We start from the raw sequence: 288358 nt of genomic DNA on the forward strand, positions 1-288358 counted from the left end.
AGCTACAACTGACATAGGCCGCTCAAATGCATAAAATTCATAAAACACATTCTTACATATTTTTATCATACCGTACATGCTGTCATAACATGCTTGCATAAGTGATGGGTTCTGCACGATCTTGAATCGTGGTTTTCAATTAATATGGTTGTACTTGTGTATTTTAAAATATGCAACAAAAGTGCGAAGTCTTTTCCAAATCAGTGCCAAGAATTTTTTACGGTTTATCCAAAACAATATGAAATCTTAAATCATTACCAGGAATGTTGTTTTCCAATTAATTGAACTATGCAAGTTGCTGAGTGAAAGCCAGGAATATTTCAATTAAGTGTCGGAGCATATGCTGGCAAGTTGGTGAGTAACGTCTCATCCGAGAGCGGTGGTTAAATCTGCTACAGATAATAAAGTGGACTGTATTTACGACACGCTCCTAGCCAAGTTATCGGTCGATTCGATTAGCTCAATAGAGTTTACTAAGCGTGTCTACAACATCCGAACAAATTACGTCACTATAACTTTATACAAAGTTTCGGTAGCATTAAACTGGTTTATTTTTATTTCAAGGCAAAACAATTCATTAGTTTCGCCTCCAATAACTTGATACTGTGAGGTGTCGTTTGGACGCATAAATTGAAAACGGTTTTTATTATTACAGCCTCCATTAAAACCTTTTACGATTCGATGGCAACTCCCATTCCACCGTTTCAAACACGCCAAATAATTAAATTTTAGACGGTTTATGTGAATAGAAAATATACTTTTAATTTTTGTTGTAATAGAGATATATATTACAACCGTTTTAACGAATATTTATGATCATTATTCATCTTTACTCAACTTTAAGTCATAAATGTATTAACATTGGATAAGCCTTTGAAATGTAATGCAATCACTTACTTGACTCGTATAAAACGAATAATATAATGGCTTCTTTCGAAAAACTGAATAATTTATATATATATTAAGTTAGTCAGTTAAAGCATTTGACGGCATTTAAAAATATATTGGAAGTTAGAAGATAAATTGGACGTGTTTTCGTTTTTATAAAACGACTTATACTTATTGCTATATTCAGAGCTGAAACTTAGCGCTAAGATTGACACTGGTGGTTAATCACATATTGGAGTAATTATTATAAATGTTATGTTTCCTAAAAATCATGAATGAATTTGTATTGCACGGGATATAAATAGCAATGAAATATAAATTAATAACTCATATATATGGTTTTGAATTTTATTTGACGAAAATATATTTATATACAATACCTGTGTTTTATTTTTAAATCGATTAATTGGAGTTTAAATGCGACACGGCGGTGTATCCGCTTTGTGCGGTTGAGCGCTTTTGCACGAATAGTGTTTTATTGTACCAGAGGATTATTGGAAAATTCGTCAGGCCCGTATATTCTTTTGTTTACTTTAAATAATTAAATTCTGCGTTTTCCTTTGGCAGTTACAATTTATGAATGTATTAAATATTTGAATTCGGTTCTGCTAGCATTTCCACTTTTTTGTTATTTTTATTTTATATAAAAATTTAAAGGCGAATTTATCATATTATTTGCTTATGTTTTATATATAAGATCTCAGTAAATCAATAATAAAAATTGAGCACAGCACACATTGCATATACATATTTTAATCAAATTGACCAAAAAACTCAGTGTAACCCAAAGTCGTACATTTAGGGTTAACGCCCAGTTAGACCATCTAGTAAAGATTTTAATAGATTGCATCATTCAGTTACTACTCTAAGTACGGTTAAGTCTTACATATACAGAATACACGAAACGACATTTATCGTGGATCAAAGTTTCAATATGTTACTATTGCTTTTGTAACCGTACTATCTTTGCTAATATGGTTTAAACTACGCCATTTAGAGAAGAGAATATGAAGCTAGGTCATTGTTATATCTTAGTTTTATGGAGGCAGCAAACGAGCGGTATTGTGTTGAAGCGATCGATTTAAGCGGCGATGCAATATTGTCGAGCAAAACGACTACAAAAGTTGATTGCGCTTTTGAATTGTACGAATACCGTACTTACTCTGCGCCGACATACAATAGCTAAGCCTTGTATTTTTAGGATTATCTCAAGATAAACATGCGTAGGTGAAAGCATATTAAATAAACTATTCTTTAGTCTGATGATGTAAGTATGTTTTGTACTTATTATTTATTTTAGCACGTTATAATTATACAATACTCGTTAGATATTCAAGCATAAATAAAGATATATTATGTATTTATTACCAACCAAAAGTTAATAGACAAAGAGATCTAAATAAAGTCAATATAAAGAAAAGTGCCTTCATGAATAGAGCGTACCATTGCCTAAAAGGTTGCAACACATCCGCTAGCCCCTGCAGCTGACGCGTTGCAGGTGTCCATGGGAGACGGTTATCACTTTATTTAATGTGACCCGCCTGCTCGCTTGCCTCTTGTCTATATTGTAAATAAAAAATACTGTATAAAGTCTGTAAAGAGATTTCATATGAATGTATATTGAATAGGATTATTTGTCAAAATTATATTAAACTTATATTATTCAGATGGAAGACTTGATAACTCATACAAATATGAAATTAACGTAGTATGACCATTACCCAGTGCAGTGAACTCTGTGGCCACGAGAGTGCTCATTTTGGTTTGTAAACTTTTGTCCCTATTACGGAATCTCCAAACTGCTCTTGAATTTGTTTGGCATCTGTGCAATAATTTTAATACTCTGTGATATCCGTATTCATTTAGTAGTTTGGGACTAAGTTTTCCTATTACATTTTAAACTAGCGACCCGCCCCGGCTTCGCACGGGTGCAATGCTAATACTAAATACACTACAGAAAATCTGTGAACGTTGTATATAAAAATGTGGGTTATCCATAAGACATAGACATATACCATCACGGACTTTTCTGTAGACCTTTTCAATGTGTACAATACTTCGTGCATTTTGATAAAACTCGTAGGGTTCAGCCTGCGTTTGCAATGTAAGCGGAAAAAATGTAATTATTTACGGCATCACATTAGAAACCTCAAAAATAACAGTACTTGTCTACTATTTAATGGATGTTATTATATATATAAACCTTCCTCTTGAATCACTCTATCTATTTAAAAAAACCGAATCAAAATCCGTTGCGTAGTTTCAAAGATTTAAGCATACAAAGGGACATAGGGACAGAGAAAGCGACTTTGTTTTATAATATGTAGTGATTCAATGTTAATGTAAAGATATGTTTTGGAATGACTTTTCTTACTTTGACAATATAATTCGTTGCGCTTTTTAAAACGTACACGTTTTGCAAAAGAAAATATCGTTAGAGGCGGCATGCCTAACGGCGTATGTAAGACAAAGAATGCTTATTACCTACTTGCCTGTGTGTTTGAATTATCAATGAAGAAGATGCAGAAACGTGAGCATAAAACATTGTAGCGTAGGAACGTTTTTGTCTATTTAAAACATATTTGATTTTTTAAATATTTCTCGAAAATGTAATGAATCAAGAATGAGCTTAAAATAAAGTCTTTTGATACCTTTAATGTAAACAAGTAACAAGGGTTTTTATTGATCTTGTAAGACTTCAGGAAAAATTCTTTCACCGAAATATAACTGTACACGACACGAGAAAATGAAAACCACAAACGTGAGAAGAATGTAATTTCATGCCTTTATTTAATAGGAGATTACTCTCTTGAATTTTCAGCATACTTACATAGAATAAATTTTGGTAATATAGGCCTATTGGCATTGTAGGCACGGCCGCGTTAGCCTTTATGCAAATAACACGGAGACACGAAGAAACCGTTCGTGTATGTTAGATGCTTACGTCGAACATTTATATCATCTACATAAATTTTGTACAATAAAAATTTATATTAATTGTAGGTTTACAACAGTTCTTGGAGTGCGTTTTATTTGACATATTGAATATATTAGCACAAAGTCTTCGAGTCGATTCACGAGTAGTTTTATGAATCCAATACACCGTTACAAACATGATAATTATTTAATAATTAACATTTGACCAGAGCACGATAGGGAAATGTTGATCTGTGTTGTGTGGGAAACCTAGTTTCAATAAAAAGACTTACTAGGAAATTTTAAAGTTAAATTTTTTTTTTTTGCTTGTTTGACTTGTTAATTAACTGTCTCTACGATTAATGGGTTTCATCATCGGACGTCAAGGCAGAATACAAAAGATCGCAGACATTCACAGAGCTTATCTTAAACGGCATTCGTTAGGAAAATGCATTGGTCCCCATGCTCTTTACTTTTATGCTAAGGGCATGCAACTGTCGTCTTGGACCAGTGATCGCTGGAGTTATTTAAATCATTTAACTCTAAGGAGCTGAGTTCGATTCCTGGCGAAACAATAATTATTGTGGGTCAAAAAAGATATTAACTAATGTACCTACCTATAAAAACCGATCGGATAACATTTCGAAAAATTCGATAACAACCGACTAGTAATGAAAATGATTTGTAATATTCAAATAGTATTAAAAGTAATATTACTGGGTAGTAATTTTCTTTAAATAAAACTGAGATCATTGTTGCATCTCGATAATAGCTGCATAAATAATGTAATAGATATCTTAATCAAATCTCTTATTGCGACTCTATAACGAATAGTTTCAACCCACGCGGACCATTAAGCTCTGAGCCCTCTCAACTTCACATTTCTCCTTCGCGTATATTTTGCCGTGAAATAATTGACAGCACTGAACAATTTATCTCTTTGATCCCTTTGCATACGTCACAGTCAATGCGCGGGCGCTGCGTACCTTGCCAAAATGGATTAACGATGCAATCGAACAGGTAGGTTAATTTTCTTACTTGAAATACAATACAGATTAGTTATTAATTTATACTTAGCTGTGGTAATTCTAAGTGGTTACCCGGCTAGTATTTATTTAAACGATTCTTTTTCAATAGCGAGCTCTTAAATAAAATACGCGCGTGAAGATCAAAAGGCAAACAGTTTTGAAACCATCAAGCTAACATCCAAGTTGTTTAAGGTTTTGTAATGGAAATGTGTGTGTAATGTGTCATAAAGTAAATGAAGTTTGCATGTTAGCTATGGCTGTTTAACTTAAACGCTATTAAAAGAGCATCAGTGAGCCGAAGTGGCAGGAACGGGGCTCACAACGCAAATACACTGCGTAAAGCTAATTACCATTACGTATGTGCATTATCAAGCTTTTTGCTGCGGTACTTTGACGCTAATTGACTCGTTCATGACTTAATTCTTAGTGGAAATTAAATCGACAAGTTGATTTTACTTATCTGTAATTATTAGTTGTTGCGATGTTTACTTTGACTAAGAACGTACCAATTCTTAAAAGACCGGGAACGCACTCGCGAGCCCTCTGGCATTGAGAATGTCCATGGGCTAACACGGCGGTATCACTTAACATCAGGTGAGCCTTCTGCCCGTTTGCCCCCTGTTCTATGAAAAAAAGGGTCCCTGACAGTTAAAGGCAAGTGAAAAGTATTATTTCGTTCTATTGATCAAATAATACAGTTAGTAATACATTGAAGCTCAAAATTCTCATACAACCGGTTTTGTTTTCTGTCAATACATCAATCTTTATGGAAATTTTAAATATAATTTATTCGCGGTAATTCATTATCGTTTGTGTACTTCTTGTCAGGTGATACTTTGTTGACAAACCGCCGTGCGTCGTTGCCAAGAAATGCTGTTCAGACAACTCTCTTTAAATACCGTAATCGACATCTTGACATCATTGTAATGAGTTATGTGGAGTAACGTGGAATCGCGAGACCATTTTTATATTGAGTAACCCTTAACTTTTTCTGTATTTGAGAGAAATATTATATATTCAAGAAAAGGAAATTTTACTCTTTAATCGGAGAAAAACTTTATTATTTAAAAAATAAAACATGTTTGCCTAAGACAATTCAAAGAGCCTAGTTATGTTTTTTTGATAATAAAATACAGCTTCTATCAACTATATTAAGTAATATAACATTAGTATGTTATACGCCAAGAATTTTAAACTTATTATAAAAGTTATATTAGTACCATTTAATTTATGCCCGAGGAAGAAATTTGAGACGATAAGATTTTTTAAATTACACACAATTGAGGACGCCCGAGTTATCTATATATTATTCTTATATTATGATCTATGATTATTATGCAGCTTGCGTAGACCTTATAATACCGTAGATAGAATATCGTAGCTGCGCCACTCCGTAGCATTTTCTTTGAATTTGTTACTGAGGACAAACTTGACTTGGCAGTCCTCGTATTAATTTTTTATTAAATTAAAACTTTTTCATTTTATATTATTTGCAGGAGGCCATAAACAGTATTATCTATCGTATGCTATGTCCAGTAAACGAAGAGTCGAAGCATACATACATACAAAAACTGCCATTAACTTTAGGGCTAAGTTACATTGTTTCTGGCCTACAAGACGGACGACTGTAAAAATGATACTAATAAAGTTTTTTACTGCTTTTCATGTATTTTTAGCCATGAACCAGGTTTTGGTTGGCAAACCAGTGATCGGCTTAGTTGATGCTTTAATTTGATTATAGTACTAAATATTAAATCGGTATCTAAATTGTTTATTTTATTTTACATGTAAAGGTACAAAACAGACACTAATGAATACACATTTTTTTAATTTCTATCTTCTGGCTTCTTCAGTCGGTCATGGATTTCAATTGACAAAAAAACATCTATTGCAAAAAAACTATTACTGAATGCATGTTACTGTTTTTTTGTAATTCAAACGAGAATACTATTAAGCAAATTGAATAAACTATGCACATTTTAAAACAATGGTTTATTTGTTTGGGGTGATTGATTACCACATTAGGGGTATTATCTCCATGCATTCCCGCCCGGGGTGCTATCAGTGTTCTCAAGCTATCAGATCGGCGCCGCGCTGGGAACGAGATTTGTGATGTTGCTAACCAAATGATGCATGTAATTGCTCTTATTTAATCTTGTAAACGGTCGGAATGATCTGTTTTATTACTGTATGGTTTGTGGTTCAATTTTATTATGCACACTCTCTCACTTCACAAATTGAATTAATTAATTATTCTATCAATTTATTCCTATAAAATTCTTTTTTTTATTTATTATTTCTTCTATCTTTTTTTACTTTTATTTATTTGAATTAAGAACTAACAAATTAATTAATTTTACTCGTGAATATTATGTAACGATTAAATCTCTTAACTCGTATTAAGCTGGCACTTTGTCATTTGCACGAGATTATTTTAATTGCATTCGATACGGCTATCAACATTGCATTTAATGAAATACAGAGCCTATTTTGAACCTTATTGGATAAATTTTATGTGATGAACAAAATAATGTACCTACTATGATTATGTGAAAAACAATGACAGCTTCAAATCGGTGAATTTTGTGGGATGATGGTGCGGTAATGGGCAAATATTGATATCAGGAATACATTGCCGGCGGGAATATTGTCTGAACACCTGGTTCTCTCTGCTCCTCAACGCTCAAGCCTGAGCAATATACGCGGGCAACCCGCATAAATATCCATGATGTTTCAATTTATATTCATGATATTAGTAAGTCAGATGGAATGTACGTCACATTTGATTTCCTTTGTTGGTAAAATAAATCTACGCGATGAAAGCAACGTTTTTTCATGCAACCTTTACGCCACTTACGTATTCATAGATGGTAATTTTTATTTTTTATGTGGGTATATAATATATATTGAATTGATTGATTATTAACACGTTATAAATAATTAACATTTTGTTCCATTCTACTTTAAACAAACTACGAGTTTAAAAGAATCTGAATTGGAATTTTAAAACAGTACAAAAAGCGAGTGCGACAAAAACGAGAGTCCATCGAATGTAGGGCCCTTTGTGAAGCTGCGAGTATTTCAGACGAATCAGGCGAACTCGTCCGGTCCACCTTTGTGCACTGAAGAGCTTCTGCTCTGTTGAGCCGTGATTTTCAACACTAATGATGAGCCATTTGCAGCTCTAACAGATCTTGTTTGATTCTTTTTTGCAAATTTATTACATAATAAATTAAAAACCTTACGTTCGCCATTTAAAAGCATTAAATTTAGATTAACATCTACGATTATACGTGGAATGATTGATTCGAAATTTAAAAGTTTTATGTTATTTAAGCAATATTTCTAAAATAACGTAAGCGTCCAACCGGGTGTCAAAGTATAAGAAATAAAGTATACTGATCTGAATACTGTTAACATCAAAAGTAAAGTGTGTATCGTAAAAGCATTTTACCTGTGTTTCACCTTCGCACAAGTATACAAGTGGAGTTCTCGGCGCACGAATCGAAAGCGGCTTACAAAGGTACTCCAGCTTTTATTTGAAATAAAACTCTAGCAATTGCCTTCTCCATAATTGCTTTTACATAGGCTGTTTCTATATTCACAGCGAAAAAAATTTTATTAACACTATCCTATATATTTAAGTGTCAAACAACTGTCATGAATTTGCATTTCATGACCTATATTTAGATTCCGCAAGATAAATGTAGTGAGAAGTATAAAGTTGATTGTGAAATAAGTGGCACTAAAAGTTTAAAAGTGTTCGCTTTTACTTTGTTGGCCGTGATGTATTAATTGAGTTAGTGGGCCACGATGGGGCTGTATCGGCGTTTAAGCGGGCGGGCTTAATGAGCGGCTTGTTGTAGTTTGACAGAGTGATTTAATATCGCAGTGATCGTTCACTAAATCGGGATTAGGTTGGGGTGAAACATTCGTGAATAATTGCAAGAATGTATGACAATTTGTTACCTTAACATTTTGTAACAACATTATTATTAACGAATACATTGGAATACATTGGATTTGGATTCAGGTTTTTATTAATTTTATGGTTTTCATTCTAATAGTAAATTGGAAATAGTGAAGGATATGTTCATGTTATTTAGAAAGACCCGATTGTTATCTAGAGTTCACGCATACCAGAAATTGTGTTGATGTTCACTTCGTTAGTGGTGCAAAGATCATTAAATAGCTGTTTGTTATTATTACATACATGCCGATGGAAATTCAATTAAGTGAAGGCTTGCCAAAGAGTTAATTGCCTCAAAGTTGGTTTTAAAGTATGATTATAATTTATCATCGGTCAGTATACCTCTGCTACTGAAATCATAACTTCAAGTACATATTGATTAATCTATTATTCGAACCTATAATCAGCAGCATACATTAAGACCATTAAATGAGGATTTACCGCTACTTAGCTCTAGTATTAGCATTTTTACATATGTAGAAAGCTCATGTAAGTATTCATTATTTAAATGGTTGCCATTAATTATGTGCAGAATACACTTCGAACAAAAGCTGCAAATTGTTTCAAGGGAAATACTCGCAATCATTCTTACAACGAAATGTAGTGTGGGTGTGCATATCATTTAACCTTTTGCTTAAAACTATGTTTGTCTTAATATGATTTATGGTGTTTCTGGCCGCATACAAAGCCGTTTATATTTAAAATGCAACGTTGATTCCTTTGTACCGATGAGGTGTAGTTCTTTCTGCTGAGTTACAAATTTGTATTGAAGTTAGCGTAATTACTTTGATATTAATTATATACATTCGATAGTGTGAAACATTCGAAGCGAAATAGAACAACGGAAACTAATCGAAGGTATGTAGAAGGCATTATTACCTAATTCCGAATTTCATACAAAATACTAATATGCATAAGCAACATTCAAAATGCTGATAACAAGGTTCTGCCATTAGCGTTGTAGTTGAGAATATTCCCGACCAACTGTTTCTGTATCAGCCTATGTAATTACACGTTAAAAGATTTGTACGATACGATTTTGCGAGTGGTGTAAGTTTTAATCCAACTAAAATTTAAACGCGCTTCAATACGGCAAAATAAAAGAATTATGTTCATTCGCTTTGTCAATTGCCAACTATAATATCTATGAATGGTCATCTATGAATGATACAAATTATTGATAACCGAAAAAATATGATATATTAAAGCTTTATAGTCTTTGGTAGTTAAAATTTTCTAAAGATGGTTTTTTGGATTGCAATAACTTTGGACATAGCGTTGTTCTCTCTTCCGTCTTGTGCCACACATTAAAATGAGCGCAGATCGCGGCGCGGGCGCCACGGCTAGGCCGGTTCACCCACGCGTCTCACGCATCGAGCTTTCACAAGATCTATACGACGCTCCACGCACTTATCTCATCTTGTACAAAACTGGTGCATTCCGTTTTGACATCTAATAAATAGTAATAAAGATTATTTTATCGTAAAAACTACAAGTTCTCAAGAACACAAACATAATACTCACGACACTATTTTGTATGCACATTTTTATCGACGAATACGTCGAGACGGAAGATTTATTCGCCAATATTTTGTGTTTCGGTAATAATTGTTGGGAACTCAGACTTTATTACACTTAGCTTTCTATGGCTGTCATTGTAATGAACTATACACTTATATTATATATGTTATGTTATAGGTGATTATAAAACAGTGTAGTAGTGCTTAATAATAGTAGCGGACATTATATAAATACTTAAACTATTCCATACGTCGTTTCATACATCCTATGTCTTGCTAGTAAAATTTCACAAAAATTATACATCAAAAATCTTAATAATTTGTCCCTAATAACAGTGTTTAGATACGCGTAAGAAGTTACAACTTGGCGCTAAATTGCCATCGAAAGGAGTTAAAGACCTCAGTCAACAACCTAATAAGTAATAATTTTAGGTGATTGATGTAATGGACGTGTTAATATGACTAAATATGTGGTGCGCTCCCTTATTTCACATGGGAGAGAAGGCGTGACAGGTTTTAGTTAGCTACGGCAAGCAGCGCGCGCGCACGCGTCCATGTCATAGATACGGACATACCAACTTGTTTGTTTACTAACAAACTTCTATGATGAGTGGTTAAAAATGATGTTTTCTATCAGCATGGTTTAATTATATTTTTTTAATAAAATGCATGCATGAATTCGTGAAGCAACAATAAATTATAAATTCAATTCAATCAGTTTCTGTTAGTGAGATGTCAACGTTTCGCTCATTTAATAAGCTGTCGTCGGCACTTTATGTGAATCTGGGGACATAAATAACTTGCATAATGTGACAGATACATTTGTATTGACCGCATAAGAGTGTCTAACCGACTCTCCGACATGAGGCCTTCAATGGTTATTGTTTATTTTATCACCCTCGCGATCATCGTAGGAGGCGAGATCAGGATTCGCGGTAAAGTAAGAAAAAGGCACAATGCACATCGGAGGCACAGGGCCATATTGCCGCCGTGCAATTTCAATGAAAGCCTTATCGAGGACGAATGGTCGTTGATGGAAGCGATAGGACAATCGAAGTTTATTTTTACTGGTAAAGTTTTAAGTGTGAGAAAATACAGATCGGAACGCGACAGTCGTAAGAAGAGATCTAATCTATACACAATATATTTGCGGCGTATTTTAAAGGGGGAGGATAGAGATTTTACGATATTTCTAAAGCAAGATGGATCGGGTAGTTTGAGCGGCTCTACATTGTTAGTGGAGCGGCCTCACGCAAGAGAGAATTGCGCGGCCGGACCTCGGCCACGGCTATCTGCAATCTTTTTAAGTGATGGGGTGTTTAAGGAAAACGAAAGAGGACCTGCTCCGCGTCTGAGGCTATTGACTGACCCCATACCGCTGACGCTATATCATTTAGACAGGATCAATGCAGCTGTTAAAGGTAAGAACGACTTTTTAAAAAGAACCTTGTTAGCAACAGTTTTTTCTGTCCAAGAATAATAAAAGTCCTTGAATATGTAATTAATTTCGATTCGCTGTCGTGTTTCGATATTTTTATTTTGATTATATATGCAATTTTAATGAAATAAACTCTATGGCCCTGTTTTTAATCTGTAACAGACACTTCATAATATCTTATGAAATTCATAAATGATAACGTAGTTTAAAACAACATACGAGTATTATACAGTACTCGTATATTACGTCCATGTCAATTATTAAAAAGGTTACCATGTTAATATCATTTTTAATATTAATCCCATTTAGTTAAAGCCTTCAAGCAACTTTAAAAGGGAATAATAAAAAAGATTTTCGGATCAAAAAATTAACCAATGTATTTTTTAATTTTTATTATTGCTTAAACATTATAATAAACTCATAATACAAATAAAACTAAAGCAATAAGTTCAAAAATATATATAATTATTTTCGACCAATATATAGCCATCATTAGGGTGCCACGCCTAAACTGAGATCTTTAACATATTTTATGAAATTTCTTTGCCAAATATAGCACAAACTCAGAATTTAATATTGTATAAAAATATCTAATGAAAGGTTACATTATTCAAACAATCAATTTATATTGATTAAAGTTATTAAGGTACCGATAAAATCTAACTTCAGACACAAAGGCGAAATAATATGTACTCAATAGAATGAGGTTCGTGGAAAGTACAATAATGTGTGGGTGCTGTATCCATAATGCTCAGTACAAGGGCATTGAGATGTGGTTTGATCGACATCTCGACAACTGTTCGTTAAGTTAATAGAGTGAATGCGTCTGATGCGTTTGTGTTCAGCCGACAACTGTATACCAGTGCGCAGTGCATCAGTTTGACTTTAGTTCGCATTAATAAATAAATCCTTACTACAAATCTTATATTAAACAGCAATCCACATTAGGAGTTAACGTTAATAAAGTTAAAGATATATAATAATAATTAATTACTAATATAATTTATTATAATAAAATTAAAATGGAATTACAAAAATGTCACGTTAATGGTGTGACACTTCTGTAGATTTTTAGCATTAGAAATACAAACCAAAACAATTTGCCATTTTCGTAAAGGTAAGGTATTTCAGTACTAAGCCGATTTTAATGTAGTTTCAGACAACATAATTTACTCATATGTCAATAATCAAAAAAGGCTGCTATGACAATAACAATGTTATTATGAATTCTATTTTGCTGCAGCTTTCAAGCAACATTAAATAAGAATAAGAAATTTAGATTTTTGTAAGAATAAGGACCATTAAAAAATCTTTATCGCCCAAAGACAATTAAAAAGAGTTGCGGAGAGTTTATTGCCAGTTCTTCTCTTCCGTTGTACGCCCTTGATTTGAGAACTGGCAGTAAATGTAAAATTAGAAGCATTTAAGGTATATTTCTTTTTTTTGACGTTTATAAGTGTACATTATGTTACCTACATGAATAAATGATTTTGAATTGAATTGAATAAACTAAGACTACAAAAATCCAACTACTATGTACCTTGGAGCCTGAAAAATATTACCTAATTAAATAACATATTAAAAAAAAACTTAAAAAAATGTCTCAATACATAACAATTAGTTACAAAGAAAACCCACTCGAAAAACGCATTCACGAGGTCAAAATCCTGTCACATTTGACCTAAAAATTCGAAAAGATCCAATTTAATCCTCGAATAATGCGGCGAGATGAGTATCGAGTCTCATCCTTCGGGACTACTCACCAGTATCAGCCGCATGCAAGCCTTTTGTGCGGGGATTACAAACGCTTTCTGACTTACGGATTATGCATTTCATAATATAGAGCGTTCATAAACAACACTGCAACTCGCAGCCCCTTGTGAATGTATTCTCTTTTATGAATAGTAAAGAAGACGTTTTATGCACGTTCTTACAGCAGCTAGTTTAAACACTTCCTTTAGCCGTCATTTATATAAATTGTATAAAGGATTAATCATCGCTATTTTAATTAGCAGCTCACGCGTAATTTATTAACGGCAGGGCATAGTTTACAATGTTTTGTTCATTGTAACTTAACGCAACTATAAATTGTATTCTCAGTATGGGAGGATAACCTGGACAGAGCTTAATAAACTATGGGAACAATATTGTCAATAAATCTGTCTTTGAGTAGTCCGGTCTACTGTTACGATCCATCGCTCTTTGTTGTCTATGTTCACTCCTCTGTGGGTTAAGGTATTGCCAGTATTGCGATGCATATCGACGCTCTGCACGATCCGTGAGAACATTCATACACTAAAGGGCCACATGCGACGAAGATATAATCATACTCATTACGTTCAAAGAAATATTTTAAATATCACGCAATGCAACTCAGCGCTTCGTTCGAATCGCTTTTTTGTGTCTACAGGCATCGCATAAAGCACTCATTGATATATGGATATTGTAAAGTTGTTTTATATCGAAAACTTCGATCAGAAGATAGAGAAAATAATGGGTGCGTTCATTTATCATTATGGAATTACACCTCACACGATGTCGGTGTTGTAACTTCAAGGCTCATGGGTAGTTTAAATAATTTTAAATATCAACTATAATTGTTTTAAGCACCTTAAACATTAGTTATTGTTAATTAAAGATCCATTCGAATCGATTATAAGAATACATTAAGAATACTTCGAATGCCGTAAAATAATAAAGTGCGACGTTGAAGATTCGTCAAGAGACCGACCGCCTCAACTTGCCCGCCCACGCACGTGCCACTTTCCAAATTCCTTGTGTAAGAGCTGCAATGGCATTATGCCTTGATACAGAAATAGAGAACCTTATATATGATATAATAAATAAATATTAAAAACTGACAACACCTTGAAATGAAATACTTAGTAATTATATAACCAGGAAGCATTTACTTATTTTTAAATTTTAACTTGTTTAACCATGCAGTTAAATAAACATGTAAATGTTAAAGTTTGTTCTGCATTTTGTCTAAGCCATTACGATGGCGCTGTATGAATAGCGTGTAGTGTGGTAAAAGTAGTTATCCCGGGCGATACGGCGCGGGCCCGACTCAACTGCATGAATATTCAGGGCGCAGTAAGGCGGCGACTCGTTCGGCAATAACTGTTAACTTGGCCCATATTGTGCGCTCTGTATTATCTCCTATCCTCCGGCTATTGTGCCTCCGTTGACCCATGAAGCTCTGTAGATAGCAACATTTTTCAAAAAAGGAATGTACGGTATTAAATGAAACAAACATGCATCGGCTCACATTATGTTTTAATCTTGTATCCAATGTATGCAGTAGCTTTCTCGTAGTGCGTTCTAACGTAGTCACACGTTTGTTTACGATATTGAAGGTTGCATAGAATTGCGAGGCTTCCAGTACACGCGGAGGCCTGTGCTGGCGCACCCGTCTCGGTGGCGCCAAGCTTGCGCAAGTTCGTGATCGCACCGTGAGCTTACGAGCCGTCTCGATAACTTATACACAATTAAAATGGATTTTTATTAGAATACAATCTGACGGCTACAGGCTGAACAGGGACACGAAAATGAATGTTCTCATGTTAATGTTATTATTGTGGTACAATTACAGTATTATATACAGTCACATTACTGTCAAGGGTCTCGGTAAACGCAGTCTCATTGTCGGTAGAAAACAGAAAAACATCTCCAAATGTGTTTTAAATGAGACGCTAACTAATGACTACGAGATTCTGTCGTCGGCGGTGTCTGAATCTAAATACATTTTCACAGCGCGCGTCCTGAGCGTGAGGAAGATTAAACGGGGTAGCAGGCCCCATGTGAGAGTAAACATATCCTACAAACTGTATATCAGACTGATAATGAAAGGAGATGTTCACGACCTGAAAAGTCACGTTTTTGTTGGAGACGAGCGAACATTGAATGGTGCGATTGTGTTCGTTGACTGGCTTCGGACGAATAAGTGCGCGTATAAATTGTATAGGCATTCTTCAGGAATATTTTTGAGCGATGGATTTTACGAGAGCTACGGTCGTCGGACCCCGCGACTGAGACTCTTGTACGAGCCTCTTCCACTGTCTTTATACGATTTGGACAGAGTAAATGCCGCATTGAAAGGTAAATATTACATTGTGTTAAGTGTCACATCGCTTTGTGTATCTTTAGAAGGTATATTCAAGTTATAAATGCTTTATGCGTAACAACGTGCGCTATAACAACAACCTACGCTTATTTGAGTAGTATAATGGATAATGCTATAAATATCGATATATAGGTGTTATCAATTAAATAGCGCAAGTGTATAATTATACTAAATGGCAATTTACAGTAAAACAACTTGAATAATCTAGTTGACATTGAACTTTTGTAATTCATTGTTATGTTTACAACGAATGAGCTCAATAGTTAATTAATTCTGAACCAATGAGAATCAAGGACATTGTTACACAGCCAGGTTGGAATAGTATTGATTATTTAAATATTATATAGTTATATAGACAAATAAGGTACCTAACTATTCAATAGAATTCTTATAAAAATATATAATTAACATTTAATATAAAAGGCATATTTTTTCCTTGGCATAAACTGCTTGAATTAAAGTCACTTAGAGTTAAGCAGATTAAATACAAATACATTCGGTATTGGTTTTGACAAGCAAAGCTAAACAGTTTCAAATCAACTTGTCATTGTATACTGGCTTAGTGGGTGGATATTGGCCCTATACAACGTGCAATTTACTCCACCACTAACGATCCCATCATTATACCGCCCATTGTGTCTTTACGTAATAATACCTATTTGGTCGTAACTACAGTAATTTTATGTAATGTTTATAATTTTTCGTGTAAAACTTAGCAACGTTATTTTGCGAAATTCGAAAATCGAATACAAAAATCAAACAAGAAAACGTTTATAACTATATGTATAAATTCCTTATATCGAGTATACGTTAAAACCCAGATATTGAATGTTACATGTGATACATAAATATTTGTACGAATGACTAGAGTTTTTGAACGAGGCCAATCTCGGTTTCGAGTATGGATTGATTAAACATAAAAGATTTCGGTCTGTATGCTCTGTTTGATCTATCTGCACCGGCGCTCCGGTGTTTTAAACCTACCTGTTAATTGGAGGTAATTAAATGTTGATAAAACCTCTTTAGACGAACTCTCATGTTCTTTCTCATTAGAAAAAAAAATCTATTAGTCACCCGTGACGTCGTCGTTGGAATAGCTATGCATGTGTTTTGTTTTTTGTGCATATTATTAATAATATAAGATTTAATCACGGTGTCCCTTGTAAGGTTGTAAAGCAATTCCAACTAATTCTATATGCGAAGAACGCTTAACAACAAAACCGATCTAACCTTGAAAATTATAGGCTATTATTTATTTCTACACGGCTAGTTCCCAGATGTTTGCTATTTAAGTGCAACACTTTTTCATTTTGTTATGACGCAGAATAAAATACGATGCGTCAATTTTAGATATAGCTCTTGGAAAGTCAATGACATAAACTAGATTGCAATTTATAGCTTATAATAGAGGTTTCGTATTAAATAATCTAGATAAAAACTAATTATTCCCTTTAACTGGCTATTACACGTTGTTGATACACATTACGCGGTGGTTTAAATGCTGTAATTATGATATTCCATCTGTCCCCAAGCTTCGAGCTTATATCAACTTAATTGCTTAGGTTTAAAAGGAAAGTGGTCTGCACTTTTCATACTTTATTACTGGTTTTACTGTACGAAATTCTTGTTGAGAGGAATTAATTTAAGGAAAACAAATCGTTATATTTATTTTGATAATTAATCTTATATATAAATCACTGTGTAATACATTCATGGATTAATCCACAATGCTGTGGCAACAATGTGCTGATTATGATGTGCCCTTATCTCGAATTAATTAGTATATAAATAAACCGAACAAATCACTTGTTACTTATATAAAACATAATTTAATTAATGAATTTGCACCAATTGACTTTTCTTTTAATGTAATTGCTCGTACGGTGAAGAAAAACATCTGGAGGAATGCCTGAGACCTTAATCCCGAACCATTCAGAAAAATAAATTTTCACGAAACATATACAGAAATTTGAAACCTACCGCCATTGGTTATTTGTTTTAACACACATTGTCTAGAATAATGTTTATTTAGATTGCATTTGAAATAATATTACATTTATTTTGTTCAACATAACTTCCATAAAATTGTTGCACTTTTGCGTTCCCATTTCTTTTTTATTGATCATAGCTTGCTTTGAGCGTTTCCTTTTCTCTTATCCATTAGTAGTTGTTTTAATTGTCTTCTTAATATTTTACCACTTGGGTTCTTAGGGATTGAATCTACGAAGATAACGCCGCCACGTAACTTCTTCCATGATGCTACCTATAAAGGAAGATTTTAATCGTAATAAAACACAATTAAAAGAATAAATTAAAATATAGGAAAACTATTTTGTAATATTCTGAACATAAGGTTAAAGCTCTTGTAGAAGCAGATTCGGCCTTAATTAAACTTTTTTTCAACAGTGGTCCTTATGTTTAGTTTCCTTTTAACGTAGTGACAAAAATAATAAAAAGAGTGTCCAGTAGGAGAGTTGTAGATTGAAGTTTTTAGAAGGAAAAAGAAGATCAGCAAAAAATAAATGTGTTGCAAATTCTAAACAGAGAACCGTTCTAGGGCCAAAAACTGCAAATAAAACTAGAAAAAAATAATAAAATATGCTTCCACATGAGATTTAAATCAAACGTGTCAAAAATATACGTTGTTTAAATAAACTAGACGTTGAAAAACAATAGATATTGCTAAATTATATCTCATAATATAGTCTCAATCGAGGAATATTATTATATATAATTATATTAAAACACGTACACGTAGGATATAGGAGAGTCAAAAACAAAGCTCATCTAATCAATAATATAGGGAATGCCGCAACATTCGATAATTTTAGGATCACAGTAATTTTAAAAGCATTTAAAACGTTTAAAATTGAACCAAAATTCAAAATTACCTTGGTATCAACAAACTGTCGTATTTCCGTATCTGTAATAAGTGAATTTTCTTTCTTCACAACAAAAGCAGTGGGAAGCTCACCAGCTGAAGAATCTGGTGCCCCAATAACCGCCGCATCTTTTACATCTCCGTGTTTCAATAAAATAGCTTCAAGCTCCGAAGGAGATACCTAAAAAGGATTATACTCCAATAGGGTTATACCTCCAGAGTCTGGTATCACTGAGAATTTGGGTGTAACTTTAGGACACAATAATCAATTTAAGTATAAATTTATTTGTGTTTCTATGTTGTGTAGCTTGTATCCTAACAAATCCGGTCAATATATAAAACATACTACTACTACTATTGGATTTTGGTACTCTCCGAGACAAACTGGCAGTTAATGTAAAATTAGAAACATTTAATTTATATTTCTTTTTTTGACGCTCATAAGTGTACATGTTACATACAAGAATAAATGATTTTGAATTGAATCAAACCAACCTAATTTGACGATCAGGCTTTGCTAAAAGTTAACTATAAAGGTTGACTTCATCAAGTTAGTTGCTTATTGAAACGTGTGGAATTCAACACATACCTACTCAATTGAGTGTGTTCGCAATTAACTATTTTGACACCTTTAAGATGACGAAATAATGATAGGCAAATGTCGAAGTCACTGTCTTAATTGATTTACAGTTATCCAACTCTCACTATATGTATACATGCCTATTTAAATAAAAATTAATATTTATTTTTTAAGTACACCTATAATTAATGCACTTTCTATAGTATTTATTACAAGCTATCTATTTTAAAACTTGCCAATTACGGGGAACATAAATAAAAAAAAAATTTATAATAAATTACAATTAAAAATGTACACTTCCTATTTTAGTTTTTACTAGTAATTAATTGCTTAGCGGTACTTATTGCTAATTAATATAGCAGATGCGTGGTCACCAATGTTTTTTTTAAATTGATCAGCCGACTACCGAATACAATAATCTCTGAAAAAGTAGTATTTTTCTGTTATATTCGCGAAGAATTCGAACGAGTCGCACCTAAACACCTTGGTTGGTTTTTATTGGATTTGGTAAATTCTACTAATTTTTGAACCTTGGGAATAAGTAAGGCACGTCAATATAACAATTTGTACTAGAACGAAACACCGGCAAGAGATCTCCTATCGTACAGTGACATGACAAAAAATATATACAATAATAAAATAAACTTTATCAATATAATCATTAGCTATTATCAACCACCACGATGTTCTTATCATTAAGATTATTTTACCTGCCAAGCGTTATATTTTATTAATTCCTTAATTCTGTCAATGATGTAAAAATAGCCTTCTTCGTCATAGTATCCGATATCGCCTGTTCTATAAAATCCATCTGGGTAGAAGTTGCTACCAGAGGGGATTCCTATGTAGCCCTCGAACACAACTGGGCCTTTGATGCATACTTCACCTGGTTCTCTACAGCCCAACACCTTACCAGTATCAGGATCAACTATCTGAAATAATTATATCATAATCTCTATATGAACTGTTGTCTAAGTAGATACTTTAAACATATGTGTATAAATATGATTTTTAAATACTGATATTATGGTGGCGTACAATTATGGTAACGGTTTCTGGTAATTGAAAAGAATATTAAGATAAGTAAGGTAAAAATATTCTAGATATATGAAACATTTTTCATTTAGTAGTGCATTGATTACTTAATAGTAACACACTTATTAAATATTTCCCCAATTTTTCAATTATTTATTACCTAGTCATTTAATAAAAAATGTACTGTGTCACAGCATAATATGAATAATTTATTTTTATTTCTTTGTTTTACAGAATAATATACTATAATCATAATACTTTGCATAAGAAAACCGCTGTGGTTTGTATTAATGTCACCATAGCAGTTTTGGTAAGGAAAACAAGAGTAATTATATTTACATAAGTTTCTTTCTCTTTTTTAGTTGCTTATTTATTTATTTATTTATGTAGTAAAAATTCGTTACTTTTTGAATAATTCCCGGAACAACTTTTCCGACGCTTCCTTCTCTTGGATTTTCTTCTGTGTCAAAAGTGAGTGCACCTGTAGCTTCAGTCATACCATATCCTTGTAAAACACATTTTATATGTGGAAATCTGTAAAAAAAACATTATACAGATGTATTCCTGTGTTCACTTTGATTAGTGATTAGTGCAAGTGATCAGTGCATGTGATAAGTGATTAGTACAAAACAAGTGTGGATGGCGACTGATTACTGGCAGGTGATTAGTTGCCTGCGTAATAAAGTGATTAGAAGCGTGTTCTATTTTTTGCGAGTGAACTGCGAGTAGTGACGTCGCGTACGCCCTCCCTTCCCCCTCAATCGCAGCGTGCCTGCCAAACTATATGACAACTGAATTTACTAAACGGAGCCACTAAACAATAATTGGACACTACTTGCACTACACACCTGCACTAATCACTCAGACTAATCCATAATCAAAGTGAATCCAGGCCTTTATATCAATTGCTAACAGAATTTTTAAAAACTATATAAGCGAGAGATAAATAACAGGTTATTATAGTAAATTCTTGAAAAATATATAACTTTGCGCAACTTTGAGTACGGAGGAAGGGATCAATGTCGTCTGTCTGACAATTTTGTCTGTGTTACTAACTTAGGCTCGGAGGAAAAAGTGTTGATACGTATCTATACTTTAATAATGTATATGTATTGTAAAATAGTATGTACCTCTTTTTTATTTGATTTATAACTTCCAAGTTAGTAGTTGCGCCTCCACTGCTGACAACTTCTATCGAGCTAAGATCAAAGGTTTTAGCAAGCTCCGATTTACACAACATTACTAGAAGGGGTGGTGGTACTACCATGTATCCTATCTGAAAACATTGAGAACAATACATAGAAGTACATGTAGAATTAGAATAGTTTATGTGACTGTAGATAACTAGTGATTACTGTTTGAACCCTAACTAACTAACTAACTTGTTGGTTACCCTAACTACTATAATTAAAAACTCACCTTGAATGTTTCAATTGTTTGTAGAAACTGTTTTTCATTAAATCTCGCGAGGAAGACCGTCGTCTTGCCTTGTATGATTGCTTTAAGAAGGGAAGCTATACCCATACAGGTACACCAGGGAGATATAGATAGTGCAACGTGGTCTCTCTTAGTTGGGCTAAATGGTTTCAAAACCAAAAAAATAAAAATAAAAATTATTTTCTATTTAAAATAAAATAAAATAGGTTTTAAGTTAATTTTGTGTAAAGCGTCATAACGTACGGTGGTTGATATGCTGTGGTTATTAAATTAAGATTAGTAATCATAGCGCCTTTCGCTGGTCCAGTTGTCCCAGATGAATACAATATCATAGTAGTTAGAATTTTCCCTGAAATACAAAATAAGTTGTTTCAACGCCTTCATATAATTTAATCGGGTTCATTAGCAAAATTATTTTTGACTAAAACATTATATCAAGCCTTTTAATATTTCGAAATAATAACAATAAATTAACGATAAATATATTCTCTTAAGGTAGATCAATATTGGTTATTCTATATTTATGAACGAACCTCCAAGATGTACAGGTTTGTATAAATTTAAATCCACCTGGTACTTTACTAAATCCTTGAAGTACACTACATTTTGTGACCTCGATGACCCTCTGTCGTCGTACAAAATGAATTTTCTTATCATTTTATGCTTCTGCAGATTTTCGTAGTGACTGTCGTATGCAGTCCCCGAGAGAAAAATATATTTCGGCTTAGATATGTTTATCACGTGACTTAGTTCGCCTGAAAAATTATATTTCTATATTACTAAAATATTTGTGCGTCACTACTAAGCAGAGATTTAGATTGATAATTCAAATCTAAATAAATATTGATTTTTATTTAGGTTATAATGTGTAAATGTTATTTTTCTCCAAAACTACGATCCATAATTAACTAAAGTTAATCGAGTAATTATATATTTTTTAAGCAATGTTTGGATTTTGTTGAAATTTGTTGCTAGAACTAGTCTGTTGCTAGTTCTTTGATTTTGAATAGTGGCTCTTATTATGTACTATTTGCATAAGTTATTTTGTACTATATGCACAAACTTGGAGCACGATTGTTTAATCATGCGACTATTTTCCTATTTAAATTATTTATAATAGGGATTTTCATTATTTAAATTGTATCACATTGTTTTGTTGTTGATAGTTTATGAAGTATGTATTACTTGAAAGTGATAAAGATAGGAGAGATAAATTTTATTACTGCACATTAACGCGAACAACTAATCATATTTTGCATTCATTTACTTCTATTATTTTAAAATATGAAGCATGTGTTAGAAAGAGCATAATTACGATGAAACATGAACGTTTCTTAAACGTGATTGTAAATTTAACTGAACTTCCTGATCGTAATAATAATATTCCCTGTATTTCATATTAAATAAACACCATATACCAGCGGTGGTATAATTTTGCCGTCTCGACCTAAGATTCTATATCGGCTAGTAATAGCGATAGTAAAATACTTCTTTTGTACCATTTTTTGTGTCGAAACGCGGTTTTATCAAATAGGACTGCTTTAAATGAAAAAATATACTACGAGATAAAATAAATAAAACTAACTATTCTTTAAACGTATTTTCAATTTTTAAAGATGTTCTGTGTAAAAACGGACAACACACAAATCAAATTATTGTTTACATATACGTATTGACTGTTTCATTTTTGGTCACAAGCTTTTTCCAGTTTTACAATAGTGCAATGGGCTTTTTGGAGTCTTGCCAAACATATTTGATATGTACCATAAGGAAAAGAATTCATACGAACAATCCCTCTTTAGCAAATCTAACAGCACTCTATACACAGCGTCTAATATAGGTAACAAATTTTTATAGTGGATATTTAATTATGTACCGTATTTGGGAGATTTCAATCTCCTCAGTTTAGGAAGAGTAAATAACCGAGGTCGAGCTGGGAACTAATAGATTTTTCCATAAATAACACTTGCTTGTATGTTGATTGATAAAACCATGATCGTACCATGATCGTACGACACAATAGGTATTGTGTCGTACGGACGGATATCAAAAAAGGACCGGACTTTAGACTCAAAAAAATCGAGGACGTATGTCAGCATCTAGGTCTAGAAGGTCTCTAATGATAAAGTTGTTGGTCCAGTTGGAATGTCAATACATTACATGTTGTAATTATGCCGAATATCAAACAATGGAAAGTTGCGTGCCTTGCTCAGATGTTGCTCTATCCGCGGTACAACTTCTACTACTACTAATTCCCACAACCTTCAATTAATCATGATGGTATGGTATGATAAAATATAGGGAAACGGTGTATGTTCGTAAAATAATTATTATGGTTGGACGGCTATTGAGATGCCTCACGATTCTTTTCCAGTAAGGGAAAATGTGTATTAAGAATATCCTATCATGAGCAACACCACATACACACCATCACTTACATACTATCGCTTTTAACACCATCACATAACACAGCCAAATTAGGTACCACTTAGTTAAATGTATTGAATACTTTTTGTTGGTTTGTTCCCTTTTGTTAATCTTTGAACATTTTTGTCGGAACATATATGATGTGTTCCATCTTTAGCTATATTTTCAGTGTATTTGTTTGTAATTATATTATCATTTATGTTATCTGTAGGATTACTAAATGAATAAATAAATGGAGAGGCAACAAAAGCCGTAGAAGAAGCGTCTGCCAGTGATCGATCACCTACCTGCCTATTAACAAAGAAAACAGCCCATGTTTATAGCGCTAATGTTTTTAAGATATGCTACTAAGTACTTACTTTCGCCATAGGAAGTATTAAAGAACGTGACAGTTGCGCCAACGCAAAACACAGCACATGCTGTAAGTATAAACTCTATTCGGTTTTCACTAAAAACAGCGACAACATCTCCAACATCTACTCCCAAATGAGATAGAGAGTCAGCAATGTTCACTACTCTTTGTGCAAATTCTCTGTATGTTATTTCTTCCCTTGTCACTCCATTAATCTATAAAAGATACGCTTAAAGTCACTATCATAAAAAGGAGTTCTGACACACTGTTCATACAAGAAAGATTTCTTAAATCTAAAAAATAAAATATTAGCTAACTTAAATCGCGTTTTACTTATTAGTTAAAATAATGTTTCCGTATCATACAATAACGTTGTTTACTTGACATAATATTCATACCCTGATAACATACATCGCACTTTTTGATGTTATTAATAGATTATTATTTAATTGGTTTTGGAAGATAATTTTTGATTTCTTAATGTCGCCTTTAACAGGTTTATCCATATTGGTTTTCCATTTGCAACATATTTTATCAATGATTAATAAAAACATGGGACTAAATAATAAAATGTATATTAGAACCATGTTTTTTTATTTATTATAAATGGAATTTTAACAGGTACCTTGTTTAACTTGAGTCTTCTTAAAATTTCCTACGCGATTGATTTATTGTATTCATGATAATAAAAATACATTGTACGATACAGGCAAAACTCACCAGAACAGATTTATCTTTGTAATTTAAAATGTTTTGTAAGATAAATGCCCCAAAATTCATATGGTATGGTATATTGAAATCTTGTTTGCCGTAAAACACTCCATCTTTAAATTCATCACTAAAAATCATTTTAGAACACTTCCACTTGCGGACTTGAAATGAAACTGTTATCTAAGCGATGTTTAACATACCGTTTTTACTCTACAAGTTATGACGTTCTACTGATTAATCCGATACAGAATAGATAAAAATGTTATGTAAACTTTGTCAAGAGCAGCGTAGGTAACTTTTAATATCGATCTCAGTGTTGTTGTATCCAAATTCGATGTGGTTCTATCAATATCGAATATAATATATCTCTGGTGTCTTTACCTTAAGATTGGGCAAGACACAACATAGTATTCGGGGTTGCAATCGCTATCGCAAATTTTAATTCGTTTTTAATGTAATAACGCTGTACCTGTTATTTTATATGTTATACACAACTGCTCAGTAAATTTATCACTTATAGATTTAGAATTCAAAAACATGTCATTTTTACTAAGTACGGAGTAAAATATTATTTTGTTTATCATCATCGATGTTTCTCTATGATTGATACAAGTAAAAGTTCTATCGACTTAAGGTCGTTCATAAAATTAAAAAATATATATCCACAAATATGTCTCAAGATAATAATATATGTTAAGGTTTAGGGGTCGGAATAAACATTATGCTTGGAAAATAACTAATTAGGCGGTACGTCAGTCCGTTGCTTTGTCAACAGTAAGTTCGTGTTATATCAGCATCTAGGTGAGCTCGTAAGGTAAACGTAATTTGTTAGTACGCCTGTGTAGAACTGGCTCACCCACGCATAATGTAGGGTTATTCTGCTAGGAACAGATCACACAAGATTAAAGTGATTATAAAAATTCATATTTTAGCGCAACGTTCGATATGCGTTTTATCTGTGATAATTTTTGTAGGAATTGTGTCTGATTGTTGACCTTAATTATAGTTTCTCAAATATACAGTTTTTTTTCCTTTTTAAATATAATAAGGCTTTGTACCCAAGTAATATACTAACGCCATAGTTATATAACTAAAATACGAGTTGTGGTTGTTATGATTGGTTAATTAAGAAGTTTATTTGACATTTATTAATTTAATTAAGTCCGACTATTTTTTTTTATTTATATAAAATAATATTTGACATTGTGTGATTGTAATTTTTTATTAAGTAATTAAGTTCAATATGCTTTATGGTTGTTTTCTATTTTGTCATATTTAAATTTTTTACGCCTGAGTTGTCTCAGAAGACAATACTTTATACACTATATTTATATACTATATATATATAGGATATTTACATCTTTTGTCTTCTGAGAAAAAACTAGAAAACTCAGACGTAAAATCTATATTTATATTTGTATACTTACATCCTTGTCTTCCTTTATTGTGTGTCTGTGTTGATATTAATATTAATAGGGCAGAATAATCGTCATGCCCTATTTCCATAATAAACCATATTAATTGTATGTAAAATTCACATCGTTGCTTGTCCTTGTTAACCTTTCGAGTTTTATCTTGTGAATAATATTACTTACGATATGCCCCAAATGCAAATTTGAAATGTACACAGCTTCAAACGTTAGTAACGTTCTTATTGATGATTTTTCTTTCTTTTAGACTAGACTTAACTTTGTTCTAAGCCTTGCCGGTTCTCCTGACATTTCTTGATAATAATATTTATATAGAGCTGTAAACCGCCTTTGTCTGTGTTTCACATTCGAACTAATTCCAAGAGCCACAATTTGCTGCTCATAAATGTTATTGCTGTTATGAAAAGGCAATCATAATATTGTTACTCTAATCACGGGTATTAAACTTTTTTACTTTTAACCGTTTATATTACGTGTAATAATGTCCCTATTGATTTCCGTGGCTTAGTGATTAACCCAGATATCCTATAGCGTATTTATAGTAAATAGCAATCAATAAGAATATTCTGGATTTAATTACAAGTAAAACATCAGTCGCGACGGATCACGCAGAAATGTGTTAAGCCTCATTTGTTTCAATTCAATAAACAATTAACGTTGTACTCCAACAGTTACTGAGATATTTGAAATTGCAATTTTCAAATATATCCCACATATAATCTCCAATATGACTTAAGAAACTCAACGTTTATATAACATTTAGTTAAAAACGAGAACACGGGTAACCTTATCCTAAGAAAATATATCAATGTAAAAGCAAAAATATCTAGGACCTGGGAGGTATTTCTTTTATGTAAGAACCTAAATAGCAAGTAATAATGTAGTCTTATCAACTATGAATATAATATTCCCAGACGTTTATGACACAAACTTGAGTTTAAGCCAAAACTAAGCCTTCCATTTAATTATAGTAAACATAATATTATATCATATTTAACATTATATTCCAGTCTCTATTTATCTAGATATATATTTGTACTAGATGTTATTTTATTGACGTATATATATATACTTGAATTTAAATATTTTTACATTGACCTTCAAGTTTTATTAAAGCTTTTTCTAGTGTCTCTTTTAACTATATTTTATGTTACAATTGGCTAAGTTTGACTCTTAAGACATGTCAAAATATAAATACTTTATAATTCATACTTCTTTCGATGAAGATTTGGCGAAGAGCTATTGTTCTTGCTAGCTAGCTAGTGTCAATTGTATAATAACTAGTATTTAAACCTTTATTACTTTGTTTGGTTTACAATTGCTGTTAAGCCATATTTAGCGTTAAAACACGCCGGCGTGACTACATGATTGTATGTGATTATTTGTCATTTATATAACTGAGTAGCAGAAGCCATATTCTTATAATTCTGATGAAGACTAGGAGATATGAGTCAACGACCGCAACTCGTTACTTATGTATTGGGTTTGTAAAATTATTACACAAAATAAACCTTAAGAAATAATAATTATTAAAATTATAAATTTGTTTAAAAAGTAATAAACATATATGTAAACATCTAAGATGCGTTTTATTTAGTATCGTTTAAAGATAATAAGTCCCATATGAAGTTTTGCTAAATGAAATGTTTATAAGATTGTTCAATTATAAACACCGTATGATGCTTTATAAGAATAAGTCTACAGGTAAGCTCCGTTTACTTAAATGCAAAGCTCCCAGCTCAGTGGGCGGGTGTGACCGTGAGAAACAAACATGGAGTGTCGCACCCAGCCTCCTTTAATGTGGCCATAGAGTTCAATTATTAGTCAGCGTCATAAAATGTCGTTCTTTGAAAAGTACTGGAAAAACATAGTCAAGATAGGAGTTCTTAGATTCAACTATTTCGGGCATTTTTGTTAAAAGTGTATTAATGTTTTAAAAATGACTTATTATTAAAATTAAAAAAATATTATTATATAATACAAAGTGGCCTCTGTTTATTCTTTCTCTGTTTATTTAAGTAGGTATAAAATATTACTGGGTGTATTCTAAAGTCATATTTTTTATAGGCAGCAAACCCGCTAGCCCCCCCCCCCCCCCCGGCTTTGCAAGTGTCCATGGGCGGCGGTTATCACTTTATTCAATGTGACCCAGTTTCTCCCTAGTGTCAAAAAAAAAACATTACCCCTTTACAGTTAATGACCGTGATTAGTATTTCTAAAAATAAAATACTCTTGGATTTCAATAGTGATTAATTTCATTTTAATGCATATTTGCGGAATGTTGATATTTTTATTAGGTATATCAATTTCCAGGAAGCATTCTATTGTAACCTGAGTACATTATGTAAAAAATTAAGTGCAATAAATATTTTATAGTATAATCGCATTCCTCGATTATGTAAATAGCGTAATCATAAACTCATAAACGTCGTCTCAAGTGCGTTCGGTAAATAGTTTTGCAAAATATTACGAAACGAAATTCCTCACGCCTCAAATTACTTAGTCAATGAACAGTGGGTCATAAAAGATGCGACAGACATTCAAGTGTCTGTACTTGAAGAAAGCTTGCAATACTACCGCAATGGAAGTTACTTAACTTTCTCAATTGCATCCAATGAAACTTACAAAAGAGTTCAAACTTCTTTGATTGATATAAAACTTGAACTAGGGGCAACTTGTTAGGACTTTTCTGTTCTAAAATGTAAATGACAAAATGTGTTAAAGAAATAAAATTTGTTCCAAATTTAAATTGAAACCGAGTTGGATATGAGGCAGTGGAGTTTTGTGAAATACTTATACGTTCCCCGGGTATTTCTTTTTAAATTTTAATGCAATGCCTACAGCTCAAATCACCTACGTTTGAGGTTGATGTGAAATAACACATTTTGATATAATTCATCATCAACTGTAGCTGCTTATAGGTTTCTAAACCTATAAGCAGAAGACAAAATTTCCATTAAAACTTTATTCTCCCCAGCCCACGCAGTAATCTTATTAATATTGCACTAACTACACAGAAAACCAGCATGTTATGGTTAATGACTCTCATATCTTAATCATAATATTATAAGTACGTAATAATTGTAATAATTAAGTTTATCGTCGATATCTCAGATAATATTAATATTTTCTTATCAAACTTATTAAAGCACCTCTTTAATAGCAAATCGGTTAACAGTAATTAATTGATAGCTTTATAAGAAAACGTATTCTCACAGATAAAACGGACAAGATTAATGAGCCTAACGTGCAAAACGTTTAAACCCATTTCCTACTGAAATCCGTTGAGTCAGTTCCATATATTAGTACTAGCGAACGTTTCTGGCACAAATTTTGATCATTAACCAAATTAGTTAGCTTTAAACCGTCTCGTAAAGCTGGTCGAATCCACGCCGTTGCGAACGAATTGAATATATTACTCTAACACCGTAAAATCTCCATGTGTGAATTGATACTGGCCTGCCCACTGGGTTTTGATGACAACGGAAGTCGTTATGCAGATTCCATTCGCCTATATCACCTAAACAGGAATAAAGTTAAATTAACTTTGGTTTTAATGGCGTGTATTATGTGAAATCGCGGCACATTCGTTGCACTTGAGGATCGTTCACTTCAGCATATGATTTTGGCACGTTCCTGATATTTGGTTCGACGCATTTAATTGTTTTAATCCCAATTAAAGATATAACTTCTACATCAGATTGAAGTAATTATCGCGATAAATGTACTGAAAACTATCCCTTTAACGTGAAATTGTTACATCTCAGTTTTCTTAATCATTTACAAACTTTCACAATATCCCAGATTGGTCAATCACATTTACGTCCCGATTGAGTTTTTTTTTCAAATTTATAGAATCGCCGTGTATGTACAGTAAATAGACATTATAGGTGTTAATTGTTTTGTGAAATTTACATTAATAAACGAATATTGATATAACAGTTGACCGGCTATTTTCTTACGGCCCATTCCCAGAGCATTGGCTCTTCGATAGTAAAAACAAAGTAGGTAATCGTAGGTGGTCCCCGTGTGTGGCAAATATACTTAGTTTATTCAGTTTTTACAATTTCATTTATGGCAACCTAATGCTTGTTACAAATTGTGAATTATGTGTGTTCTTATGTTCCTCTTTTTATGACTTTGATTTAAATCTTAAATTACTATCTGTTGAAATTCGTGTCGAGTTCCTATAAATGTCATTTTATTCAGAATATAAATAAACTAATCTTAGAACACTTAACAAACTTTTTGATCACTGAAAAAAGGTTGCAAAAAATCTTCAGCTCCTCTAATCAAACGAAAGATAAATTTTAATAAATATATTTAGAATAAAACTTTGCATAGTTAATTAAGTAGCGAAGTGGGTTCAACGATTCACCTTTTCTTCAAATATAAGAGAGAGGTTAAGTGATCTGTCCGTTTCATTTAAACGGGTACCCGCAGCACTCAAGTACACCGCTTGTATTCAGAATATTTTATTATTATAATGCTTATCGTATTGTTTCAATAACTGCGAGATTGTACCAAAGACAATGAGAACCAAATTTTCGTTAGATTTTAACAATGAGAATTATCTTTACAATTCTTCAATTAAGTATCAATTAAGTTATTAGCTAAATTATAATTCTGAACGTTAAAATGAAGTAAATTTTCTTAAACTAAAAACAATGAAAAAAGATGTTTAAAACATTTAAGTACTGTTGAATCTAACGTTACTTAATAATAACTTAATTCCTAACTTAGCTTATGAAGCTTTAAATGATCCTAATCCTTGGGATTAATTTGCTCCAGTTCAAACAATTTGTATGACTATTTTTATGACTTGCAAATTTGTGTGACTAAAAAAAGCACTTAAAAAGAGTGGCGGAAAGTTTCTTGTCAATTCTACTTGCCCGCTCTACGCCTTTGACTTGCGAACTGGTAGTAAATGTAAATTTAGAATTAATTTTACTTCTTTTCTGACGTTCATAAGTGTACTGTAAACAAGTACTGTATGAATAAAGTTATGTTGACTTTGACTAAGAGAAAATAAGAAATAATGCCATTTACCTATACCTAAAGTATTTAATAGGGCATAAATGACAGTATGGATGGAACCGGAATACTATTTAAGCAATTTAATTTAATGAAATTGGTCAATAATTATGACATACACGTGTGAGTTCCATAAAAATATATATAGGTATACATATAAAAATAATAATAATAATAATAGTAGTAGTCTGCGTTCCTGATTTCAAATAGGTAAATCATAGACAGGAATTTATATGATAATCTGCTATAGGATTGCTTATGACCCGTTCATATAGCTGTGCTCAATGGATTTTTTGCAAGTGCATTAAAAAAACCCTTATAAATGTAGTGGCACACAAACAAAGGTAAAGTCTAACTTGAAATAGGTATGGTAAAATGTATTAAGTCCCTTATTAATAAAAGGATGTGCGGCAAGAGGTTTACAAAGTCGAGGTTGGCACTTGTCGACTAGTACTCGCCGGCCGCTCAATGCTCACTCGTAGCGTCCACAGCTGACGAGATTGCTTAGGTTGACACTTCTGATTGAATTCACTCGGACCTCGGCCTGGAAAATTAACTCGACCAGATAACCGCCAATATATGTCAAGTGGTTACCGGGATAAATGAGGTACTAGAGCTTTAATATTTTCTTGTATATTGTATTGGAGAGGTGTTGATCTAATTTTTTCCTTTTTACTTTAATATGGTATTTTTAATATCACGATTATGGGAGAATTATATTAATCGGCTAGTAAGTAATTTTTTTTAAATTTTATCATAGACTCTAGTTCCGCTGGAATATTCACCTGTGAATTCTAGGAAATTAAAATCAAACGTACTTCTGAGATCGCTAAGCCATTAACGTTTCGTGCTTTTTTAAAGACTTGAAAGAAGTTTTTATTTTCTTAGGAGTCCTTACCAACGTACTGGCAATCAACAACTGGACACCCTGGGAAAGGAGCTAGATTAAACTGGGGTGGGCGCGGTAAAACTATAGGGTGTTGCGGACAAAGACGTAAATAAACCGTCAGCATCACGAGTCATTAGTACGGACGTAAGCTTGACACCTCCAAAAGTGGAATTCTGCCGTCAAAGCCTTCATAGACCCGACTAAATTGGACTTTGTGACATTCTCTCTGATTGCCTGTAGATTTAGTGTCAATGATTTTGCACTCCTATGTGTCTTGGTCATTAGTCTATGTATTGTACACGACACTTTTAGTAAACAATTCAATATTGCAAACTATACGTAATTTAAAATCCTACAAAAAAAATTAAAAATTATTCGAAAAACATGTTGCTCATCCCGGCAGACGGCTGGACCAATTATTTGATTTTTTGAAGCGAAATTTCTTTAGGAGCATGAGGGTAAAATTTTAACGTCACGAAGATGTGCAGCGTTTCTGTCGAAGAAAAGGCAGAGAGCAATTGATACATATTGAGAGAGAGTGAGAAAGGGAGATCGAGAAAAAGTGCACACTATTGGTTGAAGTAATCGTTTAGTAGTTACATATTATAAGAACTTTAGATAGCAATTCTGTCGCATAACGTCTTGTGCAGTAAACGCAGATGTATTAATTATTTATATATATTATCATAAGCACGTATACCTTGTCTAAACAGTGTGAATATAGATATAAAATACGTGGAGTGATCGTATAATGGTACATGATCATCTATTGGGGCTTTTACCTTAGTAATAATTAATTTACAAAGAAGATTCACTTGTGACATGTGTACTTCGTTAGCACGCACTTATTTTTATTTCATGAACTCTGAGGAAGGTTTTATGAAGTTTTTTTTAATTTTTTTTAAAGATTTTTTTTAATAAAATTAAAAAAAAAACAGATAACATCTATGTTGGTAAAATATGGAGCAATTTGCGATGCTGTAGCTACTGTACTTAACCGGTAGTTTAAGAAAAAACTAAGACTAAACGAAGTTCGCAAAACTTAGGGACAGCTAGTACAATATAATTTTAACAATGGCTAATACATACACACTGATACCAAATCAATAACATGTAAACTAATGCTGTGTCGCTCTAGTCAATAACAGAAATATGGCTTATATAGCTTTATCTTACTAAAATTATATTCAATTTCACCATAAAGTAAATCTCCTCAGTCCTTTCCTTTTAGCTACTTACCCATTATTTAGTTCTATCTTTAATACCATGTCCTCTTTGTTCTGTAAAGCGACAGAAGCCGTTGCTTGTTCTCTGATATCTCCTCGAATTGAATATCATTCTTAACAAGCTCGCGTTCGTTAGGAAAGGCGCAGGTTGAATTTGTATAAAGCCAAACACTTCGCAGTACTGTTTCAACAAAACAGTTGTACGTAATTACTCGCCTATTTACATACGCACTTGAAAGAAGATGAATGAGCTCAATATTTTAGTTCAAATTCGCCTTTTAACTGCTATTGCTCCTAAGATGGATATAAATGTTCCCTTGAGAGAGGAAGATTATTTTAGAACACTTTTGCTATAGGTTAATTCTTACCATATACAGACTTAGTTTTTAATAACTGTACGAAATTGACAATTATTTTAGTTTTTTCAATGTTTTTTCGACTCATGTAGAATATCATTATTTCATTTGGAATTGTGTTTCTTTGTTGTGAAATTATAATATGCTATCCTACTTATTATTACAAACATAATCAGTCTAATTGTATTCTTTCATCTCTTTCTGTTGAAGGTTAAATAGGTTGTTAAAAAAGACATAGATGTTCAAGTCTACGTAAGTCATACAGAAACTACAGAAATTGGTTTTACAATACTTTCAGATGTTTTCTAGCTATCTGGGAAAGGTACGAAGAAAAAAGAGGGTTATTTGTTAATAGGACGATGTTAAGTATTGGGCTAATATTTAACCGTTTTCAGAGTTGATAAGGCTGCGGTCCGATAATGCGCTTAACTCGGTATAGGGAAGCTGTTGAGCATAAATCATTGGTAAGTGAGATTGGTTCCGATGTGCGAACTCGTAAATCACCCGTGTAAATGAGACCCTATGCGATCACTGTTGGTGGCCTACAATATAATCTGATACTGCCTTTTCTATAATTAATTAGACAACTCTTTTTATATGACGTCATTAACAACACTTCATATTAGGTGCATATTGTGAGAAACAATAAATAGTAATGAAAAAGAGATACAATGTAATTTATTACATGATATTGCTCTTATAAATATTTTGCGAATAGACATGGTTCATTTCTTTGAAATAATGACCTAGAAAGGAACATCTTAAGGATAAGGCCACGTGCTATTAAAGCTAGTTTCATTCCTCTGTGGCTAATAATAACCCAGCACGTGAAGTTGCGATGTCCTGAATATTTGACAAAGCGACGCATATGTGCTCCTTTTACTATGCTATTCAAAATATTTCCTTTTCGTGACAGTGTATGTTTAGTATTGAATAGAATTTTATTTTAATAATAAACACAGTTGTGTTTTTTCAATAACAAACACGAAATAATTAAAACTAAAAAAAAACATTCGTTGACGTTTCGCGTTCGTCGCTAGGACGCTGCAGGGACGCGCTGTCCGCCTGTTGGTTTGTTCTCTCTCTTCAGTCGGCAGCTCATCTCTGGCATCGTGGTCAGCAACGAAGCATCTAGAGCGGACTATCTGCTTCCACCGGTTTATTAGGTTCCGTAGGTTTATTAAAATAGATTAATGTCAGATTGTTATCGTTAGAAGCGATTTTATTACTTAAAACATTATTTTCTAATGATAATTTTTTAGGTAAACGATCTCAGTTAAAATAAAATACAGACGCTGTAATTTAATGTATTCTAAAACAATAACGTGATATACAATAATAAGTACTTTAAGTTCTTGCAGCATATTACCATTTTACTCCGTTTAAAATTGAAAATTAATACGATGGTAATGGAGGGTTAAAGTAATAATTTCTTTATATTTTCGGAGTCACGCAAACCGTTAAAATACTGATATTTCAATTTCCTAACTCCATTTTTATGAAATGATGGTATACAAGGGAGAAACATTGATATTATATAAATACACAAGGGGGCCAATTAACAATACATATAATAATATATTATCTTTTTAGACATGTTAATGAACACAGTATTAATAACAGAACCCGTTAAATTTACAATAGTCTACGTTAAATTTAATTGATTATAGTTATTAAGGTTTCAAGCGGTATTTAATTACAATTGTCTCATTGAAAACTTACTGAAATGTTATGTCATAATTATCAATCGTATTTTGTTAGTTAAATATAGAACTGTTAAACGAAAGTACTAAAGCACTTCAAGTGCCTAAACGTATGAGCTTCGTAAAGCACTAATTAAGTTAGTCGTTCTAATGACATTGGATTGCTGTTTACATTGGCATCATTAGCCTAATGATTGTATCCTGGCTTGGGTCTAATTTCTAAGACGCATTAATGATTAAACTTATGTCGGGGCTCTAATGAAGGATCAACATGTTAAGTTATATTATGAAAAACAAGTGTATTTTTAAATGAAACGTCTAAGCGAAAATATATAAAAATATAAATCAAGGTATAGAAAGGCCGGTGTTGGATGCAAAACAATTGCGGTGAGATCTCGTGCACGGTTAGGTGGGTAGATTAATATTTATGTACAAGCCTACCCTCACTTTCTTACAATATAATAAACGCTACCGAGCCACCGTGCGGGCAGGGCTTGCCACGTCTGGTCTACTTTGGAGGTATAAGAGGAGGTCATCCTACTTTATAGATCCCTTCAATTAAAACTTAAACTTAAATGTATGGATACAATAAATCCAAATATTCCTTCACTGGGAAATGTGCTGTTAAGATTTTATTATTTTGAGAGAATCTAAACATTCATTTAATGCATATTCATGTAAGTGCATTCATCGTGCATTATACGATTGTTTTCCTTCAGCACTTGTCTGTAATCGTTTAAAAGAAAACAGTTTCAGAGTTTAAAATAAGAAAACGTATTGAGAATGCACACGTGCAATTGTAGAAATTGTTCTTAAGACGAGTTTTGTTTCACATTTTATAAACGCGGAAATTTTCGTTGCGTAAAGAAAAAACTATTCTTATTTATTTATTAAGTCTACAACATCATACATATTACGAAATCTACAGATAATTTTATAAAATCTCCTATCTAATATGTACGACAATATATTATGTGAACATAAATTTTGCAAAAAATAGGATTTAAAAAAAAAATACTATTAAAAACATAAACAAGATAAGACAAGTACACAATAAAATAAAATTACCAAGAATTTTGGTACTTAAAGCAGAGAAAAAAAGTCATCAGCAAAACAGCGAATTAGGTTCGAGAAAGGCACCCAACAATGCTTTTTCTAAAACCGATCAGCCCATCTTATGTTTATCATAATATGATTCTCGTATGACGTGATATGCGTAAGTAACTCGTTGACATATTTCTGCATCTATGACAGTAATATATAGACGATTGTTAGATCAAACTAATAAGGCCAAATGGCAAAATTATTTCGACGGAAAACAAACCTATGACCAAGCTATATCCAAGTTTTAAAACATTAAATAAACATTGAAACAATGTCTACGAAAGAAAGACAGATACGAAGATCGATCAAAGTCGATCACGGATAATTAAATAAGTGTATTGTATTGCCTTTTAATTTGTTTTCTTGGAAACTTATAATAAATGTAATTTATCTTTGCATAAAATTTAGTGCTAGAATCTAGTTAAATTCAGTACATTAACAGCTGGAGGGCGGCGAAGGCGTTTAGATTATAAATAGCCTTTATATTATCACTGTATATCTTCAATGGTGGCTTTATTTAGGTACAGGTTTATTGTGTGCAATATATCGTACTCTTAACGTTCATTTAAAATTATAGTTACCTCAATTTACTGATTATTGATTAACTTCTAGTAGTGTTAAGAGTAATGTATTTGTGTTAAATATGTTTATTTTTAATATAAATAATACAATGTTACAGAAAATATAGCTTCGTTTGTTCTGAAAAATCAGGACCGATTTAGATTAGTTCTTTTTTTAGAATTATTTTAATTAGAATGCTACTTCTTGCCATGGTAATGTTAATTTCATTTGTTTCCAATGTAGTAGTATGTTAGTAAATAGCATTATTTATACAATGAAATCACGCTTAATTTGAGATTATCAATAATTGACATGAATATAAATCCATATATGGTCTTATTTATATAATATTTTTGCATAGTAAAACGTTATTGATTTATACAAAGCTTTATGTAAATGGTTGGGATCTGAACGGTGACAAAATACCGATAGCAAGATATCTTGCTCGTACAAATGATAATCGCATGAATATTCATCCCTACTATAATATAATGCCACAAGAATTTATGTTATAGTAATAGTTATCGTTAAATTGTTTTCATTTTTAATAGTAAGCAAGGTTTTTCATTAGCTTTCAGTTTCCATACATGTTTGTTTGAGTGTGCACTGGTTAATTTGGTCCGTTGTCTGGCCTCGCGAATAAAGCCAGCCTAGCTCCGTTCGGAAGTTTCCTGGACTCTTCGTAAGTTTTACGGAGTTACCTTACTACTCCGAAAATTTCTGTTCACTGGGAAGCCATTACACATTCCAAGACTACGAGAGTGACTGCATCCTCTGCGCTGAAATAGACCCTGAACAAGTAACTGTCTGACGCGATTATGAGAAAGAGATGTTTATTAAAGAGGCAGTGGCACGTAATTGTATATTAATTTCCATACAAATATAACATGATACTATTATAATTTAAAAAAAAATCTTACTTTTTATTGTCAAACCTATATTTTAACTTGTTTTAAACTCTGTTGGTGACCTTGGCGTTTGAACACTCGTCCCTGGTATGTATTACACAGCCTACTGAATGAATTAAAAGTACTAAAAGTGTGTTAAAAACTTTAAACTGGATCATATTAGTTTTCCTCAAATTGACAGCAAATAAACTTCGTTTTTTTTTCAATAGAGTATTAAAATGCTTTTTGTTTTGAAATTGTGAAGTTCTAGTGTTAAACAGTGTTATTTTACTGAGGTACCAAAATCCTCAATAATATTTGATTTGGACATAAAATGTTATCGTTCTTAAGTAAAAGGTTTTATCGTATAAAAGAAAGACATAAGTGTTATGGAAAAAGGAAATTGAAAAGAAAGTTTTGTTTTCTTGGCACAATTTTATTTTCCATTCGAGATATGAAGATAAGGGTAAAACTTCCGAAAGTGGGTAAGGAAGTCGGAAATTGACGAATAACAAACGGATTGACGTTTATATACAAAGTTTTGATTTGTTTTTATTTCAATTCATAATACGTAACTTACAAGCATAGAGTGTCAAATGGTTATTATTGACGTTTTTGCACTAGGGTTCTTGCCTCTATGCTTTTCAGAAAAGTTTTGGATTTCACTCTTCTATCTTCTATTAACGATTATCCTGATGCAAATATGGATATTATCCACAAAAAAAATATTGAGTACAATTTTTTTATGAACGAAAAATTTAAATTTTCGTTTTAGATACAATAATTGATTTGGTTAATTGACCGATACACATACGGTGTATTAAAGTGGTCTTGTTATGTACGTGATGTTACGCTTCACTTTGTCCTTTATAAATAATGAATCTATGAAATGATATTTTTATATTCATATCCGTATCGCCAACATATACCTACATCAGCGTTTTCATATCGACAGTAAGCTGACAGATAAATTACATGGCAATTGTCATGTCGAGATCAATGGACATCATTGCATGGACATAGATTGTTATTAGTGTGTATTCTTCTTCTGTGCTGTGCAATACTCATGACTATTGACTGTTAAAACATGAGCATTCTAGCACCCAAAATCTAAACTATCAAATTGTTATATTTTTTTGCGTAAATATAACGATATTTTATTGATGTGATATCAATAAACTGAATGACACATTCTATCTCTCTCTAAGGCTAGTACAAAAAATAAAAATACGGATTCCTGCAATTCTCATTTGGCATTTTTTGGTTGACGCGGATGTAATTAAGCAAATGATTAATTCGCCAAGAGATTATGATCCAGACAAATACTTGTCCTTTTATAATTTACTTTATTCAAGAAAATTAGCCTCCATTTGGCAAACTACATGTCTAATAAGAAATTGCTTTATGTTAAATTAAACTGAGATACGTAGTGGAGTTAACCTGCGTCACAAAAGATAAATCAAGTTTATGTGACGTCTTGAGGCATGTTTGAATTTATGTGGCTGTACTTCTGTCTTGAGAGTATAACTTTTTAGTTTAAAGCTTCTTGCGAAGCTATCAGGAGACTGAAATTCAAAGCAACGTCATCATAAAAAAATATGGCACACCGAGTCAGTCTTAAAATAATAACGTTGAAAACAACAATAATATTACAGAATAAATAAAAAAACGAAGAAAGCAATGAGCCATGAAAAAAAGCATGTTCAACAAAGACACAGGTTTTTGATTATTTAAATATTAAGTTTAACTATGAATAAATAAAATATTTTTTTAGCAGTAAGTGGTTAAAAATCATGAGAACTTACTAACATACCCACGTATTTATTATGATGCGCTAACAACTTAATACTTTTTGCCTTATTGTTCGCACGCCGACGCGTACGTGACTTCATTTAAATAAAAACCCTCTGAATTTAAACACAAAGACCAATAATTAGGTTCAATAAGAAAGCTGCATATATCGTACCGGTCGGTTTACTATGTAAATGGTTATGATAATGTAAAATTCAACATAAGTGGAGTAGAATTTGTGGAGTCATGCTTTTCGTTAGCATTCAACCGCGGTGGTACTGATGTAGGCACTGACGTGAGGTGATGAAGCATTTTAATGTGTAGGTTCTGTATAATTTGTATGCAAATGCGACCTAAATGTCTTAATTATTGTAAACTTTGAATTTAAGAGGGTATTACGGAGATTTTTTAAGAATCAAGAAATTATGTTGCTACATTTTGAGAGTAAGATTTTTCTGGTTTACCTATATTATATTTTATGCTCACTATTGTTGTAATTTTTTAGCAAGCCCTTGTATTTTATTTTTGTTAATTTATTTAAAACATGCATCACTTATTAAAAATCTTTATACATGTCGTCGATGGATCCAATTTTACGAATTGCTTAAGATTATAAACTATATAAAATATTAATATATGCCAGCCATACATATTACCAAAAAACTTGATTGTACCGTCTAAGTAAAATATAATGTAAGCGTATGTTAATTAACCTTTCATACCTTTCTAATAAATGTATTTGTTTAAATGTGAGAACTGGTTTAATAATAATTAAAGAAACTTTATTCCATGACTCTTATTAATTTTGAGGCGATAGCGATTTTTAATTAACATTTATAAATGGTCATTAATATCATTTAATTATAGAAGCTTATACATTGATATTAACTATAAAATCAACAGTGAATTAGTGTTATCTGAACTGTCCGGTTTAGAGATCGTGGATATAAATTATATTTTAATTTCGAAATTAAAGAGATTTCGTATTGTATGCGTGTGAGCTATGGCCTTTGTGGGTGTTTTATTGTTCCGCATTTTTGGGTAAAACTTGTCTGTTGGTAACTGATAAACTGCATCGCATTCTTGAAAAATTGAAGGTTAAAATTCAAAAACAATTTTTATCTAACTTAACGATTTAAAAAAAAAACTTTATTTAAAATAGTAGAAGCTGATGTTTTACCGATGGTTTCAGATGAGGTTAATTGTTAGATATCTCAATGTTATTTTTTTTCTTTTTTTTTCCATTGTAATTCTTATAAAAGGGTTGTTTTTAATAACAAATTTAAATAATATAATCTAATATTTACCATACTTGTAAAGCTATGAGAAAACAACGAGAGTTATCTGGTTTTGATATCCCTAATACCTTTTCATCCATATATAATATTATCTAGATTCTCAGTGGGAAGTGACCGTTATAGTATATTACGGTGTTGGCCCGCCTACACCTGTAAGAAGCACCCACGAGGTTACATCTGTCACATAACATTGCCTGGTCATGCATTATGAACAATAAATCGAAACAATATCATTATATCTCAATTAGGCGAATGCAAATTATAACGGATGGGCAATAATACTAAAGGACAGGCACAGTTAGGACAGTTTTTTTTTAAATTAATTTTCACTCTACTCCCCTGCCATAGTGTCCAGGGACTTTATATATCACTGCTACAGTCTAGTGGTTAGGCGATCTGAGTTGCATTCGAGACTCCTTAATGCAGGGTATACCAACTGGATTTATTCACAATTTTGCGCAATGAATACGGCGAAGGAAATCATTATAAAAATATGCTTGTGATAGGCTCATTTTTTTACGAATATTTACTAATACTGTCCATGTATTATATCAATACCCATTGCTATACTTCATTCGTCGTTCATTCATTTCGGGTCGTTCATTAAATTGTCTCAAATACTGAGGAACTTTTTGTATTCTACTAATCTTTAATGATCTATTAATAAATATATGCACTAAAATATATAAATTAATTAGTTTTATTTAGTATTTAAAATCTAATGATTATATACGCGTGTACCTTACCTACATTATATACATTACGTTTAAAACACCTACACGAATCCTTAAGGACTTTCAAAGGACCTCCATTGCTATTAAAAATGATGATTCATAGTTGTCACTTAAGCCTCTTTTACTTTACAACTGCATAGACTTTCCCCAGCGACATCTCAGCTGACAGGAAGATCTATCTGTTTGGATTACGTGAGCTGGGCCCGTGTTCTCTTTACTTATTTGTTTTTGTTATCTCAAGATCCTTTGGGTCTTGGACACTGCATGGGAGTCAAGTTCAAGATGAAGTGACGAGACGTGACTGTGTGTTTGGTTTTAACACGTACTTGTTGTCTGAATGTTTAGTATCGTATCGTATACATTGTACATCAAACTTGTCTATCACGGTTTCGCATGTTTTTTTTGTTAATATTCTGGATATAAAATATTGTTTTTTCTTCTTTTTATGATTACAATATATTCTATATTGGAGGTCAATTGTTGGAGGAGAAGGTACTTAGATGTCGCTCGAATTTAATCTGTCGTGTAAAATATACATAATATGTACTTAAGAAATCACAGATACAAAATTTTTTGTTAGTATAATAATAATGAAAATCAAATACAAATATTATCGAATCCACACGAATATTATATTAAAACGACTCGAATTCAAAATGTTTTACTCGTATTTAAGAACAGGTGAGGTAAACATTATTCTTGGTTTAAATCAAATCAAATCAAAATTTATTTATTCAATTTACATGCGACTTAAGGCATGCTTATAAATGTCAAATGATATCTAATTATCTAGAAGGACGCGACGCAGCGCTGAAATTGGCAGACTCTAATAAGGAAGGAACTGAAAATCGCAATTTTAAACAATAATGCTAAACGCATTAAGCACATAGAGTGGTTTATGTAAGGTCGAAAGTCGTACGGCATTAAATATAAATGTGAGATAAGTTTGTGTCTGTGACATCGCCTCTAGGCTCAATTTAACGAGTCTCTATAACTGACGTCGGCGATTATGACCGAAAATACTTCTGGTTCTATTTTAGTGCACGTAAAATTCTTTACTAAATTATAATTAATAAAAGAATGTAACTGTGATTGTAATAAATGAATAAAATTATTTTGAAATTAATCCTTAAAATATATGATATGTACACATTTTAATTACCTATTATTAATAAAATTGTACAATACAAAGTTAAGATATTTATAACATAAATATAATGAGAGATGGTATAAAATATAATAAAATAATCAATATTCCGAAGATACTGGCCGCTTTCCCCCTTTGAATAGCTAGACTAATTCTTTGTCCCGAAGTAGCTGCCAGCTCATCGGTCTCTTTTAATGTCGACTAACCTTTTTCCTATTTCCTTATAGTGCTAGGAGCTTATAGTAATCGGACAAAATCATATTCGGACCCTGTATTTGCATGCTTTAGGTCTTTCAGCCACTTCACAAGGCGCACCTTTGTTGTTGATTCCATATAGATGGGAAGGTGTGGAATAGGTTGCATTCCATACCAGCAACCGCACCATATTCCACGGAATCAAACTCACACTCATAAATATAATTATACTTTTAAATATAAACATAAGTATCTTTAGAAGTAATATAAATTCAAATACCGCACCTACGAGAGGTTATAATTAAAGGATGTCTCGAGTAACAATTAATTAGTCCATGAACTGAACGAAGCAATAACTGTGCCGATCGAGTGAGCAATGAGTTAGACACGTGGGGGAGGTAACATGCAACTTTAGATTAGAAACTACTGCTTCAAATTTATTACGCTTTCAATTATTTGATTGGAAATTGATATTGAATCATACATCCTAAGCCCAAATAGAAGCAATTTATATATTGATATCAAAAGAGTTAACATAATATAAATCTATAAATATCTATTTGTATAGTGAAACATATCTAGAAACAAATAGGCTATTAAGATGCAAGATTTTTGAGTCGTGGTAAAGCAATCAGTCCTTTTTTAAGTGGGAGGTAACCAATTATATTTGAAAAGACTGTCCTGACAAGACATTCAACCGGGTATCCCTAGGGATAAGAATATGTCGAGTAGGTTACTTTATTGCGCAAACCTAGCTAGTTTTCTTTTGTTTTATTTACAACCTCATTCTTACTACGATAGCATCTTAAAATACTACATCGTATTTCACTTTTGGCAGTTATTGTGATGGTCGCAGGCATTGCAACTATTTATTTATGCATCGTACCAAATAGCCTCGACAGGCATTTTCTCCCACGCCCAATATAACCTGAAACTTGACAACGGACAATACCATCATATATTATCTGAACAAGTTTGGCTTCAGATTTAATACACAGTCTTAGAAAATAATTTTCGATTTAATTCCTAATATTCAATCATCTAAATTCTGAAGTAATTACCTTTTTTTAGCTCATAAAGTAATAAACGTAACATAAAATGACACGTACCACAAAAATGTTTTATCATAATTAATGCGTAATACTTTTACAAGTCTTAATAATATTATGATCAAAGGGAGTACCAATGAAGTTCACATTAGAGGAACTGAGCTTTCAATTACTGAGCAGTCTGCCGTGAGCTTTTAGTGAATAATGAGAGCTTATCCTCACATAAGACGGCTTCAGTAGAATATTGTTCTTGAGTGGGTGCAGACCACCCGAACGCCATAGTGTAACGTATTTTATATTAATCAAGATCTTTTACAATTAAGCATTACGTTTAAATCAAGATATTGTAGGAAAGTTAAAAAAGTTCCCTTTGATATTCTTATATTATGAATACAATATGATTAAAATAATATTATAACAGTACAAATTTACAAGTTTCGATAAGTATAAGAAAATTACGTATATGATAAAAAAACACAATGTCTGAGGAAAATGTAATTTAGAATTTGTCCAAATATTAAGCGTATTAAAACAATATATAAATAAATTTTTGATAATAATACGAAGTCAGAATTTAAAACGCACACAGTAGACTTTTAATGAAACCGATTTTATAAGCGTTAAGCGATTTTATATCTTTAAACTTCAAAAAAGTATAACAGTAACCTTAAAAATTGTGGAAGTGATTCTGATTAATTAAATTACAATAAGAAATAATCTACCAACTTTTCTCGCGTAATAAATCTAATAATCGTTTTCCAATCAATTTTATTTACTTTGACTCAGGGATTTATCAAGTCGACGGCCGTTCTTATATCCTCATAATGTGGCTATTTGCTACAAAGATGTAGGAGATGACGACATATCCTTTTAATCATGACCACCGCTTTGTCACATATTCTACTGTGTTTATTTGCTAAAATTCTAATATTTCGCTTTTATGTATAAACAAAATATAAAGGAATTTTAACTCTTAATCAAAATTATACGAAAAATTGATGCTGTAAGTACATCATTATCAGATTTTAAATAAGGTCAAAACTATGTTAGCGATTACTTAATACAACTACATATAGTATAATGTACTGTCTACCAGATTGCTACTTAAAAATATAAGTAGTCTACTTAAAAGTTAAACTTATTATATGTCAAGCTAGTTTTAGTGTTTAAGTAATGAAGATATTATTGACAGCCAATTTGCGTTCTGTTTGTCATAGAAAAAAAAATGTATAATTCTCAAATCGTCACAAGTTGTCAAAAAACTTTCAACGTCGTCCTTGACATGACGTTTTACTTACGCGTTGTATTTTTATTATTTTAACTTAACTATTACAATTTTTACCCTAATATCACGGCATTATTTTTAGACCGCTTCTATAAACTCAAAGGCTGAGTATGAGACCTTGTTCTTTAAATGTCAAGACAATATTTCGTATTATTACGATGTTTATGACATGTTGTATGTAATAAGATGAAAATTATGGTGTCCCAGCACTGCAATGCAGCTTGTAAATATTAAACAAGATGTGGTATACAGAGTGCTCTTTATACCAGCTCCGTGTCGATCATAGGTCGCGCTAAAATTTCTATGTAAACATAAACAGTGACTTCCAGTTTTAAATTTACGATTCTCGATTTTACTTCTTTATGTTGTAACATTAATTTATTTATTTATATAGAGCAGTGTGGCATCAGCTTGCCAATCTCATCCCTGAGATCGTAGGTTCGATCCTCGGACCAATCTTTCTATGTGTGCATTTAAGATTCGCTCGTACGGTAAAGGATAACATCGTGAGGGAACCCGTATACCTTAGACCCAAAAAGTCGACGGCGTATGTCTGATATAAGATTGTGATGACGTACTTACCTATTAGATTAATCAAATGATAATGAAGTTGTAGCTTCAGTGATTTTTACTTTTTATTTACATCTTATTAAATTAAATTTAGATGCTATATATTATCTGATTTTGTATAAAACAAGTGAATATATTTCTTAAAAATTATTACACATTTATAGAACACACTGTTATAAATAATCTGGTTTCGATCTTATGCCTCATAATAACTTCAATTACGTTTCATGTTATCCGTTTCTAGTTATGAAATGAAAACAACTTGATCTCTGATTGAATTGTCAGTGGAATTCAATTTAGCATGAAGTGAATGATTTCGATTTTCTGTATTAACCACAAAATATTTTACGTTGATCGAACTCATTTTCATAATCCTATGTATTTTAAAAGGAGCCTTCAAATGATTACATACTATACGGCACAGCAATTTATTTTGAATTAGTATAAGTAGAACGGTATTTTTTTATACCAATTCGTACAAAATTTTGTATCGAAAGCGCGGATTTATTTTCTATGAATCGTTTTTCTAAATACAAACGGCTGTAGTTTTCCGGTAAAAAATGGTATTGTGTAAATGGGACCCATCAAGCGTTGCAACCAGTCGTGGAGGCAATTTGTCCAACATTTCTCTTGTGTGTCGTAGCAAAGCTTCGAATCGGACTGACGTGAAACTATCGATAACGTTGTGCTGAATTACTTATCCATTGTGCATTCGCCTACTATTTTTACTTCAATTTAAGTCTAGAAAGACTCAGTCACTAAATTCGAGCGCGGCGTCTCGTTACGTTAGTCTAACTCAATAAACCCTGAAATGTTTGAACAATTTCATGAACTATTTTAAAATTCAACTTTTTTATTTAATTTAAAGTTTATATTGCTTAGAATAAATGTTATTTGTGAGGGTCAGATTCAATATTAAATAAAGCATTCTCGCCTTCATGCCGTATAGTTTAAGTACGCAGTAAGATCCGTATAAGTGAAGTTTGTTTGAGATTCATTCGATACCGCGTGTTGCCCTCCAAATGGAGCGGTCCGCGACCACAAAATGCAATTATCGACCGCCGACTGCCGCAGCTATGCACGAATTGCATTCCAATGCTTCAACGAAGTTGATCCATTCTCAGACGTTCAAGGAGAAATTTTGCGAATCTCAAACAGCTGTTTATGCTATCTAAATATCTGCGCATGCTCATGTGTATGAATTTTAATGTGCGCAAATATTAGACTTTAAGAACATGATTTGAAGATGCGAAGTATAGAAAATATATATGTTGATAAGGTACTTTAAAATGTACAAAATAGTACAGCATTAACTACCGACCTTTTGTAAGCGCCCAAAGTAATCCTGGTAAATAGTATTTCATTTAGTATTTGTTCGTCACATCAGCTTCTTTTAATGGCTTTTCTTCGTTTCGCTCTTCTGTTGATTATGTAATCAGTGCCGGCGGTGTTTTCAACGCTCATTTTATTGTAGCTTCACAAACTATAAATATTTGAAATAGGAATTGGTCTGAAATATTTTTGCATTCTCAATGGAAAATGTCAAGACTCTCTAGGGAGAATTCGGAAACGACTGGTGATCTGTTACTGTGGCGCTAAAAGCGGTTGTTGTTAAAATGCCTCTCTTGGGGCTTCGTTGGAATTGCGACAGTTACTTTGACCTGCAGATGGATAATGGTTTTATCTTTAGTATTATTAGCACACAGAGGAAGTAAAACCAGTAAAAATATTATGTACATAAAAGGTATTGAATATAACAAATTATGTTGTAAAGATTACAATGGTAATATGAACATATTGTTTTCTTGTTGCTTTACGGAGGTTGAAGCAATGTTTAGTCCCGAAGGGTTCAACACAATATCTGTATTGTGGTCATTCTTTTGAACATCGTGCTGCGTCGGGCCGTCTGAAAAATTATAAAGTGAATTTTTCCACCGAACAAAGACTCGTCCCGGAGGAATTTCATTGCGGTGTGCTTTTAAATTAAATTTTGTATGATAGCTTTACCTTAATTCAGAAACGTTAGTTAGAATAAAGCAGGCTTTACACAAAGTAAAATTAATTCTAAATAGATTTTAAAAGATTATTTTATGGTAAACTTTTTAACACATTTTAAGTTTTACTGGTCTTGCGTGCGTCTTGCACAGATCATAATTTTTATGTTATAACATGCCAGTTAATTGAGGATACAGAAGATAAAAAATAAATAAATAAATCAGTGGCGCTACAATCTCTTCCGGTCTTGGCCTCAGATTTCTGATTCATATTTCATGATCATTTTTAAATTTAATAGGCAAGTAGGTGATCAGTCTCCAGTGTCTGACACACGCCGTCGACTTTCTGGGTCTAAGATCCGACATGTGTTCCTCGCGATGTTTTCCTTCACCGTTTGAGCAAAATGTTAAATGCGCACATAGAAAGAAACTCCATTGGTGCACAGTCGGGGATCGAACCTACGACCTCAGTTTCAGCGTGCGACTGTGAGAGTCGCACGCTGAAACCACTAGGCCAACACTGATCTTATTAGAAGATAGTGGAAAATATATATAAGCCAAGTGTCATCTACCAACCCAAACTTGGCTTAAATGGCGGCCGTATACCCTTCATTGGAGGCATTACATATTCCTAACATTCGATCATTTTGAAAAAAAATTCATATAAAGTTATTCTATTTTAACTTTTTCATCTGTTTAAGTGAACTATTGTACAAATATAATTTAAAAACTTTTAAATCGTGCCAATGAGATAGCACGTTTAAATGCGTTTCTTTTATTGACGTGAAATAAGAAGACCTGAAATGTAATTCCATTTTAATGCAGGTTTGCGTTTAAACTGTCACGCTTGGTCTCTTGCATGTATCGCTACCCGTTCGCCTACGCATACCACTAACACGTGCAGATAAATGTATCAAATCTCTAACCATTAAAAGCTTTTTACGCTGCAAAACTTCTCACATAGGAAATTATTGTTTAAAAAAAAGCGCTGTCTTGCTTTCTCGGAAAATAGTCTAAATATCGAGCGTTTCCAGCTAGTCCTATAATTCTTGATAGTTCTCGATAACGATTGTAAATAGGTTGTAAGGGAAGTTTGTTTGACTGTATATCTATATTAGGATCTAATACTCTTTCTAAAGAAGTCCATTGACCTGTTTGGATCGGTTTTAAAGAATTTAAGTATATCCTGATTTAGTGCCAGCTTAAACGAAAAATATAATTTAAACCTTGTTCTATTTATTAGACAAAAGTAGTGTTTGGCTTTCTAATCGTATTTTGTTATTTTTATTTTTTAATCATTTAAATAACAGTGTTTTTTTTATTGGTTGTATACTTTTTTTGGTGCGTTACATTTATACGTTGCGCGCGCTCATAGGATTTTAGTTTATTTTGTGATATTTAAATTTATTTAACTAGATAATGCGTTTATAAAACTTCTAATGTATTAAATATTTTTTTCTATTGTTACTGAATTAAAACCAGTGTCGAAAAGTTACCAACAATACCAGGGATAAAGAGAAATAACTATATTATAACTGAAAAAAAATAAGAGATATGATAAGTGAAAGAACTGAACTAAAAAATAAACCTACCAAATCAGAAAGTGAAAAGAAGCGTCTTAAGCATCTGTATGGAAAAATTAGAAAAAATATAAAAAGAAATAAAGAATATTATCAACTCAAAATATTAGAAGAAGAAATAGATAAAAATCTATCAGTTAAACGAGGAAACAAACGCATAAATAATACGAAACAATGGGTACAAACACTAAAAAGTCGTACAAACGCAACAATAACAAACAGAGATAATATACTAAATATAGCCACTAATTTCTACAAAGAACTGTACAGTTTGCAAAATCAACCACTAGATATTAGTAATAATGGTATATTAGAAAGTTACAAAAATGAAGAGACCCCTTTGCTACTGGAAAGTGAAATCAGGCATGCCATTATGAAACTTAAATCTGCAAAAAGCCCTGGAGATGATAACATAACTAATGATATACTTAAAGCAATAGTAGAACCTCTAACATCACCTCTCACGGAACTACTCAATGAAATTTTAAAACAAGAAAAAATACCTAAACAGTGGGAAACATCTGTAATAACATTACTATATAAAAAGGGAGACCCAATGAACATCAATAACTACCGACCTATAAGCTTATTGCAATCCACTTACAAACTTTTTACAAATATCATCCTTACCAGAATGAAGATGGAGCTAGAGTTCCAACAACCAAGAGAGCAAGCTGGTTTTAGAAGTAAATATTCAACTCTAGATCATATATTCACACTTAGACAAGTCATTGAAAAATACATGGAGTACAAAAAGACAGTATAATATATAGCCTATGTGGACTACTCCAAAGCCTTTGACACAATCTTACATAACAAACTCTGGTTAGCTTTACGAGAACAAGGAATACAAAATAAATATGTTAACTTATTAGAAAAGATATACCAAAGAAGTAAAGCCACAGTGAAGTTGGAGAAGAAAGGTAACATGTTTCCACTGAAAAGGGGTGTTCGGCAGGGCGATCCCGTGTCGCCAAACTTATTCATCGCACTTCTGGAATTTATCTTCAGAAAGCTGGATTGGTCAGGCTTAGGAGTAAATATCAATGGCGAAAATTTAAGCCATCTTCGGTTCGCAGATGATATTGTTCTAATAACTGAAAGGCATGAAGACTTACAATACACGCTGCGTACCCTAGAAGACATAAGTAAAGAGTGTGGGCTGGAAATGAACCCTGAAAAAACATGTATAATGACAAATGGCATAAAATATAGTGTAACCGTCAACAATAGAAATATAGAATACGTCGACCAGTATGTCTACCTTGGCCAAAATATTTCGTTTAAAAGCCATTATATAGAGGAGGTAGAGAGAAGAATTAAAAAAACCTGGATTTCATATTGGTCACACAAGCATATTTTTAAGTCTCAAATGAGTCTATCACTGAAGAAAAAAGTGATGGACTCAGTTGTGACACCTACACTGTTGTACGGCTGCCAATCATGGCCTATCACAGTTGAATTAATAAAGAAAATTCAAATATTTCAACGATCAGCCGAAAGGAGCATGTTAGGCTTAAGTCTCAGAAACAGGGTAAAGAGTACAGCGATACGACAAAGAACAAAAATAATAGACGCGGCAAAAATGGTGTGCCGCCTGAAATGGCGTTGGGCAGGGCACACAGCAAGAACAAGTGACAACAGATGGAGCGAGAGAGTGCTGCACTGGTACCCGCGCGGCACGAGCCGGCCGCAGGGGCGCCCACGCCGACGCTGGGCAGATGACATCATCGCAGTCGCCGGGGTTACCTGGCCGCGCCTGGCCCGCGACAGACGCGAGTGGAACCGGAAGGAGGAGGCCTATGTCCAACGGTGGACAAACCAAAACTTAAGTGAATGACGTTTTATTGTCCCCTAATTTTAAAGTTTTTTGGAAATAAAGGCTATTATTATTATTATTATTATTATTGTTACTGTCGTTTTTCTACAATCGTAGAATAAACATTTTGAAAGGATTTTTCATATTGTTACGCCAAAGAAGTATAACTTCTAACGCTTAAGATAAATTCACATACGTTTTTTGTTGGAAACTTAATATTAGACTTGCGAATTCTGCAACACTAATACATCCGTTTTTTCCTCAATTTATAATTCATAATTTCATGTAGATTTATCCTTTAATAAAAAAGCGTTTAAAGTTCAATTCTGTGGCTTAACAAAACAAGCTTAAAATAAAGCTGAATTATTTATTATGCTGGTCGAGTAAAAATGGGAACATGTAGGCACTTATTGTTTCAGTGTTTACAAAAGTTTAATAGGCTTGTCGTCAGTAAAATACGATGAGGTTCCAATGTGTAATTTAGTGAATCAGGCTTCGTCTCTTGCTGTTTAGTCTACGCTTTTAAAAACTTTTAGATTTATTTTGTTTGCACTTTTGCAATGCTTTGTAATGTAATTGAGGGATTCACGCTGAGAGTATTTTTTTAATTGCGCCGTTTATATATTAAGGGCCTGTTTCACAATGTCCGGATAAGTTCCAAATAAGCTATTTGTTACTTATTGGTATGATAAATAGTATTTTTGCGTTTCACTGCGACTTGCGACTGTCAGATAGCGCTATACGTCATGAAATTCGAAGTATCTTATTTGGAACTTCTATCTTTCGAATAATTTATGTGTTGCATAGCTATTTGGCACTTTATCCATACATTGTGAAACAGGCCCTAAGTGTCATAAGTTTATTCGTGTTAGAGTTGACGTCAAAATTATCATTTAAATGATTGTGATAACATAAATGAACCTTTGCTTATATTAATTTTATATCAAATTATAGAATGGCACAATAATTAATATAAACTTATTTTTATACGCTACACATAGTTACCCTTAATATACGAACACATAATCTGAAGAGGAGCTTAAGCAATTAACATAACAAAAACAGGCTTCGAGTTGCAACGCCACAGATAAAGCCTTCAGTTACGATCGAAACGGCAGACTGCGCGCGCGCCGCACACTTACACATCATTAGCGCGTACACGACTACGATCATTATAGGATCTGCCTTCATAATATAAAAAGTAAACCGAATAATGTCCTTAAAACTTCACCTATATCTTAACATTACGAATTCAATATGACACAATTCTATAGATTTGTACCCTCAATTATTATTGCATTTTTAATAATCCTCCCTTCACAGTCCCAATTTCTAATAAAAGGAAAAGTGAAAAAGAGAAATACAGTCATAAAATTTGAAAATAGCATTTCATCTACATGTGACAACGGTTCAGTTTTGGACAACGTTGATTCTGTAAAGCGGATTGTGTATTCATCTCGATTTATATTTACGGGTAAAATTTCACGAGTGCAAACAAGGAATTATGGGATCGAACGATCGAAAAAAAGTGTTTTCAAAGTGCTCATACGACGGGTTTTAAAAGGTGACATAAGTGTACTTAGTGATTTGTTAAATTTTGAAACGAGGACGGACAATTCGAGTAGATCGTACGTGTTTGCTGAAGGGGGTGGCACAATGAGGGGGTTGTGTGTGTCTCATGGTTGGGCGGCGATATTGTTCGGGGATAGAGCGTCTTCACCGCTAAGGCTTTTAGTTGATCCTGTACCTTTGACACTTGATAGGGTACGGAGAGTAAGGTCTGCTGTTCAAGGTAAATACACATTTTAATAGATAAGTGGTACATTTAATATAAGTTATATTAGTGTGATATAAATCTTTACATCTGACCAACTTTTTATCAAATATGACTAATAATATTGGTCTTAATCTAATAATCTAAATTGGAGTGATAAAATAAGAAATTATTAAGTGTTGTACTATATTTAATACCAGCACGACCTTTGACGGAGTGACGTCCGCCTTCAAATTCTTCTTTTTGTAAGAGATTTGTCTCTTACATACAGAAGCCGCATCGAGGATCTTCGCTACTATTAACCAAACTTTTTTCAAAATATAAATAAAGGATATTTTTGTTTTTTTGCTTTTTAAAAAAAAAAAGAAACAAAAACCAAAAAACCGATTACCTTAGAAACAATAACAAAACCGATAATTAAAATATTCTTAAACGATTTTAAGCCAACAGAATAGGTTGTTAGTTCACGTTACACCAATAGTAATTATCTCTAACTTTGGTCTGTCAATAAACGTTGAATTTGTTTGTTATCTTCGTTAACGTCAAGATTGAGTCGCGTACAAACAGTATAATTAAATTTTCATTCTAACATGGTAAATGCATCTGAACCAAGCTTTGTTTAATTCACAGATTTCACGGTAAAACACCGTCGGTGCTATCACAAAGATGATTATCGGGTGTGAATTGTTGAGACCAAATGTTGACTGGATTTAAAAGCATTAAGCAAGAATCCTTTTATAGATGTGACAATTGTATACGCATTGTCGCGTTAAGTGTGTTTTTATTATCGCATTCTGTATCTACATCATAATTAGGATCTGTCTGTTTTTGGTTTTAGTAAAGTCAACAAATAAATACCCACTACTCAAGCATATCCCTACTGTCGGGACTAGACATCTTCTGATTACTAATCTGGCAATTTTGTTATAACAGCCATGTAATAACTTGAATTGCCAGATATCTTGCGCTCGTCTAAACAGTTCTTCTTCGGTGATGTCTACTCCTGCGCGTTCCGCAACCGCGGCTTCTTCTTTCTACAGGCCCGTCTCTTGCCTTGAAATTTACCCATCATTATAAGCTGCAACAAGTCGTATAGATGATGTAATCGTATCCGAGATAAGCGACATTACGTATTTTAACAAACTGCAAATCATAGTCAATATGTAAGTCATAAGTTTTATTAATTTGTTATTTATAAATATTATAAAGAAATGTCACGAATACGAGAATAACCGATTTCAAGTTGGGTACAGTCTAATGCTATTTAAATCACCATCCACTAACTTATTTTGTTACCGAAAGTTTTTCCTAACACAATTTTAAATAATAACTTCACGATTCTACTTCGTGTAAATACCCGAATTATTATAGATGCAAAGGCACCAAAATGAAATGTATTCGTGGAATAGATACGTGGGCGGAGACCCCGTGAGAACACAACTCAAAAGTTATATGATTTTACAATAGGTACCTAAAATCTGCTATTAAATAATAATAGGATCGATCACTTCAAAGACTTTACCGCGAGTCATTAGTTCCGGAATAAATGAAGCGGACAAACAGATAATACGCGCTACTGCGTTTTAAAATTTAAATCAGGGCTATATAATATTTCACTAAATTATGTATCGACAAATCTTGAAACGCCTGTAAATTAAATAAGGACAGTAAATAAAAAGTAACATTACATGACAAATCGATTATTTGATAGAAAGCCTCCGTAAGAGATTTATTATAATGAAGACATGGATTGTGGCAGATAAAAACAAACGGTCCTATTTTCGAACAAGGGTACAAATCCTTAGAGATGCATCGCAGCGCACTATCAACTTTATCGGACCACCAGCGTCGCACTAGGACAACCTGCGACAAATTTATTGACACTCTTTCAATTAAAGCTATTGTTGCGGCAAACGCACGCACCGCTCACAACAGAATAAAACACGATAACTCGCAGCATGAATCTGTAATGCGTCTCTAGATATCGCCAGCCGCCCGCTCTATGCGCCGTAAAAGGAGATTTATTAAAACTATTTGGAAACTGATTCGATCGAAACCAAACGATTTGACATTTAGATAAGAGTTAAAAATTTATTTTTCCCTCGAATGCGTCGCCTCCGAGTGACAATGGAATAAAAAGGTTATAAAAATGCGACGGTCGCGGCTACTCGCCCACGTCCCATGGGCGTTGTCAAACGTTCGTGCGAGATACATTTCGACTTAGGGCAAGCTGCCGCCGCCGGCAGATAAAATGCGACGAGTGTGTTATTACGAGCCGCCGATACTCGCAAGCATGTGTAAATTTCTATGTGAGAACACGGGATATAAGTTCAGGCGTGGGCGGAAAAATGCGACGACCGCAGGCCTTCGCCATCTAGTAATAAGTGCACCTACATTTTATTTAAAACAACTTAATGATAGATTTTAAGATGAAGAAGGCTAGGCTTATATATTGAGTATAGGTATTGTAACCCCTCTAGTTATAATAGTCATAGTCATAGTCATAATATCTTTATTTATTTAGGTAAACATGTACACTTATTAACGTCAAGAAAAACAAATTAAATAAATCGTAAATTTACATTTACCACCAGTTCGCAAGTCAAGGGCGTAGAGCGGGTAAGAAGAACTGGCAAGAAACTTTCCGCCACTCTTTTCAATCGCCAAGTTTTTAATACAAATTGTTTGAACTGGAGCAAATCAATCCCAAGGATTAGGATCATTTAGGTATTCGTCACATTTATAAAAGGCTTTATTAATTAATTTACTTTTAACAAGGCCTTTGAATTTATTTAGTGACAGTTCTCTAATTTCGCTTGGGAGTTTGTTATAAAAACGAATACAATTTCCATATAAGGAGTGGTTTATCTTCTGGAGCCTAGTTGGTCGCGTATTATACTGGTGAAAGTCACCATTTGTTTCAAAATCTTTTAAGTTTTTTTGTACATACAACAAGGCTTCAAGAATATATTGACCGGATAATGTCATAATATTTAGTTCCTTAAATCTATTCCGTACCGACTCCCTCGGGGAAACACAACAAATACCCCGAACAGCCCGCTTCTGCAATATGGATTGAACCTCTCCAGCAGCATCCCACAGTGGAATACCGTACGACATAACGCTGTGAACGTAGCTATGGTACACAATTTTAGCCGTATCCTTATCAGTAAGCTGTCGGATTTTCTATGGGTTGTTATTCGCACCAAAAACATAACGTGAAAGAAGAATGACAAAGAAATATCTTAGATGAAATATTCAAGGTAATGTTTGACGAAGATTCTTAAGACCTGGGATTACGACTATAATTTAGTATTATGAAACCCCTTTCAGGTAACTAAGTGTATTTTCCTAAAGTTCTACCATAACTAACGTTAACTATGTCAATAAACCAGTTTTGTCACACGTTCGTGTACTCAACAAAGTTTAGGCAGATTACACTTCTAATTGGTATGGTAACCTTGTGATTCTTTTGTCTATTGTTCTACATAAATTAACGAAAATTGATTCGAATTATTCGTTGAAGGTAATTTCATGGTTGGGAAATAAAATTCAATTAAGTTCATGAATTATGATGTACTTTCATAATTTCTATTGTTCTAGTTAATTTGGTCTTTGATGCATAGAATTGTAATGTTTCTTAACAACTTTTATTGGCCTATAAATGGAAACCCCCGCCTAACAGTTACTGCAAACATTAACAACGGTTAATCAAAGTTATTTGTACTGAGTGTATTTTTCAATTAATTAAGTTGATAAACTTGTGACTTATTTAGATAGTGCCACAAAGCATACTTTTATTGCGTTTTTAAAACTAGCGTACAATCATTTACACAATAGTTAAATATGATCGTCTTTTAGTGCAACTAACGCCCAAACCCAATAACTTATCTTAATCCGTTTTTGACCATCTGAGATAGACCTCTTATACCAAATATTAATAAAAGTTTGACAATAACCAATCGACGGATTGTAATAGCCATCTGTCGATACAAGCTATCCATGGCAGGTCGGATGTGGATAGAGCTTTGTATGAAAATGACAGTTCAACTGTGCCAATATCATATCTTAAGATTTTAACTTACACCTGTTTTTAAAAAAATTAAAAAGCTATTTGATATGTTTTAAACATAAATATGTATATTTGAATATTATTTGGTTTTATTAATATTTTATTCATACAATGAATTACTTTACTTACTTAATTTAAAATAATTTTTAATATCTTTTAGCTTTTTAAACAAAACCCTTCCTTTTAAGTAGTGAAAATTATCTTTAGCTTACATAAGGTCTTAGAATATTAGGTCTACCTAATAGCATATAGTACTTAAACTAATATTTAAATTATCCAAGTACTGTCTACCCTTTAAGAAGGCCAAAGAAATTGGAATACATTATTATACATTAAAATCTTTTTTTATGATTCAGCATTTATTATTTGAAGGCCTCGAGACAAAAGAGGATTAATATAAAACTATAAGAAGCTTAATTTTTTGTAAAGAATGAAAGAATGGCTAACCAAAAGCCTTTTTGTGATGATAAAGATGCCTCATAATGTTATCAAATCTTTCATAAAATATCTTTCCTTGTAAATTTAACTGTCTTTTTATTTTCTTTTGTTTAAAGGAATTATTTAAAAAGGTAAAGGGTTTATATATTTTAATTTTATCAATAAAAATCTTGTTTGATTATTTAACATATCAATGTTTTGGCAATACAGATTATTTTAAAACATATTATATATATATATAATATAATATATAATATAATATGTTGCAGGTGAGCCTCCTGCCCGTTTGCCCCTGTTCTATAAGAAAAATACATATTCATATTTTAATGATGCAATATGGCTATATGTACCGGTAATTTAAAGAGGAAAATATGTTAGAAAGAAGGGGATGTACGGATCGTAAAAGTCTGTTACGGCGCGGGGTGCTTTTCGTCGTAAAGTATTAAGTGAAGCGTTGGTGCCGCAAAACGAATGAAATTGAACACCACGACATGGCCCGAGGCTTTGACAAGCACTCGTTATTGTCTATAAACTGAGTGATTTCCGGTTAAAGCCTCATGCAATCTGTGTGTACTCATTTATTTTATTGTAAATTGAAGTCTGTCAAAAAAGCAGAACAAATAAAGTTCACTTACCTTTTTGGTTTAAGTAATTGGCATTGGCAAATGAATGCCTAAATTTATATAATGAAATATGTTTTTATTTGTCAGAGACCAGAGTTCCTTTTTTTTTTTTTTTTATTCGAGGTGGAAATGCATTTCCGCATCCCCTGCCCTAGAAAGTTGCAGGGGTATGTGGGACTCGACCCACACCAAAATCTCTGCTATTCAGAGACTGGGTGAACAATACCCACTAAAAACACCTCGACAAATACCTACAAAGCCGCGTTACAGAGGCTCCGGGTTCGCTATCGCATTCTACCGGGACCAAAGTCAGAGTTCCTACATCGGGCAAGGTAAAGTTACATTTTGATAACTGATTTATGTGGGGTTATACTTTTTATTTATAAAAATATATTTGTACTTTACGATTACTTGTTATATAATAAAACGTAATAATTAAGTAAATAATTGAATTTGATCTAACTACTAAATCTCGCGGACTAAGCGTTGACCTCAACTAAATTTATAATCGTTAAACATAAAAATAGATAACTATTAAAATCAGATAGGTAAAATTAAGTAATAACGTTTTTTACTAGCAAAGAATTTTTGTTAATATACGTACTATACTAACAAATAACAATATATAAAATATACCTAATAACTAACCTTCAAATTTAATATTTAAAAAATATAATTAAAAGGAGTCCCTTTAGGCAAGGTTTCGAAGATACTGGCAGCGTTCTAAAATTAAAATTATGAACAGGAAGGAAAGATAAAAATTACATGAAATAATTAAAAAAAAAAATCTTCTAATCATTGACTTTCGCAAATTACGGTACGGTACGTATGATAGATTTTATAAATGATCTTATCTACGAGTCTTCTTGTGTTTGAATGAGGTTTTTATTGTTTTTTTTTCAATATCAAATATCATTCAACGCAGGTAGCGATACCCTTGACAGAAAAACTATTGCCGGAAATGAATATAAAAAGACATATATGGACCATTTTAGTGATTCAGTTTTTTGTATAGAAGATATCTCGATTGATATTTCATAATGTATGAATCGTATTATTAGTTATTATCATATACGCCCTTTTTGATATGTCACTAAGAATTTGACACCAACGTGGTTATAAAAATTCGTCCAATCACAAATTGGTCGTTCAACAATTAATTTCCGACACCCACTAAGTAAAATATTAACATAACAATACCGCGGGGGCTGAGATTATTGTACCAATAATGATGTTAAGTCATTTATTTTGCTCATCATTGTTATGTTATGCAATACATTGTAGAAGCCTTTTTAAGAGAGGCTAACCTATATTTATTAACGAGATTAAAATTGTTGAAGTCTGTTTAGTGATTAAAAACTAATTATCAAGAAATACTCTTTTAAAGTAATATTCTTCTAAAAATAACTTAAAAAATATTTATTTCGATAAATCATAAAAAGTTTTTAATTTTAAATGAGTTTTTCGGGATATTATCACTTTGAACGTTAGCTGACAAAAGCATTTAGTAGTTAAAGTAAAACGCTAATCATATAAGCTTTTGTGAAACAGACAAGTGTAGTCGTCCCCAGCAAAAGTGGTTTGTTTAGTCAAAGACTCAGTAAATAATACGAGTTGAAGCTAGGGGCTGACTTTCGCCAAGTTATGTTTGCGTGTGTCGGCGCAATGTTGACAATAGTATTGCGTACAGCTATAGGTATGTGCTACCTTGTTGACTAAGGTGAAAAGAGAACTTGGTAACCCTTTCCTTCATAAAACCCTATTGACTGTACCAAGTCGTTTTTACCTCACTACGTGCCGTACTAACAAAACCCCTTTACGTGTGCGTAGCAATTTTTAATGAATGAAAAATCCAAGTATGAGCCAGGTTTAAAATGTCGTTAATTAGAACTTGCTCCTTTTAGTAATTAGGTATGGTGTTTGCTGTTGTTTAAGATTTTTTAGCAACTAATTAACATTATTACTTTTGTTAAAAAAAGTATTATCAATAATCAAGATCAGTGAATTCTATATTTAAAAACTATATATGATGTAAATCGTACCCTAATGTAGATTAAACTAAATATATATAAGCCCAGCTTAAGACATCTTTTATAAATATTAGTTGAGTGTGTATATAACAGTATGATATAATAAATTTTAAAGTGCCGAGTATCGACTGGAAACTTCCTTGTAGTAATTAGTTATGGTGTTTGCTGTTGTTTCAGATTTTTAGCAACTAATTAAAATTATTACTTTTGTTAAAAAAAAGTATTATCAATAATGAAGATCAGTGAATTCTATATTTAAAAACTATATATGATGTAAATCGTACCCTAATGTAGATTAAACTAAATATATATAAGCCCAGCTTAAGACATCTTTTATAAATATAAGTTGAATGTGTATATAACAGTATGAAATAATAAATTTTAAAGTGCCGAGTATCGACTGGAAACTTTAAAGATTTGCAGCAGCTCTTTGTGGAACTTGTAATAGTTCAGACTTGAACATGACCTCGACTTACACATTTTAACTTTGTTCCAAGATCGTAAATAAGATACGTTTAAGATTCTTTTTGTTACAGCTGCATTTTCTTTAATTTATTTTTACGATGCCACGCATTTGTGGCAACCCTCATGATGAAAAAAGCTATATACGTTTATTTTTACTTCATAATAAATATCCGAAAGCCTACGTTTTACGGTTGCTTAATAAAGGGTATTTCTAATACATGAAATATTATATATGGACGATTTTGAAAGGATTACACAATTACCGGCATGTTTATATCCCGAACCCGGCTTTATGTGTGGTACACTTTAAGTAATAGTGTTAGGCGGAATCAGAGAATATTATCGGACCCTTACTGGGGCCGTAAATGTATAATGGACTAAGTCATGTGCAGATTGCGGTAATGATAGATAAGGTAATGCGGTAAGGCTATGGTCGAGTGACAATGTGACCTTTATGTCATTCCAATCGCTAGCTGCTAAGGGAGCTGACATGTTTAAATAGCATGTAATAAAAGCGTGAGTTAAGTTTATGATTTAAACAATTAAATCAGATTAGAAATGACGTTCTCTTTAGTTAAGCGGAGCGTTTATTATGAATATTAAAAATATACATAAAATAATATATATAATAGCCTTTTTTCGGACATAACATTATTATTATTATTTATTTATTTATATATATTTTTTTATTATTTTTTTGTTTTTTGTAGATTGTACTTTTCTTCCACTTTTGCGTGTCCGTTTGCCAGGTGTCAAAGGCCTCCTCCAATCTTCTCCATTCTGGCCTTTCTATGGCCACTCTACCCCATGTTGTTCCTGCGACTTGTCTAATGTCGTCGTCCTTTTGTTGTGGTCTACCTCTCTTTCCATCTCTTGGGTACCATTGTGTGATTATTTTACTCCACTTATCCTTTCCCCTGACCGTGTGGCCTGCCCATTTCCACTTTGTCTTCTTATTTTCAAAGTTAAGTCCTGTACTTTAGTCTTTCTTCTGATGTTGCTACTCCTTATTTTGTCTTTTTTTTATTAAAACTATAGCGAACATTTAATATTAATTTATTAAGAATATGGCCGTATAGAACACATAGAAAGGTCCTTACGGTAAGAGATGATCGCGACGTAATAAATTCTAAATATTTCTTTAAAGGTTTATTCAGTGTCTTGTCTATTCATTAGTCAACAAGCTAATAATAAAGTTAAAATAGAAGCGCAGCTTATAAAATATGCACATGTTATAACGTAATAGCGAGTACGACTTAATCTGCTTGACTGAGAAACTTCCATCCATAGCTAATTGCTCTACGTGCTTTACACTTTAACAATGGGTTGAGTTTAAAACTTGTCTACAGTTAGTTAACTTATCATAGGTAAGGGTCATTTTTAGGCTTTATTTGATTATATAAATTCCGCTAACTTTAAAGTACAAAGGAATTAAAAACATATACCTCGAATGCGATCTCCGAGTATTGTGGTTAGACAATGGGAACGGTTTAGACTTCCCATGCGAAATGTGAGTCCCGAACGATTTTAATATATCATTATGCTTTTCTTTACTATGGTAGACCTTTGATGTATACACTAGTTCTACAATACTATTTTTTTTTAATTGTTCAATTTCGGAAAACAAGGTTCCATTACAATGTTACTAATTACAACTTAATAAATTAAATCTAAGTGTTAGTAGGATATTAAAAAGGTTCACCTGATGGTAAGTGACCGCTGCCCATGGACACACAATGCCAGAGGGCTCGCGAGTGCGTTGCCGGCCTTTTAAGAATTGGTACGCTTTTTCTTGAAGGACCCTAAGTCGAATTGGTTCGGAAATATTTCAATCTGGTTCTACAAAGTGGTGGTGCGCTGCAAAAACTGCCCTTAAAAACGCCGAGTTGTGTAATGGTGGAAATTATCTAACATATGCAAAAGTTGACAACCGTTTCCCAGATATTCTTTCTACGAGTAGTTCATTTTGTACTGTCAATTACAGTAAAATACTTTATATATATTACCGTTGGGACGAAGGTTGAAGGGTCAATATAAAAGTTAAAAATAACTCAGTCTCTTTATTACGTAATTCTTACAATTCGTAGTTTAAATCTATACAATATGACTGATATACACTTTCAATTGTAAAGCGTTTTGTAATTTGTTGACGGAACGATTGGGAGCGATTGAAAGTCACTCTAAGAATTCTTAAACTGCTCCATTTGCAAACCACATGCCTGAAACAATTCTGTGTCTGCTTAATTGACATTTCTAATTTTGAATCGCTGAGAGTCAAATTGGGAACAAACTTGTTTTTAGTGTTTGATACTAAATAAACAACAGATCATCAAATGTACGATACTATGACGATAAACAATGATACCGTAAAATAATAATGATTAACTTAGCTTAGAGATCATTTAGTGTAACTTATTGCTCTTCAGTCAAGACAGCCCTTACTAACATCCCGGGTTTATTACAAGCAATGTTTTAAGCGTTCACTTAGAATGCGAAAATAAATTAAGCCGCTCTTAATTACAACTGGCAATAATTTGTATGCAAGCCACTTGTGATAATTGGTTTTAGAATGTTTTGTGTGAGTATTAGTTATGGAGTGATTTAAGTCAAAGTTTGTAGAAAATATAAATTTCACACAGAAACATGTGTCTGTTTCCAGTAGCCATTCAACCCTTGATGTGCAGAGGTAATGTTTTTGTTTAGTATTAAAAAGTATTAGTGTCACTTTGGCCTTTTTAAGTCTGGGTTTCAGATTTCTGTATATATTTCATGATCAATTGTCCACCTAATAGGTAAGTAGGTGATCAGCCTCCTGTGCCTGACACACGCCGTTGACATTTTGGGTCTTAGGCATTCCGGTTTCATTCTGTTTTCCTTCAAAGTTCGAGCGATTGTTAATTTTATTCACACAAAATTAATTTCATACATTTTTTTTATATAATCAATTTTTGTTCGCAAATAAACTGTTTAACCAATTCTTGTCGTTGGGTTCATCTATACACAGACATTAAATCTAGTTGGTCTGACAGTAACAGTTGAGGCAGTAAAAAACCAGCATAAAAAGTACTTGATTACAAAAGCACTATATTTTACCAGATATCATAGAGAGCATAAATATTTCACAGTTAATTAGCGTGTCCAGTACAGTTTGCGGCCTCTGCGCCCACGCACGTGCCGAGTGGCGCCAGACATGGCTACATGGGCGGTTTGATCCACTTAATGTCAACTTGCACGTTCGAAAGAACCTTCGCATTAAATATTTTTGTAATTTATTAACTTCTAGTTTTACATAAAGAATTTACGTGGAATTTGTAAGCTAGTACAGTATTGTGAGTTTACTAGTAGTAAGCAAGTGCTTAGGCAAAAAAATACGTACAGTATGCATCATATATAAGCAGTCATTATTCGCATATTTGTATTAGCTTAATAAATAATGGAATGTGTTTTTATTATATGTTCGCTAGTTAGCTTGAAACTTACAAAGCATGTTCAAACCAATATTACAAGCACTTATTATTACTATCATAACCGCTTACTCGACGTCTAAAACAACCCAAACACTGCGTAATACTAACTCTAAACTCACCCTTTTCCACACGAATGTCCACTCTCCCGGTAGTCGGGAATTGCGGAAATATTTTGGCCAGTCCGTGTTCTGATTGTTCATCACCAGCATCTGTCCCGATTGTACCCGCGACCGACGCGACGGACGCCACAGATATCACACTTCCTAAATAATACATGATTTATAGTTATTGCGTATCTTTGTCTAGAAAAAAAATCTAAAACAACAACGCCTCTAATAGATTTGATTTTACGACTAGCGCTGGCTGATTTAAAATGCTGAATGTTTTTGAAGTTATACTTCTTTTGGCGCGTTAGGAAAATATGATGAGAGTAAATATTTACGATGCGCGCACACACCGACACCCTGAAGTTAGCTATAGTCAACATTTTAGTTTTTCAAAATAAGTTTACCAACAAAGTAAAAGTCGTCCTTACTTTTTATTTACGTATGTTTGCGTGAGAACTGACAACCCTATTCATATTTATTAATGCATGTTTTTTTTGAACCTACGAACACGTGTTTTGCATCAGTCCGAATAAAATGTATACAAATATAGCTAAATATATATTTTCTCAAATAATATAATAATATATGTTTTATAAAATAAGATAATATTATAATTTAACTGTGATTATAAGTATAATAATTGTTTTAACATATTACTTTGAGTATGTTTGTAACACATTATATAGGTTACTAGTTAATACGTTATTATAAAACTTTTAATGTTATAAATACCTTTTTTCTGTTGTTAGTGTAGTTTTTTCTACAAACCTAGAAGGCGAAATAAAATAGAAAAAAAGATTTTTATTTTGTTTCGCCAAAGAAGTGTGACTTCTAACGCGTGTATATAATTACACAGCCGTTTTCTTATTTATTTGACCTTGAGACATTTATAATTATAATTTAGAAATCGCATGCTTTTGGCCTTGATCTACTGGTACAAACATAATTAAATCAAGATCCCTAGGTCTCCATCAGAAAAATAAATAATAAAACTTTTTCAAATTTTTAGTAAATTTGAAACAGGTATTTTATTCACATGCATAATGCATTACACACATACTTAAACGTACCTTGTTCTGTACAACAAAAAAAACGTTACCTTTATTTTTTTGAAGTTCTTCGATTATTGTTATTTTGTGTGTTTCTGTGTGTATTTTGTTAGTAATACATGTTGACTATGTCTATACAAATAATAACGATGAAGGGTAACCGTTATAAAATATAATGCCTATAAATATTGACGTTTCCCGATTGGTAATCCCGAATTCCCAATATTTCTAACCCTACTGATAAAGTTATCCTTGGCTTTTCGATTCTTCATTTTGACTTTAATGAACCTAGATCTGGTTGCTGTTGGGTTCATAGACCAAGTGATCAGGTTGAGGCAGCTAAGAGATAAAGGAATCCCGCAATAAGGATAAGACGAGACCATATAATTAAGATTTTCGTTTTTATTTTCGGGAATACCTTGAAGTTCCAAATTTACTTGACTAGACCAGTGTTATTGCCCGCAATTCTCCCGGCGCATCTTGTCTATTATGGACCGTAATTTAAGATTGATTTTTCTCTATGGTAGTACCCTAATTTTTAAACACATTGAATCTATACAAGGTGTCGCTGTGACGCAACATCTACAGTTACTAATTTCCTTTTGCGAGGTTATAGTTTATTTTTCTGTGCCTTCGAAGTTGTAATAGTGCTACAAGATGTTATAAGCGTTTACAATACTCAAAGATAGGGCTTTTAATAACTGTGCTTAGAAACTGGCTATTTCAGTTATTAATACAAAGTTTCAATAGATTAAAATAGAAACAACATGTTATGGACTGCAAAAGCTACGGAAAACTTTAATCTTACATAATTATCTTCACCATTGTGCAATTAAGAAGTATAAGTACTGTTTGAATAACCACTTACTTGATTAAAGCCACTCAGTTTACCTTATCCCAGTATGCAGACTCAAAACGTCCAAACTTTCAAGTAGTTAACCAAAGTTCAACTATCTGCCTCTAAGATGGGCCAATTGCTCTTCAACTGAATCTATACGTCCAAGAACGGCTTAGGTTGCAAGAATAGATTCGAACTAAGCTGAAAATAACATTATTTTGTTGTATCCAGTATCCGTTGTTTTATGATTACTTGAAATTGTTTTGCATCTTATTCATATTAAGAAACAGTACCTGGATGGCCGAGCTTAGCTCGGTATTTTTATTTTTTTATAAATTGTGTTTTTGGAAATTATATATAAGTACGAATTACATATGATGAAATATGAACAATATAGATTATATATGCTGGAATAGCTTTAGTGTTGTTGTGTCGTTAAAGCAATTTAAAAAAAATAGTATTATTATTCGCCGATAGATATCAGGAAGATTCATTTTTCAGTTTAAATTGGGACTACTCAAATACTACCTTTTTGTTATTTTCTATAATTTATTGCTAGCTAGGTCGATTTATCGCCCCCGAAACCCCCCGTATACTAAATTTGATGAAAATCGTTGGAGCCGATCCCGAGATTCCAATTATATATATATACAAGAATTGCTCGTTTAAAGATATAAGATAATTCTGAAAAATCATTAAGAAAAACCAAATTTGTTTTCATAATTTTTATTTTGTAGTGTTCTCTGAGTAGTGTAAATCTGTACATTATAGTATTCCTTATAAATAAATTAATAATTCTTTCGACATATGAGTTTTTTTTATTTAGGCTTAAAAACTTATCAAATCACACCATCCAACAGTTTATACTCCTTTTCAAGATATCAAAATGCTGTTTTAAACACTTTCAACGTGTAAATACTATTTAGGTTGAAATGCAATGTAACCACTGTGATAACTACGACGAGATACCACCCAACTATAATGTCTTTAGCTGGCCATACATACTTACTGTTTATTAAAAAAGAAACATTAAATGTACGTGAGCTATACTGAACGAAGGCACAACTGGTGCACCAGTAATTTCGTTTTATACCACCGCTGCTTTCATTTTAATTCCGTATCTACGGACATTACAAGCAAATGGTACGATTTTAAAATGCAATCTTTGCAAATGATAAATGGGAGAAACGTCCCATACGTACGGGTGTTGTTCGAACAAAAACACGTCAGCACTGAATTGGCTGCATTTACTGGGTGAAAATTAGCGTTAGTTTGAGCCGCAGTTGCAAGAGGTTAGCCACATGCAAGTCATTATGCGGACGATCATTGAATTAATTACGCGGTGGTTGTAGGAACCAGCACATAGGGAATTGAGAATAGCTAATCTATGTGGGTTATTATTTATTTTATTCGAATAGAATTTCTTGGCACTTTGTTAAAAATATTAGACTCAATGTAATATTTTTAAAGCGCCAAGAAATTCAGTTTCATCATTGTTAGTTTTTGCTTTGTACCTAAATTTAAAAATTAAAAAGATTCTTTATAATATATTTTTAATCTGACATTATTTATACTTACCAATAAACGCTAGGAAACGTCAACACCTCTTGAAATTTGTTATTACACTTTTTTATAATTTTTTGTTTTTTTGTAACTCGTGTATTTTATTCCTAACAAGCAAAGGAATGTTAAAATAAAGTATTCTAGAATGATCTAGCTGTTTCTTATAAACTACACGATGACGATGTACAAATGAATGCACTACGCGTTCTTACCAACTTCTACTTTCTAGTTAGATTTGTTCCACTAAACCTAATTTCATTTAATGAACGGATTTTCTCACTATAAACACAATTTGTATGAGATAAAACAGTTTCTTTCTTTAACTCAGTATGTTTTCACTCAGTATTTATGACATTTAAGGAATACAATTTAAATCGTCATTAACATTTACGCAAAGGTAATGTGCGTTATTACAGTAAGAGATCTATGAACTTAATTTTTATATATTTCTATTATCACTTAGATAAAAAAAATACTTTGTAAAATTTGATCCACAATACAAAAAGACGAAGAGTTTTCTTAATGAGTATATTTAAGATTTCTTTATTAATATATAGTATGTCTTTAGGGTAAAAATTTAGAAAAGAAAGAACTAGACTTGACATAATCTGACGCTTAAAAAATTTCTTACTCTATATAAAGGCAGTGTGTTTAAACCATTAATATTACAAAAAAGAGCTTTGTATTTGTAAGAAAAGTAATTCCTAAAATGTGCTTTAAAATGAAAATGAAAAGCAAATTGATTAGCGACATTTGAAGCAAGTTTGCGTGTTAAACTATAGATAAGGGGGTTGTATCACTCCCTGGGACATGCCACCGAGGGGTTGTAGCTTTGGTAAACTAAGGCAGTGATCGTAATAACTGTTAAATAAATTGTATACAAATTTATATGAACATTAAGCATATTAATTTCCTACGATATAAATACGTACAAAGATTTACTAACAAGCCTCTTTTATCTTATACGGAATGTTTCCTACATTAATATATTACAGTATTTTTTCTAAAAGTCATATTAAAACCTTGTTACTTGAATATAACGATTTTAATTACAATAAAAGTATTGAAATCTTGTAAGTGTATTTTCGTCTAAATTTTATAAAAGCATTTAGAACTAGTGAGAGATTATATTCCTTTCTAACAAAACATTCGTGTTTAATTTAGCTTAAACAAAGTGGAAGGGTTGAATTTTATATTTAAGTTGAAAACTTTCGCAACAGTTAAATTGCTAATTAATTTTTTTTGCACAAATATTAGTGGAACATCAAATTACATTTGTTATATTTATTCTTATTCTTTTGTGTAAAATGGATTAGTAGTTTCGTTATATAATATGTATTTTCTAATTTGTTGTCCTTTTTAAGTCCACACTGATTTTTGTTTGTCTATTGAAAGTTTATTCTCTACATATATTTACGTCATATACTGATTGTACCTTAACATTTTTATATTGTTAGTTATAAGATTTAGACATATAAGCCTAATTTTTAATGTTTATTATGCAGAATAGTTGGTGTGGGTATTATTTTGGCGTTCTATCGAATTAGTAGTAACTGTTAAGCTAGAGTAATGTAGTGGAAAATAAATAATTTGACAAAGACATTCGCCGAAAATCGTCTTTATTTATTCAACGTTATCTTATATGAAAAATCAGCTCAGTGATTTCAAAATCAAGCAGAACATAAATCCTATTACTGAAACGTGACATCATATTTAAAAAAGCATGACTAAATATTTGGATACAGATATGAATCGTGCCTTACCTGGGGTGGACAGTATCGCGATGCACCGTCTCGCCCTCCGATAACAGAATGTCAACTAAGACGGGCGTTCATTTGCTTATTGCTTTTGGTCCGGCGACTCCTTTAATGATCACAAGAATTTTTAACTTCGTGTCTTATCTCTACTTTGAATATAGCTAAGGACCGTTATTGTATACAATGTTTATTCTAGCTAATGTTGATCTAATTAAGCAACGGAATCCCTTCTCAAGCTACTGTAATAATAAATAGCGGAGAATCTGTTTAGTTAACGGCTTAAACCTATGAAACTACTGTTTTGTTTTAGTCCTTGCACCGAAGAAGGCTCTAGGCTACATAATATCACCCTACATAATTTTACTAAAATTAATTTCCATATAATATTATGGAATGTGTTCCCTTTTTTATCATAATGCAAACTATTTTGCAAACACACCTATAGCACCTACGTTACACTGAACGTGGCAAATCTCGTGCAATTCAAATTATACGTTTATTAGTTCCTTAAGATTGTGTATTAATAATAACCTACTCCACACTGAACTATAATTTAATAATGCTCTGCGGTTATATTACTTAATAACACGGTGTTTCGCGCCGCAAAGTGCTTTTGCGGTATTATTAGTAAACAATCATGAACAAGTTTTATATGAACTACTTACATTTATTGGTGCAAAGTATTATAGAGTTTAATGTTTCTATAGCTATATGTAACGTTATATTTAACATTGTAAATAGTATTGTTATAGTTACCTTAAAGGTATACATTTTGAACAAGAGAATCTTAAACAGATTATTTTTATTGATATTATTAATAACCCCTTCTTATCCTATATGCCTTTGGGACCCATAAATATATATTGCTATGTGAAAGTTTACACTAATCAATGAAAAAGTTGTCGACAATTTTGTTTGACTGGTGCTCACAATGGGCCGCCACTATTAAAAAAAAATTGTATCAATCGAATATGTCTTTTGTAATATAAATCAACATGAACGACGACAGTTTGCACCAAGTTAAAAATAAATAATACTTTCTATAAAGTTTATTTACATTAATATGAGAATATGAAGTGTAGAACAGCCATTACAACTTTCGTAGACTAACTTGTATGTAGGATCAACTGTATCGCGAGAAAGTCAGTATTAATGTCAGAGGTTAAGCTTCTTTGGAACAATGTATGAGGCTGAGACAGGCTTTATTTACATTACTATACGTAAGCCAAAATATGTCAGAATAACTTCGTTTAACACGATATAATCTTTATCTTTTGTATGTAGATACGTGATGCTGGCTTAAAGTTTATTTTAAGCATAATAATGTAGTAAGCCATCTTACATTTGTCTCTCAGTCTACCTAGACTTGTCGCAAATATATTCTGGTGCAGATCTAAGGAAACGTACCGAAATCATGTCCGGAATTTGTGACTGCTGGCGTAGGAGAGTTCGTGAGCTCCACTCAGACAGCATGCTTCAAAATAAAGCCTTTTACTGATATTGCTATGTATTTTTTTACAGGCGATTACATAAACGTATCTTTAAATTATAGCTAATAACGTATATTTAATTTTATTAAAGCTCTAAGAACTTATGTATTAAAAAAACGCGTGATATATTATGCTAATTTGGAGAGTTGATACTTCTATATATCGGTATAGTTTAATATTTTTATGTATTATTTAAAAAGAGATTGTCTGTATAATCAAAAAGTTTGTAAGATTCATTAGATGCAACCGGAGTGACAAAAATACACGCCAATATATAATACCTACTAACTATAGTCATACATATATGCAAGACCAAAGCCGCAGTCAAACTGGTCCGATAGTTAAATATAATAAGCAAAAGAATTATGTTCTGCGAAAGTTTCATACAGTTATTATAAATTATCTAACATTTACGTTTAACACACACCTTTGCGTGTCCAAACATTCATTTTCATAAATAAACTCATGTTGTGAAAGGAATAAATATTAATTAATAATAGTAAATAGAATTTTAATTAACTTTCAATAATTGTGGTATTTCATTCAGTACATTATTTTTATAGAAATACGGGTTTAGGATATTGTTAAGTTAACAATTGAGAACTATATAAGGAACTATACTCGTATGTATGAGAACAAAGCACTTACTCTGTAACTTTCAATAGTACCGACAGCGATGCTCATCTCAATAATGAGTTTTTGTACCATGCGATACCAATGTAGTAGCATCCGCTACGGATATTGAAAGAACTAAATCGAACTTGCATATAAAAACGTCGAGATCGGAATCCCTGTCGCTATTGGAAGTTACAGAGTAAGGGCGCAGATAGTAAGAAATTAACAGCCGTTTAGAGTCGAGGGCAGTGGAAGATACAACCGATGCAAATATAGGGATATTTCTTCAAATCAGTTGTTAAATCATTGATTTTTATTGGCTATGTTGCACTGTTCAACATTAAATCAAAAAGGTTTAATTCACCCAAAATAACGGTGTTGTCACATTATTTCATTTGAAAGTATCACGCTAAAATATTTAGAAAATTCGCCATTTTTGTGTTGTTTCACAAATATTATCTTACAGACGTAGTAAAAGGATCCAATAAAGCTAACATATAGGAAAATTATAAGCATTTATTATAAGCTATTTGCATGTGTTGGTATAAAAGTAACAGCCATAATCATCGTTTATATGGTAAATAAGACTTAACAAGCGTCAAAGTGTTGCCTGCAAATTATAGTATGTGCTCCGATCCCATATTATGAAGCACACTCATGACGCGACGCGCATCACTGACAAGCTAAAGCGGGGGTGAACATAACGCTGTAAAACATGAAACTTTATGGCGAAAGCCTTTGAAATTTCTTCATGAATTAATAATAATTGCAGCTGCGTTTCCCCTTTGCAATTAAGAACCCTATTTCATATATCACTATGTAAGTCTACAGCATATACTATTTATTCACTGTTATTAATTAGTTTGGTACGGAGTAAACAATGTATTACATTTTCTTGATAAATTAAATTGTTTTAAGATATTAGAGAGGTCAACGACCTTAATACGATTATGACAATTTTGAATAAAATCTGAGAAGCCGTTTGGTCACAAAAAAATTACATGCGACTTTGCCGTTTGGTACTATCGTAATCATAGATATGTTAGGCACGGAAGAATTTGTCTACTCAGGCTAAGTGAAGCTAACTAGGGGGACCCCCCACATTTATGGGGAATAATGAAGGAGGTATTTAAAGCGTATATTTATTTTTATATTTAGGGGGATTTTATTCGAGATGTTTCTTTAAAAGCACGATTTTATAAAATTTACCTAGCAGACAGAACCCAACGAGGCTAGGAGGTTATAATTAATATTTTGGGTATATACGCCTTTACATGCAATAACTGAAGATTTATCATTCAACATACAACATATCGTATATTGTCTTTTTAATAAAGGCAAGTTTCAATAAAGCCAAATGTGGCCCAACAATATCTATAATGCATTTCGTGTTAGAGTAATAAAACTCCTACATACAGAAGATACGGTTTCCAAAGAATGCTGAAATGACAATAAGTAGACCAGTGGTTATGGTAATAAAAATAGCGGGTAGTGGGCGCTTACAGTGCGTGGAGCGATTGTTTGTAGGGAGAGCAATGGGTGTCGATTTTTAAATGCCACAACTACGTTACACAACAAAAAAACTGATTATATATTTTACATGAATGTGATATTAAAACAGAGGGATATTATTTCAGTATGATGATCTTGTTAGGCTTGGAAACACGAGTACTATATTTTGAACACAAATTTCTCGTAAATAAAAAGTCTTATCAAGAATATATTTTCTGATTAAAGTCATATTCCAGGTAATAAGTCTCAGTTCATCAATCGGCTTGGTAGTTATTGAGATGTATTCACATTTATATAAGCCTTGATATATCTACGTATTGAAGAATTAATAATACTGTAGAATGATTATTATATCTCGCTAGGGTCAAATGATACTGGTGGATTCACAAGCTTAACTCACATATACCTTATTTGAAAAGGAAAAATTAGATGCGAGTTATTTAATATTGTTTTTAATATAAGTATATTTAACGTAAATAAAAGTGTGTATGTAATAATAATTTACAATGAAACTATTAGAACGATATATAAGTTACATAAAATAAATAAAATTCTAAAATAAATTTATAATTTGATCAGAATTGTTTTCTTCCTGTATTGCGATACAGGTACTGTCTCCACATGTGAAATATTATATAGATTTCTAAATTTTATTTAAATTGTATCATCTAGTACTCGTATAGATTTCATGTACTCATATTGTGAAACTGATAAATTTATGAAACATATATTCCCATTATTTATGTTATTAAAAAATTGACACCGAGACCGATATTTGTGGGGGGAGGCAGTAAATTGCACGCGTTGATTCCACAATCACGAATATATTTAATACATCATTAATGCTATGATGTAACATCGAATGAACGAAAGTCAAAAATTATTTCCAATTGTACTTGAGTTTTTGAACATTGATAGTTAGTGGTTGTTTAAATAACTAAACCTTAATTTCTCTCATGATATCTATTTTGCACACATACAAATTGTATTAGTGTACGTAGTAGTTTAAGATTATTACTGAAAATAAACTTTCTGTATCCAGATAGAGCGAACAAGTGAGAACAAAAAGAGCCGCATGTGTGCCAATTCCAGATATATAAAGAAAAATATGTATGTTATTCACTATCTTTGGGATATTGTTTACAACAAACAAATTATATACTATGGCATCGATTTTGTAACCAGCAAATTTTGCGGTACTCACGAGATTTTCTTCCATAGTCTTAGTAATGTTAATTGCATGTTAAACTTTGAAAAACTCAAAAGTCTTGCACTTTTGAGTTTTTTAATTAAAATTATACTTTACTGTCACACAACAAACATCTATGGTTTATGACATACACGACTAAGTCACGACTCTAACGTTAACACTATTTGAATAATCAATTTAATGTATCTACGTATAATTTACGTGACATATAATAGACTTTATTACGCGTTATCGAGTGTGTTAATCGAAAAGTTGGTCCAATTGATTTTCATAAACAAAAGCTCAATAGCCATCAATCAATACGAAAATAATTATCCAACTAGGCCATTAGCTTCATTATTAGTATTCAACGAAAATAATTATGTGTCTCGATTTGACAAACGAGCTAAGGAAATAATCAATACTAACTAATATTATTCATCATATTTCCTTGTGCTAATGACGCTTACTTATAACGTTGGTTCTAGGTTCAATGTAGCATACATATAAAGAAAATATTTAAATAAAAAATAAAGTAAAATATTTTGGTAGTTTATTTTATGATAGATCTACGTAATGTTATATCTATTTGTGTGTACACTGGCTGGGTTCACAAGAGTTGCTTGCTATATTGTTAGTTATAAGATTTAGGCTTATAAGTTTAATTTTTAAAGCTTTTATGTAGGATAATTGGTGTGGGAATTATTTTGGAGTTCTATCGAATTAGTAGTAACTGTTAAGATATAAAAATGTAGTGGAATAAATAAAAAAAAATCATGATGTTCTAGCGAAAATGTCGCTAGTTTTTTCGATGTATAATGGTATCACAATTTCAATGTTCGTAACGTAAGATCCTTTCAAATGGAAACAATATCTAGAGCACAATCGTTTGCAAGAAAAATACATACGACCCTCGAAACGTCAATAAATAAAACTGTTTTTAATAAAAGCGTCCAACTAGCGCGGTATAGCCAGCATATTGCATCTGAACGTATAAATTCGCTAATATGCCTGAACTCGCTCGATAAACTCTAACATCGCAAGTTATTTTACTACCAGTATAATTCTTCGGATTTTTGACAGCGCAATCGAAGTTTCCCGGTAGGCCGCCTTAATTAAGGCATTGGAACTTGCGACCGACTCGTGCAACAAGGCAACGCTAAATTAACGGAAATTCTATTTATTAAAATTTGTAATGAAAGTATGCATACAGTTATTATTAAGTTAAAAAGTAGACGGGAGTTTATTTGTGTATTTTATACAAACGTTTACTGAATTCCCGACCTCGTGGTTGTAGTGCAATATGGAATTCCTGTAATCCTCAGTAGCTAATAGAGTAGATGCTCCGTCTATTCTGGGAATCGAATCAGAAACCATGAACGCGATCTACACAGATTAAAAATAAACGGTCCTCATTTTATCGTAATAGGCATTTTTTTATAATATATGTATGATAAGATATGTGAACACATAATTCTGATCAAAACAACGTTGTAGTAAATCTAAAGACTTGAATTGTACCGTATTTAAACACAGTTAAGCTTACAAATCGCTTACGAAAATGCTAGCGATTACTGTAATTCGGTGTTAAAGCGAACCTTCGCAATCAGCTAAAAAAGAAATGAAGTTTTTATCGGGTGTCCGAGTACCGTGTGCGGCCGATTCTAACGAGCTCATTGGAAATTCAAATGGCAGGGGACCGCCGCACCTAGCAATCAATAATATTACATGTACGTGCTTCCTGATGCCGTGGCCAGGACCGTTGATAATGTTATCTCTAACCGACTGGAAAGTAAGATGTCAGGCACGTGTCCTCATATGATTGTGGAATTCAGCTTTACGATTCACTAGAGCGCCAATCCTCGAAAAGGAAAGCTTTTATCTCTGCCACACATTTAGCGTGACGAGCAACATTTTATTTTAGCAAAAAATCCTGTTTGGAATACTGTATTCGGTTTTTTGTGGTGCACCTAACGTTTGAGGAGTATTGGTGAAAGAAGTTCAAAGTAATAGCTACCAGTGAAACAACTTAATAATAATACTAATCTTTATTTATTTTCTTACAAAACTTCATACATGATAAGTTACAACTATGTTTAATGTAATGTTTCTGAATTTGAGTGTGCGTGTGTGTGTATGTGTGTGTGTATGTCTGTGTACTGAATTATTGACGTGATAATCTGACACAATTATACTCTATTAATAGTGAACTTAGAGCCACTTATAGCTGTCGTTCTCAATATACAACAAAGGTTTTTACACTTAGTAAATTATTCAGACAGAAAACGCCATAAACGCCATTTCCATAAAGGACCAATTTTATAACTTTCGTTAAAAGTATGTTTTGAGGCTTTACCTCGGAAATAAATAACATATTTTTGTCTGTGAAATTGCACAAGTATATTAAGACTAGTAGTATTTTAAATTACCTTAATCAACACGTCGTCTGTCTCTCAAAATAGTTATAAATCGATTTATGCACGCCAATCTTTTCCTTTTGTATTGAAAGGTTAAGGCTACAAAAAGACACAAAGTTAATCATTGTAAAATTCCATTGAAACCTTGTCAATCTACTTTACATTAAGAGGCGTAAAGGAATATCTTAAGTGACCTAATGAAGTGATATTTCTTATAGCTCTCATTTGAAATGTTAACTTGTTCTTTATATTAAATTGTTACTTTAGTGCGTGTGATAATATTCTGCTTAAAGTTCCACTTAGTGTTAATCTTAATTATTTTATGTTTTTCGAGGTGAAAATATCTGTATCAAGCTGATATGGACGGTGGTGATAACGGTAGAAATAGCATACGTAATTAGACGTACAAGGCTTAAGTGAATATTTGTAGGAACAGTTCTGCTGTATATCTATTTGTGAATGTTAGTAGATATGTGCGAAAACTGCTTGTAATCCCTCAATGGTACCTCCCTCTACCCTCAATGGTAGTCTGATAATTTCTATTAAACAATTAATTTAATAAAATTTAAATCTTCATTTACTCGTTAATTCATCGTTAACAATAAATAAAGCTTCCTACTCTATGATTTTACTAAAATAACGTACTCTTATTAAAAAAGTCCTCAACAACACATATCGAATGTTACGTCATCAATCCAAGCAACAAGGTATTTTATGTATATTTAACGATTATGATTACGCTAAAAGCATCGTTTAGCGACATGTTCATTTTCAATTTTGAATATTAATGTACCACGACAGTTATATCGTACGATGCAATTCAATTAATATCTTGTGTTATTATCGGGTGTCGACGACGATCTAAATGTAGCAGACTGAATCACCTGAACTTATCGGAGACTAGTTCAACTTAATTTCCAAGTCAGATAGAGGCAATTAGGATTTATTATTTATACCTTTCATACGGTCTCAGCATTCAAAGATGCGATGAAAATTGCAAATTAATGGTTGCAACATTTCTTGATATAATTTTGTCTTTCAGTACGCACCTATTTCTATCGTGCCAGTAAATTAAAATGGCAATATGATTAATATATAGACTTTACAAACTACTACGGTCACCTGTTAAATGACAAATGTATTAACAACTTATAGAAGAAAATAATGAAGAAATTGGTTGATACTCTGGTATTTCCGATTTTCCTTTATAGCTGAATCCCGGACAATACGGACAATTGAAAGGAGAAAAATAGACGATCTGGAAATGTGGTGATACATGTGAATAGGATTCCCTAGACAGCTAAGGAAACAAAAATGTCTATACTAAGACACATATACAGGTAAAAAATAATTTTCGCTGGATTGATCTAGTAAAGGCTCTAACAGGTCTTACCCAGTGGCTTGCCAAAATCAGAGAAGGAAGTTGTGCAGCGCCACTAACAAGACCCTCACAAATGTAGAGTACGACTAAGAAGAAGAATCTTTTCTTTATGCGTACGGCAACATACATTATCACAAATAAGTCGTATATGTATTGTTTATCAGAGTAAAATAAATAATAACATTCAATATTACATAAGCTTTTTGCAATATTCATAAATGGGACAATTTATTATGATTACATTTTGGAAGAAATAACCCTTTGACCGCACTAAGCCATACTCCAGTATATATTCGATTTGCCTCATTCTTTATACGGGTTGCACTTACTTGCTATTCAGCTTGGGTTTACCAGGAAAATTTAGATACATTTGTTTCCATTCGGTGTATTGCTTGAACCGAATTCTTAGGTTGTGCAAATACGATACGGAAATACTACGATATTGAAACTTCAATGCTATATTTATAAGCTGTGATAAATTCAAATAGAAATTGCTTTGCAACAAAACTTTTAGTAGAAGTCATATTTAGGTAATTACGCTGCGGGTTGCGGCCGCGTTGTTGACGTCGGTTGAATTCTGCGGGAAAATCCACTTGAAATTGTCACTGAATATTGTATAAGGGCCATCTCTAATATACATTCAGGTTAGAATATAACTAAAAATGCAGAAAATGCGCTTCATTAAGTAATGATTTTAAGTCGTCACAAATTATTTTAACCTCATTTCATATAGGACGACTATTACTGATCAAATTTATAACTTTTATAAAACGAAATTATACATAGTTTGTTAACAAACATTTTTTGTTACAGGTACTGAAATATTCCTATTTCTAAGATAGAGGTATGTTTATAAGACCAAAGTAAAAGCTAACTTTATTATAATAAAAGGCATGAAAAAATTTTAAAATCACGCGTTTTTAAGTTTGATAGCATTCCTTAATGTTCTTCACAGTGTATATTTCCAAAAAACAATATTTTATCAGCAAGCTGTCAGTATAAATGTTTAAAAACAGTTTTATCATATGATAGATAAGAAGATATATTAATATAGTAATTATTTATTGGTATAATTGCGTAGACACTTTATTGGGGACTTCAGATCCAATAGTGGTAATCGATTTTTATTATTATTAATTTGAATTCTGATTGTATTTAAAACTTTTTAATGATATATAATGAACTATTTAATTTCATAAAACACAAAATCATGCCATTAATTAAAAAATATTTATTCCTGCAACAAAACATTTATTTGTGGTAAGTTTTTGCACTCTTATTTTCTACACTGTAAGTAACATTAATAACTTCCATCATCTGCAGATCATACCCAAATTTTCTCGGATATGAAATCATTCATTGAAATTCTAAAAGGCATGCGTAACTCAAGGTTAAGTTACCTTAACTTAGGTGATTAAACGCGGTATTTATACATTGACGGTATTACCTGGTAATATACAATTCTACTGCTCAAGTGTCTGGGGAAACTAAGAGCTGTTATTACTCGAAAATTTATGGGCTGAATTGCCCCCAGTAAGTTCCAAGTTTGTCGTAAACAACAATGTAAAACTTGGACGATATATAGTTACATAATGTGACACCGAAAATATGCCTTTGTATAATCCATACAAAACTTTTTTACTTTTATTATTTTTTATTTTGTGTTAGATAAGCATTTCTTGGTCTAACGCAGAGAGACAGATTCGCATTACATTCGAACATCATGTGTAATTAAATTATTATTTCATTTAGGATTTTAAATTACACAATGTTTTATTCTCTGTATCCGTATCCTAGTTTTATATCTAGGCCGTAGATAAAATTTGTATGTAAAGTATTCTATAAAAGATATATTGTAACGGTGCATCATTTTTCAGCTAAATCCCCATTAACTTTAAATGACCATTATTTTATAAAATTTATTGAATTCTGCTTTATTTTATACACGGAATATATTTTTCAACTGTGATATCGCCAACTAATTATGTAAAACTGCAATTTATTATGTTCATAACAAAAGAATTTTAGTCATTCCAAAAACTTACTATTTAGTAGTATTATTTTTTGACTACAACTATTAAAAAAATGTTTTTGAATTTATCGGAAATGTTAACTTTCACATAGAATATGCGCGAACAACTGCTGACTAAATCAATTGGACAGGTTCTACTAGAGGGCTTAAAAATTCTTTGAGTACAGGTGTTCTTCTGTGCTTGATACCATCGATTTGTAGGTCTTAAACGTGCCGGCTAATCCCTCGGGTAAAAATGATCCATTCAGCTCAGTAATACAACAGTGCACGACTAACAGAGCACGCTATTTAACAATTAGCTATTCTAATTCTGGGCGGAATATTCATGCCATTTTATTTCCCTTTTATAATACTTCCCGGGCTAATAATTGACGAGTTATTGTCATAATAATTTCTACTAAAATAATTCTGGGCAAAATCACTTTAAATATAGTCGTTTTTCTTATATTTATCGTAGTTATGATTTTATGACTGTTGTAATGTGAATAATTTTATGTTTTAAATCTTAAAATATAGCGTATTTACGGACGCGTTTGGTTCAAAATAAATTTTAACAATATTTTTAATAAATCATTCTATATACCGACATGTTATACAAGAATATCAACTTTCCCTACTACTACTGCCTTTTATTATCTTTTCAATGATCATAATATAACATTGTGTATAAGCAGAAAATCAACAACTCTGAAATAAAAAAAAATGCATTCCTGACGAAAGCTTATAATTAAAGCTTATGATTTATGAATACTATTTTTCTTATTTACTATAATTTATTATGAAAAATAAGTATTAACCAATTATGAATTAACATGCTTTCATCATATACATTAAATAGTAATTAAAACATATACTTCTATGTGGTACGTCAAACTAAACAATTGTATAATACATACCCGATAATATATATAATTATATAATATAATTAATAACGTAAACTACATTTTACACAAGATATAAAACAATACAATAATTTACGTAAATATAACTACTAAGTGTTTTATTCTTTTTTTTTAATGTAAGCATTGATGTATCGTAAAAATATAAACACCGTTCGTAATTACAGTAATTGTAATTATAAAGAAATTTTCTAAATCGGTTAATATATGACGGTTATATGTATGTAATTTATACTCATATAAACTCCATACATTTATATATATAGTCTCAACTATCCACAATATTAAATATACCCAATTATTTAATCGAATGAATATGCAAGAATCAAATGAAATCAAAGCGTTGTATTAAATGATCGATAGCAAACCTGATCTGGTTGTGAAACCTCGCTAGATCATTTCAGATAGCAATGGCGCCTGCGGTTCGATAACGCCCTTCTGCCAGTTATTAATTGCCCTACGAACAAAGGCAAATGACTTGGTAGAGGTGATCCTATGAGGGAGGGACAATTCCACTGTACTAGACATTCATTCACGATAGTTGAATTTATGTGTTTGATGTGCGCGAAATTTTTCGTAACGCCCTTAGTATCATAAAAGGAAGGGTCTCAAGTTGACGTTTTGAACAGTTCGTTATTGTTGTTTGCGCCGAGTGCTGTTGTCATTGTTGAACTGCCGGTCCCGATTTGATATAGGATCGAAATAAGATCGGAAATTTCCATATTATTTCCTTTCCTATCGTAATTCAATTGATATGAGTTCGCATAAAAATGATTTTTGCTCACTTGGCGCTTTGTGGACTTTCTGACGGACGATAAATTTCACGTTCGACGATGAATTTATTTTGAATTGAATATCGAAGTTTATTATGTGAGTTGTAAATTGATTATCAGGAGTTTTAATTCATGAACCAAGTTCTAGAGATACCTAGGGTTTCTTGTAATAATAGTGCGTTTTTTGCACTTCTGCCACTTATAATGTAACCTGATACATTTTTCAATTTCATTAAAAAAGCTACCATATTTTCGAATCAGCTAATACACCTCAGAGTTGAACATTGTTATAATTTTTCTATCACATATCTGCCTGCTTGCGTGCTTGCTTGCTAGCCTGATAGGCTAGGATGTAGGGGTCCCAAAAAAAAGACCTTGTGTGCAGCCACAATGACTTAATTTTTTAATTACTTAGCTTAAGATATTATTTTAGACAATAACCATGGCCATTTAACATATACTATATATATGAAAACTACTACATATACAATGTCGCAGTCTTACTAGAAAATGAATAAATAGCATTTTTGTAGTTGAATAATTTAATTTAAATTACAATTTTTGTAATTAAATAATATTGTATGTATATAACCACAGTATCTCTAACTATCTATCTAGCTATTAAACCTGTCACTGAAAAAGAAACAAAAGCGTATATTTTTATACTAGCACGTAGAATTCTTGGACATTTTAATAAAATATGCAAACGTTGTGTCACAAAAATCACAATATGCATTCGGTACACAAGCTAAAATTATTTCTTGTCATCGCATTGTTCGCTGCGGCGGCAGTTAGTAGTTTTATCTCACACAATTTCAATTTTTCATCTGGCGCTGTCAGCGGCTAGCGATAAGTAACGCTCGTGCTTACGCCGGTAAAAGTTTGCTCTCAGTTTGTTCCGTACTTTCTACAACAGACCTAGCCTACAGCTATTCCTGCAAATCTGGGATTGAATTAGGTGTGTCTTGGAGGGTATATGAAATAAGTTTTGTGAAAAAGAAAGGTTCGCAAAGTTTACAACTGAGTAAATTGTCATGAAGTTAAAATCAATTGTAACTTTAGATATTATGAAAAGAAACAAAGTTATTTAAAAATAAATATAATCTTAATATATAAAATAATAAAATCTTACTTTATATATACGGGAATAAGAAAAGTATTGTGCAAGAAGTCTAACCTCCACAACAAATCCCGCTACTACGTGCTATGTACCATTATCATTCTATTACAAGTAACTATATTTATGTATTAGTTAATACTGTTCCGGAATGGCGGTGACACTTTACCACTATCACATAGTTGTAATATTGCGGTAACGAAAATAGGACTACATTATTCAGATTTTAAAACTGTGAACTGCAATTCGTTCCCGTACTATTGAAAAAGGACATACTTCGGAGTATAAATTTATCTGTGTGCATTGAACATTTAAAATTATAAAATTAATTTACCAGCTTTCCTGTGCAGTCCTAAAATTATTATAGTTATACCGGGAATAAAATATACGCGGATGTACGCGTAAGTTGACCCACATATATTAATTAATGCTATAGTTTTCTTAAAATGTTAACTTTTGATATTTGTTGTACGTAATAAATACAAATACCGATTGAAGTATCTGTATCTCTATACGAGATCATCTTACTAATAGACAAGAAGGTCAGACCTCTGTATTTGACATAGTACCTCGACTTTTGGGTCTAACGCAAAACGTTTCTTCATATTTTTAAAAATGATTTATTAGAAATTAAAGTATAGTCCAAGAATTTCAAGTATATTTGTTGATATTATTAAAGATGTATTTATAATACATTTCTATAGTAATACATCAATAGTCATTCTAATCAATGTGCATATTTATCAATACACCTTGTTATTATCGTTTACGAGATAACCCAATATTAAGCGTTAACATATACATATGTTTAGTTTATAGACAATACCGTAAAGCATTGATAAAGGAACAATAGAGCTCCTACTAACACTATTCGCAAAGTTTAATTAGTTCCATAACTGCTTGCTATGATAACTTATGTCTTTAAATTATATGTTACTAAATTATAATTGACAAAATAAACTTGTTATGTATCAATTTCAACACTGTTTCTACTAAATTACTGAATCATTTGTCTCTTTCTGTTTAATTTTGTTTAAGTAAATCAGTCCTCTAAAATAAATTAAAGTACTGGTTTGATGTTTTTATGAACTTATAGCCTTAATCACCAGAATAATATGTGTATTTACTTTAAGTTTATAACATCACCATATGATTTCATTCTATCACATTTTTGTCATAGATGATAATAAATAAACGTTATTACTGCCATTATGTAGGATTTAGCACGTTTTGGACACCATATTTATATTATATGTATATGCTGTAGTTTAAAAAAGATTTAATAGCCACTGCGTAGACAAACCTATCATATTATAGAATTATGCAACCGCCATTAACTATATTATGTATTTAGAATATCAAAGGCATGCTAAATTAAAATATTGAAAGAAATATTCGTTTAAACATTTGTGCCAATGAATTCTATTAAGATCATCAAAAACTTATAAATGTGAGCAACGACAACCTTTTTTATTCATATTTTATATTTCTAGACTAGTACTAAAAGTCACCTGGTAACTCAATATTATAGGCGCCTAAAGTTAGAGAATCTTTGCTTGTTTAGTGTTATTTTACGGGCAGTTAATTAAAGCTGTAGATAAGTTTGACTTGGACAAACTTTACACCGATAACAACATTAACCCTAGATAACTAAACATTCGTCCACGCGACGACGCTCCTTTCCGCAAAAGTCGAATGAACTTGTTTCCCCGCGCCCCACGTCGGTAAATCTTTTTCTACCTTCCTGATTGGTCTAATCAGTATGTCGCGTGATGCGATTGCAAGCACATGCTAATTAGGATCTGACCTGTGGCAATCTCGTCGTCCGATTGACGAAAGTTTAGTTCCTAAGCAAGTTTTTTTGGTAAGGTATGTACATTACTGTTTGGCTATTTTTTTTTATTTTACTTGGAAAAAACACATGTTTTTTTTATGTTTATTATAAATAGATAAATTATGTTTACTTGATAATTTTCTAACTTTCATTATTTGTAAAAAAAAGAAGAAATTTTGTTTATTTTTATAGAAAAGCCTATTGTTTTATATGTTTGTTAAGATTTATGTACCTGCTTAATTTTTTAGATGGATTTGAGGAATCAAGAGGATCAGATACGCCAGTGGCTCGATGCTTCTGCATCACAGATGATGAAATTGAGGAAGGATCTGATAATTCGACTTCGGAGACGGAGGACAATTTGGAGGTAGAAATTCATCACGACACTAGCAGCGATTCAGATTCCCCTAGTGAAACTTCAGCGTCAGAAGATGATACCATGCGACCAAGTAAGAGACAAAGAACTCAAATTATAGATTCTGATGACTCTGTAACTGAAGATATTGCTACAACGAATTCTCCAAACACAATCCAGATTAATCCTCATGTTCCATGTCATAACCCAAAGATGGCCACTATGCATTTTTTATAACATGTTAAACTTATCTTCAATCAATGCATATTATGTTATTCACGTCTCAAGTAACGTAAGAAACAATAAAAAACCAATGTCTCGACGTGATTTTGTAATGAAGATAGGAGACCAACTAATGGAGCCCTGGCTACGTCAACGAATACAGACAGTGACTTTGAGGCGTGATATCAAAGTAATGATACAAGACATTCTCGGCGACTCTTCTAATATAGAAGCTCCTGTTCCTTCTGCTTCAAACGTGCGCAAAATATGTTATTTATGTCCGTCAAAGGCTCGAAGAATGGCGAAACATCGGTGCATGAAATGCAAAAATGCAATTTGTGGCTCACACAATGTAGACATGTGTAGTAGCTGTGTAGAATAGTCATTTATTATTATAATTATCATAATTAGTTCCTATTAAACCAAACTTAATTGCCATGTACCAAATTACTATTTCTAATAAATACTTTTGAATATTATTCACGTTTTTTATTGCGTAGTCTGCTTGACGAATGTTTAGTTACTATGTGACTGTAAATATAGTTTAGTTATCTAGGGTTAATGAGAACTTGTCTGGATTTGGGCTAGTGGCGGTGACAGGGGCGGGCGGGGCTTGCGTAGCGCTTGCCGGCAGTCTACGCTTTGCTACGGCGACGCTACGTCGCACCGTACCTCGCGTGCTACGCATCGAGTGAATGACTGTAATACGATCTTTCCTATTTTAATGATAGCCGTGTCGGCAGAATGAGAGTGTACGATCAGTGTTCTGCATGGATGTGTTTTAATTTTTTGTATGTGTCGGTGCGTCAGAAAGAAGGAAATACTTATTTTAATTAAAATAATCAATTAGTGAATTTTTAATTTTCTTGTTTTTATTTAAACATGCTATATTGCTATCCTTTTATAAGGAATTGTAACTAAGAAATAATTAATTTATATTAAATGTACACGTGATAGTTAATGACTTTTAGTCGATTTAAGAAAGGTATGGTAATCATATAAATTCTTTAAAAACAAGTTACGGAAGTAAAAATTATAAAAGGTTAAAATGTAAATCAAGTAGGCCACAGGAGGAAATGATAGTACACCTGATGCGGTGAATCAAAATAAAAAAAATACTCGGGGTTTCAACTCATGAATGTGGTATTGAAGTAGAAAAAGGTGAAGTACTGAAAATAACTTGACTTTAGTTTTAATTAAGGGACCAGAATAATGAATGTCTATCCAATTTGTATGGGTTAAAAAAAGAGGTTTATATGCGGAGTAGAGCACGTTGTAACAAAGTATTTAAAAATTACTTTTATGATAATAATGATAGTGAAACAGATTCAGAAATCTGAGGCCAGGACCTAAAGAGGTTGTAGTGCCACTGATTTTTTTAAATGATAATAATACATACATATGTTATCTCCATCTAGTATTAATAAAATAAAATCAGAAATGCTAAATATTTCGCAGAATTTTATAAATTACTAAACATAATACGTTTAACGAAAAGTTTTGTTTCATAACAAAGTTTCATATCCAATTAGACCACTAGTTTATATTTCAGTAATATTTCACGTAGAAAATTCATTATACGGTTTGTTTTTAATTAATTTAACTAAAGCTTATATGGCGTACGTTGAACCGCCTGCTAATTGCCATCGACACGTTACTTTTGTTCTCAAGCGTAACCTTATTAAGTTTTCAAATTTCATTAAAAAAATATTGAAAGTGAACTACAATTTAGTATAATCTATATAACAACAGATGCAAAGAATCAGACTACATATTAGATAACTATAGTAATTGAACTTTATTTAAAGGTTTTATATGTTTATAGTTTTATATTCTGTGCCAGAATGAAATAATAAATTGAATTTCATGTCACGCAACCGTTCAATAATTGGTTGTTAGATTGTATTGATCGAAAGTATTTTAGTTACATGAAACGTGACTTACCAAAAATAATAATTCATATCACTTCATAGGGCAATTACGATTCGCCTGGAATTGAAAGTCGTAGTTATAGCATACACAAACGGTGACCAACTGCCCCGCGGAGATAGTTATTTTACGTAATATAATGTATGTAATTATAGAAAAAAATATTATATTTAAAAACAACAGATCTATATATGACTTGATATCCTTTTACATCACTATAATAGTAAAGTCGACTGTTCTCGATGTTTTCTATTAGTTTCCTAGCCGACCCTTAGTCAATTTAAAACTAACCGATACTAGTGAAATGTCTACATTTCAATATAGTATAGTTAGTTGAAGTCCATGTTCGTTTATTCAATTAGACTCATGTAAGAAATTTACGGTGTCCTGACAAGAATCACTAAGAAATCGGTCGATCAAATTACAAGAGTTTAAGAAAGTTTGGTTTGAATACTTACAACATTTTCTACAAAATTTTGACCTGTCTTTATAAGATCCGGTATTAATTACTTAAAACGGCTTGACTTTTTTAAAATTTTAACTGTCAGTCACGTGGACATATTTTACACTAGTTTCGACATTTTATTTCTTAATTAATTTTAATAAAGAAAATGTATGTATAAACCTTGCAACTGCTATTAATAAGTTATTTGCGGAACGTTAACGAATAGTTTAAATGTATTAATGAATTTAATTAATAATCCCGATAAAGTGATCCTATTATGCCGCAAAGTACGAAATTACACGTTTTCAAACATTAAATACAGTATAGGCTTTGTTCGAAACAGTTATTTAAATGCTCTGGCCATTTGCATATATTTCACGTCCAGGTGTGGGTTATTCTAACACATGTGACCCAGGCGTTTTGAAACTGCCGAACATTGCGTTTTGTCGTCGCTTTATTGACTGAATGTCGTTTAGGAACCTTAGCGTGAATATTGCTGACTGAAGTAGAGAGTTAAGATTTCAGGCCGTATTGCGGTAAAAGTAAGGTTTTTTCCTCTATGTTAAAAGAGGTTTACGATTGACATTTAAAAAAATGATTTTATGCAACAATAATAATTAAAAGATTAAGGGCCTGTTTCACAATGTCCGGATAAGTTCCAAATAAGCTATTTGTTACTTATTGGTATGATAAATAGTATGTTTACGTTTCACGACTGTCAGATAGCGCTATACGTCATGAAATTCGAAGTATCTTATTTGGAACTTTCATTTTTCTGCTATAGTGCTAAATAGCTATGCAATACATAAATTATTTGGAAGATAAAAGTTTTTTATTTTATTGATTAAGTGTTAAATAGCGCTATCTGACAGTCGTGAAACGCAACAAACACCAGTCCGTCCCAGTTATCCTAGGAATAAGTAATAAATAGCTTATTTGGAACTTACCCGGACATTGTGAAACTGGCTCTAAGTAGTAAAAATTACCATTTGTAACTAAGATGTAGTTAAATACTCATATAATATAGATATAGAGATAGTCACCGCAGCAAAATGATGATACGCATAAAGTAGTTTCTGCGTGTTCATGCAAGTATCAGGAAAGGGGCAACTCATTAGATTTCATAGTTACATTATGGCTTATCCTCGGCGACCAAACAGTGACCCAATTCACTTTATCCTCTCTGACGTATACTGAGTAAGCTCTTAGTAAATACTACAGTTTACTGTTTAAGTAATTAATTCATTTGTATCTCGAGATCGCGTTAAACGTTTACGGAAATCCGTTAACTGGATTAATTAAAATTTTACAATTGCGGGAAGAGGAAAAACAATCTAACTACGACACCCTGTACGTGTCATCAGCTACTTCTCTATCATCATATATATTTTACTTTTATGCAGATATATCTATACTAATTTTTGCCTTCTATGGCGGAAACAATTTATTGATTTTTATATCTTAGATATGATGATATACGGTATCCTGACGATATTACTTGACTTTGACTTACTTACTAACTTACTGACGATACTATATGACTTTACAAATGACTAAGTCTTATTTAAACACATAAAATGAAAGCATTTAGTTGTGGCAGCATATATAATTAGAATTTAATGTATATTTAGTTATATTAGTCAGACATATTAAGGTTGTTTTGATATCATTTGTATAAAATACCACACGTCGTAAAGTTTTTACACTATTACACTATACTACAAATCAAGTAACCTTTTTTTCAAGAAAATTACTAATTTATCTGAAACGGTTTTTATTCTTTATAACAATGCAATTTCATGATAATATACGTTATTGTAAAATCGAAAACCAGTGTTTATCTAAATAAGACAACTTTTAAAAATTAAAACTTAAAATTCTGCTGTAAAAATAAACTATTGTTTAAGAACTTCTTTTTACTTCCATAGAAGTGAGGCGTACTTAAGTTCTTTAGATAAAATAGATTGACGTTGAAAAAGACACCAAAGTATAAAGTTTTGCACTGGTTTCTGAACCAATTCCTTTTGAAAGATAGAATTCTAAACTATCGAGTAAGTCGACTATTTGCGAGCTAAAACTTACGATTGTAAAAATAATACGATTTAATCTTTATACATTTACACATGCTACTATTGTCATGTGTACATTTCATTCATGGTTTGTATGAATGTGACAATTTTTTGTGGATTCATTGTTTTCTCTTCTCGTCAAAGTACTAGTATATTTATATACCAGTATTTGCAAATTTGGCTGTACGTTTTGTTAGTATGTTTTTGCTTCCGAGGCTCACTGATGACACAGTGGGCAATTACGCACATTTTTTTATACTTTACACCATTAATCGGTTTAGTTAATTTCTGTTTTCTGTTATAAATATCTTGCACATATAATCGATTAATTAAAAAAAAATTGTGTCACAGACAAAAGGATTTTATTCTGATTAGCCAATGCAAGGAAAAAATATTGTTAATGTTACGTGTTCAGATATCTACATGTTTGTTTCAAATTTTCTTACATTAATTTACTCAACGTTGCTTTATCTGCGTTGAGACTCGTTAAGCAGATTTTAATTAGGAGAATCGGGAATACGGATTAGTACAAAACTTTCACAATGCTGAAACTAAGTAGATAAAACTTTTTCAACTAATTAATGAAGTTGTTTAATAGGATTGTCTTATACACGCATCCGACACTTTATAATAGTTGACTATGTATCTGTATAACAGTGAAAATGCCTATGGCCGCTATAAAAGCCGCAGATAAGTATAAATAGCCTTGTCTGTAATTTAAATTGTTAGTATATTTATGATGAATTTAATTTAAATATTTTAGTAACTGCAGCCATTTAATTAGGTTAGCGGTTAACTATTTTTACCAACACTTTTAAAAATATTTTCCTAAAACTGAAAATTTATATTATTTTTTCAAATACGCTGATGGCAGCTGTGCAGAAAATGTTACTGAATTAAAGTTCAAATTTCATCTTTTCCAATGCATTATTATTATTTAAATATTTTCTTCATATTTAAATAACTGCCGCCTTATAAATTTTCTCCCTCAAACAACGTTTACATAACAATATAAGATTTGTACCCAATGTTAATTCAATAAGAAAAAGTTTGTTTACGCACGTTGTTACTTCTTGTCTACTTTACCCGGAAACCGGAAAATCGGTCGTTATTCTTAACACAAAAAATAAACACTAACGTTCAACAAGAGACGTAATTGAGATAAACAGGTGTATATTCTACTTTTATAACTTTCTAACTTCGTGTAACATATAACAAAATCTCAAAAGTTTGTCTACGAAGTTACTTCACCTTTCGGTTCAGCTCTATACATTTCTTTCCTTATATAAACCAATTTGTTTCTACTTAGGGATTGATCAAATTATTTTTGAATTGGATAGCAATATATGTAGTTTTGTATAAATATTAATGTTATTTTAGAGTAAAGTAATTTTCAATGAGGGCAATACGAACTGAAGATGAACAGGCCGGGCTACGAATACACCGTGCCTGTCTCCACCACATATTATCCGACGAACAGTCGGCCACCACAATATGAACACGGATATGGCCAACTTACCTCAGTTCCCGTCTACAGTCCATCAGCGCATCCCCTTTCAAATTATGCCGACATCTACGAGGGCAACAATGATACCACTCTTCGAGCCGAGGAAAGACATTGGTATATAGAAAACCATAAGAATGTACAACCAAATCACACTAATAATGAGACTATACCAGAAGTTAAAGTTAAGAAAGAGGAAGAGAAGAAAACTGATACGCAAATCGTAAGATCTGAAGCAGCACAAGCAAGACAGAGGAGGAAGGAAAACCGATGTTCCTGTGAATGTTGGCCTAGTTCTGACAATAATGATGTGCAAATTGCAAATGGGAACGCAACGACGAGATCTCTGTCAGGGGTCGACATGGTGGCGTCTTATGGCGTATACGGCTCTTCACAAGATGATGAAAGCTCTGGGTTTGGTCGCATGTCTGAGAAGAATGCATATTCTCAGACAAGTACTGCCCAAGTCCAGGGTGTGATAGTGAATCAGCAGGGAAATAGTGCAGTGGTTAGAACTGCCAGTGCAGACTCTACTTCGTGTGCGAAGTGTTGTGTGTGGTCATCGAACCCACAAGTAGCGAACTCTGAAGACTATTGCTGGCTACATTATTGTAGACCAGCCCTTATTGTGTTGTTGTTGCTGTTTTTTCTAGTTTTGTTGGGCGTTTCTACAGGGTTTCTATTGACAAATAACTGTAAGTATATTAGATGTTATCATTTATTTCCTCTTAAAAACTCTTAGAATGACTTTTAGAAGTCTTAGATTAAGAATAACAGCAAGTTTCAACGACACTAGAAAAAGTTATAAATTCTATTTCTTCACAACTAAAATTTATCTAACAAACAAAAGGTTGCCTTTTTATGTACTTCAGTAAATGTTACGAAGCATGGTATGAGCAAGGTATTAAGCAACCTAGGTGACCCCTAAATTAGTGCCTAAAATTAGTGCAACAATGGCGTTTTATTAATATGAAACTGAAAATCACCGAACAAGTTCACATTTATGTAAAGATTTTGAAAAACTTAAATCTAAAGTAAAAAGAAATCGATACGTTTAATAACCAAGCCATAGAAATAAGGAGCATTTTATTTTAATATTAAAGGCAACGTATGCGTATGACTTTTACCTGTAATTCAAAGTTGATTCAGTTGAAATGAAATAGTGAGGTGTACAAGTATAGGAGGGGTCGAGAGTGTGGCGCTGCTCTCATTTTTCTCTCTGACAGAACATTTATTTTAGTGCCACTTCGAACGCCACGTAGACGATTTTTAAATTGCAACAAAGCTAATGAATTTTAAATTAAATCACCGTTTTAATCAAAATCAAACAGAGATAACGATTAGTGAAATATCATTATAATATAAAATATCATTAAAAATACAAGAATTACAGTTTGTTTTTTTTGAGATATAATGTTATAGTAGAAAAGATTGCAGTTGTATTAATTATATATACGCTGTCTACAGACTCTTCGTACTTACGTCATTAAAACAATGACGTAAGGCAACCTCTAAGATAAACTTAATAAAAAAAAAAATTCAACTTTAGTAAAAACGTGTGTCGTGTAAATATTTTGTACCTAGTTGAAGAGAGAGAGAGTTAGTAGTACAGATAGTATTATTAATTATCAAATTATAGCCACTTATGGTGACGCTGAATCAAACAATATAGTGTTATGTTTAGTAAACAACCGTCCAAGTTGTACTGACAATTGTAACAATTGTACAAAAGTAAAAAAGTGCCATTTCGAACTCTATTCAATGCTCCATCGAAAAGTCGAAACGGTTTGTTCGAATTTTTCGCATTTTTTTGTCGAAGGAATTAATTTCCACCATCGCTCGGGCACACTGATTCACGAGTCACGTTCGGCTTAGCTGGGGATGCTGAGCGCGAATGGTTAATCGAACGATTAATTTTCACACTGTTTGAGCACAAAATTCTATAGTTATAGTCAGTATTGATCCATGATCTGTGGCTTAATAAATCTCCCCTGAAGATTATTATTTTTATCTCGAAAACAATACCATTGTTTTGGATTACTTCTTATACCAAGCCAGTGTAGTTTTCCATCCATAATCCAAGGGCCATTATTATCCTTTGATTAAGTCCACGTATTACAAAAGTTAAATAATAAAACGAAGACAATTTCCAAACTGACTAAAATTCTAATCATACCATTAATTTCATAATAAATCACATCGAACCGCTCTAACGCATAAATGAAAACAAATTATATCAATTTATTGCAAATTTCATGATATACTTGCTAATTAATAAAATTTAATGGTTTTAAATAGCCACCAAATTATGAACGACCCCCCACAGGTGATTAAAAAACATTATAAATCACGCATAGCCGCCCGTGTCCTACACAATACAGTAATTGAGTATGAAGCTATAATTTATACAACGATAGTGAATTTGAATAACTGCCTCTTAGCACGCAGATTACTGGATTAACAAGAATACAATGAATAGTGCCTTAAATGTACGAATCAGAAAGAAATATGGCCAACGTGATTTAGGGGTTTGGGGCAAGGCTCTGGCGGTTGCGTTGAATTGAAATCAAAATATCTAGTTCTATTCGATGTGAAGTATAAGCCTACTACTGTAATTTATTGGTTAATTAAACGATTGAACCGTAGTGATATATGTTTTACGTGTTATCAAACTTGTATTAATGCTTGGTGTACTAATATGTTTTTTAGGATTATTTATATTTGAAGGATGTTATTATCCTTAATCTGTGTATAAATAATCATGAAACTCATTGGACGTGATACAAAATTACGAAGTAATCCTATAGATATTAGATACTATATATATATATATATTTTCTAAAATTATCCTATGCTGAAACCGAAAGCATTCTTCTTGTGCAACATTTGATTATTTATAAAATTGTTTAATATGGAATTAATTGTCAAGTCCACATAATCATCAAGAGATTAGCTGCCCACGACACGATCACTTTCACCATTTCATGTTAGGATTCCCTTACGTACAACGGAACTATTGAGCGTCTAAGTGCGGAAACAGGGTCCACATGGACCATGGGAATCCCGTTCAAAGCGCTGTTGATTTTTAGAGAAACTTTGTGATTCATTTTACTATGATTATTGACAAAAACCATATACAACTTATGCGTGTAATGTAACACGTGCAGTACTTAAATTATTAGACTTATAAGCAACTTTGAGATATAAAACATATTTGTTGCCGCTAGTTCATATAGCTACGAACGTCAACAGTAAAAAATTATACTTCCTTGACTAGCCACAAATCCCTAAGTCCGTGTTCCGTAACGGAGGGTGTAATTTGTTACATGTACGATAAAGACAGGTGTTTTTCTAAGTATTAATTACCACCCCATATATTAAGACTACGCAATATTCTTTGAAACAAAGTATTATTTAGAAATAGCACTGTGTCATTTAATTATATATTTATAATCAAAAATGTGTTGCCAAGAAACGGCTGTTAATAAACACAAAAAATATGGAGAAACCTTAAAGAACACGTTTAATCATAAAATTGTGTTTGTACACAATATAAAACTTTTAGGGCGTGTTGGAAGCCATAAAGCTGTCAAGGGCAATACAAGGTATTTTTTCAGTCGCAAAACCTTTTTTGTGATTGTCATCATACATCGATATGATAAAGTTAGAAGGGTATTTAGATCCCACCTGGCGGTGCGTGATTGCCGCCTGACACCAGTAATATCCGGCTGGCCGCTGCCCAGAGATGATATCAATTTCAATTTGTTGCGGCGCTATTGCTGCTTCTACTCGATTCGGGTAGATCGATTCCACTTCACTTTCCTTTTGCTTTCCTATATAACTTCTACTTCTATTCGATTGAAACGTTTTCGACTCCAGTATTCGGATATTCTGTGCAGATTTAATCTATGCCGCGATATTAAATATGGTATCCGCATTATGAGTCAGTTCGATTACTAATTAACTATCAATTTCACATTTTACTATGTGCTCTTACTGATATTAGACTTCTAATTTGTCGATTTAAATGAATTAGTGTATGTAATATACATAAAGCATTTTACGTATATTTTCTAAGTTTGTCTCAATGTAAAAATATTGATAAATTAACGACAAGTTATAAAAATACTAAAATGATATTTAACAAAAAAATTTGTCAGTTGAGACTTCAAACCTTATATAGACGTTCCACTACTAAGCGTTTCTTTAGACTCATTTTGGCGCATACCACCGTTATGTGGACTGAGCTTCCCGTCATGATATATCCAAGTTACAAACAAGTGGCATACTACTTCCTAATAGGCCGGCATCGCATTCGCTACCATTCCACTTAACATAGAGTGGACATCTTGCCCGTTTACTAGTAAAAAATTTTGTATCATTGTTAGAATTTATAGCCCAAAATACAATTTAAAGACAGGTATTAAGGCCCTATCCCAACACATTACTTTGTCTCGGGGCAGACTGCGGTGCGCAGTGGAGAGCTGGATAACTGAGGCGCGCCAGCCCGTAATAACAATTGGTTATGTAAACCATTAAATTAATGAAGTTTTGTCAATGTTTATTTCCTGAAATGGATTACTTGGCTTGCTATAAAATATATCGTGTAAATTTCAAAACCATATTCTGTATAAGTATTTGTCAGAAAAGTGTCAAGAATTTATTGTTATTTAAAGGTGTATCGATCTTCCATAATGGGTACCCATAAACTACGCAACTCCACCATATATTTTTTCCATTTCATACACCCTACTTTAAGAAACGATGACAACAATGGACTGAAACAATGCACGTTTTTGGAATTTGGCGACGTGATAGGTCCTTAAATAGCATTTATAACTAAACACAAACTAGCTGATCGGCCTCGTTTGCCGCAGGAGTGGACACCGCTTGTAATTTAATAGCCGTATGTAAAAGACAGAGACACCTCCAGGCTCCATCCAATTTGCAATAAAACAATATAGCGCACTCCAACGCCGTGTTGCGACCGCCGACCTCTTTTATTTTATATTTAAGGGCATAATGATGCTAATGCCAAGACCTTTGTGGTATTTTCCTAAATATTAAATTAATATGTTTAATATCCGTCGCGGTCGTTCATCATTGAGCATTTTTAAGACAGTTTCTGCCGCGCACCACTACACTTACCATTTACACACTGAAGTATTTCCGAACCAATTCAACTAAATAAAAAAGCCAGCAACGCATTTGCGAGACTTCTGGTAATGACTAGGGGTGGCGGCGGTATCTCTTATCACCAGATGAGCCCTGATGATGATTTGGCCCCTTTTATATGAAAAGAAAAATGGTTACTTCTTAAAATATCGTGTTTTATTCTATCTTATACTTGGAAATATTTATAAGGCATTTATCAACATCAATTCTTATTCTTCAAATAACTTAACCAGATTTGTCCTGTAGTTTCATTCGCGTTTATGTGAGACCCGCTTTAAAAATCATTAATGCGTGCCTGCTATTTCATCATTTTTATGTTACGAAGGTAGGTATTTAAATGATGACATCTAACATATTCATGATAATGAAATGGCAAGTTCAAAATTAAATACTTATGATGATTAACTAACTTTCGATAAAGATTAAGCTATATACATATACAGTGTATTTGCAGATATTTATGTATCCTATATCAGAAGAGTTAATTTTTTTTGTTTCTGTTAAGTATATTTTTTCCTTTTTATTGTATTTGTAATATCTATTTTTGCACTTCTTGCCTACCTTATGTAATCCATGTTTTTTTTTCCTTCACTCGCAGTGGTTGCCTGGAAGATCTCGCTCCAAAGCGATAAGGCCGCCAGTTGCTTTTCATCAAATTATGTTTATTATTATTTTTCCTTTTATGTAATGCAACGAAGTGTAAATAAATAAATAAATATATATATATAATTGACGAATACTTAAATGATAGGATCATTTAATCCTTGGGATTGATTTGCTCCAGTTTAAACAATTTGTATTAAAAACTAGGCGATTGAAAAGAGTCGCGGAATGTTTCTTGCCAGTTCTTCTTGCCCGCTCTACGCCCTTGCGAACTGGTAGTAAATGTAAATTTATAATTAATTTAATTTCTTGACGTTTGTAAGTGTACCTGTTTACCTATATGAATAAAGATATTTTGATTTGATTTGAATTTTTCTTTTCTGCAGATTAACTTTTATACTTATTCATCAATCTATAAAACGTGCTTTTGCGTTTATGTTTCCTATTATCAAGCCTGAATACCACAGAAATTTTACATACCTATACAATACTTACTACATACATACTAAATACGTAATTATATTTTTGTACAATTTTGTTAAGGTAATAAGAAGACTTTATTTATTGTATGATTTTGTAAATTGGTACAGTAGTTTTATTTTTATCGTGAACTTTTAACTTGACTTTGAAGTACATTTAAACAGAACATAAACAACATAACTAAAAAAAATTAAGCAATATTAACAAATATTTATATCAGTATCTACTAATTCCAGTAGTAGTAGTAGTTTTATATATTTGCATGGAACAGATACAATAAACCGAAATAAATTATTTGATTTCACAGTAAACTTACATACCCAAACCTTAATTCATAATTACTTTATTATTGCGTTATACTTTTGGTTCTACTGAGTACAACAATATTATAACTGAATGACAGAAAAATCTAGAAGACGTTCTTGTTTTGTTTTTCATACAATTATTCTTTGTTACAGATTTACATTACCAACCACGACCACCGGCCCCCGAAGGTTTGTAGTTTACGACTTCTAAAGTGTGAAACGATTCCTTTCTCATCAGCACGGAGATAACTTTTATATTATTTGCTTAAATAAATAAGACTATTTTATTAACAAAGGCTCTAGCGTGTATCCCTCATTTTTGAGGGCATGCGCATGGCACAATAATCCATATGAACATATATTATATGGATTTTTTTATATGTGCGCTAACTGCACTTGCGCATACGGCAAAGGCAAACATTCTAAGAAAACCAACATGTCAAACCCTACTATCGATGACATAACATGCCTATAAAATAAACATGATCGAGAAACGTATGTAATCTGAGGACAAGACCCATTTATTTTTAGGTCGTAGGATCACTATTGTATTTTCTATAAATTAAGTAATAAAGTTAGGGAAAAGGGAATAAAACTTTTGATTCTAATAAAAACCTTGCCTAGCTTAATTCCGAAACTCATCGTGTTCTCCACCTAATGCATTGTACTTCTGCCTTCAAAATAACGAATTTTTATAAAATTTCAGCGTTTTATTTGCTAAGCACATATATAAATAATACTATCATAGAAATTAACAGCACTTTTAAATTTGAAACTCGAAAAATTATTTGAGGAAATTCTTTGTGTAAAGGTACAGATGAGTAGAAAAGCTTATCTGCGGCTCACACAAGCACGTACGTTGCGGGTGACATGCCAACTACGTAGAGTGCCAGCAAAATTGCTTTGTTCATACTCAGTGGGAGCGCTTTTGCTCGCATTACTCAGTAAATGCTCCGGTATGATTTCCTCGTAATTAATTAATAAAGTTATTAGCATCTGAACTTTAGAAGCTATTTATTTTAACGTTGTTTTATAAATATGTTGAACATTGAAAAGCATTGCTACGCATAATAAATAGTAATTTTGCATATAAATCAGAATTTATTCGCGTGATCATGAATGATTCGTTTATGTCGAGATTAAGCATTCTGATAAACGAGCTAAGTGTGAACATCCATAGTTGCTCCCCTCATACTTTAAAATCGATTTTTGTTTAGTTTTTTGTAATTTTAATTATATGATTAGTAATTGTTTCTTTTTTGTAATGTTTTGTTTAATAATGTTTTTTATTGATATTTGTATGATCTCTAAATGTATGCCATGTTTGCCTTTAAGTGCTTGTTACATTAAGCATTGTATTTTGTGTTTGTTTTTACCAATGTATCAATGTGCCGAGCGTTGGCAAGCTTTATCAATAAAAAAAAGTTTTCTAATAAAAAAATATATTTTCTATAAACAATTTTCTATCTTGGCCTTTGGGCACCAGCAACAGTTTCCTAATTTACTAATTTTCTTCTATTCAAATTCACCATCACTTTTATCTCCCCTCCTGCTCCATTTATATTGAACCAAACGATTCGCTTCCTAACACTTTGTTTGTTTCTTACAAAATTGTTATTTCCGGCTGCTTTCTTTCCTTAAGCGGATTCATCTGAAGCTTTCATAAAAGTCGAGGAAATGAGTTCGCGGTTGAATCTTGATGCTTGAAGTAATCTCACTTTGAAAAATTTATTCAGTCTTTGACGGTTTATGTTAATACTGTACCTTACTGTTGTATTATGGTCAAAAGAGTACGACGATGTAATGGTATGTTATATGCCAGCAGTTTATCAAAGTTTAGTTTCTCTCGGTAATCAGTAGGAAACAAACAAATAAAGATGTATCTATTTAAACTCAAACAAATATTTTGTTGCGAAGAACGGCCGAGTGATCACTAAATTATGTCATATTATATTACCAACTGAGCTATGGATGCTATTTATATTTTTAACAAATTGATATCCAAAAGATAGTAGCAGTAATATAGAATGAGAAATACAATGTTTTCTAAATTCTCAAACAAAAAAATATATATATGAAAAGCTAAAGATAAAAAGATTTCCCACGGTAAACACGCCTTAGAATTTTAACTAGATGATAGAGATCGACAATTTCCAAAGCCAGTGAATACAATGCGGTGGCAAAACGGATATTCGTACCTTACTTTACCGTGTCTTAATAATTTAGTCACGGCTCCAACGACGCCTCGGTTGAAAATTGGAAATAGACTAGGTAATTGAGTTAAGGATTCGCTAAGAAATCACGTCTTTTCAAAGTTCAATTAGTTATATTATTAAGAAAATTGATAATATTTTGAAGCAATTACATTTCCAAATTTAAATAAAAACTAGAAAAACTATTTACTTTGTATATTTGTAGTAGTTCTTAAGAACCTTACGTTTTATGTAATTACGAACGAGTGCTAAATGGTTTTCGAAAGACTTAATTTAAATAAGTAATTTCAGAAAGGAATGAATGTTTTCCATTTTAATTGCATTGCATACCCGTCAATTCTCAATAAATACTTTATTATTGTAATTCTTTGAACCGTACTAGGTACGTGCAATTATATCAAAAGTGTCACAGCTACATAATAAGTAGTATGAATGCTATCATTTATCAAAATATGGTTTATCTAGGTGATATAGCTTATAGACAACATGTGCTTTATAAAATTATAAAACTTTATATCTATTTCATAGTGAGTAGTTCCATTATAAATATACATACTTAACCCGACACGATTTAGTAATTAGTTGATAAAAGTGTTTAACTGTTTTTATAAGTAGTATAAAGCTAAATAACTTATATACAGGCTAGTTCTAGTTCCCTATTGGCTTTAGAGATATATACAAACTATAGATATATATAAACTTCAATATTATACTCTTTATGAGTTGTGTGGTTATTAAAGTACAGAGCATTTATGGCAAAACTTTTTCTCCATAGAGGCCTGTGAAAAAACGTTTTGTCGTTGGGGAGCTGAATGTGTGTCATTAGGCGATGGCCGTGCCCACTGCGCTTGCCCTACAAGCTGCCCATCAGCAGCAACGCCGGTTTGTTCCACCGCGGGTCGGACATACAGAAACCATTGTTTCCTAAGAAAGGAGGCTTGCGAACGAAGATTAAACTTACGGGTCAAGCATGAGGGTGAATGTGGTAAGTTATTGTTCGCTATGTATTAGTTATTAATAATTATATAATCCCATGTTTGTTATACCATTGTACAGGTATTATAAAGATGTTTTTCATGTATAGAAACCGGGGAGCCCTGTAGTACTATGACCTGTCCACCTGGAACACGTTGTGTTGCGACCTTTGGCCAGGCTGAATGTCGGTGTCCTCGGAATTGTCAAAAGCGAAAGGTGGTATGCGGATCTGACGGCAGAGAATACCCCTCAGAGTGCCACGTCCATAAACACGCTTGCGACAACCAGCTTAATATCACAGTGAAATATCATGGAAAATGCGGTACGGAAAATTTAAAGAGCTTATTATAAGATTTATTTATTTTATTTAACAAGATAAGCTACCATTATATATTATTCCACTGCTGCTACTTTTAGAATTAATATCAGATACAAATCAATCATACACAGTAATGGATTTGAATATTTAGAATTAGATCTAACTATTTCTTACAATATCACTGGCAGCAAGCAGTACTTTTGCCAGTTAATTATTGTCTTTATGCCACATTGTACATGCCAGAAATTATGGAAATGAACTTTGCGTAAATATTTGTTAATCCCTTTATGTTATGTTGTGACAGTAGTCACAAATAAATAAATAAATGTATATATAGGGGGTGGACGGGCAAGAGAGGCTCACCTGCTGTTAAGTGATACCTTCGCCCATGGACACTTAATGCCAGAGGGCTCGCAATATCTAATAGTAAAGAAATAAAGTTGGGTTTTATTATTCGATTATAGCTGTAATTAAATACAACGAAATAAAACTAAAATATAAATGAAAGAGAAATGTCCAACATTTATTTCTTTTATTCCAGTTTTTATAAAGTAAAAGCAAAGGAAAAATCTTGACAGAGATTCTTTGAAGTCTCGCAAGGAAAACAGATTCTTAATTCAAACTTTCTTTAATATAACAATGAAGCATGTATAATCTTTTTATAGAATTGTCCCAGACGGTTCGATTTAAACTAATTTTGTACCGAGTGCCCGCACATTCAGTCCTTTGAGAGATTTACTGTTTACCTTACTAGCTCGCTTTTATACCTACATTAAATGGTTCGTCTTGGACTTTGAAATATTTGAGATGAGAAATTATGTCGCACTTGGATGCTTTTATTCTTTGGAAATCAAATTGAGTTCAAGCTTAAAGTAAAGGACGTATTTTAATTTCTCCGACCTCATTTTATTGCTTTTGTTATATCAACGAAATATATGTTACTCAAGTATTTGTTTTGTCCCATAACAAAGAATTACTTCAATTACTTTGAGAGTTTATTCACCGAGTTCAACGTGTCGATTCTCGATTAGCAATTATTTGTCTATAGAAAAATCACGTGTGGTCTAGTTAGATTTTTCAATTGATATAAATAGTCCTATATGATCTATCACTTTCTATAATAATGAGAATTTGATACCACACCAATAAATATATAACCTATACTAAAATTGTAACGCGTGTTTGCTTTCGATTGGTTAATCGCGCTTGTTTCAGGAACTAATTATTCGAATTTTAAATTCTTTGTGTGCATCCATATATACGTAAATAGAAGTATGTCTATTATTAGTCCGGTCAATTTAGAAATCCAAGGTCACAAAAATTCCCACTTGGCTGAATATTGGTAGGATTGTTCAATACACTATTATATAGGAAATGTGAAAAGTCCTCATCGATCCGGCACGTGCAAAAACTAACTTTTTGAGTCGTTATATCTCAAAAACGGTGGCTCTTAGGAAAAAAGTATATAGACATTTTTGTAGATAATTATCTGAACTACAATTTTTGACAGAGCTAATTTTATGATAAATCTTACCATTTTGCTGAAAATCGCAAAAAAGCGTTTTTGTGACCCTTGACACCGAGTATTTTTTTTTGTACGTGCCGAATCGATGAGGGCTTTTCACATTTCCTTAATAATAGTGTATTGAACAATTCTACCAATATTTAGCCAAGTGGGAATTTTTGTAACCTCACCCCTATTTTTTAGTCTAATTTGACCGGACTATATATAATAAAACAGAATCGCCCTAGTAGGATCGAAGTATCTATGAAAACAGTTAAAAACGCATTCGCGTTTTATTTTTTTCGGAACACGTAGTCTAACGTAGAAACGTTGTGAAAATAATTTAAAAGTTTTCCGGCGAATACTAATGTCTACAATGTATGAAAGTCGAGACAGTTGTTCGTTAAGTCAACAGAAGTTTATCCAGAGGGTACACGTGTTCGACAATTTTAGAATAATAACAAATGTTTGTAGAGGAATAATTTTACATAAAATATGAGTATACATACCTAATTATAATAAAGTTATAACCAGTTTGTAATTGAATTCCTTTTGGTTTTAAATATACACATAATTGCACAGTATCTCTAGTATAGTATCCTTTTAGATATTTAGTTTTATTAATTTAATTTTCTATACCCCAAATTATATAATCAAGTTTGAATTTTGCAACTTGTCTTCTAAAAAAAAGCGACTAAAATATCTTGACTAGTCGTACTGAGGACGAAAATTAATAAAACTATTTATTGAAACTTTTAAAGATATAGTATAACATTTTTATGCTAAATAAATTTTATTATTACATAGATCCCTGCGCGGACCATGAATGCACTGATGGCAGTGTGTGTCAACTGAATGAGGTACGTGCCCCGGTTTGTCGTTGTGGCCCTGCGTGTGATCTGATCGTTCAACCTGGTTCAGGTGTATGTGGATCCGATTACAAAGACTATATAAGCGAGTGCAGTCTACGCCAAGAGTCCTGCCGAACGAGGCAACAGTTGTCCATAGCTTACAGAGGAGAGTGCGCATCAGGTAATAGTTTACCATTTTTTTTAATTCATCGTATATACTAAAATTAACATACTCATGATTATATAAGCACTTAAAATCATTAAAGTTATAGATACTAAAACCTTTGTTCCATATTATTTACTAAAATATTACGTATTTTGCAATATTAAAGTCAGCTAAGTGACCCATTAATAACATTCGTAATATTTCCAATCTGTCTACGTCAAACAAAACATTTCAAATTGAAGTTCCAAATAGAATTATTCTAAAGAGGAATTTGAAACAAAATATTTTGGTTTAACAAATATTCACCTCGATGTCTGCCTCTAATCTATAATTAAATCTGTCTCCGTAAACACAAATATCCCCCGCTTATTGAGGTACAGTTTGTAAGATATTTGTTCAAAAGAAAGTAATTGGAGCATCCAAGCGTGCACTGTCCAAAGGAATTGTGACAGCAACGATATAATTCAATTATCTAAAGTTATTAACTCAATATTTGAAAGGCCGTTTGTTGTGTTTTATCAGTTGTTTTAACCAGATATGATTGCTTCGTCTTTGTGAGATTAAAATTTCTCTTGGCTTTTATAATGTTATTGACTTTTATTACGTTGTCAAGGGGAATAGAAAAGAGAGAGCATATGATATAGTATTTAATAGCTAGTAGTAGGTTTAGAGGTTTTATATTCAACTGCTGATCATGAATTCTCGGATATGATTATCAATATTGCATTATTTATTTCTTAAGAACAAACATAGAGAATCACTCAAGGTTCGAATACAGTAAAAAGTATTAAATAACAATAGTTTTAAAGTATCAAGCACCTTTCTTCTAGCTTATTTATTTGAAAATCTAAATTAAGTCTTACTTCAGAAGATATATAAATATGTTTACCAATCAAGCCGACTTAAGGTTTGTATACAATCTACAACAATTTCCGCAGTGATAAATTGCTTCAGTCATCTTATTTTTAAAACTTCAAAAGAGAAAAATAGCAATACCTTAAAAATATAGCTTTAATGGGATTTTATTACCCGATTAAGATTGACATTATGATTTATTAAATAATGTTATTGGTCTAAATATAAAATATGTGTGGTCTCAGTATAAAATATGGTCGATAGAATGATAATCGAAGTTTTGTATTGATTTGTCGTAGCCCAACATCCGTGCGAATCTGTCAAGTGCAGTATGCGAGAGTTATGCAGTTTAGATGCACGTGGAGTCGCTGTATGCGGCTGTGGTCCAGAATGTGAGAAGGTGATGAGACCAGTCTGTGGAAGTGACAGTCGTACCTATGACAACCCTTGCCAGCTGCACCGAGCTGCGTGTTTAGAGAACCGGGAGATTCGAGTTGCTTATATGGGTGCTTGTGGTATGTAGCGTTCTTCTGTTCTAAAATAACCCCCTTTCTTTCTATGTAATGAGTGACAATAAATTATAGCTTTTTCTTCAACAGGAGAAGAAAACCCATGTGCCCAAGCAAGTTGTCCCTGGGGAGGAGCTTGCATAGCACACGGTGGCACTGCGCGTTGTTCTTGTCCTGTTTGTGACTCCAGTCTAGCGCCCGTGTGTGCAACAGACCACAATACATATGGAAGCGAGTGCAAAATGCGTATGCACGCCTGTCAAGAGGGTATCGGGGAACATCAACTCAAAGTCCTTTATAATGGTACTTGCTGTAAGTATATTATGTCTTTATTGAGTTACTTTTTCACGGAAAAGGAAAATTTTCACGTGTGACCAATTTACAATTGTAATTTATAATACGAGATATATTAATAGTTTATTATTAAACATAATATTTTTATTATTAAAAAAAATGTATATAAATAAATAAACAAATAAATAGTAAAAACTATTGAACGAAGTTCGCAATTATTTCCAACAATACATAGACTGAATGGCGAATATACTCGTTGTCATTGACAAGTATCATTCGAATTTCGAATGTCGAATTGTGTCATGAAATCCTGGCTGTATGGACTAAAGTCCTTTGCCTTTCCCATTAGGGATAAATTGAAGAAAAAAAATGTGTCATGAAATACTTTTACGCTCAGGTGCTTATCCCAAATAAGAGGCCTAATTGTTATGAGACTTTGTATAGGAGATTTCTACATAAAAATCTTACTAGTCACAATAGCGACTATAAGATTAAATAGGCTAAAAGAAAACCATCAAAGCATAATCAAATATATATTAAAATTTAAAATGGCAAGTTTACAGTTAAACTTGATAAAATTTAAATTCTTAAAGAAAATATTTATTTTATCAAATATATTTTATACTTTAGATTTGAACCGGTGCCAACTAAATGAGACACTGCACTCAACTAAGATAATATTTTAGAAACTAAGCAGTTTTATGTCGAATTGCAGCGGAATTTTTTTTGCTGCCAGTTTAAACTTTTTCAACGTAAAATTTAATGAGCAGTGAATCCTCACCATTCAAGCAGTATAGAAATAGTAAAGATTCAAATGAATATTATTAATGATTCGAGAACATGAATGGCAGAAAGAGCTACATACATATTAAAAGTTTTTATAAAGAACACTAAGATGTGTTAGTACAAAATAGTATATACAATATACATATGTTCCTAATAGTACATTTTGTTCGGAATTCACATACATCCTGTAAATGATATAAAATTAACCAAAGGTTATATTTATTGTAACCTTCTATAAAAAAATATTTATGTCAAAGAGTATTACTTACATGAAATATTATTTACCTTGCCTAGAAACTTAATAAAACACTCGTGGAGGATTTTATTGGGTCGTCTATCATAAGAATCTTTTCAAAAGCACCATTCAAACAATTTTCACTAACCTTTTTGTTATTCGCTAATATAAAAAGCGGTACCTGAGGATATTTTCATCAGTCATTCAGATTTAAGCCCCGCTTTCCGCAGCGAATGTAAAAGTAAAGATGAAATCAATTATAAAATTCTCTCGGAAGAAAAATCGCTATCAATTTCCCGTGATGAAAGTCGTCGTCTTTTATAAAGTTGTCAATAAAATACGCACAGGATTCCTTTGGCATAAAAATGCTTTTATAAAGAGCGAGCTTGTTTTAATATCCAGACGATATAATAAAACAATGTAAAAAATCACGTACATGTTCAGACGATTAAAACCGTTAGCGAACAAAATCGCTATTAATACTACTTTTAACGTTCACTAATTAGTCTCTAGGTCTATCGAATTGGACAGGTTAATGTAGACTTTAATGGTATTCAGGTACGATATCAACTTGGCCCTTAATTTGAATGGCTAATTCACATCACATAGAAACGCGTTGATTAGTAGCATGAAATCCATCAGCCACTGCGCTCGTTGAAATGTCAATTAGTGATTAAAACGGCTCCAGTGAATAATGAAAAGAGGCACGGATTAATGGGCGGAGACAAAGGATTAATTTTACACAATCTTATTGGTTATTGAATCAATATTGAACGACGCTATCCTTCAGTAATAGCTTTCATATTTTAATGAAATCTCTTTCAGAGGGTTTAGCTTGCTACTTTGAGAATCGCTTTCTAAGACTTTTACTTTAGTTTTAAGAATATTTTGCTTCGTTTGGAACGACGTTGATGGACAGATTTACGACTTAGATATTTTGAACAAAGTCTGTTGAGACTTCATTCAATTTCAAAGATAGTGGTCTCTTTGGTGGAGTGATTTTATTGCCATTGCTCAAGGCAAAAAATAAATCTTTGTAAATTTCGTTCATATTATTTCTAGCTTGACTCTTGGCAAACTAGAAATAATATGTATATGACATGAAAAAATTTTTAATTGTTAATTGTGAATAATTTTAATTGTTGATAATTTTTAATAACAAACTAAGAATATAAATTAATTGCTAGAGCAATATAGAAATATATTTCAAATAACACTGGCATAAGCATATTTTTTTTAGTAACATGTGGAGATATCGTTTGCCTTGGCGGCGGTGACTGTGAGGTGGACGTCCTAACTGGTCGCCCTGTATGTCGCTGTATCCACAATTGCACTGATACTCAGGTATGAATAATTAAGACTTTATTCTTCATAACTTTTCCATTTCAACTATTAAGGCACTCTCATGCTGGACCAAGTAACGTTTTGTTAATACGCATTTAACACTCTCTTGTACGGTAAAATAATACGTCGCGAGAAATCCTGCGTTTCTCAAAATTCTAAAAAAATCTGAGATGCAGAGAGCTTACTATTATTTTATCTTATTATTACTCGTATTTTAATAGCTTTAGGTGGTACATTAGGACTTTATTACAGTTTGTAAAACTCATATTTTATTACCAACCGATACATAAAAGCCTAAAAATTGTTAATTCTGTACTGCAATTGTTTTTGTCTTATTTTATACAAATCTATATTAATATTTAGTAGATATGTAGATATTATTAAATTTATATAAGAATAATAAGAATATACAAGAAAATTTATTAAATTTAGAAAAATTTTTAAACAGTTTGTAAAACTCATATTTTATTACCAACCGATACATAAAAGCCTAAAAATTGTTAATTCTGTACTGCAATTGTTTTTGTCTTATTTTATACAAATCTATATTAATATTTAGTAGATATGTAGATATTATTAAATTTATATAAGAATAATAAGAATATACAAGAAAATTTATTAAATTTAGAAAAAATTTTAAATATAGGCGAGTTGTATTACGAAATCGCGTAATGCTATTTACTAATAGATAACCAATACATTAATATTATTAATTATATATCATGAATGATATACATTAAATGTTGCCCAGTCTTCTGTGCTTCTGTTTTAATTTTACCAAATTCAATTAAGCCAATTATATTTTATACACTAATTATTATTTTGCTACTAGATTGATACTCTGGCTGCATCGATATTTAATCAAGAGATATGTTGATCCCGTGTTGAAACATTTTTGTATGTGTCATGCATTCTCGGCGCGTTATTAGCGTGATATTATGACAGTTGTAAAGTGAATATCCAAAATCGGGGAAAAGCTTTTAAAAAATGTTTAGCTATAACTATAATCTATTTTGGTATCTACTGGATGCAAATGTCATGATTACCACTCTAGTATTTTTGCTTGAACTGCATTTAGCTTTATATACTATTGAATTAAGTTTTTTTTAAATGAGGTAATATAATTGATTTAAAAGTCAACATTTTAATAAGTATATTATTAATTTATATAATATAATTATATATAATATAATTTATATAATTATATTATATATAATTATTTATAATATGCAAAATATGTTTGCATATTTTGAAGAGATAATTCGAGTGTAATTTTAGAATAGTTCTTTTTTTCTTATCAATTGCTGGTTTTTGACAGGATGTAGTATGTGGAAATGATGGACAAACATACAGATCTCAGTGTAAATTAGACTCAACTGCATGTCGAGAGCAGAGTGACCTCCGGCTGGCTTATAATGGCGACTGTGGTAAGTACTTACCTGAATCTAGGATTAGGATTTTAGTATTATGGTCAATAACTTTCAATAGTAATAATGACTATGGAGTTATAATTATTATTGACCATTGAATAGTCGTTAATTATAGATATAACAACATTGAAAAATTAAATAAACTAGTCATATTAACGGTTTTAAACTAATTTGTCTTTGATATCATAATTGACAGTTGCAGGTGACACTAACACCATTGCTGTAACAAAATAATAAAGACTATGAAATCACTACAGGCCATCATATAAAATATGAATCTGAAACATAATTAATATTCTAATCTTATACATATTTAATATTTTTGTTACAATATATAAATTTGCGCCGATACGGCCATACCGATTCCAGCGCGTTCCTTGCGCTGTTTTAGATTGCGACAACTTTAAACAAGGCATCACTCATTACCAGATCTAGCCAACATACAAGGCATCACCCACCCTGGTTTCAGCCAACAAGACCAGGGTCAAGGATACGCATGGTGGCCAGCCAGCGTTTTAGGAAGGATATTGGATAGGAAAAACATTTTTTTGATCATAAACATATCAATGCATATATACAAAATAATTATTACCTTTAATTAGATCAGTTATAGTAATTCAATTCAATTATCTAGATCCAATAACGTCAGTAGAAGAGGTAGAGGCCTCCTCACATGAAACGGTCTCCGACGAATCTTCCGCCCATACGGTCGATTCGACTGAACTATTAACTCTTGCCATGGCGTTCAATGAATTGCTCCAACTGGTTAATCAGCCAACCACAACATGTAAACCGCCTCGGCCTGCTGACATTTAGGTTAAGAATTATGAAGCAGTTCTTCTTATAAGCCGTCAAATGACAGCTTCGTGAACATTGTTATTTAAACTTTGTTTGGTTTATTCAAAAAATAGTACGTACACCTGCTAATACATTTATCATTAAAACAATTTTCACAAATGTGAGATATTAAAGATGGCGTTACAATTTACAGGAATTTTCTCGTGCAATTAGTAACCGCATTTACAATGATGTTAAGTGATACCGCCGCCCATGGACACTCAATGCCAGAGGGTTCGCGAGTGCGTTGCCGGCCTTTTAAGAATTGGTACGCTCTTCTCTTGAAGGACCCTAAGTCGAATTGGTTCGGCAATACTTCAGTGGGCAGCTGGTTCCACAAAGTGGTGGTGAGCGTCTAAAACAGGGATCAGTGGCCCTCATTCTTAAACACTCATAAATTTACACAAATAAATATTTTAATTAGTTTCTTTAGATTCCACACTTGCCCTTTGCGATAAGCTATTGCAGTCAATCAATTTAGACTAGGCAATATTGTACGGTTGGATACACCTTAACTGAATAGATTTAGCCGTAAATCCTAATTATTAGTATTGAACCGATGTTACTGAATGGGTGAAATTATGCAGCTAGACGACTATGACGTAATGTCTATAGTATAAACAAGTGTATACAAGGAGTATACACAGTAGTACAAACAAAAAAGGAAGACTAAAGAATATATCAATATATGAAGCTTATATTTATACAGCATTATTCTTATGCGTAAGTGTAATTTTTTATTGGTTAATTAACAATTCGTTTTATATATTCTTCTTCTAATGCCTCTCCAATACTCGAAGAATCAGTGTTCATCTCGTCATACTTCTTCTTACTTTTATTTAATATATAAACGACTGAAATTTCTTTATCACTTATAAAATAGTACAAATGTAAAATCTTGTACCTTACTGCTTTTTATTCCGTAGCGTAGCTGGTAACCTTTAAATGTAGTAATAACCGATAAATTTAATAAAATCATTTTTAAATAATTATTATAAAAACCAATTTATTTCAATTATCATATTCAATAATTTTACAGTCAATGTTTTCATATCTGAAATTTATATTCGACTACAAAGTGACAGAAACAGAGATGTTTAATTTGTCAACTGTCATCTCCTTTTGTGTATATATACAGAATATTTTCTGTGCCCAATACTAGACGATTGTTTTCTGCGCACTCTAGCACCAGTCTTTACTTCTGTTTAATTTTTTAGTCCTTAGTTTTTGTTTCTAGGTTTTTTTATGTTTTATACATTATATAATTTCATAAGTAAATTGTATATCATTCTCAAGTTCAATTTCTTACCAAAGTAGCGGTACAAAACTGCTTGATAAAAAACTACTATTACCGAATAAGACCATAATTTTATAGATATTAAAAATATATGTATTTCATATAATAGGTATGTCATAACAAAACGTGATTCATTAATAGGTTCATTTTCCTTTCATTTAACCAAATTATAAAGACTTGGGATAATTATATTAAACGTGAACAATACCAGCCTCGTCCTTTTTAAATGCGGTTACTAATTGCACGAGAAAATTACTGTAAATTGTAACGCCATCTTTAATTTCTCACATTTGTAAAAATTGTTTTCGTGATAAATGTATTAGCAGGTATACGTACTATTTTTTGAATAAATAATCATAAAGTTTAAACAACAGTATTCATTATGCTAGGAGTACTTAACATTAATTAAATTAAATATGCTAGATGCTGTATAATAAAGTACATTGATAAAATGTTACAAATACTATTCTACTTAGTTGATATGTTTTAAAGTAATAGATATTTAAAAGAAGGTTTTATGAAAATGTAAAATATTCACGGCTGTACTGCTTCTAATAATAGGCAGGTAAGATAGTAAGGAGCACAGAAAACAAGTTTTATTATTGTTTAAATTAGAGTGAATTGCGGCGGAATATTACCTGATATTATTAAACCAAACCAACCAAACTTCAGGGTAATGTAACTTTACTTTTGGGCATTAAGAGATTGTCCAAAATTTTAATTAGTGTTCGTCAACATATGAGTAATAATGAAACAGGGACAACAAAGGATATTATGAAACTGTGAAGTGGCATCAGAACTTTAATATTAACGTATTATGTGCCATCGGGATAAAGTTTTGGGGATTATGAACGTGGGTCTAACAGCTAATATAACACTAAGTAACTGTACATTTTCGTCTGATTAATCATATCATGATAATTCATATATTTATCTAAACGTATTCTATGGAAGGACCTAGTAGGCAAAAAAAACGCTTAAATAAAATAGGCGAAATTTAATTAATACGTGAAATTAATTTTATGACTATACATGAATTAAATATATTGTAATTTATAGTACTTTGTAATCAACCTCCTAATGACATTTTGATATGCAATTATAAACCAGCGAGTGAATTATTATATATTTTTTTTATACAACAATAATAATGTTTCAATATATTGACAAAATGTACAAACAAGCGGTTATACAGGTTAGTTACTAATGAAATAAAAAACATTTAGTTCGGACTAATACATAGGTTGTATTATCTTCTCTTCCATTCCAAATACTAAAAATCAAAATATGAGATGAATTTTATACGAAATTACTACTAAGTAAAACGCATTTAAGAGCGAATAAATCCACCGACAATTTTTCATATTAATGTTAATTCACGAGATATTACTCATTCTCATAGACAAATCAAAAAAGCAAAAATAGTACCATTATGGTCGAAGTGAAATTAAAGGGACATTATATATGAATTAATTATTATAGTCCATTTACGTAATTATTTTTCAATTAAGGCCGCTCGGGCTACATTTATATTTTATGTGTCAAATGTGTGTATCAAACAATGTATAAAAGATATACATTGTAAAGTAATCATAATTTTGTAATTATGAAATAAATGGCTAAACCCTTTCAGAAATTTATCTGGTTCTGGCCAAGCTATCTAAAAGTTTTAATTAACAGACATACCTTTCCAAATTTCTTTTTTTCTCCCCAAGCTAAAATAATTTTTAATTCTTCACAACCAGCTTTTCGCGAAGCGGTAATCGACCGCGTTCACGAGGATTTCATTTTGTTGGAAAGTAGCAAACAATCGTTATTAAATTTTCACGGTCTCTTCCTCCATTCTTCATTGCGGAAAACAAAAATCTAAACATATCTGTCCGGAGAATGTAATGAAATAACGAGGGAACACTATTGTCTTAACGCGTTTTTAGTTTTCGTACGTTTTCTATTTTGTTTCAGCTTTATGTGAGGGAGTGCAGTGCTCTTTTGGGGCCCACTGTGTAGCTGGAGAATGCTTGTGTCCCACCGATTGTATGGGCGCTCCTCATGAACCAGTATGTAGCAGTTCTATGCAAACATATCCCAATGAATGCGAACTTCAAAAGGCAGCATGTGGAGTGCCACCACCGACGAAACTTCACGTTATTTTCTATGGTGACTGCAAAGATAGACTTGCTGTTGTACCACCTATAGCTATGAGTAAGTAGTGTTTTAATGTTAACGCATGAACTATGTATGACTTTAATCATATTAAATATTTCTATAGTATGACTAACCTCTCTTATATACTCATCATTATACTAAAAGTTTTGTACGATCGCAAACAAAATAGTTACTATCGGACCGCCATCAACTTCGGTTGTTGGCTGTAATTCCAATAAAGCGACCTATCCGGATCAATTAACTAACTTTCCGCTTTATCGCTTGACTAACACGCAAATATTTGCTTGACGCGAGTAGCAACAACCGCGATGACTACAACCGAGGCTGAGCAAGAGTTTACGGATTCTTTGGGTGCAACGGATGGGGAGTCGACAAGTGCATCTGCTTGCCGCGATATCCGTTGCGATTTTGACGCCAGCTGTGAAATCGGTGTAGACGGCTATCCCCGTTGCTCTTGCCTCTTCGAATGTCCAACGGAAGATGAATATTTTCCGGTCTGTGCGTCCGACTTTCGACTTTATCCAAGTTTGTGCGCGATGCGGAAGGAGGGATGCCAGAAGCAATTAGAGCTTAGATTACGACCGCTGGATTTATGTAAAGGTTTGTTTTGCTTATATAATTTATTCTAAATACTTTAAACAATTTTAGAACCGGAACCTAGCTGTGATGTTTGGCTTATTTTTTTAAATTTTAGGTACAAACTGCCTTTTCGTAAACTGTTTAGTTTCTTGAGGGGATCACAAACATAGATTTAAATTAATATATCTTAAACAAAATTTCATTGTTATTACAACGCTGTAGTCAAAATATAAACTTATTTATTTTAATCCTTTTACCAGAATCAAGCAACTATTTTAAATAACAGACCAAAGATAAAAATAATAGTTTCAGGAAAAAGAAATCATTCTACTACTACGTTTGGCTTATCGATTTATAAATTTAATTTGCCGATTTGCTTTTACTAGATTATCATACAGTGGCAGACATTATTTACCAAAACACTAAGCAGTATCTAATTTATAGGCATGGAAGTCAGGCCTTGTGGGAACAGCAAAGCAATGATCGATTTATCTACGGGTCTTGAAATAGACTGCGGGAACGGGCCCCATCGACAGGACTGTCCTCTGGGGAGCTACTGCCACATCACACTCACAGCGGCCAGATGTTGTCCGAAAAGTAAGCTAAACTTATATACCATAAATGCAATTATATAAAATAATATGAATTCTGTGTTTTTAAAAACAATGTAATCGTTAATGCTACATTTAGTCGAAATACGAATCCCAAAATATAAAATACATTTTAAATGCAAAACAGAAAGCTCATCCCGTGGGCGCAGAGCATTTCGGGGGTTCAACTGAATACGTGATGATTTCTGTTTAAAAATGTGTAAAATAATTTTCAAATGCAGATGATCGTACGTTCCGCTTTTATTTACATATTCATAAATAACTTTGGCAAGCGCTCCATTTTGTGAAACTTTGCAGGATACTAAAGTATAAGACCGAGCAAATTGGATAAAATCACGCACGCCCAAGCGGCTTTGAGTCACTTATTCTGGTGTTATAAAATGCACTTTGTGTTGCGCTTAAACCTGAATTTATATGCAGATGACATGAAGCAAGAGGAAGATAAGAAGGTGCTGCATTGTTCAGACAGCGTGTTTGGTTGTTGCGGGGATGGTGTGACGTCAGCATCGGGCCCTAATGAGGAGGGTTGCCCGGTTACAAGCTCAAGTTGTGGTTGCAATCGCTTGGGGTCGGTGTCTGATCAGTGCGATGATAGCGGTCAGTGCGTGTGTCGGCCGGGCGTTGGTGGACTTAAGTGCGACAGATGCGAGCCTGGCTACTGGGGTCTGCCGCGTATAGGCTCAGGACACACTGGTTGTATTCGTAAGTCACAATTAGAGCCATCGTGTACCTTAACTACTACTTTTATTTTTTTTAATTACAGTTGAATTTGGAAAAAAGTAATATAAAAGAAAAATAAATGCTTAATATGTAACATTATTATATATTTAACATAACAACAATATTTGATGTGAGCGTTTTGGATTTAATATAGTATAAAACCAGTAAACCAGGAAACGTCACGTTTTCCTTTGCCGTACGAGTGAGAGTTGAGATGCGAACATATACAGCCATTGGTTTACTTTCCGGTAATGAACCCACTACCTAAAAATAAATAAAATAAAATACGTTTATTTTTGGAACATAAGATCATCTAGGCATCACTTATTCCACGTCAATCAATTCGAACCTGTAACCTCAGGGATGAGAATCGCTGAAGCCAACACTGCTCGTAATAATATTACAAGATAATATTTAAGCAATGATTAAAACGTATCACATTGTAACTAACGTACTCTGTAGGGGCGATTCATTATTCCGCCTTATCTATGAATTCTGCATACCTGTATTTTGTATGTTATAGCCTGCGGCTGTTCAGCTTTTGGTTCTGTGAGAGAAGATTGCGAACAAATGACTGGTCGTTGTGTCTGCCGCCCCGGAGTTCAGGGACAAAAGTGTACCGTCTGTGCCGATCATAGGAGACGACTAGGGCCTAATGGTTGTTCCGATCGTAAGTAATAAATCTAAAACCTATAAAGTACTGATAAATTGTATAAAATTGATTAAGATGTCTCGAGTCAAAATCGTTATAAAGAATATGATCTTTTTGACTACTGTTTTTAGTATACTTTTAAAAACTACCAATGTCCATAACAGTATATACAGGAGCGCAAAAGAAAATTAAAAAAATATTGAGTTTAGAAATCAACATTCTGACTTAAATGCGAAAATTAATTATTCAGGGATACGTAACCAGATATCACAAACATAGTAATGTAACTTTAGCTACAAGAATACGTGTATCTATTTGCATAAACTAAAATATAGTTTTGCTTGTATCTTAAAGATTTAGAAACGAAAATAATAACACAAAACGTAAGTAACGTTACTTTTCAAAGTGGATAGTTTCTTATTAAACCTTCATATCTCTAAGTTAAAATGATTAAAGTTTTAACAAAGATTAAAAGCAACAATAGTAGGCTTTGTAGCATTAAAAGCTAGAAGCAAGTTTGTGCGAACAATCCCGAACAGTTTGCGCTATAAAGGAAATGTTTTCTTAAGAGTTGCGTATCTTGGCAGAATTTCCGAAGTATTCTAGACGTTTAATCGCCAGCTCGTTATGTACTTGTGTGTAAATAACACGATACAATTTCACGCTGCTTTCAATTAAACCCCACACTCTACGTGTACGTCCGTAATTTACCGAACATTTTCACTAATTTCATTACGTAAGTTGCATAAATAATTGTTTTAGATCGAGAAGATAGTTGACGAATAATTGTATGGTTAGTTATATTGGCATGACTACACCTAATGAAGTACCCAATTTTTATGAATGTAATTGGATTTCTTTGTTTTTCATATAATTTATTACAGCCGTAAAACACAAATTAGATTCTGTGGCCTCCATTTAGTCTGAAAATTATGTAACTTTAATTATATTGTAATGCAAAAAGGGTATCTACAAATTTTGTGGAATACATAAATATATACGACGTTTGGAAATTCAACGGGTACCTAGGCCCAAATACGGATTTCACTCCAGGGAATGTTGTGTGTGCTTGTGTCAGTTTTAAGGCAATAATAACGTTGAAATGGCCACAGTAATGTTTTTAGTAGTGTCATAGAATATAATTAACTAAAATTGGACCAACATTCACAAACTAAAACGACTTCAATTTTACAATTAAGATCTCATCGGTATTCTACCCAAATATTAAAATATTAATTGTGCTATAAGTATGGTCTTAGGCGAAAAATAAAACAATATGACCAGCGTCTTGCCCACTTTCAAATGGTAAGTCTTGAAAGGAGGAGGTGGATGAGCGACCTGTCCACTTTGCATAAAATAGCAAATGGCTCATTTGACACCTGCCTTTTGGAGAGGCTGGAGATCAAGGTACCGACGCGTTCTGTGCGCATCCAGGAATTATTTGTTATACCTATGACTGATAACAATGTTGCCCAGAATGCTCCGCTCGTAAGAATGTGCAAATATTATAATGCTGTGTGTGCTGAGGTTGTTGATATTTTTCACAATAATATTTGTAAATTTAAAAAGATAGTTCATAGTAAATACTTGCAACCTTAATTACTAATTTAATTGATTGATGTATATGTATATAAACATATGTGTGTGTGTATGTATAGATATATTTTTTTCTTTTATTTTTTATTTTTTTGTCATTCGGTTTGATATGTGTATGTTGTTTAGTTGATATTTAGTGTAAATGCTGTGTACAGATATAACTGGAAGTCAGATTTTTAAATGTTGTTTAGTGTGTAATAATTTTATGTATGTAATTAATCTGTTTTCTGTTTTTGTACCTAAATGTGAAAAATAAAATAAAATAAAATAAATAAAAAAATACTTTATATTATTACTATACACAAGTTAAACTGTATTATATTATATAGTCGAAGATAGCAAGAAACTTACCTAAGATTTGTTTCAGCTGAAAACTTAGCGATCGCTGAATCGTGCGCAGAGCTTTCTTGCTACTTTGGTGCTGTCTGCACAGAGCGGACTGGTGGGGCCCTATGTGAGTGTGCCGCTGCACCGTGCCCCGACAGCGATCTCAATATGCTGGTAAGTGCTCATGATATAAAATTGACTGAGACTGAAAAAAATAGCGCTGTAATGTAGCGCCAAAAAATTATCATAAGAGACGTATAGATCAATAAATTGTCAAGTCTTCTCTCTGTCATCTGTATATAAATATGATTTAGGTAGACATAAACTAGTGTAGTAGAAATATGAAGCTACAACAGATTTACATTACAAATAAAAAAAAAAGGGTATTATATTTTAAAGGTGATATGTATCTCAAGAAATACGATATTTTATCTGGAAACCTTCAATTTAATACAAATTCATGTGTATTCAGAATCCGAGCTTGTAACACAATAGTAACGATGTAAAAGGATTTGAAACACAGAAAATGAAATTAGAGATTTTGATTAATACTCAATTTTGCAATCAACCTTTTAGTATTTTTTTTATCCTTCAGTTTAATGTCTCAGCCATTAACTGAAAAGCCATAACTCTGAATTTCTTTAAGAGTTAAATATCTTTCTCGTTAAGTAGAACGTTAATGGCGCAATTAAAGCGGAAAGGTTTTTAAGAAACAATACAGGGGAATGAGCTTAAATTTTTTTAATAAAAATTTTATGGAATATTTTGTGTAACAATTATTTATTATTTTCTATTGGCAAACGAAGCATAAATTGGACATCTGTCAGAATATTTGCAATTGTCCAATAAAGGCGTCGTAATATCCAGCTAACATTAAACTGTGTAATATGTAGCATTCGATTTGTTTGACTGCGATATCGCTTTTGATTTGTGATTCCATAACAGTGAAATGTTTATTGATACCGTGAAGTTTCCACAAGTGGTACAAAACACAGCCTTTTTCAGTCTAACAGTCTGCTTCGTTGTTTACGAGAAATATCATTAAATTTCCACGTTTCGTCAGACAGTTCGCAATACTTGGAGTTAATGTGACTCTTAAGGATTCGTCTTGAAGATGGTTTCAAGTTAGTTTATAGTTTAAATTTATGATATTTAAGGTTTGTGGAAGCGACGGAAAGACGTACGAATCGGAATGCCATCTCAAACTGCAGGCATGTAGAACACAAGAGGATATTGTTATACAGGCATTTGGGCCTTGTAAATTATCAGAAATACCGGCCACTGCGGGGCCTCCGAGACCTTCCTCGCCCATACAATTCACCCAACAAGACGATGGTGCAGCCTCTAAATCTACACGACACTTACTTAACCCCGACAAATACTACAATAAGTATGAATGGACACTAAAAGAAACGCCAAGTGATTTTGATAGCATTCTTTCCGGCCAAAAAACGAAAGGTAAGAAAATAACAGTTATGCTCAATCTGTAAGAATAAATGAGTTTCATTCTCACCTAGGGAATTAAGACACGATGGTTTAAAAATATTAATGCTGCCCGGAATTGTGCTTATTAACTTATGTCACGTGCTTTTACGTATACTATTTTAAAATCTTGCGAATAATGTTCAACAGCCACTTAAAGCACAAAGTTATGGCATTTTCTATAAATTTTAGTAGCGATAACCATAATTTTAGAAGTAAACGCTGACATTTAGATGTTATAAAATTCCGTCGTATCGGGAGCAAGATTTAGGTCACAGGTGGGACACGTTCAATTTTTTAGGTCACATGAATTTAGTTTTTTTAATTTATTTTCAATATCTACAAGCAAGTGATGGATGCTAATGTTAAATTAATTGCTTTTTGTATCGAAAAAACACGGTTTTGGAAATTTCTGTAAATTAAACTTAGTGAAGAGAAAAAGACTTTTGTAGGTAATTTTTATCGATTCTTAACACTAGCGGCCCATCAAAACAAAAGAGTCAAATATGTTGATCTCATTACTCATATATGTATTAAACTATGAATAAAAGAAAGACTATGTTTAGGCTCCAAATCCTGAGATTTTTTTCACTATTAGCAGGGTAATTTTATAACTGTGTAAATTACCAGAAATATCAGCCACTTAAAAGACTTTATTGGTCTAAATTTCAGTACTCGTATTCCCATTAAAATATTTTTAAACTATGATGATTAATATATCATAATGAAACCCTTTTAACCCACTCATCTATGTTTTCTGCGTCGCTGAATGTTTAATGTTATTCCGCATTACCCCTTTAAATAATGAAAATTGAGTATTCGCAAGTGAAACTCAGTCGGAAAGTTCGTATTAATACCGTAACTACTCAATTCATCTTAATCACGAGTGTTGAGATTAGAGCTTGCCTTGTTGTGTGAGTTGTTTGCCCTTGTCATTCTACAACGTCCCTCGTCCTAACTTCGTTAACAATTTATCTTACTTATTTCTTATTAATAATGCTAGTAGCCGTCAGCCTGTTTCGTTATAACAGATAAATACAAGTATTTTCCTTAACTTTCGAAATTAAACGAAAAATCAGGCATTGTTCAAAGTTCAATACAAGTTAATAGGAAAACTTTTTGTTGAATATTAATTTCTGGAAAATTTTTCATTTTCAACAATAATTGCAACGCCAATTCTGATTTGTGAAATTACGACATAGGCTTCGAAAATTGGTGATCATTTCTGCCTACGCTTTTGCAACTGTTGTTCTATAGTGTTACTTTCTGATAGAAATACGACGTGGCATAAGCATCGACCATATTATTTGAATGTACCATTAAATATAACAAATGTTATTTGATCGATAAATAATATAAGTTAATTGGTATTAAAAAACTGTAAATGTCCCATGAGTCATGTAATAACTTTAAAATTCAAATTTGGAATTACCATTGAAAGGTTCACAAACAGCAACAACAGCAACGGTTGGGGCTGTTGGGGCATTGCTTGGCGATCTTTGTACTGAGGATTCTGATTGTAACGCATTGCCGGGTGCACAGTGCGCCCGAGGCGGTTGCGTTTGCCGCCCTGGATATATACCAACTCCGCATAGGAAAGCATGTGTTGGTTAGTAAATAAAAAAAAATTATTAACAGCGCATTGTCGTTGTCCAAAAAATATTTTGTTTTTTCATTTATTTAACAGCACAGAATTTCCTTGATAGTGCTTATGTTTCGATCTGATAAAAGCATTAATGAATGCGTATTTCAATTTATGAATAAATAATGTAAATATACATTTCAATTTCGAGTCTATAAATATTTGAACTTCATGATAGTAACTTAAGCCTATTTAAAGTATGTTAGTATTATTTTTTATTATTAAGTATAAGTCCTTTTACAGAGCAAGTGTCTCCAGAAACAACAGAAGAATATAGTGCATGTTTGTCCGAGCCGTGTTACAATCTTGGCACATGTATTGACTTGCCCGGAACAACATACGCTTGTGTGTGTTCTGACCATTACACAGGAATCAATTGCGAAACACTGCTCAAAGATGATTCCCCAATCGCCTATATAGAGACCCCGTCCTTCGACGGTTCGTCTTATATAAGACTAAAACCATTGAAGGCTTACCATAAGCTGAATATTGATATCGAGTTCAAGGCATTTTCTGAAAATGGAGTAATATTGTACAATCAGCAAAAATACGACGGTACAGGCGATTTTGTTTCGCTCGCTCTTGTGAACGGATATTTAGAGTTCAGGTACTGTATTGATTTACTTTATAACCTACTTTAAGTAATGTATTCTTGACGCGTGCAACTATGTTCTACAGCTAAAGTATTCTAACCAATACAATCTTGCACAAACTGTAGTCGAAATTTTTCTTTAGGTATAACCTTGGCAACGGGGCTATAATTCTTACATCACTGGAAAAAATAACCTTAAATGAATATCATAAAGTATCGGCAAAAAGATATCATCGAGATGGGATCCTATCAGTTGATAATATGGAAGATGTAGCGGGACAATCGAGAGGAAACCTAAAAGCATTGGACCTCGCTGATGACGCTTATATTGGCAGCGTGCCTACTAATTATTCGAGGTCAGTAAATGAATAATTATCTTTCTGGTATATTTGACGCTTTGGTAGTCACTGTTAATTAAAGCATGTACGCTTTAGATAATCTATATAACGTTTTATTTCAGAGTCTACGATAATATCGGGACACGAAGCGGCTTTATTGGCTGTGTGAAATACTTGAGAATAATACGCCATCAAGTAACTAAGAAATTGGGTCGTCCTGACTCATTAGTAGTCGCTTTAGAAAACGTCCAAGAGTGTCAATCTAATCCATGTATGAGTATGCCGTGTAAAAATGGGGCTACGTGCCGAGCTATCGAGGGCTCGCTCACTGACTACGCATGTAGCTGCTCTCTCGGATTTCAAGGGTCCAATTGTGAGGAGAGATTAGATCCTTGCGAATCAAATCCTTGCGGATATGATGAGAGTCTATTGTGTGACATTGGACCCGATGGAGGACACGTCTGTCGTTGTTTATTTGGAGAAATCGGATCTAGTGGAAATACTTGTAACAATGGTAGGAAATATTCTTATTTTCCCCTGCCTTTTTGTTTTCCGTCCCTAATTGTTTCTTCTTACAGATGTCAATGTTATTCAAGAGACGTGGTCTCCTCAATTCAATGGCACGAGCTACATCGAGTTAATGCCCCTCGAAGGTCTTGGAAAAGCGTTTCGAATCGAAATTTGGTTTTTAACGAACCGATTCTCCGGAATGCTGCTCTACACCGGCCAATCCAATAAAGCGAAGGGAGATTTTATAGCTATTAACTTAGTTAATGGATACCTCCAGTTTAGATACAATTTAGGGAGTGGGATTGCTAATATCACGTAAGTAAAGCTTTGAATTCCTGAACCAAATTAATTAAAGAGGATTTCCTGTGCTTAGTACGGCTTATGCTACTTTTAAATAACTCTTTGATTTTAAACTTATATAATGACAGCAATAGTTTAATTTTTTTTAACTTTTAATATGTAATTAATAACCAGAAAGAAATGAATGGTAGATATAAATTAATTGCTCATTTTCTATACACGTATACTTTTTTACTTAATAAAATTATACAATTGCACTTTAATAAATGTATGTATTAGTAGATTTTAAATGTCAAAATGCGTAATGGAAAAAGTGTACTAAGACCAACCTATAAGATAATTAAATAACGTATAATTTACAAAACAATATCAATAATACTGAAAATCATTATCCAATATCATGATTAGTTTAAGTTGTTTAAGCAGGTATAAGACCTTTTCTGTAAATTGATACCGATACTAATAGAATAACGTCACCAGGTCACCAGTATCAGTGAGCAAGGGTCGTTGGCACCGCGTGCGTGTGGGGCGCGCAGGCCGACACGGAAGCCTACAACTCGACCACCACCCCGTTCAGAGGGGGCACTCACCCCCACCCCTAACGCACTTGGAGCTGACACTGCCCCTCTTTATTGGATCTCTACCGTATGTATAGTTTAATGACGCCTAACGCATACCGTTTGTGTTTAAAAAAAGAACGTCTTGTTCTTTCCGTTGCCATTAGTTAACTAGTTATTTGTGTAACTTCACAAATATCATATACGTATACATTATAGGATTATACAATTTGTTTTTAGTTTTGTTTATTATTTTAAAGTGACAATTATACTGTAAATGTTACGTAAAGAAAAAAGGAAACTCAAGTGTATTTCTTTAATGGGCTTTTTAGAATGCAGGAATCGAAAATGTTATTTCTACGGATTTTTCTCTAACGAAGTCCTTCAAGTCAACTCGCTGGTTTTTACTTCGATTTTTATTTTTTTAACTTTTGATATAAATTGCGAACTGTCATTATAAAATTAGCTTAAAGTAACTACAAAATATTGTAAGAAGTAATAAAAAATATAATTTCCCATTTTCTACTATGCCTGTAATTTTTCCTGAGAAACATTTTCAAACTTACCATAAGCATAACCCAATAAGTATAAGCCTTAAATGATAAAAAAGGCAATCAACGTATATAAAGTTTCGAAGTATAAATTCGTCTTAAGGGCATCAAGAAAAACGTCAAAAATAAAGCTCTGTTAATCGAGTCGTATAAATCATAACATTGAAGGGTAGACTGACACAGAATCCCCTTTTCAGTTCTTATATCCGTCCCCACAAAATGTCAGGGGTGACCAGCAGTTTTATAGGAGCCGTGCAACAGGTCTTTGTGAATGGCGAACCATTATCCCTGTACAGTTCGGAAACGGCCAAGTGTGTTGTAGTCCCCGAGGAGGAAAGGCTTCCTTGTGCCACGAGTGGGGTCACCAAGTACACTGGTCCGCCTTGTGGAAATGGTGAGTTCTAAAAGATTTAATACCTGAATTTAAACTTAACTTTCATTGCGTAAAAGTTGTATACTATCTATGGTACCACGTGTGTATATTGTTTTTACTAATAATAATAACTATTACCACTATTCATTTCGAAATAACAAAAATGTTTCTGGGCCTTCCATTTAATGTAACCAAAAATGCATTTGTTTTCAAATTGTCTTCAAAGGAACAGACGAATTATGACAATGAAAAAATTTTATTTTTTTTGTCAAGCCTGTACGGTATCGATTAATTATAACTGATTCTTATATAGATTAAGTAAACAATTAACAGGGTACGTTATTTATAAAAAAAATAGCAATATTTTAAAAACTTGTGTAAAAGAAAAACCTTGCGATTAAAAAGGTGGCGGAGAGTTTATTGCCAGTTCTTCTCTTCCGTTCTACGCCCTTGATTTGAGAACTGGCAATAAATGTAAAATTAGAACAATTCAATGTATATTTATTTTTTGACGTTCATATGTGTACATTATGAATTATCTATATTAAAAGACTTTCTAATATAATTTTTTACCAGGTCTAACACCGTGTAAAAATAATGGCTCATGTATACCACTATTGAACGAGTATAAATGTGTGTGTCGCGAAGGCTATGAAGGCAGGAACTGTGAGGTGCAATTAAAAGTGGAGATGTTGAACGACGGAGCACCTGTTAGGTTCGACGGAAATAATTACTTCTCGTATAGGAGCCGGGGCGGACGCAGGTAATTATAAAGTCTTTTGTAACTCTAAGCAATATTGATTAGGGCCAATTAGGTGTTAGGCTTTCCTACTTTACCCTATAGCAAGTTTTATTAGAGCAAATTTTAGGTGTGTAAAATATAAATATATACAGATTACAGATGAATCTAAGAACGTCTTACCAGGATGCATATGAGTTTTTCTTCAGGATCTGTCATTAGTCTAAATTAATTACCATAAGCATATTTTAAAGTTAAACATTTTGGTATTGTTTAATTGAAAAAAATGTTTGAAGGTATAAGCAACAATGAACATACTTTGTCAACTTTGCATTAATATAATATTATTTTCTAAATTAATTCGATCGTATTAGATGCTCTAGATGATTGGCTAAAGTTTTATTTGATATATTTTGTGTATCGATATATTTTATCTTACATATCTACTAACTGTAACTAACATAATTTTTATTTTCTAGCTTACAAACTAATGCGCTGTTTGGTGAAGGAAATTATGATGTAAGATAGCGTTAATGGATGCATTCAATAGATAATAATATAACTTCACAATAATTAGATTAGGTAATTAATTTTGTGATATAATATGTATGTTTTGAAGGTTTATTTTTTGGATTTTTGAAGGCTTTTTCATAACGCTTATGTGAAGTGGCTTTTTGAAAGAATAAAGGAGGTAGACCATATTTATTCAGTATAAAATAATATTGAAATTGTGGCAATATTTTTTTAAATTATATATCGTGGCCAAGTATAAAAATAAATATAGCCAACTCGGTTTTAACCATTATACCATTCGTTATAATGTAAAACGATTCGATGGCGGGTTATGGTTGATAGTCATTTGTCAAACAGAAAAATGGCTCTTCTGATGTACCCGTGATTGGTCCAAAGATGTTGTTCACTAAAGACAATCGCATGAAACGTGGTATATAACATTTTACAGTTTACTTAGTTCTGTTGATATGTTTGATGCGGAATTGTTCGAACACTTTCGACGTCTGTTGATCCAATGATACGCTGGTATTTCATGTCACTGAGAATTTAATCCTAAAAATCCGGTTTATTTGCAATAACCCGGGCAAGCTGTTTTGGTCAGAAAGCGAATAAATATGAATCTTTTATACACTTGTGAATTTTGTATTAAATTGCACTGTCATTTAAATGATTAGTAATGTAGTTATAGTCATAGATTAATATATCATAGAATAATACGCCTGTTTGTAAATTATTCGCTACTTCACTTCATTAGTCTTTGTAAATTGAGTTGATTTATCAGATCACACCAAAGTGCTTATACGTGACATGGTTAAGTTTCAGAATATGCGAAATTCTAGTCATGTTCCAACTATTGTAATCTACAAAGGCGGTTCGAGTTATATCAATGAATGCTTCTTATATATATAATTTGGCACATTTGGCCTTTTCATTCAAATAATTTGCTTCTACCTCATAGAAAAATAATAATTTAAACAACAAGGTATTATATGCTACATGTTACGTTAAAAAAAATGATAACTAAGACTGATCGGCAGTACTGGTATTGAATATACATAAATATATTTAGGTGTACCATAAATCAACATAACCGATGTGGGGTGAAAGGGGAAATAGTGGGTAACCAGAAAATGTATATACTGTGATGTGTCCATCTATATCCTAATTTAATTATTATTTAACATTAACACGTAATTCGTAGGCACTTTACGGTAATAATTAAACAAGTTTGCCGGATTTCCTAATGTCTCTCGTTATTAATTCAAGTTCTGCTTTCGAATGTGCAGAATTCACGGTATGGTAATATAAAAGTTGAGCCAAAGTTCCATATATTTTGCATAAAAGCATAAATTCAAAACTGCTGTCGCATAGACGAGTATTTGTATTGCATACCATTACTTATTTTAAAATATTTACATTACATTTGAATGAGCAAAAATATTCTTTAAAAGAGAAATTATAAGCTAGCTATTATGAATTCCAATGTTATTAAATACTGAGTATCGTTTGTTATAAGGCTTTATTAGCTAAATACTTTTTGCACAAGCAGGTTTTAATAGTTGATTTATAAATGTAGCTATTGGGTTTGTTGTCGCTTTTCTCAGCTACTTCTTATTTTTTCTTCTACTGTATATTATGACAATGACCTGATTGTACGTGTTCCGGTCCGGTGGTGGAAAGGCTATCTATCACTCAGGTCTCCTGTTACAGAGAACAGTCTCTCACATACACTTCCAAATATTATCATCTTAGTTTAATCATGATAACCTTGTTTGTATATGTGAGAGATGAAATAAAGATTATTATTATTATATACATGTCTATATTTGATATTAATAAGAAATATATTTTAGGAATCGCAGCCCTCGCGGTATAAGATATGAAATAAAGTTCCGTACCTTCAACGAATCTGGTCTGTTGATGTGGCGACGTAGAATTGGTGTAAGGCCACGTGAATTTATCGGACTGGGTTTCAGTGGTGGAAAGTTGCAATTGATCTTCACCGATACGGATACTCAGGATAATTTAGGACACGACGATTGGTTCCAAAGTATAGAGTCCAGGGATCGAGTCGATGATGGATTATGGCACACTGCTACACTGAGAAGACGTAAACGATTGGCGATGCTTCAAGTGGATGATCTACCACCAGTTAGGGGGTACTCTCAGTCTTTACTGGTACCCTCGAAGGCTAATCCTAAATTGTGGATTGGTAAGTTTTGTCATAAGGAAAATCGATTCAAAAATCGTTCATTCATTTCATTTCATAATCTGAAGAATATACATTGATGGAATAGAATAATAATAATCAATGTTGCTACAACCTTATATGAATCTTAGCATAGCATTTGTTCCTTCGATAATTGTTATTTCGCTCGTATAAGCAAGTGATCAGCCCTCCTATATCAGACACATTAAATTGATTAAGACATGCCGGTTTTCTTTCACGGTAGGTGCTAATTGAGTACAAATAAATTCGTGATCTGTGATTCGGACACTTGACCTCAGGGATAAGGGTCGGACGCTTGGACACCATTCTTGATCTGTTCTGTTTTGATGGTATACATAACATCCTAAAAGCATGCCCATGCATTAATTAAACAAAGGAATTTTAGAATTTAGCTAGTAAATAAAATGCTTATAGTTTTAAAATGACTTTTGAATCGTTTGATTACACTACTTATTTCTCAATTTTTATTTAATAATTCCAAAATAAAAAATCTTTCTGTAGGTGGATCTCCATCGCTACCTCTAGGATTGCCGACGTCTCTGTACACGGGACTGCGCGGTTGCATTGCCAGCGTCAAAGCGAACGGACGACATTTAGACATAACAAACCCCATACGACCTATGAGTACGATACGATATTGTGTATAACTATGCATTTGCTGCAGCTAGTGATATTAAAAGTATTATCAAACAGTTGAATACTACTAGTACCTGTACCTTGTAATACATATCTGTTACATAACCTGCTGTGTGCAGAAAATTGTTTTTGTTTTATCTATGGAAACATAATTAAGAATGGAAGGTGTATGATTATAATTGAACAATAATATTTGTGAATGCGGATTTGTAAAAAAGTAAGGACACAGATTTTTAAAAATTTATATGCTTTCTGTATCCTTGTATGTATGTATTCTTAGTCCTAACCGTTCTAATATCGTCTGCAATTAATCCAGCATTGGTTAAATGAGAATATTCTGATGTGATTAGAATGGCATTTAGCGTGTCAATTATGTAATATTCTTTAAGAGTGTTATTTAGTTAATCTATTACAATAATTAACAAATAAGCAATATATATGTTTTAATTGCCATAACCTTAACTGAATTAAAAATTATTATTAAGTATTTTGTAATCATCAACAAAATTTATTTTAAATGACTTTTTAATATTTTTACAACCGACTAATTATTTTCTATATTCTTAATATCTATTATTCGTCATTGCAAATAATAACTTAATACATAATATCTAATATATGTCGTGTAATCTGTACACCTCAAAGCCCTCCTATTATTAAGTTACGATCACTAACTAATTGTATTTAAACTATTTATTCAAAATAATATTGTATTATTAGAATAAATTATTAATGGGCTTTAATTATAACATTCCGTAATAATAACGCTTAAAATGTAAAAAAAATACTGAGTTTCCGATATAAAATATCGCTCAGTAGATTAAAATACTTGATACTTAAAGTCTTAATTTAAGACTTTCATTCAAAATACCTAATTACTAGTACTATTATTATGTACCTAATATAAAGTGCCATAGTTGTACAGTAGCTGTTCTCTTAGTAAATAGATAAATAATTACTCACATTTAATTATTTCTAACGCTTTGGTTTTCAGTGAATATGAAATATGACAATAACATTTCTAGTAATTCATAAATCATCCCAAATTAATGTTTTCAAAATTAATTGCGTGTCTACATTATTTTGTTTGCCAGGCATGAATTGTTTTTGAAAAACAGTTTTGTTTTCATAAGTTATTGTAGATATCGTGTAAATAGTAATATAGATTAGATTTTTTTACAAGCCGCTTAAATATTAAATGTCAATGAATTATACGAACTGTTTCTAGCACATCTATACAGAGATTATCATTCGTAGAGCATAGTAAAAATTGGTATTGGAAAATGTAGATAATAGAATTATAAATACTATGCAATTTACGAGTTTATAATTTTAGACGCTTCTAAGGTTAAGCTTAAGTTTTTATCTGTTTAGCGTAATTATAAAACTATGACAATATTCGAATGATCTACTCGACTAGATTTTACATGCGTTAGTGTTCGTGGTCAAACATATCTGTTGAATTTTAGGTTAAGACTATTTTCACCGCTCCGCAACATTGTTCGGATCGAATATTATTCCATTTGTGGATGTTTGCTTACTCATACGTTTAAAGCATATCAAACAGATTTGTTGGAATATTTTCTTATATTGCTCTAGTACTGTAACGTCGGTTTACTTCCAGTCTAATTTATTACGTGTTTTGATGTACCTACAATCCTAAATTAGTATACATAACGGAAATAATAAATTAAATGAGACTGCAAATATACTTTTTTTACATCCCTTGACTTTAGACTATGTTTATTTGATCCTTGGTAGTATTAAAATATGGCTTATGGGTATATACGAGGGCTTTTAGAACCTATTTTGTCGATTAGGATCTCGCCATTCATTGGAAATATAAACCGAAAAATAAAAACTACTTCCTTATAATACTAGTAAAAATTATATAAAATAACAGACGATGGAGATATTCAAGGAGAAATGGTTGTAAAATTTCAGAATAAACATCTTTTAACTTCATCAAAATATATATCTAATCTTCTCACCATGTACTAAACAAAGTTTTGTGTAATTTCAACTTTGATACATTGTAAAATTAAAGCAATATTTTTCATATTGAACATTTGGCCTTGACGTTACCAGTTTTAAGGTAATATTTACATCGTAAAATCAACTTACCACAGCCAGTTTCAATTCCCATAAGATTAAGGCTCTGATGATTCATACACAACATACATTATTTTGTAGTTTACCTTAGAATACTCAATATACATGACTTTGTATATTCAGTAATTGTTTATCGATTTTGCTTTAAAAGAATCCGATTTTCTAGATACGTTGTGTAATGAAGATTGCATCTTATTAGTATGCATATTGAGTTGCGTTTTTACCCCTTTTAGCGCTTATCAGCTAACGCCCTGGGTAAAATTTTAATTTAACTAGTCAACAAGTTTTTGTGCAATAAAAATAACTTAAGGAAACCGGCCAACCTGATTTTAATTTTGACTTCTATTTTATCTTGTGAATCCTAATATAAAAGCTTTTACATTGGCTTCAGACAATTCTCTTACATATAATGATTTTAATTTAAGAAGGAGAGTTAGGTATTATACCTTCCGAAATGAAACTTATTATAATTTCATTGACAAAGAAACTAGACCCAATGTGTTGTGCACATAGAAAAATCCATGAGTTTTCATGCTTATTAACTATCTATTCAACGATATAACAGATATCAATACTTATATAATAATATTTTTATAGTAGTTCGCCAGCGCAATAAAATTCAATTACAATCAAAACAACGTTTATGCCTTCAAAAATCTTGATAACAAACTTCAACATGGATAATAAATTAGTCTATTGTTTAGCAAGCCCTACCCTTAGCTGAGGCCTGATATCACCTTACTTATTACACGAAGACACGATATTGTGTGTTAGGTAAAGAAAGAGGATTTTTAATCTAATAATGGGAAAGACATCTTAATAGAAATCTTAAAAGAAATCTCTAAATCTTGTTGCAATTATCAAGTTATTTGTTCACGTAATGTAAAAATGTTAAGTAAATAAGCGATTATTGTCGATATTTAAATCTTAGCTTACAACACGCCCAAAAGCAAGAAAACTTATCCATCTTAAAAGGCCGGCAACGCACTTGCGAGCCCTATGGCATCGAGAGCGTCCATGGGCGGATTATCACTTAACCTCACGTGAGCCTCCTGCCCAAACGGGCAAACGCCCCCCCCCCCCTGTTCTATAAAAAAAATCCTTGCCAGATTTACAAATTTCAATGTTTCATACATAATTCATAAGTACCTAATCCACTTCTTTAAACATAAAACCTACATAGCTACAATAGTTTTCCTCGAATGTTTATGCGATCGGGATTTCTGCAAGCCCGTAATACAAGTAAGTGCAAACCAATCAGCAATTTTATATTTTCAATAGATTTCCATATCAAATAAATGGGGCCATAAAGGAAAAGCGTATCAACGCATAAAATGAATAGATTGATATATCATCCTTTACACGGGCGGCCTCTAATCTCAACCGGGCTGAATTATGGTGAAGAAAATATTACCCTCTTATTCTTTGCATATGCAATAAATCACGCCGAGATCCCTTGAGGTATTAAGGGGAGAAATAAGTAATAGATATCAACAACACTAAATTGAGATGGTATGTCGCGGCCAGCTAGCTGAATAAACCGTTCGATTAACAGCCTAGCCTTTTAACTAAACATCGACATTTAACTAACGGCCTGAAAAATAATCAGCCATAGCATTTGTAAGAACATTTAATAAACTTGCAGGCTTAGACCATTCTTACGGTAGAATGATCATGTGGCAGAAATAAATGAGATGACTGATGATGATTAAGAAATGTATTAAAGAAAAGCTGTGTAAAAAGGTTTACTATAAAGCTATCGATTATCTAGTTGATAAAAGGGTCTGGGACTAGAGGTGGGCAAGTTACTTCTATTAAAATTTGTTTTCAAATATTGTTTGATGATTTGCTTTTTTAAAAGAGTACCGAGAGTTTTTTACGCCGGCTTTTTTTCTCGGCCTACACCGTCTGTCTTCTTTGCCGATGAGTAGGGATGCTTATAGGTTCAAATTTAATGACGTGAAGTAAGTAAATACCTTGATGATCTTACCTTCCAAATGAAACGTAATTTTTTTTTTTTTTCTTAAAAATGAAATTGCTGTAGTCACTCACAAATTCATATTATTATTGTCACTTCCACTGTACTTGTTGTTTTTATCAAACATTGGAAAATACCATTAAAGTTGTAGTTTGCTGATACCATATTAAGAATTTAAAGAATTACGTTTCGAATGAGAGAGTGGCAGAAAGTGGAACCAAATTTAAATGAGCAGTCAGCAGCTTAGGCAAGTAATAGAACGTCATCGATCCAAGTCTTTTGCGTAACTATTAGATCAACTGGCTCTTTCAGGCCGCTTGTTAAACGGCTTTAGTTAAGAGGCTAGGCTTTTGAGTGAACGGCTAATTAATGTAGTTGTCTCGAAAATAACAAAATATATAGCAATATAAAACTCCTGCTATATGGTATATTTATACACATTTTTTTTAGTATTTCGTTCCCTTTTTTTTAAATTTTCCTAATATACCAAAATATTGTATGACATATTTGAAGCTGAGTTTCTCTTTCGACTGCTTTAAATTCCAAATAGAATAGGCCCTTTGCCTTATATCTTTTGTAACAGTTTTTTTTATTTTTATTATGTGTGTTTTTATAAAAGGCTATAAAGGATAAATAAATATAAATAAATATATTTAATTGAGTCGTGTTCAATCCAGTGGTAGAGTGTCGGGTCGGATCATCAAAAGGGATGGATCATGTAGGATCTATGGAGCAGAGAAAATAAGGGTGCGAAGAAAAATTGTAATGTATCAGGATTGAGACGCGAATAAATAAGAAAAAGTGTCCCGTGACACGCTTGGGTAGTAAAATGGTTGTTATCTTTCTTCTAATCTACCTATTCCCAATGCTTGAAGTGTGACCATTTATGGTATATTTCAACATTTTAGATAGACTAAAAGTATTATTTTGCTATAATATTTAATATATCTATAACATATATCACAGATGCCAACCGGTTATATTATAATAATAGTATAATATAGTAGTATTCGTAGTAGTGTACCAAGCCTTAGAAAGCCAAAATTGTACTCCATGATCTCCGTTTTCTAAAAAAATAATGAAAACGCTGTAATATGAATTTATCTCAATATAAATAAAATTTTCGTGTCACAATTTTTGTACCTCCTAAACATCTCGACCGATTCTTATGAAGTTTTTTATGCATATTCAGTAAGTTTGAGAATTGGCTACGTGATAAAAGTGACCCGAAATTGTATTTTTATTTTTTATAAAACATTGTTTTACTTTTTTATGATACATCATACAAAAATACATATAACACTTAATTTTCATCTACCATACACGATCAACCCCTATTTTTGTTCGTTAGTTAAGAACATATAATTTGAACTCTGAGGTTTATATAGAGAAAAAACACAGAAAAACTTAAAAAGGAATACTGAACAGTCGATGGGGTAGCATAGCAAAATGTAAGGAGAAACCGCGGGGGCAGCCAGTATATTGTTCGTATCGCTCAGTTTAAGTTTTCTCGGTATAATTTAAAATTATAGACATAAAAGCAAAGATTTTTACACCAGGAAATTGTTCGTTAAATAAAACTAAAACGTTAAGACGTTTTCAAATTTCCACATACATGAATTCAGAGGGACAATCTTTAAATACTAAATAAAACTGCAAATAAAAAACACATCGCGTGTTTGGCATAAACGTTTTATCACTTTATTAAAAGCTGATATTGTGGAAGTTGAATGAAAAGCTCGCGGCCGTCTCTGAAAGGATTTCTCGCTACAAGCAATACGTTTTTCATTTTAATCAGGCTATATTTCGTATCATACATATAATACTTTATACATGTTAATTATTTTCTATTTTTAAAATTGGGCTTACAAGTTTACTTCGTTTAGAACTATAAAATTAAGTCTATTTTCGATTTGTTCACTATTTCATTTTATATATAGAATTAAAAAAGTAAAGATAATCGAATACCTATGAAAATATGATATAAAAAGGATATACATGTGTGAAAATGACATGTAAGCTTAAGAAGCAGCATTGCCAACCGGATCCATGCAACCTCCTCAGAATCGAATAGGTATCGCATCAAACAACTCCCGAAGGGACTTTTTGTATCGAAGATGGCGTCGGGTTGTATTGGGATGGGTCGCCAAGCATCCGCGAATATATTGTATATAATATATGACATTACAAAAAGCAAGGTTTAACAAAACGAAACAAAACGATAATAATAGTAGGTAAATCATTAACATTCAGATGAAATGCATATTAATTATCATCATCAGGCGTAACAGTAGCTCGATTCTGTAGCTCATGTGCGAAGGATTTCGCTTTTAGATTATGACTGAGTGTAATGGGCTTGACAAACGTGTAATAAGCCAATAGCTGATATACAGTATATATACAGTCCTAACAAAATATTTAGACAAACATTGTTAGCGGAACTACTTCCTGTTATATACATAAACATTATGTTAAATATACTCTTGCTCAGTGCTATAACTAGTTACTGCATGGCAATGTTTGCTCGAAGCGTGTATAAATAAGACTAAGGTGTACATGAAAGCATACTGTGAACAGATTCCTGGCGTCTCATGAGATTTGTAGCGCGTCTTCCCGCTGCGGGCGACGTGTTAGGAATACGATTACTGATATTCAAGCTGCCGTCATACACTGAGCGCTAGTCACTATTGATATAACTACACGTACTTACGTCTATAACTAGCGAATAATATATTAATTTTGTGTTGAGATAGCGAAACGTTTATGGAATCTTAGGAATTTGTCTCGTAATGAAACATTGAAATAAATGGCAGCATCCGATATATATCTTACTGGAAATCGTTATTTACCGATAGAAGTTATGTATGTAGTGTGGACTTAGTTTCCTCACTTAGACGCATTTTTGGTCCGTTGTGCAGTCCTGATATTTCCTGGGCATATAGCAGGCTTCGTGATAAACTTATATAAATTACGATATAAATTAATATTTAAGATAAGAAAGTCTCATCCCAAGGTGAGAATTCTGCGTTTAGACTATATTTAGTCAAAATGGACGATTCGAGCTCTGACGTTGAATAAAAATGCTTTGCATACCATGGACCGCTAAAAAAACTAACCAATCAATCTTGGATCAACTCAAAGTTCGAACGAGATTCTCAGAGTTGTCAATGGCAACTTACGCGACCTTCAGCTATGAAGAATACGTCTCATAAGAGATGAAAGAACAAATTTATGAGGAATTTAAATACTCAGAATGTTATACTAGTTTATATTTCGTAAAAAAACATCTATTTATCTCTCGCCTTGATATACATAACATTCTTATAACGTGCGTGCGTGAGCGTCACTTCCTACAATGCAATATTTATAAATATTTGTAAATTTGTTACGAATAAAGTTGACTGATTTCGAAAATTCTTTCACTATTAGAATTCTATTCATAGGTCGCATAAATTTACAGTAATAATTATTGAAAAAAATCATAAAGCCTTGCAAGCCGACTGGATTTTTAATTGTGTTTAGACAAAGCTATGTAAGTCAGATAACAGACGTACGAACTACAGTAACAGGACATGCCATGAAACGCATTGGCTTGAATTGAATAAATAAGGTAGGTATTTTAACAATGTGCCAATCAAGACCTATGGTCATAAGACCCACAAAGAAAAGAGTGATTTTTTAAAGTACGAAATATAAACCTACATAAAGTATCGTTTTAGAAACTGACTGTTTGGCAAGAGCTTGAGGTTCAACTGAAAGATTAAACAAAACGAACTGAGTCGTGGTTGTGGACAGGTCTATTTATTTAGGTCTTATCTTAAGATCTAACACCCAGGCGACATTAACTGTGTACGAACAATATGAATTGCAAATAACTAGAAAGTCTTATTTTCTTATTTCGGTACAATGTTCACTTAGTTTAACTTGAATGCTTTGAAATCCTATTAAATGGTCTTTTATAGTTTTATTGTAATTTAAATTTTGCTTACACAGTGTCATTTAGTAACAAAATGCGATGTATATTATTGTATTATTATATCTATCAAATTACGGTTCTACCGTTCTAATAAATCAATAAAATATAAAAAAATATTTTCAAATCTAACATTATATTTTCAAATCATTGGAATTCAACTTTCTAAATACGTTGGTTGTTGTTTGATTGAACATGTATGTTCCATTGCTATTTAAGTTTTATTTCACATTAAAATACTAGATTCAATAGAATTTGTCATTAATATAAGCATAGATATTATATTAGCTTTTTTGTATATTGAGATTTTTCATTTTAAAAACGAAAGATGAATTCGTTTATGTTATGAAAATACTTCAGAAGAAAATAATTTGGGGTTGATATATTGTCCCTGTGGAGGCCACACAAAATGAGCCGCATTGAAATATGATTGCTGAAAGCTTGCTACCTTAATACATAGCTATATAAATGTTCCTCCTTCAATGTGAATACTTTGAAGAGTATTTTTATAGAGTTTTCCTTCCGACGATACATCCACTTTCTGTGGCTCAAGATCGGATGCACTGAATAGATAAATAAAAGCAATAATATCTGCTACATTTTTCCTATTTAGATTATGTTATAAACTTATAAATATACTTTATTATAACTTGAAGATAAGAGTTTATTTTAAAAGTATTTGAGATAGTACACTCACTGGTAATCACATTAAATATAGGTAAATAAATAAATATAGCCTTTTTTGATAATCTTGTAAGTTACATTTTATCTTATTTCTACTTTATATACTACTTATACTTATTAACGAAATTTAGTTAAGGTAAATGTGAATATTATCATATCATTTCCGAGTAGCACTATAAGGAACCAGCTGCCCACTGAAGTATTTCCGAACCAATTCGACTTAGAGTCCTTCAAGAAAAGAGCGTCATTTCTTGAGAGGCCGGCAACGCACTTGCGAGCCTTTTGGCAATGTGAGTGTCCACAGGGCGGAGGTATCATTTAACATCCGGTGAGCCTTCTGCCCATTAGCCTCCTATTACATAAAAAAAGTATCAAACAAATCTAAGTCATAAAAAGAGTTAAAAGTATTTACTAGGATCCATGTAAGACCATTATAGCGGAGTGTGACAGGGTTCCCTTGAAATCGCACTCCGTGACTACGATAAATCGTTTAATTCCACCCTGGTGACTCGGTCGATTGCGAGGGCCGACTACCATCACAATTTACTGCGACCGTACATACCTCCGACACAGTAAACAAAATCAACAGTAATTCAATCTATATTCACGCTTATTGAGTTCTATTTTACTGTTTTCAATGAACTAAACAAACAAGGAAGTTTTGTCACTGTCACATTGGAGTTGAGAAGTAAAAATCGTGATATCCGAATCACTTACGTAAATGGTGGCTGATTGAAAATGGTTTATAGGTTGTTCAAAATTACTATTTATACCAGGAAAATGAGGATTGTACTCATTCAGATTGGCATAAAACATTTTGTAAATATCTATTAAGTCCATTCAAATTTGTTATACACTGTCAGAAACAAATGAAGGCATATTAAAATATATTTTTTCTAATTCACAATACTGTTTATATTTTGAATATAAGTGAAAACATTTAAATATGTAAATATTCTTTGGAATTTAGATATTAATATTTCATTAAATTGCTAACTATACTACAATTTCAAAATCTAAAGTTTGTGTCGAGGCCTCCTGATTTAAGTTCCATGTTAACGTTTTTCTTAAGCGGTTTACTTAGATAATTTAAATGCCTTTATTTTATTTATTTCTTTACTTTTTAGTATGCATATTAGATTTAACATGGTAGCTTGTATTACGTCTCTAATCGACGTTTAGTTAATAAGCATATAAGGCATTTTTTATCTTAAGAATGTTTAGATAGCTCTAGAATCTAAAGCACTTCATCTTTGGCATTTGCATACGATATAGGAAAATGTTCGGGCTGAGCGTTCTTCTATTAAAAACTAGTTACGGAAGTAACGTATTCTTACTCAACAAATAAAAAGGTAAACGAGGGTTAACGGATTTGTTCGCAAGAACAAGCAAAATGAAGAAAAGAAAACAAAAATTGTGTAAAGTTGTTTCCGCACACGGAGGGCGTATGCGGCCTATATTTTAATGACATGCAATTACAATGAGATGATAATATAGCCTTTTAAACGCTTACAAGACTTTAAAACAAGTCTAAAAAAATATTTCTTGATGTCATGCACGCCTTTGTAAGACTTTCAGACTTTCCTTGGCTTGAATAAGAACCACAAGAACAAACATTTATCTCCAAATAATAATTTGCTCTTTCGAGTCTCTCTTAAAACCAAGGGCATATAATTTATAAAGAAACTGTAGTTATGTTTTTTAAAACTTCAATAAGTGAAGTAAAATGTAGGTTATTCTGTCAATGTGTTTTAGCAATTGATCGTATTTCACAATTCCCAAAGCTCACTTAACGTCCGTAATGTAAATTGAACCATTAATAATACAAAGTAGCTTGTTTCTCAACCAAACTGGCTTCTTAGTCTGGTTCTCTTTGTCAAGAGAACTTAGGCTAAGTCGTATTTAACTTGTGTGAGCAGGCTGCGTTCGTACCGCATACCAACAAATTTTGACAGTGTACTTAGTGCAATTTGCCAAGTATTATAGTAGCTTATGAGTTTATAGTATGCAAGAAGCTAATAAGTTTTAAATAAGTCATATAACTATAAACTCGTTGTGATTCGGAGAACTGGTAGGTCTCTGTTTTATAAATACAACGAAATTAAAAAGTAATTTCTACGTAAGTTTTCATCGTACTGTGCAAGTTGTTTTGCTGAACACTAGTACCGCACTGATAAGATGTTTTTGTCCTGAAGTATTTTTAAAGTGTAACTTCTATTACATCGTCTCAAACTTTTTGGTCTGTATGGCGCATGTCGCGTGACGGTCGGCCGCGGAGTAGGGATAAAGTGAAAGGCGCTCGTCATAGCAGCCAAGGACATTATGGCGGCGCCTAGCAGCTGACCGTGTATTTAATATGTGTATATAATCTAAATAATTGTTAAGTATTATGTATGTCGTACTCTCTAAGACACAGAGTTCAATAAACATATTAGTTGGAGACTTAGTCTACTTTTATTATTTCCCATTATCATTCCAATTCTCCAAGTATAATATTAAGATTGATAAACCGATTTTTAAACCCTAAATGGAATATTATTCCAAAAGTTTTTTAGTTAAATGTCTATAATGTGAAAAAAAGTTCAACTTTTACCGTGGTTTCATAAATACACACAATGCTTTTTTTTAAATAGCAATTTTATTAAGTTGAGTTTAAACGGCAAATCGTATTTTAATTTTAATTATAAATTATATAATCGATTGGAATTTTCGTCAGACACAATCAAAATAATAATATTCTCAAGCCGTCTTTATTTACAAATAAAAAAGGTGATCTTTAACAATTAAATCTAGTAAAAGCAAATAAAGAGTAATAACAATTCATTTTACACGCTTTTAGCCAATTGTGGTTTCCACAAGTAATTACTTGGCGAAAATTAAGTCCGACTTACAACATGGAAGCACGTCAACGTTTGAATACCTCAAAACATGCAAACGTTCAATCAATTTAATTTCTTTGTTGTAAACAGGAAAGCTGAAGCCACGTAAACGAACACGGAATTGCTCAATAGATTGTTGATAATTGTGAAGAAATTTAAATTTCATCTTTTTCTTATTATTTCATTCTCTTTCTTTTTCTTCGGGCTTCGAACATATGACTCCGGGGTTTGGATTCGCGCGCCTCTAACCAATACGAGAATACTGAACTTAAATTGTAAAAAAAATTACTATTTAATCTTATATCTTCGACTGTATTCTGATGAAAAATAACAAAGGTTTTTCTTGTTAGGTTAAAAGTCAATTTGTGTGATTGACATTTCATATAATCATTGACTTTTGCTCAGCCTTTATTTTCGTAAGTTTTTTACTGGATTAAAGGAACTTACTTACCCATTTCTTGAAATCAGGAAATTAAGTAAGGAAACAATTATCGTCTCCGTAGAGAAGTTTCTTTAATAAATTCAAAAATCAACTTACTCTCTTGATATACCAAAAACAGTTAAATTAATAAATTATTAGGTCCTTTCATATGAAACTATCGTTTTGTTGTAATAGCTACTTTGGCCTATATATATACTATATATGTATACCGGCTGAATATTTTAGTAAAGGGTTCAGTGACCTACCGTTAAGATAGGAAAAGTGCAATTGTAAATACTGTGAGTAATTAAATATATTCAATTATTAAAAATCTACTGTTTGTTCCTGGCATACAAACTGCTAATTTCATATGTAAGACCCTAATATTTGAATTTATACTCGAAATGTGAACGCAATAATTTCTTAATTTCTGCAAAGTAGAATGTAGTCTTTTAACACGCATAATACAATTATTTTCAGACAAAATTGTTTTAAGCGTTTAAAAGTATAGTTTTTTAACTTATTTCTTACGGCTTTGACGTAATTAAACTATTAGAACTGGAATTCAGACACGGAATAGTGTTAAATCCAAATAAAATACAAGATATGTAGAGGAACAACTCGTTATTTGATTACTAAAGCACACTAAATTATTTAGAAAACTAAACAAACAGCGAGAATCCAATTAAAATTATTAAATCTTCAGTACACATATAGGACAGAATTTTCACAAAGTAATTATAACATTTTTTCATCACTTTGTTAGTTATTAAAGCACGATGCATGTAGTGTTTTAAAAATACTACGAGTAATTTCTTTATTCAAATCCCAGGCGTCCATAGGCTCGGTCAACACAGTCAGAAACAGTAGGTCACGAAGACTACGACAAAATGCACTCACGCCTTCTCCAGACCACTCACAATTGCATTTACATATTGATCCTGAAATCACATTGCCTTACTGAATAGCAAGTAAAAGTATGTTTTTCCACAATGGTTTTCAAAAGGAATTTTTATCTCCGCTCTATTGGTCACGCTAAAATATCGAGTGTTTGGTTCTGTCTAATGACTTTATTAGATTTTTTGAAAATTATATAATTTTTACGTATTTAAATTAATTAAAGAGCAAATATTTATTAAACTTTTTATAAAACTCTATGGTATTTAATAAAAGTTATAACGACAACTTTCTGTTTCACCTAATTATTCTAATTAAAGTGAATGCAATAAATTACTAGCAAATATAATCAGATTCGTCACAAAAAGTACCAAACGACTGCTATTAATAATCATTTCTACAGTCATATGAAATCAAATGTTTGTAAATTTACTGGAAAGTAACAATTCAAATAGAGCGTAAAACCACCGACATAATTGTGATTGCCATACATAATAATTGGCAACTACAAAGGCGCCATTAAAAGTAACATTGACATAGTATGCAGCACTTGCTCATCGTACGATAGATTGTCGATATAGTTGATAATAAACGACAACAATGTCCAATACATTATTACATACAGCTTATCGATTTTGTTCTGTCCCAGCGATATCCCAGCGGTAGATTCACCAGGAAAATTAAAATACATTAATTTCGTTAACCTTGATGTTCAAGGTATATATTATTTATTGAAATTTGTATTACTTACAGCTTTACTGTATTGTTTAATTATATAGAATACTTGTAATGTTGCTTGCGCTAATGTAATTGACGAAATCCAATAATGCTGAAATTTCAAATGCTCATAAGGGAAGCGACGCCTTATAAGTCTGAAAATAAACTGACAGGAGTTCGACATCGAAAGTTAATTTCACGGGCTGTGGAGGCTTCTTCAGAGTTCATCTCGCTCGAACAATCGCAACTCTCTTTACCATTAATCACTGAGCAGACAAATATCATTAGTTTTCTTTCTTACAAATTTAACACGATAAATTAATAAGCCTATATATAGATATAACAAATATATTTGTTTATTTCCATAACAATGGGTTCTTATTAAAAGTAATGATGTTCCGAAAATACAACCTTTAACGCTATCAAAGTATTTTTACAAAATCTTCATATAATTTCTTTATATGAAGATGGTATATACATCGTGGGTGTGCAGTTGAATTAGCTAAACAGCTGAACCAATTTTGAGAAAGTTTACTGTGTATTTAAGTGTATTTAACTTTATAAATTTCCTTGGTCTAATATGTTATTTATTTTATAGTTAACTATATATTTTTAAGTTTAATGATGTTGAAAAATAAATATTGATTACCAAATGTATTTTCGTCTTTCCATGAACGAAGTGGCGTGGGTAGCTAATTATTTACAATAACTAATAGGAGTTTTTAAATAATAAAAAACAGTTTTCTTTAATTTTTTAAAAGAAAAAATATATAATAGTTTTAAAATACATGTTAAAAACTTAAAAGTAATCTAGCGTAATATTAAACTAGGTTAGTCACCATCATCCGTCTAACGTAAAAAGTTAAAACTTTCTTTAGAAATTTTCCCAAAGAGCCGGTGGATGACATGCAAAAGTTTAGCAAAGTTAGCCTATAAATCATACGAACCTACCGGATATAATAACGTATATAGCGTATCTTAATCCACTTTTGTCGTAAAAAACGTGTATACTAACTTTGTAATACCGAAGGAGTTTGAGATATAGGGGTTGAAAATAAATCTGTCACGTTGTCTCACTATAGAATAAATGCATTTTTCAACGCGGAAACAAAACACTTTGCGCATATTAAAAAGACTAACGGTTGGCTATTGGAATTTATGTCTTTTCGCCTGACAAGGGAATGAGAGTAGGAACTGGCATTCAAGTATTTCTAAGAATTTTTAAAGCGACATCTACAAATATGAATTGATAATGAAACTTTATTAAACAAGTTATTAGAAAATTTCAACATTTGTTTGTATCACCCATAATCACCTGTTTCATTACTTATTTAGAAAAATTATAAAACGCATTTTCTTACTTTGTGTCACAATAACATAGTATTAGTCATTCATAGTAGTAGTAGTGTTATAGTATTAGTCATTTTGTTATCCGTATATGTCTTTTATAATGGACATCAGAAAATAAATAAAATTTTACATCAGAATAGAAATAGAAATGAAATACTGATCCGACCGAATCTACCGGATGAGCTGTTTGAAAAGGCCACTCCAAATAAATACATTGTTTGTGAGACATCCTTAAAAGAGCGTATTCGGTGAAATCCAATGCTGAAATCCCAATTCAGTTGTGTATTGTATAACCGTTAGTATCGAATCGAAATTATATGTCAGCTATAGAGTATAGACGAGAAAAGAACATTGAAATTGTCTTTGAGAGCAGAAGTTCTATTGCCGACTGAACGGAACGTGTCCCTGTAATCCCCTGAGATATTGAAGACCGGTTAACTGGCTACATTCCTTTGAGTTTTCTGTAACAACTCGCAGTTTCAGTTTTAATGGGATGTTTTTTGACATGATATGAAATTTGTGGCATCTGTGTTGACGTTAAGAGACATTTTGTTGATTCAGGAATTTTGAAAAAAGGTCAATCGAAAGATAATAATAAAATTTTGTTACGTTTCCTAGTTTATACATAGAGAAAAAAAATAATACCCGGGCTTATAAGGTTGTGTGTATATGTTTCAAACTAGTACTTTAAGTGATATCAGCTTGCATTATGCAGAATGAAAAGCATCACACAACTGTGTTCATAACGATTTTTAATTAAAATCGTTTTATGTTGCAACAATAGCATGACTGAATATACATATTTTTGTTCATAGTGAAATCGATATTCCATTACTCGTCGCGTTATCAACGTGTAAATTTATACCTATAAAGGTATGTTTAAATAACCATCTGTATGAAAATGTTATCGTAAATTTTTCCACAGGATGTGCTGAGCCAAGCCAATTTTAGTCTCGTATCGAAAAATGTCACGTATTTAAGCTGGCCTCTGTAGTGTATGAATTATTTAGCTTTATGATTCAGCCGAGAAAAGTAATTAAGTTTTACTCCGTAGACGAAGCTCCTCTTGCGGCCAATTATTAATTAATCATCTTTGTTGTCATTTTCTTAGGAAGAAGTAGGTTAATCTTTGTTTTGCTATCCTTTGCTACTTATAAATGGTTTTTATAGTTAACTTACTGAGCTGTTGCTGTCTACAAATTATCCCGCCCTAGCATCTATGTTGTCCTGTGGGATTATAAAAACTTTACAAACTGATCTACAAACAAATCTAAAATACATACTAAGTGATTTGTAGAGAGGAAATAGATTTTTTTAAATATTTATGCGAATTAATTAATAATAATAAGTAATAATACGACGATTTAGTTCAATAATAATCAAGAAAAATAATTAAAAAACCATTCCATTTAACGATACTCCTAATCAGTGAAAATACGTAAACTTCAATTAGCATTAAAAGAAGCGGGAAAAGAGAATTCTTTAGGAAGGAAACCTAAATACAATTAAGTTGCAGTCTTCATTAGCGACAGACAAATCCTTTCACTAGTATTTCTCGTTCTAATTGCAGCATTAGGGGAGCGGAATGAGCTATTGTGGAACCTTCTCCGCTGTCGGATCTATTCTGTTGTTATGTTACGAGCACAATGGCTAGTTTTAAAACGCATAAACGTTGAACTGTATTGCAATTCAAATGAATAATTCTTATTCGTCGGACAATTTTCAATAAGTGCACTGTAACTGATATTTCCTAACTAACTCGTAATTATAATAAGATTTTCACTTTTTATATGAATTTCATTTGAGAAGATTCGTAAACATTAAGTGAGTTTATGAATTCAATTGTGAATCTATTCGGGTTTCTTTAAATAATTAATGTATAAGAAGCAGTGGATCAGGCTCCGCGCTAGACGGTGCTCGCGAATGGCTTAACGTGATCAACGTTGCAATATAATTTGGGATAAGTGCAATTGCTCTCATTAACTTGCTACCAAATACTGTCTATCCATATACTACAATCCGTTTAATTTTTTTTTAATGGCTTTAATTTGTGCCAACTGGGAACAAGGTACTTCGCCAGTGTCGTATAGATGGAGAAGGCACGAAGGAGTTTAAATATATTTATTTATGGATGAATGTCAATCAATGAAGTCTCTATTGATTTCCATATTTAAGGGGAATGTAAGAATATTTTACTAATTGTAATACTGGTAACATTACTGTACTTTGTTACTTTTAGAATATTAAAAAAAAATACACTTTAATTCCAAGTCACGGTCCCTGGTACCTAGACGTCCATCGTTCCACAACTGAGCGTTTTTATGGCAGTTTCTGACGCGTACCATAACTATTTGGAATCAGCCTACAAAATTTCGTAAGTAAGGGTACCTACTTCAAAAAAGAGCTGAACAATTCTTAAAAGGCCGGCAACCCACTCCCGAGCACATTGGCACTAAGAGTGACGACGGTATCAATTAAGATCAGGTGAGCCGAGCCTCCTGCGGTGGGAACCCTGAAGGTGGCAACCCAAATTTTCTACAACAGATGCAGAACTTTTAAATGAAGATGGAATTGAAAACAAACTTCGCAATACAGACAGAATATGATTTGGAAAATAAAAATTATATCGGTAGAAAAAAAATATTTGTCGCATATTACAGTTGTATTCGTATAATATATAATATATTAAACATAGAAAATCATTGAAACTCTGAAGCAGAATTTGTTAGAGGCTATGTGACTATTATCAAATTTACATAGTGTACTGAAGTAGCGTCTAGAAGATTCGGTAGGCGGGACTCAGCTCGGGTTACGACTATCGATCCTATGATCAATAATATTAGTGCATTCCAATTCTTGGCTGAGTGCACACGGAGTCTACGTGAGTGCATTTTGTCGTCGAGGAAATCAGTGAAGCGTGCCCGCTGCATAAACACACGGTTGAAACTGAACGGCTAAGCCCCGTGCCGAGCAACGCCAGATTTTTCTACAAGCTTTGAATATTGATGTTATATAAACAGAAGCGAAACCAAGCACTTTACCGCGATTTTTGTTTGTCGACTCCACGATAAACGATTGCACTTTATATTGATAGATACTGAGTACACACACATACATGTATCAGTTTAATGTTTGTGATCATTCATGTATAACAAAATAATAAATTAGTCGTATGAAAGAAGAAAGTGTATGCGTCTACTATCTGGGCGTGACCCCGTTGGCTTAGGTAATTAAGAATACCTAGGCCACGCTTGAAATTAAGAATACCTGAGAAAAAATGGAAATACTTGAAATTGAGAATATTCTCAAAAGTAAATACTTTTATTACCATATACTAAACATGATATAAAAATTGTGGCGGTTCGATGAACAAATATTCATACTTCATACATCAATAAGGCAGGCTTAGTTTTAGTAAATAAGTTAATCGTTTGATGTTGTTCAATAACAAACTGCGTGTTATCACGCCAAGGCCTTGTATTAACATTACAAAAGGCTATTCGTTTTGACGTTGAACGAATTATAAATAAGAGGAATTCATTTGGTAAGCCTATAAAATCCATTTCGATCTTCTATTCTAATTTCAAATATAATAAATACATATGTACAATAACGTAATTATACACAAAATAAAGTTCAAAGTAATGATCTGAAATTCTACCATTGAATAAAATTTGAATTGAGATCGTCCCAAGTACTTCATGTTCCGATCATAAAGAGAAAGATTCCCAGTGGCTAAGAAAGAAAGGCCTGAGGCATCGTTCTGACACAGGGAAGCTTTTAGTGTACTTGCATTTACCCTCTTCAATGGCAAATGTTTTAGATGAAAGTGGTTATTATAAGTATAATTTTTACCTTTATTAATCTGCTTAAAATTATTTTAACACTTTTCACGTGTTTGCTAGATTTGAAATTGTAACAAAAATCGTGTGTGCAGTTTATTTTTTTTAGTTATTTCTTAAGAAAATGTGATTTTTGACACTTTGACATTATCAAATACACAATATGTAAACATATCTAATTTTAACGAAATAGCGGCCTTAATTTAGCGCATGTTAAAATCAGGATTATCATTCTTGGAAAGAATATCTTAAAATGTATTAAAAAACCAAATTACATAATTCATACTTCTAAGCCGTACTTGCAGCAAACATCCATCGTCGAAAGATGACAAAAATGATAAGATAGAAATAGAAAACTTAAATTAAGCTGTGGCTTATCTGTGATTATAATTTAAGTCAAGCACGACTGAGAGATTAAACCGAGCTAGCGTTTTATTAAACATCAGAATAATATTTTTTTTTATAGAACAGGGGGCAAACGGGCAGGAGGCTCACCTGATGTTAAGTGATACCGCCGCCCATGGACACTCTCAATGCCAGCGGGCTCGCCAGTGCGTTGCTGGCCTTTTAAGAATTGGTACACTCTTTTCTTGAAGGACCCTAAGTCGAATTGGTTTTTAATTTTTTTAGCCTACATTAGTATGTATTTGGTTTCTTTATTTTAATTTCGAATATTATAGACGTATAAAAAGCTTTGTTTTTAGTGCATATTATGTTAAGACACATTGGGTAGCAAATATTTTGTTATAAGGATCAACATTTACGCTTAAAATTAAACAATCTCAGAGAGTAATTCAATTTGCTCAGCAAATACGCGACGTTTTGGTTCGAGCGCCTAAGTATCTAAGACCTATCGATTTATTTACTTAGGTGAATTAGAAATTATAGTATATTTTTTTAATATTACGTACAAAATATTATTAACTACTACATCTCTAAAATCTTTATAAAAAGTTATGTTATGCTGCTACATACATTTTCGACTATACTTTTAAAATTTCGAGAAGCCATCTTTATATATTACCCATTTTAGTTAATTTATTAAAAACGTAATGTAAACTGTTCTATTACTTGATTATTGATATATTTTATATATTACCCATTTTAGTTAATTTATTAAAAACGTAATGTAAACTGTTCTATTACTTGATTATTGAGCATTCTGAGTTCTATTTTCGTATTTAACTAACCTAAAAGTTTCATAATTAATTAATAATCTTTTCTTTGTAAGCGTTAAGTCTCAAATTCTATAAGAGAGTATTTTTAAGACAAGCAAGAGAATCTCAGGGCTGTCACTGGGAGAACAATATATAAAACATATGATATATATTTCTTATTTTATTACTATTACTCTTTGTATGTAATGTATAATCTTATACAGTTTCAATATATGTAACTATGTGATGTACTAACAAAACAATAATTGACCTATCCGATGCATTGCCTAATTTGTAAGTAATGCTTTGTGCCTATAGTATATATGTATGTATAGCAGTTTTATTCTAGGAGTACATTGTCTTCACATTTAACTAATGTTTACTAAATATTATAAAACCTATTTTAAGAGGGTAAGTGTGGAGTTTCTTGCCCATTCTTCTCCACAGGAAACTTTTGGAATGGGCAACTAGAAAAATTTTATAATTTATTTAACGTCCAAAAGTGTCATTTTAGGTGGTCAATTCACTTCAGTTCACTTCACTTTATTTTTAATGGCGACTTCTGTGTAAATCTCAATTCCGCCAATGTCGCGTCTACGTCTTAACACGGTAAGGATAGATTTGATGGATTGAATTTAATCTAAGCAGAGTAACCCAAAACAAAAATGCCTTCACAAAAAAAGACAACACACAAATATATCATAATATATACAAAAGGTTAACATAATACTACAAGTTATGGAGGGTTAGGTGGTCTAATTGGCATAGATGTTTGACTTTGACTTGGCTATATTCTTTCGAAAACCGAAGACAGATTATTACGCAAAATTGCTGATTTCAGGTTAATTATCAGTCACGTCTGACTGACATAACAACACTAGAATCAGCTCGTCCCTGAATAACGAGTACATTTGCTCTGCACGTACTGGGTACGAGTCAATGATTACGCGAACGCTGCCAGTAATCAACGATTGTCGCTAAACGCACGATCGTTGTTTAAACACGATTCTGACAGAGAATGATAAATTAACCAGGGTCTTATTGATAATAAGTATAGGAAAGTTTTTATTGCATTCACTTTAAATATACATTTTTTTCCACTATAACAGATAAAATGCCATTTGTACGTGTTAAAAGATATGTATTATAATTAAACCCAGAGTTTATCCCAACTCTTTCTTTGCCATGCCTTCTTTCACTACACAATTTTCTTAGGACTAAGCTCTTTTATATGGACTTATTATGTTAACAGGACTTTCATGTAATTACATGTCTTTAATATGCTGACGATGTGACTCTAATGTTCACTGGCTTCACTAACATATTCGATTAGAGATCATGTCGAGTTCTGATCCCGGATTAAAATTAATAAACTTAATAAACATACCATTGCGATTTATTAAATAAAATTCTTTAGACCTAAAGAATTAAGTTCTAAATTCTATACAAAAATATTTTGTATTCAAGTAAATGATTAAACTTGTGGATGTGCTAACTTCTCGTTATCTGACATACCAACCATTTTATGAAAAATTAAATTATACGAGTATAAAACAATTTTAGCTTTGTATTTTTTTCAATAAAAATGTTGCACTCTCTATTTAATTTCAATTATATCTTGTTCTCATTCAGACTTCCATTTATAACAAATTAGCGTGTAACATGAAAAGCCAGTGACAGAAACAAAAGAAAATTTTTCTTCCCAATGAACACAATAATAATTAGTCGAGACAGTTGAGCAACGCAAAATGAATGTAAAGGAATCACCATAAAATATAAATTCTTTCAACGAAATGGGAAAAATAATTAGGGTTCGTCTTAATTATCATTTTGTATAAGTTGAAGGTACAATATTATCTACGAGTAGCGTTCTTTAGAGAGAAATTCTATTTAATTAACCGTTCAGATACTCGCGGGAACTAACCGGTCATCATTTAATTAGAAACATTATTTACGGTGATATTATACGCCTATAGTAATCATTTTAGAAGCAATTTATATATAAATAAGTTTGTAAATGCGAATGTGATTTCGTAAATCTTTGTTAATCAATCAATACTTGCTATTATTCCATATGGGTCCAAGATAAAATGAAATAGCGGTAAACTTTTAAATATTCAAGGTTATGCAGCGTTTTCATTCAGTGTATGTTGACGAGTTTCATATTTTGTTTTCATATATGGTCAGTGAAAGAAGCTAAGCAAACATTTCATTGAAAGACTTAAATAAAATGTAACCTGGATTCTCATTGCATTCTTTTTATACGAAAATAAACCGGTTCTTTGAAAGTTAATATAGCGTCAAATACAGAGAAGAAATTAAGACGCCGGTCATGTGCGCTGTCTTTCTAATATAAGTAATTTAACGTTCCCTAAAACGCCAAGAAGAATTTCAAGTGCCAAACTTAGTTTGTAGGCGTTGCGACGACCCGAGATGCTTTTATATCCATTGCAGTATTTTACCTAGGATTATCATTATTTTAAATACAAATAATGTGTTCTTTTTAAGGTACCTCGACTGTACCATGTCTGCAAGAACATATCTGCAAGCATTACTTACTTTTAAAAGCGCCGCGATTTTCACAGTAGGTACAGGCAGTCGCCATCTCTCTCTTAAGCATTTATTATTTTAGTGATGTATTTCTTATAGTAAGTTAAAGTTTTGACCAAACCGTGAAAAATTTCACCTTATCTTATTCAATACAACCTAGAACTGCATCACAGTAAAAAATATGCCTTCAGTAATATATGTATGTATCCAAATAGTATTATGACATGTATCGAGGCAAGGAGAGGGTTATCAATGAGTTATGCGGCGCACACCCTGAACAAACGATCACTGGCGCCTTGGTGCATACGTGATGTGTGCAAATTGATGGAACACAAATGTCCTGAGAGAAGTGCTGATCAAACATCACGAAACTTTAGCTATTATAAGCATTCTAAAATAGATTTCAAACTACGTTGACCGCTGTAATAACAAAATACTATAACTGAACAAAAATAAGTTGTAACAAACATGTTAGCAGAGTGTAATTGTATAATTATTTACTTGTTGAAAAAGTTTTATTGTTTTAATATAACAGAGATTACAATAGGTACAAGCAGTTTAACAAAGATCATCAAAGGATAGTAACTATGGAGTATAAACAAACCACAGACAGGGGGCAAACGGGCAAGTGACTCACCTGATGTTAAGTGACATCGACGCCCATGGACACTCTAAATTCTAGAGGGCTCGCGAGTGCGTTGCCTTTTAACTTTAATTTTAACTTCCATTAAGCAACTATGTGTCCAACGTTCTACATATGACTTTAAATTTTTCTTTAATGTGTTTTAAAAATAACAGTGCGCACAGCGCTTTATTCTATAAATTGGGTTGAATAACGATACATACAAAAAACATTATTGACATGACGATTGTAATTTTTCTGTGGAATTACTCCCAAGGCTTCAGGTAACCACGTAGATACGAAATAGGGATATTGGCACGCGGGGCGTAAAATAAGTCTCAGGTGTGCTTGATAGCTTTTATCCGCCAAAACTGATAATATATGTTCACCGTTCAAACCCACCCGTTATCGTTACTTAGGTGAACTCAATTATGTGAACTAGCTTTGGCCAATAATTCCATTTTATTAGAATATTTCTGTACTGAGATAGATTTTTTTACGCAATCCAGATATATTAGCTGGACTTGGAAAATTTTAATTACTAACACAAAAACTGTTCAGTAGTGTACATAATAACGTTTTCTTATACTAGTGGTTCTCAACCTTTTTTTCGTCACGGCACAAATATAATGATTTTAAATTTTTTCCGGCACACATAAAACGATTTTAAAATTTGGCGGCACACTAAGAAAAAGATAAAAATTATTTGCATACATCTTAAAAAGTTATAAACAAAAATTTAAACATGTAAAATAAACTAATATATGCTTTAATATAATTTAACGTTAAACGCAGGATTAATTCAAGCTAATAATAAAAAAAACTATTTGATACAATTTAATAATATTAACATCATTATATATATCCAAAATTTGGCGGCACACTTTTGAAATTTGACGACACACAAAAGTGCCGCGGAACAGGGTTTGAGAATCACTGACTTATAGACATGGATTTTGTTTTTAGTTAACCATTTCGCAATCGATTTCATTAAGCAAAAGTAGATGATCAGTCTGTGCTACAAATCTGAAAGAATAAGGTTGTTTCGGAAATAAATTAGAAAAACATATGTTAAAATAATAAAAGCGCAAAAAAGTTACTATATTATCCAGAGCATATTATTTGGTAAGTGTGAGAAGATTTCCAATGAAAATCACTATTAATAGATTCTCACTGGAATCGAAACAGTTCATCTTCGACTCAATTAATCATAGCTTGTTTGAGTTATATTGATTTCGAAGTGCAGTTATAATCTGTAACATTCAGCGGAGAATCAGATCTAGCACTTAGATCTTGAATTGAAACTAATAAACTTTAATTAACCCTGCGAAGTATAATTTGCTATAAATGTTAGTGGAGTATGCTAGCTTGTAATGTTTACCACACGTTTTAATTAATTTAAACTTTGATTGGTTTATATCTAGTATTTCCAGTGCTCTTTTAATTTAACAAGATTTAATTTACTAAATTTCGTGGAATCTATTAAGTTTTGCTTTGCAGAAACTTCAAGTTTCTAATAAATATCCAATAATGTATTTAATAAATTATTTAAACATATTTAAATATATAAATGTCTTTGAGTATAGATATTAATGATACATTAGATGAACACCTAAAATTTACAGGTATTTATAACTTTATAAATACATATTTGAACCTAAAATGAATCGTAAATTAAGGAAATTAATCGTTTTAAAATCTCAATCGCATTACAAAGCAATTTACAAGCACTTAACCTGCAAGGCGAATAATTTCCGATGGAATATGATTTTCTAAATTGCGAAATTTGATGGCAGACTTGTATTGACATTTGACGTACTCTTATACAAACGAAAACTCGTGAGGAGAATGTTGATGAAGGGATTAGTATCGTCCAAATTTCGCTATAGTAGCCGCCTAGCTTAATTACGTCTTAGCTAATGGAAGGATGCCCAAAGGCGTCTAAGTTATTCATAGCCAAATTGGCTGCTATAAGTTATAGCTTGAACATGACTTAGTTCTTATATATTAAAACATTTATCCTGAGTTTAACTTTGGAAAAGGAGGGATTTCGCATAAAAAAATTAATACTTTTTTTTATAGAACAGGGTGCAAACGGGCAGGGCTTAGTTACTTACACTTAAGATCAGGTGTAGGCACACCTGATGTTAAGTGAACACCATACACTGTCTACACTGGACAGGAACCGATGGAAGTAGATAGTCCGCTCTAGATGCTTCGTTGCTGAGCACGACGGTCAGTCAAAAACATAAAAAGACGTATTATGCAAATATGCAGCATATGATACAGGATACGGGACGGAAACATATTTGCTAATTTTTTTTCTTAGGGACTATCGTGATTTAAGGTATTATTTAAATACTTTAAGTACACTTTTAATTTTTTTTGTAATATATACCTTATATATTAAAAGATAGAGTCGTATTTTAGTAGTTTCATAATGTTAGCGATTAACAACAGCCTGGATGCAATTGCAATGCAAGCAATAAAATTGCAGCGTTACTAGGATAACGTTGTACCGCAATCCGACTTAGCCGGCCTTTATAGTAACCGGAAAATTATATTATCTTTTCATTTTATGGCATTCTTTGTCTTTGCAAAATTTATTAAATACATAGTGCAATTATATAATTTAAAAAAAAACGAAACGAAGTAAACTAATAATGACACGTCGTAGAAATAGGAAATGAGTATGACAAGACATTCCATGACTATTTTCATTAAATTAGACAGTATTCTTTTTTACATATACTTATTATTTAATGTAAAAAGTAGGTTTTTACATTGCCTCCTTTTATATATTTTAGTTATTTCATTTTAAGGTTAGTTATTATAATACAATTATTTATAAAATAAATATGTATATTAAAATGTTTATGACGTCTTAGATTAGACTGTATATTATATATTTCAAATATTAGAGTTGGACTGGAGAAATATAATTCACGACTAAGCCATGAACAGTTTTGAAATAATTGTGTGTGTCTGTAAATAAATGATAATGGAAAACGGTATAAGACTGTGATTATGATACATTTATTGGATATATTGTTACCCTAAAAGCCATATTTCCACAGTGATGTATGGCTATCCTTGAGCTGTAATGAGAAAATTCCACTGTCAACGGTTTTTGTATGAGAGGTATAGAAGTTTGAATCCAATTTTGTCCATCATCCGATGGATGGGTCATTTTTATTAACGGCTTAACGTATTTTTAATATCTTTTCTAACATATTGTTTTTAGACGCAAATGAAAGGTACTAGAATCATTATCATTATGTAAACGTAGGTTATCTATTATATAGCTAATTGTATCTGTTATCTAAGTTATTTTTTATATTTCTAGTTGATAAAAGGGCCTGGGACTACTAGTGCTGGGCAGGCTACTTCTAATTATTTTGCTATATTTGTTTTAAAATTAGTTTTGTTTGATGAATTGCTTTTTTAAAAGAGTACCGAGATTTTTTACGCCGGCTTTTTCTCTCGTTCTGTCTTCTTGCCGATGAGTAGGGATGCCTAGAGGTTAAAATTAATTTAATGACGTAAAATAAGTGAAACCTGTACATCTTACGTTCCATAATAAACTTAATAATAATATGATATTTATGACAATTTTCTTAAAAAACAAGTATCATTTAAAAGTACACTTTCACGTATGTAAAGGCGTATAGGAATTTTACAATCGTATTATTGAATTGAAAATATTTAATACCCTCTACATATTTTCTGTGCCCTACGCCGTAAAGTTCTATAGCTTCATCAGTTTGAAACTACTGCTGGCTTCACTGGTTAGTTATACTTTTTTCGCATGATTGGTTATATAAAGGAGGATCGTAATCGGCGTAACTAAGTCTTTATTTCCATGGATAAGGATTAGTAGCGTCTAACGTGAGCGCAAGACTGTTGGTAGCGGAATGTGCATTTTTAGGCTTAACGAAGTAACTGTCGAATTACCCCATGAATACCGGAGAAATTCGACATTCGCTGGTCGTCTCCACATATTTTAGGGAACATACCGCATTTTATATTTTTGTATGTATGTTAATTTCGAATTTTGTGGTCCAAATAAAAAAAAATACACGATCATATTAGTGATTTAAGTCGCGCGCCCGTTCTAACATGGAATCAAACAAAAATGTACACCCGCAATCCTGTCCGCATCGTCAGTCTCACGAGACGCCTCTGCAGACATTGCTTTAACTCTCGCTGTATCGTGCTTCGATAAAAAAATCACCATACATCAACTATACTATGTTGGCGTATGGTTTTTAATTCAAGGGTGACGAGGTAAATATGAATATAGTTCTTGCAGGCCGTTCCTTTAGAGCATTAGTCGATCTATTTCAGTTAAGAAAGCTGCCACAAACAAACTGAATATCCACGATATTCAAAGCTATCGAATTCAATTAATTCAAAGTCGAATTATGAGCAACGCATTTCACGATCTTTACGCTTCTCGTCGCGACGACTGTAAGATGAGCCCATGGGTCTAAGTGTTTATACAAAACAACACTGAACTAATTACGATTTAAACATTTTCCTTTTTGTTTGATTCAACCAAAATCAAATCGGGGTTCTGTTATTTTTAGAGTCCACAAAGAAATATAGAATCAACGCGTGCTAATTTTTCAGAAACTGACTGTAAAATTATTCGTCCACAAAGAAATACAGAACAACGTGTGCTAATTTTACTTTTAGAATCTGACTGTAACGAAACCGAAAAGCGATGTTATATTTTGACATCAAACTTTCACAAACATTAAAGCCTTTACTCGAACAAAAAAAGGAAACCGAAGATGTGGTCGTTAAAAAAGCGCATCAAAAAAGGAGAGAATTGTAAATGATCAAAGTCATATTGTGTTTTCAAGCAAATCCCACTTCTGATCTTGGCGATGAGAAGGGACTAACAACTCAGTGGAATATCACACGTAGTTGCGTCCAGGGCCCCAAATCGAAAAAAAATTGATGAGGCCATATAACTTCCAGTCAAAATGACATTCGATCCTCTAATAATATATTATTATGACTATATTATTAAGAAGCATAAGTACGAAGGCTCCAGCCATATACACATTAAATATATAAACATATTTTATACATACATGAGTAGAAAGAATTGTATTCAGCAAAAAGCCTTCCAAATTATGCCTAAATAGGCAGGCTTTTGTATAAACCTCTCGTTTTCCTTTGCATTGAGAAATAAACGTTCACATAACGGTAGTTTGAAAGTTATTTCCATCTAAAGAACTCAATTCAGAGAGACGCGATAACATTTTCATCATTATGTGAAGGGGACACGCGTTTGCAAGATTTGGATTTGCTTAGCCAAGGATAATACTAGTTATCGGTTTAATGGGTCCGTCAGTAAGTACCAAGTAAAGTACTAAAAATAAATATATAATGTTTTTATATAGAGGTAAAGGTATAGCATAGTAGAAGAAACACGTAATTTATATTTCACAGATAAGACGTTTTTAGGATTTAAGAAAATATAATAATTATTTTTAGATTAGAAATAGCTTATAGGAGTTGAATAAAAGTTAGAAATCTGAAGTGTTTAAAACGTATAAAGTATTAAAAGAAAGTACTATAAGTCCTGCATAATCAAAACCCTCTCGTCAGCGAAAAGCGCAGATTTTTACCAAAGTACAATAAACGACAAAGACCGCGTTATACATTTCTTTTTCAAGCGCAAAGGTACGAGAATTACCTCTCTTTGTAATGCTAATTTTAAAACCAAGGAATTCATTTTTTATTCATAAGTTTTTCAGCCCCAAAGCCTGCAGTCGGAGCATCCAACTCGTTTGTGACGAGGTTATTTTATATGGGTAAAGGTTACACGTAAGAGATCTTTGTCTTAAGGAATATGAGATTTATGTCGTTGCGTGTCGTAGTCATTTATTTTAATGAGAATCTGGGTTAAACGAAGTTGAAAAGATTCTGTCGGGTTAGTTGTGACGTATCAAACTGAACTACAGGTCGTATTGCGTCTCTACATTAAGACGAGAGATGCTTTTGAGCAATAAAACGCAGCAAAATCCATATTCAATTCCCGTTAAATATCTCAAAATTCATAACGAATTAGTACTTGTATCAGGATGAATGATAATTCCAAGCCAACATGTATGTTATAATTAAAAAAAAACACTCTTGACATTATAAAAGAAATATTTATGGTCATTTATGAAATCTATTGGAGAGTGAGGTAAGCGTAGTTTAGTTATCGTGTATTTTAGTTTAATATGTTTAAATAATGCCCGATTCTAAATAACCCACACAAAGCAGTGTTGGCCTAGTGGCTTTAGCGTGCGACCATCATCTCTAAAGTCCTAAGTTCTATCCCCGGCTGTGCGTCAATAGACTTTCTTTCTATGTGCGCATTTAACATTTTTGGCGTGTGTGGCACAGGAAGGAGGCTCATTGCCTACTTGCCTATTGACAAATGATCATGAAACAAACAGCAATCTGAGGCTCAGACCTGAAATGTTTGTAGCACCACTGACTTATATTCATATATTACACACGCGGTAATTAAAAAAGTTTTTAGAATAGTATGTTCAGAACTGAAAGCCAGAACTGAACCCCTAAATACTACTTCATAATAGTACTTATCCTCGTAGTTGGAAGTTCTAATTAGGCAAATTATATCACGTTTGTCTCTGTGCCTTTGTAATTTAAATATAATACCTTAATTTGGTTTGAGTCTTATTATTTCTTGTGATAATTACAATTTTAGTTTGTGGACAGTTATTATATGAATTGAATGATGAATAAATATAGAGAACAGTGTAAGCATTTTTGGGAAAATGACAATTGGAAAATGGGAACTCACTATGTAAATGAAACACATGTTTCCACTTAACATATCTACTGAGATATAAAATTCTCTAAAAATATTGTTTGATACAAAACAGCCACCCCAATGAAGTGTCTCAGACAGCCCAACAACATATTATATTTATTATAAAGTCCTTTTAAGTTAAAAAAGTACGCAAATTGTGCCTTCGAAGCGAACCTTTTACCGTCGCATAGCAATCTAATTCAAAAACTTTCATTGAAATGCGATACTCATTGGGCAATTTTTTTCTATATAGACCTCTAGTCATGGACTGCGTAACTCATTGGTAATTCAACCCTTGCTCGATCCAACAAACTAGATTAGCCCGTAACATGTAGGTACCAAGGGAAATAAATTGATTTCATTTCGTTATGTTTTGTTTGGTTACATGCACGATTTAGGCCACATGTTTTTTTTTTTAATTTTGTCAAATATGAAGATTATATTTTATTTATTGGTAAAATTGTTTTAATGTTTGCGAGAAATACCTACTGAATGTAGCGTATAACGCGTACTTTTATTAAACGTTGTGCGGATCTATATTTCTCTCATCTCTATTTTTCTGACCTATAAAAGATATCCAAAACTGGCAATATTTTGCCAAAAGCCGTTGTATTTTTACTGGAGCAATGAAAAATCCATCTAAACTTTTCATGTCGTTAGCTGTTTGGACCTACAAAAAATACGCCTCCCAACATACGAGTTTTTTATTACCTTAAAGTTATTGCTATATACACTTTTTGGTTAAAGCCAACGTACAACAACGTAAATTATTTAAATCCAAATAATATATGCTGTTATTTTGAAAGTAGTTGTTTCGAAACATGTGTATTGAATTCGATAGCAACACGATATCAATCATGAGTCCAGACTCGACCAAATATTTAACAGTACCTAACATTTCAGTAAAATATTTGTAGAGAGATTATATTTCTAGTTACAAAACTTTTATACTTGTATATGTCATTTGTGATGTGTGGTTTTCTTTTACACGTTTATAGGTATTTTGTATATCACAGGTTTAAGCAATTTAGAGACTAACCATTTTCAGACAACAACCTTTTTTGCCGTGTCCAACCTTTAGCCTTTCTAAAATTCTTATGCCCCCCTCTCCATATCATATACATATTTTTAACGCTAAATGATAGGTTTTAGGAAGAATTTAATAGAAAAAGTAAATTTCGAAAACATGATAAAAAATTTAAATTCCAAATAATTTTAATAAATTTTCGAATAGCCCCATTCAAGAATCAAATTGCCCCCCTGTGGGCCGTGGGCCCCACTTTAAACAATATATTTAGACCAATGTCACGTAAGTTATTCAACAAGGAAAAACGTAATACACAAGTTGTAAATAATATTTGAAAATAGAATAGCACAATTCCATTTTCTTTAAATCTAATTCAATTATCTTCTCTACCTTTTCATAGTAGTTGGCAAGCTCATGAGTGCATATTTACTCGAGAGATAGAAAATCCTTCTTTGAGAAAATTGCTTTTGATCGGATTGGGCGACTGTGATTCGTATTGTAGGAATTTACTTTTTGATCTTAGCTGTCTATTTAAGAATAAACGTAGACACATTCTCAATTAGTAAATGATTTATGGGTAATACTTTATAATAATTTAAAATATTATAGTCTAATTTATAAACATTTTATTCAATTCATAAATGTTTTTTTTATATTCAACTACATTATTTTACCTTAACAGTTAATACTAATTCGATAGAACGCCAAAATAATACCCACACCAATTATCCAACATAAAAAACATTAAAATATTATATTTATATGTCTAAATCTAATAACTAACAATATAAACAACTTGTGAACTCAGCCATTGTACAAACAAATATGATCATTGAACCGGTACAATTGTGTCTTAACTTGCCATGTACCCGTCCTTTAAAATGAGTCTACATATTATATTTTACAACACGAGCAGAGTGGGCTTTGTGCGTTATAATAAAAGTTTATTAAACATAACTTTAAAATCTACAAAATTAAAATTAATATAACGTAACCGGCGAATTGCGAAATAATAAAAACATACAATTTAAAATAAATGAGCGTTTATTGGAGCAATTTTGTACTTTCCGAATGAATAAGCTGTACACAACATTATTACACGTAATTGTCGATTTAACGGCCGAACTAATTACGCCAGATTATTCTGAAACATGTCAGTTTATGGATACGTTTTGTTATTATAATAATAGCATCCAATTTATTGACAGCTAACAAATTGTATAAGGGATATACATAAAACCAAGTCAGGTGTATCAGAACGTTAACTTGTTCATGAAAATTTATTATTTACGATTATTATCGTTATTAATTAACTAAAGAGTAAGCACACTACTAAAAAACAAGGTGATACAACAAATCTAACCAAATACTTAAGTCAATTTATAATAATTGAGACAGTAAATTCAATAACATTAAAGTTTCCTAATACATACAATTTAATTTAGACCGCTGTTATAAGTACAATCAAATATTCATAAAGTAATGGCTTTTATAAAAGCATCTGAACCGTAGAGTGTATGCAAAACACTAACGATGAAAGACGAATATTTTACACATAAATGTATTCTATTAACATTCTGCTATAATAATTTTAATAAAATATATAGTAAATTTAATATATAAAATTCTCGTGTCGCGGTGCTTGTAGTTAAACTCCTCCGAAACGGGTTGACCGATTCTTATGAAATGTTGTGTGCATATTGGGTATGTCTGAGAATTGGACAACATCTATTTTTCATCCCCCTAAATGTTAAGGGTAGTCCACCCCTATAGTTTTTTTAATATTTAGATATTTTTTTATGATACAGCATTAAAAAGTACACACAACTCTATTATCTAATTAAATTTTTGTTTATGAGATACTTACATGGCAAAACGACGTTTGCTAGGTCAGCTAGTAATAATATAAATTATTTAATTGGCGAAAGTGACAGAGTCGAATAAGATAAAATTACTCATTTAATATGCAATAGTTTAAAAACCTTCTTGTAATTATATTACTATAAACAAGACCCTAAGTCATATTAGTTCAGTTATCTTGTCGTCTTCAAGCGACTTCAGGGCTTAAAAAAAGCCACAGTATAATAAACAAAAACAAATCATATTCAAATAATGAGCTGAATCGTAAATTAAAATTAGTAGCAACCACATAAACTTTGTGTATTGTTACATAAACTAAAACACCAGAAACATATGAAAATTACAGGGTGAATTTCTGCTAGTACAAATAAGTAACTTAATTATACATTCACAACAAGGACCGGTGAACTCAGTTGATTTTTTAATAAACCGCACGCTGCCGGCAGATATGAATTTTTTATTTTAAGATGCAGTACAAACAAGGCGCTTGTAGTGAAGAAAGCCTATTTTGTGTAGAGCCTTTGTACTGAGCCTAGGGTTAAGCATCGCAACGTACGAGGGACAATAGCCCAGGGCTTTTGCAGAAAACTCTCAACATCCTTGCCCCTTATAATCTAAGTGCAAAACCGCCGCTTTGATGTGTTTTATTATTTACGGAATAAAAAAACAAAGACAATATTCTTACATTATAAAATCGTTAATTAAACTATGCCGGTATGGGACAGACCTTTGGATCCACCAAATTCTAAGATATTACGAGCTTGCAATACTTATACATTTATAAGATATAATTATATACTAGAAGTTCCTTAAGTTCATCTTTCATGAAGTTAATGAAAACACGTTTACATATTCAATATATTCACATAGTAAAAAGAAGCGCCGTTGCAATTACTAAAACAAGCCATGTAGCACTAACGGCTAAAGCATGCAGAATTTCAAAATAGTTTTACGAAGAATTTACAAAAAGGAATACAAACTGTAGTTGCAATGTGAATAACATAAAACTTTATAAGGCGAAACTTCGCGCCAGTATCCTATTAGGGCGAGGTGAAATGTTGCAGTTGCGGTCACATCTCTAAACTATGGCTGAACCAAATGGCTAAATCTGTGCGTTTAGCTCTATTGAACATAATAACCGAGTGTATATTTTACGAATGAATGATATTATTAATTGCAGCTTTTAAAGGGAATTAAAAGAAAGGGCTTAGAGTATAAACCGGGACCAGCACAGCATATAACATTGAATTGACTTGCTTTTGATCTAATAATATTTTTATTGCTAAATGATAGCAATTTATTTTCTTTGTTACATCATACAGCGCGATGTGTGAGCGGCGTTTGATATTTTTCTTTTCATATTTAATGTTTTTGTTGTATACTGACAAATAAAATAAATAAATAAATAAAATAAATAAAATAGCCTTTATTGCTGAACTTATTTTTACAGTAATTTTTCTTACAAATACGTTTATAACTTTTAACAGTTTCTTTTCTTTTCATAAATCAGGTATCGGTAAACGGTCGTTTCTACATTTCAGCTTGTCTTTCGACATAGGCCTCCTCTAAAGATTTCCACTCTGTTCTATTTTTCGCTATGCGCGTCCATATTGGGCCCAGGTGTTCTAAGAGATCGACAGTTAATAGTTGCTATGTGGATGTCATTTACTTTGTTTTTCATGTTAGTGTTATTTTTTTCCTTTAGAGGGTCGTGGTCCTTTTTCCCCACGATGACCAGTCGGCTTGGGGAAGTATTTTGTTTTGTTATTTTATGTTGGTTCATGTTGAGCTGTTTATTTTTCCGTTTACCGACAGTTAATTGTTATTCTTTGTTAGTTGTTGTCTTAGCGGGAAGAGACGAAAGAGAATTAGCTCTAATCCTCATTACGTCGAAAGCATTTGGTCTATTGTTAATCGGCGGCATTAGAGTTTGTTGTTTCCTTGGTTGAGCATTGTTTTGTGGGGATGATGATGTTTCTCTTTTGCGCTTTTCCTTATTTATGTTAGTATTTTTTCCTTTTACTACTAGTTTGTCAAATTTCAGGTACGCGATATTTCCCTTTTCTCTCTCCTCTTTTAGCTGCGCCTGCAACGTTTTCCTTTTCTCTATTACTTCCTTTGTGTAGTCTTCTGTAACATATACATTTTTGAAGTTTTTCTTCTTTCCCATAACTTCATTCTTCTTCCATTCGCTCGTAAAGGAAATCAGAATTGGTCTTGGTTTTCCAGAAGACTTTCCCTTTCCTAGACGATATATTTTGTTTATCTCATGTTCTTGTAATTGTATGTCAAGGTCAGTTTTGAAAATATGTATTGTATTTTGTATTAATTCTTGTGTAGACCTTTCGCCTTCATTTACTCCAAACATTATCAAATTGTTTTGCTTCTTTCCTCTTTTTAAACTTTCTACTTCCTTTTCGAGATTTTCTACTTTTATTTTTAAGTTTCTATTTTCTGTTATAATAGGTTGAAGTTTTTCGTCTAATCTCTCCATTATATTATTTGTTATCGAATCTTTCAATTCTATTGTTTGGTTCAAGATTTCATTCTTCATTTTATCAAACAATAGTTGAAACTGATCCTCCATTCTTGTAAACTAAATCTGCGTGTTATGGAACGTAATTAGTGGTAGTTTTTATTTACTTGCTCTGGCAACACTAGTTAGCTGTTACTGTGACAAGTGTCAATGTCATTGATCTTTTGTCTATGCTCAATATGATTGGTGGATTTCTAACCTCTAATTATCACTTTTTGGAGATACTTTTGTTGAAATTCAAGAACTTACGTGATATTGTGTGAAATCGGTAGTTCCACTACACGGACGACACTTCAATTTGTGTTTTGTGACGTCGCAGTCTCAAGAACAGTGTACGAAATTATTTTTTAGCACTCAATAATACGGAGCTACACAATTACGATGCTTACAGTATGACAGCTCAACGTCATCTCCCATACTGACAAATAAAAAGCTATAAATAGCGATTAAGTTATGTTCTAAAGAAACTCGTTTTAATAGTAGTTAAACATTTCCTTGAATATAATTCACAAAAGTTGTTACTTTTGAAAACACATTTTTGACGGAAAGAAATTGTGTATGTATAAAAGGTGTATATTGCTATGTAAATATTTTATCCGTATGTTGACGCATAGTTTCGTTTCGCTACAAATGTAAAAACGGTAAAATACGATCTCAATGAAAGATCACGCCATGAATCCAGATAATTCCCATTTTTCGTCACCCGTCCGATAGGTGACATATCAGTGGAATTTATTGCACAGGATTGGACTGCACAACTGGAAATATTGTTTTTTGGGATAAAATAAAGGATTATCGTATTAAAACATATTTTTGGTAATAATAAATTATTTCGCTCAACGATTTATATAACGTTACTAAATTTATCGTAATACTAGATTTTAATGTAAAATAATTAATGTGAAAACTGTTATTTGCGGTCTGCAACTATCAAGCCTGTCATTTTTGTCATCAATTTATAATCTACTAGCTGCCCCCGCGATCTTCGTTTCTCCTTGATGTGATTTAATCAGCCTACATTTATAGTACATACCAAAATGAAACATTTTGCTGTGCAGAGATTGTTCGATTTTCCTGAGATTTTTTCTCTATATAAACCTAGAACTCTGAGGTCATAAGTTTTTAATTAACAAATAAAAATTAAGGTAGATCGTAGAGGGTTGGAAAATTAGGGTTGTATGTATTTTTTTAATGCTGTAATCATAAAAAAATATTTTTTATTAAATCTAAAATTGAAATTGGGTGGATTACCCTTAACATTTTATTACCTAATTATGAAGACTTTGTTCCGTTATATTTTTTGTATTATTGCTAGGTAAGTATTTTTTAAATTAAAACAGAGTCAATAAAAACGTTGAAACATTTCTAGCTTCCTGAGTATTGCTTTTTCTACAGTCAGCGCAATATTTTTCAATTTAAGTGACAAAGTGCACTTAGGTCGGCTTGTCGGATACCAAAACTTTTCCATCTGAACTCATTTAACTACAATATACTTACTTTCAAATAAATAAAATGAATTCTAGCAATGTGGACATAACAACGATGTCTCTGTTTTGAAAAAAAAATATATTTTAACTTAATCCATATAAAAATATGGTTGTTACTAAATTAATCTAACGGTGTGATAGATCCCACACTAGGAAGCCCCTGTATTGTAACGTAAAAGATAACACCTCTTCTGTGGTACAAAGTGTATGTTTAAAAGAAAAGTCATTAAATTGACATATAAAAATAAATATAAGAAAAATAGTATTAATGTTAAATATTATTAGACAAAAGACAATGGGAACGTAAGAATGCGTGAGTGGTTGTGGGTGTCCGTGAGTGTACATGAAAGATTATAACCGTGCGAAGTTTTGTTTAAGTTTTTGTATTAGAAATAATCATTAGTTTTTGTAAGAGAACTTCCTACTACGGCGTTCTATAAACTTGTGAGAGGCCGCAATAAAATGAAATATGTAATTGGTAAGACAACAACACTATCTTTGGGTGAAAATTGCTTAACGTTGTTTGAAAACAAATCTGAAAGTATAAATTATACTAAGAAATGAACTTTATCTAGAAATACACTTTTCCTGAGGCGATACTTACAAACACTGAAAGGCTTTTAACGGATTCCATGATACAGTTGTGATAAAAATATTCGAAAGGATCAATAATACTGGTTTCTAAGAAACGTTAATTTCTAATACATTAATACGTCTACATTTTGAGGTCAAGTGTTATTTGGGGCATGATGATGGATCCTTGAATGTATTAATAAATTCTACTTATTATTTCATTATAACATAAATTATAACTAACTAAGCGATTCTTAAGGCAATTTCTGCCACGCACCACCACGATGTGGAACCAGCTGCCCACTGAAGTATTTCCAAACCAATTCAACTTAGGGTCCTTCAAAAAAAGAGCGTACCGATTCTTAAAAGGCCGGCAGCGCGCTTGCGAGCCTTCTGGCAGTGCGAATGTCCATGGGCGGTGGTGTCACTTAACATCAGGTAAGCATCCTGCTCGTCTGCCTCCTGTAACATTAAAAAAATTAGGTAAATTGAATACCAGCGTCCGGACAGGAAGCGAAAGGACCAAAACTATTAAAATATTGTAACGTTACAATCCACATTATACAAAAAATATTATCTTGTTAATGCAGAAGTCAGGAACTAAAATACCAAACATGAAATTTACAGTTAACATAAATACACGAATGAAAATATTAATTTAATTAGCGGAGGAGATAATTTTGGAGAATGGTAACGTTGTTTGACTTTAATTAATTTGAGGCTTGTCAACGGTAAATGTAATTTCTGGAAAGCTCCTGTCTGAGGCATGTTTCTCGTTACCGTAATCGTCTAACGTTCATTTAGTGTTGATGACACATTTGGCGAACCACGATTGATAATGTATAACTCATGTGTTTGGATACTTGTTTGTCGGAACATAATTTAAGCAATAAAAAAATAAACATTAAGATTGGAACATAAAATATTGAAGAACCTTCACGTGACTTATATAAGCAGTATATACAAAAATGAAATACTGTCGCAATCCGAACATAAAACAAACGCTGTGCATAAGTTCGATGCTTTTCGAGTCGCGAAAACCGATAGGTAGATCCCAGCGCAGGCTGAGCCAAACGGAATCCATACCATATTTCATGTTCTCTATGTTATGCGCTTTGTGAAAGAAAATACATTTTTCACTATCTTTAAAGCTTTCACTGTATATTTCCTTTATTTATTTCTGTCCAATCTCGGCATTACTTTGGATTCCGGTCACATTCTTGCATATTAATTAAAAATCTCAACATTGCTTATTGCAGCGAAATTTTTCTAATTAATTTCTGCTAACGACTAGCGTTTATTGAAATGTTATGAGCTTGAAATTAAACGATATCTTGGTTGGTAACACTTAATAAAGATTCATTTAAGGAATCTCATTTGCTCGAATCCTCAGGAGAGCGATTCTCATTTGCGTTTCTAGGAAAAGCGTGAACTTACCGGTAGCGTGGTGCAGTAAATATTCCAAGCTCCCGCACTTACAAACGACACTTAAGTAATGCTAGTTTTTATAATTTATATATTTATTTATTACACTAGTTATAAGAAGCTTCCTGCATTGTGAAGCGAGAAGCTTCTGCAATCTTAAATGCAACACTAAATGAAATAATAATAAAAATACATCATTAAATGAAAACGTTTTACTGGAACTAGATAACTAGATAATAATAACAGATAATCATTAACTTTAATAATAATTAGAGTTCAAATAGGATAATGATGAATATATTTGATAATGATGCTTACTTTAATAGTCGGATAAATCTTTAAGACTTTAGGCAGGAGGGCAAGAATGACATCTTTCTCCCTTTAGGCACTTGACTCTAAGACAACTGCTTAAAACAAAGCATAAAATACTCTGCTGCTTTTCCGCGAACGTTGACCGCATTCAAGGGTTCTGGTTATGAAATACGTTGGCTCCTAATGTTTCCCCTTTTAGATGACTTTTATTTCTATTTCTAACGTTACCTTCGTAGATATAGAAAGGTAAGAATAAAAAATAATGATAAAGGTACGTAGGCAATACGATACTTTCATAGTATTTAAAAAATTACATAGCAGGAGATTTAATATGTACAATGTACATTATTATTATAAATCGACCACGATAAAAATATTTGTTTAGTACAATTTTACGTGGACGTAAAAATATTTTTTTCATAGCATAATAAATGTGTATTTCTAAAATTAAATTATCTGTACTTGCATACTAAAGCACGTGTGTATTTACGTTATTTTATTGTCACAGCTATTTGATTCCAAAACTTTTTGTATAATGTTTAAGGCTTTAGTCATTAACGTCAACAAAGAGGCTTGAAGTGACCCAACATTAAAGTCAGCTTATGACTGTGAGCGTGATAGATTACGGGCTGCTAGAGCTTTCATTTTTTATTATATACCGCGGCATCTGGTTTCAATTGCGGTTTTTATTGTAATATTTCTATACGCATTGCGCGATGTTTATACGCCGTGACTATAAAATATGTTTGTAAATTTGTCTCTACAGAATCTGTTGGATCGTCATGTACAACATACTACTACAACATTTTCAAATGCCAATAAAAAAAACATATATTGTTTGGGTGCTGAGTATAAAGTTTAAGTTTTGTCCTAAACAAAAACGCTTACTAACAGTTCACATATATAATGTATGCTTTTGTACACAAATGAGATGGAAAATCCCAGTTGGTAATAAATAATAATAGTTAATTTTGTATATACGTAGTGGTATGAATAAATCTTTCAAAATCAATAAAAGGATGGCAATATCAGAGACTGATACTCGTTCTGTCAATCGTTATCACGATTCCGTAAATAATAAACCTAAGTGAGACGTCACAAATGCTCGACAGCTATCTGTAGCAGTTCGTTTTAATTTGTGGCCTCACAGCGACGTTGACATGAGTTCGATTAAAGTCTTTATTTGGACGAAATGCAAGATAAGAGGTGTAATATTTCTTGTTAATTTACGGGAGATCTCACAAAAGTTTTCCGGCTCATTTCAAAAAACACAAGCCGTTGTAATTTCCTTGCCGTCCAAGTTTGTAAAAAGAACATTTGTAGTTTTTATCCCTGACTTCCTGCATTGTGATTCTGGCTAAAGTTTTAAACGATTTATATCGTGTGTTGTTTAGCTATAAAACTACTTTGTTGCCGTGCTGTTCAAGTTTTATAATTGTACTAAAGCGGATACTACATTCTGCTTTAAGCTTCTTCATAACGTAAAAATCTCTTATATTAAAAAACACTGCAAACTATATAACAACAACAGCTTATTACACGACATTCATGTGTACCTACGGCCCCAACTGTAGATATGCCTGAATGCCTAATGTTCCAGTTTACACATGAAGTACATAAATCAGATATCCAGTAGCCGAAGGAGAGAATTCTGTCACCACTAAAGCGTATGCCTTCTCTCTAATCGAGTAAAATGTTTCCAATTCAATGGTTCGGACACGCCACGTAGAGCCGCTACGAACGCCCCTCGTTGCTCGTAGCTCGTAGCTCGTAGACTAGCTGACGTACGCAAACATTTGTGTAGCACTCACTGAATTTGATGGCTGCATCGTACCAAGTGCATTTTGACGCTTTTGTCTTATGGGTATTCATTGATATAACTACTATCGCTTCAAATTGTTTTCGTCTCATTATTTGGAACATCTTAGCTGTATGAACAGCTTGCGTCTTCTTTTTGAAAGAAGATGACAAACGAAAAGATTTTTCATTTTAAACCCAGGCTTAAAATAAAGCGCGGTCCATCCACTAATTAATAATTAACTTCGTGAATTAATAAAGCTCTTAAGACGCGACTGTCCGTAGATTAACTATATCTTGGAAGACTAAAGAGAGGATGCGGTGTGACTGTGTTTTGAAAAGGGTCCCTTTATTACTAAGGATTATGTCGGGTGTTATTAAATATCGAAAAGGCACAATAACATCATAAATTATTAACTATAAATATAACCTATAAATATATGTAATGAGTTTCGGCTATTGATTAAAACATATGAATATAAATTTCATAGAATTTTTTTTAATTTCATCATTTACGTTCTTAGTATCTTAATATATAACCTTACTAACAAATAACAAACATATAAGAAACATTTATTATTGAAAGTTAAAGAAAAAGCTAGTATATTTTATTTATTAAAAAAATGAATGAAACATATTTTGTATTCAATTTGAACCTTAAAGTAAAATATTCCATCGCATTATTAATTTCCGACCAAACTGTTACTTTTCAATTCGTTTCAAATTATTGAAATTTTCTTTGACTGTAGAAATAAGGTTTTCGATAAACTTTTTTGATATTACTCAGCACCCGCTGCACGTAAATCTGCCCTTACGATAGTCCAAGTAAACTTTTTCAATTTAACAGGTAAGGATAAATCGTTCATTCTTTTTATCTGAACATTGAACTAATATAAAGTCTCACTTAATTTTTTTCATTACTTCAATGTTCCCCTTTAAAGTATCATACTCATTATATCCACTATAATTATTTATAATAAATAATATAACTAATTGTAGATATTCTGTTATACAGTGGTAGTTATATAAGTAAAAAAACACTTCTTATGAAAAATATATACATTCAATAATTAATAATCATGATGGCGCTCTAATAAAAAACTCATAAACGCATAAAATAAGAATAATATATCTTACTTTTAATTGAAAATTACTCTTGCGTATGAATGAGTTTATTTTCCGTTACTGGCTGCTTGGAAAATTAGAAGCATTTTAAAAAAGGATCCATATTTCGTTCTTTTTTGAAATTGGAGGATAACATTTCTTTTTTCTTCTTTTTCTATTATTTGGCGGCAAATCAAAATTTAATCTGACTTTTATTATATTCAAAATGGGCATAAAAAGGAGTAAAAAATACAATAGATCATAAATGGGCGCACCGAAGGATAACTGTGCATTTAAATTATTCTGTTAAGAAAGTTTTAAATGATTATTTATAAAGTACTAGGAATTGTTGAAAATACTCTCAGAAACGCTCGGTCAAGAAAAGATATTATAATCGTTCCTGTTGCTAAAAAACCTAAGGTTTGTTAAAGCTAAATTATTTGGAAGAAAATAAATTGTGGATAGTAGCTATTTCGTATATAACAATATTAATTACTCATACTTTAAAAACATTTATATATAAAAATTACTCTCAGCTTCATATTGTTAAACGTTTACTAATATATTATCAAAACACAACAAACTAAGTAAATTCTTAATATATTTTTCAACAAATTACGAACGTATATTTCATTAAAAGTTTGATCTAGAATGCAGATATTTGAAGCATTGTCTAGTTAGTGCTTTCAAGACGCTAAGAATGGATGTCGGTATCTTGCTTGAGCCTTATTCAACTAAATCGGACGCGGAATACATTAAATGCCTGCAGTCCACATTCTGAACGTTTCTGCCTGATACCTAGCAAACTATAACTGAATTTAAGCTAAAATATAACCAAATTTATATTTCATACAATTTATCTATTATTTTACTAGATGTGATGTTAGTTAGAATAACTTCAATAAGAGTAGTCGTACAGTTTAAAAAAAACCGACTATTATAAGCGATTATCTGGTTATTGATAGATGATATCAGATGACAAATGGTCGACACAAAAACAAAACAGGCTGACGGCTGGGGTATTATTAAATATGTCATGCCAATTTAGTTAGAAAATTAAATTTTTCTTACTTATTCAATTCTAGTTTTATTAAAACGGAATCATTCGTTAAGTATAAAAAGCAAATCATTGTAACAGCGATTTTCCACCGAGAGGGCAGCCATTGAAGTCTGACAATGCAACGCGTTGGACGGAACTCTATTGTCACACTCGGAAACCATTATTGACATTATTCAAAGTGCTCTCATAATTTTATTGACAGCGTCAATTTTGTAATTTTTATTTCTTCTTCTAGAAGCTGTTAAAAATCTGTCATTTAGTCATCCAAAGTCTTCGGTATTTAGTTTATAACTTATCATCCGTGTACGTATTAAAATTATAAAACTTCATTTTCAACATTTGTATAAATAAAATCTGGGTTGTTATACTATGAAGGCTTAGTAAACCGGATTTAAAAAAGAGACACTAAACTAACAAAACAATTTATTACGCAGTTTAGTTTACAATAGACTTAAGAATAATATTTCACTCGCTTTTATTACCTACTATTCTTTCTTTACTCCAACTCAAACCTCTATTTAGATTATATACAAAATTCAGATAGGTCTTCGAACATCCACTAAATTTATTGTAATTAAAAGTATAAGTGCTATAGATGTTATACTATATTGTCTGTTTATTTTTATTTGTGAGGGTGATCGAAAACAATTTACACAAATAAAATATTAACTTAATAGAAGAACGGCGTAAACGTGAGCACTTTACAAGAATTAGTTGGTGCAAATCCACGTAGAAATATACATCACGTGTTTATTGGATTAGATTCAGGTTACAGGAATTTACTAAGTTTGCATTGTATATAAAATTTGTGATATGGCTTTTCACATTCTTATTGCGACCTATTTAAAAAAAATGCGTATTAAAAAATAGAAATATTAAATCATAACTCAAATGTCAACTTGATGCTGCATATAATCTGTTTTACAGGTCTAGATTACTTCAAAATTGTAAGTAACTTGAACTTAATTGTCCCACGATCTTTATTACATCGAGTTAGCATATTTCGACTAAGTATTACTGGGGCTACACATAACACTTATCAAAACATTTATTCAAAATATAATTACCTAAGAATGACAAGCCTCATCTTGTCACAAACTTAGCCAGAACCGAGTACGATTGTAAAGCCACTGTGATTAATGAACTATTATTACTTATTAATTTCCCTATGAAAATTTAATGTAGTTGTAACATTGTGTGGTTATGATTTGTATCACATAACAGGTTGAATATCAAAGCATCTGCACTAATATTGCTGTACCGTGTAACGTTCCCAATAGTGCACACCGTGTGCCTCAGTTAACTAATTATGTGTTCTATTTCATGGATTGCTAAATTACACAGCATTATTTTGATAATAAACAAGTACTTTTATCGTATCAAAATAAGTATAAAGCACTGAAGATTAAACAGTCGCAATTTTATAAACTCTTATATTACCGATAAGATTTTACACTTTTTAACTACAAATATATTCAAAGATTTTTATTATTCATCAAACAAGCGTTTAATATTCTAGCGTTTATTATTAAAACAGATAGGACTGTGAAATCACATCTGTTTTATAAAATCGAATTATATTGGTTGATTAAGCCTTTGAGTCCGCAAAACATTGAAATATTAAGTCTGTGTACCTAAACCAATCCAAACTCCACATCTTATAATTAACTCGGTTACCACTAAAACTCAGTACTAATTTTTTCGGTTTAAAACAAATAATCACAACAGCTGAGTAAACCATGTAAAATATAAAATACCAGATAAAAATCCACGATACAAAATCCTAGTTGTTTGGTAATTGTTATTGTTAAAATTGGCAGCAATAGTGCTCGGTCAGCACTTCAATCAATGGGCGTAACTCAAAGCCGTGTTCAGTTTTACAGTGTCGCTGACGAGGCTATTCTGACCGTTCAGCTAAATGTTAGCTTACCATTGTTTACCTGTCAACGACCGCCGATGCTCCTGTGATCGAACGATGTACGGCACTCGTTAGATCCTTTAATACGCTCAACAGAATAAACTGTTTGATGTGTAAGCTTGTAGCCTACACGCTAGAGTTAATTTCATTAAGACTTTCGATTTTTCAGCCTTTTAATAGGTGCCACCTGGTATGGATCTGTATGGGTTTGTAAATAAATTAAAGACTCATAAATCAGGTGTCACATGCGCTACTTTTAATGTTTTATACCTTATATAATTAATTAAAATTAACATAAATTGTTCTAATAAAAGATATATTAGTTTTATATTTGACATGATTATGGAATTTATTTATTTCTTTTAATATCAAAACCTAGATGACATTTTAAAAGTTATAATTTATTCACACATAATAAACTATGAATGTTGATAAATGTTGTATTGATGAAATAATTGCTATAACGAATTTATTATGACTTTCTAAATTATTTTTCAAACTCTAGAATAATGTTAAAATATTATGTTTATCCATTTAAGAAGTTATTATTGTATAGGATTAACTGAATTTTAACATTTTTGTTTGCTTATTTGGACTATTGGGCTGAACGATTAAATAAAACTTCCGTAATGAGAGGACCCATATAATGTATTATTTAATAACATAGTATTAGTAAACGTTGTAAGTAGGGGTTGGATGTGATATATTATTTTCGGGTGACCACCAAATAATCAGCGGTAACTAACATTTAGTTTTCTAGTCACGCACGTTCCCTTATACATATTTCGTTATAAATATTACTCACATCTTTTTGTGGTCTACCCTCAAGGATAAATTTCTCTTTATCGGTAACACATTCAAGTATATGAGTTAGTTAAGTTGATATAAAGAATACGAAATTAAATTTATTACGATTTCTTTTTGATTCAGAGATCATCTGCCCGTGGACGGATCTGATTAATCAAGGCGAAAAAATATCAGATAGATAGTTTTCCAAATATCAGATGAAATTACTTACAAAAAAGCTTAGACTCGCGCTTGGTAAGTAGAATGAATAAAACTTACTAAACGATTTTAAGATTTACGTCGGCGTACCGCAGTAATATAACAAAGAAAATGTTTCTCTATGCAGTGAATAACTCAAAAGTACTTTTAAATTTATTTAGTTATACGGTCAATACAAATAAGTAATTTAATAACAAAATTGTCTTATAATTATAAGGATGTCTTAAAAATGTAAAGCAAATATTTATGAAACTCTATCAAGTAGAATTTTATTCAGTAGAACTGAATAAAATGTCTCTTTGATTGAAGTTAGAAGCACAAATAAAATGAAAACTATGCGTGTTTCGGTGAAAACCCTTATGCTTTTTTAATATAGGTTTACCTAACTTAGATTGCCTTGTTTTATAAATTTTTATTAAGTAGGCTTGCATTATATCGTATGAACCTAAAGAATTTCTCAAAGAGCAATAACAATGGAATGATAAAAAATCCCATTTATCGGGTGCTCCGTGAACGCTATGTTGAACCATTTCTCTACGTCACAGTACAAATAGTTTCAAAGAAATCCACTCGGATCTTACGAAGTCACTTGAATTTCTCAGATTTATAATACTAAATTAGGTAAGTAAAAGTTAAAACTAAAAGTTATTTTTTCTTTATTTTACAATGTAGTTATACAAGCGATGGAAACATAGATACAAAAGAAATGAAATATATTATAATATTTTTATTCAAAACAAATAACATAATACCTAATAAATAACTTTAAAATTTAATAATTAAAAAATATTATTAACAGGAGTCCCTTTAGGCAAGGTTTTGAAGATACTGGCAGCGTTCCCCCTTTGAATAGCTAGACTAATTCTTTGTGCGAGGTAGCTGCCACCTCTTCGTTCTCCAGTGATGTCGACTAACCTTTTTGATAATTCCTTAAAAAGCCTTAACGCGCTGGGACCCGACGGACCAAAGGTCTCGGACACCGAATGGGACAAAATCATATTCAGAGCCTAGACCCCTGTATTTGTAGGCTTTAGCATTTTCAGCCGCATCAAATAATAAGATGTACCTATTAATCTTACTGTATTTCAACCTTCATGTCTGTCAATTTTATACATATTGAATATAGGTTTACCTTATGAACTACCATTTTAAACTCTTTAATGTGATAATACGATACTATGTATATAAATCAATCACAACATAATTAATTTGGTACCTGAAAAATTTATTACATAACTATTAATATGGGAGTACATTTTATGAACCGCAATTGGTACTTAAGTTAGAAGCATGTATGTTATAAATGTTCCCCCATTGAAACTTAGGTTTTGAGGGCGGGGCAATTACGAAGCCCGTATGGCGTGAAATATTATAGAGATAAGACCATTTTGTAGATACGTTATAGTTTATACGAACTTTTCCTAACCTTATACTGAATATACGAGATTTTCAGCTATAAGACAAGGGTCCAATGGTATACGAGTACCTTGTCGATTTAATATAACATAATATTCAAGGTGATTATGTTTAAAAATAACAATCCCTCAGCTCTTAATAATGAGCAAACAAAATATAGGCAGATATAGAAGTTTTATTTTAAAATTAACGATCTGCAATGGCACAAATAATTATCTAAAGTAAACTCATCTGAAGTACCCACTAATGAGTATGTTACAGCTCATTTCTTATCACTAAAAATGTTCTGAAAATTTTCTAGCCAAAGTAATCACATTCAATATAATTAGGCACAGTAACAGTTTTTCATGTGCTTCTTTTAATTATATATTATATTATGGCATAAAAATTTCCTCAAGTATAAAACGTGAACGCCATGTCGTACAATTAGAGTACGCCGTATCACTCGATGCGTCGATATCGTATAGAGGAAACATTATTGTGCCCTCGACCTATCAGGGACGGCTTCCATCCGGAGAGCTCCCAAAGTATCACATACAAAGACAAAGGTAGCGTGGACAGACTTCAGACAGCAACCATGTCCGTAGGCGAATGGTTTCGGAAATGGGGCTTCCAAATAAATCCCCATCACACCGTCACAGTTTTTATTCAAAATTTCCGCCTCAAAAAAGAGGTAACCCTTTACGGGCAAGCCATCCCATGGCAAAAGTCCGTCAAATATCTGGGAGTCTCTGTCCTAGGTACATAGCGGCATGTACTTCCATAAGCACAGTTCTTCATGAATGGAAGGAGTCACATAGCTTTGACATAAGGTGACATTGTACGAGCACAAAGCCTGTGCATGACCTACGCTAGCGCAGCCTTCTACGTGCTTTGGCCCCCTTCCATATCCACTAGATACAGGCGGCTACAGGCCCTTAGGTGGTAACACTTAGGTGTTAAATATCGATAACCACCACGACCTGGAACTTCCTACCATAGCCCAATAGATGAAGATGGCGTCCACATGCCTCGCCGAAACAGCCCGAATTGAGCTGTAAAGATTCTTAAGGCCAATAACGAGATTCCATTCCAACAATCTAGAATAATCTCATAATATTAAGTAAATTGACCGACGATACGCCTCTCAATCACCAGCAAAGTAAACAGATACAACAAGGCAAATGTTGTGGGTGTAAATATATTCTCAACATAATAATTTAGTTATATTGTTGTTATTCAGATTAAATTTCGGACAAACAGGCTCGACACAGCTGCACAAGTTGAACTAATTTCATCATGACATGACAAGGGTATTAGTTGGGCGACCCTTTTCATAACAGAGGTTTTTATAAGTACTTATCTTTAAGAACGGGTTAAATTTTTAATATAACTTAAATTAAAATTCACCATTATTGATATGTTATTAAACCTACAATTTATTTAGTCCTGTACACTTATGCCACTGACGTGTTTATGCATTTATTTATATTGATTATTATTCTTTACGAGTATTTTGTTTCTTTCTAATATTATCAGAGGCGACCTTCATACTACATTAGTATGAAGGTCGCCTTCTGTGTGTGAAACGTTTATTGATAATTGAAAGATGTTGCCACTATACTAATACTGAACTTTATGAGTACACCCTACTTAGTACAGACAGACAGAACTTTTTATATAGTTATATTTATATAGAATAGGGGCAAACGGGCAGGAGGCTCACCTGATGTTAAGTGATACCATGGTTTTTTTGGATTTTGACGTTCATAAGTATACTTGTTTACCTAAATGAATAAATATACTTTGAGTTTGAGTATGAGCTTATTTGGCAATAATCGCATAATTTTACAGGTGTAATATTTTTTTGGGTTTAGAGCCAAATAATAAAAAGTAATTAATAAATAATGATTTTGATGTCATACAGTCATAATTTCTTAAAATAGTATATATAACTGGCCATACCAATCGTCTTTATCACAATCCACTCTGTAACGATTTAAGAGTCATCCCCCGTAGAAATGAAAGAGATAACCCTAGATCTAAACTGAGCCCCTGAATTATAGGCTTTTGAGTCACCCTTCACTGTTCAAGTTAAATGACAATGTATGTGAATTTATTTAAAGGAACATTCCGCAGAGTTCGTACAACATAATTAACTTGGCAATAATTGTAATGAAATGCTCCTAGCTCGGCAGTTCGTGACCCAGCTGTGTTGGATTAAGACAATATTAACAATTTCATCATGATTCAGGATTGTTCATGAGCATTTAACGTCTGTATTACTGACGTTGTTCCTTAGTAATAAATTGTTTAGCTTTGATGCCAATTCTGTCCCATTTCCGTGTTAAACTACCTAAAAACAATAGTGTTAGAAGTATAACCATTTTTATTGGCTTTCACAATTGCCGGGATAAATTTATTATAAATAAAGTACATTCATTAAATTAATTATTAAAATTTATTAAATACACTTTCATTAAATATTACACTGTCGATTAATTATATTCTATTCGCGTATTTAAAGTCTCAATAGCAATACGATTAAATGCTGTTAAAATCGTGACTCAAATATATTTTACTAAAAATTTCATTAAAAACCCTATACTGTTTTAATATAATATAATAAATCTGGAAAAGATGTATAGTTTCTTTGACAAATACGCGTACCGTTCTCATAAGAAATTCACCCCTGTCGCTGGCGCGAGGCGGTTCCGTGAATTATAACATCAGAATGGGCCAACTTTTTGTGTCAAAATTAACTGCGTGTTACGCGCCTAAAGTATTCTAATGAGATCGTGTCTTTGGATTTCCTAATTACTTAATGCAGACGTTTATTCTATTGACATATATGTATATGTTTTTTGTACAGAATAGGGGGCAAACGGGCAGAAGGCTCACCTGATGTTAAGTGATACCGCCGCCCAGGGACACTCTTGATGCTAGAGGGCTCGCGAGTGCGTTGTCGGCCTTGTAAGAATTTGTACGCTGTTTTTTTGAAGGACCCGAAGTCGAATTGGTTCGGTAATACTTCAGTGGGCAGCTGGTTCCACAAAGTGGTAGTGGTGGTGCGCGGCAAAAACTGCCTTAAAAACGCGCAGTTGTGGAACGGCGGACGTCGAGGTGATACGGGTGAAATTTCGTATTCTGCCTCCGTCCGATGATGAAACTCAGCTGCAGGTATTAATCCGAACAACTCCTCTGAACTGATTTTTGCTGATTGTTTAAGAAATCTTTGTCTAAATATATATATATATATATATATATATATATATTTAGACAAATATATATATATATATATATTTGTCCAATTCAAAAATCTTTCATTTTAAGCTTTTCATACAAACATATATATTTTTAAATCCTACAATTATTTTGAATATCTTCACTAAAGCATAGTATAATTAAATACAATCATACAGAATTTAAATAGGATCTTCGTAATTCCGTGATATCTGTGTAACTGCTTTAAATATCAGAACTTTTAATGAATATGAAAGTGGAGACACAATAATCTTCCTTTGAAATTTTCTCTTTAAAGCGATTTAAATTAACTTCTAATTAATATTCGGAGATTCGGAATAAGTATAACCTTTCTACATAAGTATTCATAACTTTTTAAATATTAAACCCTTTACATCGTATAACATTACTGAATTGAGCGTACGAGTATAACGGACTTTGTAATTGACTTCGATGAATTAATTACGTTACAAGAAAATATTATATATTTCGCGTTCATCCCATTAATCATTATTAAAAAGTTCAGTTTTGTTATTACTATCTTTTGTTATATATATCTTTATTATTAATAATATTATTATTATTATTATATAATAAATGGGCCATTTTTAGGGTGCGTTGCCGGCCAATGAAGGAGTACACTCTAACTTTGAATAATTTGATATAAAACATAAGCATACCACCTATGAGCAATATATTAGATTGATATTAAAATTAAATTTTTGCGAAAACCACACAGCAGCCACCAACAAAATTCTGCGCCGTATTTTGGATATATTAATATTTATTTATCAAGATTAGAAATCAAAAGCAGAAAGTATTTTTTTAAACTGCTGTTCAAACATCATGGTATGTTATTATGATCAGTTTAATATAGAATGGGCATAATTTATGTTTACTGGTTATACGTGCAATTTGTATTACAAATACCGCATATACCGCCGATGGATAAAACATGAAACAAATCTAATTTATCATCGAATTATGCAAATTAACGAAGATTACAACAAACAACAATTTAACTGATATTTTCAACAAGCCACCCTCTGTTATCAATGTCAAACGCCATACCCTTAACAGCACAGATAATGCTTTAAACTGAAACGGTTCATCAGTATTCAGCGGCGAAGCAATTGAAACTACGGTGGTGCTCGGTCCTCCCACTCAATTTTCCTTGTTCCGACGGCTCGAGTTATTTGCATCACAAAAACACAATGTCGAGGGAACGCGGGACCATTAATCACGCGTAGCGGAACTTAGCTACCGTGAATAGCGTCAACCACACGCAAATGATTCCAACGTTTAGCGAGTTTCGAAGACTACGACGCCAGAAGTACAGTGCAGTGTAGTTTGTGGCTAATAGGATGTTCAAAACCAAATAAGCCTCGCAACGAGGACTTGTTTAATACCAGTAGACACCAAGACTAATTATTTAGGAAACATAAAAAAAAAATCAGTGGCGCTACAACCTCTTTAGGTCTTGGCCTCAGATTTCTGAATCTGTTTCATGATCATTTTTAAATCTAATAGGCAAACAGGTGATCAGCCTGTCTGACATACGTCGTCGAATTTTGGGTCTAAGACAAGTCGGTTTCGATGAAACGGAAAGGAAACGATGTTTTCCTTCACCGTTCGAGCAAATGTTAAAAGCGCACATTGAAAGAAAGTCCATTGGTGCACAGCCGGGGATCGAACCTACTATTTCAGGTTTGAGAGTCGCACGCTGAAGCCTCTAGGCCAGCACGGCTAGAATAATCAAGCCATGACGTTAATAGTGTAAGCTAGTGTACGTACCTACCTACTGTTTAAGACCGTCATATATGTATATTGCTTACTTAAAAAGAGCTAGAAAAAGCCAAGAATAACATAAAAGTTTTATGGCAACAATACACGAAAGCAGTTTTAAATTGTCGGTGTCCATACTTTAAAAGTTTTTTAAGTGCCGGAACAAGCAGTCGTTTTAATTGCGCGAACAGGAAGGGGGGACGATGAATGGAAAGAAATAGCAACAGCTTCACCAACATTATTAAAACTTGCGTCTTATATAACGATACGCCTGCCGCAAAACAATTATCGTAGTGCGTTGTACTTATAAAATATAGTGTAGATAAAATATTTCTTTTATTTAAAGTTTAAACGTCCTTTTAGTTTAATATCTAGGACATTAAATCTAACGTTTAATAGGTTTAAGTATTAAGTTATCTATATAATAAATTCAATGAAAAAATTAACATTTACGCACTATCTACCACTCAACCACACACACACACACACTCACGCAATAGCACACCAAATTTATTTTTATGACTCCGTTTGCAATGTTTTTTTTAGCACTAACTTATTTTCTTCTATTGTATCTAATGATAATGACCTGATTGTACGTGTTTCGGTCCGGCGGTGGAGAGGCTGGTGATAACCAGTCACTCAGGTCTCTTGTTACAGAGACCAATCTTTCACATACACTTCCAAATATTATCATCTTAGTTTAATCATCATAACCATGTATATGTGAGAGTAGTAATAAAGATTATTTATTATTATTATTAGTTATGCAAGCATATTAAGAGCTATGATGAACGCACCACAACAACGCAATTACGTAGAAAAATCTCGCGTTAAAACCAACCAGCTCTGCAAATTAATCCAGTACTTTCCTCAACTGAACTGGCTTCGTTACGATAAAATACACCGCGCTACACATTGAATTACACCAGAAAAAGCACGTGTGTTAAACTAATTGTTTTCTTGGGGCGTGAATGCGCGTAAACAATGTAAGTGGGGGCAAGTATGACCGCCTTATTACAACGAACACCTTACAAAGCCTCCACCGTGCCTTATCTGCGGTACCACAAGAGCCTCATAACCGTAGTTACCTGAAAACATATTGTTACACATTATGCGCCAACGCGCTGACGACCCGAGGCCGCTATCCGCACGTAATAACAATCTTAGTGAAAGTTTTCCTTTCGTTTGTTACATACGTAATACGATGAAAAACCTAGCCTTTAAATAGACAATTATTAGACATGCATTTTATTTAATTAGGATTATAAATTAACACGTACTCCGAACACTGCCATTGATTATTAAACTTTTTCTAAGAGATTTTCGGATTTTAAACTAAGTTTTATCCGTACACCATACTTATTAGGCCTAATTATTTTTAATTGACCCTTGGTCTACGGGATCCTAGCTATAAGGTTTTTTAAGGAAATAGCAAAAAGGTTACGCAAAATTACAGGAGACCGAAGTGCCTGGAGATACCACAGACAAAGAAGCAGTCTCAAAGGGGGAACGTTACTGCTATCTTCAGAAACTTGCCTAAAGGAACTCCTGTTAATAATATATTTTAGTGAGTACATTTAAAGGTTATTTATTGCTTTTTGTTATTTATGTTTGTATATAAATTATAAAAAAAATAAAATGTTAAATTATATATTTCTCTTTAATACGAAGACGTAGTTGTGTAGACGCGATAAAATGTCACTACGTTCAGAATACAAAACTAAGTTTTAACCTACTCCCGATTTTCAATTGGAACACTCGTGTTTACTAACTCTACAGCTCCTCTAACGATACACAACTCAAACAATACTCACAATTCATCTGCTATCTACATACACATTTTCCCCTTTTATTTTTGAAGCTGGCCTTTTTGTTTGATTGCGTAGGTTTTCCAGTATAAGAGAAATAAACTGTGTTTGTAAAGAGTTATATGAAACAATATTCTACAATATACTTACGCTATGAAGTGAAGTTAATCGTAAGTATAAACAAAGTCATAGAACTATAGATTTTTTACTAAAATAACGCTGCACATACGTAAATGGAAACAAAAATATTACAATGGCCATATATAAATGCATAGCGTATGCGTAGTTTACAACATCGCAAACTTTGGGCAAAATATTCCACTATTTTTCATACAATTTGTACCCTTATGAGTCTAAAACAAGGTGATTAATTTATTTGGAAAATGATTGGGCTTTTTAATAATTTTAATTGAGCTCAAAGAAAATGATAAAATTTACAGCACAGTCGATAAAGTACAAAATACTTTTCAAGCGATACAACCTACCACAGAAATAAAAATATTAACGAAACACTTGGCGAATAGTAGTAAAATTATCATAATACTATCAAGAAAATAACTTTGTATTCGAAATGGCACTCCTGTGCCAAGCATTGTACAATGTAAACTGTGCTTGCACATTTATATGCTTATTCGCAGCGACTGTGAGCGTTCGTATTCAAACTTTTTAGAGTTACCTACCACTGAGCACACATTTTTTTAAAGGTTTTTAAAACTCAGAAATTATTTTCAATGAGTTAAGAACGCCAACTTTTATTTAAGCAATGGCATAGCCAGTCATTTTAAAAATTCTTAATTCTTTAACAACCAGATTACAAACTTTAGTTATAAAAGTCGCCAGTATTTTTATTTTATTTAACAAGTCGAAGGTATACTATAATATCAATTAAAGTAGACTAGAGAGATACTCTTTAATCAATATGAGTATAGGTTTTTTTACACGTGTCTTTTAAACACATCATGGAATATTATATAGCCTGACTTAAGAGTAATAAGTAATTTAAGTCTAACCTGATTTTCCAAAAAAGGATTTTTAAGATGACGACGTGATAACGGAGCCTATGTTCGTGGGCTCCAACAGTTTTTTTATTAATGTGGCGACGTCCTCTACATTAAGGTTCCGATGGAGGTATATGTTAGAAATATATTAATATATATTACCTAATGAAAAATATAGTGTAAAACAGTTTAATCCACCCTTCTTGGCAGCGACCCACTAAAACGGGTGTCCATGGGCTACGAAGACTGGCCGTTTTGGGCTTCCCGTAGGATCGTTTGCCTCACTATGCTATAAAATAATAAAAATAACGATAGAGATCGGAGGTAATCATAGCCGAGATATTGTTAGATATTACATCTACAATAATTATTATGTCAGAGTCAAAATAACCTTATTCATATAGGTAAACTAGTACACTTATGAACATCAGAAAAGAATATAAATTAATCCTTAATTAACATTTACTACCTGTTCTCAAGTCAAGGAAAGCGAGCAAGACACTTTCCGCCACTCTTTTTAATCGCTAAGTTTTGAGTTATACAATTTGTTTGAACTGGAACAAATCAATCACAAGGATTAGGATCATTCTAATAGATATTCTTTAAAAGCTTTATTGATTAAAGTGATAATTGTCTAATTTCGCCTGGGAGTGTATTGTAAAAACGAATACAATTTTCATATAAAGAGTGGTGAGTGGTTTAGAACGGGCATCAATTTTCAATTAGTAACTTTTAGCCTTTACATAATAATCCTATTACAAAAGGCCAGCAGGCAGTGGTCAAAACGTCAATCATTACACGGTAACCAAGGTTAAAACTGAAGGGTTGGATTATGAGGGTCTAATTCGAAAGGGAATTATTAATATTCAGGATGGATTTAATTCACTTTTATTCCACATTCATAAGTTACTTTTGTAAGCTGCGACGATACATGTTTGTTTGTGTTTTGTGATGATACCAGGATACATCCAATATACAAAAGGTTACTTTAGATGTTGTTACTGTTTATTTATTACTGGTATCCCGAGGAAAATAAAAAATGGATTTGGATCGTACAGCATGTTGACTCACTTACATAAGCAAACTTGTACCTTCCCGAGTTGTAGTTGTTTTTTGGATCCGAGCACTTACGGGTTTCGAGCGAGACTGGTGTTTTCTTAAACTGATAATTTGTGTGTACAAGATCTTGGTCCTGGAGTCGTGACTTCTCATCTTATGAGGGGTTTAGGCGTAGCCCTCTCACGACCGCTGTATCTGTGGAAGCCATTATAAATATTACTTTAATATTGTATTAAACTAGATTTGGTTTTTATTATTTATTTATTTTATTTATTAATTCTTCGTTGCAATACAAAAAAGAAAAAAAAATTAAACATAATTTCATGAAAAGCACCTGGCGGCCTTATCGCTTTCGAGCGATTTCTTCCAGACAACCACTTTTCAAACGAAATATAGTTTATCATACTTGTGGAAGGAAAATTAAACTTATATAGTCAAGCCAAACGTTGCTAAATTATTTCTATAATTAACCATCTGAAGTAATAAATATCTAAAGCTTCCATTAGATAATTGAAAACCCTTATTTATAATGAAAATATTACGCTTCATGGACCTTTCCCTTAATGGACCCAAATTCAAGTAAATAGGTAAATTTATCTCCGTACACTCTGTAAAGGCATTCTAAACCATATTAGTGTAATCTAATTTATGCCAACGCTATTTATAAAATAACCACTCGAATACCCGCGTATCTAATTAACTAAACCGTATACAGATTGCATGTTTGTGTTGTTATAATATAAGCTCCAATATTAAAACACATTAAACTTCATAATATCTGTTAATTAAAATAATATTTATGATGAATTACAAGTACTTAATCTCTACATCTTTAGTTTATTAACTCAACTATAAATGACTCCAAACCGCTCTAAAAGTATTGGATGTTAATATTTCTTCTTTTTCTTTTTTTATTCTTTTCTGGTATGTATTCTATTACTTAGGGAATTAATACAAGTCGTCTAATTCATGTCCTCTTAATACAAGGGGTATAAAATTACGTTTAAAGTTAAAACTTGCAAGAATTCTATCGAATTCGGTATCAGTCTAATGTCAAATAGATGCCGCCTGACACCATCTAAATAGAGATAAAATTGTTACGCCTATAATCGTAATTGATGACCTTTGTAAGGTAAAGTTAAGTTTGTGTCAAATGAATTTTAACACAGTGTTAGATTAAGTACATACATAGTTAAATAACTATGATATAATGAAATCATTAAACTATACATGCAGTGAGGTCCACTTATATATTATGTCAAATTAATTCGTTATTACAAACGAGCTGTACTTATGAGAATTTGTACTTAAATTGAATAATTTAAGCTTTTGTTCGTTAATTTGGGATATGAATTGCAAATCGCGCGGAAGGTTGTATTTACGTGAAATTATTCAAGCGTTTCGTCCCTAACGAAGTATTTACTTTTTCTCTAAAGTTGCGATTTGAAAATATTGACTTTTCGCTAAGGCTTGACGAGTGAACGTATTTTAAAGTGTGATATTAAAATTAGCAAATAGCAAGAAATAGCTTTTTTAGATCTACATGTCTTTTTAATATAGCAGTTTTGTATGTATGTATGTAGGGACTCCGTTTCCTCAATAAGACTCTCAATAGGTGCGTTGTACGTGAAGCCCTGGCTAACCAAGCCTGCCTAACTCCTTCCAAAAGCACAGAAGCTTCCTGGGCACTTCGCAGGCTTCACGGAGCGACCTCACTGTTCCGAGGATTTCTGTACGTTGCTTAGCCACAGCCTCGCATTCCAGGACTACGTGGGTGACTGTTTTCTCGGCGCTGAAACAGCCTCTACACATGGGGCTATCTGTCGAGCCTAGGACAAAAAGATGTTTATTGAGGAGACAATGGCCCGTGATTGTACCTATCATTTTTACTGAGTTTGAGATTAGTTCTGTTAAGGTTTAGTAGTTGTTTTGTAATTTTTGGGTTAGCTGCTGGCATAACAATTTTGAAATGCCTACACTCCTCACTTCGTAACCAACGTTGTTGTTGGAGTTCTTTGTTCCACACAAAATAAAGCAATAAAAAGATTTAAAAAATGTTTTACATTTTTATATCATAGCTAGTAAAATCTACAGCAATTTTTATAAATATTTTTTTTTAGATTATTTAAAAACAAAAGCTTATGTGAATAAGTCAGTAAATCTCTCGAGGCAAGCGACATATTTAAATTAAATATTGTATATATATCGCCTTTCACTATTACTTGTCCGGAGTATGAAGTATATTTAAATGTCGAGGCAAAAGATATCTCCCTTGACGCAATCCATAAAATCCGAAGCAAATCTCAAGGTTACTGTCGTGTGAAAATTCAAAGTTCTGTTCAACTGTTCTACACAATTTTTCTGCGAACGATATATTTTGCATTCATGTTAACTTAAGTGTATTATATAATTTTCGGTTAATATATTTTAATAGTTATTTCTTTTAGCAGTGCTAAACATTTAGTTCAAAATAATTTCCTTGAGTTGGTAAGAAAATCTGAATTGTTTGGTTTAGTTTATCGTATGTAAATAATATAACAATATTATTTACTAACATTATATATAGACAATAGGTAATCCTTTCTAGGTATCTTGTCTAGGTTAAACACAAAAATTCATCTCATAGGTTAAATCTCCTGAAATTTCTGCTTTTTAACATTTTATTTCTCTCGCCGTGTGATAAGCGTTCTCTTGCAGTTATGTGCTTTTGTTTCGAGCTTTTTGAGCTTTCATAAATGCTGGCCATTTAAATTCATACGTTTCATTTTTCATTGCATTCCCGAGCTTCAGATTGTTTAAATACTTTTATTTAGATGCCGTTTGTTTTGTTACATTATGAATTTAATACTCTTTGTCGGGTTATTGTTATTACCAGGTATAAAACAGTAAGCCAACATTATTTAAGTTATGACTTGAAAATATATTTTTCTTATTGAAGCTATATTACATACGTTTTATTACGTTAAAATGTTAAAAGAAGTTCTTGCAACTATGGATGCTTCTAATCAGTGGTTACCGTACGCAAACTTCAAACAAAAGATAAAGTCACAAACAACATTTTGTATAAAAATAAATATATAAACACTATTTAAAAATAAATAAATAAATCAGTGGCGCTTTTTGGGTATAAGATATGTCGGTTTCCTCACGATGTTTTCCTTCTGATAGAAAGAAAGAAAGGGCACAGCTCGGGATCAAACCTACGACCTCAGGAAAGTCGCACGTTCAAGCCACAAGGCCAACACTGCTTATATAAACTATATAAAAACTATTTACTAACAACAAAAAACATAAATATTTTCTATATAAACTCGATACAGATTTTTATATTTTTCAATTCAATTTGTTATCCGTCTCTTTACACATTGTTACGCTAAAATCTAATCAACTGGGTGAAAATAACAAAAGACTAACTCCAATATCTCTTAATTAAAATCAAACCTTACTTTGTATCAACTTTATCTATAATTAAATGTAAATATTGCAGTACGAAACAGTTAATCAAAACAAAAATAATTCTGTTTGATTTATTGTAACGAATTTCAACGCCTGTAGGATTTATTATCAAAATATAAGAGTAAATATTCAAAACGGAAATTAAAAATATTCAAACTGCTAGTACTGATTTAATGTTCTGCCGTACTTCTTTATAAAGATTACTTTAAAACGAAATACAGAAGGTGCGATGAAATTTGTGTGACGTATATTGAAATTTGTATGGCTACGTATAACCAGTAAAAATGCATTTAATTTATATAAATTGAACAATAAAACATTAAAGAAATTTATTTAACAATAATATGAACGCACAGAACTATAATATGGGTCCTATATTACTACAATTTTGAAACAAAAAAATAACGTGAGTGGATATTAAAAGAAAATTATACACTATCTTATAATTAATCAAACAAAATATGTAGTAACAATTGTCAACAAAACTCATCTTGCGCCTCTGCATTTTTACATAAAAATCGATAGACAGGGAAGATCGACAATTGCATAATATTTAAAACCATGCTACAGCTTAATCATACATCATTAAAATAAGACAATAACATTTTGACATTGAGACATGACAAGACAACATAGACATTTTGCTATAAAGTTAATAATATTTTGGCATTTCAACTTTCGTGGTTTTTGTAAATGTAGGGACACACATTTGATTATGTATATAGAGTACAATATATAGAGTTATTACTCGTCATTGTAACGCACTAGCACTACCTAGAGATCGTTGTGCTACCTTAATTTCTTTAAACCTCATATTACCAAAACATATGTATGCATAGAATATCAAATTACCGTCGATCATTTCGATAGTAATAAGAACAATGTGGAAATAAAATTTACTAAAAAAAATATATTTTTTTTTACTTTTTATTGGTTTTCCTTTAAGTATTCAAAAGCAAGTTTTCCTCTTTTTTTAGTTCCTCAAATATATTTTCATTTAGGCGGGCTTTATAGCAGCTCATTGTATTGATCTACTAAATGTCATTAAAGATGGGAAGTTTAAGCCATTTATATGCCCATAGACTTTTCTTTTAAACCATATTACTCTCTTCTTATTTAAATTTTCATCGACTTATAAAAATAGAATACGTCAAAATATCAAAGTAATTTTATACAATAATTTAACAAACAACATTGAGAAATAAATATTATCCAGCGCCATCTATACTTATACTTAGCATTAGCTAACTTAACATGTCAGCGTCGTATTGAATTCTGAAATTTATTAATTTCTTATAGGTTTCGTTATTGGCTTCGCTATTGTGAGTTACAGAGTAAGGGTGTCCCCGTTTCTAATCCCAAATTTAGGTAATGCGTTGTTCGTCATGTTGAATAATACAATCGGAATTTGATGAATAATTTACAGTTCAACTGCAGTTCACAAAAAAAACCATGTTAACAAAACCGTTAAAAATAATATTTTTAATTTTGTACTTTGTACAGGTAACACTTAACATTAAACAGATTATTCATCCAATTTAAAGTATGAAATTTATATAACCTGACTAACGTACTAACATATAAATTTAGTGAATGTAATTTATTTAATCGTGCTTACGTACGTAAACGTCGCAAAAACTTTTGCTGAAGTATAAGTGTGGTAGTTGTAATATTTCGAAGTAAATTTTCAGTATTACCAAGTAAAGTGCATTTTATACAGTTAATGTAACAATTAGACAGAGAAAGAGGTTAGAGATGCTCTTAAAACCTCTAATGGTTGAGGCGGTGAAACCAAAATTAAGCTTTAGTATGACTTTTATCACTTGCATTAAAATGGAACAAATAAGAGTTTTATTATTAAACTGGAACTCGGCTTTCAACTTATGACAACATAAGTACAGTATTATCTGGGTTTAAAAGCAGTTTTCACAGATTAAGTTTATATAAGAATCGATTTTAAGATATTTTATGTTTACTTTTGCTTATATAACCGTTACTTAATTCTTCTACTAATACATTTATTGGGATACTTGCATTGATGGACAACATGTATACTTGGACAATGTGCTGTTGTGGTAATAGTTTTCATTTGTGATATATTTAAAAAAAAATCTTAATCAACATCGTCGATGTCGTGTAGATATTTCCTGAAATAAAACATTATTTTAATAATTCAGTACAAATGTAAAAGTGATGTAAATTAAATAATTATGTTACAAAGTTAACAAAAAGGTTCTTGTGAATTCGTAAAACATATTTTAAAACAATTAATATTAAATACACCTCAACCTCAATTTTCGTTCGGTCTTAATATTTCAGAATAAGTATAATACACGTCTCAAAGCATTACCCTAAGTGTAATTGCGTTTCGTAATAAGTAATTTGGGAAATTCTCCCGCTCGAGGTTGCGCGGCGATGGCATAATTAGATATGTTATTAATTAGATGGTAGCTCTCTGGGAGCACTCAGGCCAGCGTTTTACTTTAATATAGTGCTCTGAACGCCATGGTTTTGTTAAGAAACCGCAATAATTATTATAACCAGTATTTCATACCATTTGCTCACTTTTGGAAATATATTTAGGATCAAATAAAACTGGACCTACAAATAAATACTAAGATTTATTATGCATGACCAACAACATCGTCATGTTAGCAATGGGCAAAGCAAAGGCTTGACTTCGACATACCGGGCATGGAGGGTAATGAATTACATTGTGATAAAAGGCACCCATGCCGCCAAATGATGGTTTAAATTTGAATTAACTTTAGTATTTTGCCTGCCAGACAGAGTTCATACATTACAATAAAAACCATATATAAAGTATAAATTAGAATAGTTTGATTGTACATATTATATTTTATCAAAAAAGCAGCTTGCGTAATAACATTCCATAAGTCATATAACCACCCGAATATCATCTAAAAATATTTAAGCTAACAGAACGAAGCGTAGGTACACACAAGAAAAATGGATCGTATAATTTTTCGCGAACACATGGCGTCGCGGGAGGGCAGGGGAGAAAGCTATTTTGTTAATGGAAGCACAATGGAAAAGAAAACTCAATCAGGCGCAATAGTAGCTGTGATTTCTGCGCCTAACTACGAGAGATATATTGTCGGGTCGGGGTCGTCATTAGCGCGAAACGCTTTGCGGAAATTCTTCTAAATAAGGTATACGTAACTTTTCATATTAGCAGAGACTAATTTGGCGACTCGCACGGATTTCCTTTCCACTGGCGACTAAATTGGGAGTTCGGAACAAGTGTCAATATTTTTCCTCTTTTGAATTAGGACTTTTCGGAACTTAAGAGTTGTGTTTAAATTTTAATAAGTGTCAATGTAAAAATTTACATCATAACTAGTGTGGAATATTTGAACTGGGTTCATTCCCCGGTAAATAAACAATGATTACGGAAGGCTTAAAGGCCTTATCAATAAAACAACCGCAGAACCTATTTTTTTTCTATAATTAATTGCAACTTTTCTTTTAAAAATATTTGTATTTGAAGTGAGAATTTGAATTGGATATTTTTGTAGTTCATTAGCCATTTACTAAGAATTTGTAAAATGGATTTAATCACAAGTTTAAAAGCATTTTATAAAGCAAATGTTTAGTAGGCGCATCACGTATGCACGATCTCGGTTGAACTGAACGTGGCGCAATGCCTACACTCATGACGGACGCGGAATTAAAAATTAATTAAAACCAGCCCATATTTCAACAATTCACAACGGGATTGTGTTGATGGAAGCGTTGTGTATTTGCTGTTTGATATATAATGTACTCTATTTTGAACAAAAACTTTGCTACTTGCGTTTGAGTATTCCCAAATTGTATAACAAATGTGTTCATAATAAGATTACATTAAAAGCAATCCCAACTCGATAATATAAATGTAGATGAAAAACGCGCCAACAAGTGGATTTCAAATCGCTAACATCTAAAACCACTTTAGCCCTTTGTAAAAAAGTGGACTTCTGTAGTTGTTACAAAACTCGTAATCCTAAAAAACGTCTGTTCCTAATTTCTTTTCTGATTTTAAAAGAGCCATCTTTCATTTACGACGACATTTAGAACAAGGGAATTTCGGGCTTCGACACGAAGTTTTGGTAATTTCCGCACTTGCTGCCACTTTTTTGTGACCCATACTTTGTCGTTAATCTTGAGAACAAAAAGTCGTCTATGCTCGCCGCCTCGTTATGCCTCCTGTGTAAGACGACAGATTTAAATTGGCAAATTTAAGGTCGGAGAAATATCGATGTCTTAAGGATTCTTAATTAGCAAGTTTGAGCTGTGTAATTGATGGATTCCTTTTGGTTGATGAAAAGTTTGATGTTGTAACTTTAAAAAAATGTATATCTATATCGTATCGTTGGCTTTTCCAGTATGGGTTTTATGCTATTATAAAACAGTTTCCACGAGATTTTATATAGCGGCTGTAAGGCATCGTTCACTCTCTCCATTCGAGGTTACATTCGACCCAAATTTGTCCAAATGCGGACACATTTTCAGCGTCTCCCAAAACACTTTTCGTTTTATTGGAATGTATATTTCAAAATTCCATCGTAACTTTGCACTTTCTGGTATCGAATAAAAATATTCTCAGTCATATTTAGGATATTATTTATTTTACATGGTTATATAATTTATACATGTTTTTTAAAGTCTTATTACACATTATCAGTATCCTAATCAATATTTGTAAATTTTATAGTTATTATAAATTTTAATAAAATATAAAATTCCTACTGATCATTTTTTTGGTATTAAAATCACATGTCCAAGGTTTTTAATTATATTGACGGAATAAAACGCGGACAAGGATAAAATTTTATCCATATAAACGCATATTTGCACCACACTCATCCCAGATTGAAAATTGGCAATTCGATTAATTTTTTACTACATCGAACACGATTTAATTCAGTGATCGACCGCAAACCCAACGATATAAAGCCATGTACTAAAACCCTTCGCCTACAAATAAATGTACCAGTAAAATTTTAAAGATACTTTCATACTCATTTTATCAAGAACTGCGTTATGTAGGATATCATGGCGATAGCCTTGTCAAGTCAAAGTAACATAATTTAGGGCCTGTTTCACAATGTCCGGATAAGTTCCAAATAAGCTATTTGTTATTTATTTGTAGGATAAACAGTATTTTTGCGTTTCACAACTGTCAGATAGCGCTATTTGTCATGAAATGCCAAGTATCTTATTCGGAACTTTTATCTTTCGAATAATTTATGTGTTGCATAGCTATTTGACATTTTATCCATACATTGTGAAACAGGCCCTTAATATCATATGTTATTGAAGGACATTTATAAGCTGAGATAATTATTTGTAATTAATACAAAATATCTACGTACATGTTATATTAAAAGCAATTTCCTTGCCTCTTCACATAATTTGAAGGAGCTTACCGTTAGGGTAGTAAAATTATAGATACTATGCATCGCGAAAAGGCGAAGCGAAATGTATGCGAAACTGGAACTAGACTTTGTTTAAATCTAGTTTTTCGTCATCATATTAAAATTATAATATACTCACGTAACCTATTTAGTAAGTAGATTAATTTGTTTACGTAATAAGTAAAATAAATCTAAAATAATTATTGTTTTGACCATTGCTATAGATTATAGGTTAATAATTTGTTAGAATATTATGATAACTTCAGTTTGGTTGCAATAGTTCGATCATGCATATAAGTATAGATCACTTAATCGGTAAATTCAATTTATAAAAATCTATATACACCGCAGCGCCAAATTTGATAGTGTAACTTATTTAATGATACATTTATTTCCTTATTTAAAACATACGCTTCAAGTATTAGCAGTACCTTTTAATTATCAACTAATAAGAGAAGATATGGAGAAGACAAGGAAGCTCATGGGCGGTCTTACTGCTAAAAGCAGCCAACTTAAGTACTATAATATATTTAAACAAAATCTTTGATATCTAGTTATTGTGCGTGAATAATTAAAACCGTATCAATACTATTTGTCCAAGTTCAAAATGATGTTAAACAAATTTTAACGTTACTTCAAAGTATAATATTGAAGCCACTTAATTTAACCACGAACTAACCAAGTTTCGTAATAGCGTATATATATGCTTCATGACGCTGTAAGACCCATATCGGAAATTGCTAAAATATTACTGGGAAATTTTATGTTTCCGTGCTTTTTATAGAGCCATATATTGGAGCTTATTCTACACTGAAACCGTTTTTATGGTCATAGCGATCATAAGTAGGTGTTTTATCGTGGTTCGATGAAAAATTACGCTGTATTTTTCTAAATATTAATTTATTAATTAGTAGGAAAGTGTAATTATGTATATATAATAGATGGCTCAGTGTAATATTGCTATAAATACGATATCTGGTATATTTACATGAGCACAGCCGAGCGGGCCGCAGCAGTCTTAAGAATTGAACAGAACTATTTTTTTCAATTCTTCGGTCCTAAGATTAGCGTGTTCATACATTCAAACTCTTTTTTATAACATTAGGGTAGATTAATAATTAAATCAAAAGTTATAAAGAATTATTAGTAATAACTACACCGTAAAACATACAATTAAGAGTTGAAACCCTGTTTAAAGTAAAAAAATGTATCTCCTTATTACGGATAGTTTAAAAAAAAAAAAAAATTATTTATATTATTATATTATATTTACTATTAGCGTGGTTACTCTTTGTTATACTAAGGCGTATAGTCTAGTAATCCTGCGATAACTTGATATAATTTATTCTCTATAAAATACATAATATACATAAATTGAATACGCTAATAATAAATCGAATCATTTTTGAAATTCAATCGTAAAGCTAGCGATGATAATGACACTCTAAAGGTAACTTCACATTTAATTGAATGTTATTTTGCGGACAGTACGCGAATATTGAAAAACGCATTGGAGCGCAATAGCTTTGGGAATGCACGCTGTGCAATTAATTTAACGTCACGCATGTTCTATTTTATATCACGAACTAAATACAATTTTGATTATTTGATTTTAGGTCAATTCCGCAATACGTAGGCACAATTCGCTATTTTTTAAAGTATTTCATTCACGATTCCAATTTCGATATTGAATTTTCGTATAATTTAATATTAAGTTAATTATAAGATATCGGGACTTGCTACTTCGCTAATCCGCAAAATATCATGCATTATAAAGATATTTTTTTTAAATCTTATCAAAATTTCTATTCAAAGATTCAACGCGATAAATAATTAAAAAAATTGGAGTCACTATCGTCGCGTCGTCCGACACTTTTACTTAATTTTTCTATAATCAGGTGTGAAATATTCTTAATTTTCAGTAGCAATCAGTGCAGGCACGCACGGTGAATTTTGTATCGATCCCACTCCTTCAATCTATTCTATCTATTTAATATATATCATACGTTTAATTTTCTGCTACTTTGAATGGTAGCAAAATAAAACAAATGTATCTTCTTGATTCTCATTTATTTACACACTACAGAATGTGAGAACTATCACATAATATAGAAAGTGTTTAAAGAAAAACACTTTTTAACGGATTATAGTTATGTATTATTGTATTTAAACTTATAATTATTTGTACATAATTTAAAATTTAAACCGACGTTTCGCGTGCTTTACAGCGTTTAACACCTTTGTCTTCAGTCACCGTGACCACGCACGCTGTAAAGCACGCGAAACGTCGGTTTAAATTTTAAATTATGTACAAATAATTATAAGTTTAAATACAATAATACATAACTATAATCCGTTAAAAAGTGTTTTTCTTTAAATGTGTAAAAGTTATGTTAATAAAAGACAATACTAAGAACAAGTGTTCTTTAAAATTAAATTAAAATATTCACATTATTTCAGTGGATTGTCATTGCACTGTGTATGAGATTTATTACATAAAAAAATTCAAAATGTATGTCCTAACACATTTCACAGTGGTAAGTTTGAGGATAGTCAGTGCGCTCGCAGGTAATTCAACTTGAGCTTTGACCACGGCACCGAGATTTCGTGAGTCCAGTGGAGGAACGCTAAATAAATATAATAATAATAATAAATGAATAAATGGAAATAAAGCTAAAAGGGAACTTTTTGCTCCTGGAGCTGAAACCGATGACATCATGAAAAGCATAAGCATGCTCACAATTACTTTTTTCTTTACAGAAACTCAAGTGCTAAGGGTAGAAGTCATAAATATTTCACCGGAAAAGGAACGTAGGAACAACAGATTATTCCATTATTCTGCCAGAGATTAACCCAAGTAGAGTTTTAATAAAACCACTTACACACAATATTTTATTGTTAAGTAATCGTTATAATAAAATCAAAGAAGTCTTTTATTTTTACCACGCGATCTGAAAGCACCTTTAAGACGTTTCACGGCTTGAGTTTTCACGCAATAATGGATGTTTTTATTCAATTTACAAGGCTTACTTAAGTTTAAAGGGAGTTGGGATACAAATCTTGATCGATAGGTCGTACAGGGCCTCATCAATTTCACCCAAAACCCGCATTTGCACTTTAATGGCCACAAGTAAATTAGCCTTTATCCCAGAAACTTTCTGGTTTAGACAATATAAATATGAACTATCGCCTTTGTGGTGGAAAAAAATTGATGAAACTGTGTATAAACTTTAATAGTAAGTTTGTTTTGCGTTAAAATCTATTAAATGGGGCAAAATTGGTTTAATCGAAGTGAAAAGAATGGGCGAAAGTATTACTTGCCATCCAGACTATTTACTATATCAAATTGTGGAAACGCAAGGCCAATATGGGGTAGGATTTATTATTAAACAACAGGGTGATGGTACCCAAGGGAAGGCGAACGGAAAATAGGCCGACCACAGAAAAGGTGGGACGATGATGTTAGACAAGTGGCAGGAGTCACATGTAACAGAGTGGCTCAAGAAAGAAAGGAGGCCTTTGCCGACTGGTAAACAGATCTAGGAAAAATAACCGAACAACAAATATTACACTAAATTTAAGCATAATCTATAAAGTTTTAGAATTTAATGTTAGCTTAACAAATCCATGTACCTAATTGATCTGAATAAAAGGCTATTATAAGTTGTTTTGCTTCTTGGGCTTTTAGAAGCGCGAATTCGGTCCTACATGGTGTACTGGTCTCACCTCTGCAGTACCTTTTGCTTGACCATATTCAACGAAGAGCGATTCGAAACTTCGACGAGCACTCGAGAAAAGAGCATACTAATTCTTAAAAGACCGGAAAGTCTTCTAGGAATATGAGTTTTCATGTCATGTGGCATATCATATGCCTGTTTGCCTCCAGAACGGAAAGTAACGAAAACTACAGATGTCTAACCCAGGTGGATTCGATTTCGGTAATCATTGCTTATAACAATAAGAATGTGACCGTTACTATGTCTTTAAGAAGTATCAATCACGCGAGCATTTGAACTAGTTTCCAATTAAGACGGAACGGAAGATTATAAGTAAGTAGGTACATTTAATTAATGTAAAGGTAAGGTTTTCTAAAAATAAATCTTAATAGTAGAAAAACTAATATGCCGTCATAAATAATGGTATAATAATAAATCCAGTGATGTACAAAAAACTTAATAATAATAACAAATTCAAAATTTAAGTACACCACAAGAGTTTTGACCGCTCTAGGCTAATCGAGATGAGACCTTATTTTTATATATTTTTCTTTTCTTTTATTGCAGCTGCGGTTTGCTATACTCATCTATTTTTGCTTTCCTTTGATTTTCCTTTCGAGGTTTTGACAGATTTTTTTACCGTCGATTAATCATTTAGATGATACATACATCAACATAAAATATATATAAAATCTTCCATCTGCTTGTAGATGCAGTTCACAGTTCATTCAGTGTTTTGTGTCGGTCTAGTAGAAATATGCAGGGGATGATGTATAGCATAAGCATCTAGCGAAGATGCGATTCCAGCGCAAACCCCTAGATCGTCGCGCCCTAGGCTGCAGGCTAATTAGCCTAAGGGTTAATCAGGCCCTGTACACCACATTTCATATGTGCGATATCGAGTTGCTATTAATTAATCTACACCAATATTATAAAGAGGAAAACTTTGTTTGCTTGATTGTAATGAATAGTCTCATAAACTACTGGACCGATTTTCTTCGAAAAATTCTTTCACCATTCGAAAGCTACATTATCCACGAGTAATATAGGCTATATTTAATTTTGAACAAAAATAGGGTTCCGTAAGATATTAGGGTTTTTCGGACACAAGGTGTAAAAAATCAACCAAAACAGTTACTTATTTTGCGTACCCTGCCTAAACTATTAAAGATAGAACCATAAAATGTTCTAAGTGATTGTAGATCTTATAAATATCTACAAAAAAGTCCGGGTCACACTATACCTATCTATGACGAGTGAGGCACAATAACCATACATGATATACATGGCAAAACGACGTTTGCTAGTATTTAATATATTACCAGTTAATCAATTGGTTGATGTTACAAGATGCTCTCAGTATCATTAATTTATTAACATGTATAATATATGTTCCACTAAAGCCATCGTAAAATATTCACATTTATTAAAAGGTTGGCTTCTAGGAATCGTAAACGCCTACTTACATCTGATCAAAAATTCATCATTATGAAAGCAATATTGCCGTTCAGTGGGTTTTGAATATTAAATGCAATGTACTAAGGCAATGTAATAATTAAGTTTATCTTCCAATGGTGCCTTCTGCTTTGGATGGATGCCGATTATTATGGTTACTTCGAGTTTGGTTTCTACGCCTCTGAATAATGCAGTGAAAGCACCAATGCAAATCCGAATATTCTTTAACCAAGACGTACGTCTGCAGCCAGGATCTGTGCTAACTTGATACTGTATTCTCTTTGATTAAATGAAGACTCTGGTCATAAACTTTGCCTAAGGCACAACTCAGTTAGATAAGGGAAACCTTTATTATATAACCTTGGTGCTTAAAAAACCCCATCTATAATATCTTTTGGTTAGGCCATAGGAATCGTCAGATGTCGTGCGCACATGTTTTCGCCTAAATTATGGGCTTAGACGACGCTACCAAACTTGCTGTTTTTGTTTTCAAGATTAACGATGAACTACGCCCCGGAAAAAACGTCACAGAAAACGGCTGTTGCCTAAAACTTTGATGTATAAATCTTACAGATTTTACGACACCCGCAACAGTGCTTATAACTAGTTTTAAGCTGTAGTCAAAGGATTGAGTAGTGTAGTGTAGTGTACCATTGTACCATTGTGTAGTGTGTAGTATACCATTAGCAAAATTAATTATTATTTCAAATTACCAGTGGTAAATCTAATGTCGTAAACTATAGATGTATCAGAAACATTTTGCTCGTGTTTGTTAAGCCTTTCATTGCATTGTTTATTATGTAAATAAAATTATAAAAGGTCCATTGATCTGTTTGCATTATAATCGAATTCATTTGAGTAAAATCGAGTTGTTTCTGATTTCGCTGCTATAAAACCTCATAGTTAATTTCACGTTAATTGTTGCTTAACATTCAGCCAATTCAGGCTTTCATTGACGCTAGAGGCTATCTGTCGATGAATTTAATATTTATCATAAAAAATGTTATAATAACAAGAAATACTTATGCTTACATGATGAGCATTTCTAAGAGCTAAAAGTAATTCTGGTTTAATTCTATAATGTCTTTTAACCTACCTCGATATATATATTGATGATTACTTCGACTACTCTTGAAGCATTATACATCACACAAAATCATTTAATTTTAAAGCACTTTCTAATATTAATAAAATATTCGTTACATTGGTTTATATTAAAAAATACATACCGCATTTTTTGAGGACTTACTTCCCTAATGGCGTAACTTAAAGCAATAAAAGATATCAAAAATGTATTAAAAAGGGCGCCAGTACTCCAAGCAATAATGGAGCGCGAGGTCCGGTGCAACCATTAACCACCGAATTATCTCGTCTCTCCAAGTATTTGGACGTTTATTCACTGTGCAAATGTTTCGAAACAAAATTGTTTTAAATTTTATTATGCAGCCCGGTTATTCAGGTACCTTCCTTATAGATCCGTTTTTAAAATAACGAATGTTCCAGTTATAAAAGGAACCGTATAACTAATTTCGCTGATACAAACTTTACAATTGAAATACGAGTTCACACAGATGTTTAAATGTGCTGGTACTTCTTTTAGCTGTACTAAATGTAACTTTAGGCTTGCCTGGAAGATCGCTAGTTAGTGATAAGGCCGCCCGTTGCATCCCTTGTAATTTTTATGAGTTGTGTCATTTGTGTTTCTTTGCAGCGAAGTGTGAATAAATAAAAAAATAAAAAAAATAAATGAAATCTTGAGATACATCACAAATAACATAGGAATGTAAAATTTTATGTTAACGCCACTTATATAGGTAATAAATATGTCACTTAAGCTCTTTAAGACCCGATGAATGTCTCAAGTTACAGTTTTTTGTTAATGAGCGTAGTAACCCTACCTTAGGGTTGTGCCTTGGTTTAAAGTATTAAAGACTTGACACTTCCCTCGAACAACCGCCTTAACTTGCAGTATGATTCGATATGCGAAAAATGGCCACAAATAAACCCATAAAAGGAAAAAATCGTAAAGGAAAGCCCTTGGTGATACAAATTATTGAGAAATAACATTTGACGGCCAAATTCCAATGTTATGAATATTTAATTAAAATTACGTTGGCTTAATGGTTTCTTTAATTTTGATATAAAACTTTTTTCATTTTGGCCTTCCCAAGTTTAATACGAGATTATATAAAATATACATTCTATTGCTTTTTAATTAATGACATGTAACGTAATATTACATAGTTAAAATACTTAAAAGGGCTCTTTTTGTACCCAGCCCCTCTTGGTCTAAACGTGTTACCAAAAATTCTCATGAAGAAGATAAATAAATATTTTGTGTGGTTTTATGAAACCAGGGTTATTCCATTCCATTCCATTAAGGGTATAAAAATCGCTTTATCAATCCTAATTTTATACTTGGAAAATTGGAATGATAATGAGAAATAATAAAATTAGACTGTCTCTAACTAATATTTTCATTAAACTCTGTATCTAATAGAGTACGACTTACATAATACTTAACAATTATTTAGATTATATACAATTATTAAAATAGCGTGGAGCTCTGGCACACGTGAATAATAGTCTATACATTACACGGTCAGCTGGCTGCTATGACGAGCGCCTTTCACTTTATCCCTACTCCGCGGCCGACCGTCACGCGACATGCGCTACACAGTCCAAAAAGTTTGAGACGATGTAATAAAAGTTTCACTTTAATATATTTTTTTTTAGTTTGAGTAAAGCTTTTATATTAAATTGTATCCATTAAAAAGATATCAAAATCATTAGCAATCAGCAAACAATTCTCATTGTCCGTAGCAGATAGTTTCACCTGTAATTAAAGTTTGTGGTTCAGATAATATCGGCTCTGATTGCCGGGAACTACTTAATTACGAGAAGGTTTCGCTCCCGAGGGAAGGCGATCTGAGACGAGCACTCAAGATTTACTGCTCTTGACCCCACTTGATCCTCCAACTGACACCCGATATATCACGATACATGTAATTACAATGTTACTAAACAGTCTTTAGTTTCACATTTCACAATAATTATTTCTCATTTCATAAGATGCTGATTTTTTTCATCAGTTATACATCTTAAATTTTATTTTATTTCTGTGAAAGGATTATTAAATATAGAAATAAACGGTACGGTTTATTATTAAATTTGCTAAGGCCTTCATATTCCACGAAAATAGTATCAGCATGAAATGTCTAAATTAATGAATAATTCACTTATTATCGGAAAATAACCGTGTGATGCAAACATCCAGAATGTTCAACGAATAAATTATATTTGCTTTCATTGAAAATGTGCTTAAGATATGAGATATGAATATCATATACATTAGAGGCATTTTTTGAAAACCAGGTATATGTTCAGATACCCTCACTATTATGTATTTTGTTCCAGATCAATAAATAAATCAGTGGGCTTACAACCTCTTTAGGAAGACCTAGCGCCACTGGCCAAGAGGCCTCAGATTTTTGAATCTGTTTTTTAAATCTAATAAGCGAGTAGGTGATCAGCCTCCAGTGCCAACCATGACCATCCTCCATCAGACATGTCGGTTTCCTCGCGATGTTTTCCTTCACCGTTCGAGCAAATGTTAAATACGCACATAGAAAGAAAGTCCATTGGTGCACAACCGTGGATCAAACCTACGACCTCAGGTATGAGAGTCGCACGCTAAAGCCACTAGGCCTACGCTGCTCTTTTTGTTCTATATACAACGTTCTATATATTTAATTATTATTTATAATTTTTCATATATTATAAAAGATATCCAAATATTATTATGATAAAATACGTAGGGTGAATAAAAACGAATTCGTGCGTTCTTAATATTACCTGTAGTTATTTCAGACCTGAACTTTGAGATAACAATTGATACAGAAGTTAAATATAGCTTTATCAGCCTGATTAGTTCCTAAATTGATGCCTGCGATTAAACATCTAACTCGGATTTGTCGCAAAGGCTAATGGCCGACATGCCATTATAACTTGCTAGATTTAGAGTGCATCAATGTTGTTTGTTGAATTCACAACCCTCTAGGTTATCAATTCATAAGACACCTTTATTTTACAATGCACTCTCTGTATAACAGGTACACGGTATTCTAAAATATTTAACGAGTCAAGAGTGGATTTTCTAATAACTTGAAATTTTAATTGACATAATGTAAAAAATACACAACGTATGTATTATATATTCACCAGATTTAATTTATATACTAGTCCGTTCAGTTTCTATAGAATTTCTTTTTAACCCAAAGAACACTACATGGGAAACGAGTGATTCAAGAAATGAATGTAAAATGCATTGTTATTTTGTATTAGCGTGAGTTCAACTAATCTGGTTGCTGATGACAATTCTATGACACAGCCCATTCTTCGTAATACTGCCAGGCTTAATATGTCGAAACCTGAGAAATGTATGAGTTCTATGAATCTAGTTACTGATGACAAAGAACTCACATTGTACGTTGTGGTTTTAAAAGTAAATATTCCCTATGCTGTTGATCTCTGTTTCCCCCGCGAGTACCAGTCGGCTTGGGGGAGATAAAATATATATTACATGACACGATGCTAAATATGTTTGAGTATACCTGAGAATTGAATCAGAAACAGTCATAAGGTTCAAACAAAACACATATTTCAAGAATATTTGTTTAATTCAGGACACATGAAAATATATTAATATTTCAGTTATGGGGTAAAGGAGGGGCTGCATTACCCAATCCTGCTTGAATACCGAATCCTGGTGGTGGTGGACATTCGCATAACGTAGTAAGTCCTGTTATAGGCTCTGCAGCAAACCTTCCACTCCTTTGAGGAAACAAAAGAATATTAAAAACTGAGACTTGTCCTTTCTCAATTAAAAAGTTGTATTGTACATTTGTTTTAATTTGACAACATTATAGGACCTAAAATATCTCCTCAAATTTACTACGTATGAAAAAAGTGTTCAATAGAAATAGTTATAGTTTATGAACTAGATTATAAACTATACGTCAAGAAAAATAATTTATTATGAATGTATTGGGGAAAATAACTTAGAAATAAGTAGTCTTTCAATACAGATTATGTTTTATGTTTCTGAAAGGTAAATAATATTTATTTATGACCATTTTACTATTCCCAAGGCACTTTCCATATGTTTATTGTAACTACTAGGTATAATATTAGTCGACTTAGACATACTGAAACACTTCGACAGTCTCATCTTACAGCTCAATTGAACTAATAATTAGACTTACTGCGGTCCACAAGGTGGTATGCCTCCACATTTTAGTGTCTGTATAATATTGTAGACGTCACACACAGTTACATCCTCCTGTAATATTATGAATAATGTTAAATAGTACACGCATATAACATGTATCTACAGATTCGTCGATAAAAGAACGCAAGGGAATTGGATTGTTGGTGTACGTAAAAGGTGCACTTTCTTGGCATGCTGTTTTCAGATTGTATCAGGATTGGTTTTGAGACATAATTTAACCTTTAGATTTTCTTGCTTGACTTAATTCACGTAATCCTGTAAGCATTCCAACATTTGATCAGTCATCATCATTGATTTAACCGCTCCACTTTTTCTTTACACAATTCACCCAAATTTTCAGGGAAATCGTTCCAATTTCTGTGGAGGTAGTGTACCTTGATATTCATATCAAGGCTGCTGAAAGTGTGAAAACATCAACACAACATGCTCTGTTTTACTGTCATCTTTTTTGTGTCCAAGACAATTTTTGCAGTCTTACGACGAACAGTCTGGGTCTAAGTAAAGTAATGATAATACGTAAATAAAGTAATAGTAATACTAATAAGTCTGTGTTCAAAGAATAGAACTTATGTCTGATAGCTGTAGCTCAAAACCCGAAGCTGCTGAAAAGGAACAACAGGCATAAAATTCCAAATAAAAAAATATGTTATTTTTAATGATGGCCGCCAAATAAAGTACCTACAGAATGCACAAGCCTTCATTAAATTTAACAACCGTATAAAACGGAAATTGCAGGTATCATTGCAAATCTCATCACGTATTTTCAAAACGGAAACTTGAAAAAATTATCTAATACGAAATGAGAAATCGAAAATTGCCCTTCGAATTGCCAGCCAGTTAGAAATTAAACACACGTTTCGGTGAGGCCAATCATCGATAGGCCGAGATAATCTCCTTGATTCGATTTAGATTGGCGTGCATCCAGGCTCACTTACATAGTAATCATCATCAACAACCAGAACGGGGGCATTGGCGCATGCGCCCTGGCACTGCACCGTGTCGACACCGAACATACGATCTGCGGATAGGCTCCCGGCGCAGCAGCATGTCGCCTCTTCTACTGCCTGGAGAATGACGTCTGAACCACGAAGCATGCAGGGCGTCGTTACACAGACTTTCACGTTGAATTTGCCTCTGTAGCGCCTGTGGAATTCAAAGTAGTTAAAAAGCTATACGTAATCGCAAAGAGTTTTATTTGTCCCAGTGAACAACTTCAGTACGAGATCATATACCTATATATTGCTCTTTTATCTGTGCCTTTTATTAAATTTAAGAAATGTATTAAAGAAAAGCTGTGTAAGGCTTACTATAAAGTTACTTAAAGTTGATTATGTAGTTGATAAAAGGGCCTAGGACTAGTGCTGGCCAGGCTATTTCTAATTAATTTGCTATATTTGTTTTAAATATTGTAGAATTGTTTGATGATTTGCTTTTTCTAAAAAGAGTACCGAGAGTTTTTACGCCGGCTTTTTCTCTCGGCCCACACCCTCTGTCTTCTTTGCCGATGAGTAGGGATGCCAACAGGTTCGATTTTAATGACGTGGAATAAGTGATACCATGATGATCTTATGTTACAAAATAAACGTATTTCATTTCATTTATTTCATTTCATTATTTCGCAATCGAATAATGATTTTAATTAAATTTAAATTGGTTTAAATTATTATTTATTTTTCCTATAACTATTCTATATAAACAAAATGAATTGTAAAATATGTTGCTACGCGCAAAACTTGAAGATATCCAATTAGCTCATATACTTCTTATTATAACATAAATAGTATAAAGCAAACTTGACAAATTGTGATCCATCTTTAGCCATGTCTGCTACGAAGCTATAATGAACACTTTGCTAATTACCTCTTACACATAGTGTAAAACGTAGCCCACTCATACACTCTCATCCGTGGAATACTAAGCACGTCAGCCACTTTATGCATGGCTGATATCGGAATCCAGCCTATCTGTCTTTGAACTATATCCATAGCCGCAGAGATAGCTGACCGCTGACAGCCTTCGGGATAGTTCTGGATGATTGCACATAATCTCTGGAAAAAGTCATCATACCTAGATTAAAATGTTGTGTATCCCTGTCACACATCAAATTTTCAGTCAAACGTCAAATTTTAAGTCATAACGGATTCCGCAATATGCTTTCCTTCATAAGCAAGAGCTACGAGCACATATATGAGTTTTTAGTTATTATATTTTTTTATAATTATTATGCAACATATAATTTTTATGAAACATATACTCATTACTATAACAAATATCCTTAATAAGACCATTCCTTTTCTAATATGAAGGTTTTATGTTTAACTTCAAAGACGAAAAATTATATTAGATTCTACTCACTTGCATATGTAGTATAATCGAATAATAACCGCCTTAGAGTTAAAACATAATGTAAATGATAAAAAATAATTAATGTATACATATATACTTTACATTGATATTTTTCTTGTCGCATGTCTCGTATCGCTCGCAGTGTACATTACAGCTAGATAATACGTGCTATGGTACTAATTAAAAGTCTGCGAAATCCCACGCTTCAATGACGTAGTCAAAACGAAGGAATTACTAGGAACTATTTCCCGTTCCGGTATTTTGTATACCGATGTATGTAACAGGAATTTTTATCACTAGTAAAAGAATGTACAAATTTGACTGACCATATTGTGTGATCAGTTAAATCTGTAAATGTCATAAAAGCGATTGTTACAAATAAATTGTTTAATAATTGTATTTAAGCCTCAAAACATAATTACCGTCATGTTAGCTTCTGTAAATTCGAATGGTATCTGTGGATTGTTATCATTACTATCACGGTGCACAAAGATCTCTTCGCTTAAAAGATTTTTGGAGCAGGAAAAATTTCTTACAATTTGTGGTATCTGGAAAATGTAAATAGGTAAGATAATGGCACGTAATTTCAGAAAAGAATTCTATTAAGTATTGCAATACCAGGTTACCTTTTGTACCACCTTAAACCTATTAAGAAGCATAATTATAATCAGAAATGTAGTTCCAATTTTTGTTGAAACACCAACAAAACGTCAAAGAATGTGACAAGAATACTGTGACAGATAATAAAATATAAAAAATGCTTGCTTTATGGAGTTTATTAAAAAAAACGATATTTCATATTCCACGTAGGTTGTTCGTAAAAAAGGCAAGATTACTTTCCTAATAAAACTAGCTTATTAAGAAAATTACAATCTTGTTGCGTGATAAGGAAAAATCAGTTTAGAGTTTCAAAATGGCCCTATGCTCTGTCTGTTGCCGATCTAAAAGTCGTTACCTGCACGGGCGATATTACCGGATATTGGGAAATGATGCTAAAAGATGGTAGTTGTCGGATCAAGACTACTACTAATATCGGTGGATGCAATATCGGGGATCATTCCCATAAAACCGCCCGAAGCGAATATCGGGTACGTTATTGACCTCATAGAAATTCACCGATGAAGCACATAGCTTAAGCGATTTTAACATCGTAAGTGTAAAGAGATGTTTATCGGTGCAACCTAGTGACCCCTTTGGGCGACTGAAGCCAAATAGGTCACACATTATCAAAATCCTAATATTATAGATGTCTGAATTAACTAAGCACATGTTTATTTTGTATTTCGACTCGAAGGAAACGTTAATATTTCATCCAAAAATCAATTTGTTGTTGACTTCGCGCTCGTTCAGCTTGTGTTATTGAAACATTTTTCAAACAACTACAAGTATTTTCATTTTGAACATGATAAATGCGGTTAATTCTGTCATTTGCAGTACCACTTTTCCTTTGTTATGAAAACGTTTCGTTGTTTACTATAAAAATAACCACTGTACGTTCAACGTGGTACTAACAGTGAAAAATAATTTTAATTTACTATTTAATAATAAAACTATAGTTAAGATATGAAAAATAAAATATAGCTGAGAAGGTTTAATGGTCAGTTGTAACTGCATAAACAAAGTTAAGTAACAGATGTAAGAGTATCTTAAGACTGTGTTTTCCCACTGTGACCATTCCTTAGGAAGACATAAGCCAGACCAACGTTATATAGATTATACTTTAGTGAGAAAAATACGGGTACTGTAGAGCGACAGAACTTAATACACGTTTTATATCTTATGCCTTATACTTACCCGAGCTCAGTCAAATAAAGTATTGTATATATATTACGTCTAATTCAATATATAGTCTTATTCCTCTCCCTGCGAGGAATACTAACGATCAAGTAGTTCCTCAAGCAGTTTTTCTTGCGTTCAAATGCCGGCATCAGTTTAAATTATAAATCATTTATTTATTTAGGTAAGACAATGATACTTATGAACATCAATAAAGAAATACATATTAAATGCTTCTAATATTACGTTTAGTGCCAGTTCAAGTTCAATCAAGGGCGCTGAACGGACAATAAGAACTGGCAATAAACTCTCCGCGACTCTTCTGAATTACCAAGATTTTTGTTTTACAAAATGTTTGTAAGGAGATGTAAACATTACACCATGCTCTAAATCGGAAGAAATGAATAGTTAATAAATAATAAAAAAATAAAAATTAAAGATTAGTCCTCTATCAGCAGTAGGCATGGTGAAATAGGAGCACGCACTTACATTCTCGTGAGAGCAACACGCAAATACATAGTCGAAATAACTAACAACAATGGATTTATATAATATTTACGAAATCATGATTTAACGAAGTCATGAAAAGTAAAGCATGCAATAGTATTGATATTGATGTGGGCACTTCTTGGTTTTGGGAGAAGAACAATTATTGTTTCTGGTTGATGTCTCAAGCGATACTTAAGACACAGATGTTTCAACCCCATCCCTGAAGTAAACTGGACAACACATAATAAATATATATTATATTCACGCTGATTTTTAAGAATGGCTTTATTTTTTAGATGGCTAACGGGTAGGATACATGGATAATGCTAGAAGGATGTGTGCAAGTTGAATTGGTTCCCAATACTTCAGTAGGTTGCTGATTGCCACGCACTATCACTATCTGGAACGGACGTCGAGGTAGCACAGACGAAATGGACAGGTGGAATCTCTTTTTCTGCCTTTGCAAACAACGAAACCGTTTTCTCCGACGATGAAACTGACCTGATTGCAAACCATGGAAAATGCGGTTTTTTTTAAAGTAAAATTAAAATTCCCTTTTTATAAAGCGATCAATTTCATATCCTTTCGATATATACATAAATATAAATTTTCAAATAAGCAATATTTTTAATATGCAAAGTGCTTTTCTAAGACATTTCCAAAATAAAAAACGTTTATCTGAAGCCGAGTGAAATTATTTTATCCCGGGCTAAAGCTGACGCAATGAAAACGAATCTCCCCAAAGTGCCTTGACATCAGAATCCTGTGAGCCGCAACCCTTACTCATTACGTTATCGAGTTCCCCCGAACCCTTTCTTTCCTAAGAATTATGCCCGTAAAATAAACATATACTTGATTGAAATGAAGTTTACACGTATCAAGTATTGTCTAGATATTGATTTTATATAAGATTACTACAACTTTCTTTGCTATCATACAAGTATTTTTTATATGTCATGGCAAAAGTGAGAATCATTGCTCGGCGACAGATAAAAAAATAGTTTTAATAATTTATTATTAAAAATGCTTAAAATACGAAAAATATAGGTATGTTTTTTTTACCTGGAAAGAAAATACGCATGAAACATAAAATCTCAAAAGCTATATAAATTTAGTTGTAGCCAAGTTTTAGTGTGTTATTAAGTAGGTAGATATATATAATTACAGGTAATAAATAAAGTGAAAACCTCCTTCTGAAACCTATAAGAGGAGTAAGTATTAGATCGAACTCGTCTCCTACCTCTTAAATAAACCGGAATTTTATTGTTATTCTCAACCTACGCATTAAAGTGGTAGTTCTCCCTATCCTCTGTAAAAGCATAGGAAATCCCAAATTGTTTCTGGAACTGACTAAATTGTATTATTTCACTTAACTTAACTTATAAATGACCGAGACACTGGAATTCTTTTGTTCTATAAAGGGAAATAACGTTTAAAATGTACTATTTCTTACTGACATCTGCGAATACATAAATAATATAAGAGCCTGAACCTTATCTATATATGTATCATAAATCTAGTGTACCGGTATAAAATATTGCGGATTCTCAAAGTTACTCTACTATACTGTAGTGATTGTACTACGTCAAATGTTTCTTTTTAGACTTTCATAAGCAGTTTAAGGTTTAATTAGTTTTTTGTTACAGAATAAACGCAATTAATCGTGTATAAAAACTAAAAGGATTACTAATAATCGAACTTTTCCAAAGTCGTGTACCCCTTAGAACTTAAGATCGGCTGCACCGATCTTAGTTATCTCTTTTCTGGTAGATTATTCTCTGCTTCGGATAGCAGAATAAGTTATCGAATAACAATAAATTAATGATTTAATTATACGAATGCAAACACCATGTGGTGCCATCTGTTGACAAAACTACACACCATTTTACATCGAATCTGTGTCAGTTCAAGGAATTCCGATCTTGAGGTGAATGTGGAAATGCATAACCGGGCTTTGATCTTGATCGAAGACATGTGTTACCTCAACAAAAAGTGTTGTATATCATAGACTAAGCAATAAAACATTTCTGTATTTACAAAAAAGTTGTATTAATGTTATTATCTTAATGAAATCCTAAATGAGATTTAACCAAAGTTAACAAGATTCGGTCTTTAGGAACGAAGTTAGCCCGGTAAGATAGTTTTATTAAATATAATGAAATAAAAATATTTATCATTAAATATAAATTGGACGAGAAGTATCACTTTAAAATGCGGTCTAAAAGAAACTTGATATAAAATAAAACTTAAACATTTTAACAGTGTACTCCAGCGGCTTGTTTCTCAATAACTTTTCCATTTAAACTTGCTACAACTTCCTTAACGTTGCATCAACCGATTGTGACCACATTTAGCAACAATTTGTAGGTACAAAAAACCTTTGTACATCGTCCAGGGGTACTAAAAGTTTATAAGCGTTAGACTTCTAGATTTCTTGCATAACTGAAACACGTAACATTCGATATTGAGCTGTTGCATATGAAAGCACTGTAGATGATCTATCCCAGGTTAATATATCGAGGCGGATTGAGCGAGAATTGTCCTCGATGTATCACACGATCAGGTTATCACACGATGAGGTAAATCGCGTGGCAAGGCGCGCTACGGTAATGGCGAAGCAATTGTTGCAAGTGTTGGGCAAGTGTTGGTGACGCCGTGGGGTTTTAGACGATTTATACAGCACGCGTGTCCGACATAACTTTCCACCCCTAGCAATCATTCCGCGAAGGGCATGCATTTCCCCACGTACTAAGGCTACTCCTTATCACGGCGTTTTCCTTCGTCAGTTCGAACAGGTCTCATCTGCGCACATATAATATGAAATCCCATTTCAGAATCATTGGGCTAAAACTGCCTTTTAAGAAAAATCTTTGTTATCGAAATTAAATCATATATATGTCAGCATTATAATATAATCTAAAAATTTCATTAACGCAAGCATATCTACTTTTGTAATTTCGAAAAAATGTTACCTTCGTTAATAACATGAATGACATTTTGTTGTATTATCACTTTGATGAATGATGATGTAATATCAAAATTGCGAAGCCTTCAAAAGGTTTTTGTATGAGAATACTTATGTCTTTCGGGACCCTCGTCAACGCCAAATGCTTTATGAAGAAATTAATTTTTCATGAGTGAAATTGATACAAGGAGCGTTAAAATTAAACCACTAATGACCAAAGTATTGCCGTATGTGGTCAAACGGCTTCCTATTATTCCGTTTAAAGAAATATAATTAATGTGTTTACCACTCGCTTGTGCCCTGAAGGTAAACAATTTGAGGCAAAAACATTATAAACAAAAAGTCGAAGGCACAGGCAGGCACAGTGTCAGGCACAGATGGCTGATCACCTACTTGCCTTACTAGAAAAAACAAATACACACATTTTAAAAGTACCTCAGAAATATTAAATTGTCTCGTTTAAATTTAAAGCACAAGATTTTGTTCAGTTAATTTGGAAAATAGGCCGGAGACATTTGCAAAAAGTAAAATCATCTCAACAAAGGAGCTAGGTACAAATTTAGGATTTATAAAATAAGCTTATCTTAGACCCTTATAATCCGTACTCGTAACTTTGATCCTCTCAAAATGAAGGAAACCAACTGGGATTGACATTTACACCGTTATCTGTCTCGGCAGGCACTTTCTGTTTCTGTAAAATGAACATTTTATGCTTAAGAACTACAGGGTCGGGTAAAAGGTAGGTTAAAAGACAAACCTTGATATGATTTAAGCATTATATAGATTTTAATACAACTGTAGATTATAGTATTATTGAACTACCTTATATTTTCTATGAGTTTTATATTATAAAGCACAACTACAATAAATGAAAGTTATGTTAGTCATTGTCATTTAGGCTTCATTTGTATTCATTTTAATTTTGAAAAAATGAAGAAATATGGATTAAATTTACTGATTTATATAAATCGAATTATTTATTACTTTTTTAATGTATCAGAACTAAGCAAACAGAAAACCTATCGGGTAATAAACAGTAAACTATTTTATCAAAACTAGCTGACCTGGCAAACGTCGTTTTTTGTTATAACATAAACGTTATATAAAGATGTATTCAAGATATGAATTCTTCAAACAAATGAACTCACAGAATTCTACTGTTGAAACTCGTCAATCTAATATTTTATAATAACTTAAAAGAACGCTTTGATGAGAACTTTGAGAAATATCTCAAAGAATTAAAATTGAAAAGTTCTAAAGGATTTTTCATTATACTCGTAACAAAAACGTCTGGCCATCTCAGCCCTATTAATCGCTTCTAAAAAATATATAATATTTAAGATCAATCGAAAACACTATACTTAGTTTAATGAGAAAACACATAAATGATTTAATTCATCTAACTCTTCGTATGTAATGTTTTTTGGTATTACAACTACGAAATAAAATAAATATTTTATATCGGAAACAAATATTTATGGTGATAATAATTATTTACCGTGCGAAGAGTAATAATTTAGAGTGAACCTTTTACGATTAAAGAATACATTCTCCACATTGCTGTCAGAATTTTCTCCCGCAAAGCACAATCTTAAAATATATAAACCTGTCACAATGTTTGTCCCGTATGGATTCCTAAACTACTTAACCGATTTTAAATTAAATTGGCACGCCGTGAGCAATCTGGTCCAACTTAAGAAATGATAGCTTAAATCTTTAATAATAGTCGCAATTTTATTTTATTGCAAATTATTCGTTTATTATTTGACACAATTCTAACAGATGGCGCTGTGTTAAAAGTACCAACGTTTCACAGACACAGACAGCTATCTACCTTTCACATAAGTTCTCCTACCGTTTCCCTTGAATAGTTTACTACTATGTAATAACAACAACTTAACCTAACATGAAACCATGTATAACTACGAAAAACTGAATTGCGAAATCATTATACGATACTTGTTCCTATAACCAATAGGTACATTTTTGTATCGAAAGCTATTTACATAAATTAAAAGCTCCGCGAAGCTGAAGTGATTGTTGGGAAAACCTGAATTTCCTAGCATAAAATTTAATTCATTTAAAGCTCCTTATCGTGAATACTTGAAATTCTTATCGGATGAGACATGGCAAACGAACAGAATTCTAAGGCTAAAATCCCCTCGACTTGACGCAATGCGTCTTCAACGAGTTCCTCCCATGCGTGAAACATTAACGAGCTTTTAGTACTTCTTAATTATTTCAAACCAAGTCAAACCAACGGAAAATCATAGGGTATTAATTAATATACTTAAAGGAGAAACAAGAATTTTGTAAACGATATCACCACTAGTAGACCAGTGCCGAAGCCTTCAAAAATAGTAAAAAATGAAAAAAAATTACAGTAGGATGAAACCCATTAGAAATGTAGGGGAATATGATCAAAATGAAAGGAAAAATAAATTACGGTCGATCCGAGTTCGGGAAGTGGGAGGGGGGTGACTTTTAAGGGGGAAAAATTGTTTTCACCTAAATTTTGAGGTTATGTGAAAAAATTGTAAATACCAAAGTTGTAGATCTTTTTATGACCTACAACTTTGCCATTTAACTTTTTTCCATAGGACTGGTAGTTTCGCCGGAAATCAAGATAAACAATTTTTCCCCCTTAAAAGTCACCCCCCTCCCACTTCCCGAACTCGGATCGACCGTAATTTATTTTTCCTTTCATTTTGATCATATTTCTAATGGGTTTCATCCTACTGTAATTTTTTTTGGTTTCAAAAATTATCGACACTGGTCTATAGATATTCTTTTTAAATTCGTTTTAAGGTGAGTTGGTTTTAGATAAAAGTAATACCCAACATGTCATAGGTTTATTTTTAAAATCATGGCTGCAGCTGTGCTTAGGGGGGCGGGGTTATATGAAAATATGATATTGAACGGCGTGAAGGCGCTTCGTATGATAACACTACTCCTATTACTTGAAGTTTATCAATATAACGTTCGTAATTAAGAACGAAAATAAAATCGTTGATGAATTAACAAAAACAGTAATTTCGTAAGTATTGGGCGTACGACCTGTGGGATTACTAAAGGTGTCTAATTAACTGTAATTCAATATGACCAGATCAGGCATTTTGTTGTCATATACATTACATATGATGCTGTGTTAGTTACTCGAAATTAAATAAATTAATTATTAGGTCTCTAACAGTTTTTTCATACTTTAACATATTTAATGAACATAGAAATGAATATATAACAATGTTTTATCTAATAAATTTAATTAATTAAATGTAAGATATATGTATAATTAATTTGACACCAAACGAGTAACACCATGCGGCTAATGAAATAGTAATTTTCTATAGACATTTAGGAATATGCATATTTATTATACTGACCAGTATCGCAATTAGTATTCTGACTTCGTTTGTTAGTAGCAGCAATTTTATAGTTGTTCGATGTAATAATAAAAAAAACTAATTTCGATACAAAGTGTACAAAATATGTCATCATAGAATCGTATGCACTTTTCTAACTGAAATATTACCATGTTAAAGCAGATAAATGGTATCAAAATCTACTCACAAAACTAAGTTGAAATATCAATAATATTAGTAGTACCATTAATGCGGAAGTATATTTATCTCAACTCAAAAACCATACATTAATAAACAATTGGTAAACTTAACTCATAGCAAGTATTTACAAAAGCAAATATTAAATTTAATATCAGTATTGCGCACCTGAAGGTTCAAACAGTAATCCATTTGCTTTGACCTCCTCTTGAGACTGCGGAGAAACCCTCGTGACATCTACGTTCAAAGGAGCCAGCTCCAGTCTTGCCTTAAATGTGATCATTGCTATAAACTATTGTAGATATATAAATCTGTGTTCGAAAATTAAAGGGAGTTCATATTTATTGTGAAGTAAATGAAGGGTATAAAGGGCCTATTGCGACATATACAATCTATCAATTAATATTAGTTCTAATGTTGAATGCGCACAAAGTGATTTCGAGTACTGACTATAAATACAACATCTCGAAGATCTCTGGCCAGCATCGAGACTTCTTACTAATGCAATAAGAAAGTTGATAAGGGCCTTAGGGCCGGCCATAAAGCCTCTTTTAAAAAGTCGACAATGCGAGCCCGGTGTTGCCCGGGGCCAATGTATTATATGTACATGTGTACCAATTAACGAATGATCAGTAACCACACTCGATGGTTTTCAGGCGATGGTATAGGCCTAAACTAACTTAAACTATTTGGATAACTCAATATGTGAAATTGAGTTCTACTGTTAATGAAGTTTTAATGAATTTTTCAAGGTTGCACAATTTCTACAATACAACGGAAACTAACTACTAAATAGGACTGCTTTGTTGCTTCTTATTTTTATGCCTGAACCATACATTTTGTAGTAAAATATCTTCAAAAATAATTTAAGTTGGTTCAATTCATCATCCAAGTTATTTAAATATTAAAGTTTATAATAGATTTTATGTACCTCATAATATGTTCTAGAAAATAAATTATGCATTGCTCATTCTTTGTCTCATACCCATTCTATTACATTTTCTTGCGAAGAACGTAAATAAAAGATCTCAACAATCGTAAATTATAGCTCGGAGTAAGACAGTGCACGGAAGCTGTATCGTGCGTCAACTATTCATATGGGAATGATGAAAAACTTTCCTTTATTCTCTACTATAATAGAAAACACCCGGTTTAATCCCATATCTGAGAGTGAACTGGCAGTCTTGCAATACTAAGCCGTACGGCAGATTTTCAGTTTCCACGAAGATAATAATATAATGCTCTTAGTTCTTAATACTTATATTAATAAACAATAATTTGCTACTTGAAGACAAAAACTATCTTATTAAACATTTTGTAGTGAATTTAAAATCTCTCTGTTTTCACAGGAATTACATCCAAAGTTAACTTTAAGGTTTAAAATAATCATAAAGATAAAGGGTCTGTTTCACAATGTATGGTTAAAGTACCAAATATCTATGCAACACAAATTATTCGGAAGATAAAAGTTCCGAATAAGAAACTTCACGTTTCATGACGAATAGCGCCATCTGACAGTCGTGAAACGCAACAATAGTGTTTATCCTACCAATAATAAATAGATTATTTGGAACTTATTCGTACATTGTGAAACAGACCCTAAATAAAAGATTTATAAATTAATTTCATTTTCAGTAAAGTTGTTTCCGCATTATAATCAGTCAATCATACACAACTAAGTGTTAAATTAACTTAGATAAAAAATAAAGTAAAAAGGATCGTAGTATTTGCATATTCTTAATTTAACAGTAAGTTAATAAAATTAGAGACGCAATGAAAAAAGCAATTAAGTTTGAAGCAGGTCACGAAAGGATTTATTTGTCGTTAGGGATTTAACGTTTTAAGTTTATTAAAGGAATTTATAGTCTTCACACTTGTGTTGATTCCTGTATCTAGTTAATTACGTTTAATTATTTTGACAATTAAGCAGAATTAGTAAACTATACCAAGATACATAACTATCCCTCAAAACAAGAATGACAATTATTTACATACATTAATAAATAGTTGTATACTTATCATGTATGAAGTTTTGTGAGAAAATAAATAAAGATATTATTATTAAAGATTACACATTGTCAGCTTTGTCCTCAAAAACAAACGATTTTTTATTTTTGCCAAATATTGTCCCAAAAATTCACTGTCTCACTAATAAAAATTTAAACATTGCCACTACTGTTCAGTGGTGGACTCTTAACCTCTAAACAATGTTTAGAGAATTTCTTACTAATAACGTATCACAATAAAATTATTTAAAACTCGGCCGTTAATAAAATAATAGTCTATGACTACAACTAAAGATATTATACCTTGATATATATTGTATCTGTAAATCAATAATTAATACTACATTTAACATTTAAGACGCAAAATCGGAAATTTAATTAATTGCTGGTTTTATTTATGCCAGTGATTATTGTTTTAAGATTTTGCTATATATTTTATCTTAACCCTACCAGGATTGTAATACGTCTCGTTAACGAAAGAAAGCAGTACGACCCGGTGATGCTATTATAAAAATGCTAGGCAAAAGGCTAGGCCGTTTCCTGATTTATTAATTGGTGTGTCATCTAAACTCATTGAACATTACATATTTTATTTATTACCAAAGACATTAACTGGATTATATTACATAGAAAACGTAGATTAATGATAAATTCTCCCAGATTTTTTATTTCTTAAATCTAGACAAACGAAGTAAAATAATCGCTTTCGACTTCTAACTAGACGGAGCAGAATTAAGTCCATCAAAGTACTTATTAGCTTTACGTTAACTAATTTCTTTCCGTGGACGTTTCATTTCAATAATATTGCATATAGGCTACACATATATATCTATTAAATGAATAACTTTAAGACATAGCAATACAGATCTATCTTAAAAGATATGCTATTTTGAGGATGGTTACAAAATACCCTATATAGTTTCTGTTAAGATAAGCACAAATCAAACCTTATTATGTTTGTTTAGGTTTAGGCCTATGGTGGGCTGACATTATAGAAACATCATTATCCACGTGTTGGCGAGATGAAGAGCCAAGGCGTATCTGTATTTTAAATTTGAGTGTATATAATATCTTATCTTGTTTAAAGTAGAAAATCAAATATTGGCCTTGCCATGTATTATATAATAAATTAAACAACAAAAGGAGGTTCCTGAGGAAAGGATGGATTGCCATTGCCAATATATAAAGAGCGTACCAATTCTTAAAAGTCCGACAACGCACTCGCGAGCCCTCTGGCATTGAGAGTGTCCATGGGTGGCGGTATCACGTAACATCAGCCTCCTGCCACGGTTCTATAAAAAAAATTCACTGTTAGAGAACCCATTAAATTCTGTAACATACGATTAATAAGACATATATACACTTTTATTTCTATCTTTACTTTATTAAAATACTTGAGAAAATATTTAAATTTTTGCTCGAGGCTCAAAGGGTTCACTTTGGCAATATTAAGTTAATTAAATGCCAATAAAATTACAAAAGTTTTATATTATATTGGTGAATTATAACATTTATAATAACGCACACAAATTTTCGTTATCAAAATTTAAAAAGATATAAGGAATTAATTAATATAATAGCGTATGCAGACTATGTATTATATGTATGTATTCTTAGAAGAGTCAAGTTTATAAGCCGAGTTCAATACTTTGCAACTCGAAAAATAAAATAATATTATCTAAAGACTATAAAGACAATATAATCAAAAGACAATATTAAGAAAAGTTAGTAGTAAGGCGCGCGATGCTTAACCCTGATATCTCTCTGATAAATCTGTGCGTATCATTACCGGCTCACTAAATAAATGATTAAATATATGAGCACAATTATTACTTGCACAGTTTCACACAGTGAAACAAAATAAAGACGTATAAGACCTAATTTAGCTATTTCTGGCCAACCGTAACAGGTTATTTTTTATATTTACCGAAGCCAGACATTTTATTATTATAACGTTTTTTAATATACGACGTATTCTTATTTATAAAAGCAACAAAACACTGAAACTTCTTATATTTTGTTCATATTTCATAATACCTTATCAAGTATCAAATAACCCCTCATAAAGGGATACCGATGTAAGTATTAACTAAATATTAATTGCATAATTGTTTAGAGCTACTAAAATTTTATGTTTAGGGAATATTAAGTGGCTATCATATTTGGTATATGAGTACCCGAGCGTATGTTGAAACTAATATTTGAAATTACGAAATAAATCTCACTTGAGTTTCAAGTTTTTAATGTTTTACGGCAATAAAAATTCAGCAAGCGTAGGGTATCGTAGCGGTAGGGTTCGAGGAATACAGGTTATGTCAAATTCATGAACTGTAGACTTACTTAGAGAATGTCAAATGTTATCATTGCCTCTGAAAATTTTGCAAAGGGGAATAATCCTTTTTTTTAAATTCTGAACTTCGACGTAACAGCGGTATTATTATCATTTATACGTATGTACCTATACAACAATTTTCCAAAACTATCTACGAGGTGACAATGGGTTTGTAATAAAATTAAGCCAAATTCTTAGACTTATCATATCTATTAGGAGTCGTAATTAAACACTTCAGAGCAGATTCAAAAGTGTGATCAAATATTTATACTTCATATATTTAAACATGTAAAAAACTGGCGACACTAAAATGTTCTAGTATAGAATTTATTAAATTCAGAACAATTAATACTCCCAAATATATGTAATAAATTAGTATACGATGTTATTTCTGCTGTCACTACATAAACTGATTTGTAGTTTCATATTGTGATTTCTCGTTAGTTAAATTCTGCGCCATTTGAAATCAGAACAATCGTATTGGAAGACGAGGCAGAACAAACGATTTACAAAGCCTATGTAAATAGAGATCAGTGGAGCATGTTACTGAAATATCAGATTAAGGCTAGTTTATCCTCACAACGAAGGTTTATCCTGCTCTTTAGAAATCCCTCGGGTGGAAAATTGCACGTCTCTGTCAGCTTTGTAATATAATATTACTTAAATAATAAAAATATCGGTTGCAAAGTCGGTGACGCTCGTACGGGAAACTGCATTTTCCTAAGATCAGCGCCTTTAGATAGAAGGTATTTTAAATGCAGTAGAAGCGATACAGAATTGCAGTCAAGTGCAATGCATTCGATATTAGATTTTATTTCACAAACATAGATAAAATCTCCAAAAATTGAGTGCATTGCATTTTTACTATTCCGGTTATAATACCTTTTGATAATCAATTTTTGATTTATCGTATAATTGAAGAGTTAGGTCAGACATAGTTTTTTTTACCTATTTATTTTTCTACTAGCTGACCTGGCAAACGTCGTCTTGCCAAACTACTACCTTTAACTCAGCGCCATCTGTTAGAATTGTATCAAATAATAAATAATTAATAAAGTAATTTTAGTAAGGATGCCTATTTTTTTGAAAATGAAATATAGCCTATGTCACTCAGGAATGATGTAGCTTTCCAACAGTGAAAGAATTTTTCAAATCTGCCAAGTAGTTTCGGAGCCTATTCAATTCATACAAACAAACAAAAAATCAAACCTTTCCTCTTTATAATATTAGTATAGATTATTTTCATTTAGAGAAAAGTTACTGATAAGCATTCTATGCTATAGACATTCATTGAAGTTGTAATTCGCCGGAAAATCATATCCAATACGAATGGAATTTATAAGACAAGTCTTATATAATGACCTACCAGTTTAGAATTTTACGAATGGATATCCGTAAATTTATAAATTTACAGACGAGACATCACAAATTCATGAGTTGGCGAAAATGTGGGCGTAAAATAATACAATTTATCTCTCGATTAGAATCCTACGTAAGTTAATTTATTTCCTAGGAACTTGCGGATTTTGCTATATTCCGGTGACACATACCTGTGACGTTGGTATTATATAAGACTTGTGTAGTAATTTTTAAAGCGTCTATATTTTATCTTGAATTAACAGGTTTTCCAAATAAAATAAAACAGCCAGCGTGCATCTCTCATCCCAGAGGTCGTAGGTTCGAGCTTCCGCCTGTGTACCAATGGACTTTTTTATCTTTTTTATCTTATAGCAGACAGGTTCACTATCGCCCAAACCCATCTGATATAGACATCTTAATCCAAATATTACTTAAAGTGTATCAATAACCAATCGACGGATTGTAATAATCTGTCGATAAAAGCTATCCATGTATGTGACATGTATATTTTAATATCATTTGTGCGGTTTTATTTTATTTTGTTTATTGATTTTCAAATATGAATGTGAACTCGGTAAAATGAAACGAAAAAGAGCGAAGAGATTGCATTTTATCCGTTGCCAAAAATGGATTGTCATCGTAGGGTTTTATTATTGGGATGCAGATAGGAGATCGATCGACTGTCACGGTCTGATCTCAGATTGTTTTCAATCTTAGATTGTGGATTAATTATTGGGTTCGGGCGTAAGGCAGACCACGAACCTATCCCTAACATATATCGGATAATGCAAAAATTGTTCTATAAACCAGAAAATTATGCTAAACAAATCTAAACAATAATAAAAATTAATTAATTTACTGTATCAAACAAACAAAAAAAATATAGGAATTGTTAGGAAAAACGATTCAGAGCCACAACTATCTATACACTAATTTTCATTCATCCATTTTCATTTCATACAAACCCTATTTTTGCTTATCAACGATTAATAGGTACTTATCTTAAAATCTCTCGAAAATTTCCTCGATGGCTCTCTATATGAGATTAAGTGAGCTTTGCCGACTCCGGGACGAAATGAATTATTTTCTTTACGCTCGTATGAGTGAAGTGAAGTGCCATGAACGCATGGAAGGTCAAACTTATTCGTATTTAATAGAACATTACCCCAAATATGACACGGTAGCTATCTGAATATTTTATTCTAAGTTGCTTATTTTCCTTGAGAGACCTTTAGAGAGACCCTTACACTGAATAAGACCGCTTCACTTAAACCGTCATTTATTAATACCGCGTTTTTTTAAAGGAAATCAATATTTTTCGTACTTAACTATAGTAGTATATAGCTAAGTGACATAAAAATTTTGAGATGAGGTTTTTAGTGAAAACGTAGGTGTATAATTAACGTTGAGGTCCTGCGTTGGACTTTGGAGAACGTGTTAATATAAACAAACGAAAGACATTACAGTAAAAATAAAAGATAAAAACACTCTCTGAAGTATTTCCGAACCAACTCGGCTTAGGGACCTTCAAGAAATGAGCGTACCAATTCTTAAAAGGCCGGCACTCGCACTCGCGAGCCCTCTGGCATTGAGAGTGTCCATGGGCGGCGGTATCACTTAACATCAGATGAGCCTCCTGCCCGTTTCTTCAATAAAAAAAATATATTAATTGTTGCTAAAATCTTAGGAAAGAAAAAAAAAAGTGTGGAAGGCTAAAAACTTTGAGAGGGAAGGAATCCCCTTCTGGGCTTCCACCTTAGCAACATTCAGCATACGACAGCAGACGCACAGTCTGCCCTTCGTATTCTTGAGGGGTGGCGACTTACCATCAGATGAGCCGCTATATCCCGCTCAGTAAAAAAACAAAAGAAATAAATCACTTTGAAAATGTTAGTGTAATCAGCAAGAGTGTCACTCAATCAGTTGGGGACTTTTTTTGTTATTTTACGAAATTAAATACATACGTATATAACATAAAAAAGTTGTGATTTTATCAGAAATGATTACACATGGCTAGGTAACTTGCTTACAGCCACCGGCGGATGTTTATTAAATTAGGCTTTCGATGTTACTGGGCTTTTATTTAAAATCGCATAATGACAGATTGTTCTATGTCACGAGGGCAGTTTACAAGGTGCTAATGAATTAGCCCCGTGTCTTAGCTAAAGGCGTAGACTAGTCATAGACATTAAATAAAACGAACATTTTTATTTCTTGTTTACGATTGCATGTGACTATTTGTGGTGTGTCGTATTTTTGACAAAATAATCAAAATAAACTACGTCCGCAACTCAATGATTAGCCGTTATAAAAATATATTTGCATTAAATGATGCTCATGCAACTATTACAATTTTATTAAATAATCAATAGAATTTAAAACTAAAAATTTATCTTCAGCCTGTGGCAGTGTAACTATTATATAATATCTGCGTGAGCAGCATTTTCTCGATATATTGTAATACACATAATATCAACAATTAGAAAATCTAATTATATTCACAAACTACTAGAAAAGAACATGTTATATTTTTCTTAAGATTTAGCAACAATTAATCTGATGCTAGCTAGCCGCATACCGTTGTTTTCTGTCTATTCCAAATAAGATAAGCAATGACGTTAGGTTGATAATGATTATTGATTGAGTTAAAGGATTCTTGTAAAGACAATTTAAAAATCATCTAGTAAAAACTATGTATGGAGAAATGACAAGCAAATAAAGATTTAACAATACACAGAAGAGATGAGCTATATAGAAGGTATTCTTGGAATGGAAAAGTAACGGGTCACTAAGTCAGTGCTTTTTTTCGCATCTCACGACGTGATAAATGGTTAGGAGAGCAGTCGAGCTCATTCGGAAAGAAAACGTATCAGGAATGTTAGTGGAGCGAAAAATTTCTGTATCTATAATTTAGTTACCTATTTATAATATAAAACATTGGTTTATTTAGATAAGAAATCTTTTGTTAAAAAAAGATTATACTTATTTTCATTGCAATTATTGATGTGAAACATCTATAGCCGCACGTAAAACCGATTTCTACGACGCGTCGCCACGGCATGCGTCACCACGCTATGTCGATGTTTCACATCTCCCAGGCGTCCCGTGACGGGTCACATTTTTTATACATCTTAATATATATATTTCTTGTGTGCGTGTGTATGTGACTGAACTCCTCCTAAACGACTGGACCGATTTAGACGAAATTTTTTGTGTGTGTTCAAGGGGATCTGGGAAAGGTTTAGATTCACAATTTTGTCCGCGGGACAATGTTTTTTTAATTAATTTTCAATTTATTAGTTGTTGTTGATTTTGGAATGTTTTACATTGAATCCGACAGACGGCGCTACCATCGCAGTGTCAAATTTTAAATAATATTCGAATTTTAATTTTAGTCTGTCCCGAAATTTAAAAAAAGTTTTGTTATCATTGTGTTATATCGTGTGTGACCATGTGCTGGATCGTTAGATATTGTCATAACATTTGAATAATAATTTTCATCAAAATGGCTTATTAAAAATTGAAATTTTGAAATTAAAGACGTGTAGACAGGACAACGTCTGTCGGATCCGCTAGTACATAATATATGTCTGTATTCAATCTGCTATCTCATTTTTTAATAAAGTGACATCTGTTGTAATTAACGTAAACTATCTACTATATTCAAGTCTTATTAGTCCGGTGCGCGCCCTACTGCCATTGTGGGAGGCTCCCCAGCTCCCCCACTCGGGACTCCCGGTGCCACCCACGGGTGCAGCGCGGAAGACAGCAACAATGCAGAAGACGAAAGAAGATGAAAGAAGAAAGATGCGTAGTGTCTTCCGCGCTGCTCCCTTTACGTACTAGCGGCATCTTGTGAAAACCTTTCAAACTAACAACTCTTAAATATTGCTTTACGTACCACCTGGCGTTATTTTATGGAACTTATTATGATTTATCATGATAATATTTTCAATTTCTTCGTAAGCATTATTCTCTTTAATAGATGGCAACAACAGCCGAACAGAATTTTAAATTAAACATCAGTATTATTGTAAATAAAATAAATATATTATAAAGATAATACATTATATGCAAAAAAAATTGCCTTTTGGAAATATATGTTTAATTTATTTTATGTAATCGGCATTATTACAGATTTGACTAAGCGAGCCTATGACTTGCACGTATGTAAATCCAATGCGTTTTTGATATAAGCGAATCATACTTATTACTAAGCCCCTTATTAGGAAGCCAAATTTCGCACATATTCGCGCAGTACGGAAAAAAAATCTAAAGGATATACAAAAAAATGATCAAGAACATCATCCTCCTTACTTAGTTTTTATTAAAAGGTTTTTTCTGATGCCATCATCTTACGTGACGCATTATAACTCGCGCAGCATCCTAGTTTTTCTGTATTTTAGTAATAAAGGCTTCAAGGATATTCAGTTGAATAATAAATTAAAAATTCTTAAATTTTTTAATTAGTGTTTATCTACTGCCAAATTTAAGTTTCTTCTTAAGTCGCATACATTACTTATTGGTATTGCATAGCTTCCTCCACTCACATTATCTATGGCTAGCGACTATGTAATACTGAGACCTGATCTAAAATTATTCGGTCCAGCGAGTAGCGAATTTGCCTCAGGTTCTCGTGCATTGCGTTGCATTGCTATACTGGTTACTACAGTCTCAACGAAGTCTTTCTACAGCGGCAACTTGACTACCATACTATGTATGACTTCTTAATAACCTCAAAAGTAGTGATTTTTAGAAGCACAGTTTTGAGCCAATCAGCTAATGTCATATTACAGGTATAGCTAAATATTTTTTCAATAGAAATTGCCTTTTTCAAAGAGGAACTTAAATTAATATTTACTATGAAATCGAATCGGATTCAATCGTAATTAAACAAGGATTTATATTATGATATATTTATTTATTATTATGAAATTTATGATCTTAATCGTGTTCTGCTTTATAGCCCACTACTTAACGGTCATGCCAGGACAAAATTGCTAGGTTTGAATATACTTCTACGTTCTACCCTACCTAAATAATAAAACTTTTGCGAGGGTAATAAAACTTTCTTACAAAAAATGCATATACTGGTTAGCCGTTACCCCATTTAAACTACTAATATTTTAATGAATAAATCCTTTAATATTTATTGCCTAGCCTTATAGTGTCCTAACTGTTAATGAAACTGATACTATACTAACCACCACACGAGTCACAATCTAAATATCCATGCCAGAAAGGGCCGGATGCTGGCACGTCCTCGTTTACCAGAGCATCATGTTACCTTCATGTAGCTTGGAAATACCCCCGCAAAACTAAGTTTTACGCCTGCATTCCGATACAAAAGTTTTAACTAAAAATGTAAGTTAGAACTCACGTTCTAATTTTGTTTTCTGAATGTAAATTGAAATAATTGAATTAAAAATTAATACAAAGTTTTCGTTTACAACTGTATACTTACTTTAATATTAGTTAAGTACCTAATGGTTACGTTTTTATCATTTCCTTATAGTTTTGTTTAGCGGATTAAATCGTAATAATCATAATTTTACGATTATTTTCCATTTTGCGTGCTACTTGACATTCATGGTACTAATCACCATAGTATGTAGTTATTAAAAGCGTTTGATCAACAATAAACAGTATAACACCCATATATTTTTTAATTTTTTATTATTATTATTACTTAAGATATCATATGGAACATGGTGTAATGGTTGCAGCGCCTTACAAACGTTGTGTAAAAGAAAAAACTTGGCGATTAAAATGAGTGGCGGAGGTTTTATTGCCAGATCTTCTTTTCCGTTCTACGACCTTGATTTGAGAACTGGCAGTAAATGTTAAATTTCAAGCGTTCAATGTATATTTATTTTTTGACGTTCCTAAGTGTATATTATGTTACCTACATTAATAAATTATTTTTGAATTTGAATATATTTAAAATTATAAAATTGAATCGGTCGCATGTCTGAATTCTAATGAAAGAACTTAAGTTCATAATTTATCACCATTAGCAAGGATTCTACTCTTAGGTTGAATGTCTTCTAAAGGTAGACTCTTTGAGCAACATTCCTTTCAACCTAAGTAATGCGAAATGCGCGCCAGTAAAATTATTTGCTAGGTTAAAAGGAAATTTATAATTAAACCCTGACTGAATGGTTCGCCTTTGATTTATAAATGCCAGCTTTCATTTCTAATTAAGTGTTGCTGGAAACCAATTTTAAAATTTAACTAATATCTTAACGTTTCATATCTAAACGGTAAAAGAGTAATATTTTATTTTTAAAAATTAATTCAAGCAGCCATGGTCGCTTTTCAACTATTTTATTTATCAATTTCGTTTTACACAGATCACAATTTTGTGAAAAATAAATAATTATAAACCTAGTATTGTCTTTTATTGACATAGGTTTTACACATTTAAAGAAAACACTTTTTTACCGGATTGAAGCTATGTATTCTTGTAAACCTATAATTATTTAATATAATTTTAAATTTATCCGACACTTTTTTGACATTCAACACCTTCTGTCCCAACACCACCGCCTTAAGTCACCGTGACCATTCACGCTGTAAAGCACGCGAAACGTCGGATAAATTTAAAATTATATTAAATAATTATAGGTTTACAAGAATACATAGCTTCAATCCGGTAAAAAAGTGTTTTCTTTAAAACAATAAACAATTTTATAATATTCGTGTAAAAGTACATTTATAGTATAGTATATAAATCGTAATTCGACATAAGCCTAAATTTTCTAAAGACAGAAGATCATTAAAGTACCTAATTTTATAGACGAACTATAATAACTTAATATTGCAGCAAAATGGGGGCAAAATAACGGAAATGGATTATCGTTTACAGATAATTTGGGTCATCTTGAACTGGACGATAAATATCAGATGACCTACGAAAATTGACCAGATTACACGCGCCCAAGGAAACGTCTTGTACACGCCTACCGAAATTATACACCCTGATCTCACAGATTACATCCACATTTAATGGAATACTACGAATACTTTTTTAAGTGTAATTATGTGATGAAATTACATATACGTCCAAACTAAATAAAACAACTAGTTAGGGATATCCTGTAAAATACAAATCTTGACGTTATATTTAAAAATCTATTGCATTAGTAATACATTATACGCAGAAATATTTGATGAATAAATATATAGTTAATATATAGTTATTAAATTAGCACAGTATTTAAAAAAACATTTATATTCTGTTTATATAAAATAGAACTATAATCTATGTGCTTGGATAAACAATGTATCCTGGAAATGTGAAATCGTCTATAAATTTTGAATTGGTTTGGTTTGAAACAGTCTAACAAGACGGGAGCCACTTTTATCACACACGTACATCGTACGCAACATAATATATACTCTGATATGTTTATGTATTTTTGTTTAACTTTTACGAATTTTTTTAAAATAGGTACTAAGTTTTTGTTATTTTATTGTACATCTGGAGTCTGGTACCTCACAACAACAGAATGTCCTCTTGGGGCGATCAGCTTCTGTAAAATTACGCAACGATATAATATGGTTTCATTAATAAAGTTTAAATTAATCTTTATTTAGCTGTAACTCTGCCATAGCGAGGCTTATCCGGCTTTCAGTAAGCTATACGTTTTGAGTTACACCCTGAAGCCACATCGAGGTAGTACTTGAACTGAGGGTAATATTGACTCAAGTGCGAGGTTTCTGTCTGCCGTCTATTTGAACTAAAGCCTTTGATGTGAACGCGACCCTCACATTGACATACGTTGCATCAGAGAAGTTTTTGAACTTTCTTATTCCATACATTTAACTGAGAGTTTTTATTAGTGAGGCCAAATCTATCAGTTCATCGTCCTGAGACCAACACATGTAAAATACTTGACTGACCTAGGAGGTTTTGAATACAATACATAGCAATAAATTCATTAATAATAAGTATTAATGTCCTCTCATTGGTTGTATTAGGTTTAATTGTCGATTGCCGATACTTTTTAAATATTTAGTGTATTTAATATTTATTATTTTTGGAACACCAAATTTTGCATGAGTGCATCTAATAAATATAACAAGTTCTTTGACGAATTCGATTTTTGATCGATCAATCTCGAAATTGAGATATTTTGGAGTGAATAAGACTTCTTTTACGGATGTAAACTTTTAGGACTAACATAATACGCTTACAGCTTTCTATAAGTTATCGTATATTACATAAATTTTAAGAGAGCGATTCCATCTCATTAGCATGTCTGCCGTCTGCGTTCTTACATCACCATTTGCCCTAAAAGGAGAGTAAAAGATACTATTTCATCTCGTATGAAAAGTCATAGCCTATATTTATTTAGACTAGTTTGTTATAAAGGCTATAGTAGAATAAGGTATTGTATAAATCAATGCACTCTGAATTGCACGCTATTAGAAAAGTAGCAGTATTTTTTGTCATTCATTTCTGAAGTTAAGTAATCTTTCGCTTTTTTCCTTAATTGGAAGTAAATTTTATAAAACAGGCATTATTAACAGTGTAATACTATGTAATATGATATTTGTTTCATTGACTGTTTATTTTATTTAAGACTATAATTCGAATTAAATTGCTGTAATGTTAATAATGATGGCTTTTAGCCTCAGAACTGGAAATTCTCACAGTAGTTGCTTAAGACAATTGGTCTGGGTCAGACACCCTTTAAGCCCACATAACCATTACATAACGATTACACGGGCAATACATCACTTTCTCTTACCTATCGGCTAGTCAATGTAGGTCGCCGACATATTGTTTATGTATTCTGATAGTAGATGTTACACAAAGGTCGTCTATAAATCATTTTAGTCTAGAGTCTAAGCAATGCTATGACATCATTGGAATTCACGATAAGATTTTGTAATCTGTTTTATTTAATATTGGCGATGTTCGAAATGGCCGCATTTTTGGGCCGCCACATTTTAAAAACAAGGTGAAACCATAGGGTTGGTTCCCGCAAAAAATAATTGCAGGTAAATATCATGTTTCAAATTGGATTATTTTACAGGAATTATGTACAAATGTATTTTAAATTATTTATCACCAGACATCGAACTTTCGTGGTAACAAATGCGTAACGAAACGAGATACGGAGACGGTTAATTATACGATTAATACGCCATTTTACTTCGTTATTACGCCTCTAAATACCAGTTGTAATTGCTACAAATCATAAGGTTTTTATAGAAAGTGCATTAGACATGTTTTCAATTGAAACAAAAAATTACTTGAATCACTTTTTTTACATGTAATATTGGTATCCTGTTATATACAATTACTGTAGACAATTTATTGTTAATATAAGTAATAGCTTAGTTATGTTATAAGTTACACCAGACAACCCAATACATAAATAAATAATAGCTCTTCAAATTATGGCAAACTCTTTTTTTTAAAGAACAGGGGGCAAACGGGCAGGAGTCTTACCTGATGTTAAGTGATACCGCCGCTCATGGATATTCTCGATGCCTGAGGGCTCACTAGTGCGTTGCGGCCTTTTAAAAATTGGTACGCTCTTTTCTTGAAGGACCCGAAGTCGAATTGGTTCGGAATTACTTAAAGCAGCTAAATTTATAGATATGTCTCCTGGATTAGGCACAGTTGACAGTAGATACAAAGTAAAAAACGGTAACCTGTTATACAATACCTAGGTGTTCATGCATCACGATAACTATTTTAATTAAGAGTAAATACATATTATTAGAGCAACTTAGATTAATAGCAATATAAAAAAGTAATATTTTATTTAAAATTAAACAATTATTAAAATAATTATTATTAACTTACTAAAAAATCTGAAGATTTAACCATAAAATAAATTTGAATAAAAAGTGAATAAGCTTGAAATCCAATTATGTTTCGTGAATTTTATTTTATGCTTCATTGTTCAAGTCAAAAAAATACCACAAGGGATATATATCCGCATTTTTAAAACTGGGTCGATGTGGTTCTAGCATGTTAATTGCGAATCCTTCAACGTTGCATATTGGAATTGCAAATACCTACACTGTTCACTTTAAACCTTTTGTATTTTTTTCAAAATTCTGCAGCAAGGTTTTATAATGTACAACTTATCTTTCAGCTTTCTGGCTATTCTGAATTTCTATGGTGTATCTGACTCATGATATTGATTTTTGAATTTGAGACATGCCGGTTTCCTAACGATGTTTTTTTTCACCGTACGAGCGAGCGTTAGATGCATACATAACCGGAGATCGAAGTTACGACCTCAAGCAAAAAAGGTAATAATAATGAAGTAAAATTCCACCCAAAGTTGGATGAATTAATGATAATGCGTGGTGCCTGTAGGCACCACTTTCAACTTTCAGTACTACACTACTGATGCCACCGATTGAAAGTTAAATGTACTCGTATTAAGAAATAAAGCTGCGATCTAGCTGGTGCATAGAAACGCAAAATATTATAAGAGCGTAAAAAATGATTTAGTAAGTATAGTATATATGATTTAGTACAATGCCGCTGAATTTGCTTATATTTTTCCCATAAAAAAAAATTCAAGCAAGATTTTAAAGCATCCGCATTTTTGTTCTTCCTCCATTCATGAAAGTGTCTATTGTCTTTAAAGATGAGTGGAGGTTAACGAGTGCACATTTAACTCCTTGAGAACCATTTAGGACTAAAATGTATGTTTGATAGAACGAATACAAATTACCTACAGCAAATTTCATTTATATGGTAGAGAAAATTTGGCCAGAATCACGAGAGTAATAAATATATAAGTTGTATAAATTATAAATTATTAGAATTTAAGAATTGTACATTGAACTTCAAAATTTAAACCTGTTCTGAACTATTACAGTCTCAGTAATTTACTAATTGTAAGATTATGATAATTAAACACGTTTTTATTATGTTTCATTAAATCTAAACATCTTTTTAAATTTATTTACTGTAGATGTTTTAATTTTGTTTTTTTTTAATACTAAATATCGTTTTAAATTAGTTTTGAATATTATTCTTTCAGTCTTTGTTATCTGGCCAATTATATATTCAAAAGATTTTAAAAATGTAATAAAACAATTATTGCAACAAATCTATGCCATGAATTAATATAATTTCATTTACATGCAAAAGTAACGAAGAAATAGCGTTGATGCGAAACCAATACCACACCATCATTCATTTGGACACGTATGACAGGTCCATTAGTAATGTATTTTTCACTGTTCTGATATTGTTCACTGTATTGAGTTTCATGGAGTTAACATGAAACTCAATACAGCTATGTAAAAAATAATTTCTATAGATCAAGTTCCAGAGATAAAGTGTCGAAATGTTTATATTTATTTAAATAATAATCTATTGACAGTTATCTATTGAGAATTTTAAACTTAAATTTATCGTCTCTATGTAAAAATATTCCTGCCACGCGGTTCGCAAAAATACATTTTTATTGCAATTATTAAAATATTTGCGTTTTACCCGGTTTCACAGCTGAAGCGATTCCTGGATTGAGTGCATGTGGTTAACAACTGAAGTAGTCGTTTAATTTTGAATGTAATTAAACAAAAATTAATTTTCTTCAAATGTATTTTTTATTATTATTGTTTTAAGATAATATAAATTTTAAATAATGTTTGACATTCAAATGTTCATTAATTATCAATATATATACTGCCAATTGTGTCCCAATTATAAGTGTTATTACGACAGGTTCACGATTAAATAAACAGAATGCGGCAGCGATAACGCAACGAATAAAGATAAAATCGATTGCTGTTTTTAACTATTGAAAAAATTAAGTTTTTACATTTAATTTATAATTTTAAAAATACTTCTTCAAACTTCGTATCGATCATAAATTGATAAAACATAGATGTATGAACATTTATCAGGATTCCGTGTTGCCAACGACATGTGTACATAATATGTTTTATATTCTCCGAAATCGATACCAGGGCTGTCGTATTGGGCTATATAAAAGTTCCGTATTACAATTACTAGTTTACATTTCAAAGTAATTTTTAGCAGACCACTAAAAAAGCTCTTTAGTTAAGCAAAATATTCATAACAAGTGAAGTATGCAACGTGCAAGGCATGTGGGGACAATGAAGTCACAATACAGATTTGCGTCAATGCACATGTGCAAGTTAGAAAAGTGCACTCACCACACGCGTTGTCGCTTAAATAGTGCACAAGTACGTTTTGTATAGCCATCTATTGTAATCTAGCGTTGAGAATTCTTAGAAATAATTGGGCATATTGTTGAAGGTATCCATTCAAGTTTGTTTTAGGCTAAAACGGTCTAAGGGTATGGAATAATTAAACAAAGTGTAATAAAATAAACATTTTATGAACCTATTTTGAAGCCAGATAAAAATATCCTATTTTATGAGATTGAACCTGTGTTCTACAGAACAATCTCAAGGTTCAAGCCCTGTAGGGCTTGAGTCCATTTTTCACATATATATGTTATTGTCAATGGCTTGTCCTCCAATTTGAGTTTGTCTAAAAAATGTCACCACCAGAAATGGAACCTATAAGAATCTCTCAACTATGTTAAGAATCCTGGACAACGCTTTACACGTCTGACTTGTTAAGAATAAGCGAGATAAAAGATCCTATAAAACTTCAAAGTTTCAATGCGCCCTTCCAATCTATGCTTACGTATGTGAGCTTTATGGAACAGGTAATAAAATTTGAAATCACGGGACCGATCGGCGAACGGGAGTGAAGAGTTTCGTCCGAGCCGAGTAGGGACCGAAGAACGACCGGCGCTTGGCGAGCGCCGCGCCGATCGCGGTCGCCGGTCCCAGTCGGAAACGAAAGATTGATGCGAGCTTACTTCTTAATGTCGAACACCGCGCACGTGAATAAAGTTATTCTCTTCGTCACACGTTGTATTGTGACAGAAAGTGGAGTGATTAACAATTAAAACAGCTTTATTGAATGAAAACCTACTTCATTAGTATCGATTTTTTTATCCAAACAGTGAAATTAAACAGGAATCTATTGTTTGTGTTTTAAAAGGGATATGCCGGTTCACTAATTGCTGTTAGCGGAGGTAAGCGAAGTTTATTTCTGTTTGCATATTCGATCTACTTATAAATGTACAGCCTGGATATATCTGTATATTACAGAGAAGATTGGTTTCGATAATTGGTAATAAGTTATTAAGTAGTTCTCAAATGTATGTTATCAATTGTATTAAAGTATTATTAGCGAATAATAGATGTGTTTGTTCAATGTAAGGTTAATTTATCTTGATTCCCTTTAACACAATAAAAGCATGCCTAATGTATATCACCCTCATGCGTTCGACAACCAGTTCCCAGACACAATTATTTATCGTCAATACCTATTAATACAAAAACGATTTCATTACTGACTCTATATAAATAGTTATTAGAATCTGAGTAACACAGGAAGAGGAAATAATCTTAATTGCCGTATCTATATATTTTTATTGGAATTATTAATGTATATAATTTTATTGGAATAATTAAAGAAAAAACTTATTTATATATTAAAAAAAAAGACCAAATAAAACACGAAACAATAACGTTACTTGATAAAATCAAGCATGTGGGCTAGGCGTTGTACCACCCTTATACCATAGCTATACTTGTATGGTTGAATGCACTTTCAACGGTATTCATAATTCGTTTAATTATTAATATTATTACCATGTATATTAAAAATATTGTAAGATTCTATATTAAGTAATATTATTACAATGTAGGTTAAAAATATTGTAAGATTCTATATTCGTGTGTTATTAAAATACTAATTTGTTTTAGCGAACATTTTACAAACTTTTTAATAACGAAGAAAATGTATCTACAATAATACACATTTTCCTTATTAATGCCATCTAATCATATTTATATATGTACCTACAATAAAATATATAAAAAATAATTTGAGCATAAGTGTTGAAAATAGGTTAATTCATAATAAAATATTTACATAACTATTGGAATTATTGTACATAATCAGTAACTAAGTTATAAGTATGTGTAATGTAGGACTATTTTATCAAAAGCAAATAGTCCGTGACTGGCCTGGACGGTAACTGTTTTATGATAACGGGTCATAAGATATTATGCCGTCTATTATTAAGGAAATAATAAATAAACGATATTGTGACATGTTTCTTAAGATGATAAGGAGAGCAATGTCCTAGCGATGCCAGCCTCAACGATCCTATTGCAATTAATAATTTTAAATTGCTGTGTAACATTCAACATACAAACAAACAAACAAACAAACAAACTTTATTCATCTAGGTAAACAAGTACACTTATGAACGTCAAAATAATTAATTTAATTGTAAATTTACATTTACTACCAGTTCGCAAGTCAAGGGCCTAGAGCGGGCAAGAAGAACTGGCAAGAAACTTTTCGCCACTCTTTTCAATCGCCAAGTTTTTAATACAAATTGTTTGATCTGTATCAAATCAATCCCAAGGTTTAGGATCATTTAAGTATTTATTATTACTATAAAAGAATAAGATTAGACTAATAGGTGGCCACTGAGAGTGCATAAAATCCAGAGATTATATGTGACAAGATACGTGATAAGAACAGGCTTATGTTATAATCACGAAAGCAGGTTGGAAAGGATTTCCAAAATTTGTGATAGAAACAGTGTCGCTGGACAAATGCGGATCGCTTGCGGTTGCTACGTTGTCCTACCATGGATAAGACCGATCACCTAGTTTCTGTAACATAAAATTAATGTAACGTATTTGCTCCAATGGTGGTTACGGCATTTTACACATGCGCTTGAGACGGAAACCGTTAAAAGCCAATAAAAACACTACAAATTAATAAACATCATTATGAATGTCCGTCTATTGCGATTAAAAATCGTAATATGAAACAACATTATGTTTTGACGAATAAAATAGCATTAAGACAGCAAGGCAACGTAAAAGTGAATGAATACTTCTTGACAATAAATTGTTCACTTACTAGTAGACTCGCTATATGTACTTATTACCAACTCAGTTATTTAATCCATCACATTAACAGTACCATCAGATTGTCGCTTATACTTTAATGTACTGGATATAATCAATAATGTCCGTATACAGTATTTACGTTCGCTGTTATTAGAATTTAGAAAGTACATACCATCAACGTGACTAGGAAAATTTGCGTAAAACGCCGATTTCCGCGTGCCCATAGTTCGTACAATTAAGAAATAGAATTAAGACCGATATTCCATATTCAAACTTAAATTTAAAGTTATCGATAAAAATAACCTATGAAATCATTGAATTTAGAACCTACATATTGAGAAACGCAAACGATCCGTTTCCGCCGTCTCGTTCCATATTTAAATTATCCATAACAGCAAGTTGCAAGTTGTAATGCAGAATATGAATTGCAGGCATTGTAAGCGCTAATAGGTATGCTGTATGTACGATCGTTTCCATAGTGCTGTTTGAACAACAGAGCAGCGCACCTGCCTCTACGTATAAAAGGGGACGCTTCCCATATTTCAACTGCGATAGGACTTTAACTTGAGATGTCTATCCGTGTAAAGGAATTTGGTGTTCTACGTCATAGATGATAAGTCTTAGAACCATTTTGTCAGCCGCTGTAATCCTACCGAAGATAATCGAAATATTGCTAATTAGAAATGTTGTCTACCTCGATTAAACTAAAGGGGTTTCACAGCACAATATGGACTTAAATCGAAACGACGGATCAAAACTTATTCAAAACGTACAACACGCACGTCTGGTATATTAAATTCAGTTCCTTACAAGTTTAGATATTCTAGTCCTTCAAGAAAAGAGCGTACCATTTCTTAAAAGGTTGGTAACGCACTCGCGAGCCCTCTGACATTGAGAGTGTCCATGGGCGGCGGTATCACTTAACATCAGGTGAGCCTCCTGCCCGTTTGCCCCCGGTTCTATAAAAAAAAAACCAATATTTAACCGGCAAAAAGTAGTTTCATTTTACCAGTTACTTCTCTACTTCTAGTTGAGGCAAAAGTGTTTATAATTAAGTTTCCGCGGCTGTATTTGCCGACTTGGTTACAGTTTGTTGGCTCAATGGGAGAGAAAAGTCTATTTATTTTTATAGCAATCTGAGTTGAAAAATAATTAAAGAGATCCTTGCCGGGATACTTAAAAACGAGGTTAAGTGTGTATTCATGGAAACTGTAGCTCATTTTTTCTATTTGGATGTTGTCGTTTCTCGACGCTTCTTTCGTCTCGAAGTCTCATATCACGGAAACCAAAGATAATAAAATATTTTTGCCTTATTTGAATAGTTTATATTCTCACTACTTAATTCTACGAGAATTTTATTTTTCCATTCTTCGGTCCTGACTTGAGTAACATCAATTCAAACTATGCCGTTTGTGTTATTAACTTTGAATGTACTTGCGAATCTTATTTTTCACCAGTTCATCAGTTATGTGTGCATTCCAATCCTAACAAATAATTACCCTAAACGTTACGATGGCTACCAATAAGGTAGTGTTCGTATTTAGCTATAACGAGTCAGAAATAACTTAGAAGTTATTCGGGGAAAATTCTTTGAAACCTAATACATATATCGTTATTCGGTGAACGACATTTCGCTGTACTGTCACATTAGGAAAAACTAGATTTCTGAATAAGCGACACACTTGTTATGCGGAGTATTTAAGTGTAATCGTTTCATAGAAGTCACCAAAACGGTACTACGTAACCTAATGAAACATTAGTTGTTTTTTAACGTTTTTGTGATTGTATTATTATTAACTTTTATGGAAATTGTTCATCTTGTTCTATTCGCTCATGGAATATTCACAAAAGTACTTTATATATACAGTCCCAAAAACCCTTTTAAGAAAATGCCGTATAATGGTATTTCAATTAGAAAGCTTCCATTAAGAAGCTCGCTGTCTTTAATATCGTTTCTTCATAATAGACAAGGAACAGTGGAATCGTCGAATTAAAACATTACTAGTACCTTACCATCTAAATTGCGATCTTAATGTCCAACTTTGGTGGTCTTTCTATCAAAGATACAAGAAGTGACCATAACAATAGGTTATAGAGTAGTTTTCACAATGACAGGTATTAAGACAAGAGCGGCAGGAGCACTGAACTTTGAGTCTCCTTCCCCACCTGAGGTTCACATGGCCATTAGTTCCAAGCGTTATAGTCTCAAGATATCACCATCAACGCCTTGTTATTACATAGCTTTATACCTACTGTAATCGCTCAATATTCACCTTTTTTTAGCTTAAATGAAGAAATTTACGATTGATTTGAATGTACTAGTCCGCGTAAGATTTGGTTGTTTTAACAAAGAAATCAAATCAGTACAGAATCTTAGTTAGACCCAATTTCAGCGAACGACTTGTTAAATTAAATGATATATTAACATAATTACATTTTACACAACACATATAATAAAAAAGAAACTTCCTACTCTTTAAAGTTAGTCAAACGCTATGAGAATTGGGTAGTCGGTTAGAGATGAGAACTAGTGGTAATTGTAATCAAATGTAAACGTATTGTTAAACGTATTACATAAAATAGACTTACTTAATAGTGACCTATGTCTATTTTGACTCGAAAGTTATATAAAATAAATATTGAAAATTTTATATTTCTTAATATTAATTAATTTGTCTAATCTTCCTTTATATATTTATCGTGATACATTTAAGTAGTTTACAATAAGATTCATATCTTAACACTAATAATAAATAATTGAAGTATTTTTTTATGTTCTGAATAAAATATTGTTCTTTATTACATTTTCTGACTTAATATCGTTCAATTTACATAAATTTTGGATTTGCAATCTTGCCAACTATTGGAGCGTTGTATTATATTGGCTATTGTGTTTTATTTTTTAAAATGAATAATAGAATGCAAAATCAGTCAAAATATTTGTATAGTTAAATTAATAAATGTTGAGGATTGAGCGTTGCGGTATAATAGACTGCCACGGAATATTAAAATTGCAGGCAGCCAAGAGTGATCATAGTTATCAACGGAAATTAAAGTCGACTCAAGTTCTACCACCACCACGTGATGAATTGTATCTTTAGCATATAAATGTTCTGATGTAAGTGACTATTGTCTATTATGAGAATGTCTTTAAACCTAAAAAAATCTTTACACGTAAAATGTTGTCATATTAAGCAGATTATACAACCTCAATTCTATTTCTTTAATTACTGGCTTTGGATAGGATTGTTCTGAATTGTTACTACTTGGGTTACTTCTAGTAAGGCTGAAATTGCTATTGAATGTGCCGTTTTATCACTGCAATATATATTCTATATAATATATATAATAATATACAATATTCTTTCATCTATTAAGGAACTTGTAAATAGATATGCACAAAGTGGAGCGCATACCTGTACATATGATTACACATGGGATTTGACCATATTATCCCCATTTATATTTAAAGCAACAGCGATTACAAAACTAAATAGAAAAACTAAAACCTCCTCGTGAGAAACACTATATAAAAATGACCGCGTAGTTAAATCGTGGGATCCATTTAATCGCATCACGTGAACCCTGACGTGTAGAAAAAAAAACAAAATACAATCATTTCTTAGACCAGTAATAAATATTTATGATCTTCAGTTCTTGGAAGTAACTAATATTAATACTTATACTTCAGAATAGTTATTTAACTTATTTATATTACATATTATATATATTTATTACTACGGTAAGTAAAGGTGTATTTTTTATTACGAAAACTAAGGTCGCGGACAAAGAAAAAAATTAAAAAGGGCAACAGTCCTTTGTACCATATTATAAGTTTATTATTCTACTTTATAAGTTACTTTAATAACCTATTCTTCTGGGATTCAGTGAGACAAGCGCTCGTATATCAAAGTCCAAAATCAAATATCCAAAAGAAGCAAAAACATGTGCTTCCAACATCTGCTTCGCATTGAAATATACAGAAAGATCTGGTTGAAAATAATCAAAAATGGTAAAATCTCTAGCACCAATACGAATTTTATTTTAATGAAAAAAAAAACAGGCGATATATCGTTAGAGTTCTCAGAACTTTTTGATATTATTACAATCCTGTTTTATTTTGAATAAATTATTTTCACTTACCTAATTCTGCTGATTATTATTTAATGCACAGTGTATTCTTTCTTCGAGCAATCGTGGAACATTAGGATCTAGCCTAATTTAAGTCTAATAAGTAATTTATTTGGATATTGAACATAAAAAAGTGTCGCATAACACTACGTACAGTCTCTATAAAGGAGAAGAGGCTCAGTTATTATGTTCTATTGTTTCACTGATATGGTTAGCACTTAAGACCAAGGTGCACTAAGTAACTCATCTCATTTTAAAGATCGACACAACAATTTATAAGATTAGAAACATTAAGAGAAAAGTAAAACGTTACTTTATCGAGACGATATTATTACAGAAGGGAATACTTAGTAATAATAATATTTATTTATTTTCTCAATTTCTCAATTTCTCACAGACCTTCATACATGATAAGTTACAACTATTTATTAATGTATGTAAATATTTTTTATGGAATAATAGTGAAGAAAGTGCCAAATAGCCAAATGAAAGCCAGTAGTATTCATACACATATATTATATACATCGTTCATACGTTACACTCCCTAAAATTGTTGAACGCGAGGGCCATTGAAAGTCGACGACCACAGAAATTCTTTTTACACGGCTTTCCACTAATTACTTGTTAGTCACGAAGCTCTTGGCCGTATAAATTGCCTTTAGTTTTAATAACGATAACCGTGGTTTATTAACCCAATCTGAAGCTTCCTCGTGCAACTTTAGTTCATTCGTATGTAGTGTCATTCTTTGGACTTAGTTGTGTCTTCTTATGCACCTGGCTTTCTTGGCCCGTGTAAAGTAAACGTTCTTTCTTGGCAATAATGGTGTGAATGATATCAACCCAGTATAGATAAACCCCTGGCTTTCCCCAAAGTGTCGTAGACTTAAAATCTACTATGGAGTATGTACATAGCACGATTTTGTTCCAATGTGCAGAAAACTTTAATTTTATCGATTTGATAAACAAGTCGTAGTCTTACTCAAAGTAAAAACAAATGTGAAAATTAGTACACGCGTTAATCTGATATTTTTAAGAATAATTAATTCTTTCAGCATTTACGTTACGCAGTCAAGGTACTTTTCACGTACAGGGTTAAAGTGTTAGAAAATAAAAGAAACGTAACAATTTTACGTAAATTATCGCTGAATCGGGGCAAATTTATATTCCATAATGAAATTTCAAAGAATTGCTTATTTACAAAGGTAATATAAAAACATTGAGGTCACTGTTATTGTCAACTTACAATAAAGCAAAATTATTGCAGTGGCATAATTGATAAATTGATGTCAATGCAATTGTAAGCAGACGTTCCATAAACGCATGTTTACAATAAACATTCTTGCTTCCAAATATAAAAACTATTGTAATATAATTGGCCACGCACGCACCGTATAAGGCTTGATAGTACAGCCTTGAAGGTTCAAGGACCTTCTTTGGTATCTTGGATGAGTATATTCAGTCTTATGGACAACTTCATTGCGCAAAGCTTGAGCTAATGCTGACTCACTACAGATCGGACTAATGTCTTCGCTGTCTCTTTTAATAGTAAGTACAGTACTAAAATATATGCGTGATTCAGAACTGACTTACTCAACAAAATCTTTGATTTTATAGACATAGAGATGTGTATTCCGTTAATATAACTTTGCCCCTATCGTTAAAAAACCAATTCAAACGTACGTATTTTATCTCTTTCACACATTGATATTTGTTTATTGTCTATGACATACATATATGATATGGTATATTTTATAGATAAAGCCTCAAAATGCCTCGTTTTTTGCCTCGTGTATTTTTATATACCTTTTTATTTTTTTTATACAACAGGGGGCAAACTGGCAGGAGGCTCACCTGATGTTAAATGATGCCCATGGTGCCGCCCATGGACACTCAATGCCAGAGGGCTCGCGAGTGCGTAGCCGGCCATTTAAGAATTGGAAAATTAAAAAACCTGAAATTAGAACTGACGTTACAACAGCCGAACCTAAATTAATCATTGCACAACTTCTTAAGGGTTACCAGATCCTTGCATAGATCAATCATGTCTCATTAGGAAAGTGAGGGACAAAAGCTCCTGGGAAATCTTAACCGACTTTGTGTCGCGTCTATTTTTGTAAATGGCTTTAGGAAGTAACCTATATCTCTTAGCACACTTGGCATAGAACAGGTGTCAAAACAATACAAACACTTGACAGGCAAAATAGATCGCTTCTAATTTTATACAATTTTAAGAAATTAAATAAAAATAACCTTTTTTACATGTATTATAAAGGCTATACATATATGCGATTCATTTTCTCCAAAAAATTTAGGCTCAATAGAATTATTAAACAGAGGCAAAACTATCCTAATCACACCGGACATTCCGGACATAGTTTAGCTTCGATAAAATTCAAACGATTTTCAAATTCTGGGCAACTAATATAGAACTATATTATAGTATCAAAATAACGTTCAATCGGCACGCTAAATGGTGTGATACAGTAAAATTGGATTATCTACGTCATTATGACGATGAAGACGTTCATCTTTATCAGACATTTCTTTCTCTGTAGACGACTTGTATCGCTGCTTTATTACGCTACTCAACAGGCCGCTCCGTCATTCTCTAACTTTACAACAATGAAAGCGATTTCGACTTCAACATTGCGATTTTGTTGTACTTTAGATAGTTCGTTCAACAATTGTGGTGCTGATGTAAACGCGTGGTGCAAAACTCTATGGTAAAGGGGAGTACCTACTTTCGGTAGGTACTTGAAGTTACAGTTAACCTTCCCAAATATACTTCAAATACTATTATGAACCTTCATAATAAAAAGTAGCGTAGCAGATTTTTCTCTGAACTTAATATAAGACAAGAATTTAATGGTTGTTAGGGCAAATACTACAATATTTATTAAGATGTTTGAGTTGTCGAAAAGCTTACATCGTTCAGAGCTTCATAAAACTGGTTAGTCGATACAAGATTATGTCGGTAATCTAAGATCGCAATAGTTACAAAACGGACTTTCCTTCGAAATGCCGCTTACCTTCTGCGTCTGTGTTGCCAATCTTGTTACAATTTGCTTACAGAAACCCAACCGTGATAATATTTAAATGTTTAAATAATGAGCGTAAAAACAACAAAATAAATCTCATTGCGACACTCTCTGACTTAATAAGACAATCCTCTAGGAATATGAATTAGCCTATAAGATATATTTACACTTTTTGTGGTTACACCATTAAAATTAGTCAAATTAAAATACGCAGCGTTAAAGCCCGAAAATTTAAAATTACAATATTATATTTGTTTTTTATCAGAAACAGAACGCTATTCAGCATTAGAAGAGGATTTTTTTCCTAACAACATAACAAAACCAATGGAAATGAATCCATTCACATCAATATTAATCAAATGAATAATCATTAAAATAGTGGTATATAAAAGAAAACAAATAATTAATTACAATGTCATAAGTTATACATTTTAAACAGGAACTTTAACTAATCAGGTTTTTTGTGGTTTTATTTAAGTTTGACCTTTTAAGAACTAAAGTCGATTGAAGGTTGTGGCAGAGGCTACAGAGCGGGGAGCAGGGGTCCATGCGTCTAAAAGAAGGGATGATGACCCATCCCTGCAAGTACTGGACCCGATCTCCCCTAGCTATTTGTAAATGCGTATGGCCCGGTCTGTGAAAGATGCTTGCTGTGTCAAGCATCCTCACAAATCAACAATGGGCGGGAAGAGGCGGACGCATCCGCCGCATCGCGTGTTGGGAAGCGGATAAGGCTCTGCTGTTACCGCATCCCGCATAAGGCGATTGTTGGTGGCACCTTGGGGTTTAAGTGGGTATGCACAATGGCGAGTCCCACATAATCCTTCTGCACCAAGCAGTCGCGCCGCGGAAGGGTATGCGCAAAGCATTTCCCCAAGAGAAAAAAAAAAAAAAAAGAGGCTACAGAGGAAATAATTTTAGTTTCGTGACTTTAATGTATGCAATTTATCCCATATGCATACAATATACTACACAATAGGACATCACATCATAATGAAATTGACAATAAGATTAATAGATATATGTGGTAGAAATTATTTTTTTATTAAAGCTAATACTGTTCAACTGCAATGTGGTTAAGGCTTTTTATGTGGTTTATGCTACTCATATTCAATATATATTATAAAGTAGAGTAGTACAAGGTGCCACAATGACGGACCTTCTTAATGCAGTTAAAAGCAATATATTAGCATTATTATTCCTACCTTGGTGTAATTACTAATATATTTTTTTTTATAGAACGGGGGGCAAACGGGCAGAAGGCTCACCTGATGTTAAGTGATACCGCCGCCCATGGACACTCTCGATGCCACAGGGCTAGCGAGCTTCGTCAGCCTTTTAAGAATTTGTACGCTCTTTTCTTGAAGGACCCTAAGTCGAATTGGTTAAGTTTAAGAACAATTATGTTTTGGCTTCATATCTTATTATGATCGAAGTCGTTAAACTAAAGCTCTTTTTGACTGAGACTATTGCATAATCTACGCCACCTATTCTAAGAACTAATAATCTATATTTGAATGTTATCTCTACATAAGCTGTAGTACCTTGTAATTTTAATTTACGTAACATAATACGTCGTGTTTAAAGAAGCTAAGACCTTCAAAAATAGGTCAGTCCAGCACATTATACGTGCGGATACATAATAGTGTTTCATTACAGCATTATGAATATGAACCTAAAATAGACACCTGCAAATGTGTAGTACAAACTACAACACGTTTCGTAAGAAAGGTTTCCAATTAATATTTAACTGGCAATCGAAATCTAAATCCAAATCATATTTAGATATGCAAATAGTTATGATTATCATCAGTCCCGTACATACATAAAAAGTTTGATGTCAAATGCGAGGGACGCTAGTGTACCTGTCTTAATAGGAAATTATGCTAACTATAATTGAGTAAAAAAATAACGCTTCACTCAGAATTATATGAGTTGACAAAAGACAAACGCGTTTTAACATGTAACTATATTAATATTATTTAAGAACTTCGCCTACGGGGACTGGAGTGTTAGCATCGCCATCTTTGTTGTTGAACCGAATTCTTTTAATAAATATTTTCTAGATAATTCCTCGACTATGTAGTCGTCGGAGGTATTAAATAGCTAAGTAAGATTGAATTAGATATGTGTTATGTTTAAACTAATGGTTGTCTGGAAGAAATCGCTCTAAAGCGATAAGGCCGCCAGTTGCTATTCATTAAATTATGTTTATTTTTTTTTTCCTTTTATGTAATGCTACGAAGTGTTAATAAATAAAATAAATAAACTGGGATCACTCATGGGCGACAGTGTATTAATTACAAATGTAAGGGCTCGCTTATCGTATGTCGCGTGCTCCTCCATATATATGGCTTCAAGGGTACTTGAAGTCAGCTGTTATTGAAAGCAATTAGTAAGTCTATACCTTTTGTTAACATACACTTGTAAATTAAAACCCGTATTGACTGTCCTCTTGCAATATCTAAGATATTTTTAATGGATATGAGCGTGTTGGGTATCATTGTTATTGGTCCCTACACAAAATCAAGCGTTCTAAAAAGCTCTAATTTTCAAATCTCTATAATTTATTGCAAATGTTTAACGGAAATACTGTCAGCACAAAGTTGGTCCAATGATATTTATAGAACGAATGGAAGGGTAAGCGCAGTCGATGGTGGAGATAATCGGATTCCCCGCTCTGACCTGCCGGAAGTGACCCGGCACGATCGAAGCTAAACTTAATGAACCTTCATTTTCCCTTTTCATGCAATCTATGTTTCCTGTTTCGAATTGTCTGTACAGAAATCAAACTCGGCAAATAAGACATAAGCTATATTTCAAAAGACGAACATTTAAATTTGTTTCAAGTTGAATTGAGAATTCCATTTTTAAATAAAATTAGTATCTACATTGAAAATTTCAATGTAGCTACTAATAATATTTTTTTTAACATATTTATGGTTTTTAAGGGGCATTTATTAGCATTAAACATATCCGAAGCAATGTTAGTTTAGTGCTTAAGTGTGCAACTCTCAACCTGAAGTCCGAAATTCGACCATCTACTTTACAGATAAAATTAATACTATTTACAGTATGTCTACCTGAATCGACAACTTACATAAGGTGCGTTCCTACGTTCAATCCTGAAATCTAATACCAACGCCGATAAATGTTGTAGTACCTTGAAAATACGATAAAAAATATAGGAACTTTTTAGGAATATGCCACGACGAGCGCCAGAATTACGTATCGTTAAAATTTATAGAAATGATTTTAAAAAGGCGTCCACCGAAATCAGCAGTTACATTATTTCAAAATAAACAAAACCGGATGTCTCAACAATGCAGCTACTGTTAAATTCACTTCACGTTATTAGAGAACAGAGACAATGTACGAGAACTCAATATTTAAAAGGCAATTATGAAAACTTACTTCAAATTCGTTTTTTGTTTCGTTCTAGAAAATATGTGAATAAAACATGTTTTATTTGAAAGTACTTAAATTTGATTTTATATTTATCAAACGAACCCTTTTTGTTTATATTCTTAACAAATTATCTATCTGTAGTACTCTTTTGTCTCTTTCTGTCGACTTATGTTTACACTGTGAGGAAAACTAATAGACTACTGAATTAGAATAGACTAATAGAGAATTTATTTTTATAAATAAGTGGGCATAAGTTTAAATGCATAAAAAGATTTATACCCAAACCAATTTAGAAACGTCACATAGGTAACAAGATCGTTACTTGCTGTTATCTTAAATTTGTATTCATAAGAAAACGTGAAAATTATTTAATTAAAATATTTAGTTATCTATTACTGTACATCGGTCCTATTCTTATTCTTAAATTCAAAGTTAATTATTGCGTTGTGTCATAGTTTTGCAAGTTTCATACTTAAATAATTATTGTCAATTCCATAGAAAAATCCACTCTACTATATACTTTAAATTCTATGTGTTAGGACTAACCCTTGACCCTATACAACACATATTTCTATCTGTGTGTAATAAACACTAGCTCGTCGAGTCGAGACTTACCAAGAATTATGACTCTCGCATATTAAAATCTATGATTTTTTATGTGACAGGGTTAAAGAGGATGCGAGTTACTTAGAAAATATTGTCTACCGTCGCCCATGAACCCCTGCAATGCCAAGAGGCTTACGTTGGACACAAAACTTACGCACAGATTGTATATTGTTTTAAAAAAATCTGACACATGAAAGGCCGTAGCAACTGGATAATTATTATCGATATAGAACTCGGTTGTTCACATATCCTATGATTCTGAGAAGAGCACAAATTATAAGGAAAACAATCTGTTATGGTTTGTTCAATCTGCGTACAGTCTGTATTGTACATTCTCACGAACTGTGCCAGGTGTTAAAAGGATTGTTTATAGCTTCTCTATTGTTTAGCATTACATGTTTACTAAACATTAAGAGATTTTAGAATTAGAATGCTTAAGATTATTACGATAGTTAATTTCTACTATATTTTGCTTACGCATATTAGTACACAACCATATTCTGGTCTGCTGATGCCTGTATAAATCCCTCCATCCATTTTTTGATAGCGCTTATAAAACTATATACGTGATAATATATCTAAGTGCACACCATTATTCTCTTATATTCAGGCACTATTCTTAGAAATAAATGAACCTTTAATACATAAATAAAATAAATTAACCTAACGTAAACGGTAATAGAACTTTCCCACAATTTATTCCAAGATGTTACCGGGGGATAAACGATCTAGCTTCACCTAAGCATTATAATCTCATTCTTGAATCGAATTCGTTCACGGGTGAGAAAATCCCGCCTCAATATGTATCTCGTACGTAAGCTTCATGCTTGTTTGTTATTCATTGCCGCCGATGTTCGGAAATATTGTGACGTGTTAAGAACGAGTGAGCGTTTACCACGCAGTAGGTAATCACAAATAAATATCTACCGGCGTAGATACACCGCGATCGCGATGTCATCAAAACATCAGTTCAATCCGATCGTTTCGATGAAGTAAACGTCAACGCGTGAGGTTATGTACCGTCTCAAAATGCTTGGATTTTTCAAATAGCATTTTTAAATGTTAATTCAGTTTGAAGTATAACGTGCCTACTTAGTGCAGTTTATATCTGTGAATCTGTGATATGTGCACATATTGAGTTACGAGTTCAAATTTGGAATTTAACCAGTAAATTGAGGGTATGTAAGTTTTTTGTTATTTGTCAATCATATTTTATATTCATGTGTTAATTGTTATTATGTATATAGTTCACTATTCTAATCATAACTTTAGAATTGACTAATCTAGGTACCAGTAGGTTAGTAGGAGATTAAAATCATAATTTCGCATGGGCTTTAGTTAAAAAATTGTCTAAAACCTTGTTCGCTACTGAAATAAAATCAAATTCCAAGCATATTACAAGCCATGATTCATAATTACGATCGTAAAACAATGCGGCTATCCGTACATATTACGTGTGTTAATGAAAAATGGAAATCCAGTCATGGAACCATGTAATATGTGACAACTTGCCAATTGACAACTAAGTGTTACTCTGATCTCACATAAATTATTATAAGTTTAATAGAGTTCTATCATAAGACTTGAATGTTGTGAAAATTAGACTATACATATATATTTTTTGTCAAATATCATATTATAGTCGAAACTTATCAGTACATAGTATTTAATAAACAACTTTTATATTTCGTAACACTTTAGCATTACCTAGGTTGAAGTAATAAACAAAACATTAGTAAACAGTTTTCTTAAAAACCTATTTTGAAGAAATCAGTTTAAACATTTCACTTCGCTATTATTCTAGATGACTTCGCTATTAACAAATGACATTAATGGCTTCTAGGTTCTAAGAAAATTTAAATCCAATTATGTAAGCATTAGCTTGAAATCAATTTCAATGCAGTATACATTACCAATGCTGTCGTAACTATAGCGATTGTAAACAATGCAGTATGAATATCCAAATCACAACTTACCATAGTATGCCCATTAATTTTTTAAATCACATTCTGGGGTAAAGATACTGGCCACTTACTTGACATAATAAAAAAATATAATATTTATGTGACGTAGTGTATCTGCAGTTGTAGCCACCGCTCCTAGATTTGACAACTTTTCATTTCTAAAGAAAGACGTCAAAAATATAAAAAGACAGTTTACGGTTTTTTTTAATTTACAGGTTTAATTAATTACATTTTGACAATTAACAACAAAATGGCCAGATTAGTAACGGACTTCTGAAGTAGGAAGGCGGTATTTAAATTAGAGACATTAATAATAATAATAATTTATTTATTGCAAGAATATGGTACAAAATGTTAAGGTGGTATTCGTAAGTCGTTCGCATATTCTGCCACACACAGTGGGGCGCAAATTTATCTTAATTTTTAGCTACTTTATTAAATTTGTATCAATTACAATGTCTCATGCAAATAATCATTTATGGAATAGTACATTTTTTCCAAAAGTAATGCACTAAGTCGCTTTTTAAAGACTAATCGGTTGATCTTTTAATTTTTTCGGTACTTAATTTATTGTAATCTTTAATTGCCAAAGAAAAGGTGTTTTTCTGAAACAGTAATTTATATAATAGTTTTTGAACCTCACCGCATATGAATAAAATGTAATTCCATTTCTGTCCTTTTGCGAAACTTCATTCAACGTTTGGACGCCTACGTACTATGTCCAAACTTCTTGAGTTCCGAAGTATTTATTGCCAAATCAATTGTTATTTTTGTTGATAATTGGGTGAAGGCTGAATAAACAAAATATTTATACGCTATTAAATAGTACAGTTCATACATTCTGAATTAATTTAATGTGTAAACAAAAATTACCGTGACAATTTTATCACCACATTTTTCTATGCGTAGTATTATTCAAGAACTTGGCTTACTACGTACTTAATCTAATAGGTTTAATTAAAACGTTTTAATCAATAAAAATCTATATAATCGTCACACATGCAAAAATACACATTAAATATTAAAATTGTGTAGTTTGTCGTTTCAATATTCTATTACCGTTGAAGCATTGTAGTCTGTGAAAGTACGAGTAGGTACATAAAATATAATTGTCTCATTTTATTTTATACCTAATATAATAGATATCATAACAGGTACATGTTTGATACAGCGGCTACATAGTTGTTTTCTTTCATTATAATATCGTTTGGCAGCTTTAAGGGTATTGTAATGATTATATAACATTAATTAATTTTAAATTACCCATAAGCCTACATTATACTTTAAAACTATATAAGACCTTCATTATTAACAATTTCATTGATTCTCAGAGTTTTGATTGTTGGTTTAAAAGTACGCCACGTTTATCCTTCTAAATCAATTTAATAGATGTATACAGTATCTATAAAATACATTATCACTAATAAGTCCTCTAATTTATCTTGGTTTATTCTCAATTCTGATGTTTATTTGAAAACAAAACGCGTTTTATCCCACTAATCATTTAATTATACGTTTCGTTAACTATATTATAGTTGTATTATGTATTCACATTATAATTTATTGTGAATTTATTATACAACCGTTTATTGAGGACATTACTGTGATTTTGGACGGTTGCCTTGGCTACGCTCTATTGAATAACCGGACTCTTGTCATCCTTGACAAACGTTTCACGCTTCATTCGCACCTTGTATCAAAATATATTTTTCTGAATATAATTGACCAATGAATTTGACGTATCATTCTCAAATTGGTTTTTTATTTTACTAGTTATAGCCTCGTGTGGCTTTTTGCTACATATGTTTACAACTGTTATAATGAAACTGGTTTGCAGAATAAAATTTAAATTTTATGCAACGAAGGCTCATTTCAGATAATATAATTAAATCTTGCTCGAATCATCTTCAGATTTAAGTCTGTGTTTTTACATCAATTTGTATTACCACATGGATTTTTTTATACCACCAAACGTTTTATTCAAAATCAAAATCATTATTAATTTAGGTAACACAATGTACACTTATGAATGTCAATAAAAAAATATATATTAAATGCTAAATGCTTCTTACTTTATATTTACTGCCAGTTCTCAAATCGAAGGCATAGAACGGCGGATTAATCTCTCCGCCACTCTTTTTAGGAAGGGCCACAGTGATATAGAGAGCATGTAAAAGAGACTTTCTGTAAAATGCTTTCTGTTAAGGGATTAAATATAATAATAAAATTATAATCGTAATCGTTGTAGTAATATTATACCCAGTAACTATTGTACTTTAGATGACTTTATTGGTTGCAAAGGAAATAATTACATTTTTATACGCTAATGACAGAGTAGAGAATTTTAGACGTAGAATATAAATAAGCAGTAATTTATATGTACCTAGCCATGATATCTGAATAAATATACATACCATGACATACTGATATTTTTTTAAACAAACGAAATTTACAGAACTGAATTGCCATCCCGTACAGGCGCCATTTACGCCTGATCTGTGAGTTGATCAAGATTAAATTTTATAAGAAAACAAGACATAAGTACTGCATAAGGTCTTAGTATTGACGTTTATCTAATACTAGGCTCTCGGAACTTTCTCTAGACTGGCATTACCAGTTTCCATTTTACTATGAGTTTCTTCACTTGATAAGGCCTAATATCAACGGAAATCGTGTTTTAATTATTTTACTATTCAGCTGCTCTATAAGTTACATTCCATTATGATGATGCACTATCTAATCGTTATCAAATCCCTCGTAGTATCTTATCTTAACAATAATAATTGTGTACTTGTAATAAACGCAAAAAAATCCAGAAAACGTTTTTTCGAACACAGAAACCTATGGGTATGGTAATGTCTGTCTATCAGTGGCTGCTTCCGTTATCTTTCAACCTTAAACATCTATATGCGGTAGGATATTCTCTGAATATCCTACCGCAGACCTCACATTCCTGAGTGTAATTAGGCTTTGGTTACTCGATTGTATCGGCTATTATAAAATATACCTGTAAGTATAGAGATATCTTATATGTTGTCACAAAGTTTAGGAATCTAAATGTTATAAATAAGTTATTAAATCGCTATTCAATGTTTTTGAACTGTTATTAACTTCAAAGTGCTCATACATTTTTAATGAGCATAAAATGAAGCCAGAAGTGGCAGGAAACAGGTGATAATCCACAACATCTACAAACAGGATAACCTAAGAAAAAACTCGGTGCGATAAAAACTATTAGTTCATTACGATAAAATAATGACTACGACATAAATGTCCATAGCTGTGCCAGGTGTCTAGCAGTTGTCGAAATATTTGCTGAAAACCCGTTCCAAATGTTAGAATGCTGTATTTTATTTGAAACAAGTTTTGTATTTCTTACAATGACTATGGATGAATTCAAACTATAATTAAAAATTTGTCGTAAAACCGGTTGAGAGAAAATGAGTCTTTCAATTATTCACTATCATAATCATTAAGAAATAATCTTACATCATCTTTCATTACCTCATATTTGGTTGTGGTTTGGTTTAAGTAAAAATAAACCATAATTTTATTGTAATTGTATTTTTATCTTGCTCTTCCTTGAATATAAGACATGTCACCAGTCAATTGTCAAAAGTGTCACAGGAATCTTTGGCGGGAATATCATTGGGAATCTTATATGCCATTATCAAACTCCTTTTCACTTATTGAATACTATTTAACATGTTGAATATTACGGGTCAGTATTAAATTCTATTGAAAAAGGACTTTGTTAAATATGTCTTTCACTAGTAATTATAAACACTTTGAAATCTTTTATCTTGTTAATGACCATATTTACACAGTTTCACAATCTAAAGACAAAAGAGCTCGTGAATATTGTATCTTCACGTTTCAAGCGACGCTTTTCCGGCAAACTTCACAAAACAAAAACGTAATATGAATATTCAGTGAAGCATTTTATGTTAAAGGTGAGTAATTTAGTATGTATTTTAGATGTGTTATAACTGTAACTGACGTTGAAAGTTACTTTGATTGACAGCAAATACAATTTGTGTATTGTATTTCGTAGAAGTTATTTATTTATTAAAAAATAAATTAAAAACAATTCAAGTTTTCTTACAGTAATCCAGTTTTTTTATAATATGTGCATAGATTTGCTTTGTTAAAGCAACACTCGGAATTCAAACTGGTCAAATCTGAAACATAAACTATATCTGTACTTGTATAATATCGATCGATATGACAGAGAAAATATTGTATTTATATAAACATCTCTTTATAATACAACTAGTTGTGGCATGGCATTGCTTTTGGGACCAATATTGTTCCCATTGAGTTTGTGAAGAACCAAACTCATAAAAATACACTGCAAAAAGGAAATAGAGGTTGCATCAGATCTAACTTAAACTTTTATCTATGCTATAACTTTTTTTTAAATTTACATTAAGAAATATAAACGAAACTTACCTAATACGTTAAACAAATATATGTATTGGTAGTGAAAGCACAATACGCGTAGAACTGTATACTCGTAAAAGCTCCCGGCCTGGAGCAGTAGGTAAAGAAAATCTCCTTCAAAGCCTGAACTGGTGTAAAAAGGCTTTTACAGCTTGCTTGTATAAACAGCGGCACTGACGTGGGTTCTATTGAATAAACTAAAAGAAGTAATTTGTGCTACATATTTTTCTCCCCATTGCTATACATTAAAATACTATTTTTATTTGTATATGAGATTACGTACGTTCATGCTAAATTTCAGAATGTATAAAGTATAAGGTTCGGTGTAGGGAATCAAGTAAACGGTGGACGCGTATGGTATATCGATTATAATTCCCGCTGAATAATTAGAGTTCATTTCTCTTATAGACTAAAGCGTTACATAATATAAGTATATATTATTTGTTACTTATTTTCTACTGACACAATAATAGTCATAGTCTCAGTATAAGTTTCACTAAACTTACCTGGAAATGTTATATATGTTTGATTTTTTGTGTAATTTATAAGATATTCATAATAATATAATTATCTATAATAAGAAATTACTATAACTAATTAATTAATTAAGCATTATATTTACTCCTAATTACATGCGGAATTGGAATTAATAAATGGTTACTGTGTATTTTACCGACATTTTCCATTAGGATGCGTCATTGCTATTCTTAATAATTAAGTGACGTATTCTGACCTCCATGTTGTCACGATTTTAATCTGAGTAAAGATATAACAGCTAAGCACTATAGCGCACAAAATTTATGCTTAAAACACGCTTTTTAGGTGTTTATTTTACCACAAAATTATCTACTATTACTGTAATACTAAACCTATTAATATTTTTTTCATAGACTTTTAACTGTACTTGTTCGTGTTGTGTTGCACGTTTTGGGTGTGGATAAGAACATGAGGATTGACTTCAGTAATCCTGGAAATATGTTAAACTTGATAGGTGTCAAGGGACACCCGTATGGAATGAAGTTCCTTTCGATTTATATTTTAATTGGTATCATAATAGTACGATAGTTTTATCCACACCAATACTTCATCATCTATTCAAGTTTTAAGATACCAGAAATTTAAAAGAGGAAGGAGGTTGATGTTGTGCTACGCAGGGATTAAATCGTGAAATAGCCTAGATATAAATTAACAATTAATAAGCATATTTCAGATGTTTTAATTCAGTCTCATCTGGTTCATCTCCATGTATAAGCTGTTCCTCGTTGTGATATTACTAAGTTCACTAAGCTTTGAAAACTATTATTGTACAGGGATTCTCGTGTACGTTTGATCTCGGCAAGCAAAAACAAACTAATTTAGTAAAGTGATTCCAATAATAATTTTAATTTCTTTTACCTACGAAAAGAAAAAAGCCAACATCACGAGGTGTTCCCAGGCGGTCACCCATCCAAGTACTGACCTCGCCCGACGTTGCTTAACTTTGGTGATCAGACGAGAACCGGTGTATTCAACGTGGTATGGACGTTGGCGGTTGCTAAATCGAAAATATAAAATGGAACAACTATAGCGAAAAGTATCGTTACAGCTTTAGGTCTTAATTTTTTTTCGTTCAGCCCCCTTTCGCAGTAAGGAACTTTGTTTCAATAAAAATTGATTTTTGCAGCCAGTTAAAATATAATATAAGCCGTGAGATATGCCCTATAAATATTCAAAGAATACCTTAACCATATCCGCATATAGGAAACATTAAACTCTTGTAATTTAACCTAACATTGCGGAGAAAGTTTTGCATATTCTATCGAAGCACACATCGATTCCATGCATTAAACCATGAAGGCGAGCTAACGGATTGGCTGACCTGAATTTTCATTAAGCTAAAGTGCTTAATTTCTTAAAATATTATCATAATCCAAAACTTGCATGACATAATTGACTGTCTAGTTTTGCATTGTAATTGTTTGTTATGAAATAGTCACCTACATCTCGAAATATCTAGGTCAAACGGGCCATATTAATGAATAATTAATACTATGCGAACGAAATTTTTAATGCAAGAAACATCGGTAAATTTTTGCTAGAAAATATTGCAAAAAGTAAAATATATGATAATAATAAATTGAACTAGAGATGAATATTCCTTTATTACTCCGCATATATGTACGACAACTAAGTGTTAACAGTTTTGCTATCTCAATTGATAAGCAATTTTAGTTCTTATTGATGTTCCTAAATTATATTTTAGCTCAGTAAAAGAGCAACTTTGGAATTACCGATGCGATAATATTTGGGATTTTTTGAGACAAAGTATAGAAACTGTTGTTACATTGATGTGCTATATTTAGCACATTATAAAAGGTATTTTTGAAACTGTTCCTGGGAAAGCGGTCTATATTCGCTATACGCATTTGTATTCAAACTCGATCGGCTGCGACATTCGATTCTGATCACCGATCACATAATTTCCACGTGATGTACACTCTAAATATAGAGGTTTCACTCACGTCAAGGGATTTTCGAACCGGTCTAGAGAGTGCCATTGCAAACTTTCAACAGAATATCACATTCCTTGCAAAAAAGGATCTTTCTCGTAACGCCACATTCGGGAAACGTTCCTTAGAACGGCAAAGGTTTATGGTTCACAGCGAAACTGATAAAACATTGTTTCCGTTATTTATTTTATACACAATAACTTTTTTAGTATCTCAGTATAAGCTTTAAAATATTCGTTCATACATTCCTTGCTCAGTGAATGTTTACATCATTAAAAGCAGTAGTTACTTGCTTTTCCCTCGGTGTGAGGATGACTCAGAGAGGGCAAATACTTTTGTATAAATAGAAGATTATTAATTGACAGGCTCGTACTATGTTTGATTTAATCTTTAGAAATTATCGCAAATATTTCTTAAGTGCTTCTTAAGTTAGTGCATTTTGCAATTCAAATACCATTTGCTGACTTGTTTGCTTGTATTTACGCAATTTGTCTCAGTACTCACGTCGCTTCCGTACGCTATTTCCTTGTAATATCAAGGAACTATACGTAAGGATGACTGACTTGCATATAAATATCATTAAGAGCTAGATGCTTCTTCCGTGTTTTTGATACACCTGGTTCTAAATTCAGTCCTGAATGAATATGAAAACCATATATTTTTACATTTGTTTTTGTTTTTTGATAAGACAAAATAGTAATAATCTCTTGTTTAGTGTCGTATAAATGACATACGGTACATATGTATTTTTAATAATACACACGAACATTTACCAATATGTACTTAAACTGTAAACTTCGGGAGCAATGCAATTAAATTATTAAATTACTTGATCGGCGTCGCAAGCCAATCAAAGTTGATAACTGCAATAATATGATAACCCGACTTCAATTTATCGCAAACGTCGCAATATAAATACATTAACTATGTAATCACACTGTACATTCCTTGAATCTTTAACGATAGGTCGTTGAATCGGCATAAAACCGGTCGACCTTTGAAAAACATTCTTTGCCCTTGAACCCCTCTCATCTCATCTTTAGGTTTGGGGACTAATTTTTAAATGCGTTCAATTTTATTTTATCTGTAATAGACAGTTTTACTGTATCATTTTAATTGATCTCCTTTTAATAATCAAACTTTCGGCAAATTATTACTGTTTATTGTTTCACAGCTAGCGATGTGGTAACTCCTGAATTACTTCTAAAATTGTGTGAATGTTGGCATTACTCTAGCTTGTACTAGTTTTTGTATACATTATAAAAAATATCGCAATCGAAAGCGATTGCTTTAAAACATTTTCAATTACACAATAATGTCACAGCAAGGTTAACCATCGTTACGTGATCGAGACAGTGGCTATCAACAAAAAAAAAAATATCAAGACGCACTAAAGAAGCGTCTTAGTACCAAGTACTTGGCATTTAAATTTGTTGCAAAAACATGTGTATACGAACGATAGGAATTTTTTAAATCTCAATATCGATCAGTTTATCTTTTTGGGGTTAAGAAACTGGACATCCATTGCCTTTCCGCAACTGAACGATGCAGTGCGTGACATTGAAAGTAGAGAAACGAAAATTTACCTACGGGGCTAGCAATGTTTACTGCTTGTCTCTACTAAGCAAATTTATATTTCTTACCGATTTATGAAGTGAACCATGAGTACGACCTCGTATTAAATAATATTTAGTTAAGTATTAAGAAGTACCAAATCATTTCAAACAATGAAACTAAACGTACTGTTTGAGCATAAATTGTCATAGGTATCATTCGAAACTAACACAAATGTTTCAGTATATTTTGGGTCATGGTGAAATCGGATATTTGAAACCCACATTAAAGTAGAGCCTCGGTTACCTAACGCTTACGTTTTGTCAAACCAATATAACATAAACTATAACCTAATATGTCTGTTCATAGGTACACTATATTCTTTTCGTTCTTATCAATTCACGCCACAAGAAAGGTATGTCTTCTTTACTGATTATAAATAATTTTTTTGTTTTGTCTTTTTCAGTTATATCTTCGGAGATGGGACGGTAATCGACGAGATGCGGTGGTTCCGCAAGGGTGAGCCGCCACGGCTGCTCGCCGTGTCACCGGAAACCGAACCTCGAACCACGCGACCGTCAAGAAATGGTATTTTTCTTTTTGAACATGTAATTCTATGTGATATGAACAAATAATGTTATCTAACTTTTAATTTGGATATTTTTAATGTAAAATTAAAATACATATTATGATAAGAATATCTGAAATAAATTGTGTTTAATTACTGAAACGGCCTTTTATCATTTTCTTTTAATTCCAGATTCGTCACCAGTAAGTTACTTGCAAAGAAAAAGTAGCAGCAGTTCGGTTGAAACGAATTTCTATAACCTAAACGAACAAGTGATAACAGTTGAAAAATCGCAGCACATGAGTCACAATAGTGAACACACGCCGGTTACTCGACGAATATCTTTGCAAAATAGTCCAACTTCCCTACAAGAGAGTTGCGTTTCTAGCCGAAAGAATCGTGCAGGATCCGTAGAAAAGGAATACATGGTGTATCGCGAAAAACGAAATCCTTTACTAGATAAAGTGAAAAATACGAAATTGTCATGTTTTAAGTCGAACGGTACTTTTCGATACGGTGATGATGCGGCGTCTACTTCCGGAAGTGAATGTAGTGGATTCGGACACGTCGAAGATGTTAGTCAAAGTCGATATCCAGAATCATATCCAGAACCCCACATCGAGTTCGAAAATCACAACCCATGGGTTAAAATGCAACACTATGAAGACGAAGTGTTTTATCCAAAAAGCCCTGTAGAATGTAATTGGAGGGAAGGCAAATCATTCACGAATCGTGGAACTAGATGTTACAGTTCCGGATCAGAGTGTGATCGATATCATGCCACACCAAAATCAGCTACTAAACTGTCTAAATCCAGTGATCAAATATTTAATGATGATTATGAATACTCAGATACACCCGTTGCCATAATATCCGACAGAAAGACTGATAAGTATAAGAATAATAATGAAAAAGACACGATAGGACCAAGCTCCTGTCTTTCCGCTAAAATTCGAGCCATGTCGGACAGGTATTTGAAATCCTCAAATAGAATTTTATCTAAGCTCTATAAACAAAATGGGGAAGACAATGACACAGCACATAGTATGACTGAGAACATTTCAAAATCAAATAGTAGAAGCCGCAAGAAAAAAGGTGGAGTCAAAGCGAAACTCAGAAGCTTTTCTTACGGTGCACTACCGGGTCTAGATGAATTTCAAAAAAGTCAAAGTGCCGTATTTCATGATGACGTCTTCAACATTTCTTGTGATGATGAAAATGTCTTATTGCAAGACTGTGAGGATGCTGATTCTGGAATACTAGTCAATGAATCGGCTGCATCTTCTATGTTTGATAATGACAGAATACCTCCGCGGTGTGAAAGTTCCGCATCGCAGACTAATTCTCAGGGGCCATGTCATAGTAGAAGTGTGTCCGGCGACCAAAGCTTTGCTAAAGTTAGAGTTTCACATAGAAAGAGTAGAGAGAGGAATGAATTTCCTAAACCAAGACCAAGAAATTCCCAAAGAGCTCTATCGTTAGATCGTAAAGAAATACTACGGCGAATGCCAAAGAACTGTGATACTGAGGAACCTCAATATCTTCAATTGACTGAGAAACAGAGAATGCGTCAAAGAGATGCTAGTCAAGGTGATTGTGGAATTCCGCCTATACCGCCATGTCGCAAGCCCTTAAAGCACTTGGGTAAACCTCAATTGGAGTTCAAAGTAGTGAAAATAATAAGAAATTGTCCTACTGATGAACTAGGTATATTTATCGCTAAGACAAAGCTTTCGGATGAAGGACATATTGGATACCTGGTGGCACATGTTGTACCAGGAGGTTTAGCAGCAAAGTAAGTTTACATCTCTGCTAAAAATATTGAACATACATGAAAAATGTTGTACTTATAAAAATAATATACAAGGCCTGAAATAAAGATTTGACTTTGACTTTAATGCATAAAATATATTTTAATTTTTTTTTTTTGTTGGACGATGTGTTTGAATTTGCTAATAACTTTTTTAATAATTTCAGGGAGGGCTCTCTGCGTATCGGCGATGAATTGCTCAATGTAAATGGACGAAGACTTCGAGATCTTACCATGTCAGAAGCCAAAGATGCATTGAGATCTGGAGCGGCAGAAATCGACATAGTTGTCTGCAGACAGCGGGAAAAAACTTCAGTTGAAATCCGCCAACGGGAACCAAAAAAGCCTGGTGTTTCAATGCGAGAAAGTTCCGTAGACTATGAAAACGCAGTCATATTGGGGAAGGAAAGAGGCGTCAATAAATGTGACGTCAGAATAGCGCGTCATCAGAACCAGGACGACACTGGCTGTAATCGCAAAGGCTTATCAATCGAGCCGGACAACGCGACGGCCGCGCAGTCGCATTTCCTAAAGGGTCAGAACGCGAGCTACAGCAGTATGAACAACAAGCTTCTGCGCCGACAGGTCGTCAGTTACGGCGGTGCGAACAAGGAAACAATGACGTTAAGTTGTACGGGTGATATCGTTGACGTTGACGTGCCAGATGGAGTGACAGATCGTGTGGAGAAAAGTGAAGACACTGAAATACAGACTCCTAACGCGGCAAACTTCTGTACTCTACCTCGCAGACCAAGAGCGCCTACGCATACATATCACACAATCACCTTTGAAAAGGGCCACGGAAAGAAGCCATTGGGATTTACAATTGTGGGAGGACGAGATTCACCCAGAGGTCCTTTGGGGATTTTCATAAAAAGTATTTTACCGCAAGGCCAGGCGATAGACGATGGCAGGTTAAAAGCAGGTTAGTGTCGTAATTTTAAATATTTTTATTTAATAGTAAATTCCTTCGTGCTATATCAAAACAACTTCGGTAAATGTGTCGCGATAAGAATAGGAAGTCGTTTTATCGGTTCTCGATAGACTGTAGGAAACGTGTGGTTGCATTCCACAGTGATCGCTATCACTTAATTATAGGAAATATAAAGCGAAATTTATATTTTCTTACTTTCACAGTTATTTTAAACGTTTTAACTAGACTATTGACGTATGGTTAGGGATTCACACAAGAATAGGATTTTATTTAATTCTAAATTGCATACTACTCAATGTTCTGTGTTAAAGCTTTTAATATACCTTAAAAGATATAAGAAGTATATTTTGACAATTCAAAATTCCAATTCCACTTAATATCTGACGATACTATCCGATGTTTGTTTAAAATGCTAATTATTACTTATTCGTAGGATAAACTAGTGTCGTGCGTTTCACGACTGTTAGATAGAGCTATTCCTCATGAAACGAGAAGTATCTTATTCGGAACTTTTATCTTTCGAATAATTTATGTGTTACATAGCTATTTGGTAATTGGTACTTTATCCATACATTGTGAAAGAGACCCTAAATGATTGAATGAATTTTCAGGAGATGAAGTGCTAGCAGTGAATGGACAAGCGTGTCATGAGTTGGCGCATATTGAAGCATTAGCACTTTTCAAAGCTGTGCGAAGTGGGTCCATCGAGTTGCGAGTTTGCCGTAGAGTGAAAAACCAGTAAGTAAAATTCTTAATAAATGTTTAATATTGCTTCTATACGAGTGGCGAAGTGATGAACCTTGAAGCCTTACGCTTAAATACCATATGTGCACCAATATTGCTAAACATAGACCCACAAATTTACAACCTGTGTCAGGCGCAGAAGGCTGCTCTAAAATATACCTATATACGAATGGACAAAGGCTGAACAAAAGAGAATAATATAGAATAAATAAAAGAGAACTTATGTTTAAATATTCACATATTGAACTAAAAGTACAGAAGTCACTACAAAAAGTAGTTATTTTATAAATTTTAATCTTTTAAATATTCATTTTAAAAAATATTTTTCAGATCTGCTAAAGCCAAATCATGCACAGATCTTCTAAATGACGACGATTGAGGAATTGAGCCAGGAACTTCATCAGGTGTTTGAAATTTGACCTTAGTACGGCGAAATAAAGGCGCGTTTACGATGTTCTTTTGGTAAAGGTAAACCCCGCTGTAAAATATATTGTATTTTTCGCTAACCATAAGGACAAAACCAAAACGTATGACTCTGTAGAAAACATGAGTACGTGACAAATGGCTAGTCTAGCTAGCAACTGAACGTAGTCAAATGATAAGAAAATTAAAACAACTATAGTAGCTGTTTGTTCACATAAATCTAATATGAAATAGACCTAATATTTCCCTATCATCTTAACTCTAAAATGTTTACTTACATATTTCTATAATGTGCCATTTTAGCGCTTTTTAAGGATTAACTAGAGTTGTTATCTTTCATATACATACTATAAAGCTCAATTAGTTCAAGAATGATAAATGATAAACATAACATTTATAGTATGTCTATGAAGGGATAGAGGGATTTAACGCCTTTCTGGGTTTTGTATGAAAACCTGTATCCAAAGATAGTTTCATAACGTGTCTATGCAAATTAACCTTCATATGACTTACTAAGGAAATACTAGAAAATATTTGTTTTTCCTAAATCGTTAATCTTAGTGACTATATATTGGTTTCAATATTTTCTTTTTTTCATTGTATTCTTTCATTTGTTTAAGGTAAAAAAATAATTTTTAAATTAATAATGTGAAAATGAACGTATGGTATAGATACCGGCAGACATCTTGAACAAATATCCTGGACTGTGCCGAAGCGATTTTTAGATATCACTAGGGGGGGAGATATGTCCCACGCTGCGATACGATGCGCCCGTGAACTTTCCCCCACTCCCTTGTTTAATTCTCAATAAGTTTGCTGGTACCTGTATCTTACACCTTTTGTTCAGTAACTGTAGTAAGTAAAGAAATACTGTTCATAATATATATGTATATCTACGACAAATGCATAGATAAACATCCTCAGTTCGATTTCCGCCGTAAGTATAACTGATTTCGGAACAATTGTAAATGATAATTTATTGTAGATATTAGCGATGTAACGAATTATGTAAAATTTTCAATGTCAATTCTATGTAAAATATCCATATCGATTTTCTATTACAATGTGAATAATCAAAACTATTTTTGCACAAATTGTAAATATTTATTTGTTAATTTAGTACTAGAATTACTCTTCAGTTGTTGCTAGTTGACTGTGCAATGCAATATTGAACTAAATTGAATAGTTTTTGATCTGATTTCTGTGATAAAGTTTATTATTTTATGAATTGGAAGCAGCTTTTTAGAATGTAAAACAAAAGACGAATCGGATTGCGTGTCTGTGGTTGGACTAAAATCAATCATAACCAAGCAATGCGCGCTGTCGCCTTTCGCCTCACAGTACATTTCATATTTCCCTAAATATATTCATCTTTCGAAAGATTACTAATTCTCGAACAATTATTCATATGAAATATTTAAATTAAAGGTATGATAAATATGTTTGAAATCATTTTAATTTAATAAAATCAATTAACTATTTCTACACTACATTTAGAAATACTTATAGGAAATTATTATTTAGATAGCTTTTTGTAAATACGAACCATGATTGTAAATGTATCAATTGTTTATTAAATCTTTGAAAAAAGTTTGATTTTTTTATTTTTACAACAATCATTCCAACCTGAAGCCTGTCATGGTTCCTTTTCAGGCCGAACAACCTACTTGACTAAAAAAAATTAGGTGAAATCATCAGCTTTGTGATGAAAGAAGGAGTACGCGTACTGCCATGGTTGAACGGGTACATTTCTGTTTCTACTAAACTATCCTAAAAGTATACAATTGTAATCCGTTGTATCGTTAAAAAATAATAAATATATAAAAAAAAGTAATAAGTTAAATACATAGTTATTAGTCATTAGTGTATATTACTAAATTACTATTTAATTTTTATAAGTGACATCTAGCGGCGTCAAGGGAAGTCACACGCTATTAATGTTCTCTTGATAATAATTACGAATATTAAAAGATGGCGGTATGTTGATATGTATTTTAAACTCTGATTCGATTATATATTTGACAGAAATAATAATATGAAATATAATGACCCAAAATATTGTAATGATGCACTAGCCGTATCCGATGGCTGAAACACGTCAATTAATCTCTGAACATTTTAATAGTAAATGGACGTACTAACATCAAATGAAACATATTTAAAGTTATTAGGTTACTATGTTATTTATTATAGATTTATTATTAGACTTGTGACCCTCCCCAGCTTCGCACGGGTGCAATGCTGTTGAAAAGCAGTTTTTATTATGTATTGTTATTTCCGTCGCTGGTAAGCTCCGATAATATACGCGTTCGATCGCTGCTAAATAAGCTCTGATAGGCTGTATAGATCTATAGTTAATGAACAATGTATTCAAGGTATTTAATTGGTTAAGGATTAATGCTGTATTGGTTAAAATCGCTTCGAGAATTAGCCATTATTTGTCGAAAAAAAGTAAATGACAAAAAAAAGTTATTGTGGGTTATCCATAAGAGATAGACATATACCATCACGGACTTTTCTGTAGACCTTTTCAATGTGTACAATACTTAGTACATTATTTTGATAAAACTCGTAGGGTTCAGCCTGCGTTTGCAATGTAAGCGGAAAAAATGTAATTATTTACTACATCACATTAGAAACCTCAAAAATAATAGTACTTCTCCACTATTTAATAGATGTTATTATACATATAAACCTTCCTCTTGAATCACTCTATCTATTAAAAAAAACCGCATCAAAATCCGTTGCGTAATTTCACAGATTTAAGCATACAAAGGGACATAGGGACAGATAAAGCGACTTTGTTTTATACTATGTATGTATGTACGATACGTATTTAAGAAAAACATACAAAGGTTCTATTAGAAAAACAAATAAACTGATAACTTCTTAATGCTTCAACATACAGTACCTTCACAATATATCAATTTTGCGTCTTCCCAATTGATATTTCTACGCTTAAATAGGCTTTGATCATATATGCTATGTTGGTAGGTTATATTATTATAATGAGAGATAAGTAGATACATTTTATACCTAACAAAATAATGAATTCGATATAAGTGCCAATTAAACCAATGTTTTAGAAAAGTGGTCTCGGAAAATCACATATTTGTCCAAATTCTATAAAACACAGACGGGAAGCTAATAACAATAAAAAAATCTATAAATTATCTAATCAAGATAAATATTGTTCCGCTATTAAATCTCACGCAACTTCCTGATTTCTCGTGGCATCGTCTTCGATTGAATCTGATTGTGATGTGAAACTTTCACTCTCGTTAGCTGATTTTGTTAAAAATATAGACGCTCGAATCAAATCAAAAATCATTTATTCATATAGGTAACATAATGTACACTTATGAACGTCAAAAAAAAGGAATATACATTAAATGATTCTAATTTTTCATTTACTGCCAGTTCTCAAGGGCGTAGAAAGGAAGAGAACTGGCAATAAACTCTCCGCCACTCTTTGTCTGCAAGGATCTCAATGTCATGCAAGGACAGGAAATGGATTTGATCAAATATTTGTAATGAATTTCATATTTATTTCTTTGTATGAAGTCGTTGGAAGGTTTTGCTTTCTATAGATTATGAACTAGACTCGGAGTAAACTAATACTAACATAGGGTCGGTTCCGAAAAATTAACTCCCGATATTATACAGGCAAAATGTGCACAATATCAGGCATAAATATTCATTTGTTTCAGACCGGATTTGGAATTACTAGAAGTTTTGTTATAGGTGGTATGTTTTTTAAAATTAATAATATATTTATTTATTTATTAACGCTAATAAAGCTAAATGAAAAGGAGTGCAACTGGCCGCCTTATCGCTTTCGAGCGATCTCTTCCAGGCAACTAATATAATATAGCCTTATAGTAATAATCAATTAATGAGTGGATAAAATCATAATATTGTTACGAAGACGGGTCAACTGTCTAACAATATAACACAAAACTAAAAGCAATAAAATATAACTTTTCAGTAGTTTAATTCATCAATTATCAGTCTTCATTAATTATTCCAAACAGGTTTTATTAAGGAATCGCTGTTTATTGTTTACGTTTGTGTGACGCAATGTTTGCAAAGGAACACGTGTTATAATTATCTTCACGGAACCATATAGTTATTACGATTAACAGTACTGTTGCAATTTACATATTTTGTGTAATAGACCAGTACGTTTTCTGCCTCTCTCGAGGGCTTTGTATTTTAAGCGACTTATGTTGAACCAGTGACCTATACGGCTTTCCATTAGATACCTTCATCTTTAATTTCTAACGGGCTTCGTAGCAAATAGTCGTATGCTGAGCATTCTACTAGGTTTGTATTATCTTACCATCAAGTGAGCTTCTCTATTCATACATAATAGTGACATCTACCTGGATCCTTGTAAGATAGTGATAATTTATAACATAATGTTTAAAGAACTTTATTTCTCATTACAAAAACAGAAATATTTTATTTACATGAGAAACTTAATATTAATTTGTATATAGTATATACGAGCGAGATACACGTCGCCATTAGCCGTAACAATTTTAGTCAGCTATGTTCATTCTAACATGCATCTTTAATGCCTTTTTGAATTTGTCAAACACTCCAATATTGCGAATTTGAGATGGTAATTGGTTAAATAATTGCACACCCTCATACCTAATAGATTTCTTCAAATAATTTGTACGCGGCTTCGGTAAGATAAGCAAACTCGCTCGACGAGTATTGCGTGTCGTTGTGTGTTTGATTTTTTTAAACGACAAGCAGCTATGGATAGAGTTATTTAAAATTTTTTTTATCAAAATACAGGTGCTATATACATACAGTTGTTTAATTGTCATAATTTTGGTTTCTTGGTAGATTTTATTAGTCGGTGTTAAAAAATTGTATCTAAATAATGATTTTATTAATTTATTTTGTAGTGTTTGTAAGTTAGAAATTATGTTTTTACATGCCGTACCCCATATTTCAATTAGATATATGAAATGTGGCTTGACTAAACAATTATAAATTAAATGACGTACGGATTGAGGAATACATTTTGATATTGACCAAAATCTGCCTATAAGTGATTTTAGTTTGGTAATTATGTGTGATATATGAAAGTTCCACTTTAAATATGTATCTATTCTAAGACCCAGATATTTTTCCCATTTTTTGTTAGTGATTTCAACGTCTTGAACTTTTAACGGTTGAAACATAGGAATGATTTTATTTTTTGCTCTGAATATTACATAAGATGTTTTTGAGATATTTATGGTTAGCAGATTTTGTTGAAACCAAGAATATAGAGAATTTAGGTCTGACTGAGCTCGAGCAACCATAGTCTGGATATTTATACCGAAATAAAATAAGCAGGTGTCATCAGCGTAGAGAGTGATTTGGCCATGTAAACCGAGCTCGTGAATGTTATTAATATATATTAAAAATAACAGTGGACCCAGTATAGACCCTTGTGGGACGCCGCATGTTACTGGTATTTCTGAGCTTTGAGCATTACCTATTTTGACTATCTGGGTTCTGTTTGATAGATAAGATTTGAATAATTTTAGCGCACAACCTTTTATTCCTATACGATCTAATTTTTTAATCAATAGATTGTGGCTTACGGTATCAAACGCTTTTTTCAAATCTATAAAGACACCCAGCGCCATTTTTTTAGAGTCAATGTTTTCCTTTATATGACTGATAAGATCGACTGTGGCTGATAAAGTGCTGCTTTTTGATCTAAAACCATATTGGCGTTTAAAAATAAATTTGTTAGTTTGTAAGTAAGTATCAAGTCTTGAATAAATAATTTTTTCTAATATTTTTGAAATTGAAGGTAGAATGGATATTGGTCTGTAATTGCCGGGGTCAGTTTTACTGCCTGATTTATAAATAGGAGTAACTTTGGCTTTCTTATAACATACCTCGTTACATTGATAAGCTCTGAATACTTGATGTCAACGACACAGCGCGAGGTAACGACTTGTTGCGTAATATTCGTAATTTATGTCGCGTAATAGTGATGTCACGTATTTCAGTGATATGGATAGAGTACGTGTTTCATTAATTCTATATATAGACATCTATGTATGTATACTGAACACGCAAGATGTCGCTAGCTATATTTTATTCAATAATGATTTGGGCAAAAAAATATTGTCTTTTCCCTACAGAAAGCTTTATACAATTCCTTTTCACAAGTTTAGCAACTAAATTGCGGACCTTAACCAAGCATAAAAAATGCATTTTATTTGTATTAGGTATTTAAAAAATGAGGCGTTTGGAGTGTAAAAAATGACCCTATACCTACCTAGTTTTTATGTCAGTTATATATAAACGCACATAGACCAATCTCTCTTCAAGCATTTAATTCGTATTGTTTACGACATGTGTCATCTGTCAATTGTCAGAAGTTCTCCTTGATATTCCACACAATGTCTACGACCGTCAATTAGGGAGTATTATATCCTGTATGAATTATTTATTGTAATATTTCTGGCTATATTACAAGGAAATGCTTTCTTTAGAACTGCACGTACTTGTTGTGAACTTTTTAAGTGCCTACATTACGACACTTAAGGGAGCTTACGGTTTTGCTATAAAGAGGGTGCACTTTAAGTACCATAAAGCCCCTAAAATAATGTCGCAATATGCCATAATGCTGTTATGTTTCACTATGATAACATGGATGATCGGAGAGTGAAATTTTTCACTTAAAAATAAATAAATCAGTGGCGCTACAACCTCTTTAGGTCTTGGCCTCAGATTTCTGAATCCGTTTCATGTAGGTGATCAACCTACAATGCCTAACACACGTCTTTGACTTTTTGGGTCTAAGCAAATGTTAAATGCGCACATAGAAAGAAAGTCCATTGGTGCACAGCCGGGGATTGAACCTACGACCTCAGGGATGATGTCACACGCTGAAGCCACTAGGCTAACACTGGTCTTTGAACTGCTTCTTTCACTTATTCATTTCAATTCAGCACCGTAATACTGTAGTCCAATTACATTTGGGTAATGTATTTGACACGTTTAAAAATTAACCAACCATTAGCTAAAATCTAATTATAAACAATATAAGAGATCTTTACAACATGACATTGACATCTCAAGGCTTAGAATGATAAAGCGGCAAAAGAATTATCGTAACAATTTCTTCTCTCCATTAATTTGATAAGCAATATAAATCTATAAGGCCGGTCCGCATGCCCAGACGCATCTAGCTAGATTCTGAGTTAATGACTCGTAACAAACCACTGATGGCGTCCTCTGCGTGCCTCAAGGATATCAATCACGGTGACTCACGCGCAGAAAAACCATAATCATAGCTGTGATTAGAACCTTAAACGACTTTTTAGATAAGGTACGATTACATCATAATTGTCAGATTCTCTATAACTGTTTTTGTATTGCAATTGCTTTCTTCCTTATAAGAGAAACGGAATTAATATGCAATATTACCCAAGTTGTTTCTCATCTTTGCTTGGATCAACAGCACGTTGTTCAAAAAAAGTAGTTAAAACGTAATGGCGTGATAACTCGCTAAGAGTAAACCCTTTTTAACAAAAATGAATCAGTAAATTTCTTTACTCTATGATTTATTTTGAAAATAGAATTTCTTAATTCTTGTTATTAATTAGGGAAGTCTGAAAGGCTATGGTGACGGTTATCATAAAGCATTTTAAAATCATAAATTTAACCTATCATCAAATATTATCAGGCAAATAAACACGGTAGTATGAAGCAAGTTTTGGTTTGGTTTAAGCTTCTGTTGAGTAATACAAATAACAATACATAATTTGAAGAACATTATCATAAATTGTGTTACAAGAAATTATGTAAGAGATGTGGTTTTTTTAAAAGGTCGCAAACACTGTACAGCAGGTACACTGATTTCTGAAAGAAATTAATTTAAAGTGAAATTGAAAATCCAGACAAAATTATCTTCAATTATAAAATAATTGTTCCAAATTCTAAATACTTGACTGAACTTCCCATGTCAAGAGTTTATTTTTATTTCTTTATTTTTTTCCTAATACTCATCCAATACAATTCAATACAATGAACACACTCCGTACATTTTTCTGTAGAGTAATAATCATAATACGCTTCAAACTTTATACGTATTTTTGACTGTGCCTATGAGATTTTTTTGATTGGCTTATTTTGAAATAATCAAAAATGTCCAATTCAATTTAAAAAAAACAAAGTTTCGACGAAAAGCTTACCCGTACTTTGAACGTCATTGAATAGACACCGATTACATGTGTTTCGTAACGCAAGTGACAACAAAGGGTCGATTTGGCATTGCTTTGTGGCTGACACAGATTGTAGCAATACAATGGTCGAATGTCGTCCACTAATGGAACAGCGTCGCGGGTCGTTGGCTGAGGAAAGATGACACTGCTACACGAAATCATATTAATCCAGTACTGTGATGTTGTGACATTTTGGCGTATTGTTATACGCAAGTACTTTTGGTACGATTGAGGTAAACTGTAGCTTTATTCATTATAATTAATAGTAGTATTGTATTGTACTTAGTATTGTTACTACGAGTAGAGAAGCACTTAATTAAAGTGGGAAAAGGTTCAGTAAATTCAAATCTCAAGAAAAACTATATTTCTATATTGATATACAAATCAAAAATACTAGATTTTTTGTTTGAAAATTGAGATAACTTTTCTTCATTGGTCACTGGATGGTGCTCTCCAACTACACTGTCTATCAAATACATAAAGCATTGGATAATTTTTATCCAAAATTTAAACCGAGGCAAATTAAAAAAAGTGAAGGTGTAGTGCAAAACTGTTTATTAAGCCTCTATAGAGATAGTAACTGTAATTTTACAACAGCTTTAAATATACTTGATTCGTAATATTAATTTTATTTTAGATCCGTTATACTAACATAAAATACAATACCCAAACATAGCTGGCTAAAAGCTTAAACAGACCTTGAAATCTATAAGCTTTTAGCAGTAACTTTTGCGCCACTAATGCTTGATATCGCAGGAAATCGTCAGGGCGATGCCGGAAACTGTATAGCATTAAGAGGAACATTAACCGATGATATTAAAGGGACACCTTGCCCTACCTTTCAAATACAGTTATATCTATTCGCAGCGGGATGACTTATTAAACTGTTACATAAACTTTATAGACGGCCATTATTCATTATTACTCGTAAATAAGATGAATGCTGTTGATAATGTGTAATACTGTGGCATTAAAAATAATAAGCTGAGATAATTTGTAAGCTAATCTAATAATCGCATTAAATTAAAAAAAGAGTGGCGGAGAGTTTATTGCCAGTTCTTCGCTTCCGTTCTACGCCCTTGATTTGAGAACTGGCAGTAAATGTAAAATTAGAAGCATTTGAAGCATAGATGAGTGTACATTATGTTACCTATATGAATAAATGATTTTTGATTTGATTTGTTTTGATTTGATTTGAATGAACATTACTTAATGATTAGAGACGAAATCAAGTTTTGAGGTAAATCTGTTTTAAAATTGATTAATTGAATTTCTATAAGAAGTACTGAGTAATGAAACAAATGAAACAAATGAAAGAAACGTTAGTATTTCCGGGTTCTGCTCGAGTATGAGTTTTTTCTTTTTGTTAAACGGAATCGAAAATTATGCTGGAATGTCATCTATGGCCTATCACGACAGCATGCAGCGTACAAAGATCAGTAAATAACACAGCGCTACAATTTTTTATTCGTGAAAAAGTGTTTCAATTTTAATTTCAATTTTTAACCCTATAGTGAATGGCGTTGCTAATCACGAATCTGTACTTAGAGGCACATCTGGTTTTCACGAAAATATATTTGAAAATTTTCATAGAATCAGCAAAAAATACTTATAGAACATTACACTGCAAAATTGAGTTGCTAATGCAAATAATGGAGGATATATAATAACCAACGTCATACAATCCTTTTTTTAAAATAAAATCGTGAAACTGCAACTATTGCTTTTTGTAGTTTCCTTTTTGTGTAGTTCCACTTCTGTCTTGACGAAAACTTAGTATTGCTCTTATATATTTTCTTCTTAATACTCTATTGAATGTTTCATACGTTCAATTACCTAACCAAGAAGTATTATTAGTGCATCCCGTAAGTGTTGAAAGATCCGAATGTATTATGTGCAGTGCAGGGTTTCAGATTTTTTTCCAAAATATCGTCATACAGCTTTCAAACTAAACCGAAATAATATGGGTCAATCGTAAGGAAGACAAAACCAAACGTTTTAACCCAATATAACTGAAGAGATCAAACTGGCAAGCAACCGAAACATAATAGTTAATTATATTAAAACGTCTCAATTCATAAAAACCTATTTGGGTGATAATATGAATAATTATTTGGCAACAAGAACAATTAGGAAATGCCATATACATATAACTGCTAATAAAGCTTAAATTGATTATGTCTTTGCATTTTATAACGATAATTTTTGACAACTACGGCAAGTAAAACATGTAGAATGCCAAGAGTTACGGAGGTCTTCATTAATATTTATTGTAATGTTTTTACAACCACACGCCTTTCATTTCTCAAATTGATAAATCATTAGGCAAGTTCTTTTTAAACATACTTCGAGAAGGATGTTTTACAGATAATTGGAATCCTCTTAAATTCTAATACAAATAATGTGTTTGTTTACAATTTTTCACTGAACATACTTTGAGATGGATGTTTTACAGATAATTGGAATCCTCTTAAATTCTAATACAAATAATGTGTTTGTTTACAATTCTCAAGTTTCCGCTAATAATCTCTTCCTATATTTCTTGGTAATTACAACATTAAAGACCGTGGCGTGGGTAATCCTCACGGCACGAATTTGATCTATATTACTGTACATATTATGAAGAGTTTGGTCCAAATTTTCTAAGAAATATAACCTACTCGATTTCATTTGATACGCATTCCATAGATAAGATATAAGTGTTGACCCAAAAACCGAAATAAAATATATAGGGGAAACAGCGATTCGCAATTTTCGTATTGATCCCAAATACCTTATCGCAAATGTGTGTTATCGCCTTATTGACCAAAGAAAGTAAAAGTTATCGAGAGACTAGCCATAGGGATTTCGTCATACTCATATTCTTAGAATTCAGAGGTGACTTCTATTGGTAAAAGGTTTTACCTTTTTTCACCTTTTTAAAACAATTGAACAGGTATTCTTGATGTTGAAACATGACCAGTCCACATTTGTGAGACCACTTTTAAAGGCTCTCGAAAAGTATTTTTTTCGTAAGAACAGACAGACAGTCGTAGTATGAGTATAGAATAAATTCCCTTGAGTATACTCAGCTGAATCCTATATATTTTAACTTCATGTTACTATTCATCAGCCAACGAAAGGGGAACCTTTCGCAACTTTTCCGCAATACTTTTGTTAATATAGGCTCAATCGTTTTTATTTCGAAATTTCAAACCACCTATATTTATTCTGTATGGCATAGGTTTTGCACTTTATGGTCGAGTTATAGGCGATATTCTGTCTCAGTATCATAAAAAATATATAATACCGTCACTTCTTTGATTGTATTTTTATTTTTTATTTTTTTTATAAATCTGCTGCTGTCTCTTTTCTCCTATTTTCACTAGTGTAATACATAGTTAATAGATTAATTATTAGTTTTAGTTTTATTGAATTAATTAGTATCTTTCTAATGTAATGAATTTTCTTAGTAATAATAATTTGAACTAAAACCGTTAATTGGATTATTATATAATTTCATCCGTCCTTGGAAATTTTTATTCCATATGTTCTCTTAAATGCACAAAGCACTAAAGGAAAAAAATAATCTTATCGTATAAACAGAGACGGCTAACATATTTATGTGTATCTGGTACCATTTGGAACCGCACTTGACCGATTTCTTTCATTTGCGGTTGTGTACAGGAAATGTTATAGTTTAATCTGATCACCAATCAATGTTATTGCTCAACCAAGCCCAAAAATGTCGTTATATCAATACTTTTATGTATTGAATTTATTTGATAATAATAAATATTTGAAGTCCACTTCCTTTCTGTCGATTAGACCACGTTTTAGGTTACAGATTTTTATTAGATTTTAAACATTGTTTTATTTCAAATTAAAAAAAATACAAGGTAAGTAAATTAGTTAACACATACATATATTCTATTTTTTTATTTATTAAAGTTGTACTCTTTTAATGACTTTTTGAATAGTTTTCTCTAATATCTTCACTTCAGCGCAAATGGTTCGTAATAATAAATATTGCGAAGCCGCCAAAGCCTTTATCTTCCATCAGCATTAGTGGAAATATAATTTTGTGCGCAATATTGCCTGTTCATGCCCCGTGCAATAGCTTCCGCTTACTGACGAAATCAAATAATAGCCACCTCTGGAATGCAGCCATCGATGTGTGGCTATTCGCAGTGTAATACCTGTCGCAACAGTCAAAGAAATCGCATGTAGTTCAATGCGTTTATAAGCGTTTTACGATACATACGGCTTAGGTATGATGCGCAGTTAAGAATCATTGTTGTAACAATAACACATGGATTAATTATAATACAAATCTCAAATAGTTATATCTGTTAATACTGCAATAATTATAACACGTAAGTTAAAAGACGCTCTCATGAGAAAAAAACAATATTTTCTATTAAATATTATTTATGACCATTATTAAAAATAAATACTATTATTTCCATCTAAAGCCGGAATGTTACGGGTGTTGATCTTTAAACAAAGCGACTATTTTCCGGAAATGTCTATTCACAAAGTTTTAAACATTGTCACGAATACGATTTTAAACATATTTATTTTAAAGTCTTTTTGTGAAATTGTGAAATAACAACTAGTTTACGAAAAATGGTTTGTTGGATTTGTGTTAACGTTATAAGCATGATCGGATATCTTTGTAAAAAATTTCCAAGCGACGTGAAGTGAAGGAAGAAAAATCAGTGTTTCAAAGTATAATGTAAATTCAGATGCATTCGTCAGTCTGTCAAAACACTCTCACAGTTGGAATTCTAAATGCCGTCTAGACCTTTTGGGTGTGGTTTTCGACCTAAAGGTCATTGGCTAAAGGTTAAATAGGATCGGTTAAGTCTTATTGTTGAATTGCAAAAGATTTATAAAGTATACGTACATTATATTATTTTCTTAAATGTAATTTACTGAAGTTTATAACTTTTTGTATTACTCATTTCTAACTCTAATTACCTATAAAAGTGACTCGCGAATATAATACACAGGAGTATTATATAGTTCATGAAGCAAAACCTGCATGTTGTTTGAATCCACGCATTTAAAATCATTAATTTAGTGATACATTAATATTGAAAAAACTATTCACAGTCGTTCAGTAAATAATGGAATTACTTAAAAATTACTACTGAATCCAATCCATTTGCTAGCCATTTCCAATTTTTAGTATATTACATACAATTTAATTATATAGAATATTTCTTAATTAATAATTTGGATGTTATGATTTAGTTTTATATATTTTTGTTTTTTTTTTCTAGTAACGTCGTTCTTCGAAGCAAAGACCGGCATTATGCAATAGCAAGCACTGTATTTTGTTTAGTTCACGTTTTATAATATCGCAAATAACTGTGGACAGTCACTTTTGCATTTATAATACTATTATTATCTTATGAACCTGTTAAGTACTGTTACAAAAATTAGCAGTAACATTGTTGAATGAAGGACGCGCTCAAGCATAGCGACTCAACAATTTCCTTTCTTTGTGTTGTGAGTTGTGACACATTTTACGAAATACAACCTTATTATTGACCATCGGTCAGTAAATAAGGCTAATAATTAAAAATTTCTACCAATTCAAGTCTCACATTGAATTGATAAGTCTTCATTACATTAAAACATTTCTAAGTATGCGAGTTACAACCGACAATATTAAAGATTATTTCTGGTGATTGTAATAAAATATATTGCACCTATATATTCATTTATACACATACATTTGGTACATTGAAACACAACGTATTCCAATATTAATAATTCTCTAAATTAGTATTTTTTTTACTGTGCAGATTCAAACAACTTCAATCATGAAACATATAGTGGAGCAATTTTACCACTATACCAATTATTATAATATTATTTAAAAAATCGTCAACCATTTACTTTATGGCCAATGTAGGCCAGTGAATGTTTATTTTCGATACTGTGATCATTATTAAAATACCTTGGCTCTTAATTATATTACGATAAGGCTTTAAAAGTCCGAGATGGGGCCCTTAATTATTTCGGCAATGAATTCTGCGCATTTATTAAAAATCTTTAAATAAGATATGATTGCAGAAAACCTGGATCTTTTTAATTAGAATCATTTATTTTCATTGGATAAAAAGAGCTTCATATAGTACTGCATAACATACATTACAATATACTTACAAAAAATAATTCCATCCATTTGTTTAAATTAAGAATTGACTTAAAAAAATTTAATGTGAAAACTTGAGAAAAACGAATTTTTCAGTTGCCTAAAAAGACAAATACGTAGGCTTACATATCATGATGTGATAACCACAGACAATTTTAGTTTAAGGAATTGCTATATACCCAATAAACTACATTTCTATCTACAAACACAAGTCAAGTACTACAGTAGCAACTAAATTTAATAAATATAGACGATGTTTCATTTCAAAATAAATAGCGATGTTATGTTTATGTTGTCCTATTAATTATTTCTTCCTGTAAGGAAGGCATAGTAAAGTATAAATAGCAGTGGGACAGATAAAAATATCTTGCACGCATTTGAAAGCGGGAATGAATAAGATTTAATATTTTTATTCGAAGTTAAGTGAAACCGCCGTCCATGGACACTCTCAATGCCAGAAAGCTCGCGAGTGCGTTGCCGGCCTTTAAAAATTAACCTAATTAAATCAAAGGAGAAAAAGTATCAGACCATAAATTTATTCAACCTATAAACGTTTTAATATAAGGTCTACAATTATTTTTTATTAGTTGTGTACAATTTCCTCGCCATTGTTGGGCCAAACAATCGATCAAATTCATTCCAAACAATGAGGTTTAGAAAGAGATAAAAACAAAGACTTTTGTTTAAAAATACATGGAAAATTATTCATAATCGTTTCGAAAGTGAAACACTGAATTCACCAGATTTGCGCCAAAAATAACAGTTGTTGTGTAATTTTTGGCCAAAGACGAAAAACAAGCACAATCGGATACACCTTCCATATATATCCAAAACATATGAGACAGGATTAGGATATTGATAAAATAAGGCGCCAGTCACAGTGGTTTTTGCACCAGATGCACCAGATTAACACCAAAAAATAATAGTTGTTTTGTAATTTTTTGGCCAAGGACGAAAACCAAGCCACATAGCAAAATCGGAGACACCTTCCAAATATAACCAAAAATATAAGGGATGATTAGAAAATTGATAAAATTTGACGCCAGTCGTAGGGAAAATATCTTCATATTGTCCCTAAACATATCCCAACCTTATATCTTATCGAATGATGGCAGCTGTATCTTTATCTTTTTCTGTTCCATTCCAACAGTTAACCAATTACTATACCGGTATGCATGCAACAGCAAAAACGATTCAAGGACTAAATTCTTCTAAAGTTGGAACTTATAATATATAATTCTTCTCAATTAAATAGGAAATTCTCCCATACCGCAATCTTTAAAAAATAACAGCCGTTTGTTACGCTAATGACATTTTTGTCCTGGTAAAAGTACTTACGCAAAATACACAGACAGAGCTCAGACAAACAACAGATATTAATTTTGGTTTGTCAACAGATATTATTTTTGTTGTTATCTTACTTACACATCTTATTCTTTGTTATTATAGACTTCCACTTTATAAGGGTAGATCTCTTAAACTAGGCTTTCCTGTTGTCGTGAAACTGTTTCTACTACGATTACAGTAAAAGTATTAAAAATTTGTAAAATTTCATGATCAGTAAATTTTAACATTCACTCACTTCCCACTCGCTCTAATTTTTGCGACTTTTACAGTAAAAAGTAAATTGCAGTCAATTTACATACAAACAATTTAAATTATATAAACATTCCTCAGGAATCAAAAAAATACTATTGGTGAAAACATTAAAGAACCGTTCAGTACTTTCTGATATTGTCGCTTCCATACAGTTAGCCAGACGCGGCCAAATTCATTTTATAATATGTAAGGGTACTAGTTATAAAATAAAAATCTAACCCTACACTTTAAGTTAAGTATCAAAATTTAAATGATACTGTAAGACTTCATAAGACTTTCTTCAAATTTTACATACATCGTGTCGATTCAAAAGCGTTTAGGTCAACTATTCAAGCTGTATGTAGATTGTAGATGGTATATAGATTTTTTTATACAGACTTTTCAAGAAGTCGTAACGTGTATATTTCATAGTCCGTTACTCTCAGTATGACATGCAGTTCTTTTTCAATTCGTTTGATAGGTTGGACTTATATTGAACAACTTTGAACTTAATTATAAATTTACCGTAACCAAAACATTGATTTTTAATTTTTACGTTTTCAATTCATCGGCCGCCTTGAATTTAATGATTATTTATTTACTGTTCGTAATTAATTATATTTCAAGTCTGTTTATAAAATATATCGATTTATTTGTTTGGTATTTAGATACAAGGGTAGACACCTGTAAGGTTTATTAGAACTATCGTCTTGGTAAATACTAATGTATTGAAATTGCAAGTTGCAGATAATTTTTGTCTTACCTCTTTTTGATATGCCATAACTTTACCTGATTGATTAGAAAACAGTTATTTAAACTTATATTAAGGAACAAAGTATAGTTAAAAATAACTTTTATCCTTGAAGGAAGAAAAGTGAATTCCATGTTAGAGTACTTTAAGCGTTAAAAGTATTTAAACACATCGAACTAATTCTCTAACTAGAATTATTTATCCATATAAGTAAGTATTTCCAAAAAAAAACAACTTAATCGTTACTAATGTTTGAAGATTAGACAAATCAAAGGAATATGATTAGTTTCTCATTGATTGTTTGCAACATCTGAGGAAGTAACACGGTAATTTCAAAGAAACCTTTTATTTTCGTTATTAATTATGTAAGATAATACAAGGTGTCGTCAAACTATTTATAGCATATTCAGAATAGCAGTGCGGATGATGAACTTTTGAGCGGTAATTTGCATACTGCGTCTATTTCAGTAACATTGGACTCATGCACCGGCTGTTACGTAGTTTGAACTTCGGTATGAATTGGAAGTAGGAAATAATCTTAGTAGTCTGCACAATGAGTATTTATTCATAGAACTAAATCATTATGATATCTGTGTAGAATATTTTCTAATAATCGATCGTGAACACCAAATATACATTAATTTTAGAACTGGAACAAATATACCAATAATTTAACTTGACAGTATGCAATTTCGATATCTCTACAGATTCTTATTTGAAAATTTGTCTGTATCAAAAACCTATATATATTTTTTGGTATAAAACAATTATAATGGTGGAGTATTTGTTACTCAATAAATTTTAAATTTGGCAATTACAGAATACATCACTTATTGATTATGATTTGCTCTGTGTATAAGCTTACCTCTTTTCGTCATTGTCTGGTTAACAATAAAATATAATTAACAGAGTCGTTAATAAAATACTCGTTTCATTTAACAGTATTAAATTGTAACAGTGTGTTTGCTTCGTAGGAATACTCATTGCCAGGCTATTATATGAAAAATGTGTTACAATGTAAGAATATAGACTCAAGATTCAATCGCTCCCCATTACACATCCGTAGTTTTATCGTCGCGACGATAATGAAAGTTTATTGAAATTATTTCTAAATACTGTCTACCGATAGCGCTGTTGACAAAGTAGATCTTACACCTGCTTACTTTATGCATCCGTTGATTCACAGTAGTTTCAGATTTGCGATATGAATGCTTAGTAACGTTCGTTAGCAAATAAATGATACTGCGACTGCCTGGGTAAGGTATTCATTATGATATTAGTTCTAGACCCATTATCATGTGTATAAATAATGTGAACTAATGTATATAGCAGGAATTCCCAAATTTTTGCCGTTATTATTGATGAGCACCTTGAAAAGAAAGGCAAGGATCTTATTAATTCCCGCCTCCCTTTTGCCAGCAAAAGAAAGCAAAGAATCTACGAAATCCATAGACAATGTGTAAAATAGTAAATAATTACTGTTGACGTAGTCACGAAATAAGAAAATCAAAGACCCCCCTCCCCCCTATAGTGCTTACGTAATACTTGTACGGTTCCTTCTTAGTTATTATAGTAAGCCCTTAGAACAAGTTCCAATCGAATATCTATAGATACGTTATAAAAATCACAACCATTTAAAACTATAGAAGTTATGGTAAACTGGAATTAACGTGTACGAAAGACAGCTGAAAGTATAGGTATAAGTATAATGCTAAATATAAGTATAATGCTAACTATAAGTATAATGCTAAGACCTCGGACCTGTAGTACAAGTTGCAACTAAAATGTATCGTTTGTTATTAACAAGGTTGTAGTTAGAAAAGTCAATTCTCACGCTCTATAGATACCGCCATATCAAATGTCACTGAATGCTCAATTATAGCTCGATATTTGTCTTATATTTTGTATTGGCGTCAGTTAATCAGATTAATATAAACGAGACCTGTCTTACGAGTCGTGGTTTCGTGAGAGGTGTAATTACATCCGTAGCCAAACAAATAAATAAACTACGCCATCCGATGACAGCAGCATGATGGGAACTATTTGAAATAATTCACTGTAATAGCTGAGTTATTCAGCCGTTAAAGGGCTTGTGATTAAGTTGAAATATTTTAATGATCGCGAAGAGACTTTAATTGCGCCACGTCCTGCCTGAAACTTGCGTAATTGCGCAAAAACTATCCTTTGTTAGATCTTAATGAATAAGGTATTCGGCTTATCATTTCCAATTAATATACGTAATTCAACAGACAGCAACTTCCGAAGTCCCATCGTATGCTGAATGTTATTTTACATTGCGATAAAAAATACAAAATGTATTACAATTAAACTCAACTCAAATTGTATATATAAAAATTTAATCAATAGCTGCTGCTACATAATTTGACTTTAATTAATTATTTGACCCCTAAGCTTATTATGGTGCAAATTCAAATCCAAAAATTCTTGTATATAAGTAACAAAATAGTGTACATTTTGTATAAAAGTTAACAAAATGTACCTACACTTATTAACGTCAAAAAATAAATATATATTTAATGCTTCTATTTTACATTTACTGCCAGTTCTCAAATCAAATGCGTAGAACGGAAAAAAAGAACTCTCAATAAACTCCCCGCTACTCTTTTTGTTTTACACAATGTTTGTAAGGACCTGCAACTATTACACCATGCTCCGCATGACGTCATAAGTAATAAATAATAATAAAATAAATTAAAAACAAAGATATGCCCTCTATAAGCAAGAGGCTTGGTGCAATAGATATTAAACTATATGTAGTATACTGAAAGGGCAACCATGTGATATTATTTTCAGGTCCCGGGATGTAAACATTGATTTATTTGTGGACAAAGGATTCTGTGCAGTCTAGTCGGCGTAAGAGACGTCGCGTCGCAGCGTGGTCGATATCGTGTAGTCTGCTGATAGGGTTACCTTAAATGAATACAATGCTCTATGCATTAATTAAAAGTTAAATTAATTTCTTTATTGTAACGTTTGTGATCTAAGGAAACAGACATCTTTCTTTCCTAACAATACGTAACTAATCATTCAGCTGATAAAGTGCCAACATATATTGTTGAAGTGAAAATTTCTTCAGCGGCGTTGTACTCTTTTTTTGGAATGGGTAACAATTGTTAAGCTCACGTCAGGACACGTGACCTGATCGAAAATTCGTAAGACGGATGGAGAGTAGACAGCTGGCGCGGCGTAGGAGAGGAAGTATCCCCTTCTCTTTATACGTGCCCGGCGAAAATGCGTGCGTGCGCCTGCTGCTTTGAGTACGATAGCGCAAGAAATAAATATTATTATATTAATTCATATATTAATATACCACGTAAATGACAGTAATATAGTATAATAAGTATTTATTTTTTAGTAAAAACGTGTAAACCGTTTCGTAATCATATGTTTTGAATTTATTTGGTGACTGGTAACCCTAAATCCTTGCCAGGGATATGAACCGTCAGACGATTTATTGGAAAGACGGCGGGTGAATGGGCAGCACTGACTACGTGACATGATGTATTAATATCAATGATTAATATTTCGTTCATACAGAAATCGTTTGTGTTCAAAAATAATAATTTAAATGACAAAGAGTTCATTTAAAAACATTACAATTTCTTCTGTTCATAGGTTTATTCGTTTTTTTTTAATTTAACGTAGCCGTAAGTAGTCAAAACTTACAGATTATTACGGTCTGTTCTTAAAACTACAGTATTTTTGTTTTTTTTCAACAAGCTACATCGAACGTAATTGAACAATAATAATGTGCATGCAAATCAAAACATATTATTAGTGACATTTAAATCACTATCAATTTCACTATACATACCTAGTTTATGTTAAGCACAATCCAATAGTTAAAAAGCATATACATATTGATAAAAGCTTAGCGGTCCCAATAAGAAATTCGATTTCTTAAAATATCGTCATAATTATAAGCTAAATGTGCATGCGATAAGAACACTTACCGTATCGTATAATTTCAATTAAATGTTGATAAAAAAAATGGAAAATTTTGCTCACGAACTAAGAAACATTTTAGGATCAACTAAACGGTGTAATATCTTTGTTAACAAGTGTTTATCTCAAGATAAAGATCATAAAGTCGGGGTCAGGTGTGGCTCTAAGACCCTTTGATCCCTTTTTGTTTATCTTCGAGGGTCCAAACTGCCACAAGCTTAGTTAAGACATAGTGTTTATTCTCTTAAGCCCGGTCAATGGCCTTATATATCAGCTCTAATATGGATGATTTACAAACGCAACGGAACAGTACGGATAATAAGTATTAAATATAATTCTGTTAAATATTCTAAAATATAATTCGGTTGTGGGTTACACGAGCTTAAAACAGCAGAAAGGAAGTAACAAAAACGTGACTTCCGAAGCGTATGGCATATGAGATCGGAAGCGTGAGGCTTCGTCGCAATATTTTTATGACGACGCGTTGAAGATCGTAATTTTGTAATAATATAGACTTTAATGTTATTATCGAAAGAAATCAATACACTATCCTAGAACCCATATATTCAGATAATATTTGCTTTTGACAGATCTAAAAAGCTGACAGACCATAACGATAAAAATATTTGTTAAGTATTTCTCAATGTCGTCTAAATGAATTTAATGAGTATAGATTTATTACACATCTATTGCATAACCTCATAAATATCTCGTAAAAATGTGTGATTGCGTAAAGTATAATTTATTTTATGTTTTTATTCATTAACACTAGATGCATAGAAAATTTTATTGCTTCCAAATATTCACATTAATTAATATTTTATACGAATTTTATATGCTAAAAGCTATAAATGACACTTGTCGAACTACTTTAAGAGTTAAGTACGAATAAAAAAAATATCTGCATTAAGGGCCTAGCATGATTCGTTTTCAACCCAACGTTCATATCCTGTTGAATCACCGCTAATATTAGTAAATATATATCTTCGTCGCAACTTTAACATATAAAGCTAACGTGGTTCGTGATAGCTTTTTAAAATGGAATATCATCAAGATATATGTAATAGATATATATCATTATCATATTATCATTCTCCATGTATTGTATCTGGCTTAGTAGGCTGGAAGAGTATATTCACATTTGAATATTTTCGCAAATGTATTATTCAAATATCTCGACAATTCGAGAGCTTTTATTAAATCGTAGCATGGGACTTTGGCACAACATGGAAGTTGACAGACAACTATCTGATTTACTTGACTAATATACTAATATATAATAAGTAGAAAATTTTTCGTCGTAAAAATTTACTCTCATAATTTTTCTCCATCGCGCCAAATGCAGTATAACTTCTAACGCGTCTACATAAGTACATACACTCTTTATTTTAGCCTATATATATAGACTTTGCCTAAAAAAACCATTTGACGTTAAAATATGTTTTATACTTTAGATAGACTAGATCTATGGTTTATAAACAGCATAAAAAAATCTCAATTGTAAAGTACCTAACATAGCAATATTGTTTAAAATGCCACTGCAAACGGCCTTCCAATAGGTGTATGGAAAGTATTCTGGGAACTTTCAAGCCCACAAAGCTGCGCAGAATATAAAGTACGTAACATTAGTTCGTCCTTGCGACATCTACTGATTTATCGGTTAGGACCCGTGTAACCTCAAGGGCTTTGAAGCACCTATTTTATGTTAGCTTAGATTGAAACAGTGTATTATGTTGCAAAATTAAGAAAAATAACACGCTATTTATTCACTGGTCTGTACAATATGTGGTTCACCTACGTTGACTTGTATCGAGTTACTTAAGCAAAATAAAACATTTGTTTATCATAATAATAATATAATAGTATGTTATTAATAGGAATTTAGTAATCGTTATCAAACTAAATATAATGTTTAATCGTACATCGGCGAATCGGCTTGTTACACAAACCTACAAAGAAATAAAAGGTAAGGTACGCTATTCCGAGTTGCGCCTCCATTCGGAATGCAACGAATTTCGGCATTCTATTTTTAAATTTTCAAAAAGAGAGCTAATGCGTAAAGTTAACATCGGTAAAATGTCATGCAAACATTGAAACATGTGTTAGTAACATTTGGCCCCGTATAGGTCAAAGAAAACGGGACTCTGTTTAACTTTAAACAATTGCATAAACATTGCTGTACAAAACGATGTATATTTAATAATGCAGTCACGCATTGGCTTGTATCTTCAGTATCGTTTTACGATGTTCACACACAGTGTAAATTAAACGCATGCGCGTGAACATGTTTAAGTAATTAGTACACGAATAGCTCAGACCTGATTACTCGTGATGTTGACGATAACTCTCGTAATCCGTGATCTATATGCATTCTTGTTACTAATAAAAATTAGTATTTCTGGTATAATATATAACATTTGGTAATGCAATTCTTGCACTTTACTTTAAAGAAATATGACGAATGAACTAAAAAAGATTTTAGTTTTTACCTTTCTTTACTTACTTTCCCTTAGGGTTGCCTGTAGAGATCGCTTGTTAGCGATAAGGCCACCCGTTAATATAAAGGAAATATTATTTTTCTTGAAAGTCATAGAACCTCGAAGTCGCGTTAAGTGTAAAACGATTTAAAACGTTACCGACCTGAGGTTACTGATTTAACGGTCAAGGTGAGGTTTCGTTTCTGTTATAAACGAATAATTTAATCATTTACGTTCTTCTAATACAAGGTTTAAATTTATTTACATTTACTATAAATAAGACACTAATAATACAATAAAATACATAAAATTAAAAGCGAAAAAATAAGGCGAAGAAAAGTCATAGAGAGAACCAGTTGGAAAAAGCTGGAGGAAGCTTTTACCTGTGAAGGGGTTCCGATGGACGGTACTGCAGGTGGCTAGGATACAAGTAAATAATTGTATAAAATTTAAAACAATCTAAGCTGTATGTTATATTTTTTTGGTTAGAAATAAAAAGGGACTTTATACTATAATTTTTAATACAAGGTTTTCTAATCATTTTGATACAAATTAAAGCTATTAAGAATGGTCGCGTCTGGGTAATATTTGTTGAATTTGTGATCATTTATAAGATCTAAATATTCAATCATGCACCGAAAAGTTAACTTAACTTATAAAACAGACTAAGAATGAAAAATCACCTATTTAGTTTTTAACATAATATACTCGCTTATTTTTGTGTATTAAGTACACACAAATACAAATTAAAATAACAAATAACCGTGGTGTGTGTACAATCTGCGTCAATATTAGATTCAATAACTGTTGTTCAAATAACTCTGTCCCAGAACTATTTAAAATGTATTACAGACTACAGACACGTGTCAAAATATTTCCAACCCAGTGAATAATATATTCGAAATATGTTCAACTCCATATAAATAGGTTTTTCGTTTCTGCATCCGTTTTCAATCCCACCACATAATAAAAACATTTGAATATTTATTAATTTCAAAGAAATAAACAGTTAAGTTAAATTTAATACTAACAACGAACAAACCAAATATCGTGAAAATTATACATTATGAGAAGTTTCCATGGGCTAATCATTTTATAAAATGCAGTGAAGAGCTGGACCTCTAAGCCATGGCAATCACGATCTGCGAGCAAGGTCAAGCCATGGACAGGGTTGAAGCGCGCTAAGGATGATGTGATAATAATTAATTAACCAAATCTACCCCAGTATTGACTTTGTTTTGAAAGTCCAAATGAAGTTATCATGTACCTTTGAATAAAAAGGTGAATAAACAAAACTATGACAGGTTTACTAACCTTTTGTGTACATTTTCATTTATTTACATTGTTCAATTAGTTAGACAATTATAGTCTTAGTTTAACTGTGGTTTGCCTGATGTACAGTCTGCATTGTCAATCAATGTTTTCATAGAAATGTATGTTATACTGTCCCTTGTCTAACAAATTACTTCCATGCACCAAGAAATACTATATAGATAGAAATAGTAGATGATAGCTACTAAATATATTTAAATGAGATACATGTTACATATTTACAATAAGGAAATTTTATAATTTCGAGAATTTTTGATTTATTCATTTACGTACCTAAATGTACACTTATGAACGTTAAAAAAAGAAATATACATTAAATGCTTTTATTTTCATATTTACTGCCAGTTCTCAAATCAAGGGCGTAGAACGGATGAGAAGAACTGGCAATAAACTCTCCGCCACTCCTTTTAATCGCCATAGAGAAGACGGAATCCTCAGCTATTATCCATTATTCTTATTGTCGAAATATTTATAGTAGTTTAGTGAGAATTAAAAAGCAAAAACAATTGATTAAAATACGAGTCCCTTCATATCAGTATATAAATGCCAACGTCCAAAAGAGGTCAAGGCACACTGGTAAATTAATAAGTAAACTTGATGAGTATTATCTATAACATGTGTACAAGGCGGTTATCGGAGCGTAGCCGTAACTCAAAACGGGCTAAAGCCGTGCACTCGAATCGCTGATAAAGCGGGACATCTGGCAGTCCTTCATCTCAAGTATCGGGTTTGTCCCACCAATGCCACTCGACTTTGACTTTAATAATCGTAAATTTAAAACTAAAAATTATGTTCGAAATTTAAAACATAAAAATTGCTACAAATACATTGTGTACGATTTGAATTAGAAACGATCTATATTTTAAGTCACCTCCACAATATTAAACATTTATCGTTTTCTTTTTTAGCAGTTCTGCAAGTCAGCAAAAACTATAACTCCTCGGGAATGGATGTTTTGATTTTTCAATAAGGTTTTA

At 32.2% G+C, this 288358-nt stretch overlaps 5 protein-coding genes and 1 non-coding gene across 10 annotated transcripts; 3 read left to right on the plus strand and 3 right to left on the minus strand.

The window, feature by feature from the left end:
- The first annotated feature begins 15163 nt into the window (after window positions 1–15163).
- Window positions 15164–126441, plus strand: LOC110995789 (agrin). Of its 4 annotated transcripts, none has more exons than XM_045628119.1 (25): window positions 15164–15861; window positions 98644–98679; window positions 101479–101688; window positions 101788–102000; window positions 104309–104533; window positions 105673–105888; window positions 105973–106194; window positions 108438–108541; window positions 109860–109968; window positions 114068–114307; window positions 114569–114871; window positions 115295–115447; window positions 115882–116163; window positions 116705–116851; window positions 118797–118930; window positions 119914–120214; window positions 121680–121847; window positions 122124–122487; window positions 122616–122828; window positions 122933–123324; window positions 123389–123635; window positions 124101–124265; window positions 124926–125122; window positions 125678–125864; window positions 126320–126441. In XM_045628119.1, exons 1-25 carry the CDS (start codon window positions 15312–15314, stop codon window positions 126366–126368), a joined length of 5427 nt encoding a protein of 1808 aa, XP_045484075.1. In that variant the 5' UTR covers window positions 15164–15311; the 3' UTR covers window positions 126369–126441. The 4 variants fall into 4 exon arrangements, with proteins under 4 accessions (XP_045484075.1, XP_045484091.1, XP_045484057.1 ...); XM_045628135.1 differs by lacking the exon at window positions 15164–15861 and adding an exon at window positions 53080–53753; XM_045628101.1 differs by lacking the exon at window positions 15164–15861 and adding an exon at window positions 91800–92622.
- Window positions 17939–25542, minus strand: LOC110995790 (4-coumarate--CoA ligase 1). Its single transcript, XM_022263119.2, has 10 exons — window positions 25319–25542; window positions 24606–24813; window positions 22353–22574; window positions 22063–22168; window positions 21802–21958; window positions 21513–21658; window positions 20787–20916; window positions 20058–20279; window positions 18778–18948; window positions 17939–18149 (listed from the first exon to the last, which is right to left on the minus strand). The coding sequence occupies exons 1-10, from the start codon at window positions 25445–25447 to the stop codon at window positions 18009–18011; spliced, it is 1632 nt and encodes a 543-aa protein (XP_022118811.2). The 5' UTR covers window positions 25448–25542; the 3' UTR covers window positions 17939–18008.
- A 1190-nt stretch (window positions 126442–127631) lies between the features above and the next one.
- Window positions 127632–130926, plus strand: LOC123689634 (pikachurin-like). The gene is made up of 3 exons (XM_045630785.1): window positions 127632–127647; window positions 128194–128565; window positions 129085–130926. The coding sequence occupies exons 1-3, from the start codon at window positions 127632–127634 to the stop codon at window positions 129228–129230; spliced, it is 534 nt and encodes a 177-aa protein (XP_045486741.1). The 3' UTR covers window positions 129231–130926.
- A 73454-nt stretch (window positions 130927–204380) lies between these two features.
- Window positions 204381–208046, minus strand: LOC110995794 (NADH dehydrogenase [ubiquinone] flavoprotein 2, mitochondrial-like). Its single transcript, XM_022263122.2, has 6 exons — window positions 207944–208046; window positions 207740–207865; window positions 206832–207019; window positions 205907–206114; window positions 204946–205022; window positions 204381–204514 (listed from the first exon to the last, which is right to left on the minus strand). The coding sequence occupies exons 1-6, from the start codon at window positions 207974–207976 to the stop codon at window positions 204391–204393; spliced, it is 756 nt and encodes a 251-aa protein (XP_022118814.2). The 5' UTR covers window positions 207977–208046; the 3' UTR covers window positions 204381–204390.
- Window positions 208047–234623: 26577 nt separating this feature from the next.
- On the plus strand, window positions 234624–262963 carry LOC110995806. 2 transcript variants are annotated; one of them, XM_022263147.2, is made up of 6 exons: window positions 234624–234865; window positions 258868–258989; window positions 259162–260764; window positions 260947–261704; window positions 262325–262451; window positions 262788–262963. In XM_022263147.2, the coding sequence occupies exons 2-6, from the start codon at window positions 258902–258904 to the stop codon at window positions 262834–262836; spliced, it is 2625 nt and encodes an 874-aa protein (XP_022118839.2). In that variant the 5' UTR covers window positions 234624–234865; window positions 258868–258901; the 3' UTR covers window positions 262837–262963. The 2 variants fall into 2 exon arrangements, with proteins under 2 accessions (XP_022118839.2, XP_022118840.2); XM_022263148.2 differs by lacking the exon at window positions 234624–234865 and adding an exon at window positions 248916–249129.
- On the minus strand, window positions 255769–255887 carry LOC123689700. The gene has a single exon (XR_006750612.1). It is a non-coding gene; the product is annotated as a 5S ribosomal RNA (ribosomal RNA).
- Window positions 262964–288358: the final 25395 nt, after the last annotated feature.

Source organism: Pieris rapae, chromosome 1, assembly GCF_905147795.1.
Source record: "Pieris rapae chromosome 1, ilPieRapa1.1, whole genome shotgun sequence".
In the NCBI taxonomy this organism is placed as follows: Eukaryota; Metazoa; Arthropoda; class Insecta; order Lepidoptera; family Pieridae; genus Pieris; species Pieris rapae.

What these genes read in the sequence shown, in the direction of transcription:
- LOC110995794 (XM_022263122.2), bottom strand. Translation starts at nt 207,976, where the DNA reads ATGCTTCTTAATAGGTTTAAGGTGGTACAAAAG. An exon ending in TTACAGAAGCTAACATGACG is followed by an intron (nt 207,020 to 207,739) that starts GTAATTATGTTT and finishes GACTTTTTCCAG; the next exon opens with AGATTATGTGCAATCATCCA. An exon ending in ATACCACCTTGTGGACCGCA is followed by an intron (nt 204,515 to 204,945) that starts GTAAGTCTAATT and finishes GTTTCCTCAAAG; the next exon opens with GAGTGGAAGGTTTGCTGCAG.
- LOC123689634 (XM_045630785.1), top strand. An exon ending in TAATCCTAAATTGTGGATTG is followed by an intron (nt 128,566 to 129,084) that starts GTAAGTTTTGTC and finishes ATCTTTCTGTAG; the next exon opens with GTGGATCTCCATCGCTACCT.
- LOC110995789 (XM_045628101.1), top strand. Translation starts at nt 91,842, where the DNA reads ATGAACAGGCCGGGCTACGAATACACCGTGCCTGTCTCCACCACATAT. An exon ending in GAAATATCATGGAAAATGCG is followed by an intron (nt 102,001 to 104,308) that starts GTACGGAAAATT and finishes ATTATTACATAG; the next exon opens with ATCCCTGCGCGGACCATGAA. An exon ending in AGTGGGATTGCTAATATCAC is followed by an intron (nt 123,636 to 124,100) that starts GTAAGTAAAGCT and finishes TAACGTCACCAG; the next exon opens with GTCACCAGTATCAGTGAGCA.
- LOC110995806 (XM_022263147.2), top strand. Translation starts at nt 258,902, where the DNA reads ATGCGGTGGTTCCGCAAGGGTGAGCCGCCACGGCTGCTCGCCGTGTCA. An exon ending in CGATGGCAGGTTAAAAGCAG is followed by an intron (nt 261,705 to 262,324) that starts GTTAGTGTCGTA and finishes ATGAATTTTCAG; the next exon opens with GAGATGAAGTGCTAGCAGTG. An exon ending in TGCCGTAGAGTGAAAAACCA is followed by an intron (nt 262,452 to 262,787) that starts GTAAGTAAAATT and finishes AATATTTTTCAG; the next exon opens with ATCTGCTAAAGCCAAATCAT.
- LOC110995790 (XM_022263119.2), bottom strand. Translation starts at nt 25,447, where the DNA reads ATGATTTTTAGTGATGAATTTAAAGATGGAGTGTTTTACGGCAAACAA. An exon ending in ATAAATCAAATAAAAAAGAG is followed by an intron (nt 20,917 to 21,512) that starts GTACATACTATT and finishes TTTTTTTTACAG; the next exon opens with ATTTCCACATATAAAATGTG. An exon ending in GACAGTTTGTTGATACCAAG is followed by an intron (nt 18,150 to 18,777) that starts GTAATTTTGAAT and finishes CTTCCTTTATAG; the next exon opens with GTAGCATCATGGAAGAAGTT.